The sequence below is a fragment of the Meriones unguiculatus genome, chromosome 5 (assembly GCF_030254825.1).
Source record: "Meriones unguiculatus strain TT.TT164.6M chromosome 5, Bangor_MerUng_6.1, whole genome shotgun sequence".
Lineage (NCBI taxonomy): Eukaryota > Metazoa > Chordata > Mammalia > Rodentia > Muridae > Meriones > Meriones unguiculatus.
In genome coordinates, this window is record NC_083353.1 from 83,818,528 (window position 1) to 84,074,701 (window position 256,174).

Sequence of the window (256,174 nt, forward strand, 5' to 3'; positions counted from 1 at the left end):
TCGAGACAGGGTTTCTCTGTGTATCCTTGGCCGTCCTCGACTCACTTTGTAGATCAGGCTGGCCTCGAACTCACAGAGTTCTGCCTGCCTCTGCCTCCCAGAGTGCTGGGATTACAGACATGTACTACTGCACCTGGCTTTCTTGGTCATGATTTTTATCACAGACATAGGAAGCAAACTAAGAGTTGGTGTGGTGTTATGTGCACATGTGCGTGAGTGTACACGATTGTGCATTCAGGGAGGCCAGAGAAGGACATTTGGGTGTCCTGCTCTATCGTGCTTCATTCGCCTTATTCCTTGAAGACAGAGCTTTTTACTAACCTGAGTTAGGCTGGTGGCCATTTTCCTGTCTCCACCCCAGACAGTGCAAGAGCTTTGGATTCAGTTCCTCATGCTTGTGCAGCCCATACTCTTGCCCACTGAGCCGTCTCCTCTGCCCAGATTTTGGCTATTCTAATTGGCATGCAGCGGTACCTCATTGTCTTTTGAATTCCGTTTCCCTAATGGGTTTCTTTCTACATGTCATTTGCCATCTGTATCTCCTAAGTGCAGCATCTCTTTGGGTGTTTGGTCTCTTTTGTTAATGAGGTAGTTTTCTCCTCAACAATATATTTTTATTTATATATCTAGTCCCGCTCGCCCAGAACTGGGATGGAACTTAGGGCCTTGTGCATGCTAGGCGAGTACTCTACTACTGAGCTTTAGCCTCAGCCCTTGGATTGGATATGGCTCAGTCCTTTACTGGATATGGCTTCTGAAAATATTTTCTTACAGTCTGTGGCTGTCTCTCATTTTCTTGGTATTGTGTTTTGAAGAACAGAAAAAAATTTAAGTTTCATTAAGTCCAGCTTGGTGACTTTTTCTTTCATGGACCACATCTTTGCTGTTGAAGTTAAAACGACATTGTCATAATCCATATTATGATTTTTCTCTGCAATTTTTGTAGTTTTACTTTTCATGCTTTGGCCTGAGACCCATCCTGAGTTAGCCTTGGGGTGACAAGCTTAAGTCTGTGCAGATTCACTGTTTGGACATGCCTGCCTAACACCTCTTTTATACTTTATCATGTTACCTTTACTCCTCTGTGAATGGCTGGTTGACAATATTTGTGTGCGTTTATGTATGGGTTCTCTGTTTTGTTTCATTGATCTGTTTGCTTGTCCTTCAGAATGGCCAGAGACTTGATGTTAGCTGTAATATGGTTTGTCTTGAGGTCTGGAGGTGTCTTCAAGCTCTGCTCTGCCATTTCTAAGATGTTAAGTCATTTGCCCAAAGCCACTAAGTCCGCAGCCTTTCTCATGGCTGGTGGGAATGCAAGCTGATGCAACCACTCGAGAAAACATTACAACTCAAGCCTTTTGACCACAAAGCTTGCATTTGGGGCTGAGATTAAAACAGGAAATGAAAAAAGGAGGAGAGAGAAAAGGAATGAGATACATGACAGTTAGCAGCTTGCTTATCAGCTTAGTAGGATTTCCAACGATCATGTAAACAAACTTGTGCGAATGTCTTCGAGAGGCTTAACCGAGAAGACCCACTCTTAAGTCTGAGTGATGCCAGACCTTGTGCTGAGGCCTCAAACTACATGTAAAGGAGAAGCACACACCAGCCTCCATCATGCTTCTTCTCCCCAGCTGTGGACACAATGTGGCAAACTGTTTTCATGCTCTTGCTGAAAACAGGAGTTTCATGATTTCCCTGCCATGATAGATAGGCTCTCCTTCCTTAATTTGCTTCTGCCAGGTATTTGGGGTTTTCTTTTTGTTTTTTGCTTGTTTGTATATGTATGTCAGGTATTGGAGATAGTAATTTCTCCAGAAGACAACAATGGAATGCCAGGCTCCACTGTGCCCCCTAAAGTCAGCAATGGTGCTGAGTAGGGCTGTACTAAGATGACCATGTAAGTGTCAGCTGATTTTCCCAGGAAGCAAGAGTCTCTTCCAACTGAAATGCAACATATTTGTGTGCACTCAAGTGTGTGGCTCCTATCTAACCACAAGCAATAAACCAGACAGGAAACCATCCCCTGTCCTGTGGGGAGAGACACCAGACCCAGTCAGTATAATGTATGGTGTATCCCAGTATTTACAAAAGCCATGGAGACAATGAAGGAGAGCCTGGCTGGAAGCATGACTTTTGAACAAAGCCCTAAAGGAAGTGAGAGATGAGCCTTGCAGATGTTTGAGAGGAAAGTCCTCTAGGCAAAGGTACCAACTGGGGTGAGTACATGCTTGTGGCAGTGATCGAACAATGATTTGCCAGGTCTCAGGGCATTAGGACAAAGGAGTAGGAGCCAGTGAGGGGGAAGGTGAGTCTTAAGGGGGCAACAGCCTTGGAGGAGGGGGCTTGGGGTCCTGAAAGGACTTTGGCTCTTACTCCAGGGAGGAAGAGCCACAGAAGTGCTGAGCAAGGAAAGGCCATAGCCAGTGTAGTTTGGATATGGTCCCTGTGGCAGCCAGCAAGAACAGTGTCTGGCACAAGATGGAGGCAGGAGAAGTATGAATATGTTTTAGAAATCAAACTAAAATTTCTTAACTGACCACCTGTGAAGTGAGAGGGGGAAAGGTGGCAGGAACATTCCAGGGTTTCTGGAGAAGGTTCTAGAGTCCTGAGGAACATGGGATGCCAGGAGCTAGAGTACGTGTGTGTGTGCGTGTGTGTGTATGTGTGTATAGAAGTTCATAGGTTCCTCTGGAGAAGGACTACAGAAAAACTAACAGTAAAATTCTTAGGTATTATATCAAGTCCTTCTTCAGGGGTATCTGGCCTCTTCTTTTCATTCAAAGGGTTCTGGTCTGCAAACTGGCTTACGTCTAGATATAGCTTCACAGACCAAGATTCCCTATTGCTATAATTCAAAGTAGCCTTTTAAAAATTTTGTTTGAGGATTTTTCTGCTTATATAGATCAAACAAAAATGAAATAGGTTTTTCTATTTCACACCTGGCAACACCATGCCCGATTAGCCAATACCAAAGGTCCATGAGTCATGCTACCATAAAAAAATCAGCTTACTTGTGCTGACCGTTATGGATTAGGCCATTATGGACATTGCCTATGCTGCCTATTATGATAACTATGATTGCCTTGCCTTTGGTGATCAGCACTGCTAACTAGCCCCTGCTACTTGGAAACCAAATAAACCCATCACTTTTAATTCATCCAACTGAGCAGCAGCTTCTTTGACCCTATGGTCAGGGAACACCATGACCGATCAGCCAGTGCCTCTAGACCTATAACCAGAATATGTGTGTACATATGCTATTGATGGGCCCTGAGGATCATCAGTGGTGTTATGTCTGGCATCTCCTTCAGGGAAAGTCACTGCTGGCTTAGCAGACAACGAAGAATTAATTTCCTTATGCAAATGTGGAAAAGGCATTACTTCAGGTGTTGGGCGTGTGGGCACATTTTCTGCTAAGGGTAGAGAGATTTCTTCCTAAGATGAGACAAAGCCTTGAGAATCTGAGGGTTTGAAGTTCTCAGCCTTAGTAGGCTCCTCCCACACATCTCCATTGTGTCATAGGATCCTATTCTTTACCAATTAATGCCTTTAACTGCCTACACTCTCCAATGCTGGGGTATGACTATTCATTGTAAGTCATCCAATTAATTCATATAATGAAGGCATCCGTTTGATTTTTCACAACATGACCTCCGTGGGTGTTGGAGAGGAGGCACACACAGACACCTTTAAACTGTTTATATACATCTGGAGCTGTTCAATTTTGTCACTAAGTTTATTGTTGTCCTTCACTGTATTCTGAGGTGCTGGAAATGGGTTAATTTTATTACGGAGCTCATGCTTTTCCTTTTCCAATTTATCCAGAGATGCTAAGAGCAACCAGCCTCAAAAGTTTTATGTACAGAGTTGCCTCTCACAATTGATGAATTGGGATAATCAAGTGCATTTGTTTCCTTAAGTTTGTAAAACAGTTTACACCCTGGGCTTTCAGTACTCTCCAGGCTTCCCAGAGAGACTTCAGCAACTGTCGGTGTCAGCAAATTGGAAAGCCTGTTCCAGAAACCTAAAAAAAATCCTCCTATGCTTCTGTTGTCCTGGAACCACTTCTGGCACCAAAATATATATTAGTCCAGGTTCTCTACAGAAACAACTGATAAAAAGAACACACACATATGCACACAGAGAGACAAATACACACACAGAGAAAGATTTATTACAGTGGCTTTTAGGTTATGGTCTAACTTTTCCAACAATGGTTGTCTTCTGGTGGGAAGTTCAAGAATGCAGTAGTTTCTCAGTCCATGAAGTTGAAGGTCTCAGCTGGTCTTCAGTGTAGGCTGTAATCTCCAAGAATCAGGCTCTAATACTAATGAAGGAATGAACCTGCCAGTGAGTGTGAGGGCAGACAGGCAAAAAGCAAGTGCTTTCTTCTTCCATTTGCTTTATATAGGCTGTCCCCAGAAGGTGTGGATGGGTCCACCCACCTCAAAAGATTCAATCGAAAGACTCAATCACAGGTGATCCCAATTGATTGGGTTTTAGTTAATTCCAGATGTAGTCAAGTTGACAAAAATATCCATCACACCACCTTTGCCCTTGCAATGAGGCCAGCCTGGTACACTGTTTCCAGGGTCTGGCCTTTTTAAATTTAGCTGCAGGAAAAAGCAGTTTGTGCAAGCCTGGAACTCACAGACAATCAGCAACAGGAAAAAGTCATCCAAGGGGAGTGCTCAATGAATTATGGAGGCATTGTTCTTGAGCCTAAGGAACCAGTGTTGCTGTCTGAGCCTAGTGGCCCTCCCAGGGCTGCAGGCTCAACAGTGCAGGCACAAAACTGCTGGCTGTGTCAGGACAGCACAATGGGGGCAGCCAAAGACAAGAAAGAAAAAAAAAGAGAGAGAAAAAGAAATAAAAATACTGGAAATTCCCTGTGTCTAGGGATAGAAGAGCCTTTCTAGAAAATCAACAGCCAGGGAAAGGCTGCTTACACTCTTGGGTGGGGGCCTCCTGGCGCAGGAGGAAGTTACAAGTGGTGTTTTGAGATATTTTCAGTCTAGTGTGATGTCGATTGATTTTCCAAAACACAGCCTCCTCCCACTGTAGGAGAGCTGAAGTCAGAGAGCAAGGTACAGAACCAGCCTGGACATAAACAGGAGCTGACCCAGTTGGAGAGCTCCAGTGAGTTAGATGGCTGGCTTACAGCCCGAATAGCCCCATGGGTTTGTGTTCCAGACCTCACCTTGGTGGAAGAACCAGAGGTAAGGTTGGGTCCTCTGCACAGAAAGTCTGCAACATAGCCAGGCATGTTTTGCTTGCCTACCTCTCCTAGGGGGCGCTCTCTGTTATACAACTAGCCCTGTTTCTGCAAAGCAGACAGAAAAGATAACAATGTTTATGGAGAAGATACAGCCCTGAACAGAGCAGGCAAAAGCTGTCCTAGCAGAGCTGAGGTTCTGGTAAGGGAATATGGTATGCAAAATGAATAACATGCATAGCATGTTGGAGATGGAGGATACTGTGAGTAGAGCACAGCAGAAGTGTTCGGGTGAAAACAGCCAGGAGGATGACCCATCCTCCTTGTTATTGGGACCTTGTGTCACAGCTCCTGCTCTGACCCCCTCATCGGCCTCTGTGTTCCAACATCTTGGGAACTCCTTGCTCCAGGCTAAGCAGGACCAAGTTCCTCAATAGAAGCCCTTTCACCCGTTCTCCAGAACTGACTTCTTGCCTGGAGGCAGGCAAACCCAACCATTTAAAGTCCTCCATCTTATGGAAAGCTCCCTTTTAGCTTTCTTAGCAGTCACATGCTATTGTCCCCTGAACTCACCAACCTGATATCATAAATGGTTAGCCATCCTGATCAGCCATCCCATCTCCTCCAACTACGACAGTGTGGGCTCAAAGACCCAAAAGCTAGAATCTGTAATTTGTTCCTATGTTGTTTTTTTTCCTGTGACAATCTATCCACAAAGCTGGCAGATGTCTTTTTGACACAGAAGTACACTTCGCATAAGAAAATGAGTTAATATTCCCAACCCACAAAGAGAAATTGGTAATAAAAATGCAAAACAAAATAAGGAGGACATGGTCAAAGAATATGATTAGGCCATTCTGTTGACACAGAAATGCAAATGGCCAATAAACAAGTGAAAGATGTGGGTCTTCTAGGCAGTCATGGAAATGCAAATTAAAAGAACAATAGAATGCCATTTTTCTCACATCAGATTGGAGAAAGTATGAAATATTGATGACAACCAGTACCAGCAAAGAGCAGGGCAGCAGGCAGTTTTGACACTGCTGTTAGTGTGAGCTAAACAATCTTTGGGGACAGCCATCTGTATTAAAGTTTAAAATGTCGTATGCCCTTTGATCTAGTAATTCCATGTTGGAGAAGTGATTCTGCAAAGCCATCTACAGGCACAGGGATGCTGTGTGCAAGTACCTTTGTTGGCAAAACACAAGCGAATATGAATGTGGATGGACAGGGCGACGGTGGAGTGGATGGAGGTGGAGCAGCCACTCTCGCGTCGGCAATGCCGGACCTGCGCGAGCTGCTGGAGCTCCCACAGTCTCTTCAGGACATGCTCCTCTGGAAAGTCTCTTTGTCTTTGGCCTGTGGATGTGGTGTGCATGCATGTGTGCAGGTGCAGTGTCATTTGTGTGGGCACATGTGTGTAGCTGTCCATGCCCCTGTGTGTAGAAGCCAAAGATTGATATCAGGTGTCTTGCTCAGTCGCTCTCTGCCTGACAGTTACTGAGTCTTTCAGCAAACCCAAAGCTTGCTGAATTTGGCTAGTTTAGCTAGCCAGCTTACCCAGGAGTTCTTTGTCTCTGCCTCCCAAGAACTAGGATTATGAGGTGGCTGTCATTCTCACTTGTCTTTTACGTCAGCTCCAGGGAATCTGAACTCTGGCTCTCACCTCATCAACTGAGCCATCTCCCTAGCTTTAAATGTCATTTTGAGCAGTTCCTATGGTGAATTGCCTGTTACGCTATCTCGTCACGCTGTTGTAAGACACCAAGGCAGGAATCAATTCAAGGACTGGGGGGAAGGTCATCTTCTCTCTGCCCGGTGGGAGCTTTACTGTGCTCTTTCCAACAGAAGCTCCATTGCTCAGTGGTCCTCTCACTCATACTAATAGGAATCCCATGACTCACTGGACCTTGTGACTTTTCCCTGCCACAGTTTCTGTAGTTCCGTTTCCTATGCCTCATTCTACCTGTTGTTGAATGGAATCAGTTTCAGAAACTCTGCAGAGAGGCTGGACTGGATTTTCTAATCCAGGGCAGCAGTCAGTTACTGCTTTGCATGCCAACTCTGAACACTGAAGGAGTTCCTGGCAATGCAATGCAGAAATTAATTCTAAAGCAATTTCTAGGCTCTACTGTTAAGAGTGCTATGGTTGATTAGTGATGTCTGCTCTGGACAAGCAATGAGGAAGGGGTGCTCAAGTTACCGACTGGCTAAGGACATTCTAGGTCAGCAGACTAAAATGTGCATAAGAATCACTTAGAGTTTATTAACATGCAGACCCTGGCCTAGCAAGTGTAGACAGCCTGAGTATTGTTCTGACAAGTTCCAGGCCATGCCATGTTGCTGGTTCTGGAGCTAGGACAAAGAAGGAACAAGAAGGATATTGGAGCTGTCTTTTATGGGTACTTTCTTGTCTTCATCATCTCACACATTTGCAAAAAGAACTGACCAATCCTTGACATATATCCAGTGTTTTTATGTATACATAATACTTATATATACACATATGTGTGTGTATATATATATATATATATATATATATATATATATCTCCATTGTACATTCTGATTATTGGAAAAGGTCAGGTGGACTTGGTTGGCAGGTAAGAAGCTAGAGGACGCGAGAAAAAAAATCACACCAGTTCCTCCTGCTAGGTTCCTCCACTGCATCACCTCCTTTTCCTGGAACCAAACAGTAGCCAGAAAAGCGCCCATTAGTGCCGCAAAGTGCCTTGCTTGCTGCCATAAATAAGGCCTCAGTCTAGCGGGCTCCCTGCTGTTCCTGTGACATCTCACAGCAGGCTGGGGCTCCAAAGCCAGGCAGGGGAGGGAGATGCAGCCAGACAGCGTGAGTTATGGGCTCCGGGAAGCCCATTAGTCACCCAAGCGAGAGAAGTTAACCCGAGCTTATTAACTCTAAACGTTTATTATTAACATTGATCACCCAGCAGACAGCACCCTCTCTCCCACCCCATAGCTGGCCAGTGCATTCTGATGAAGGACGGGGATACAGATGAATGGGCTCACTGCCCCCAGATTCTCCAGGAAATACAGATGACTCAGACAACCTCCAAGGGGCTAGAAAGTATTTCTAATCTGTGACCTGGACACTTGCCCCTCCCCACCTTTCCACAGACCCTAGATTAGGAGCTGGGGAGCTTTTACTTGTCACCATCAGGCACCCCCTTCATCAGCCAGGGCTCTTCATAGGGCCAAGGAATAAGTCTGATTTTGCCACTCAGCAGCTGATGACCTTGCGTGCAAGTCATGTGACTTCTCTGAGAATCAGTCTGTCGCCTATATAATGAGGATGCATTCTATCAGTCAACAATATGTATGGGGTGCCTACTGTGTGCCAGGCACTTTTTTAGTCCCTAGGAGCCAGTAAAGAAGAAGTAATAGGTAGTAGACACAAAGCAATTGGTGGAAATAAGCAAGCAAGCAGAGCTATTTCAGGTAAGGTGGAGTAAGATGAAAATTACCCCCACACTGTGATCAAGGGTTACTAGGCGTGATAGGATAGTATTGGCAGGGTGTCCTTTCCAAGGAGATGGCATTTCAGCTGAGGCCTGACTGATAAAAAAAAAAAAAAAAAAAAAAAAGGCAGCCATGGAAAGATCCAGGCATAGGCGATCCCTGGCAGGAAGCACAAACAAGGTCAGATAGAGGCGATATGTGCAGTGTGATAATAGGAAAGAGACTAGGTATGAGTGAGGGGAACTGAATGGGATGGGGATGAAGGACAAGACAGATTTGGACCTTGCTGATCCTTACGGGACCTGGAGTTTTATTCTCAGTGCAGTGGGGAGCAGCTGGGTGAGATGCAATCATCCTAACCCTCCCTTGATGTTTCTTGTGACATGTAAAGGGTACTGGGTATATCTACCCCATTCTCTGTTGTAATGGCATTCCCTATTAAACTAATGGCTCTGAGCATTTCCTGGGTAGTCAGCAGGTGCCTTGATGGAGTTATGCCCTCTTCTCTTGAGGGTGTACTATGTGGGTCCATATACCCTGGAGTTTCTAGGGAGGAGGCAGGTTCATATGGGGCCATCGCTTCCTCCTGCCCTCTTGAATTTCTTCTTTCCGGTGAAGGTAGTTTTTCAGTTGTTTGTGTGAATCTGGATTCTTGGCTCCATCCAGCTCTGTTCCTAGAGACCAGGACCTAACCCCACAAGGATTCAGCCAGCTGGTGAACACCAAGGCTGATCCCAACAACTCCATCCCTTTACCTGGAACATTCCTGACTTTATATCAGAAGTCATACAATCCAGGAAACCTATAGTCTTGGCAGCTGTGATGCTTGGTCACCCAAGAAAACGGTCATCTATGCATCCAACCAACAAGCACTCCTCAACCTTGCTTTGTACAAGTTCTGTCAGTAGAGCCAAGACTAGCTAGCATCTTCCTTGTCTCACTGCAGTCATGCTGCAGAGAGTGAATCAGGCCAGTGGCTCAGGAGAGGCCCCTAAGGTAGAAAAATGGACTATCCTTAAGGAGGGAAATGGGCAACCATGCCTGGGGAAGTATTCAGAGCTGAGCTTTGACTCATGACAATCTATGAGTTCTGGGTGGTCCTACTAGATAGCTCTAGGCTTCTTTAGGCCTCAATTTTCTTATCTGAGAAGTTTCCTCCATCACAAGAAAAGGCCCACATGCCTACTAAGCACTTGAGGAGGAGCCTGCTAAGGCTGCAGGGGCCATCCTCTGCACCAACAGGCTCTGTCTTGGTCCAGGAGCCCCAGTGACTCAGTCCAGAAAATCTGTCATTCCCACTTTACAGATGAGGAAGCTTGGGAGTCAAGACGAATTAGGAGTTGCCTAACATCATTAGTGTAAAGCAGGGTTAGGGTCCCAGGTGCCTTAGGCTTCACAGCAACTGAGCTACTTTAAGTCTGACAGACAAGGAAGCATTACCACCTCTGTTCTTTCCTTAAGGCTGTCTCCTCTCAGCCCGTACCCACTCTGAGGTGGGTGGACCAACATGCAACTGCCACAGTCAGCTTGCCTGGCCTTACAACCTTCGTCATGTAAAAGTGTGTGACCCTACACAAGTAACTCAGCCCTCTGTGCCTTGAGTTTCCCATGTGTCAGAGCTTCTAACAGCTGTATCCTTCAAGGCATTGCTGTAAAGATGAAATGAGTTGATCTATACAAAACATTTAGAGCTTGGCATAGTCTGAGTCTCAACTAGAATTGCTTTTTTATTACTATGACTTGGAGTAACACAACTTGTAACGACCAAACACTAGAAGCAATGTAAGTAGTTGGTAAGAGCAGCTCACTATGTCGAGTAGAGTTTGCCCGTCTTGGTGGATATCTTAGTAATTAAGATGGGGCAATCTTGGTGCAAGGAAAAGACTTGGGGGGGGGGAAAGAGTGGAAAGTCTAGAATTAAGCCAATGTGTGTGGAACGAGCAGATGGATGACAACAGGACTCTGCAGCACAACAGCAAAGGATGATGTTAGAGTGGATGGTGCAGAGAAACAGGCCCTCACAGGGGAGGAATGATTCTGGAGGGTTACTGCATACCCTGAACTATTTCTGCTTCACCGACTTCTCAGTGGCGTGCCTCATGCCAGAACACTGGTGATGAATATGCACAGCCAGTTCCCAACACACATGAGAAGTGAGGGCAGCAAAGCTGCTTGAAGTATGCACGGACTGACAACAAAGCTAACGTGGATTCTGTGGTGACAGTGGTGATGGTGTTAACTCTCTGTGTTGGTTACTTTTTCTTGTTGTTGCAACAAAATACCCCCCCCCCCAACAAAACAAAACAAATTAAGGAAGGGTGGGTTTATTTTGGCTCACAGTTTAAGGAGACATAGTCCACTGGGGCCTGAGGCATGGCTGCAAGAGTATGAGGCAGCTGGTCACATAGTATCTACTGTCAGGAAGCAGGAAGAGATGAATGCTGGTGCCTAGCTCTCTGTTTCCTGTCTATTCAGCCCAGGACCCTAGGACATAGCATGATGTCCTCCACCTTCAGGATGGGTCTTCTCTCCTAGTTAAACCTTTCTGGAAACATCCTCATAGATGTACCCAAAGGTATACATCTGTGTATTTACACAGTGATTCTAAATCTGGTCAAGTTGATCATGAAGATTACCCCTCAACTCAGATCTCCATCAAAGACCATCGCAGAAGGAAAATGAAGTTAAGACACGTCGTCAACATGAAGCTCCAATTTCCTTTGGAAAAAAAGGAAAACATGTTTTGTTGCCGCCGCCTCCCCCCACCGCCGGTGCAATGGAAAAAATAAAATAACCAAGGGAAAAGTCACCCCACGCTTTCCTCGGAGCAGTGGGCTCTCCCCACTGTGGCACCATAAGGAAGTTGAAGGCTGAGTGAGCAAAACATGTTTTCCTTCAGCAGGACGCCTGTTGGAACTGTGGGAATCAATTATTGGGAAACAAAAATAAAACAAAAAGCAGTCGTAGTAAACACAACCTTCTGGCTGGGAGCAGGAAAACAAAGGCTGGGGTTGGGGTCACTGTGGACTCGTGGGCAAGTGTGCAGAGCAGAGGGAGGAGGCGGGAATATTGGCTTGGGAAGATGCTGGGTGAGACACTTCTAGAGTAGTAGTTCTTACCCAACCTGCTGCCGTGACCCTTTAATACAGTTCCTCATGTTGTGGTGACCCGCAACCATAAAGTTACTTTTGTTGCTACCTCACAACTGTAATCTTGCTACGTTAACGAATCGTGATGTAAATTATCTGTAGGATATCTGATGTGCAGACCCCCAAAAGGTCAGCGACCCACAGGTTGACAACCACTGTTCTAGAACCTCAGTACAAATTCTCCTGTCCACCTCACAGAGTTAGGGACAAACATGCCATGTCATCCACCATGTATATCTACCCACCCCTGTGCGCACACACACACACACACACACACACTAGCCAGCAAGTTAGAAAGAGTAGCATGTGGCTAAGACTTTTCCACCGGCTAATGGTCGAATCCTAAGTTACTGCCTGCTAAGCTCTGTTCCTAAGGACAATACTTCAGTGCCAGGAAGTAGGCCATACCGTGGACTCATCATCTTTCCTTCTTCTTCATGTGTGTGCAGTAGGTGGTAGAAATGCCTCTACAGACGAGAGGCTCCCAAAAAGGGAAAGATTGGCCTAAAACTCCTTGCTGGTGGGTGGTGGGGCTGTGGCTCAGACCCCAGTGCCCTCAAGTTAGCCCAGTGTTGCCTGAAACACACTGTGTGACTCTTCCATGGGTTTCTGAATACGCCTCCTGGTAGGGTCCACAAGGACAGTGCCCTGCCCACACTCTTCAGGCAGAGTTCCCACAAACACAGAGTGATGACTGGACCAGTGCCTGGAGCTTCATTTCTCTAAGTGTGCTTTTCGTGGGAGGGGAGCACAGCATTAATGACACCCATGACAGGGGTTACATTTGCTTCTGCTCTCCTCCATGTAGATGCACACTGCTGCACGCAGTTATTAAGCTAATGAAGAAGGTGTCTCTAGAGCTGTTTCCCTCACTGTTGGGTCTGGCCAGCAGAGAAAGCCCACAAATGTGGTGCATAAATCTGGGCTGGCCACTGGCTCATCAAAGTGGTCCCTTTTGGACCACTACATTTCTGGTACATTGGAGAAGGTGACATTATCACTTCTTTGTTGCAAACCCAGCCTTTCAGGGAATAGTTGGCTCCATGAAGACATGAGTTCCCTGTTCCTGGGAGGCTTCAGTGCTGGTGGCCAGGAACAGTTGTTCGGCACGCTCTCTGCCCCAGCAATCTGCTTGCTATGCATGCAGGGTATACCCAGACCCCATCTCTAAACACAACTACACACTTAGCCAGTTATTGTTCAGTGGCTTTTCATTCAGTGGACAGTTGGAATTTCAGGAGTACCCCTTGGGTCCCGGACTTTAGTGAACCCCATCGCTTCCCAGAATGAATACTCTCATTCTAGCCCAGGGACTCCTGCTTGGTGTAGTCTTGGAGTTTGTAGTTTAACCTGCCCATTGTTGTGTGACAAAACTTTTCCCGGGGAGACACAACACACATGTCTACTCACCCCAGACAGGGAATCCACAACACACCAAAGTGCATATACTGCCAAAGTCCAATTTGGTTAACCAGTGCATTTGACTTTCAGGAATTTGGGTGAAGGGTTACTTATAGGAGCAGAAATGGCTCAAAGCGTATGCCGGCATAGGTGACAGCACAACAAAACTGAGAACTTAGAGCACACCACACAGCCTACGGGAAGCTCAACAGGTCAGAGAGTGTCCTTTCCAGGTGCTTCAGTTGGCCGAAACTTCTTCCAGTTGGCTGAGCTGGTTTCTGCTTCTTCGGGGCTGCTGGTCTCATCTCAAGAGTCATTTTTGAAGCTTTGCTTGTCTGAGGGTCTTTGCAACTTGGCTCAGTGAGTCTGGGAGGGACTCTCAGGTTTTACTGCTTACTCTGGTACAGAGGGCCTTAGTGGATCTATTCAGTTTCAGGAACTTCCTGAAACTATTTTGAGTTCTTTAACTTCCAACTTAAGGGGCTTCCCTGAAGGATGGATTGTCTCTATCTCTAAGGAAACTGTTACATGACACCCAGAAAACTCTTCAAATAGGAAGGGTGGATTCCTACACCACCCTAAGAGAGGGGGCCATGGCAGTGACCTTGTCAACCCTCATAAAGCAAATCACCCTGTTCCTTTCTGCTGGCTTGGTGGGAGGGTGAAGACAAAGATGGGTACTGGTTTTCTTCTCTGAGTCTCACAACATTCCTCTAAGCATAGTTATTGGGGACCACACTTGCTATGATTTGGGCCTAGATGCCCATGTGTTAAAGGCTTGGTGTCCAGCTTAGTCTATGGGGACACGGTGGGACCTCTTAAGAGGTGAGATCTAGCAGTAGGTCTTCGTGTCATTGAGAGCATGCCCCTGTGGCTATAGAACCCTAGCCTTGGCTCTTCATTTCCTTCCCTTGCTGGCCAAAAGGTGAGTAGGTTTTGCTCTCCCACACACCCCTGCCATAGTTGTCGACAGGGCCAACAGATTGGGGACCTGAACCACCAAACTGCTCTTCCCAATCACCATCCTCATTTCTCAGTTGATTACCATGGACTTCCAGAATGGTAGAAAGCTGACCAACATAGATCAATGGCTGCCTTACAGAGCACAGTGTTGAGGTTTTGTTTTCCTGTCCCCACTATCTCTTCTTGAGAGCATGGCCTCCAGAGAAAAGTCACCAGCCTCTTCTGCAAGTAGACTCCTGAGGTCAGATGTGTGGCTATCCTTTTTCCAGCTTTGCCAGATGCCACCACGGATACTTTTGCATGCTAGGCTCTGGCCTTGGGCGGTAGAGATGGCAGCAAGGAATCCTCAGCCCTGTCTGCTAGGGCTAGCATTCTGCTGGGGACACAGGCACAGCATGGTCTTGCTGTACTCCCTCCCCAAAACCTCCTTCTCAGAGTTCCAGTCTGCGTGAGTCAACCACAGTTCAGAACTGAGAGATGGAAAATTCCAGACGTGAGCAGTTCTTAATTAAAGTAAGTAAATAAAATGTATTGTGGTTCATTGTCATAATTGTTCTGCTAAATAAAAATAGTTGTGGTTACTACTCAGTGTGTGTGTGTGCACACATGCTCACACACTCATAATTTGTAGATTTACCTTTATTACAGGTATGTAAATGTAGGAAGAACCATTTAGTATTACGAAGTTTGGCACTCTCTGTGAAAGATCATGGAACCCAAGCTCATGAGCAAAGGGGAGCTACTGTCCACAGGTGAGTAAAGGGATGTGGTGCTTTCAAAAGGGGTACAAGGAAGGAGGAGACACGAGGTGATAAGACAGAGTTGGAAGATGTCAAGGAAACATCAGGGAGGAGGTGACACTGGGCCTGGCATGTAAAGGGAACCATCCTAACCATGTGAAAATTCAGGAAAAGCTACCAAGGGGTGGGAACAGCAGGTATGAGACCCTAGGGATGAAAGAGCCCAGCAGGATTGGAAATAGAGGAGGCCGGCATGGCTAGAGCCCAGGGAGGAAGCTGGGTAGGAAGCAGATATGATGGGTCGGAGTGTAGGGTCTTAGAGTCTGGTACTCAGGAGCCATTAATCCCAAAGCAACCCTTCAGCTCCTGCCTTGTGGGGCGTCAGTGCCTGGAGCCATGATCATGGTGTCCTTATTGTAGCCCCTGGACTTTGAAAGGCAATGAGTTCTGACAGGCTGGTCCAGGCAGGGTAAAGGCTGGGCTCCGAGTAGTGTCATGTTAGGGTCACAGGGTCTCCAGTGACTCCCACAACATGTGGTTTGTCTTAAATTTTTCCAGAATTCAAATTCTGGGCAAACTTCCAAAAAAAAAAAAATTACCTTTCAGGGTCCCTAGTCTCTGACTCTGGGTTGAATCTACCAGTACCCACAGAGAGCTAGCTTGCCTGTCTGCCTACTTTTCTTTCTGCCTTCCTTCCTTCTTTCCCCCTCCCTTCCTTCTTTTCTTTCTTCCTTCCTTTTTCCTTCCTCCTTCCTCTCTTCCTTCCTCTCTTCGCCCTTCCCTCTCCTCTGCCTCTCTTATCCCCCATCTCTATCCTTCCCTTCCCCTCTCTCCCTTCTACCCACTTGTTGGGAATTGAACCCAAAACTCACTAACTCAGGCCGAGTGTGTCAAGTGCTCTGCCCCTTAGCCATCGCCCTAATGCAAATTAGAACTGATGTTTTTCTGCTCCAGCCCTGGGTCTTTCCTTAGCTCCCAGAGGAAAACCCAGAGCCCTCCCTCATCTCGCTCCATTTCTCCCTCTCCCTGCACCTTGCTGTCCCTTAGAGAGTGCAGGCCCTTCCCCACATGGTGGTTACACATCTTCACTGTCCCTTCTAGTGTAATCTTGTGGGTTCCCTTTAGCCACATCTGATGAGGCTTTGACATCCCCCATCCCCCATCCCTGAGACCTAGCATCCTCTGATATCCTTAGAGGTCCTAGGTGCAGCAAACTCCTGCCCTCCAGGCCTCCCCCCACCCCAGTACAGTGCTTATCACAGTGGGAGGAGGGAGAAGCAGGAGGCGGTTAGAATCAGTATTCATCAATGATAACCACATGTGTGGCCTCCATCCACACTCCCAGCAGCCCCTGGAGGTGGCCACTCTTCCAGAGCAAGAGAAACTGAATTCTGAGAAGCCTAAGTCATTCGCTCCAGGTACATAGCAAACAATGGGACAACAGCAGCCCCATGCCCCACACCCCATGTCATAGCTGTCTCCTGTGGCCCTCGGTTAGCATATGGCCTGGCCTGAGCTTGTGTTGTCCAATGGGTTTAAACTCCCAGCTCTGCTTTGCCCTCAGAATGGCGGTGAGACTGGAGAGCTGTTGCTGTGGCCAACTCCCAGCCACCTGTTTGAAGCTATACCCAGAGCCATTAGTAAGAAGCAGCACCAAGCCAGGCCTGCCCTGGGAAGGGTTAATGTGGCCTCTTTGTCCCACTGTTGCCATGGGGACAGTTCCTGTCCTCCAGGAAGCAGGGAGAGCAGTTTCCTGTTTTGAAGAAGGCTTGAGTGCTGTTTTCCTCCAATAGGCCTGCCCAGAGAGGGACAGGAAGCCTAGGGCCTGGCTGCCCCTGCTGTGGGTGTATGGTGGAGTCATGCCCAAGTCTGGCCAGCCAGGAGGGGCGGTGTGTGGAAATGGAGCCTCGGGAAAAAGCCAACGTGGCCAGCACCAGTGCAAGGAAAAAAAAAAAAAAAAAGAGCCTGGCCGGAAGGGGGTGGCCACTTCCTCCACAGACCTTGAATCCCACCCAGTGATAAAAACTCCAAGCTGGACCTGCCCAGCCCCCAACCCCCTCCTGCCCAGAGCTCCGCCTTGCCCTGGAGATCAAGTAGAGGGCCTAGAAGACAAATGCTGAGTCCCATTGTGAGACCCCAGGTCTTACATTATTAACCATTGCACCCTGCCTGCCCCTCAGGCCCAAATGTACCTCATCTACACACTGGATACTTCAGCTAAGGGACCCCACTTCCTATCCCGACCCTCTCTGGCAGCCTTTCCTTGCTCTGTAAGAGATCAAAGCCCCACCTCACCCCTCAAGCCTTTCCGGGATGCATTTGAACTGCCATAACTATAAGGCAGGACTTCTAGAGTTCAGGCCTAGCAGTTCCATGGCTCCCTTGTTTTCATCTCTTGGGGTCACTCCACCTCCAGGCATGTCCCTTCCTGGCCACACCAGCACCTCTCAGCGTTTTACTACTTAAGTCTGGCCATGTCACTCCCTCTCCGCACATACTCTAGGGCTCCCCATCACTTGTAGAATAAAATCCCATCTGTCTTGTCGCTGGATTCCATGGTGCACATCTCATGTTGTGGCTACCACACACTCCTCACTAGGCCTTCCGGCCTTCCACTTCCACCTCCTCGGTGTTGGCTCCAGCTGAGGCCGTGACATGAAATGGCCACCCCACTCTGCCTCCTAGGAAATGCCATGTGATGTTTAAGCCCAGCCTAATGCTTCCCCCTCTCTAGTCCCTGAAGCTCCATTCAGTCCCAGCTTTCAGCCCAACCCCCTGAGTCTCCAGTAGCTGGCTCCAGCCCAAGCTGAGCATACCTTGAGCAACCCAGAACCTGACAGAGAAGGGAGAAGGTGCGACACTCACCTACTGTTTCCTCGAGAGAGCTTTGTTGTTCCATTGTACAGAGGAGAAACCTGAGGGTAGAGAGGCAAAGCGACTTGCCCAGGACGACAGAGCCTGTGGCTGGCAGTGAGGTGGGGAGAAAGGCTGGGGGTGGGGGTGGGGCTGGAGGACTCCCCAAGTCTTCTGTTCCTCTCTGGGCCTAGTTCAGCAAGGTGTGAGAGGATACCCCTGCTGAAACTTCTGGTACCCCCCACCAGTATCTGCAGCAGCAGAAGGAAGGCTAGCCCTGCTAGAACTCTGTCTCTGCTGGCAGGCATCTGGCTTACATTTGTCTTTTTCTAGAGCCAGGAAGGCCAATTATGCCACAGCCTGAGAAACAGCAGTTAGAGCAGTGGGTCTTAACCGTCCTAATACTGCGACCTCATGCTGTGGTGACTCCCCCAGCCATAAAATTATTTCATTACTACTTCATAACTGTAATTTTGTTACTGTTATAAACCATAATGCAAATATCTGATACGCAGGATATGTGGCCCCTGTGAAAGGACCTTTGGACCCGCAAAGGGGTAATGACCCATGTAAAGAACCACTGAATTAGGCTGTGGGGGCAGAGGAATTTCTATTTCATAGATACCTTTGTTTCTGGTGACAAAAGGCATACCTCCTGGAAAACCGGAAGCACGGGGGACCCTGCCATAGAACTGGGAGGCAGAAGAGGCTAGCAGTTGGAGGCCCTCAGGGAAGGGCCTCTGCCTTGGCAGGAAATGAAGTTGATTGTCACCTCTTCTCAGTGGGAACAGGAAGCAGAGCCCAGGCCAGAGCCCATGTCTCCTGTTGGGCTCCCATCATGCCTCTACCTCCACCCCCAACTCAACTTATTCTAGTATACAGAAGGTGCTCAATAAGTGCTCTTTTCTGGTCCCTGAGTGTTATGATTGCCATTTGTGTTTCCCAGTTCCTTCTTGTCTGTAAGCATTTATTATAGACATTGACATGACCATAGTTATTTATTGGGCACTGTGTAAATGTGGTTCAGTGTCACAGTCTGGAGTTTGAAAGCAAGCCCCAGAACCAAGGTCCAAAGTTACTCACTTATTAGCTGTGTGCCTTGGCCTCTGTGCTGCGCTGGCCTCCTGTGTAACAGAAGGTACTGACGGTGCCTTCCTTTTGGGGTCGTTTAAAGGTCTGTGTAAGTCAGCATGAGCCAAATGTTTACTGGGATACACAAAGCAAGTACTCAGCAAATAGTAGCTATTATGATTTTCACACAGAAAAACTGAGGCTCAGTAAGTGGCCCGGGGGTCACTTGAAGGGTTCCATTGCCTGTCTGGGAGGCTTGGTGACAGGTACTCTCCTTTGTATGGAAAGCCTGGGTGCTTGCTTATCTGCGGAGAATGGCCCCATGTGCCTTCTCTTGGGCTGACTTGGCATTGTGGGGGCAGCAGGTGGTGGCTTTGGTAGCTGGATTTCAGAGCTTTGGATCTAGGCTGCCATTAACATTGTTTTGTGCAGAGATGCTATGAGCCTCAGATTGTCCAAAGATATTTTAAAAAATGAAGACACTTGCTATGTGGAGAACGGCGTGAGATGGGGATGAAGGAGGGAGTCATTGATGGGGAGGAGAGTTCTGGGACATTGAAGGATCCAGTGAGGAAGACTGGACTAGAAGCCCAGGGAGCTATTATGGCGGAGTGGGGTCTGAAGGTCACCTACTGTAGAGGTGGGCTTCTATGTTTTGATTAGTGTTGTGTCAGTGGGCATCCGCTGCCCCAGTTCCCCCCAGAGCTCTGGTGGGCATGGAATGCCTGTAGCCTGCCCCAAGGCCTGGCTGAATAGGCAGTCAGGTATGTTTTTTAGAAGGCCAGGAGGGTACGAGGGTAAGGCCAGGAGGGAAGGCAGGCTTAGGATTCTGGCTCTGATTCTGTCAAGGTGATTTGAATGAAGTAGGCAGAAATCAAGCGGCAGGCACAAGCCTGGGAGCTACACTGCCTTCGGCCTACCCTGCTCTGCATCCTGGCCTCTCTGTCTGTGGCTTCCTCAGCTGCACAGTGGCCAGAGCTATGGCTAGCCCCCTTTGTGCTGCCACGAGAAGGAGGCAGGACGTGGAGGGCTGAGCACAGGGCCACGCGTGTAAGTTACCGCTGCCACGGCCTTCTCACCTGGAAGGAAAACTGGGCATCCCTCCCAGTTACTTCTGCACCCGAGTCTCTCAGTCCAGAGCTTACACCTGGCTGTTACTGAAATGCTGCAGCGGGCATAGAGATTGCTCCTTTGGCACCCCTGGTGATATGACACTCCTGCAGAGGTGGGATGGTTTGTCCCTAGAAGGTTCAGAAAAGTAGAGCAAGAGGGAAGGAAAGAGAAACAGAAAGAGGGAGCAGAAAGAGAGGTCTGCAGAAGAGACTGAGCACCCTGCCTCAGTGGGCCTCTGCCTTCAAGGTATCCTCAGTGCCCTGCTGAGCTCCTCTAGAGAAGTAGGGACAGGCTCGTGCCCTCACAAGGCACCTCAGGAGTAGCAGTCAGTGATGGATAGGATTTAAGAACTGCCTGGAAGCTGGGAGCTGGTGGTGCAAGTCTTTAATCTCTCACTTGGGAGACAGAGACAGGTGGCTGGCTGAGTTTGAGGTCAGCCTGGTATACAGAGTAAACTACAGAACAGCCAGGGCTTCACAGAGAAAGCCTGTCTTGAAAAAACAAAACAAAAAACAGACAAACAAAAAGCTGCCGTTTTCTATCTGTAAAATGGCAACACAGTCATTGTAGGATTCTTAGCAAGAATGCAATCCTTAAGGCTCTAACAGCAACCATGGTGGTCAGCACACTGGAGGGTTGCAAAGGCTTTGGGATCCATTTTCTCTCGTCAGGAAAACCAAAGGAGCTCAGCTCTTAGCCCATTGCTCCACAGCCACCACCCTCTGCCTTCGGCTGAACTAGTTGAATCCTGTGAGGTTTTCCCAACCAGCCTTAGGGCTGTGTTCACAACTCTCACATCCAACAGTGTTCGGTCAGACTTAGCAGAGCATCTGGGTAGTTCCTGCCCCTACCCTGAACCCCACAAACCCCAGAGCAAAATGACACTGGCAGTAGCTGAGCACAGGCTTCCCTCCCTGATTCTGCTGAGACTGTGTTATTAGGATTTCACTGCTTATTCTAAAGAACAAGTTAATTTTCCCTTTTCACATCAAATATGGAAAGGAATTACCCACTTACTCAGCTTCACACCTTCGCACATAAATGTCTCCTTACCCCCTCTACCACTAACTCCGTAGCCATCAACTTGATTACTTCCATCCCTCTCCATCTATCACCTACACCATCTCCATCCCTCCACCAATTCCATCATCCCTGCCACTTCTGTTACTGCCATTGACCTCTCCGTTTTCAGCTCCCACATCATCATCATGGCCTCCATCACCTTGACTACCTCCACTATCTGCATCAAGCCCATCACCCATACTGTCTCCATCACCTCGATAAAACCCACCAATTCTACCATATATACCCTCTCCATCATTCAGCCAACTTTACCACACACCATTTTGTCATCCCCACCATCTCTATCACTTTAACTACTTCCACCATCTCTGTCCCTGTCTACCAGTGGTCAGTCCCTACCACTGGTATCAAAACTTGACCAAATACCTCCATCTCCATCTAGAAAAATACAGCCATCTCTATCCTGTATACATCTCCATCATTACCACTTTCCGTCACCTTGACCATTTCACAATTCTGCCACCTCCACCACCTTTATTGCCTGCTCTACCTCTACTGCTTCACCACCACGGGCCCCTTCACCTCTTTTTTTATATGTTGCCTACCCCCTCCTCACCTATTCTGCCACCCACACTGAGGACAAGTCACCCATCCTCACCACGACTTCCACACCTGCTCCTACCACCTGTGGCACTGCCACCACCGCCATGGTCTCTCCTTCCGTCTCACTGCTACGTCCTCATTCCCTTCTGTTATCATTTCTACCACCTCCATCTCCTCCACCATCGCCTCCATCACCAGCTGACCACTAGGCATGGCTCGGTCAAGCCTACCCAGAACTCTTAGTAACAAAATCTAGCCAGACATTTTCTTTGTTTTCTTTTTTCAAATCAATCATGTGTTGATTGTTAGCACGTGTGTGTGTTCGGGGGGTGGGGGAAGGCATACAAACGAGCTATGGTGCACTTGTGTAGGCCGGAAGACAAACTTGTGGAATCCGCCCTATCCTCCTGCCTCTAGGTGGATTTCAGGGATGGAACTCAGATTACCAGGCTTACACAGAAAGCTCTTTCCTCGCCTGGCTGACCCCAGACATAAAAAAAAAATTCTATTCCAGACTCGCAAGTATTTCTCCACAAAGGGCTGAAGGTTTAGGAGTCTGATGGTAGCTCCGAGATGGAAAGGTCATTTGAAAGATTCAAATTCAGTTCTTAACTATGCAGTAGGGAAACCCCAGGCCCACTCTAGGCCAAGCCTACACTCTCACTGGTCCTCCAACAAGTCATGCCTGTTCATGCCTCCAAGCCTACTCAGGTTATCTCCTTCACCTCTTGGTTGGTTGACCCCTCTCCCTGTTGGCAGGACTGTGTGTGTAGGTAGACAGAGCTCCCTGAGGGAAAAGGCATCTGTGTGGCCATCAACAGGCAGTACTGGGGAAATACTGGGCCTAGACGAGTGTGAGTCAAGCCTCCTCAGCGACCAGATGTCCCTTTCCAGCCACCTCCAAGAGGTGACGGCTGATTAGACAGCCATCCGTACTCTGCGCCGGTGGTTCTGGCTTTAGCTTTCCCAGAAGTGTTGGCAGTTGCTCTGGTTCTGAGTCTGATGAGGGCCCGGAAATGCACATTTCACACACTCTCCCTGAGTTCTGGTGGTGGAGAGCCTCAGCTGGTTTTCCTCACAGCCGGTGTGCTTTGCTATGGTGTCTGTTAAGTTTAATTGTCTTCTGTCCCCAACGACCTCCTCATCTGAGCTCCGTGAGGACAAGAACTTGTAGCCATCCAGATATCCCGTGGTCAGCACAGAGCCTAGCCCAGACCGAATGAACATCCAAATCTGAAAATAAAGGGGTAGATGGTCTCTGTCCCTAAGCCTTGTACAGCTCCTTAGGTCTCCTTGATCATAGTCCCGGCCCCTTTAAGTGTGCGCGGGGACGCCGGGACCCTCGGTCTCTGACAGCACAAAAAAAAAAAAAAAAAAAAGAAAAGAAAAAAAAAGCCTTCCTCTCGGGAGCGGGAGGAAACATCTAGGAGGGGGCGGAGGCGCGGCCGGAGCCTGGAGCCCCGAGCTTGAGCGGACGCCCCGCCCCGCCCGAGCCCCGCGCCCAGCGCCCCTCGCCTTGCCGCGGAGTGCTGCGCCCGGGGCGGGCCGGGCCGGGCGGGCGCGGGCGCGGTATACTGGGCGGCAGTGGGACTCCTCCGACAGACGGACCTGCACGCGGCGACCAGCCTCGGGCTCCACGGTGGAAGATGCACAGAGCAGGTAAGAGCCCGCGCTGCCTTCCGCGCACCGGCGGCAGGCGCTGCCAGTGGAGCCTGCGGGACCCGGGATCCCCTCTCCAGCAGCCCGAGAGTTCGGGGTTCTGTCCCACGCACCCCGCCGTTGTTCCCTAGGAAGGGTCCCCTTAGAAACCGTGAAGGACACCCCTCCCTCCAAATCGACCTAGTCGTGACCCCTCCAGTTCTTCCCCTCTGTCCTCTGGGTCCCAGCAGGTCCTCGTTAGCCCGTTGGTGGCCGCGCCTGGCCCCGGGGCGGATCCGCTAAGGTCCCCGACGCCAGAGTCTGTTCTGGCACTCTAGGACCCGACACACCCCGCTCTGCCATCAGATGCCGGGAGCCCCTTGGTTGAGCTAGGAAGCCTGAGCTGTTCCTCTGGGCGCACCCCTCTTAAAAACCCCCTGCTCAGACCCACTACCGGCCCGAGGCCGGGATCTAGAGCTTACTCCTTTCCCAGGCGCAACAGCGTCCCTCTCACTACCCCCCACCCCTTGCCTCCCAGTCTGTGAATCAGACTTCACCGGATCAGGGATTCCGGGAAACACAAGTGTTCTCAAAGAAATTTAAGCGATCTCTGCTGAGGAGTGCCATTTAGCAGATTGAGAGAGTGAGCCCCAGTCGGATGGGCGGGCGGTGCCTGGAATCTGGGTTCCCAACTGCTGTGCTCAGGAAAGCCAGAAAGTTCTCAGAGATGACCATCTGCTGGCAAGTAATCCTAGCTAAGAAGACCCACCTGCTCCTGCTAAGAGCAGTCCCGCCCTGCTTTCTTTCACTGCTATCACTGAGCACAAGGGGAGCCCCCTTCCTCACCAAACACCCTGTCCAATGCCACACTCCCAACACACATCCCCAAAGAAACAGGAAGCCACCATTTTGCCTGTCTTGGAACCATATCCTGCTGCTGCTAGTGGTGGTAGTGGTGTGGTGTGTGTGTGTGTTGGGGCTTTCTTGTTTTTAAGATTATTTTACTGAAAACAGTCATTGTCTTGGAAGCAAGGTTCGGCTGGAGACATTGGGCTGGTCTTAACAACAGGCTGGGTAGGACAGCCACCTCCCTGTGTCCAGGCATTGGCATTGCTGAGGGTGTGGAGACCTGATAATTAATGTAGGTAACATAATTGGGGGAGGGGTATAAGGAGGAATATCACTGTATGGGAGTAGAGGGGACTGGAACAGGGTCCCAAGGCCTGGCCACCCACTGCTGTCTGGGGAAGGCTTCCTTCTGTGGTGCTGGCTTGGCCTGGACAGAGAGAGGCCAGCTTTCCCTACCCTCCTAACAAAACTGCTTGGTAACAATGGAGAGAGCCAGCCTAGCTTCCCCGCATTTTCCTGCAGGAGGCTGGAGCAGGCCCTCCTTCCCTAAGAATCTGAAGGATGGAGGCAATCAGAACAAATTGAGAGGTAGGTTTGGCCCCAGGGAACCTTGGCAGTGGACACTTTTAGATCTAGCTGCCCTGTAATTTGTATCTGTGGACATGATTCCCTTTTCAGTATGATAGTCTCCCACGATGTCTGGTGGGTCCATGATGCCATGCTGGGAGTCTCCTGATCTCAGAGCACCAGGACTCCCTGGGGCTGAATCTCAGAGCCACCATATGCTTATGTGGCCTTGAACAGGTTTCTTAACTGCTGCCCCTCAGTTTATCTATATGACAAATAAAGATCTGTCTCTGACTACTTGTCATTATTAACTAACAATAAATTGACCAGAAAAGCATCCATCATAAGCAACCACTGAACTCATATTTCCCAGGAACTTACAATGAAATGGTTACCACTAAGATGTATTTTCTTCTGTCAGTTTAGTTAGTATCCAAAGAAACCTGATAATTGGAAACTGAGGTATACTGACCTGTTCAGGGGGCAAGACAGGATTGAAACACAGGCAGTCCAGTTACAGACACATTTTGTTTTCAAATCCAGGTCTACCTTGTTGGTTCATAGGGAATGTTTGCCTCTTGACTTTGTCCAGTGTTTTGTGTCTGTTAGTTTCTTCAAACTCTCAATTGTCCCATGAAAAGGTGGATAGTTCTTTCTTTCCTCAGAAAAGAAGCTGTGGCTTCCAGAGGCAAAGGGTTGTGTCTGAGACCACACAGCTATGTATGGATGGGCTAGTACCAGACCCCAGGTTTCTCCCTACTCTGTCTCCCGCTGTCTTCCTGGGAAGTGCCCTGTTGTGGATCACTGGACAAGCTTAACAGCAACCTAATTAGAAACCAGAGGGCTTGGCTTGGGCTCTCCAGCAGGCACCTAGGAATGGATGTTAAATTAAGATGCATTGCAAGGTGAAATGGGAAGATAATTGCTCTTGCAACATATGGTCATGAGTGCTGCTCCAGGGGGAGTGGAGGGAATGGCAGGTGAAACAGACCTGGGGACGGATGTCAGAGTATCAGAAGATGTTGCAGGAAGCCCCTGAGTTGGAAGAGCTGGGGAGATTAACTTTTTTGGTCCAGTCCCTTTACTCTACAGGTAGAGAAACCAAGGCATGGGGAGGGGAGAGACTTGGCCCAGGTGACACCTCCAGTTAGTGGCTTAGCTGGGAATGGAGGCTAAGGCTCCTGGCTGCCTGTCCAGGGCTCCTTCTCAGACTCTATCTAACCTGACTCTTGCGTGGCTGTGTGGGAGCAGCAAGCATGAATGTGTGAGTGACAGATATTTAATTAAAATAGAGAGAGAAAATAGCAGCTACTACGGGGAGCTGGCTGGGAGTGATTTGTATCATCAGGCACTATTGAAATGCTCTTTCTTTCTGTGCCCATCCCTTAGTTAGCATTTTGCCTAAAGGGATGCTCTGCAGTTGTACCATCCCGGCAGTGTGTGGCAAATCACCAGGAGCCTTGGGCTTTGGGGACTGAGAGAGGGCATATTACCTGTAGGGAGAGAGAAGGCTCTCAAGCAGCCAGAGGGTGCACCAGCCAGGTCCGTGCTTGGTTCCATGATCAGGAACTTAATCTCAGCCCAGAGGAGCAATCCCAGCGCTGGCTTCACCTCACCTCCCAAGCTCTAAAACTCAGCAACAAGGATGCGCCCAACCCTGAAGGCTTGTTGTTGCCTCTGGGCTCTGCACACATTGTCACCTGTGCTGACCTCCTGTCTTTGGGTTTTCTCTCATTGTGACTCCAGTCCCTTTGCATCTCCTTCATTGTTGCTCAAAGATAGCAGACTCAATCCTGGAGGTAGGCGCTCCACCTGCCAGGGCGGCGGGCAAGAGCGAGCCAGGCTGCTTTTGTGTGCACACTTGGGTTTCTCTCACCCTCCTCAGTCTCCTTTGATGGTCAGGACCCCTAGGACTCCCTCCTGGGCCCTACTTCTCCCTGCCCATGTCTTCTATCACATCCCACCACGTCCACCTGTGGCAGGCCAACCTCTGGAGCCCAGAGCCCATTGGACATCTCTACTAGGTGTATAAATAACTCACTTGGACTTGTGCAAACTAGAATCCTGGGTCTCTCTTCCCAGCCCTGGCCATCTTGGCTGTTGCAAGTAAATTGGTCTAATGTTACTCTTCCAGGTGCTCAGGTTTAAACTTCAGCATTATCTGAGAATTGTTCTTTCTTTCACATCCATGCCTGCCCCATGGATAGATACATCCTCCCTCTCAGTTCTGTTTCATCATTGGAATCTGATTCCTTGTAGTGGCAGCCTGGTCCAGGCTCCATCACTACAGCCTGGAGTGGTTTGAGAGTCTCCCTCCTGGTCCCTTACCTCCCTCACCAGTCCCATCCATGTCGGTGTGTTTAGCTTACATAGATGTGTCTTCTGGTTTAAGTCCTCTTACTTACCCTGCTCCTTAAGCCCCTGTGAAAAAGCCCAGGTATCAAGGCCAAGCCTCATGTCCTGCCCCTCCTACTACTGTGCTGTTCGTTCCTGAAAGTACTGGCTCCCCTCCTATCTCTTGGCCATACTAATGAGTCCCAGCTTCTCCCTTCCAGTCTACCTCTTTCATGTTCCCTCAGTGAGACCAAGGGTGTTTGTTGGTGTTTCCAGAAACGCTAGACTAGGCTCCCACACAGGATAGCAGCACGGCTTATATCATCTCATGGAACTGGAGTAAAGGGAACGACGTGGGAACTGATGGAGTCCTCTAGTCACACAGTAGTTAGTTACGCCCAGACCCTGCGTTTGACACATGCCCCATCTGCCCGTAATTTCTCTGCCTCAGTTTCCCTGGATTTACCCTTTTCACTGATACTATGGTTCCAATGTTGGGAAGACTCTCTGTGGGAAAAGGAGAGGCAGAGGGTTAGATGGCTGGACTTGGATGTAGGAAACCCAGGTTCTCCTCCAGGGTCACTCTGACCTTGCTGAGTGACCTCACAACCAGCCAGCTGCCAGGGAGGGGCAAGTCACCTCGACCTCAGAGAGGACACACGGAAGCACTGGCTGCAGGGTAGACACGGAGTGCTTCTTGTCCCCCGGGCTCCTGCACAGAGGCATTTTCTTGCAGAATCACGCCTCAGACCCCAACATAACCTTTCTCAAGGAACAGGCACCCACAGATCAATAGCTTGATTGGATGAAGGATGGGTTGGGAGTGGGGGCAATGCAGCCAGGGTGACAGTCATTTTTCACAGTCTGTCTGTTCCTCGGTCATGTCTCACGGTGCCCGTGTGAAATGCCACCTGTTAGAGATGAGAAATGAAAGTCTCTACCCCTGAAGAATAAGTCATGCCAACCTCAGACACCTGCTGTTGGGAACTGCCAGTTGCTATCAAATGGTATACCAGATCGGGCTGGACTCGTGCTGGAAAGATGGAGGGAGGCGCAAGGAGGATGCCCCACCCCAGAGCAACAGGTGCTCTGTGTGAGCAGTTCCTTTCATGCAAATGTCAGGCAGGAGGCACTTCTGTCTTCTGTGTATGTTTTCTATCTTGACGGTACCTGAAAGGGGAGCTCTATGCTGTCCCCGTTTTACAGATGGTAAAACTGAAGCTCAGTTCTACAACTCCTAAGTGGCCAAGCCAAGGTTTGAACCTAGCTCAGCTAACTGTTACCTAACAGGGACCAGTGGCTAGAGCTTATCTTGTTAAACATAAATTATATATATGTATGTGTATACATGTATATATATATATATATATTACCAGTTTGAGGAGTATTTTTCTAAACCAGGAATCATTTGGGCTTGGTAACTCTGGTAGTTCTGACACCTGAGCAGGCCTGGGGGCTGATGTGGTTGACCTAAGGCTGAGTTGGTGAACTTTGGTGAGGCCTTTGAAGGTGGTGTCTTTTATGTGAATTCTAGGGATTGAATTCAGGTCTTCATGATTGCATGGTAAGCACCTTATCGACTGGGCTATCTCCTTGGCCCCCTACTTTTTTTTTTTTGAGACAGGTCTTATGTAACTGGCCTTGAACTCCTGATCCTTCTGCCTCTGCCTCCCAAGTTCTGGGATTACTGCTATGCCCTGTTTGGATATGTTTGGATATACTGAGTTACATAAAAATATATTGTGTTTTTTGTTGTTGCTGCTGTTTATTTGTTTTGAGGCAGGGTCTCACTATGTAACCTTGTGGGCCTGGAACTCCTTATACAAACCAGGCTGACTTTGAACTAACAGAGATCTGCCTAACCTTTGAGCACTGGGACTAACGGTACATGCCACCATGCCCCTGGCCGAGTAAATTAGATTGTTAACGTGACTTTCACCTAGTTCTTACTCACTTTTTTTTTTTTAAAGATGGGTTTCTCTGCATTTTCCAGTCTGGATGATGAACCTTTGGGCTCAAATTATCTTCCTCTTTCAGGTTCTTGAGTAGATGGGGTTCCTGGGATGAGTCCCATATCTGACATTTACTTTATAATATGCTGTGAGAGGACTGAAAATATGTGTGGAGCTGGACATGATGTCGCGCACACCTGTAATTATAGATTCTGGAGACTGAGGCATAAGAATCATGAATTTGATGCCAGCCTAAGATCTACCTAGTAAGGCTTTGTAAAAATTGCATGCAGTGATTACTGTGGCCCTTGATTAGAACAGCATATGAGTAGGCTCAAATGCTGAGGAAGAGAGTTGTTGGCTGAGAGAACCCCAGTCCTCTTCTCCTGGGTCAGGACCAGACTGGCATCTGGAGCTCCTGTCACACTCAGGGACCTCAGCAAGAATAGACTGTAAATGAGGCCTGTCCAAGGGAAGTGGGATTCAAGCCTCAGTTCTGAAGTGAAGGTACCAGCATGGAGTTACATGTCTGAAAAGTTCATTTCACTGAGGTATACATTGAGATGGGAGGACCAGGCAGAGAGGCCTGGAAGTAGGCACTGCTGGTTGCTGAGGAGAGACACAGGACCTTGGAAACTGTGCCGTTGGTCTGCTTCTTGCCCTACGCTATCCTGCAAAACTTATCAGGGGTTCACCTCCTCCCAGAGGCCTCCCAGCCACGGCAGTCATTCCTGGCTAAGTCCTGATGCCTGTGTACTCTGCAGAGGCGTCTTTCACCCACCAGTCTATGTGCCTCAGCATCCAAGAGAGACACAGCCTTTTGTAGCTACCCCTTTCGGTACATACCATATCCTTTCTTCCATGACACTTAAGGGTGCTAGCTGGACACTCTGAAAATACACAGACCTCCTCAGTTAAAGCTCAGAACAGAGTCATATGTTCTTGGTGTGTCGTTCTTGTAGATGAAGCAATGTCTGTTCAACCATAGCATCCTAAGGGGCTACAGCTCTCTCCCGTGTCCTAACTCCCCAGTGGATTCTCCTCTGGAGACCATGAAAGCTTCTCATCGGCAGTGCTGGCCACTTGGTTAGGGTGCTGATGAATACCAGCTCCATGAGGACCCTGGGACCTGGCCATCAAATTCATCTTTTTTTCTCATGGTGGCAGGATACACAGAGATCATTCAATAAGTAGTTTTTCTGGTGAATGAATGAAAAGATCTTGGCACGTTGTTCAAGGCACATAGGATTTTGTTCAGCTGGTTCTTGTTAGCTGGACTGTGGAGGAAGCTTTGTTCCCCTAGTCACAGAATGACCTGCTAATATTAGGTCAAGGACTTTCTGTTTTTCAGATAGGGTCTCATGTAGTGCAGGCTGGCCTTGAACTTTTGATTCTCTAACCTCTACCTCTTCAGGGCTGGGATTATAGGCTTGTGGGAGGCTAGGAATCAAATTTAGGGCTTCCTGCACACTGTGCAAGCGTTCTATTAATGAAGCTACATCCCACCCTGTTAAAGGAGTTTGAGGATGTGGGAGACAGGATGAAAGTCTGAGACAAGTCACAGAGCTGGGGACTCTCCTCCATCCTTCCCTCATCAGGCTATGTAAAAAGATTTTGAGTAGAAGTTAATTGTGTTTTTTTGCCTCTCTCTCTTTTTCTCCGTTTTTGACCTTTAGACTCACCAAAACCACCAGTTGCTCCCAAGCCAAAGGTTACCACCAGCCCTTCCTCACCAGCAGCCAAGTTTCCCCCCTCACCCAGGCCCGACAGTTTCCCCAGTCCCAACTCCATGTCCAGGGGCCCCAAACCCCCCATCGCTCCCAAGCCCAGGCTGACTGGCTCCAGTGAGTACGGCGCTGGGGTGCACCTGAACAACAGCCTCAGCAAATGCAGCAATGGGAGGCTGCTCTGCAAGGACCGGGGCCTATATGATGGGCACCACTCCACCCTGAACTGCTCTGAGCTGGAGACTGATGAAGAGTACATCGTGGTCCCCAGGGTCCCGCAGAGAGAAGATGCTCCCGTAGATGGGGCTACTGCGGAGCAGGGGTTTGAAGAAGACGTCCAGGAGCATGGTACAGAGCAGATGGGAACTGAGGGGAACCTGGCAGCTCCAGATGAAGAGGCACCCAGCAGAGACAGTGAGGAAGGCATGGGGCACACTCTGGAAGGCGAAGAAGACTGTGATCATGATCCAGAGACAGATGGGACCCCAACAGCTCCAGATCAAGGGGCACCAAACAGAGACAGTGAAAGAGGTGAAGGGGATTGCAGCCAGGGCCCAGACATGGAGGAGCAGCCCATGAGTGAAGAAGAGGATAAGGAGGAAGAGGAGGAAGATAAGGAGGTGGAGGAAGAGGAGGAGGAGGACGAAGAGGAGGTGAAAGAGCAGGTGTACAACCTTGATGACAGGGCATGCTGGGATGGAGAGGATCCCTTCCACAGAGAGATCGTTCTCACACCTGTGAGCGTTGAGTCCTCTGACATTCCCTGTTGCGAGACAGGGCCCCCTGAGACTCCTGGGGAAGTAGAAGAGGGTAGTGAAGATGGCTGCAACAATACAGAACCTGGGGTGCCCAATCCGGATACTGGTCAGAGCACAGAGGATGCCAGCATGGGGTTCCCTGAGAATGAGGAGGTGTCCCTAGATGTCCAGGAGCAAGAGGCAGCAACTGACAGCCCTGAGGCCTTTGAGGAGGACTGTGAAGATGCTGCAGAAGGTGGGGACCAGGTAGAGCAGGAGGAGCCACCCAATTGTGACGAGGAAGCCGAGGAAACCGAGGAAGCGGAGGAAGCCTGTAACAGGGAAACAGCCACCATGGAGGTGGGAGGGGACCCTGGAGAGGATGGAGACCCTGTGCAGGAGGACCCTGCCGAGGAGAACTGTCAGATCATTCCCTTCGAGAGCGACAGCGTGGAGGAGGATTTCGCACCCACGCTCACAGAAAGTCCCTATGAGCTCTTCCCAACCGAGAGCACCTCCTTCTGCAATAACAGCTATTCCCTTGACCAGACAGCCAAGGGGCAGGAGCCAGGGTGTGAGATCTGCCCAGAGCAGGTTCCCAGCACTGGCCCTTCACCTAGCCAGCATGATTTCCTGCAGGATGGAGCCGGAGAGGGGCCCCTTGTTCCTGATGTGGTAGTCGTGCCAGAGGATGAGGACGCCACAGATGATGCACTCAGCAGCCCCTACGTGATGGGAGTTGGCTTGCTGAGTCTCGGAGAGGGAGCACAGTCAGATGCCCAGGCTGCATCAGGCCCTCTGAGTGGGTACAGTACATGGGAGGAAGGGGACTCTGAGGGGGGCCTGGTCCCAGTGGACAGGAAGAATATGGCCGCAAGGGCCCGCCCCCACTCTGGGAAGGTGGTTGGTCATGTTCCAGAAACTGTTCTAGAGGAAACAGGACCAGAAGCCTGTTCATCAGCCAGGGGCATCAGAGATGCCAGCGAGGAGGTGAGAAAGATGGGTATGTTGCCAGAGGGGAAGCCCCCTGAGTCTGGCCGGGCCTTGCCGGCCAAGCCCAGAGCATTCACTCTGTACCCGAGGTCCTTCTCTATAGAAGGCCGGGAGAGTCCGCTGTCCATGTTCCGGGAGCCAGAGGGAGCCGGGCTGGACATCCACCGTTTGAGGAGGAAAGAAGACAACCTGTCTCTGCCAGGCGCCATTGGCTCCTCTGGTAGCTTCTCACAGCGCAGCCACCTACCGTCCAGTGGTACCTCCACGCCATCCTCCGTGGTTGACATCCCACCCCCTTTCGACCTGGCCTGCATCACGAAGAAACCCATCACCAAGAGCTCGCCCTCACTCCTGATAGATGGAGACACCCTGGAAAAGGCCTCCAAGAAGAAGAAATCCTCCTTCAAGCGCTTCCTGGAGCTGACGTTCAGGAAGAAGACAGAGAGCAAAGCGCACGTGGACATGAGCCTGTCGTCTTCCAGGTCCTCCTCCGAGTCCAGCTACCATGGTCCAGCCAGGGTCCTGGAGCTGGACCGCAGGAGCCTCAGCAACTCACCCCAGCTCAAGTGTCGCACTGGAAAGCTCCGGGCCTCCGACTCACCGGCCGCTCTCATCTTCTACAGGGATGGCAAGAGGAAAGGTGTCCCCTTCAGCAGGACGGTGTCCAGGGTAGAGTCCTTTGAAGACCGCTCGAGGCCGCCCTTTCTTCCTCTGCCGCTCACCAAGCCAAGGTCCATTTCATTCCCCAACGCCGACACTTCGGACTATGAGAACATCCCAGCCATGAACTCGGATTACGAGAACATCCAGATCCCACCCCGCAGGCCGGCGCGGGCCGGCACCTTCACAAAGCTGTTTGAAGAACAGAGTAGAGCCCTGTCCACCGCGAATGAAAACGATGGCTATGTGGACATGAGCAGCTTCAATGCCTTTGAGAGCAAGCAGCAGGGTTCAGAGCAGGAAGCTGAGAGGTATGTGAGCCACGGGTCCTTTCTCAGAGCGTGGGCCTAACTGTCTGAGGCAGCCAAGGGGGGTGGGGGGTGGAATGCTTCATGGACTCTGTTTCTTTCTAGCTGTGTGACTTGGGGTGAGTAGCTCTACCTCCCTGAACCACTGTCTCTTGACCTTCAAAGTGGGGCTCATGCTTCTCACACTAGAATGTTTGCAAAGATCAGAGTAGATTTTCTGTGTGAGCTTATGATATAAAAATGCTGATTATTAAGGGGACAGTTCTATCGTCTAAGGGAGATGGCTTTCACACACACACACACACACACACACACACACACACACATGCACACGCACAAAGCAACTCATGGAGAAGGTTCTGGAATCTTGCCAAATGAAATATCTTTCTCCATTAGGAAAATACCCCAATTGATTGATACCTTCTTACTGTGTACACAGAGAGCTAGAAAAGACAATTTATTTAAACTATCCAAAGAGCTCATAGTGCCTCGAGCAGAATCCTGAATAGAAGTCTTGACGAGGTGCATCTAAGCTGATTCTTAAAAACTGGATCACTTTGAAGGCGGGAGCGGAACACTGGGGATATTGAACCATAGTGGAGTTCTGCGCCTCCCTTCCCTCTGGCTGTGAGGCCCTCACTTAGCTTACCTGGACCTTATGCAGCATGGCGGCAGCTTAGACAGGACCCGCCACCTTGCTTGCTTGCACCACGCTGGGGACTGTGATCTGAGTCGTCAGCAGTGCCCCGTGGTTATGGTTTAATAGGGGAGCCCCAGGGTTCTTTCTTGTGTGGGGGCCTCAGTCATGCTGCCTGCTGGTAGCTGATGAAACGAACGCCCGGGGAGCTGCCTCTGGCCTGGGGAAGACTGGTGAGGTGTGCCAGCTTCATTCTCTGGAGTATTCCGTGTGGTTCTCACTTGGGTTCTCCCTGCACCCACACTATATCAGTTCTTCCTGTGACACCAGGGTTTATTTACCAGAATGAAAGTAGACGCCGGCGCTGGAGAGGGACTGAGTTTAAGGTGGAGCACGAAAAGGGTAGATCACATGGCCCCAGCTAGTTCCAGCCAATTTCTACTTCTTAGCACAAGACCAAGTTTGAAACACAAAATCTTCAGGCCTAATAGGCAGGTGTCCAGGTAGCTGGTTCTTGACTTCCCCTAGGCGCTGAGAACTCACTATTTCCCAGCATTCCCTCGCCAGGGCCTTGGACTGCTGAATAATAGGAAGTTGGTTTTGCTGTTTTCCAAAGACAGGGTTTCTCTGTGTAGCCCTGGCTGTGTTGGAACTCACTGTGTAGATTAGACTGACCTCAAGCTCAGAGATCTGCCTGCCTCTGTCTCCTGAGTGCTGGGATTAGAGGTGTGCACCACCACTTCCTTGGAAGTTTTTTGTGTGTAACCGAGGCAGCACCCCCCATGTCCCATCCCTGCCCTGTTGACATCCCCTCTTCACTCAAGGCAGATAAGTTGGCTGGTTTCATCTTTGGGGTGATGGCTTTTCAAAGATTAAAGTACACTTCTGTAGAGTCACGTTTTTATCGTTGAAGGAAGTTTCAGACATCACTGAGTTCCGCTATGGAAGTGAAAGCTGAGGATCTGAGAAGGAAAGGGATTTGCCTAAGGCCTCACAAGTTTGGGAGGAATCCGTGCCGGGACCTAGACTTCCTGACGCCTGTCGTAAGAATTTGCAGTGAGTTATGCTTAGGAGTGCCGAGCTGGGTTATACAGGCTGTACGCAGGTAGGTCCTTCCCCTTTTATATGGGGAATTACATGTGAGCACACGCGTACGCGCGCATACCCACGCACGCCTACATGCACCATGGGGTTATGCAGTACACAGACGCTTGGCCATTTGCAAAGGCCATTGCCTTCTTCTGTACTTTCCCTTCCCCCAGACATAAAAGGAGAGGTCCACAACACAGAATGAACTATCCAAGAAAATGCTAATGGTCCAGGGTCTTGATCAGCATGTGCCAAGTACTGCTGCTGTGTGCTTTCCCTGTTAGCTTGCATCTGGGGCTGTTCCACCAGGGACCGGACTGGGTGACTCTCAAGGTCAGTCAGTCAGAGAGCTTGTCTCTCTTCACTTCCTGTTGGTAGACAGATGAAAACAGAGGAGAAAATCCGAGCTCTAGGCACGGCAGGCCTGGGCAGGTGAGAGGCTGGGGATGGTGTGGGGCTTCACCTGAATGGGCGTTTTGAGTGAGGCAGAGGGCAAATCGAACAAAGAGGGAGCTGGGTGCCTGGGGTTGGAGAACAGAGGAAACAGGTGGAAGCAAGGCAGGTTCTCCTGCCCCACGCCTTGTTTAGAGTGAGGGTAAGAAGCCAAGATCACTGTCGAGACAGTGAAAGGAGACAGGACACATCCTCTGGAGACAACTTCCTGACCAAGGTCCCAGAATGAGCTGTGTGCTTAGGAAATGGCCGAGGGCCCCGTTTGCCTCTGGCCAGGGGATGGGAGGGAACTTCTTCTTCAAGTCAGCTCATCTTCACCTCAGAAAGGGATGAAGGGAAGTTGGTGAGGGGAGGTGGAGTAAACGTGCCCAAGACTGTAAGTAGAACAGTACTAGTAAAAATTAGATAAATTATGTTAGGATCAGTCTAACCTGAGGTTGTTACTTTGCAGGCTGTGAACCCAAGGCCTAGTTTCTGAATCAGGTGGAGAGAGGCTCACCCTGGCCACCCAGGCTTGACTTACTGTGGTCAGAGGACGCAGAGCACTTGGAAGGTGCTAAGGCCTGCCACCTAGAACTAAGGCTGCTTTCTGTCATCTAGAACCAGCGCTACTTCCCACGAGAGTTTTTCTCCAAGAAACAGGGCTGAGCTGGCTGCTTAGAACATGGCTTTTGACCTGAATCTGGCATAGCCTGGGCCAGGGGTGGTGGGGAAGTCCCCTTTTTGCAGTTGCTTCCCTCTGGCCTTTCAAGCACAGAGACAGTGTTTTGAGCAGGGAAGTAATAGGAACCCCTCCTCCCTTTCATTTCACAAAGTATGTTTGTAATGGACTTTGTCATCTCTTAATTTGAAGTGCATCCCCGACAGACTTTTCTCTGAATGAACTCTGTTTCTGGCAGGATGCTGTGTGGCCTCACCAGTCAGGTGTCTCTGTTGGTGACTTGTACCTTTCCCATAGGACCTGTGGTTCGCCGGCTAGGAGCTGAGCTGGATTTCTATGGTGACATGGTACTTTCAAGCCTGGGGGCGGGGTGGGGGAGGGAAGAACTGTCTTTTGTTAGGTGACTGGTCTGAGCACTGCAGTCCCATGCCAATAGAAGGTCCAGCATGCAGTGATGGTGGATGTCAGGTGTGTGGGACAGCTCTTGGACAAGCTGTATGACTCTGAGCATCCCTGTGGGCACAGGAAGGCCATAGTGTGCTTCCTGCCAGATGTTGGCAAAGACACAGGGCAGGTATATTAGTTTAGGGCTGTTACTGTGTGGCTCCCTCACAAGGCGATGAAGACAAAAACTCGCTATGGTGAGGGAGGGGTAGAAGTGGGGCTCCGTCTCCAGGACATCTGTGCAGCCCCCTCATTCTTCAGCAGCAGCAGTCACCTCTGGTGTCCCATAGATGGTCCCTGCCTTGGTCTTTTTCTTCTCTTGTGAGTCTTTGACAGTGTTTCCAATCCCAAATAAATAAGGGTTTGGGGTTATTTCCCATTAAAGACATGGGGAAAAATCCTAAGAGCTCAAGTCTTTAACATGAAAGTTATGAGCTGAACAACCCTGGCGGGTTGGGGTTGGGGGGGTGAGTCTGCAGGCAGGCTGGCCAAGAAGTCTAGCACAGAATTCCGTAAGGCCCCTCCAGCCCCACCCCCAGCATTCTTGCACTGTAGCATCAGCAGACTGCTTCCATCTCTTATAGCCACAGCCAGGCTTGCAGCCACTGCTGTTCCCTGTGTCCCTGTAAACAAAGGTGATTTGTAGCCTGAGTGAGAGTAGGAGGGAGTGGCCGCTTGGCCTCCTGCTGACAGCCCCACCGTGCTGAGAGCCCTGTGGCGGGCCTTCAAGTCTCCTAGCACAGTCTACCTCAGCAGCCTTACACAATCATTATGTTTTTGACAAATGAACTCACGCGGTGCTTTCATTAAATTCCGTCGGAGGGACCTGGAACTGTCATAAAGATCATCAGAATCTCAAGACCAGCACGTGCGAGCACGCGGCCGTGCGGCTTGTTGAAATTGACTGATGAGAAGATTCGGTTTTTAATTTTCTGACTTAAAATAAGACCATCTGCAGCTGTTTCTTTTAGCAATAATTTTTAATTAAATGCAATAAAATTTACAGGGAACGACCCTAATAAGAAAATTGTGTCAGGAACATGCTTATTGGAACATTACTAGTGTGGTATTAATCCCCTCCCCCAAGCCATTCTTCTTTTTTTTTTCCCCAACTATAATGTAGATGAAACCCTGATTGTTAATCACAACGTGATTTTCACTTCATAAAGTTGGGGCTTCCCTGTGGGAAGAGCGGGAATTGTCTGTCTAATAGCAGACAATTTCGTGGTAGGAGTCCTTTGGTCGACCGTGTAGAATGGTCTCAGGGACCAGCTGAGCCCCTGAGGAGATCAGAGGCTATGATCCAGCCTGCATTTGTGTGGCTCTCACTTGTCCCTGCCTGCTCCGTGGGATGAGCCTGTCCTGCGCCAGACCCGCCCAGAGGGAGAAGTCCATAGTACCTCGTGTGGGTGTGGTTGTTCAGTGTGTTGCTACTGCCAGTACTGTCTGAGCTTCCGCGCTGTGGTGGGGAGATGGACAAGGGCCTCACCCGGGAGAGCTGCTGATGTCCCTGGGAGACTCAGCCCAGAAACGTTGGTCAGCAAGACCAGCATAGCTCTGGAAAGAGAAAAGAGATGTGTCCTGGATAGAGAGCAGCTGCTGCCAGGGACATTCCCAGCCAGGCAGTCAGGGAAGGCTTCTCTGAGGAGGTGATGCTTGAGAGGCCATGTCAACGTGGGGCAGTGGTCAGCTGCCCTCAAGGGAGGGGCATCCCAGGTGGAGGGAACAGCGGGGATGGAGGGCGTTGATCCTAAGACTTAGGAGGCAGGAGGCTGGCTGGGCGGGGATGTAAGAAGTAACGGGGAACGTGAGGTTGGGACTGATGGAGGCCTTGGACTTTACCTGAGATATTTCTGTGAGTACATGAGGCTCTGCTGTCCTTTAGATTTGGGGTGACCCTTATGCATTCCAGGCTTGGAGCTATTGGGAAGTGGTATAGACCACATGTGCTCAGGTACATGGTGTAATCCGTCTGTGTGTGTGTGCACATTTGTGTGTGCCACAGCATACATAGGGAGATCAAAGTATAATCTTGGGTGTCCATCCTCATCTTTCACCTTGACTCAGAGAGGGTCCTTCCTCATTCACTTTTGCTGCATAGACTAGGCTGGCCAGTGAGCCTCTAGGGATTTCCGTCTCTGCTGCCTTCTCCCCTCAGGAGCACTGGGATTGTGCTAGCTTGCTGTATCCAGCTTTTATATGGGTTCTAAAGATCCAAATTTGGATTGTCAAGCTTGGGTGGTGGGCCCTTTAACCACCGAACCATCTGCCCATCCCCAGTGATGGGAATTTAAGCGGTGAGGCCAATGGGAGGTTTCCTAGCACACAGGACCTTCCTTTCGCTCCTCTTTTGCTCTCTGACCACAGGTGAGCAGCTCTGCCCCACCTTGCACAAGGGCCGTGATTTCTGTCTCAACACAGCAAAGGGGCCTGTGAAGCATGGGTTGGCTCTTTCAGAGCTGAGCCAGAGTGTCCTTTGACTTTGTAAGTTAGTGCTCTCAAGTTATAGTAATGGAAGGTCGACTCACAGACTCCAAAGCTGTCCGCATCATGCCGACACTCAGGACTATTTTACCTGGGACGTATGTTCAGTCAGGTTTGCAGGTAATTTGACAGTGTCTGCCATCCTGTGGGTTTCTGCCCTCTGGATTGAAGTCTGGGGTCTGTCTTCAGCGAGGTTGTTCTGGGCAGGTGGTTTCAGGTGCTTCTCCTTCCTCTGCCCACTCTACAGCGAGTAGTTCTGAGTTGCTCTGAGTGCCTTTTTAGATGGTAGTGTTGGCACAGCCACTCTGTCAGAGGAAGGGAAGATGGAGAAAAAAACTGGGAGGAGTCTTAAAAAGGAATGTTGCTGAATTGGTACTTTCTATAGGAAGCAGTTTGCTCTGTGAGCAGTGGGGAGCTGTGCAAGGTTTAGAAGAAGAGAGAGTGAGCATACTCATTGTCGATGGAGGAAAAAAGACTCCATAGGGAGATGTCAAAATGACTAGGGATTGAGGCATGGCGGTAGGGCCCTCCGCTTCGGTCTGTGTGGTTTGTTGGTGCTCCATCATAGCTGCAGTCACAGCTGAGAGAAGAGTGACCTTCAGCTCTGCCGAGTCTAACCTCCTCAGGGTGGCTGATGGCACTTGATTGCCACCAATGACCCAACTGTGGTGGGCAGAACGACATGAGGAGAGAATGACCTAACATAGGCTCTGACCCATTTCATGGGACCTGAGCCCCACTTGCCCAACCTGTTCCAGCTTCATCTCTGGGCTGACAGGTAGTTGTAGATGAGACATGTCAAGTACTTTCCTGGGCTTCCAACAGCAGCTCTGCCAGCCCGTGCTTTATAGGGGTACTTGCGGTACTGGGGCCTTGCAGAGCTCACGATATACCCCAGCACTGTAGATGGCTCTGTATTAACTGGATGAGTCGTGGATACCACCCTGAGGTGCTGTTTTGACTCTGTATTGACAGATGAGAAGATGAGGCAGGAAATGGTTGAACAAAGCAGCCAAGGCACTTAGTTGATCAACAGCAGGGCCAGGATAGTCCCCTGAAGTTTCCAGCACCATACTTCTAGTTATACAGCAAGGACCCTACCCAACTCTGTGGGTATCACCTCATTCAACTTGCTGAATGTCCTGTTGGGGAGAGAAGAGGAAGAAACCGAGGTTAAGAATAGTGGCAGGGTTTGTAAGGCAGTAGACAGGACCAAATGGGGCATGTCTGTTGGTCTGTTTTCCCCTTCTTTCTGGTTTACCTACTGGAACTGGCCTCCGCTCGCATGGGTGAAGGTAGGATGCCACAGTGGAGTGTGAGTCTTTAGAACGTCATCACTGCTCAGAGTAAGGCAACTTGTAATGTCTGCACTCACTTGTGCCTACCTAAGGCCAAAGCCGTGGCTCCGTGGTAAGTGCTTACCTAGCATGTGCAAGGCCATGGGTTGGAGTCCTACCATCACCATCCCCCTAAATCCAAATATAGAGAGGGTAACACTGACCATCACAGGGGTAAAGGCACAGGCTATGTGCAAGATGACACTACCTCAGAGTGGCTGGTCATGCTTGGGGAAAGCCCTTGGGTAGCCTATTACCCATGTCTGGAGACAGAATGCGCTCTGTGTGGCTTCTTGAGAATATTCAGGAGCCATGGTCTTTGCAGGCTGCAGGTGGCCCTGGGGCCCAAGTGCCATGTCAGCTGCTGCAGGAAGTGGCAAGGCTCTCTGGCCTCAGAGGTACAGCCTGGGCCTCTGACCCTGTTCATGTGGACCAGCATCTTTTGTTTTCTGTGATGATGTGGCTGAGATTGTTTTCTGTGATGATGTGGCTGATCTCCATGTAAACAGACCGGCTCTCCACATACACAGGGTTGGTTCAGAGCCCTGGCTAGAGCCCAGGGGGAATTTCTCCAGGTCCAGACATGACCCAAGAACTTGAAATTTCAGACTTGCTTCCATGATCAATTAAGAAAATGAGTTACAGAAACTGAAATTCTGCCCTGCAGTGGAGTCTACTCAACGACCTGGGTTTTACAGTGGTGTATTAGATGCGTCCAGCCAGGCAGACTTGGGAAGTGACAAGCTCCCCCGTCATGGTCAGAGATCAAGCACAAGAGAATCTGCAGGTCAGGAAGTCAGAGCTGTCACCACCATCAACAGCAGGGTGGATGGAACGGGGAAGCGATACCTGCCCTGCAGCCTAGGAGAGGCCAGGAGGCCACAGGAGGCCACAGGAGGTCCCTCAAGGCCCCTCTCATTCACATTGCCCTCTTGACAGACTCACTGAAATCAAGCATGGGAAGCAGGCTTGGAGGGGACTAGTGCTCTGTCCCTGCAGAATACACAAGTCCCTGTGGAGTTGCCTGCAAACTGCAGCAGTGGGTAGGGATTGATTCCACACTTCATCTCTTGGGGCTCAAGCTCTCTGTCCCAACAGGCTTCTGTTCCACATAAAATATTTGCCTGGAATGTTTCTCTAGCACAGAGGCCATTGCAGTTTAGTTTAGTTTATAAGTTCTTCCTTCCTTCCTTCCTTCCTTCCTTCCTTCCTTCCTTCCTTCCTTCCTTCCTTCCTTCTTTCCTTCCTTCCTTCCTTTCTTCCTTCCTTCCTTCCCTCCTGTACTAGGGATTGAATCCAGGGTCTCAACATGCTAGGCAAGTGCTCTACTGCTGACCTACAATCCCAGTCCTCTTTTCTTTTCTTCTCACTTAAGTTGTATTATTATTTACTTGTTAGCGTGTACCTGTGTGCTTGTGTGTGTGTGTGTGTGTTTAGGTGTGCATGTGGAGGTCAGGAGACAATTTCCAGGACTCAGTTCTCTTCTTCTTGCATGAGTTTTGGGGTTGAACTCAGGTGGTGAGAATTTTACAGCAAGTGCTTTTACTCTATGAGCCCCAAAGCCCCTCTCCCGCCTGTTTTTTTTTTCTTTCAGTTTTTGAGGTGAGATCCAAGTTGCACAGACGAGCCTTAGACTCTGTAGCCCAGAGAGGCCTTGAACCTTCAACCCTCCTGCCTCAGCCCCTTAGTAGCTGGGAGGACAGGCGTGCACCACCAGTCTGCTAGCTCACACTCTACAGCAACCCTGCAGAGAGCTCTCATATTATGGGGTCGCCCAAGTGGTCTCTAGAGCCATGCACCTAGCTGAGTTCAGACCCCCTTTGCTCTGTGCATCCTTGGGTCAATTACTTAACACCTTTGTGCCTTGGTCCCTTCATCCATGAAGAACAGGGAAAGTGGCCATTATCATAGCAGTCACTTTGAGCTTTGAACGCTTGCTTGGCATCTTGAGAATGTGCTATGCATTTTAGCTGCTGTTGTTGCTTTGGTGTCTGTTGATGACACTCTTGGCAGACTGTTGTGACTCATCCTCTGAGTCCAAGTAGTGCAGGTGGAAAGCCCCATCTCATCTCAGAAGAGCAGGGTGGTCATCTCTTAATAAGAGCTATAAGCAAGGAGCACATCTTCATACTCTATTCACCAGAAATTCATTCCGTGGTCTATAGACCTGGCCTGCCGCCTGTGTCTCTGCCTTGCATTCTGTTTGGGAGAATTCGTAAGTGTGGTAGGTATGTAAGTCAGTGCCAGGAGTATAACACTCCCCTCGCCACCTGCTACAAGGATGAACACGAGGGCCAGTAGTGAGATGGCTCAGTGGGTGAAGCTGCTTCCTGCCAATCTAACCTGAGTTAGATCCCCAGGACCCATGTGCTGGAAGGAGAGAAATGACTCCCCAATTTGTCCTCTGGCCTCCATCTACACATGCACTGTGATATGTGCCAACCAATAATAAATAAATAAACTACAAAAATGAATGAAAATGAAGTCATATGTAGGGGAAAGGCTGTGCCATCTGCCACTGTTTTATTACCTATCCTGAATCAGTGAGCCTCCCGATGGTGCTGTAAGCCTTGTGTCCCAAGCCCATTTCACAGGGGAAAAAAGCAAGGCTCTCCCGTAGTGGAAGAGACATATGGGCAGACTGAATACCCACAGCGCTGTGTCATCCCCCTTTGGCCTTGGGTTGCATAAGCAGAGGGCAGCCCAGGGACTTCCTTTCATGACTCCAAAATCTGGGCTAGAAAACCCAGAATGCTCAGTAAGTTGGAACCTTAATAAAACAGCATATCTTGAGGCACTTTACAGTTTGCAAGTCATTTCCATTCTATTCAGTTGGCTGGTTCTTTAGGTACTTGCTCAGGATTCCTGTGAGGAGCCAGCAGGGGCAGTCAGAGGATATTAGGGCCAGGAGTCTTGTTTGCTGTGGTAGGCTCCAGGTGAGCAGCTCTCTCAGAATACTCCACCTGACATGTGGTGATAGAAGCAACCAGTCTCTGTGGGGAAGGCAGGGTGTGTGCCAACGGCTTGGGGCAGGGCCTGGCACATGGTTGGCTCTCTGTGAATTAACTGCTATTGGTATGATTGTGCCTGTGAAGGGGGACCTGAAGAAGGAAGGGTTCCTTCAGACTCCACGGGGAACAGCAGGAAGGACCGGAAGTTCCTAGAGTATGGGACCGGGTCACACTGCTTACAGGTGGCAGCATTAGACGGAGGGCTCAGGGCTGCAAAGCCTCTGTGTCCTGTCTTGAGACCAGTATCAGAGTGAGAACAGGCTCCCAGCTCTGACCTAGGGTGGAGTGTGGCAGGCCTTAGCCACACCTCAGGCTGTTCTTGGTCATCATGAAGGAAAGAAGGATGATGTCAGTGTTGGGAGTCTCTGACCGTGCTCCCTTTGGGAAGCCCCTCGCAGATGCTCCATCTGGTTTCCAAGGAGGTCTCTATTCAAAGGCAAACTTCCTTGCTGGCCAGAGGCCAAAGGTCAAGGCCAGTTCAGAGCTGCAGAGTGAGTCAGTAGATTGCTGGGATCAAGGGTTCAGCCAGCTGCTGCTTGATTTCTGGGATGAAAAGCCTTGTCTGCCTGAAGGCCCCAGGCTTTGTTAAGGGACAGGGCTGCTCTGGGACCTTTGCACACAGGAGGACTCTGAGACGCAGGGAGGGAAGAGAGCTGGGCTGCTCTGTGTATGCAGAGGGGAGGCAGGCGAGCAGGCTGAAGGATGGAGTCTGGCATCCGAAAGGGGGATCCGGTCACTCTACCGGGGGCACTGAGTCCTTTCTTCTCCTAGCCTCACCTAGGTGCTCATCCTGCCCACCCGTGTGTTCACAGAGTCTCTTCCCACCACTGACAACTCATTCTTGTGTCCTTGGCGCTCTTTGAGGAGGGTTGGGGGCTCAGCTGTTAAAAGATCTTCAAATCAACTGGTGTCTTCTGAGAGGCCTGTGTCATCTCAGAAGGACACACCCGAAAGCTGTCAGGCTTCCACCCTACAGGCCCCCTGACAAACATCAGTCCTCCCTGGTGGCTTCAATCTGCGGGAAGGGACAGTCGTAAGTGCCCTGTGGCATTCACTCAGCCAAAATCAGCCATGTTGCATGTCCTGAGAAGTGTGGGCAGTCCAAAGGCTGCTCCCAAGTTCCTCCGTAAATACCAGTTTAGGGGCCTGGTGATGAAGCAGAAGGCAGAGAAGGCTAGTGGAGGCTGGGTGGCAGGAAGAGCACCCAGGCTGGTGAGCAGTGCCCATGAGCCAGGTCCCGAGGAGCAAGGTGCATGTGAGGAAACAGGCTTAGAGCAGGACTCTCTCGTGGCTGAGAGCAGAAGCTAAGGTTTCAACTAATCTGTCTGACTCCAGGCAGTGATTTCACTGCAGGCTCTACCCTGAATAAGCAGGAAGCAGAGATACTGAGGGCTCTTTATGCCTCCTGCCAGAACAGATCTGACTCTTCTTGCCCTGCATCTTGGGCAGGGGAAGTGGTCAGGCATGAAGTCTTCCTAGAGGCATTCCCAGGCTTCCCGCTGGCATGTGAGCCAGGCTCAGGACACTTGAGGATCTGCAGTGATAAAGGGTAAGAGGGTTTTACAAATGTAAGGAGCTACTTGCACAAAGGCCTCTGGGGACCAAAGAGAAATGCCAATGGCAGATTGCTCCATGCAGGGAGGGACTGAGGGAGACAGAGAGCCCCAGCCCACAGTCTGTCTAAGGGAGGAGGGGCTGGGGGTACCCAGCATGTCACCTGCCAGGCCTACACTCTAGCCTTCACCATGCCCTGCCCTTGCTGCGTGGAAGGATTGAATTGTCTCCGGCCTTTTTCAGCCTCCATTGAAACCACCTGTGATTAACTATGAGCCTTTCACCCCCAGCAGTTGCAGAAAGTGGAGGGGAGAGCCAGACAATGTCCTCTGAGCTTGGGGCCTGGCCGGCCTCCCAGTTATCCCAGGCGAGGGGACTGCTCACCCCAAGGCTGACTGCCAACCTGCATTTATCCCACAATGCCTTGGTGACAGGCATGTATTAACCTTCTTTGAGTGGACCAATTAGAGCTAATGGCTCGGGGGCAGAGTGGTAGTGAAGGGGCCCCGGCCTCAGGACCAGCCTTTCCCTGCATTCGGCAGCCTCTCTAAGTCTTAGCCTTGGTCCTGCCTGCCTCTGTCCATCCCTTTCTCTTGCCCTGAAGCTCAGATGCTTTTCATGTAAGTCCAGCTCCTGCTGCGGAAACGGAGGCAGTGATTGTTTTTAGGCATCTGAAGCGACCAATTATCATTCATAAGATGTTTAGCTTTAGGCTGAGAGCCTCGGGTCACCCTGTGAGAGGCAGCATTGGCTCTGTTTTACTCCAAGGCACTGCAGCTCTCTGCTGCTTGCCCATGTCCTGTGTTTTCTTTTCCTATATACAAAATGGAACATTTGCCCAAGTGAACCTAAGGACTATGCTGAGGTTCAGATGGCGTATTTGTTTCTAGGCGCTACAGCTTACTATACCTTTAATGCAGTGGTTCTTAATCTTCCAAATACTGCGACCCTTTAATACAGTTCCTTATGTTGTAGTAACCCCCAACCATAAAATTATTTTCATTGCTACTTAATAACTGTAATTTTGTTACTGTTATGAATCACAATCCAAATCTCTGTGTTTTCTGATGGTCTCAGGCGATACCCTTGAAAGGGTCTTCTGACCCCCAGGTTGGGAACCACTGTTTTAATGGTTTAAAACCACATTCATTTCCCTCTCTCACTTCTGTGGCTGAGAAGCCCCGTGACTTAGCTGGGTTCACTGTATAGGGTATCACTGAACCCGTGTCAAGGTCTCATTGAGCAGGCGCTGTCTTCTGGCATGAGTGCTGGGATTACAGACGTGAGCTCCCAAGTCAGACGAGTTCTCAGTTTTAAAGACCTATATGGTTGGTCTGACATATCCACCTCTGTGGCCGCAGAGGAGCCTATCCACCTTACCTTTAAGGTAGGTAGGTAGATAGATAGATAGATAGATAGATGATAGATAGATCTTTCCCCTTCTTTCTTTTCTATTTTTTAAAAAAGATTTTTTTATTTGTTTTATAATATGAATGCTCTCTCTTGATGCACACCAGATGAGGGGGTCAGATCCCATTGTAGATGGTTGTGAGCCACCACGTGGTTACTGGAAATTGGCCCCTGGAAGAGCAGCCAGTGCTCTTAACTGCTGAGTTATCTTTTCAGGCCCCTGTCCCCCTTTTCTCTAGACACAGATGGAGGCATATTGACGTTCTCTCTGGAGATGACTCTGTAAGAGTAGAGATCATTCCTCACCAGGCCACATAGCTCTGTCCTGTTCTTTTTAGTGACTACATGGAGTCTAGCCATGGATATCTACTTGTTTCCATGCTTACCGTGCCCTAAATCACCTCTGGTGAAGCTTCCCTGCATATTTGTCCACATTTAAAAGTATGTTGGGGCTGGGACTGGTGGTTACTAGGGGAAGCTGAGATGGGGATTTCAAGTCCTGTCTGGCCACAGAGTGAGCTCAAGGCCAGTCTGAGCTACAGAGTGGGACATTGCCTCAGATCTTTAAGGAAAACAAATAAAATAAAAACCCTAAAGGGGCTGAGGAGGTAATGGCTAAGGGAGAGGTGTTTCACCTAGCATTTTGAAGCACTGGGTTCCACCCCCAATACCTAACACACAAAGTGAATTTGGAGCTGAAAATGAAAAGCAAACAAACCCACCATGTGGACATAATCAGACTGTTTGGTCTTGTAGGGTGTGAACAGACATGGGGCATTTAACATGAACATAGTTGTGTCACGCCTGCAGAGTCTTCACTTGTTTATTTCACGTGACCCTTCTGTCCGCCTGTGTTATTGAACTCACTGTGATGGCTAGTCTGGATTGTCAACTTGACACATCTGGAAAGAGGGAACATTAGTTGAAAAAAGATCACCTCTAACAGATCGGCCTATGGGCATGTCTGTGGGACATGTTACTGATTGCTAATTGAATGGCGAGGGCCCAGCCCACTGGGCTGTGTAAGAAGGTACACTGAGCAGAATCGGGAAGCAAGCCAGCAAGCAGCTTTATGGTCCTGCTTCGGTTCCTGCCTCCAAGCTCTGGTCTTGGGTTCTCTTTTTGGCTTCCCTCAATGATGAGCTATAAAACAAGCCATTTCCTCTCCAAGTTGTTTTTGCTCTGAGCGTTTCATCACAGCGACAGAGAGGCAAACTAGGGCATGTTCTGAATTAGCAAACATCCTGAGAGACCAGCCTTAGTGAGTTCTGCAGATGGATGAGCAGTAGGTAACTGACAGCACCGCACCGCATATTTCTACTAGTAATGGACCCCACTAATGCTGGTGGCCCCTAAGAATCTAATGAAGCTGAAAAGTTTCCTCTCTGGTTATATCGGGCCATGCTAACGTGACACATCACTCCCGTGTCTGAGGCAACGCTGATGTGAGCAGGGCATGATGCTGGACAGCATGTCCAGGGTGGCGATCTGTGGCTACCTTCTGGCTTGAATGTTTTCTGCTCTATACCGTTTTACTGTTAGAGTGCGCATTCATCTACTTAGAAAAACAAGTTCACTGTGTCACAGCGCCATGACAGCCAGCACAGTGTCGGGCACACGCTAAGCAACACACTGATCGGAACTCATGCCCGTATTATGGGGATCCTTTGCCAAGCTCGGCTTAGGGCCCAGGTTCTCTCACAGCCTCTTCTTTGTGTCTTCATAGTGATGCACGTTTGCTATTCTTCAGGGTGCTCAAGAGAGCCTCTTCTGCTTGTTCTGTGTTTGTGCTGTCTCTACAAGTGATGTGGCAGTGTTGCGGGTGACCCCTGTTGACATGGTACCTCTTAGACGGACGGATGACCAGAGATCACCTGAGCCAGATCAGTTGGGACCTCCTGTGATGGGAATTTTGCTACACTAAGATCATTCATAAGCAGAAAGACAGGGTATGCGGTGGTGGTGCTCGCCTTTAATCCCAGCACCGGGGATGCAGAGGCTGGTGGGTCTCTATGTGTTCAAAGTTGTTCTAGCAGGTTCAAGATTAGACAGAGCTGCATAGTATGTCCCTGCCTACCCACCCCACACCCAAAGAGAAAAAGAAATGAAAGAAAAAAGAAGAAAAAGACGATGACAACCAGGGAGTTGTCACTGTGTGGTACCACCATGTGTGTGCCAGATGGTCATTCTCCATTCCTGGGCTGCATTTGTTCCCACAGGGTTGGCGTGTGCTGAAGGGTGCCAGGGCTGCTGGGTTAAACACTGTCCTGCCCTGGTTTGTGTGGGATCATGGAGACTGATGAACAGAGATGGGCTGTGTGAATAATTCATAATCTAGAGACACGGAACGGATGGAGGAAAGAGATAAGCAGGCTTAGTTAAGAGCTTTCTTAAAGATAAGATTTCAGATAGAAGAAAAGTCACACCAAAGGACGTGGCTAGAACTGTCCTTTTCACTTATCTAGAAAGGGCACAAGTTGGGGAGGAGTTCTGAGAGTTATTGCTGTCTTGGGCTGGTAGGAGTGAGGCCCCCAACTTCCCACTTCTCACACCTGGGGGTTAGAGGTCCCCTGCCTGGTCCTCCAGCATGCCAGTCTTTAGACCATGCTTTCTGCAGTTCTCCTTGGAAGAGCACCAGTGCTGCTGAGGGCCAGATGTCTGGCACAGTCCTCTGCTCAGCGGGGCGCTCAGCAGAGACCAAGCGAGGGGTGTGCTTTCATTTAGTGGTGTCCCGGCTCCGGCTGCAGCTTTGTGAGATCTGAAGAAATGTTGCTACACACAAGCCAAGCTGTCCTCAGAGCAACTCACAGTATTCCCAGCTAGGCCTTCCACCCCTGTGGAAAGGCCTCAGGTCTCAGGATGGCATCTCCATCCTTGCCTACTGTCCCCATGGCAGGGGTTAGCAGCGGAGGACTGAATGGCTGTCCTGGAGGATAGGAATGTGTGAGCATGGCCCCGTCCTGCCGCAGAAACAGGAAAACGTTCGAGAGCAAAGACTTTGACCTTTGTTGCAGTGTCACTCAAGCCTGTGAGGACATACGCTCCATTCCTAACTTACTTTTCCCCGGGGGGTTATGGGGAGCCACCCGGAAGGCTTTCCTTGCTCATCCATGCCTCAGCCTCTCTGCACTCATCACAGTCTCTCAGAACCAGTCAGTGAAAATCATACCATTCCCTTGCACCGCCCGGAGCTTCTACGTCAGTGTTTTCCCAGACCACACTTTGAGCCAAGAGCCTGGTCCTCAAGTGCAAGCAGTCTGTTCTTTTCATATGTTATAAAAGCTCTACCATCCTCCCTGGCTCGTGACAATGAGTGTATCCCTGTGTTACCATTCCCTGCTAGACCATAAGCTCCTTGAGCAGAGGTTTGCCCTCTTTCCTTTAGTCTCGAAGGTGCCTTGCCTGTTGAATACTGTTTTGAAGGCAAAGATGAGGCAGTGGGTAGGTGGACAGAACAGTGGATGTCAGAGCCTGGCTCCTCCACCCACAGGGCCATGGGCTGATGGCTCCAGCAGCTTCCACCCCACTGTGGCTACAGAAGACAGGGGCATTATGTATAGATGTTTGAAGTATTTGTTCAATTTATCAAATGACGTTTCATGCTCCTTCTTAATTTAAAAATCCTGAGAGTTGAATACTTGGTGCTTCTTCAAGAATGAGAATCTAAGTTGGTGCCTTTCCTTCTTGGGCTTCACAGCTCACTTGATTGATTTTCTTTTTGATTTAGTCTGTGACTCTGTATGAAGGGAAGGGTCTTCGTGCCAAACCTGTCCCAGAACTGCCATAGCAGAAGCCCCATAAATAGTGAGCTCAAGAGCACTGTGCGGAGCAGCGAGGTGCCTGGGTCCCCTATATTCCTGGGGGTTTCCCTGGCAGACTTGCCATACTGATCCCCCTGGCACCCACTGCACTTTGCTTTTTGCACTGAAACCTAAGAGACCCTCTCTAGAGCACGTCCTGGGGGCGATGCCGAGTTACCCCACTGCGGAGTGTCTTTTGCCTAGGGTTCTGCAGCAGGCCTGGCCATCTGTTAGCCACGCAACTCTGTTTTGGTCCTTCTGCTGTCCCTCAAAGAAACAGCCTGATGAACAGAGGAAGCAGGAATCCGGAAGTGGTTCTATCCCTACCTACACGTGTGCAAAGGACATCCTCACCTTCTTCCCATCTTCACAGCAATCAATGTCAGACATACAGGGAAACTGAGGCCCAGAAAAAGAGATGTAGGTTGCCTAGATTGCCCAGTTGAGGGAGTGGGATTTGAACCCATTCTCCTGTTCAGGTATAGGACTCCTTAATTCTTAGCATTCCTTTGAAATTTTATCAAAGATAGTAGCTTCCAGGGACCACCATGAACACTAACTCCCTGGGGGTGTGTTTCAGAAGTCTGCATTTGTAACAGACCTCCTCACTGTTCCTCATCTACCCCTTGAGAGATGTTCCTGTTGCCAGCAGAGTCCTTAACTAGATTCAAGGATGAGTCACTCCACCCATCCTGATCAGGCTCACTCAGAGAATCTGGGACTGAGTTGGGGGTAAGAGTGAAGCAGCCTGGGTACTTGGGTGACACCCCTGTATCTCTGTACCCTATAGAAGCGTGTAGGCTGTTGTCGGGCAAGCTGGACTTATGGCTTGTCTAGTTTACAGGCTGTATAATTTAGAGCTGGTAGCTTCCATCTCTCCATATGAGTTTTCTCATCTGTGAAAGGAAGACTCTCAGGGACCTGGGTTGGCAGTGTGTATGAGGAACTAGCACAGTGCCATGCTTGAGTGACATGGAGACCCAGATTCTCCTCATGAGGCTTCCATATGTGCTGGCCTCTGTCTCTTGGGAGGTCTTGATGGAAAACTGTGGTCTGACCAGTTACCATAGCTTCAGAAAATAGGGATGCAAGGATGTCCTCCTCAGTTGTAGAATGGCAGCAGGACAAATGTCCTCAGTACAGATTTCAGCTTGAGTGTTTCCTGAGGTATGGTAGATAACCAGGAATGCAGTCCTTAATTCTTTCAGAAAGGCCCAGAGCTTCCAGGTTTGGTTTTATTCCTGTCTCTCAGAGGCCCTGTTCAGAATCCTCCTGCTGCATCACCCCATCCTTTGTCCCTCCCACTGGGTGACTGTAAAGGCAGAAGGACCCTGTAGAGGTCCTGTGGAGGGGCTGGATTTGGTCCAGTAAGATTTGGTTCAGCTGCACCCTGCTGGCTATGCTCCAGGGGTCTGAATGGGGTGGAGGAAGTAGTCCTGGAGGCTGAGTGCAGTGCTGGGTTCTGGGTTCAGCTGACTGGATGCTTCACCTCCAAACAAGCCAGTACTTGAATACTGCTGGGCTCTTGCTCTCCACACATGGGGCTGTTGTATCATTATAGTTTTATTCAGTAGTTCCTCTTCCACTCTGAAAAGTTCTAGAAGTTTCTTCATACTGGAAAGTCTAGGAAGAAATGAGCAGGTTTGCAGGGAGGTAAGAGGTTCTGTTAACTTCAGTTGGGGTTTATCAGGACAGGGGTTCAGAGGCTAGCACTGCAGGCACCCGAAGGCCGGCTTTTACCAGAAGCGTCCTCAGTTTTTGTTCCCTTGATGTCACTCAGGGCCGAGTGCAGAGCTGTGCCAGCCCAGATGACAGTTGGAAAACTGCCTTAATGTTCAGATCCCAGATTTCTAAGTGAGGATCCCCAGAGCCTGGAGGGTGCAGCGAGCCTGGGGCTGAGAGTTCCACAGTCAGAAGAGGGATGTGTGATGAGGAAGATCTTGGGAAGGGGCATCCCGCTGGACAGAGGGAGAATATGGATTGAAGCACATCTTGGGAGGTGGTGTTCAGAGGACAAAATAGTGGATCGGGGCTTGGGGTAGAAAGCCAGGGCCACCATCCTGTTGTTTGTTTATGTTCAGGTACCTTTCTGTCATGGAAGCTCTACTAAATAATGCGTGCTTTGGGCTTGTTGACACAGCTTTCCTTTGAGTCATCACCTAGGACTTAACTGGTTTCTCTAGTTGAATCTGGGTGCATTCTATGATCTTCACAGTGAGGAGAATGTTTCGTGTGGGATTTGGGGTCCTCCAAGTTAGGTGGAAAGATGGACTGGGCAGCAAGGTTCAGGGAGGCATGGCCCTTGGGTTCTGTTTTTAGCTCATTGCCTTTCTTCTAGTTCTTTCTTTCATCACAAGCCAGAATGCTCTCTGAGATGGGTGGTTTTCTCAGCCTTGTATTGTCATGGTCTGTCCTGGGTGTGTGGGGTGAGGATTCTGCCAGCTGGCAGAGTTGCTGGATTCTCTGAATCCATATTTCAAAGTAATTACTGACAAAAAAAAAAAAAAAAAGGCAGACTTAGCCACCTAGCTCATAACTACTTCCAGATAGCCAGCCTTGGGGTGGCCAGGAATGTTCCCACAACTCCACGGGAGTGTAGACAGAGTGCTCTAACATGCCCTCAGCAGAGGGTAGTCTGGGAGTGCTTTGCAGAGTCCTCCAGGGCTCAGGACCAGAAGAGGAATTACCCAACAGAAGGGACAGCTTCTGGCCAGAGGTCTGGGTCATGGTGTAGTTTTTACAGGCATCTCTGGCTCATCTCTCTCCTTGTTGCGGGTGATGGTACCTGCTGTATAGTCCAGCCAGGAGAATCAGCAGAAATATGATGTATGAAGGTGTTTGAAAGTTGCAAAGTATCGTGCAGTTCTTAGACTGTAAGGAAACCCTGTTCAGCCTGTACTTAGGGCCTGGGACAAGCGAAAAGGAAACAGACTTGGTGAACTTACCTCAAGTCCATATTATGTCATTGGTGACATGGGAATCAGATTATGTCCAACCCCTAGGGTCACAAGGAACAATGAATCCAAGCTCTAGGTGGCCCTCTTTTAATGGGGTACTCAAGAGGACTCGGGCTTGGCAGGGGAGGCGAGGCTGGTGGTGGGTTTGGGGATTCTAGCCATGTCTACACACCAGCACACAAACCTGAGCTTTCTACCAGCTTTTCCGTATATTTCTCATTAGCTCCTTGTTTCCCTCTTGTAGAGGAGGAAGCAGAGAAAAAGAGTAGGGAAATGCGGTTGTTCAAGCTCAGTTAGTGAGTTACTGCAAAGAACCTCCCAGCCCAACACAGTCCATGAGCTTCTCTGAGGTTAGAAATCTAACTGCGGGTGGCTCCACCCCTGGAGGATGATGGCCTGGTGACCCTCATCAATGAGCTTACACTTAACACTTAAAATCAGGAATTCTAGTGAGCACCATGTCTTCACTTAACTCCTCACAGTAACCCAGGAAGCAAGGCAAGCAAGTGCTGATGCCACCGAGGTGGGGAAGCTTGTCCAAGATGGCATGCCTAGAACATGGTAGAGTCCGTGGACACCCAGCTGGGCTGTTCCCACTGTGGTCTAAGCTGTTCCTGTCCCCCGCCAGAACTCACGGGCTTCGGTCAGTGTATACACAACACGGGAGTGTAGAGTTGGGCGGTTTTGGTCTGGATCCCTGGGTAGGCCTGAGACGAGGAGTGGCCAGCTGGAGCCCCAGCCAGCCATTGTGTGCTGGGTTCTGTCAGGCGGCTGGGTGTGGTCCCAGGGCTGCCAGGCCGGCCCCAGGGGAGGAAGTGTCAGTGTTTACAGGAAATGCAGGACAAGGCCTGGGAGGTGGAGGAGGGGTAGCCAGCCACCTCCAGCTCTGGAGGTGCATTTGGGCTCTGCTGGGCCGAGGGTGGGGTGTCCCTCTTCCACCCCAAGGACGAAGCTTTTTGTTATCTGGGAAGGAAGAAGCAGCCCAGCCCCTCTCCCATGCTTGTTGCTTCCAAGAGGACAGCACTCTAGTTCCTCAGAGAATGCTCATCTCTTGCCCCACAGTGGACCCTCCTGCGAGCTGTGGGCACTGATCTGCCATCTGTGCTGGACCCTGATTTCCTTGCCTGTTCAGAGGGCAGCAAGGCGAGGCCAGCTCTGTGTGGCTCCAGAACCTGAGGGGTGAGGTTGGTTGGCTTCATGCCCCAAGAAGTTCCCTATGATGGGTAGGAATGTGGAACCTTTCTTTAAAAGAAAAAACAAACAAACAAACAAACAAAACCCTCATAAACCCTGAAAACCTAAAACGGGCTTGGTGACAGTTACACACAGGCTCTGCTAAGGCCTGAGTGCAAACACCATAGTGCCTTAGCTACTTGGATGTACCCAGTGCCATATTGCAAGAGAAACGATGCTAGGAACGGGGGTCAGTTAACAGTGTGCTTGCCTAGCATACAGAAGACCCTGGGTTAGATCCCTAATGATGCATAACTTGGGAATGGTGACAAATTCCTGTAGTCCTAGCACTGGAGAGGTAGAGGCAGAAGGGTCAAAGACTCAGGGCCATGCTCAGCTATATAGAGAGTTCAAGGCCAGCCTGGGCTACATGATTTTCTCTCTAAAAATAAAAGAGAAGCAAGCATCATGTTTGGTGCCAGACATGAGTTAAGGTATGGTGGCTTCGTTTCCCATACCACATTCAGGTTCCTCTGCTTTCCCAAACCCACACTTACCTAGACCTTGGCCAGTCTCCAACCTGTTCTCTCTGTGGCTGTTCTCGGAATTCCAGGGCCAGAGTGCTAGAACATGATAGTGTTACTGAGGAAACCAAGATTGCCTTTTAGGTGTCTTGATCTTGTTAATAAAATAATTTAAGAATAGAATCAAAAGGAAGCCCATAGACAATTTTATTAGAGCTTAGGAGAAAAACATAGTACAGGTGATGTGGAAATCCTGGCAAAAAGAGAGATGAGAAGTCATGTCTTTCAAGGTAGGCATGGAGTAGGAGCAGACAGCATATTAAGAAAAGTAAAAACAGGGCTGGAACAGTGTCTCAGGGGTTAAGAGCACTGGCTGCTCTTCCAGTGGACCTGAGTTCAATTCCTGGCAACCACATGGTGGCTCACAACCATCTATAATGAGAGCTGGTGCTCTCTTCTGGTGTGCAGGTGTATATGCAGATAGAGCACTCATATATATAAAATAAATAAACAAATCTTTAAAAAAGAAAAAAAAAAAGTAAAAGCATTCCCATGAGTAGAAATGGGCTGAGGACAGAGACCCCCTCCCCCCCCAAAAAAGGAAAACAAAACCCCACAGGATATATGGTCTTTTAAAAGCCCCCACTTCCCCTCCAGTTTGTATTTGGTTGACTTGGTTTTACACATGCTCTATCCCTGAGATGATGCCAGAGCAAGGAAGGGCGCCTAATCTTCCTCTGCAAACCGCTTCTTCCACATATTAATCTTGACTTGTTTTTGGAGGGGGTTTGCTGTTGTTGTTTCTATTCTCCTGTCACAACAGGGTCTAGACTATAATAGGATCAGTGTCCAGGCCAAAGCCTCCCTTGGCTGCAGAGGTAGGGGCCTGTGGTGCGCACAGAGCCTCCCCCCAATACACACACGTCAGCATCTCATCCCAGCTTCGCTCTAGATGTGGGTGCTCTCTCTTCTGTGCCTTTAGCTTACCCTCCCCAGGAGTGTCCTCCTTTGACTAAGCTGTGCTTCTTCTGGGCATGGCAGCCCCCCTAGTCAGTCCCAGACCCAGGTATTGGAGGAAGTGGGTGGCGGTGTGCTTCCTGGGCTGGAGCTTCACCTTGCTATCTGTGTAGCTGTCTGCTGTCCAGTAGGGCATGGATGCCAGGTACAGCTTATTTGCCTATAGGTCCCCAGTGGTGCCTGTAGGAGTGTCCAGGGGCTCAGTGCAGGCAGCTGTGTGTTGCTTTTGAGATACCTAATAAGCAGGTATCTGTTGAGCATCTGATATATGCTGGTAGGTAGGAGGAGTTAGGTCAGCAAACAGTTCCCAAAGCCTGGTGCATTCTCAGGGGAAGAACAATAAGCCTTAGGACAAGAGCTCTTGCCCTACCGAAGTCACCTTACCTTCTGGGCCTGAGTCTCCACATATTCAGGCTTCAGTTGGTGTGATGGATCCATGTCTCCACTCAGCTGTCATGCTCAGGCCACACGTGACTGTTGTGTTCATGTGTGTCAGGCCCATGCCCAGGTACCTGTCTTCTTTGTCTCTTCGTGCCAGTTGCTCCGTGGATGCTGTACCCCCTGGTACCTTCCAGGACATCATACCTTGCAGGATGGGCAGTCTGCCCAAGGCATCTGCTCTTGTTGTCCAAGACAGGAGAGGCAGCAAGGGGCCACATGAAGAGGTATAGGCCTGGCTGTGGCGTCTGCTCCAGCTCACGTCTGAGAGGTTGATAGCAGGGTGGGCACTGGCACAGTGCAGCACGGGGCTGCCATGGAGCAGCCAGGGCAAGGGTTTGTTTGCCCTGAAAGAGCCTCAGTTTCCCCAACTAGATATCAGAGAGGAGGACTCTGAAGAAAGGAGGGCTTTGAGAGGGAAGGAGTGATCTTAAGAAAGTCTCTGAGCCACACCCTCCCCTGAGATCCAGCTCACTCTCTCATGGTCCCTTTTCACCTGAAATATTTTTATATAACACTGGCTATATAGGTATAGTTTAAAAAATTCTTTGATACATACATATATATATATGATACATTGATATATGTAAGAAATTATGTATATAGTTTCACCATTTATTAAAGATGAAAGCACACACACATATATCCTGAGATGCTGCACTTCTTTATTTTTAGATATAAATTTCACCATTTATTATAGATGAGAGCACACACACAAACACACACACACACACACACACACACACACATATAATCTTGAGATGCTGTACTTATTTATTTTTACCTAAAGATTTAATCTTGGCTGCCTGACACAGGGCACCTGGCTCCTGGGAGTGCTCAGAATGCAGTTTCTTCCTCTCCTGCGCTGCTGCTGACTTTATTGACAGGCTGCACTTGGGGAGGAGTGAGCTTTCTGGCCTCCACAGTGACCCGGCAGCCACCCCTCTTCTGGCTCCTAGAGGCTTCAGATGCCGCTGTCGCAGGCCACGATATCCTCTCCAGCTGTCAGAGTGAGGGGAATCGCTCACACCCTTCCTGCTTTTTTGTGGTTGAGTTATTCTAAAATGATAGACCAGTGTGTCTGTATTTCCTCCTGCTCTGGGCCTGGCCAGTGAGGAAAGCTGAGTAGGACAGAACCTTTCAGTCTGAGCACCGACAGACCTGGGGTACAAATCCATTCCAGGTGTTCTCCTGTCTCTGTGTCTGAGGTCTAGAGAGGCAGGTAGGGTAAGTGGGAGGGCAGCAGTTTAACCATGGAGGTGTGGCTGATTATAGTACTCTCAGCAGAAGCTGCACTCCCTGAGAGCTCTGTAGGAGTGATGGGGGCTGCTTGGATAATGCCCAGTTCTCAAGCACCTCCCACAGTGTGCCTAGCTGTGTATTGTATATACGGACCACAGGGTCCTGGCTGAGATGCTGGAGGAGTCAGGGCAGCTAACTGGAGACCGTCACCAAGTACAAGTCTGCTGGGTACCTGCCACGGGGGACATAGACATCCCGTGCCCCTGATTCCTCCCTTAATGGTGCTGGTGACTGGTACCGAAGCTTATGCAACTATGGTCACAAACAGAACACCAGAGGAGGAGTAGCCTGTTATCTAACAGTTGAGGAAACCAAGGCCCAGAGAGGGTAAGGAGCCCACATGATGTCACCTAGCAAGCTGATGGCACAAGGGAGGGGGAGGGGGGACAACCAGTCGGTCAGTGCTAAGAGCTCTGTCTGCCTCATGGGTCAGCCTGGCCTTCTGAGAAGGCTGAAGCAGAATAAAATGACCAGACATTTCTCTGGTCATACACATCTGTATATCCCTGCTGCCAATACTCACATAAACTCTCAGCTGGGAGTTTTACTACCACCCCCACTTTACAGACTAGGAAACTGAGTCTGAGAGGCAGGCTAAGTATCATTCCTAGGGTCACTTGGACTGCTAAGTGGCAGAATCAGGTCTGGCCTGAGGCAGACAGATTTTATACCTTGTACCCTATCTCCACCCTGGGCATCCAGTCCCACTGGGGACCAAGATCAGAGTCTATTCCAAGAGGCTCTCACCTCTGCAGGACGGGCCTTAGCAGGTATTGCTGAAGCTCAGAGCACTGTGGATACCCATATCTCTGCAGATAAACTGCTATTTCTATTTCCCACTGAGCCAGCCCATCAGGCAGGCCCAGATACCAACAGTGTAGCTGCCTCTAAGGATCAGAAATGGAATCCTCATCTGTTGCCCATACCAGTACCCTGAATTGAATGAGTTCATCAGCTTCCATCACTGTAACAAAATACCTGAGTCCATCTCCTTACATATTGAGAAAGGTTTTTTAGCCCACAGCCTTAGAGTTTTCAGTCCCTCCTCAGTTGGCTCCATTGAGTTGGGCCTGTGGAGGAACATCATTATGGGAGCATATGACAGAGCCAAGCTGCACCCTTCAGGTGCAGGGATGGGAGGAGAGGGGGAGGGGGAAGGGAAGAAGGACAAGGACGGTTCCAGGGTTCCATTGTCCCCTTCAAGGGAACATTAGTATAACTTCATTCCACCAGGCCTCTCCTCTTAAAAGTCCAACACCTCTTAGTAGCACCAGCCTAGGTACCCTGGGGCCTCTGGGGACACTCACCTGATGGGAACAGAGGCTGCTGTTTGCCCAGGCTAGATCCCAAAACATCATTGGCATCAGCAAGCTCACAGCTCTGCCTGTGGATTGTTCTGGAATGTTACCTCTTTAGATCAGCCTGTCATTTTATAAGTTCTGCAGATCTTTAAAAAGCTTTACGTTACTAAACTTTGAGCCTCATCAGTTATCTAAAAATAAACCTTAATGGTCACAGTCATGGTTTCTTTTTCCCTCTTTGGCCGGAAGAGACTGCAGGATTTGTATGGGATAAGAGAAGGCTGAGCTGAGCCCAAGGATCAGAAAATTCCTTTAAAATGAAAAACCAACCAAGTGTTTGCCAGGATAGGGAGGAACCTGGACACTCATGCAGAGCTGGAAGGGAATGTAAAACCATAAGAAGATAATCCTGTGGTTCCTATAGATTTGCAACACATAGTGACCATGTGCCTGGCAGTCCCATACATGTATGTACAGCTTGGAAGAGACACGCACAGCTGCTTAAGAACTGGTACGACAGCCTTCCAGAAGCCCCAGTAACAACAGTACTACCCAGACACATTCCAGATTATGGCCTGTCTATTCAATGGAATATTATTTAGCCATGAAAAGGAATAAAGTACTGATGCTTGCAACAGCAGGCGTGAACCCTCAACACAACATGCTGAGAGAGAGAAGCCAGACACAAAAAAGTCCTCATACAATGGAACCTGTTGACATGAGGTTTAGAATAGAGAAAGCAGGCTGGGTTGGTTGCTATGACCCAGGGACCTCTTGCCCACAGTTAAAGGACATGGGGAGTAAGAGCATTTTGCTCATTAGACATGGTGGCAGGTGAGTGGCCCCCTGAGCACACTGAAAAGCAGTGACTCGTGCTTGGTGCAAGGGTAGAATTCATGGTCTGTGAGTCACGTCTCAGAAGAGCTATCCGAAATGGAAAACAATCCCTCCAACCCCCAGGGCTATGTTGGAGGAGACGTCACAGGTCAGGGAGCAAAATGGCTTGTTTTTACTTAGCAAGAAATGGAAATCGAGTTCTCTTACAAGCCTCGCCTTGGAGCCCTTTCTGGGAAACGTTACAAGGCTATCTACCCCTTGGCTGACCCCAGGCGCGGGGGGTGTTCTCCTCAGGAGGAATAGAGCAGAGTTCTTGCAGATGGGAGGCTGCAGCAGGCTGGCCAGGCCGTGGGATGCCTGCAGCCTGGCCTTGGACCCTGCATGTTCTGTCCACTCTCCACCTCCATTATGAAGATGTGGAAATTGAGGCCCAGTGTGGGAGCCCTGGATTGATGGTGAGTCCATCAATCCAGTCACTTAAAAGTCACTCTCCACCCCATCATATTTTCTCTGTGCTTTGTCCCATTCAGAATGGAGGTGACAGTTCTCAGTGGCTGTTTGAAAGGATGGGATGGGAGAGAAATTAATTTTTAATGGAAGTGGCCACCTGGGCAGGCCCTAGAGGGATTGTCTGCATGCTGAGAAAGTGCTGGGGAGGCAATGGTCAGAAGTGAAGGCCAAGTGTTTGGAAATCCCAATTTTGTCCCCCACCCTCCTCTCTGTCCTCTCCTTGGCTCTTCCAGCAGTTCTATTAATTGCCATCATCATAGTTGCTAACTTGTCTCCATCCCAACTTTTCCAGCTTGCAGAGAGCTCCGCCTTATCCCCCTCCCCTCCCTGACAGGCTGGCCAGAAGAGGTGCGCATTCTGGCCTCAGTCACACACGTCTAGCTCCAGCTGGGATGGACTGCAGGCTCAAGCTTGCCTAGAGGTTCCCAAGAGGGAATGCTTCCTGATAAGTTATGAGGCCCTTTAGACTGTGTTGTTAGAGATGGAAGTTCGTGGTCAGAGTTGGACAGCGCGAGGCCCAGTCACAGAGGAGACCTAGCATTTTACAACTCCAGGCTGCTGGAAAGGCCCGGGCTCATTTAAGGTCAATTAAGGTAACAGGCGGTAGGCAGCCTGTCATGCTCTCTTTAAACCTAAAAAGGATGCAGAGGGAGGACACAGCTTGGTGGAAGCTAGTGGTGGTTCTTCAGAGGCTAAGAAGGATGCCCTCAATGCTAGAAAGTAGCCATCTACACCCTGGTGCTCTTACATGACCCAGTGGTACCCACTGACCCCAGCTTGACAGACTGGAAGCAAGTCCTGTGTATTGGTCAGCTTTGTCACTAGACACCTGACAGAAACATCTCAGCAGAGGAAAGATTGGCCGTGGCTCCTGGCTTCAGATGGTTTCAGTCTCTCGTGGAAAGCAGGGTATAGTGGAACTGCTCCTGATGTCCATGAAGCAGAGACAGAGAATTCCCCCAGCTGGCGGCCGCCTCCTGCTTTGTGCCCTCCCCCAGGCCTCCAGCCTCAGGGATGGAGCTGCCCACATTCACAGTGGTTCTAGTCCTTTACTGGCCCTCTCTGGAATGCCTTACACAACCAACAGTGTGAAAAGTGAGTCTCCTTGGCTCTTCCAAACCCAATCCAGTGGACAGTTGAGGCTGATCATTACTTTGAGTGACTCACCTAAGGTCTTGTGGAGACACCATCTTTCTGATGTGTGGGTTCCAGGCCTTTTAGTCACTGAACTTGACCTAGCCACCTGACCCTCATCCTGTTTCACCCAGCATTGAGTTACCATAGAGGTGGGGGCATTTTTATCATTTCCAAGCCACCAGAGAGCAAATGAGAAGCCAAGCAATACGAGGATGGACCTGCAAGTGGTTTCTTTATTCCAGTGGGCTAGGCAATGATCAGTGCAATCATTTGCTGCTGTCAGGCTGTGGGGACAGCACCCTAACATCTAACACCATCAGTTCCCAGGACATCCTGGACCCCTGCATCATTTCCCATCCATTTAATGGGTAAAAAATAGAAAAAACAGAAGGGAGAAATTCACTTAAAGCGATAGAGGCAGGGTTCCAGCCAAGATGGCAAATTGTCATTCCACAACCCCTTCTCATGTGTCATGCTCCTGTAGGTGTGTGCTCATTTGTGTGTATGTGCATGTGTGTGGAAGCCAGAATTCAACAAAGGTGTCTTTGTCCCATTTTTTTTCACATAGTGTCTCACTGTGTAGACCTAGCTGGCCTGGAACTTGTTGTGTAGACCAGGATGGCCTTCAACTCAAAAATTCACCTGCCTCTGCTTCCTGAGTCCTGTGATTAAAGGCACATGCCGCTACCTCGGCCCCTGAGTTCCTATGCTGCTCTCTACCTTAGTTCTTTTTCAAGAACTAACAGGCACTTTCACTAGACATAAAACTTGTCCCCTTGGCCAGGCTGGTTGGCCAGTGAGCTCCAGGGGTTGCCTATTTTTACTGCCATCCCATCTTTCCAGTGTTTGGGTATAGGTACCTGCCATTATGTTCGGCTTTTTCCTGGGTGCTGAGGACATGACCTCAGGTCTCCATGCTTGCATGACAGGTACTTTACCCACTGCCCCAGACCCACCGCCCATCTGCCTACTTTCTTAATTAGCATGATCATGGGGGACAGCCTGATCCATGAGAGGCAATCTAGACAATGTCAGAATGCTTACAAAGAATTTTCAGCAAAAGAGCCACATGAACAGAATGGATTTCAAGGTCCCTTACACCAGTGGATGACAAACAGACAGGTGGACAGTAAGGATGGAATCAGATATCATAGACATAGGCAGGAGGTGGTATGGCCCCCGACACCTTTGATGCCACAACAGACATGAAGGCAGACATAGAGAGACTTACAGCATACAGCAGACCTGGTCTGGAGTCTTTTCTGTGCGTTAGCAGGAAGCCCATGGCAAGAGACACTGTCCACTCTCATGGTTCAAAAGAAGAGGCTCACATCCAGCATTTTGAAATGAACAAAGGTCTGACCTGTTGGGAGGGAGCCTCAATTGAGCTTGGACTGAATTGCTTTGGTCTTTCCTCAGTGTCTTAACCTGCATGGACCTGACGGGGACCTGGGGTTGTCTCAGACAGCATGTGTAAAAGCAGGGCCACAGAGAGTTTGGCTTGTCTCATGTACTGAAAGGGAGTTACTGCAACCAGAGTGGGGAAGAGAGTGTGTACTGGGTCCCTCTTCAGCGCTCACTGGGACTTGTGAAATGGGCCAGACAAGCAACTCTAACCCCCTCCTCTCTCTCGATCTGCCTAGCGCCTACACTGAGCCCTACAAGGTCTGTCCCGTCTCAGCGGCCCCCAGAGAAGACCTCACATCAGACGAAGAACAGGGGAGCTCAGAGGAAGAGGACAGTGCTTCAAGAGACCCCAGCCTTACACACAAGGTAGGGTACCTCCAGGTGAGGGGCTGGGGAAGGATCCAGGGGACAGGGATGTGGAGGTGGAGAGAATGGGAAGTGGTCTGCAGCCACTCCTTGGTCACTGAGCAGTACCTGTGACTCTCAGACATGTGGCCAGAGACACTTCCTGTTGGAAGAAGTTTGGGGCTTCCCAAGGTCTTTGTGGGTGACATGGAATGGAGATGCATGCTCTGCATCAAGATAGACCAAGATTCTAGTGTGTTTAGGCCTCAGTTTTCTCACCTGTGAGGTGGGAATCAAGAGAATGGGGAGAGTGTTGTTGACTGAAAACAGAGTCTAGGATGCTCTGTGGTTTTGTCTCTGTGCATCAGGCTTACGGCAGAAGGAGGTGATGGAGAAGCTGTTTGGAAGGGACACAGAGTGACTCTTGTCCTGATAGAGACCAGAGCTATTCATGGCTTGACACATCAGTTAGATGGAAGTAGCGCCTCTTTTCCCTAGGTGCTCGCTGTGGCAGTGCCTCCCACTGACTGCCACCCTTCAGTCAGTGGTTTCTGCCTTGGACCTCCGCTTGGACCATGGCCATTGTCTGATCACCTTCCCCAAAAGCCCTTCCAGAATCTGTCTCCCCTTTCTTTTCTTGTCCCCCCTCCCCAGTGCATTTCAGCTTCTCCCAATGGCAGGAGAACAAATCTGGGCTGGGACCTGGCTCTCACCAAACTTCTGGGAAATGAACTGTCTTTCATTTTGTAACCAGACTTTGGCTTCTTTTAAAAATCCACTTGTGTCTCTCTGAACGCTGTTTCCCCAAAGTAACCAACCGAACTGAGTAGGAGCCCCAAGAAGGAGCCTCTCCATGCTGTTTCACTGCCCTGCTCTGCCTCCTCCTGCCCTGTCCTGCCTCCCCCTGCCCTGCCCTGCCCTGCATCCTCATGTCTCCTCCTAAACTGTGTAGGAGCCCCAAGAAAGAGCCTATCTGTGCTATTTAGCTGCCCTGCCCTGCCTCCTCCTGTCCCTGCCTTACCTGCTGCTGCCTCTTGCCCTGCTGCTTTTGCTCAGGTCCTCCTGCTTTTTACTCTACCACCCTGGCTCTCAGCAGCCTTCCCAGCCCCACTCCTGTCCTTCCTAGTTCTCCCCCTGCCTCTGCCCTGCCACCACCTCTCCCTGCTGCTGCTGGGGCCACAGTGTAGCCCCAGCAATTCATAACTGGCATCGACACCTCCATGCCATGGACTGACCCAGTCGGGGTCCCACAACCTTGGGAAATCAGAGGTTTGGATTTTCAGGAAGGCACAGGTTAGGCGGATGACAGACAGAGACCACACCAAGGAGTGTTTTGAATCTGCTGCGATTTACTGAAGTCAAGCTAACACTTATATAGTGATTACATAAAGAAGCACCTTGAAGTTGACATACTTCCCGGATCATTTAGACTTTTATCAACAATACAAAGTTTACATTTTAACTGAAAGGGCAACCTGATATAAAGCAGTGTCTACAAAAAATCTTGGCCTAAAAGTTTTTAATCAAAGCAAACAAGGGACATAAAACTTTAAACTCGTGGCTATTTACGCAGTTTTATTGCTATTAATTAGTGAGGGGAAGGCCAGGGACTGGGAAGGCCAAGTTGGCTAAAGATTTACAATCTGCCTTAAAGATAAGCATTGAGGGGAATTCCTCCTGTTTGTCTTGCTAAGGATTTACAATCCTCCTTAGAGATAAGATGCTTGAGCTAGCCTGTCCATAAAACTCATATTATAATATAAAACCTTCTGAACCCCTATGCTTACCTAGCCTCTTTCTGCCTCATCATAAACACCTGTGTTTGGTAATGGTTTTGTAGTAGTTTTACTGCAGTGGGAAAATCCAGAGCATTTATCTTGACAGATCCTGATTAAATATTTTCTTTAGAAAGACCTAAAACTCTTGCCCCTTTATTACCTACAATGTCTGGTTTTTTCACAAGCAATTCCTGATACTGAATCTGACTCATTACTTTTCCTAAGATTTTATTTTTCTTCCACTCTACTCTTGCTAAAGCTTTTAATAATCTATCAGAAATGTGTTTCCTTGAATAGTTAATTGTGCTGTTCCAAGAATCATAGAGAAACAGCAAAAAGCCCATTAATCCAACCCTGCAACCGAGGAAGCATGGGACTCTCAGAATGTCTTTTTAGCTTAGGTGGTCATGGGGGGGTACTTTGCCAGGGACCTCCAGGGAGCCTATTCCCAAGGGAAACGTATATCCCGTCTAGCAGCACAATCTATTGATATGCTACACTGACGACACTGGAGAGGGTGTGGCACCCCTACCCCCCATCCCCCCCCCTTTTTTTTACAGCTGAAGACATAGGCTCAGAGTGAGCAAGTTGCTGACCCACGGTCACGTTGCTGATAGCTGGAAGGCTTAGGGATCTAAACAAGGGTCTGGCTAGTTTGTATTTGTTTTTCTCCCTCCACACCTTTTCCCCTCTAAAAGAGCCCCAACTCCTTGCTGGAAGGAAGGAGAAGCCTACATTGCTGGTACCTTTTAGAGAGGCTTTTGGCTCTCCTGGGCATCTCTGGAAGCAGAAGGAGACCAAAGGCAGGGATTTGGAACTAGTACCTGCCACACAGGCCACATGCTGCCCCTACTCCAGATTTGTCACCTTAGCCCATCAGCATCCCCATATCTAAGATGAGAATGTTGCTGAGTCATGGGATGGTCCAACAAGACAGATGTGAGAATATGGCCAGAGGCCCTGGCAAGGACACAGATGCATCTGAATCCAAGAGGCAGGAGGAAAGAGGAAGAGAAGAGGGGAGAAAATCCAGGAGGAAGGGGGCAGGAGGAGAGGCACAGGATGGAGGAGAGGAAGACATTGGGGTTGACCTGCTTGGGACCACTGTAGATCAGTGAAGTCCTAAGGCCCTGGACATTCATGAGCACTCAGAGGCAAGAAGCAACCAAGAGTTGGTTCAAACCCAGCTGTTACTTGCCATCTAAATGACAGACAACTTCTTAACTCCTATGTACCTTGGTTTCCTGCCTGTGAACTTGAACTAATAATTGTGGCAGCTGCTGCAGGGTGGGTACACAGGCAGGGCCTAGAGACTTAGAGCCCTGTTATGCAGCTAGAACATACAGATATTGGAGCCCAGGAGTGTGACACTGTGTAGCAGGACAGTAAAGACAGTAGCAGTTGCCAAGGTCAAGTGACTCCAGGCTGATCTGGCTGGGGTCACACTAGATAGAGCCAATGGCCAGCCAAGGCTGGGCTGAGTCGGGCCAGGAGCATCCTGTTATTCTGAGAGCCAAAGGGCTAGGCTCTTCCAGAAGCCCCCTTCCCTCTGAGGAGCTTTCTCACCTGCTGAGTACTCCTGGCCTTTTGCTGCTGTCCTTTGTAAGGCTTGCAAGATATACCAGAGTTGAACTCACCTTTAAAACTAGGTTTTCCTGGATTAGGGGAATGGCCCAGTGGATAATTTCCTCATCAGACTGTTTGCTCCCTGCTTCCCATGTAAATGCCAGCTGCAATGGCATGTGTCTATGACCGCAGCGCTGGCACTGAGGCAGACAGGTGAATCGTTGAAGCTCACTAGCCTGGCGATCTAGTCAAGTCAAGGAGCTCCAGGTTTAGTGAGAGATTCTGGCTCAAAAACTGAGGTGGAGAGTGAGCAAGAAACACACACAGGGTTGACCTCTGGCCTCCGTACTCACTGGCTCGCACCCATATCCACACATGCGTACACAGGAAGGGAGAACAAACAATTGAACGAGCAAGTTTCGTTTTCCTTGCTAGCATCACTCCAGACAGGAGTTGGTGCCCAGAGGTCCTGAATCCCCTCACCCAACTCTCACAGAACTTCTTCTAGAACTGTCCCTCACTTCTTCTGTCTGGGGCATTGTGAACGGGAGTAGCGTGTACTGTTTGCAGGGTGGCTTTTACAGAAATTGGATCAAATTGTCAGGAGCCTGAGGTGCTCTCTCACCTCCCCATACTCGAGAGAGGATTTTCCCGGTTGGGGTGTGCAACTGAGCGGAAGGGTGCTTGTCTCCTGTGCTTGAACCCCACACCACGAACAAAACCCTTCCCTCCAGAGAAGCTCTTAGGAGCTAACCATGTGCTTGATTTCCACGAGTGCTGCGACTTTGCACCCAGAGTCTATGCAGCCCACCCTGACCTAGCTTCAAGTTCCCCAAGGCCCAAGGCCTTGTGGCTGGTAACAGGCAGTGAAGTCTCCAAGCAGGGCATCTTCTTCACAGTGCTGGGGGGGGAGGGTTAGGGGAGAGATCCCTTGTTCCCTTTCCTCTGTGCTGCCCTAGCTCCACAGGCAGAGAACTCTATCTCCACACTTGTGTAGCCTTATGCAGGAAGCAAGACAGAAGCAGGCTTCCCAGGCATGACACTACCTCTAAAGAGAAGTGAGCAGTTAGTAGTAGCTCCTGGAGAAGCCCAGGAGGGAGGTTTGGGGGTACAGTGGTGAGCTCTACCCTTCCAAGATGTTTGTGGGCGGGAACAGGACAGGAAGCCAAATCCAGCTGGTCCACCCCTGCGTCTGGCCTCGCCCTCTCCTACTCAGATACACAAAGGGTGTAGGTCGAAGGAAAGGAGGAGAGAAGAAGAAAGGAAAAGCAAGAAGGACTTAAAAATAGCTCTGCTGTAAAAGGCATTCAGAGGCCACAGGCTGGCGCACCCTCCTGCCCAACAATGAGTGCGCTTTGCCGGCTAACGGGGACTTTTCAGGCAAAATACCAGCTCCCAGGAGACGAGTGCCCAGCCAGGACCCGACACCTCCTTACGCCTCCTCCCTGTACCTCCTCCCCATGCCTCCTCCCTACAGACTGCACTTAGCCACACTTCCCTGAGGGCCAGGCCCTTCCCAGCCATGCCCTGCCAGCAGAAAGGTCTTCTAAGGCTGGGCCCACAGCTGCCCTCCTGCCCATACCACAGCTCCTGCTAGGCTGACCTTGGCCTCAGCCCTTCCACTTGCACAGCTCCTTTATCCTTTCCCCAAGATCATGACCAACTAAACAGGAGTGCTTCCCATAAGTCCTCACACAGACCTGGAGCTCAGGTGTACACCTGTTGGGTACCGACTCATGCATATTGCCCCACATGCCCCTTCTCGGTGTCCTCACTCCTCTTTCTCAACCATGGTATGCTTAATGAGCACTCTGCCCTTGCTGGGTGCCAGTGCCCTGATGCAGGCTGACTGGTGGTAGCCTGGAGGTGTTTCCCAAGCCGGGCTGGGTGCTGCTTAGTTCTGTAAGACATGAGCCAGACAAACCATGGTACCAGGAAAGGGGCTCCTGGGTAGAGTATGGACATCTCAGGGAAGAGGGAGAAGCCTGATGATTCTTCCCTTCCTTCCTTCCTTCCTTCCTTCCTTCCTTCCTTCCTTCCTTCCTTCCTTCGAGGGCTCAGCCTCCTAAGCATGAACAGCTCAGTGGTTTTACGCACGCTCAGTTTGTGCCGACTCCTCCACCATTTGCAGAGTCTCTCCACTTCCCCAAGCAGACGCTCCATCTTCATTTGACTCCCGCTCTCCAGCCCCTGGCACACGCTCTGCTGCCTTCTGTGTCTGTGAATGTGAGGAGTGGATGGTGCTGCCTCCTGTGACCACTAGCCTGGCTTTTTTCACAAGATCCACCAGTGCAGTAGGGCCTCAGAAGTCTCTTCCTTTTCACAGGCGAGTGATACCCTGCCGTCTAGCTAGACTACCTTCCGTCTATACACTGGCGGCTTCTGCCTTCTGATCCGACTGTGACCCAACCGTGAGCAGTGAGGCTATCTCTCACAGCCCCTGTGTCACCGAGTCTGCATCCCGAAGTGGGGCTGTCCCACTATATGACAATTTTCTGTTTTGACTTTTCATGCAGTTTATGTTTTGTTTTATTTTGTTTTGTTTTGTCTTGGTGCCTTCTTACACTCCACAGTGCAGAAGAGTCCAGTTTCCTTCCTGATGAAGGGGCATCTGAGTTCCACACCTGTAGGGAGGGGTGCCCAGAGACACATGGTGCTGGGAAGCTGTCCAGGGTCTTCCCAACGTCCTCACATGTACCCATCTCCTTGGCCTCTGCATCACTCTGTACACTCTCACCTTATCTCTGATCCAGGCCTTGTCTCAATATCCACACAAAGCCCCCTGCTCAGTGCCAGCCCCAGTGCTGGTCGCCCCAGCCTTGGGAGGTCCCGCTACAGGCTTCACTGGCACTGTCTCTTCCCCTTTCATTTCTCCAGCTCTCCTCCTATGTCCCCTCTGTATATGGGACATTTCCCAAGTCCTGGTCCCTTCCTAGTTTCTTCTTCATCCTGTGTCCTTAGGTTCACAGCTGTGGCCTTCTGGGCCCGCAGATTCGGAGACCCAACACATCACAGACCGAGCTCGCCCCCTGGCCACAGCTCTCTTTTTCTCTGGTGTTTCTGATGTGGATGGTAAAGGTTGATCCCTGGTGTGTCACATTTTATCTCTTTATCTCAGCCACATGCCAAATGAAGTCAAGCAGTACCGGCCCTTGACCAGGCACAGTGAGCGTACAGAACTAAGTGCTGCCTGCCCTTAAGCCACCCCAGGACCTTTGCACTTGCCATTTCCTCCACTCTCTGCCCTCTGTGCTAAACGTCACCTCCTGCTGTTCTTGCTGCAGCATTCCTGCCCATTTCCTGATCCCGGAATTGTGTTTTTGTCTCTCTGCTCACTTGTGTGAGTTTGGCCTTTCCGTGTTCGAGCAGCCCCAGGAGGGCACATGGGATGGTGCGTAAAAAGCAGTTGGTATCGATAGATAAACAGATGAGTAACTGAATACATTGGCTTCCGTCCCTGCAACTTGATGAAGGCATACCTCTGCACATGGCAGGCTAATAGAGGAAAGCCACCAGAGAACCCCTCCATGCAGTGTTGCTGAGGCTGACATCTCTTGGCTCCCAGGAACCTGAAATGGCTATGGTCAATGCATACTGCAACAGAGACACTCTGAGGCAGTATAGGCAAGGGAGAAAGTATAATCTCAGAGTTTAGTTTTGAGAACCCAGGAGGACTCATGGTGTACAGAGGTTCCCAGAATGACTGAGTGTCACACACCAGTGTTGAGCTTATAGGCAGACAGGGCAGGGAGCTGGGCACGAGGATGCTGAGGGTCCCCTACCTAGTGGCCCCAGCTGTTTGATTGGCCTCAGGTCACAGTCCCCCTTGCTCCCTCCTTCCTGCTGTTGTGTGCAGTGATCTGCTTAGTATCCAATGTGCATAGGAAATACTCATAGTCCCTGAATGCCTGTTAAACAACCAGCATCCCAGACTCTGCCCCAGGCCCCAGGCAGATGGCACCTGATGCCCACTCTCCCTGTGCACTCACTGAAGGTCAGCCTTCTGCTCTGTGAGATGCCATTGAAAATGCTAATGAGGTTCCCAGCCTCAGGGGAGCTGGAGAGCAACATCTCTTCTCCTGATAACCTTTAAACTACACTTGGCACACCCATCTTACCAACCTTTCAGTGTGACGTGTCTCCCAGTCCAAAGGTGGCAGGCAGCGGGGCAGGACAGTTTGAGGCAACCTTGGTGCTGTGTGTGAGGGAGGTTGGGGAGGTGTTTGAGGCCTGGGTTGGGGTATACAGGTGGCACAGGAGCAGGGATTGGGGCGGGGGAGCTGTCCTTGTAAGAGAACTGGTCATGGTTACATGAGGTCTTAGTTAGGGTATTTATTGCTGTGAAAAAACACTGACTGAAAGCAACTTGAGGAAGAAAGTGTTTATTTCAGCAAACAGTTTACATCATCCAGGGATCACAGGGCAGGAACTCAAGATAGGAACTTGGAGGTAGAAACCTGGAGGTAGGAGCTAATACAGAGGCCATAGGGGTGACGCTGCTTACTGGCTTATTCCCTATGGCTTGCTTAGCCTGCTTTCTTATCCAACCCAGGACCACCAGCCCAGGGCTGGTACCACCCACAGTGGGCTGAACCCCCCACATCGCTCATTAATTAAGAACAAGCACCACAGGCTTGCCTTCAGGCCAGTCTGGTGTTTGTTTTTTGTTTTGTTGTTGTTTTGTTTTGTTTTTTTTTAACTTAATTGAAGTTCCCTCTTCTTAAATGACTCTAGCTTGTGTCAAGTTGACGTAGCACTAGACAGCATGAATGGAAAGGTGAGAGAGTCTATAGGAGAAAGGCATGCAGTCCAGATACCTACTGGCTTTTGAAGTAATGATGAACCTTCTAGAGCCAAAGGGAGATTCAGGGACGACACAGAGCTGTGAGCTGGCTCCTCCTGCTGCCAGAAGGGGAACTTGCAAGTCAGTGATAACTCCTGTCCTAGGATTCCAGAAGGTAGCACCTTGGAAGGGGGATTTACAAGCTCTAGTTTTATAACCATGCTAAGAGCATTTAACATGAGGCCTGCCCTTTTATTGTCTGTCTGTGATGGATGGGTACAGAAAATATGCGAGATAAACACATATACACAGAGGGGGGAAAGAGAGAGAAGTAGATACAGAGAGAGCACAAAATGAAATATGGGCCCAACAATATCTCAGCAGGTAAGGGTACTTGTTGCAAAGCCTGACAGCCTGAGCTTGATCCCTGAGTCCCACATGGTGGAAAGAGAGAATTGTCTCCCACAAGTTGTTTCCTGACCAACACACACACAAATTTAACAAATAGTATTCAGTCCTTAAGAAGGAGATCTTGCCATTTCTAGGACTGAAGGTGTCAGAGGACATTTTGCTAAGTGAAGAGGTCAGACACAGAGGGCCATTCTACAGGATTTCACCTAAACACAGCATCTTGTCTAACTGGATGCAGCAAATAGAAGGTAGTTTCCCCAGGGCTAAGTGAAGGAGAGGTAGGCAGCTGCTGCTGGGGGGGTGTAGGTGTCAGTGGCACCAGAGTCCTGTGTCTCCCAAGAAGGAGCTGAAGCCCACCAGGGCTCACTTCAGGGCCTTCAGCAGGTCAGAGGTAACATCAGGAGGAAAGAGAGGTCAGGTCTTAGCTACCTTGGGCATGGAGTTCCAAGATGACATTTTGTCACAAACTGTAGCCAGACCCGGAGCTCCCTCTCAGAGTTTTCAGGCAGCTCCCTCCTGTTCCAGTGCATCACAGGAAGCCATGCACCTCTGCTGCCTCTTTTCCTTCATTGTCCTGTGGGCACTTGTATCTCTTCAACATCCCTATCCTTCTCCATGTGACACCAGAACCACTGGTGACAGTGGGGATGATCAGCAAGCCATTTCCCTGGTGTGTCTCTGGATTTCCGAGTGGCTTTGCTGCTGGATACAAACCTGAGGGGGAGGATCGTGTTGTTTTAGAGCAAGGGTTCTGGAGAACTTGGGGATAGGGACCCCTGGAATCATTGGCTGCCTGAGCACTGTCTCTTGTCAGACATGACCTCGGGACATTTCCGCAGCCCCATGATAGACCCTCCACTTGGTGAAGAGCTGTGAACTGTCCACAGACATGTGCCTTTACTGCTCTGCATGTGGCTTATGCTGTAGACAGCCATGTGCCTGGACAGTTTGTCATGAGGAAGTTCAAGCAGGTGCCCTCTTTGCTGGGTCTTAATGTCAGCATCCTGGAGTCCTTGGGATTGTATATTGAGGGGAAGCTTGTGTTGTTTCTGGACATACCTGGGCCATCCTAAGGGACGGGTCCCGGCCGGGGCCCCCTAGCCTGTGTCATAATACAGTGCCAATCAGGCTTGCCTCTCAGAGCTCTGCATTCTCTAGAGGAACATGTCCATGTGTATCTTATGCCATCTCTGTGGGACAGCCTCTGGCATAGCACCTCCCCCTTAATAATAAAGGGCCCCAAAGAGTCTTGTTGTATAACAAGCCATTTCTCATCTTTATTTACACATCATAGAGTAAACATGAGAGCATGGTCTAGTGCTGGGGCCCAGATGGTAGGAGCATTTGCCTAGCATGTTTGAGGCCCTAAGTATGATTCTTAGTACCACATAAGCCAGATGTGGTGGCACATGCCTGTAGTCCTAGCACTGGGGAAGCGGAGGCAAGAAGATCAGAAATTCAATGTCATCTTCAGCCACGTCAGACCATGTTTCAAAAAAAAAAATCCATCATGTAATTCACTTAAACATAGCAAAGCTCGGCCTGGTCAGCCTGGGGCGAGTTTGGGGGCACCTAGGTGCTGTAGTCCCTACATGCAAGGAGAGAGAGGTTGCTGCCCAGGCCTTTTCCCATTCCTCTCAGAATGTAGCCACTGTGCTGATCTCCAACATTTGAAACCAACTTATAAACATGAGGAGTGACTCCATACCAACCACTGTATGTTAAGAAAGAAAGGGGGGAAAAAAGCCCCCGTCGAAATGTTTCATTCTGAAGAGCTGGTAAAAGTCTGTGCCCCTATGGTTTTCAAAGTTGCCTTTTAGAACACTAGTAAGAAAACACTCTTGTGCTCTGTATTACACAGCACCGATAGTTGCCACTGACTTTGCCAGATCTGTAAAAGCCAGAGACGGTGAATGTACCGCAAACCAAGGTGATTGTCCGTTGATTGTTCAGTTTGCTGCTAAGGATGCAAGACTTTTGCCTGACGCTGCTCTTGTAGTCCGCCCTTATGCAAATGGTGACTGTGGTTGTGGGCAATGGCGGACGTTATGGAGCTTGCTTAATGAAATAAGCTGGAGATCGCCCTCGATGTGGTGGAACAAGTGGAAGATCCTAGATTTTCCGTTTCAGTTAAAACAAGGATCCATGATGACCTGACAAGAACCGTAAATCTTTGCTGGAACAGGAGTGTCCTAGGTTACAGTCCATGGAAGAACAGTTGAAGAAAGACACCAACCAAGGCCACTATGGTGCCATTAAAATGATCAAGGAAAATGTGTCTATACCCATAGTTGCCAACGGAGACAGAAGAAGCTTGAAAGAAGCAGAAAATGCATGGCAGATGCCTGGGACAGATGCTGCAATGGTTGCAAGAGGACGTTTAGCAAACAATGCTCGCTGGACATGGAGACCCCGCTGAAATGTAAATGGATCTGGGTTCACATCGCCCTTGAACTTGGAACTCCTTTTATGTGTCTCCATCCACACTTAATGTACATGATGGGGAAGATAACATCAAGGCAGGAAAAAAAGGTCTTTAACGTCTGTCAAGTGCATCAGCGGTCCTGGGCTACCTTACAGACCATTATGGTGTCTGACCCAGCTTTCTCAGCCATTGTAGTATGTACTTATACCCACCTGGAAACGTATGAGGTTGCACCCTTGTATTTCTTTGAAGTCTTTGATTTTCAACTTCAGTACAACAGCAGTCGCTGGGGCCAGACATGGTGGCAACATGTCTTTAATTCAAGCACTCAGAAAGCTGAATGAGGAGGTTTGGAAATTCTAGGCCAACAAGAGTCTCTCTCAAAGAACAAATGGAAGTTTTCCATAATTTAAAAAACTCAGCCCTGGGGCTATGTCTCAGCAATTAAATCACTGGCTGCTCCAGAGGACCGGGTCCAATTTCCAGCTCCCAAGTGGCTGGTTACTACTGTCTGTAACTTGAGTTCCAAAGGATCCAACACCCTCTTCAGGCCTCCTCAGGCACCAGCCAGGCACAGGCTGGACAGGCAAACATGCAGGGAAAACACTCATCCACATAAAACTAAAATAAATAAATAAATAAAAATAGCCCCTATGCTCCTTCCTCGTGGATTCCAGTTCAGTAGATCTTGAGTGAACCCAGGAGTTTTAAAGAATCCAGGAATCTATTTCAGACATCCAATAGTCAAAGATCAAATATTGAAAATTTAATCTTTATGGATGTGGTGTGTGTATGTAATTTTTACTAAAGATATTCTGTTTTTAAGAACTTTTTTAATATCAAAAAAATAGCTAAGTTGGCCTTGCTGCCAACTCTGTGAGTCAGTGGACAGAGGTGAGAACTATGGCTGGGTTTTTTCTTTTTCAGTGCCAGTTGCATCTGGCTGAGGGAAAGTGGCTAGGCCCTCCTGGTTCCCTCTGCTCTTACTCATTGCTATTATAGTCTCAACCAGCTTCAGGGGGCTTCCAGACTTCCACAGATGCCAGGTTAGCAACGGAGGACCCTCAGGGCTCTTAGAGCTCCCTGTTCTGACAGCTGAGGAAATAGAGCCAGCACTCTGGATTCTCCCTAAAGACCTGCTGTTTATTGACATTCCCAGAAGGAAGGACTGGCCCTGACTAGCTGAGTTGAAAACAGCTGATTTGTCTAGAGAGAACAGAGAAGGGGCAGGACTGGCTGGCCCTGGTGACAGTCCTGAAGAGGGGCAGGCAGCTGCCTGATGTCAACACTCACACCCTGGGTCTGGGCAATAAGATATGCAGGCCCCTTAGGCCCCAGCCTTATGCTCTTGGGAGGAGCCCTGTTCCCAGAAGCATGTCCCTGGACACTGCCTTCAGCCTCCTAGTTCACTTCCTGGTTAAGTAAACATCTGTGTTAAATGGCCCAGTTGGGCCCCACCCAGAAGCAGCTTCAGAGGAGAACCTGGGGCGCTGAGCCTGGCAGGCCTCGCCCAGTGAAGACACATCCATCATCATGAGACACCAAAGCAGAGTGGCCTCTGGGTCCCAGAGTCTGCCTGTTTGGCATTCGGGACGTGCAGAGCTGTCCGTGCCAGGGCTCTCCCTGTCCCTGACGCTCGGAGATGCTAACAATGGTGATGACGACAACCTCAAAAGTCTGGGAGGAGGGCAGCCTCTCCCTTCCATGTCTTTGCAGTGAGGGGTGTGCACCCTGTTTTCCAGGTGAGGCAACCAAGGCAAGTGACCAGCTGTCCCATGGTCGCACGACCACCCGAAGCCTTGGGGAAGAACCAGACACTAGCCTCTTCTCAGCTCTACGGTGGCTGCCCTGAGGGTCAGGGAGTGGAAGGAGCTGAGTCTAAGGGAACAAGCTTGGCCAGGCCTAGAGTGCCTGCCCCAGCCAGTGGACACACAGGGACCACCTAGGATGAGTACAGGCCTGGACAGTTCACTGAGTGCAGATGATCCTCCACTTACAGTGTGGTGGGATGTTTTGACTTGACAATGGGCTTATTGGGGCATCGAAAGCATTTGTGGGTTTGTTTGTTTGTGGGTTTGTTTGTTTGTTTGTTTGTTTTGTTTGGAGACAGGTTTCCCAGGCTGGCCCCAAACTCCTTAGCTCAAGTGATCCTCTTCCTCCAACCGAGACTACAGGTACTTGCCACCACACCTGGCTTAAATATACAGTGACTCAACGGTATCCTGGACTTAAAGTGGGTTTACTAGACATAATCTGGTGTCAGGGGAACATGTGTGCTCAGCCATGATGGCTCTCTGCCAGAGCTTGGACACTGGAACTGGACTGAGGGTAGAATCTTGGCTCTACAAAGGGTAGGATTCATCTGTGCCTCAGTTTCCATATCTGCAAAAAGAGATGATTGAAGTAGCTGACCTATGAGTTCATAGGTCAGGGCTGTACTTAGCAGTTCCTGAGTATTCTACCTGGGAGCTGTTTTGGCATACAGTGATATTATTACTCCTGTTGACAGTTGAGGCTCAGAGAGGAAAAAGAAACATCCTCCGCAGCTACAAGGACAGAGCCCAGGTCCTAGATCTAAACCTAGGTCTTCTAATACCCAAGCAGTGACTCTAAACACTGGATGAGGGGTGAATTACTGGACTGAGGGAGACTGAGAGCAGTTTGACTCCTGCCCTCATTTTGTAAGGGGACAGACAGCTTTATGTCTCCTGCCTACAAAATACCTCTGTCTCTAGACTCTTTGCCGTGTGTCCCTTAGGCTGCCAAGGCCTGCCCTGGACAGACACATCTTTCCTTATAAGGATTTCCCACCTGCTGAATTCTGTTAGAGTCTCTACCTTGAGAGTCCAACACTGGTCCTGCAGATGCAAATGGGATGTGAGTTCGTTGGTTCCCAAGGGAGGGAGGAGGCAAGCAAGGGCCAGAGGCTTCCCCAGGCCTCTCCGCTGTCTCTCCTGTCCTCACCCTCCAGTTGGAGGCTACAGAGTGCTACAGAAGAGGGACTGACCTAGGTCAGCCTCTACCCTGGTAGGATAACCATAGGGACTCTAACTTCCAGGAAGTCATTAGGGACCGGCAGCTGGGGAAAGGCTATGTTTATTTGGTGCCTAATTCATGCCAGACACTGTATCTGATTTTATCAGCATGGGACGTCTGACTGGCAGTGTCTGAAGATATTTCAGGTATCACTGGGGATTGGGGTGTTGCTGTCATCTTGCAGACAGGAGTCATGCCTGCTGAAGATTATCCTAAGACACATAGGAAAGTGCCTATGGCAAAACAAAACAAAACAAAAAAAAACAATGGCATGGCCCAAGCATTGAGAATGACTTTTGGTGTTCTCTCCGTTAGAATCTATGATGGTGATATTGTCATCTTGACAGGGTCTAGAATCACCTATGACATACTTCTGGGCATGTCTGTGAGGGACTTTCTAGGTTGGGTTAATTGAGTTGGGAAGATCCACCCCAGCTGCAGGAGTCATTATCCCATGGTCTGACATCTTGGTCTGAATAAAAACAAGAAAGTGAGCTGAACTCCAGCACCCATCTCTCTTTGCTTCTTGGTGGATAAAATGTGATCACCTGCCATATCTCCCTGCCAGGATGGTCTGATTTCCTGAACTGTGAGCCAAAATAAACCCTTCCTTCTTCAGCTGCTTTCGCCAGGCATTTCGTGAGAGCAATGAGGAAAGTAAACAATACAGCTCCTCTTGGATGCTGCTTCAGGGTGTGACCACTGAACACCCCTGAACAAGTCAGAAAGTGGGATGAGAAGATGTAGGAAAACGCATTGCAAGAAGAGGGAAAAGTGTGTGCAAAGACCCTGCGTCAGGAGGGCATCATCAGAAAGACAAATGTGTGGGATTGGTGGGGTTTTCTCTGTGTTTCAGTTGAAAGACTGAGGCATACATGCTTGCTGAATCCCCACAGGGTGCACGCATTAGATACTTGCATTGCTGTGAGCATTTTACAGAGAAGAAGCCCAAAGAAATGGAATGTCCTGTTCAATGAGCAAGAGTCAGAGGCAAAAGCAGCTGAACTCTAGAGCTGTGTGTTAGCCATACACTGGGTCTGCTGTAGGCAGGCCTCCAATTTCCCAACAAGGACCCCAGGGTTAGAAACACACAGGGCTCAGCATCTGAGGGCATTTAGAGACTGCTCTGTCTGCACGGGGGAAATTAAGACTTACCCCCAGAAAGGCCCTTGTACAGGGTTGTACTCAAAGGCAGCTGTGAAGCTGAAACTGGAAGCCAGTGTCCTATCTGAGTGAGCACTACCCCTCCATGGGCCACCTGTGTATTCTCTGTACTCACTCTCTACTTCTTCTTCTTTTTTTTTTTTGCCTCTGGACCCGATGACAGCCATGTCAACCATGTCTGGTAGGCATCCGGTTTGGAGCCCCATGGTGGAGCTGCTGGTGGCAGAAGTTCCTAGCACCCTTCCCCCCATTACTCCTGTTTGTGGATAGTCAGTGTATTCCTACATCCCGCCAGTGCAGAAGCTGGGGCTTCCCTGTTGAAGTCAGCCACAGAGAGAATGGGAAGGCAGCATCACTTGCTGTTTCACTGATTCATTCTTTCACACAGAAGAACCACTGTATGCCATCCACTGGTCAAAGGTGGAGTTCATGGTCCTTGTATTCAGGGGAGACAGAACCATCTCTCACGGATAGCAGGCATAAGAAGAGGGTTCCCAGAAAGCACCCTCTTGAGAAGGGGGGACAGCCTAGACATTTAAGGAAACTTCACGGAGGAGGCCAAACCATGGCAGAAACTTTGGAATTTTGTTTTCTTTGAGGTGTTGGGAATGGAACTCAAAGACAAACCCTAGCCAGCCCATGGCTTGTTGAATCAAAGTCTCATTATTGCAACCCAGACTGGTCTGGAGTTCATGATCCTCCTGCCTCTGTCTCCCAAGTGCTGGGCTTGTAGGTATGCACCACTGTGTCCAACTACTATGGCTGAATCTTAAGTGTGGTTGGGAGCTGGGCAAAGGAAAGAGAAAAGAGGCCTGGTGGGACAGTGTGTGCACAGTGAGCAGAAGAGGACGCCCTAGTACAGATGTGACAGGTTGTCGGGACTGGTGGGCAGGGAGCTGGAGCCAAGCTCATGCCACCATCAGGGGCATTTACTATGCACCATGTATGTCAGGCACCACGAGGTGCATCTGTTCTATATCCTTCTGGGTTGATACTCTTCACACCCACGTGCATAGATGAAGAAACTGAGGTTCAGTGAAGGCGAGCCATTTGCTGAAGGTCACGAACACTCAGACCCCCCTCTGACGGCATGGTTACCTTCAGGGCTGTCCTTTCAGCTACAGACCCTGTTTATCGCTTTACCCCCGCAGGTTGAGGGACAGTCCAGAGCCCTTGTCATCGCCCAGGAGCTGCTGTCCTCAGAGAAGGCGTGAGTACCCCAGCTGCTGCCCACGGCTTATACACAAAGCCTTACCCCTCTCGGCTTGTCCAGGATGCAGCTAATGCAGCCCCGTGCCTCTTTCCTTCCCCAGATATGTTCAGATGCTGCAGCACTTAAGCCTGGTGAGTTCATCATTCTGATTGTCTCTGACTAACTGTCCCTTTACAGGGCTGCACTCTGGGAGGCAGAAATCAGGGAGCATGCTGGGGTGACTGTTTTAACAGGCTTGGTGGCTCATGCCCAGGGCCAGGCTTTTCAGGGAAGCCTGGCCTGCTGATGGATGTACTGGGAAGGATGCCTCCCTGCCTGAATGGGGCGGGAGCTTTGGCAGAGGGCGCCGGGAGGGAGTTTGAGGATGGATGGGTATATTTGGGGCAGTTTGTGTGTGTGTTTGTTTCTGTGGTGCCGGGGATGGAACCTAAGGCTTGCAGCATGGCAGGTGAGCATTCCGCCACTGAGCCGTGCTCAAACTCCATGCGTGCACCTTATATTTGGGGCTTATATGGATCATGATGTTTCTGCGCAATGACAGTTTTTCAGGGAATCAAGGAGCTTTCCTAGTAACCCTGGTCTGCTCCTCCCTAGATGTTCTCTGGCGACAAATGCAGGAAGAAACCATTGAGGGTGTAGGGGAATGACTGTTATTACGGGGACTTTGGGTAGGCTTCCTGCAGAAGGTGGCTTCTGTTCAGGCTTAGCCGTAGGGAAGGGTTCACACAGCAAAGTTGAGGGGACTGGGAGTTCACACCCTGTGCAGCTCTCCCAAATGTCTGAGGGTTCACAGCCTCACAGCTTAGCCTTGATTCCTGGTTCTGTAGCTTCTTCTCTTCAGTTTATAGAACGTCAGGGCCGCCAACAGCCACTGTGGGCATTTGGCAGGTGGTGACGCATAGGCTCAGAGGAAGTGACCGGGCCCAGGTCACACAGTGATGGAGCCAAGGCAGACATGGGTTTCCTAACACTCAGCCCACTGTTCTCATGTGTGATCCATTCCTCAGAGCAGAGGACCATCTCTTGGTGTGCTGCACCCAACCAAGCCTCTGAGTGAACCGGTTAGCTATCACATCACTGTGGTGTCCCCATGTGAGCAGGGGGCAGCCGGGTCTCGGTGGAGAACAGAACAGTCCTCTGGTTTTGCATGGAGAGCAGTTTGGGATTCCAGGTCTGTGTTCTTAAACCTGAAGTCCCCGGGGCTGAAGTATCCTAGCCCTTCCCCCTTCACTCCTGAAAGGGTGACTCAGCGGGCAGAGAAGAATGGAGCCCTGAATCCTGCTCTCTTGTCTGCTCCTGCCTGGCGGCCTCGCACGGACTGGGAGCTTTTGTTTTATGAGACATCTGTGTGAGTTTGCAGTGCTTCCTGCCAGGTGGAGAGAGGCTAAAGCTGCTAGCAATCCACAGTGCCATCCCGGCCAGGGAAGAGCCAGTAAATCACAGTTCGGAAAGCTGGTGTCTGGAACTGTGCTGCTAAGCAGTTATCTGTGTGGACAGAGGTAGCAGAAGCCTCGCCACATGGCCCCAAGCCAGGGATGCTGGTCTTCAAGTGGACCACAGACTTTAGGATGCAGCACCTCACCCCCCTTGCTAAGGTTGGCAAGTTCTTCATCAAAATTCTCTCCCCTGCTGGAAAGGTTCCCAAGCCATCATGCTGTAGGGATGGGAGGGGGGCTTCTGCTTTTCAGGCTTGAGATTCAATCTCATGCTTGACAAATGGTCAGTAGACCTAATGTGGGGTAGATGCAAACTCAAGTCATCCAGGTTGATTCTGGCCACTTGGGGACCTGGTTCTGAAAGTCTGTTGACTGGGAATTGTTTTTATTTTTTGAATGTTTGTGAAGAAGGACAGAGAAGAGTGTGAGCCTTTAAAGACCAGTGTGGCCCACAAAGCCTACAGCTTTGTTTTGCTGGCCTCTGACAAAGTGCTCTCTTCTGTCTTTCAAGGAGCCCAATCATCAAAGCTTCTCCCATCTTGCATGTCCATCAGTCTCCTACCCAGCCAGATGGCTTTGGCCACTTATCTCCCTGTCATCTCCATAGCACCAAACACCGTACCCACACAGCCATTCACCACTGTTCACTCACTACTCAGTTATCTATCAGCCATCTACCCATTGTCTTACTACTCCATCCCTCTGCCTCTATGCTATCTACTCACCAATCCGTCCTTTCATTCATCCATCCACCCACCCATTCATGCGTCCACCCACCCTTCCCTCCTTTCCCTCATTCACCCTCTCATCTATCCATTTACCCACTCATCTTTTACTTTATCCATTTATCTACACATTCATTTAACCCTTTTCTCTCTTCCTCATTCATTGATCAATCCGTCTGCCAATGGATTCGTTCATTCTCCCAGAATACCCCCTTCACAGTCTCTGACCCCCTGATTCACTCTGTAATATTATAGGCTATTTGGTTGTCATTGTTACCGAAATAGGCCTTGGAGCCCCAAAGATGAAAAAAAACAACCCATATTTCATCTTGAGTTGGTCTCTGTGTGTGTGTGTGTGTGTGTGTGTGTGTGTGTGTGTGTGTGTGTGACCTACATGCATGTATGTATGCTTGAATGGGTGTAGGCACACCTGTATTTGTGTGTGTGTGTGTGTGTGTGTGTGTGTGCGTGCATGTGTGTGGGCCTAAAGTTGAGTCATTTTCCATCTTTTATTTATTGAGACAGACTCTCACTGAACCTGATGCTTACCAGTTCCGGCTAGTCTTGCTAGCTGATTTGCCTTGGGGGATCCCTTGTCTTCTGCTTCTCAAGTACTGGGATTTCAGGTGACCGTGGCAGCTACTGGGCTCTAACATGGGTTCCAGGGTTCCAAAGTGTAGTTTTCAAGCTGTGCCACAAGTACTTCACCCATGAGCCATTTCTCTAGCCAGACAGGTTTTATTTTTGGAAAAGAGTGGATGGAGGTGGGGAGAAGGCACACTTATGTCTCCCAGCATAAACAGAATTTGCACAGTTGTACTCTGTGCAGAATCTACAGGGGCATGATGGGAACAGGCTTTCCACTCTGGAATCCAGGAAGGCTTATAGGAGAGCTGCTACAGAGGTGGACCATGGGAGGGATTCTCCCGAGTGCAGAAGGTGGGTTGGTTGGCCTGGACAGGTACGTGGAGCCTGAAGATATGGGAGATGGGGTTGAATGGTGTATCCCCTGTGTGGTTAAATGTGGCTTCACAGGGGCAGGAGGCCAAACCAAGGCTCAGGGAAAGAACCCAAAACCAAGATGGACAGGTTGTAAAGCCCCCACAATGCCAGCTAAGGGCTTTCACTTTTCCTTGTATGTGATGAGTTGGTGTTTTGAACAGCACTAGTCTTGGTCATCTTTGTTTTTGTTTTCTCATTGAAAACAAAATTTCACCTAGTAGAAGCCTATAATTTCCCAGGGTCCCCGGGATAGTGGCTGCTGTCAGTCCCTGGGAGAAGTCCTGGAGCCCAGAAGAACTGATTTCTAGCCATCCACCCCTTGGTACCATCTTATACACTTCCCTTGTACTCCAGATTTCCTCTCTGCCTCTGGATGCTCTTAAAGTGCTCTTAAAGCCTCTGTGTCTGCTTTTCCGTCGGCTCAGTGGTTCTAACACTGGATCGCCAGTGTCTTTTCTTCATTCAGGTCTCAGCCTGGGGATCGGAGGTCACCAGGGAGCAAGCACATGCAGGACTCAGTGATGTGGAGTAGCATACTAGTATGATCACAGACCCTCAGTGAAGTCCCATGCCATCTCCATTTTGCTTTTTCTGTTCCAGAGACTTTCACAAGGCTTGGGAGGGGACTCATCTCTGCTTGGCAACATATGGGCTCTAACCCAGAAGATTCACAGACCATCAGGAACTTGATAGCTGGGTGCTGCAGTCTCCTGTAGGTGTCTACTCTCATACATCTGTGACACATGGTAGCTACTGTCTGGGGCATCAGCTGGGCCTATGGCCAGCAATCTTATCTATGGCCTCTCCCCGTGGTGTCCAAATAGGCAAGTCTGGGCTTCCACCCTGCCAGTGGCTGGGTGCCAAGACTGATTGTCCCAAGAGAAAGCCGGGAGGAAGTGCGTGCCATTTTTATGACCCAGGCTTGGAAGTCACGTAGCGCCACTTCCGCCATATTCCACTAGTGGAGACAGTTATAGGGGTCCACCCAAGTTCAAGGGCAAAGAGCGTAATCTCTCCTGCTCGGTGGGAGGATTATCAGGCACACATTGCATAAATATCCTGTAGGAGAGACTGTTGTGGTCCTTTTTGGAGACCATAACTCACCACAGTTGCCTTTTAAAAATGATGTTGTGTCTCGTGGGAACTGTGTTTGACGTCTAGTAACAAAACTTCAAAAATGGCAGCTTAAATAACGTGGGGGTTTTATCCTCGTGTGGAGTAAATCCAGAAGGAGGAGCTCTAGGTCAACGCCGAAGGCTCTTCTATGTCTCAGAAACTGCATGCATTTCAAAGGTTCTTTGTTGGGAGCACGGATAGCTGCTGTAGCCCTAACCTTCCTGTCCATATCTCAGGCAGAAAGAAAAGAAAGAATAAAAGCAAAAGCTTCTGACTCCCAGCTGGAGTTGGTTCCCTTGAAGATGCCTGGGGTGCGACTAGTCAGCTCCTCCCCCTTGCTTGTCACTGCTGGCTTCAGGGGGAAGCCAAAGCAAATAGTGGTCAAAGCTAAGCATGACTCATTGGCTCTGCTTCTTTGTGTCCATTCTGGAGCTCAGGTGGGGAGGAGGCAGGGAACAGTACATAGCTGATCTGTTATCTGACAGTGGGGAATTCTCAGCCCTGTGGTAGCAAGCTTGGGTTGTACCTCATGGGTGCAGGGCATAGGCATTCCTCAGCTCTTGTCAGTGACTGATGTGAGAGCTCCTGGACCAGACCAGTGTATCTAATTGAGACCTTTTACCCTTAAGGTCACCACTACTGTTACTGCCTCTACCACCACTCCCTTATATTTGGCCACTCCCACTGCCCCTTCAAACAGCATCTCTGCTGACCCTCCTGCAGGTGGTGTGCAGCTCTAGGATCTGCTGCCAGTCCTGTGGCTTTATCTCTTCTGCTGCCTTTGAAGCCCAAAGCCATGGCTGCCTTCAGAGCACCAGCATTTCTGGGGCTCAGCCTCACAGCTTCCCTGTGGCAATGGGAACTGCCTCTCTCTGCCTTACAGGTGGGAGCATCACAGGAGGGCTTTTCTAGCGGCTCTCTAGTGACCTGGGAGGGCTGTTCCATACCAAGCCTGTTTCTATAGCACCCATCACCGCAGACCTTCATGTAAACGAAGCATTGCGCTTACACCAGACACACGGCAGTGTTTCTTTTACACCTGTCACAGCAGCTCATAAACCCAGGGAGGGATCTCAGTCTCTGGTATGCTAGGAAATGGTTCAGGCTCTGAGAGCATTCATGAGGCTTGTAATTGAGAAAGTCCTCGGTAAACTTCAAGACTGTTGTGGCTGTGGCTGCATGTTCAAGAGCACAACTCCTGTAGCCACGATTATCCCCTGGCTTCCTCATGATGTCTATGGGGTGCTTGGTGCTTGACAGGCTGGCAGTTTGACCGACAGCTCTCTGATCAAGGCAGCCAGAACACTGGGAAAGATCTCACTGCCAATCAAGGAGTCAAGTAGTCCATCTGCCAACATTTCATTTGTTTATAGGAAAATAAACATCAATAGTATTTAAACTATGAATGTGTTGCAAGATTGTTTCAACCATGTTTGCTTTGCTCTGGACAATGCTCACCTCCTGCCCAGCACCCCAAGGGCGCTTAATCTGTCTCATCCCCATGGCAGTAACTTAATAGAGACCTTCTGAGCCACAGGCTCCCCACAGCTACCTCCTTTCTCCCACTCTGCCCCACAGCCACAGTAATGACAAGGGTCAGGTCAACAGACCTCCCTCTCCTGTGCTGTCTCACACTTCATCCTATTGTCCCTGATACCTTCCTGGCTGGCAGTTCCCCACCCCGTGCCCTTGTTGACCCATTACAGTAGGTTTCATTTCATAGGCTTTCAGAATTCTTTCTAACTTGAGCCCTCCTTCATAGCACGGTATTGTTTGGCTTCCTCCTGTTTGTGGTTCCCCAGACTCCTGCTGCTGCTCATTTCCTGGTTCTGTGGTGGGAAGATGCACTTCTCTGGCCGTCTTAGATGAATTGGGACTTGTATTAGCACAAGGCCACCATGGGCTGGGGACTGCACCATTTGTGCTTGATTCAGGTGTGACCTCTGCTCTCGTCTCTTCTTTAGGCACTGTGTTGCTTGGGTCCTCTGAGGTCAGTGCATTCATGAGTTTACTTCTCTTGCTGGGCATCTGTCTCCTGTTCTCTCTCATGGAGAATGGAAAGGCCCGAGAGGAAGCAATGCCTAGAGGGAACCCCATGAACACAGGGTGGGGACACTCTGAAGTGTCCAGCCTAGATTTCCAGGTACAGAGGAAGGACTCTCAGAGGAAGGTGTGCCCAGTAGCCAGTGACAGAAGGCTTGTACTGCAGCATGAGCAGCATGTGCACAGGCCCCAAGGCCAGTTAGGGGGAGCATGTTTGGGAATTGAGAGCGATTCAGCCAGGTGGAGGATGAGAAAGCTGAGTTCAGCAGAGAAGGAAAAAGGTAGAGAGCCTCTTGCCATATGAGTCTTGATCCCCAGTATCTGAGAAGCTGCTGGTGACTCTAGAAAGAAGTGCTGTGGCATGCTGGGTAAGGCCACCAACCATGACCCTTGGTGATGAGCTATGTGGTAAGGGGCTGGGCACATCTCAGGTAGTAGGGGGATGGGGCTCTGCAGTGGCCATGTGAGCACAGCAGACATTGTGTGAGGTAAAGGACTCCAGAAGAAGACCCAAGCATGGTAGGCACCAGACATGCCTGGAGAAGTGGGCATGTTCTCTGTGGGGAAGCCGTGGGTAAGGCAGGGCTTGGGTACCCTGGGCAGGATGGAGGTTTTGACTAATGCCACAAGGAGATATGTGATTAAGGATTTGTGTGTCCCCAACTGGAAACACTGTCCCCTCTCCCAGACGGTGGGAACTGCTCTGAAACATCTGTAACCTCCTGAGCGGGACTGACCTCTCAGGTGATCCTCTCAGAGTGCTCAAGGCAAACTCAGGGTCTTCAGGATTCTAGGTCAGCACACTGATGAGTTTATTTATCAGAACATGACGCTGTCTGCCCCACCCATCCCCCATCTGTTCACCCAGCCTGTTCCTCCTCCTCCTCCTCCTCAGGCCATTCAGTGTCCAAGGTGACAGGATCAGTGACTGCTGTGTGCCAACCCTTCACACACTGTCCCATTTGATTGTGCATTGTATATGCCTAAGTGATAGCAGGCCCAGACATTGCATCTCAGTGAAGATGAGTGACTTTCCCTGGGTCATACAGCCAGGGTGAAGTGGTGCCAGGGTTTTCTGACTATAGAGCCCTGGGAGGGAAAGATGGCTCACCAGGGGACACTGTGACCTGGAGGAGGAGTGTCAGGGAGGACTTTTTGAGAAGATGCATCTTCCCCAGCAGAAAGCAGAGACAAACCTGAGGGGAAAGCTCCTGAGGGGAGGGTGCGGAGACATTGAGCCACTTAGGAAGTCTCTTCATGTCATATGTCAGCTCTCTCAAAGGGACTCAGAGCCCTGGTGACTCAGGTGGGCAGGTTGGAGGACAAAATTAAGGAAGGATGCCCCAGTGAGGTTGAGTGACAGCGGGAAGTTCTGGGGACCGAAGGTTAACCCAGACAACCTCCTCAATTGACTTTGGCTCTCTCCTACTCATTTTGTCCTCCTGCCCGTGGACACCATGAGGAAAATTTTGCTACTTTCATTGTTGTTATTTTGAGACAGGATCTCACTATGTTACTCAAGCTGTTCTTGAACTCATGACCCTCCTACCTCCCAATGTGTGCTCCCAGATGTGTTTTAACTGATCAGGAAGGACCGTCCACCTATCTTCCGAGTCTTGCTGTCTACCCAAGGTATAATGAACTCACTGACATCTTGGGAGTCTCAGGGAATACACATTTTAGCTCAACAGGGGACTGTGATTGCTCTTTCCCTGGTTAGCAAGAAATGAAGAGGGGGTGTCACAGGAAAATCCATGGATAAGACCTGGACCTGGGCAGGTGCTGTTGCCATTCGTGTGTTCTTGCTGCTCTTCCATGATCACGGTCTCTGTGGTAGTAGGTGACCCTGGGAGGGTTTGGAAAAAATAAAGTAGGGTATTCCAATGTGGCCCCAATCCCCCAGGGGACTCAGAGAATTGTTTGCCTTTAAAAACATTCTTGCCTGTACTTAGTGAATTAATCTTAACAATAGAGCTTGTGTATGTGTGTATGACAGACAGACAGACACAACTTCCATCATCCAAGAAGGTTTCTGTCCCTGCCAATGATAGAGGTCACTAGGGTCTGTGCACTCGTGCTCCCACCGTTCCAGTTTGTATTTTCTGTAAATGTGCCTGCTCTGGGTATGTACTTTCAATGGAATCTTAAGCTATGGTCTTTGTGGTTGACTTCTTCACCCTAGCATATGCTGTCAAAGTTCACCCATCTTTGCCTGTATTGGTACTTCATCCATTTGAGCCTGAGTAATAGTCCTCTGTTACTCAGAGATGCACCACAGCCAGAGGATGGCTATTTGGGTCCTTACTTGTTGTGTGCAATGGTAAGCTGCAGGAAGCATGTGAGTCTGCAGTTCTCTTGAGCTTGCTCCTAGGAGTATGACTGCTGAGTCTCTATAACCTTTTGAGGAGGCCACATGATTTTTTTTCCTAGAGTCTATTTCCATTCACCCTGGGTAAAGAGGGCAACAATAGACCAAAGAAATGATTTCATCATCCAAATCCTCAAGTCCTGCTTAATAAACCAATGAGTCGTTACTTAGAGGAGCATGGCTGACTCAAGGTCAGCTTCATCACTAAACACTTCCGCTTAAGCATGGGTGATGGATGACTCTTGGAAGCTGCTTCACCAGTCTCCTATGCAGCTTACAGGCAATTCTACTGCTGAAGTCTCCGCTCCCTGTCAGTCATACAGCTTTCATGTGACTTATATAACCTCTCTTCTGCTTGCTTGGGTGTCCTGAGTCTTTGTTTCTTGGGTTTCAAGAGCTTTATGAGCCTACTGTGGGGGGGGGGGGGGCTCAGTGCAGGGCATGCAGGTAAGCGCCCTCACCCCACAGGGCTCTGCGTTCTTCCCTGCTTACAGCACCATCACTATGAGCCTGTGACTGCTGGCCTGGCAGGTATGGGTTTTGTTCTGTGCAGAGCATCATTTCTTGAGCTTCATGACCATCTGTGTATGACTCTTTGGAGACTTGTCTTTTGAGGATTTTCGTCCAGTTTCCTGCTGGGTGGTTAGTCCTTTTTTCTTGTAAGCCTGTAAATAGGTCTATTACTAAACATGATTTACAAACATTTTCTCTTGTGCTTTAGGTCTTCTTTACTCACTTTTCAAGTTCCATCATCCCATCCATCCATCCATCCATCCACCCACCTATCCATCTATCCATCCATCCATCCATCTGTATTAAGTAGAACCCATGTGTGTGCTGGGCAAGTGCTCCACCACTGAGCTATGACCCAGTCCTTATCTTTAGTCTTTGATACTTTCCTTTGAAGCACAAACATTTTTTTAACTTTGGTGTCATCACACTTTATCTGTTCTTTTGCTACATGTGTGTTTGGAGCCTTGTCAGGAAGGTTCACTCACTGCTGTGCACTCTCTGTAAGTTGAACAGTTTCATTCTGAAGTCCTTGGACTGGGTGGAGATGGCTCTCATGTGGTATAAATAATTCAGACCTAGCTTTCCACATACGGCTGTCCAGCTGCCCAGACTCTTGTAGGACTGAGCTCACCTGGTGGGTCCTCCATGATGCTCCCTTGATCAGTGTTTCTATCTTTACAACTCATAGTAAATTGTGAAGTCATCAAACGTGAGTCTCAGAGCTGGGTATGGTGTGCACACCTCTAATCTCAGCACTCGAGAGACAGAAGCAGAAGGATTGCTAGTACTGCACAAGACAGTGCTACATAAAGGGACCTTGTTTTAATAGCAACAGCAAAAGCATGTCTCCCCCAAATTTTCTCCTTCCAGATTGTATTAGCTGACATGAGTCCATGAGTTTTACAACTGGCTCAGCATTTTCTGCCTGTAAAATGAAAACCAGGATGCTGATAGAGGCTGAGATGAATGTGTGAATTGGCAGCGAGCAGAAATCAGTGCAGTAGTCATGAGTGGGGTGGGGGGGCGGGTCCGTCTCTGTATGCTGTTAGGGCCTGGTTCATTTCTTTCGATCGTGTTTTGTGTTTTCAGAGTTCAACTTTGGAGCTGTTTCTGTGAAATTTATTTTTAAATATTTTATTCTCTTTTATATAATTTACATTATAAATTATTTTCTTGACCTGTTATTAAAAACAAAAACAAACAAACAAGCAAAAAGGCAAGAAGCATGATGCACTTGACAGCCATTCCTTTTATGCTCACACACCTCTCACTGTGTAGCATAATCCTCATGGTTTTCTGCACTGTTAGTTTTTTTGGTGGCCAGCTTAGAAGGATGGCCTACTCCATAGAAGATAGTCTTCAAGATGCCTAGTGTTCTGCAGTGATTGGGTAGGCCAAGCGAAACTGTGTTCCTAGCTTACAGCCTGCCTAGACCCCATTTATATAGGTGGGACATGGCTGAGGACAGCGTGAGGTTGGCCGAGTGGAATTCCAGAGTCTGTTTGACTCAGCAGGGACCTCTGTATTTGACTAGTGTCTTAGTTACTGTTCTGTTGCTGTGAGAAGACACCATGCCCAAGACAACTTATGAGAGAAAACATTTAATTAGGGTCTTTCTTAGAGTTTTAGAGGGTTAGTTCAGTAATATCATGGCAGTGAATGTGGCAGCAAGCAGCCAGGCCTGGTTCTGGAGAAGTAGCTGAGAGCTCACATCCTGATCCTCAGGCAGCAGGCACAGAGAGAAAGACTGTGTCTGGTGTGGCCTTTTGAAACCTCAAAGCCCACGCCCAGTAAGACCCTTCCTCCAGCAAGGCCACATCTACTCCAACAAGGCCACGCCTCTTCACCTTTCTCAAACAGTTCTACTCTCTGGTGACTCAGCACGTAAATCTATGAGCCTATGTGGGCCATTCTCATTCAAACCACCACAACTAGTCACCAGGACATCATAGCCACGAACTCTCCCATCTGGTGCATACAGTGCGGTGCCACTGAGAAGTCAACAGTGTGTTTGAAGAAGGGGCCTAAGAGAAGGTCCTCACTCTCACCGCCAGCAAACCAAGGTTGGTTCCTATGAGTCCTGTGAGTTCTGAGCTCCCAGAGGCAGAGGAGGGTCTCCCACTTGGACCTGTCCATCAGGTGCCCTGGGCTCCTTAGGGCTGGAGACCTGTGTGTCAGCCTCCTTCTTGACTATTGGCAACTTACTTCCTCTGTTTGAGATAGCCATCAAGTGAAAGATTTGGAGATATGGAAAGAACTTGAAATCAGGCAGACATGAGCTCAAGAATGGAGACCTTGAGGAATTCTCATCTCCTGAGGCCCTGGTCTGTTGTGGAGAAGATGAAAATTACAACCATATAGGGTAGCCATGACCATCAATGAAGAAACTGGGGTGGGATGAATGGCAGGGGGCTTTCCTTATATGCATGAGAGCCTGGGTTCAGTTCTCAGTACAAACACACACACACACACACACACACACACACACACACACACGAAGGAGAGACAGAGACACAAGAGACAGAGACTGAGACAGAGGCAAGGAGAGAATGAGAATACAGTGTGAGACATACGGCTTTTAGGGTGTGTGCTCAGTGAATGCCAGCTGGGTGCTGGAGATGCTGATGGAAGACAAAAAAACAAAACCCCAAAACACAGCAGAAGAAGGTGTTTGTATCACCACCTGGAAGTAGAGATAGTTGGAGTTCAGAGATGCAGGGGTCATCTGTAGTCATACAGAAGTGCCTTTCTGGGTAGATATGGGCTTGAACATCTTCTTTAGGCCTTGACTTACAGACTCAAGGTTAGAGGTTAAGGCAGATTACAGCAGGAAATCCACAAATCATTTGGAGTAGAGTGGCCCTTGGTCTATCCCTAAAGCACCATCCCGCTGCAGCCCTCCATGCATACTCACATACACACATGTGCAATGCATGTACTCATCCTCATACAATCTCATAACTAAGACCATCTTCAATCTCAGCTGTTCTCCTGCCCCAGGGTCTTTGTACATGCTGCCCCTGCCCCCATCAGCATTCCTACTCTCATCTCGGTGTAGGTACTGCCTCTCCAGCAGCCTTTACCAAGCCTGATCCCCTACTTCTGGCTTGCTCTAGGCCCCCATTCTGCTCCATGTCATATGTCTCCCTATCTTTTTGTTTGTTTTTCAAGACAGGGTATCACTGTGTAACCTTGGCTATCTTGAAACTCTTTCTGTTGAGATCAGGCTGGCCTCAAACTCACAGAGATCTGCCTGCCTTTGCCTCCTAAATACTGGGATTAAAGGTGTGTGCCACCATCACCTGGCTCCCCTGTCCTTTTTTTTTTATCACAAATTCTTTGTAGGCAGAATTATATGTCTCAACTTCCCTCTGTCTTTGGGGTTTGTTACAAGTCAAACACTTAGAATATATGAGAAATGCTTGCTGAATGCGTAAGATGAGGTTTCTGTCATGCCATTCTCCCTGGGGATGGATACTGAGATCCTGTGGTGATGCCCAGTGATGGGGGAAGCAGGAACCTTTCCTTAGGTGATGGCCAGTGCAGCAGGCACTCCCTGATTCTATTAAGAACAGGTGTGAACATAGTTGAGCAAATGTCCTTGTGGTATGGTGGAGCATCCTTTGGGTTTATGCCCAAAAGTGGTATAGCTGGGTCTTGAGGTAGAGCTGTTCTCAATTTTCTAAGAAAGCTCCAGACTGATTTCCAAAGTATAACTATGTTCATAGCGGTTTTATTCATAATAGCCAGAAACTGGAAGTAATTCAGATATCCCTCAACCAAAGAATGTATAAAGAAAGTGTGGTACATCTACACAATGGAATACTATTCAGCTATTAAAAACAAGGACACCATAAAATTTTCAGGCAATGGATGGATCTGGAAAAGATCATCCTGAGTGAGGCAACCCAGCTCCAGAAAGACAATGGTATGTACTCACTTATAAGCAGGTATTAGCCATATAATACAGCATAACCATACTATAATCCACAGACCTTAAAAAGCTAAGTAACAAGGAGGACCCTAGGGAGGATGCTTAATTCTCATTAATAAAGGGCAAATAGAATAGAAAGCAGAAGTGGTTGAACAGAGAGAACAGGAGCTTACCATAGATGTCCTCTGAAAGACTCCACCCAACAGGGATATAAGCAGATGATGAGACGTACAGCCAAACTTTGGGCAAAGGCACAGGGAGTCTTATGAAAGAGTAGAGGTATAGAAGGACCCAGAGGAGATAGGATCCCCACAAGAAGACCAACAGAGCCACCAAATCTGGGCCCAGGATAGGGGAGCATGCACAGAGACTGATGCACCAACCGAGGACCATGCATGGAGAGGACCTAGGCCCCTTGCTCAGATGTAGCCCACAGGCAGCTCAGTCTCCATGTAGGTTCCCTAGTAAGGGGAGCAAGGGCTGTCTCTGATATGGACTCTGTTGACTTCTCCTCCATCACTTCCCCCTGGCAGGGTGGCCTTCCCAGGCCACAGAAGAAGAGAATGTAGCCAGTCCTGATGAGATTTGATAAGCTGGGGTCAGTTGGTAGAAGAGGAAGGCTCCCCCTTTCTGAGGACTAGGGGATGGGAATGGCAGGGGAGAAGGAGGGAGGGTGGGATCAGGATAAGACTAGGGAAGGGGCTATGATTGGAACATAAAGTGAATAAATAAATAAAAATTAAAAAAAGAACAGGTGTGAGTGGATTGTGATTGTGCTCCAGGTTTAGGAGCATTGTCTTGCTGATGGCTGTCCTGTTCTGCAAATGTCCATCTTGTACTGCAGGAGGCTACCCTTCATCCTGGAGCTGATTAACTACCTTGCAGAAAAGGATTACAGAACCATTAACACTGATGCTCCCCAGAGGATGCTGTGCATGCCCCTGTCTGTCTGCAGTTGCTGCTTCTGTTCTCTCCATCCCTCTTAGCTCTCCAGCCACTCTCTCCTTGTCCTTCCTCTCTTTGTCCCCACTATGTGGTGCTTTGGGGTGAGGGGCTTACAGTGACTGGACCCTGACCATGGCTCTCCTAGACTCATTCTCCTTTCCTGCTAAATAGCAGTTGTGTGGTTCCCCACAGGGTATGGGGCTCCTCCCACTTATAGTGTGAGGGTATAAGATACTCTCACAGAGAGTACCTCTGGACTCCAGAAACAACAGAAAACATATCTTATATGCTCTAAACACATACCATCTGAAGTATCACAGATGTGGGTCCCTCAATCTGCAGGGACCACCTTCCAAGCCCCAGTGGAAACCTGAAACCTTACAGGGCAACCACCCTATACAAACGGCTTGTTCCTGCTCTTGTGCCCCACGGCGTCATATTTAGCATCAGTTGTCAGCCTGTCATACCTGGGAAGACAGAATCTCAACTGAGGAATTGCCTTCTTCAGATTGGCCTATGGGCCAGTCTGTGTGCCACTTTCTTGATTAATGATTGATGTGAGAGGATCCAGCCCACTCTGGGCAGGTTGCCGAGAGTGTATAAGAAAGCTGTCTAAGTGAAACCCAAAGAGCAAGCCAGTAAGCAGCATTCCTCCCTGTCCTCTGCTCCAGTTTATGCCTCCAGTTTTCTTCCCCAAGTTCCTGCCCTAACTTTCCTAGATGATGGACTGTAAGCTGTACATTGAAATAAACCCTTTCTTCCTCAGGTTGCTTTTGATCATGGTTTTATCACAGTAATAGAAAGCAAACTAAAACAGATGACAAAACCTGGTCCTCAAATCATACATGGCAAGAGATAGAAGCAGCTAATGCTAAAATAATGTTTTAACCATGGCCCATTCTGTCTTCACCTGCATCTAGCTTGTTCTCTCAGCAACCTCTCTCTCTGTTAAAAAAATAACTCTCTCTCTCTCTCTCTCTCTCTCTCTCTCTCACACACACACACACACAGACACACACACACACACACACACACACATACACAGCTCTTAAGTAACTCTCTTTCTTGTCCTGTTCTTATGAGAGTTGGGCAAATCCTATCTCTGATTCATTCTGTCAAATCTTTCTCTGATTTGTCACTTTGTCTGCCCCTCAATTAGAGATCACTTTCAAACAAGGCTGCTTTCTTCTATAAACTATCCTTGCCTTCCTTGTTTGGGGTTTAAAATGCGTACTAGGGCGTATCTGGATTCCAGCCAGATCATATTGTAATCTAAAGTGTATCTGACGTCCAGCTGGATTACGTAGACCTAGAAGGTCTTCGGATGTGATCCCTTGCCAGAGCAGCAATATTGCTGGATTAAAATTCCTCTACAATGTCCTTTGAGAAAAGCTATTGAGTTTCACCCTGCCCACTCTTTCTTACAATACTGTGAGCTAATGCCTGTGTGCTGAGTTAAGGGAAGAAAGTGACAAAGGCTGCTGTCAGGCCCCTTCTTACCTTGGGCTAGACAAGAAGAGAAGTCAGGAATAGGACTGTGCACAAGTGGCCCTACAGTCTCCTCTTTGGCCTCTGTGAGTTTCCACTTTGGTTCTCCTGTACTTTGAGTCACAGGCATCTGCTGTGACTTTTTCATTTCTTCCTTCCTTCTTTCTTTCCTTCCTTCTCCTCCTCCTTCTTTTTTTTTTTTTTTTTTTGTGTGTGTGGGTCCCATGTAGCCTAAACTGACCTCAAACTCTACATAGCCCAAGATAACGTTGAACCTCTGACCTACTGTGTCTTTTACTTTTAAAATTTTAATATTGTACTTTTATGTGTGTTTATGTGTGTGTGTAAGTGTATGAATGTGTATGTGTGCATACACACTCATGTCACTGTATGCGTGTGGAGATTAGAGGATAACTAATAAAAGTCTGTTTTCTTCTCCCGATCTGTGGGTCTCAGGGATTGAACTCATCATGCTTGGCAGCAAATGTCTTAACTCACTAAGCCATCTCATTGGTTCTGCTGTGGCTTTTTAAAGCTCTAAAACAACATAGCATTTGCGCTTCTTCCAAGGTGGAGAAGTAGAAAGCATAGACTTTGTCAGAGAAGGAATCACTGACCGATCCCCAGTCTTGTAAAAGAAGGGCACCAGCCAAGTCACCATGGCATGGCACTGCTCTGTGTGACTAATAGTGAAGACAGCCTTGTAACAAGCGGGTACAAGCTAGCCTTCCTGCTCCACAGGTGACAGTGTGGAGCCGATGACACCGGCCTCAGCTCTTGCAGCTGCCTCTGTACAGGTCAGGGCTTAGGAGCCTCAAGAGCCCTCCCTGCCCCGTGCGTAACAGGCCTCTGGGGTTGCAGGATTTCCATGGAGCCGTCCTGAGGGCCTTGGAGAACATAGAGCAAGAGGGCAGAGAGCCACTGGCCCAGGAGGAGCTGCGGCAGGGCCTGCGGGAGCTCCCAGCTATCTGTGACCTTCACCAGGGCATCCTGGAGAACCTGGAGCAGAGGCTGGGGGATTGGTGAGCAGCCTGGGGTCCCATACCCCACTTATGCCACCTAGGGGTGGGGGGAACAGACGAAAACCTCCACAAGTACAAAATGCTGTCGCCGGGTGACAAACAGGGAGCCCAGGAAGAGGGGGTAAGTTGTGTACCCCAAGTGAAGCAGCCTCCAGAACCCCTCCTCTCACCCTTTGCTTGTCCCAGTGCTGACTTCTCACTGCCTTGTCCTCTCTCCCTAGCAGTGGGGAGGGCCAGCAGCAGGTGGCCGACATCTTCCTGGCCCGTGAGCAGGAGTTTGAACATCACGCTGCATTCATCCTGCAGTTTGACAGGTGCCTGGGGCTGCTCGCTCAGAGCTGCCTGCTATCACCCCGGCTGGCCACCACCGTCCGGGAATTTGAGGTGGGTTTCCAGGTCCTTAGAGACCCTGATGTAAGGATGTAGTGGGGGCTGGGCAGGGGGACGTGGAGAGACTTAATGGAAGTAAATGAGTCGTATGGGTGAACTGAGCTGGGCAGCAGATAGGGAGACCCAGAAAAGCCCACCTAACAGGAGGGGAACCAGAGCAGAATGATCCTTGCTGGGCAGCAGGTGTCTAGGCCACAGGAAAAAAATCTTAGAACTAGTTCTCCAATCTCTATCAGCTAAGCTGAGGCCCAGCCAGAGAATAATCAAGGAAATGGTCAGCACTGGCCACAAACTGGAAACCTAGCTCTTAGGAGGGCAGAAGGAGCTTACTTCTGTGACTAACGTTGGGGCAGCACAGGGCCTCAGAGAAGTGAGTTACTGACCATGACCATGAATCTGGAGGGAGGATCCAAGAGGGCTTCTCTTGGATCCTCCTGGGTCTGACGACATGGGAGATTGCAGCTGGTCAGAAGGCAGGATGGAGTGGGCCTGTGGATGGTGGGGTCTCTGATGACTTCTCTCCTCCCCTCTCCAAAGCAGCAGAGCTCGCAAGGGGGCGGCCAGAGCATGAAGCATCGCATGCTGCGTGTAGTTCAGCGCCTCTTCCAGTACCAAGTGTTGCTCACTGGTGAGCCATATGGGTTCCGGTGCGCTGAGGCGGGTAGCGTGGGAACGAGGGCTTCACTTCCTGTGTGTTAGCAGGTGTGAGGAAGATGGCATGGCTCCAGAGCCACAGGCCCCACAGGGTCACATACACTGCCACCACCACCACCCTCCCTGCCACCTTGGAAACCTTGCTTCAGTGGCTCCTCCTGTCCCCAAACACGGAAACCTAGTGACATTCTCATTGTGCATTTCCTAAATCAGCTGACATCTTGCAAAAGCTGCCTTCCTAGGTGGAGATAATGGACGTCTTCCACCTCAGGCTTCCTGACACCCTTGTAGCTTGACTGCGTACTACTTTTTTCTTTCTTTAAGATTTATTTATTATTTATACAGCATTCTGCTTGCGTGTGTGCCTACACACCAGAAGAAGGCACCAGATCTTATTATAGATGGTTGTGAGCCACCATATGGTTGCTGGGAATTGAACTAAGGGACTTTTGGAAGAACAGTGAGTGTTCTTAACCTCTGAGCCATCTCTCCAGTCCTGCATACTACTTCTTGAGGCCAGAGTTTCTCAGCTCTGTGACATGCTTTCCAGTCTCCCGTGTAACTTCTGCCCTTTTGCTACTCTGGCTGCCTCTTCTCTTTGACAGTGTGTCACTGTCTTAGTCACTGTTCTGTTGCTGTGAAGAGACACCACAGCCAAGGCAACTCTTTTAAGAGAAAGCATTTAATTAGGGGCCAGTTTACAGTTTCAGAGGTTTAGTCCATTGTCATCATGGCAGGAAGCATGGGGCAGGCATGGCAGATATGGTGCTGAAGTAGCTGAGAGCTAGTTACTGATCTACAAATAGGCAGATAAGTTAGGCAGGCAGACAGAGAGACTTGTCCTGGCTTGGACTTTTGAACCATCAAAGTCCACCTCCTCCAGCAAGGCCACACCTACCCCAACAAGCCCAAACCTCGGAGTCCTTTTAATCCTTCTCAAATAGTGCCACTCTCTGGTGACTAAGCATTCAAACACACAAGGCTATGGGAGAAATCCTCACTCAAACCATCACAGTGACCTCCCAGGACCCAGGCCTAGACCTGCCTTCTTTTTTCTCTCTGCCTTATAGAGCTCTGTGCTGAACTCCACACTCACTGCCCACAGCCTCCCACGTGGACTCAGACCCTATCCTGTTGCTGAGGTTCCTATGGATGTCTTTCTGATACCCCTGTGGGGTCACAAAGAAATTGTGCTGGAGTTGAGGTCTGAAGAATCCACTCATTCATTTCATGAAGTAGTCATTGTGCCCTGCTAAGTACCAGCCCTGTGCTGTATGCTGGCAATGGCAGCAAATGAAACAGGCAGCAAATGACAGTTCAAATGGAGAGATAGAACACTATCATAAGGTGTGAGCTTAGCACATGCCAGGCCCTGGGTCCATCCCCAGTACCAATAATTTTATATCTAAGTATGCAAATATATTAAAACATATGAATATATATATCTGTATTGAGATGGTACAAAAAATGGTACAGGATTAGGAAAGGGGGCTGATGTGTTAGATTTGGCAGAGAAGACCTCTGCAAAAAGGTGACATGGAACACAGATCTGAGCAAAGAAGGGGCATGAGCTGTATGATGCTCTAGAAGAGATGACAAGCAGGGGATCAAGGGTAGGAACAAGCTTTATATGTTCAAGGGATAGCAAGATTGTCTGTATGGCTATATTTCAAGGAGCAAGGCAGAGGGTGGATAGCAAGGTTAGGGCCAAGTCAGGGGCTGATACCCTCTCCTTGTAAGGTAGGTATGTAGTTCAGTTGGGTATATTCTGCATATGACACTTCTGGGGTATCTGCTAGAGACGTCTCAAGTCTCTTGAGATGACCTTTACCATCATTAGCTGTGGGAGCCTGGGGTCTCTGACCAGCAGAGGAAAAGAAGCTCAGAGTTGGTTGAGCTGAGAAGGATGCTTTGTTTAAAATGTTTGGTGTCCCCTTAGCCATGCCATGTTCCCTCCTGGGCTGGTGCCTCAGCTCCTACCAGTGTGGACCCCATTGTAATACAGTCACACTGTGATATCGTGCTGTGTGGCTTGTCATGTCATGTAACCAGAAAGCAATAGACAGCTAGTACTTTCTTATTCCTGTATCCCAGAGATATAGTATAGCCGTACCAGGCACACAGCAGATCATGACTAGGTAGGGGAAGAATGAGTGACTGGCAGTGGTGGCCAGGATGCTGAGAGGTTCCTAGTCTTGGGGTGGATTGATGTAGTGAAAAGGTGGACACCCACTCCTGTGGAGCTCTTCCCTCTGTGGGGAGGGGAGGTCACCATGGAGGACAAGAGGCTGCCTTACCAACTGTTGTCTCTCCCTCTCCCTCCAGACTATTTAAACAACCTGTGCCCAGACTCAGCGGAGTATGACAACACTCAGAGTAAGTCTGGACAGACCCTGGAGGAAGGGACACCTCCTTGCTTCGTCTCCTACCCACCAGCCCCCAGTGTCCAGTATAGACATGGAACAGACCAGCGTGGTATATTCTGCATATACACCTCTGGGGCATCTGCCAGAGACTCAGCAAGTCTCTTGTGGTGACCTCTACCATCCTTAGATGTTGGAACCTGGGGGTTCCGATGAGCAGAGGAAGAAGAGGTCACAGAGCTTGGCGAGCTAAGAAGGATGCTTGTTTAGGATGTTTGCTGCTCCCCTAACCGCGCCATGCTTTCTCCTGGGCTCATGCCTCAGTGCCTACTGGTGTGGACCCACTGTCATATGGTCAGCAGCCACGGAAACAGAGGCAGTCATGGAAGAGCTGGGGTTAGGCTAAGGGCTGGATGCTATGGGGGGAAACCTGGTGCCACCATACCTCTGTGGCCCATCACAGGGGACACAGAGGAGACACACACACACGGAGAAGAAGTAAGGACAGTGGAAGCTGAACTCACAAAGCTGCCATCTGTCCTTTCCCCCCCCAGGTGCTCTGACTCTCATCTCCAAAGTGACAGACCGTGCCAATGAAAGCATGGAGCAAGGGGTAAGTCCAGCCATTGGCTTCTTCTCCGGGTGGAGACTCCAGGACCTGCTTTACCCTGATCATCTGCCTCATGTTTCACCACTGTCTGTCTCCTGGGGTTTGGCAAAGAGTCCTAGGTTCTGGCCTGACACTTGTTGTACAATCTCAGGTCCTATGTGTTCCTTGTTTTGGGCAACTGGTTTCCCATTTGAACTTGGAAGGGTCATAGACTTATACAGACTTGATAAACAGTGCCACTTTCCATGGCCTTAGTAATTGACACGCCCCTAGGAATACCTCATACCCCAGTCAATTTTCAATAAATTGTATCCACAAAATTAAAATCACTGGTCCACTGATTCTAGCCTGAGCTCTGGTGCACATCTGTTTGTGACCAGCATTTGTCCTGTTTGGTGGGCACTGGTTGGCTGTTTTCTGGTTTCTGCTGAGGATGTCAGGCTTTCTTCCACACCCCAGCTCTACCTGAGTAGTTTTTATGGTCATCTGTATCTGCATAGTCATGTGGCTGTTAACATACTAGAGCTGTATGTTGAAAATGAACCCTAGCCTGGGTCTTAGCCTAGTGGGAGAATTCAGCAATCCATTAGTCGTGTCTATCACTGGCACAGAACGTCGTGATAGTGGTATATAAATGCCAAGGTGTTGCTCAGCTTTGCTACAGCAGATGCACAGAGAACCCACACAGAATAAAAAGTGGAATCTGGGGATACTGCCTGTAAGCCAGGCTTTGAGCTCAGCAGAGCAGCGATCATGGATTAATCGTCAGTAGGAGAGGAGGCTGAGAGTCAGAGGATGGAGTGTCCCAAAGATAGGGCTAAGGGAGGCAGCATCACTGTGGCGGGCTCTGCAAGCATGGGCACGTAGATGAGAAGACAAGGAAGAAAGGGCCTGGGCAGAGACTGGGGATTGGAGAACTAGGGTACATCGGCTGTGTTTTGTCACCTAGAGTGGCTGGTAGGACTAGATCTGGGAACCGAGGCTAGAGCTGGCTAGGATGGGAAGCTGAAGGCAACAGGCCTGAAAACACAGGTCAGTTTCTGGGGCTGCTTCCAGGAGGATCACGACTGTCACAGTCATCCAGTCCTCTTATTTCCTACTCTGAAGATGTCATATCACACTCTTTGTCACTTTGTCACTTTTAGCATACAGTGAGGTTTCCTCAGTGCAGTTGAAAGATGGAGGTGCTTTGGGGCCAGGACCCTGTCATTGTAGCAGCTGGTGCTCTCCACATACTGCTTCAGGAAGTCCTGCCTCTAAGTTACATGAACACGTCTCCCCTCCTCACTACCCACGGGAGGGAAGGGTCAGCCATACCTGGGTTCTCTCAAGGTGAGGTGAATGCCATGGTGGGAGACACAGGCAGTTTGCTTCAGATTCTCGCCACCCTCATGCTTGCTTGTCTCATCCTTGGCTCTGCTTGTGACCCAGAAAAGCCTGACCCAGAACTGAGCTCAGAGGCTGAGTTCCTACAGCTAGGCTGAAGCCCTGTTACCATCAGACTGGGCCTCATCATCTCCTGCTTGGAGGAGCCCACAGGTCCCTTCTGGCTCTGGACCAGCCCTGTGCGTCCATTTTCATGTAGCTTCCAGAGTCCTGTTGATATTAGTAGTAACACGCCTGATAGCACCACAACCCTGTTTGCAAAGCTTCATGCTTGTGTGTCATTTTCAGAGTTTTGGATTACCTACAGACTTCGAGGACAGGGAGGTTTCCTGGAAGAGACAGTGATGGTGCAAAATTGAGGCTTTGGTCACACGGCTGCCACAGCTCACTATGATGTGTGTGAGATGGCTGGATTCGAACCCAGTGTCTTTTAAACTGAAAGGTATTTTAAGTAGTGAATCAAAGCATGAGCACAGCACCTGTTAAGGATTGCAGTGTGATGCATAATAACTAAATCAGGCTGCACACCCCTACTTCTTTGCACTTGGCCTTTTCTCTGGGTGCCGTGCTCCTTCCTTATAGGAGTCTTGAGCACATGGTACAAGGGTCCCCTCAGTCACTGCACAACATAGCAACTTAGCATAGCTGTCTGCCCCTGTCTAACTGTGACTCCTGAGCAAAACCCTCCCCACCCACTCCAACTCCCTTGTCTCTGGGAACCATCTCTGCACTCACCTCCTTTAAGACCAGCTTCCCCTGCAGGCCACACTGGAAATCAAGAGGTGTTTGTCTCTCTGTGCCAGCTTATTTCACTTAACATAGTGATCTCCAGTTCTTTTTCTTGTTTAAATGACAGGATTTTGTTCTTTGTCAAGAGGAATCATACAGCATTGTGTGTACGGATGGAGTTTTCTCTTCTACTTCTCTGTAGACAGGCATTTATGCTTCCCCGTCTCTGTGCTGTTGAGAGCAGTGCTATAGTAATGAGGGGAGTGAGTGTGGATATCTATGTGACAGACCCGTTCTGATTCCTGTAGACATACAGTAGGATTGCTGGATCATATAGTAGTTCTCGTGGTTTGAGGAGACTCCGTACTCATTGCCATAAGGCATAACTTGCTGGCATCCCACCAGGGGTCTCTGGTCCCCACACCATCACTAGCACTTGATTCCTTTCCCTCTTCTTCAACACTGCTCATTAATACGGGGGAGGTGGTGTCTCGTGCGTCTGGTTTGTATTTCCAAGTGATGAGCGACTTTCGAATACACCTATGGGCCGTTTGTATGTTGTCTTTGCAGAAGTGTCCATTCATAGCCTTAGCTAGTTGTTGTTTGTGGCTGCTGCTGCTGCTCCTGCTGCTGTGTTTTGTTCTGAGGTGGAGATTTGCCTGCTTCTGCTCCCCACATGCTGGGATTAAAGGCATGTGCCACCTCCCCCAGCCCTTAGCCCATCTTTAAACTGTGCAGCTGTCACATAGCCCGTCTCCAGGATGTCTTCATCTTCCCAGACTGGAACTCTGTCCCCTTAAACACCACCCCCTACCTGGTCCCTGAAGCCCACCAGGCTTTCTGAACATATTTTATGTTTTAGAACAAATTTTAAATTACAGAAAACATTTGAGAAAATAGTGCCAAGGGTTCCCAATGGATCCTACTGTTTTCCTGTTGTTAATGTCTTCTATTAATGTGGAGTCCTGGCTATGTTAAGAGCTGGTGTGGAAACAGCATTATTACCCATAATTCTCACAGGCCCAATGCCCTGTTCTTTTGTCATTACATCTTTGAAGGTTCTCCTTGGAGCCAGTTTCTCAGATGTTCTCTGACTTTGATGACTGTGAGTGTCTTGAGGGAGCATGGTCAGATAAACCGCAGGTACCTACTGTCAGAATGTGGTGTTTTCTTCTTTACGAGACCAGATTTGTGGGTACATGGAAGGAGATCACAGAGGTAGGATTCCATCTTGGCATGGCATGATGTGCCCTCAGTCACTTGACTGAGTTTATTTGTTTCCTACCTTTCCCATGATCTCTGAAGGAAGGCCACTGTGCACAGCCCACACTTAAGTAGTACAGAGAGGCCTGTTCTCACTTCTTTTTACTTGATGGCCTCCTAAATGTTCTGGAATCATTTGTAGGAGATGTCTCTTCCCTCTCAATGATGGGTACAGCCCAAGCATTTATGTCACTACCAATTTGTGGATATTTATTTTAGGCCACGTTGATTTATTTATTTCTCAAAATAGAGAAGAGTCAAAGTAAAACCTTTTTTTAGCGCACAGTATTAGAAATGGAAGAATCCCTTTGGCAAGAATTGTTGCAGAGTGCTCTTTCAGCTGACCTGTGCGCCCGCTCTGAGGGTTTGTTAGTCTGTTGTTAGTTTGTTCATTCTTCTGTTGTTTGTTTTGAGTACCTCGGTACCCAGCATTCTAGGACTCTCCAGGATCTTTGGCCTTATTTTCTGCCCTGTCTTAGGCTAGAGCATCTTGCCAAGGTTCCCTGGATGAAGGAGAGATGAGGAGTAGAGCACTTGTCTAGAAACCAAGTTCTAGACCCAAGGCATACTGTGCCACAGGCTCTCTTATATTTTTGGTTGTGAGCCTAGCCTTTAACGGCTGAGCCATCTCTCCAGCCCAGGCTCTCATTTCTACTGGGCACTCCTAGTTGACAGAGTGAGGAAAAAGTTGTGCATCTGCTGACCTCTGTGTAGACCCATGGATGGATATCCGCACAGCTAGTCAGTCTATCTACTCGAATCATCCAGATAGTCCTAGCTGCTCAACTTGATTATCGGAAGCCCTCACTCCACGAGAGAGAACCTACCTCCCACCATCCATCTCTCATGTAGTTTACCTTCAGTTTTGAAAGGTAATTTGTGCTGGGTAGTAAAAGGTGGTGTGGTCATTTTTCTCTCTTGGTAATTTGAAGATGATGCACCATTGCCTTCTGACTCACACGAACACTGCTAGGACTGCTGTTATGTATGATGCTTATGTTTGCCCTCTGTGTTGTTTGTGTGTCCTTCCCTTCTGGATGCCTGTGATATCTTTTCTGTTAGCCAGGCATAGTAGATAATGCATATAATCCCAGAAGTCAAAAGTCTGGAAAAGGAGGGTGGCTACAAGTTTAAGGCCAGCCTGAGCTATATAGCAAGAGTCTGGCTCAAAACTAAATAAAGAAGAAAAGTTCTCTTGTGGTTTGATTTGGGAAAAGATTTGGGAATAGGCTAAGTGGGGCCTGTCTGTCTCCAGCTTCTTGCTTGGATCTGGGCTTTGTTTATGTTAGAAAAGTCTCTTGGATATTCTCTCTCCCTCTCCCTCTTCTTCCCTTTTTCCCTCCCTCCATCCCCCACCCCAATCCAATCCGACTAGTGCTGCCAATACATAAACTCTTCAGTGTGTGTCTTTCCACTGCAGCATGGTGGGCATACTGGGAGCCACATCCTTAAAGAAAACTGACTCTCCCTCCACCCTCAGCTATCAGTTGGCAATAGCTCCTCAGTCAGGGGCTGGCGTTCATGCCCACCTTCCCTCTCTCAATGCTGGCTCAGGTTTGTTTGTTTGTTTGTTTTCAAGAGCATCTATGCAGCTGCCCTGTTGAGTCTGGAAAACATAGTTTTCCTGTAGTCATATACTGCCTCTGGCTCTTAGAGTCCTCTTGCCCCTTCTTCCACAGTTATCCCTGAGACTTGGGTGGCAAGAGTGTGACATGGGCGTCCCACTTAGGGCTGAGCATTCTGCAGTCTCTTATTCTCTATGCATGACCAGTTGTGCATGACTACTGCTGAAAGCAGCTTCTCTGGTGAAAGTTGAGAGATGCACTAATCTTTTAACAATGAGTCGTTAGGCATCAGTTTAATATGACGTCCATTTAGCAGAATGACAGTGGTAGGTTCTCTGCTAGGGCCTATGACCTGTCTAGCCATGGGGTTTTAATCCCAGTGATAATGCCAGGTACAGATTTCATTTTTCAGAGTGGGCCTCTACCTGTTTGTTTGTTTGTTTGTTTGTTTGTTTGTTAGGAAGGGTCTCTCTATGTAGTTCTGGCTGTCCTTCAGTTTTGAGGGTTTGTTAGTCTGTTATTAGTTTGTTCATTCTTCTGTTGTTTGTTTTGAGTACCTCGGTACCCAGCATTCTAGGACTCTCCAGGATCTTTGGCCTTATTTTCTGCCCTGTCTTAGGCTAGAGCATCTTGCCAAGGTTCCCTGGATGAGGGAGAGATGAGGAGTAGAGCACTTGTCTAGAAACCAAGTTCTGGAACTTCCAAGTCCTGGAACTCAATACCTTGACCAGGCTGACCTTGAACTCACAGAGATCCACCTGATTCTGCCTCCTGGGTGCTGGGATTAAAGACATGTGCTACTATACCTAATGATCAGCTTATTTTTTTTTTTTTAAGAAAACATCTTTCATTGACCCTGGAATTCATTGATTCAGCTAGACTGGTGGGCCAGGATCCACTTCCACAGTTATAGCTTTTACTTGGGTATGGGGGATTGAACTCAGATCTTCATGTTTGCATTCATGGCAAGCGTTTTAGCCACATAGCCATCTCCCCAGCCCCTCAGTTTTCATTCTGTGTTCTAGTGATCTATCTTCATGTCCTCTGGCTCTTCCTTGCCTCAGCTTTGTTCAGTTCATAGCCAAGCCTGTGAACAGTCTTTGTTTCTGGTATTGTGGTGTGTGTGTGTGTGTGTGTGTGTGTCTGTGTCTGTGTGTGTCTGTGTGTATTTAATTCCCTGAACTCCTCTGTGCAGCCCTGCTGAAGTTCTCATGTACATGCCATCCACCTTTGCACCAGACCCTCTAGCATGGCATGGCTTTGTTCCTTGGCACAGCACTCTAGTACCTGTCGTGTCACCTGGGTGTATGGAGTACTTTCTCTCTAAAAAATGAGTTGGGTTTATCATTTCAGTTTAGGTATTTCCATTTTTTCATTATTTTATTATTCTATGTATATGAGTGTTTTGCCTACATGAAACTTTGGGCACCAATATGTGCCTGGAGCCTGTGGGGGCATTGGGTCCCCTGGAGCTGGAGTGACAGATGGTTGTGAGCTGGCATGTGAGTATAGGGAATTGAACCCAGGTCCTTTGTAAGAGTAGCCAGTGTCCTCTGCTGAGCCTTTCCAGCCAGCCCACCTATCCTCCCAACACAACTTGGTTTTGGAAGTGTGTTCTCATGATTTTTTTTTTCTTTAAAAAAATGTAGCATATCCTTTATTTGTTATTTGATGACTTCATACATAGAAAAAATATATATTTTGAGCATATCTATCCCAAGTCCTCTTCTAATCCTTCCAAGCACCCCAGTATATATCTTCCTTTGTCTCGTTTTTTATTGTTATTGTAACTCGCTGGATCCAGTTGGAATGTTGGAATGTCTGCCTGCTGGAATGTTGACTGATCTTGTTGGCTTGATATCAGGTAGGCCTCAGGCAGGTGACCGTTGTCTCTGTGACTTGACAAAGGCAATAGGCATGTCATGTCTAAAAGATGGCATTTCACAGCACTCCTTCCCTTCATCCTGCCCTTATATTCTTCCTGTACCCCTTTCCATAGAGTTCTCTGGGCCTTGGAACTTGTAAGGAGTGTATGTAGAATTTTCATTTATGGCTGAATACAATCACTATTTATACTCAGCTCTTTTGACAGTTAGGAGTCTGACCAATGGAGAAAGAAGCTTCTCTGACCAAGACTGAGGACAGCACTAATCTATATGTATAAACACAAACATGTAGAATGCACTTTCACAACACACCTATTTATCAAGGCAACACCAGTGGGTTCCCTCCTACCAAAAAACCATGGGCTTTTGACCACAGATTGCAGTGACAGACAAGGCTTTCCTACTGTAGAAATCCAACCTAAAAGTAGCTGGTTACTCCCATAGCCTTCAGGTCGCTGCTGCACCAGTGGACTCATCTTGCCTAGAAGGTCAGTATTGCAACATGCAGAGTTTTTATCTGAGTAATGCCATCGATGGTATTTCTCCCCCAGCAGCCTCCACAGCCCTATAAAACTAGCCATTCAGGAGGAAGTTTTCAGATTAGTTCCAGCTTGGACTTTTTTTTTTTTAGGCCTGCAACCGAAGTGTTCTTGTGACTTTTGGTTAAATACTGGGCACTATTAATATAAGCTCTGTGGAGGCTGAGAGAAAAGTCATTTGCCTCTCATTTTGGTGTGTGTGGTGGGATATGGGTAGGGCGGCCAGTTAATTCAGTCCAGTCATAAGTTATGCTGGTCTGGGAACTACTCTGACCTCCATCCTTGTCAGCCTCATCTACCTCCAGGTCTCATTTGTCCACTCAGGGCTGGAGGGAGGGCTCAGAAATTAAGAGCACTGCCTGCTCTCCCAGAGGACCCGAGGGTTCAATTCCCAGCATCAGAACTATCTGTAATTTCAACTCCAGAGGATCTGACATTCAGTTCCACTCTTTGTTTCCAGAAATCTCTGCAGGCAGGAAGGCCCTCTGCCCGTGCATGCCTTCTTTGAGGGAGGGCATGCCTAGTGTTTTGTGAAAGCTCCACTCTACCTCAGGTCCAAAGCTGGGCTTAGAAAGGTCTTTGCCCATTCTCTGGCATAGTCAGCTTCTGTGTGATATCAGGGCACGGCACAGAGCCCTCTTCTCAGAGCACATGGCCTTTGGCTGGTGAGCTTCTGGCCTCCCCAGTGCTGAGACCTTATATTCAGCTTGCAAACTGCTATTTCACAGTACTCTGGCCCCCGTGTTCCCGCAGAGCCTGACAGACATCTGGTGGAGAGCTTGCAGGTCGGGTCCTGTCCATAGTGTCAATAGCTTTATTTCCCTGGATTGTGTTACCAGCCCACACTTGACCTTCACAAAGTCAAGGACATTTCTTCTTTAAAAATAATCTGTTTACATTTATTGTGCTCACATGTTGGAAGGATAGAGAACAAACAACTTGTGGAGTCTGTTCTCTTTTTCCACCAGGAGGGTTCTAGGAGATGGCACTCAGGTCATCGGGCTCGGCAGCAAGTACCTTTAACCACCGAACCATCTCTTGCTGGCCCTACATTCTTGTTCCCTCCATCCGCCAGCCTCCCCTTCCTCCTAATGTGGCCTAAGGTGTGATGGCCTCTTTATCTTTCATCACTGGGAAAGCCCAGGCTGAAGACCACATGCTGCCTGCCATTCCTAGGAGCTTGGATTTGGACTGGTCTTTTCCGAGCTCTGTTTTTCTCCTCTGGAGTGGAAGCAATGTCCTCTTACGGAGGATACTCAGTGCCTGGTGGGGGAGAGTGGAGGGGTGACCATCTCCTGTTCCTGCCCACAGGAAAACCTGCAGAAGCTGGTCCATATTGAGTACAGTGTGCGGGGCCAAGGGGACCTCCTCCAGCCAGGAAGGGTGAGTGCTGCCCGGGCAAGGACAAGGGCCAGCCTGACTCTGATAAGCCCCATTGTTCAGCTGGGCTGGCCCCAGACGGGTCTGGCTGCAGGTGCTGTCTAGGAGGGGTGGGGGGCATGAGGCACCACCCTGGAGCTTGTCTGCACCCCTCCTTGCATGATGCCCTCTCAGGACAGTTAAAGAAACACTTCCAGTCAGTTCTGCACACCACAGCTCCCCTGGGGTAGCTCTCCAGTGGGAGAGAGAGGAAAAAAAAAAAAAAAAGAAAGAAAGAAAGAAAAGTACCAAGTGTTTTTAGTTCCAAGTTGCCAGGAAAGCAGAGATTGGAGTAGCTCTCAAAGGCAAGCCCCAAGAAAGCGGCATAAAAATAGCATTCTTAACAAAACAGGGGCTGGGTGACACTCAGGAGAGGAGCACATGCTTAGCGTGTACAAGGTCCTGGGTTCTGTGCCCAGAAGGGGAGGGGTGGGAGAGAGGTTGATTGATTTGCTTTTTAGCTTCCAGATGGAAAACATACAACACAGCTCAGAAAATAGCTGAAAGTGTGATCACTGCCAGTTGGAATGAGGGATTGAGCCCCATCGGCAGGATGGTGCTAGCCTAGGATTCTGTGAAATCTTATATGCGGCTCTGACTGGAGTCCTGTGCTCTGAAATCTTTGCCAAGCCTGTGTCCTTCGGAAGGATGGGGCTGGAGTTACTATCCACAGGTCCAGCTGTTCAGAAAACCTTCAAAGGATGCATTCTGAATTAGACCCTTTGCAGTGCCATTAGGGAGGGAGTCGTAGTTGGGACTCATACTTGGTGGCCAGAGCCATGTTGATTTTGGTGCTGTGTGAGAATACTTCTAGAAGGCCGACTGCCCAGCTTGGGTCCCTGGATACTCTGGCAGCCATGGTGACTCCATCCTACACAGAGCCTGCCCAGACTTTCTCACTCAGCTTCTGACGTTGGCTTCTCTCCCGACAGGAGTTCCTGAAGGAAGGAACACTGATGAGAGTGAGAGGGAAAAGCCGACACCCTCGGCACCTGTTCCTGGTAAGCTCTGGGTATAAGGCAAGCCCCACTGTTGGCTTTCTAGGGCCAGCATTTGGTGACAAGTTGAGGAGCCAGGACTGTCTTCAGGATGTAAAACTGAGCTTTCAAAACAAAACAAGAAACACTGCTTACATGTTATTTGGACGGTTGGAGGTGGGGAATGCTGCTGCTGAAATGAATGGCTCACACGCCTACCTTAAACAGCTCAAACCCGGTTTTCTTAAGGTACTATAACTTCACTTGAGTACTTTCTGTGGTGCGTACAACAGCAGAGGGATGAGGGGGCCAACTTGTCTAGGTCTCTCTCATGCAACAAGTTGGTGGCCAAGACCCAGAGGCTACCCAGAGTTGTGCTTCTGTTCCATCACTTTGTGAAAGTGAGCATATGTGTCTGAGGACATACAGCCACACTTTGAACACGTTAACCTCAGGGTCTCATACTACAAGTTGCTCTTTGCCCCAGTCTAGGGCCCCAAGACACCACACCTTCTGTGCTGCCTGCCTCTAGAACAAGTCTGAGACAGTCAGGATTTAAAGAGGAAAGGCAGGATCTACCTCCTAGTTCTGGAGGTACCAGGCCTTGATCGGGTGCCCCCGTAGCTTTGGGCCTGTGGCCAAGTCACACAAGGCAGAGCCATCACTCACCTCATGGCTAGGAAGCAAAAGATAGGAAGAGGAAGAGGCTGGGTTCCTACAGTCTCCTCAAGGTCATGTTGCAGTGACCTAACTTCCTTTCACTTGGCCCTACCCCCAAGGGTTTCACTCCTCCCAACAGTGCCATCCTGTGGACTACACCTTCAACACAGAGGCCATTAGGGGAACCCCGAGAGCCAAACTGTAGGCCTGCTGTTTGCTAGGTATCTGTCTCCCCACTCTATTCTCTGGGCTTCTCACTGCTGTTCTTGCAGCTGCCAGTGGGGCTGCCCTCAGCTGCCTCCCCACACTGCTGGAGTTTTATGTAGCATGGTGACAGTGCAGCTAAGAGCTCTGTGCTTACAGCATTCACAGAGCAACACCTCTGTGTTGGGGCATGAGGATAAAGATCACTGTCAGCCTTGTTCTCAGCCTTCAGAATGTAACGGGAGAGAAACACAGAGACCAACAGCCAAGATTCATGAGATGAAGTAGATGGGGTCTTGGGAATAGGCAAGGCTCAGTGGAGGTGGAAGAGAGTCAGGTGTTGAAATGAAGAGCAGCCAAAGGCGCTGTGCTCAAGGACTGGCTGCGTGTTGCCTGCTAACGGGTGAGCCACAGTCCCCGAGCAGTCAGGCGCCAGGGGCCTTGTGTATTTCCTGAGCAGGCTGCCTCAATTAAACCCTGAGGCAAGAGAGGGCCTCCATTTTCTTTTCCTACCATGTGGGCCCCTGGGATTGAACTGAGTTCATCAGTCTTGGCAGCAATTGTTTTTACCCACCGCACTGGTCTCCACTTTATTTCTTTTCTTTTCTTTTAAAGGCATGGTCTCAAGATGTAGCCCTGGCTGGCTTAGAACTTGCCATGCAGACCAGGCTGGCTTCCAATTCACCGAGATTCACTTGCCTCTGTCTCCCGAGTGCTGGGATTAAAGGCATGGGCCACCTCACCAGTCTCCATTTCCTTTTTTAACTGGTTTGCTTGTGGAGTCATATGCTCCAGTCTTAAGTTCCATGTTGGTGTTTGTTGACGAGTTTACACCATTGTATAATTGCCACTTGGATCAGGATTGAGAACATTTGCAACACTTCCAGAAAGCTGCACTAGCACTGGCAGTGTTCCGCCACTCCCAAGCGACCCAGGCACTCACTAGCCTGCTTGCTGTCACTTTGAGTTGGACCCTCACATAAAGGCAGCGGGCTGCTCTCATGGTATCTGGCTTTCCCTCTCAGCATGCCTGTGATTTGGCCATTTGGCTACAGTCTGTCCCCTTGCTCCTCTGGGTTGCTGTGTGGTATTCCACAGCCTGACTGGACCACAGGTCCTTTATTCGTCAGCTGTCAAAGATATTTGGTTTGTTCCTTCTTTGGAGCTGTTGTACATAAGCTGCTCTAACACTTGGTACCCACAACATCAGCAAATGTGCTGAGTCCTCTTGAGCATCCCTGTAGCAGTAGAATTGTGGCGATGGGTTCACAGGATAATTTTGTTCCTTGTTGGGGTGTCACTGAGGACTACCAGGTGCCTGCACCCCAGAGCCCAGGGACCTGCTATATAGAGAGCTTTCTGAAGCTCTATACATAGGGCTATGACCGGTGTGACTGGATGCCTTCTCTGCAGATGAATGACACGCTCCTATACACACATCCTCAGAAGGATGGGAAGTACCGTCTGAAGAGCTCGTGGCCAGTGGCCAATATGAAGGTAGATATCTAAAGCCAGGTACCCTGAGGTAGGGCCCGCAGTGGTGGGACATCTTCAGAGGGGAGATGCTGGGGAAACGGAGCCAGCCTTCCTTCTCTCTGCTAAGGACCAAGGCTCCAGGATACAGCGTTTAGAGGGGACCGCAGCAGGTTTAAGCACGGGGTTGCTCAGAAACAACGAGGGGCTAATGATATACTCTCAGAGTGGATGGGGAACAGAGGGGAGGGTCTCCTCACAAGTAGGACAGCGAATGCAGGAACCACTTGGAGGGAGGGAGCAAACAAACAGGTCTGGGTTATATTGTTGGGTGTGGTAAGAGTCACGTACCACATTAAAACCCTCCGTGCCATCTGAAGGGCAGAGCTCAGTGGCTGAATCAGTGCTGAGCCCACAGCACTGCCTGACTCTAGAACCTTCCTACCTTCCCAAACAGAAACTCACTCCATTAAACACAGACTCCCATTTGTTCTATCAAATTTGACTGGTTGAGTGACCTCATGTAGGTAGAATTCCACAGCATTTGTTTTGTTCTTGGAGGCAGCTGGTTTCACTTAGCTTTGTGGTCAAGGTTTCCATGTGGCAGCTTGGTCACAGGCGCCTTCCTTTTCTAGGCATGCATATTGGCCTCCTTTATCTCTCTCTCTCTCTGTCTCTGTTTCTTTTAGTTTTGTTTTTGTTTTTGAGACAAGGATTCTCTGTGTAGCCTTGGCTGTCCTGGACTTACTTTGTAGACCAGGCTGGCCTTAAACTCACAGAGATCCTCCTACCTCTGCCTCCGTGAGTGCTGTACCACTGTGCCCGGCTGTGTATCTGTGTGTGTGTGTGTGTGTGTGTGTGTGTGTGTGTGTGTTCTCCATTCATCCATCAATGATCACTTCTTAGCTGTTGGATGTGTAAAGTTTGGACTAACACAGTTAATCTTGGTCTCAAACATAAGGGTGTGTGGGCGCTTTTGGCAACTCTTGGGGCAGAGAAAAATTTGAAATGTTAATTCTGATGCCATATGAAGGTAGTGTCTGAGGAAGGGGGTACTGAGGAGAGCCAGCAGAGCAGCAGGCAGTGAAAGCATCCACGTTCGTCAGAGCCCTGTCCACCCACTACCAGTGGACAAAGCTGTCTGTGCTACTCCCTCTCCCGCCCTGAAGCAGATGCTGTTGGTTTTCCTGGTAGGTCAGCCGCCCTGTGATGGACAAAGTGCCCTATGCTCTCAAGATCGAAACTCCTGAGTCCTGCCTGACGTTGTCTGCAAGGTATGGGGGAGTCATACCCCGGTTGCAAAACACTCTTCTGGCCTCTATGGGCACCGCAAGCACATGCTGTGGTTAGATACACGCAGGCAAAACACACATACAAATAAATCTTTTTTAAAATAATGATAAACAAGGTTAAGAATCATTGAGGAAGATACCTGAGGTTGACCTCTAACTTCCACACTCATCGCTGTGCGCACACATGTGCACACACACACACACACACACGCACACGCACACCATCAGAAACAATAACCAAAAGGAAAAAGAAAAGAAAAACTCCTGAGGTTTGGGGCTTAGCTTAGTGGTAGAGTGCCTGCCTGACACACTCAAGGCCCTGGTTGAGCACAAAACAAAGCATAAATTCTGGTTCCTATGTTTGGAGGACTGTAGGCCCCGTGAAAGTATTTGATCAAAAAATGTTACCGATGATTGACAGATGAGATCCTTGGGTGACTCAGATTTGTTGTGTGCGCAGTGGGCTGTCAGGCTTGGCAAGAGGAAAGTGATGAGTGAAGGCCCATCACCAACCGTTCCCTCTTTTGGGGAGGATGCTGTAATTAAAACACCTCGAACCAGTTGTTAGATAAACAAAATCTGCTTCTCCCAGTCTAGGAGTTGGGAAATGCAAGATCAAGGTGCCAGTTGATTTGGGGCCTGATGAGAGCCCCATGTTTGTAGGTGGCACCTTTTTGCTATAATCCTAGATGATAGAAGAGACAGAGGGAGTTTCCCAAGGGGGCGGGAAGATTTCCTGGAAGAGGTGATTCCTGAGGTGGCTCCAATGGCCTCTTCTCTCTGCCTGATGCAATTAGGAGCCTTGGGGCTCAGGGTGTAGTTTCTGACGTGACAGGGTGGGGCAGACCACACTGATTGTCTCCTTCTGACTGGGGCACTGCTGTCTGTCTGTCCTGTAGCCTGGAGTAGCAACTGCCATTAGCAAGTCTGCTTCCCTTATGTCCCACGACCTGGCCACTGGAGGACAGTTATATGTCTTCTTTAAGCAGTGTGACCCTGGCTACCCACCTTACCCGTTTGCCCTCTGAACAGCAGGCCAAAAGTGGTTGCCTTCCCTCTGCCCAGGCTTTCCTGTGCTTCGGGAAGCTCCTGTGCAAGGCAAGAGCAACACCTAGTGGGCATTTAGAATTTCCACCCACCTTTCTCCTGGGTGGCCCTCAGCTCTGGGCAGAAAGGGGCTTGGACATTAGGCTAGATTCAAGCCAAGAGGCTGCTGAGCAAGGACTCATTGTAAGAGAGAGAGTGCCAGGCAGAGCCATGGCACTGTGGCTCACCCAGCCTGGGCCTACAGCTCCTGCGCTGAGAGAGACGAGTGGCATTACTGTCTGACCAGAGCCCTCCCGGAGGACTACAAGACCCAGGCGCTGGCTGCCTTCCACCACAGCGTGGAGGTGAGTGGGGGCTGCCCCAGGGTTCCTAGGCTGGGTCCTGTTGTAGGCTACTCACGGTAAGAGGATAGGTACTTCCTGTCCTAGGAGCATTGCAGTGTCCTCATGCATCCCAGCTACCATGCTCCTGTCAGAGCATGGCCCAGGAGCATGCCTTGCAGTCTAGCAAGCAGACCCAGGGATGCAGGAGACTTCGCTCAGAATCAGGGAGAAAGGGGCCGCCCCTTCCCCAGCTGTCCCTCTGGCTGTCCCCTGACTGTGGTTGCTGGTTGCTGCAGATCCGGGAGAGGCTGGGGATCAGCCTCGGGGAGAGGCTCCCCACCCTGGTGCCTGTCACACATGCTATGATGTGCATGAACTGCGGCTGTGACTTCTCGCTCACCGTGAGGCGCCACCACTGCCATGCCTGTGGCAAGGTGAGTGACAGGCTGAGGAGGAGGGTGTGCTCAGGGAAGAGGGCATGTCCCTGCCTGTGGGGCTCAGAGGGCCAGTTCAAAGCCATCCGGAGAAGTATAGCTTGTTCCTGCCCATTACACTGAAATCCACCCATCATGGCCAGTCCCGGGCTCTTTCTGCCACCACCACACATTGTTAAGAACACCAGAATGCTCACCATTTTGGTTGTTGGATGATTGTTACTTTATGGTAATGGGCACAGCTCTTCAGAAAAGCTGGTACTTGCTCAGAGACACTCTGCAGCCCACCCTGGAAAAGCAGGGGTCCACATGAGCAGCTGGGAACCTGGGGCTCCCTGGAGGAGGTGAGGGGTGGGCTGACAGAAGGAGAGGGTGACTGACAGCTTACATGTGTGTCCCTATTGGGCTGTCAGATTGTGTGCCGGAACTGCTCTCGAAACAAGTACCCACTGAAGTGCCTCAAGAACCGGATGGCCAAGGTCTGTGATGGCTGCTTCCGGGAACTGAAGCTGAGGAACGGGCCTGTCCCAGGCCCCATGAGAGGTAACTCTAAAAGGCTCTTGCCTTTTTCTAGGCCTGATGGCTTCTCCCTAAGTTCTCTTGACAGTTCTGTGGCCTGGGTTCCTGTTTGAACCTGCTTTCTCCTAAAGAAGGGAGAGGATATTCTGCATAAAGACAGCCTGTGGAGAAGCCAAGGTTCAAGGGAACTTGATAGGAGCAGTGCTACTTGATAGGCAGGGCTACTGTGGCTGTCTACTGTGGGTGACCCTTCTGGGGGTGTTCGGTAGACCTATGTTCTGTTGAACTTTTTAAAAAAGATCTGTTTTTAATTACATGTGTCTGTATGATTATGTGCATGTGAGTGCAGGGGCCCCGAAGGCCAGAAGACATCAGATCCCCTGGAGCTGGAGTTACAGGCAGCTATAAGCCACCTGACATGGGTGCTGGGATCCAGACTTGGCCAGTGTGTGCTCCTAACTGCTGAGCCTTCTCCCTAGCTCCCGGTGGGACTACTGAGAGGATTCCGTGGGCCTTCTGCCTTTGGAATCTTTTGGTGTATTTGAAAGGCTGCTAGGCGGTACTTGTGAGTCATGAAAAAAGAAACTAAATTGACCCTTGAGACTTGGTATTTAAGTGACAGGCTGTGGCCAGAAGAATCAGGCAGGAGAGACAGCAGCTATATCTTGGGCCTTTCTGAAGCTACACCAAGGTCTTCAGGGGAGGCATAGTCCTGCTGGTGGATTCAGGACAGCTGACCAGTATCCTGGGAAAGTAGCCCCCATTCCCCAGAGCCATGTTATGGCATCAGCAGGAAGGAGCATGACAGCCATCTTGGTACCATTGACTCCCACCCCCATGAGCCTTGGAGGAACCTGAGCCAGCATTTTAGAGTCAACCCTTCCCCTCTGCAGAGCGCCCGGTCAGCATGAGCTTCCCACTGTCCTCATCCCGCTTTTCCACGGGCAGCACCTTCTCCTCCGTCTTCCACAGCATTAGCCCTTCAACTTTCAAGAAGCAGAAGAAAGTCCCTTCAGCCCTGACTGAGGTAAGGCATACATGGGAAACAGTGGCTTTGGAAGGTTCCTGTCATCGGGAGGCAGTCTCAGATCCTCCTGTGCGCAGCCTAGGCAGGCTCGTCTGGACAAAGTGAACTCCTCCCGGGACAGAACCCAAGACTGAGCCCAGGTGGTGCCTTCACTGAGGATAATCCTGTCTTCAGAAGACACCTATGCGGCCGCAGAAGAGCTTGGGAGGCATCTTGTGTGCCCGCTTGTCTTTCTTTTCCTTCTGCCCCATAGGGTAGAATTAGTCCCCAGAGGGCCTGCTCAGGTCACTGGTGGGTCGCAGTCACAGTTAATCGTCCTTTGTTGGCATTTGAGAGCCCCACATGTTCCCAGGCTGCTGGGAGGGGACAGCATGGGTGCTGAGCCTCCTGGAGGCAATGAGAGTGTGCGAGAAACCTCACAACTGGCCGAACACGGGTCTGTCCTGCAGACAGGAACCCCAGGCAGTGCAGCCCGTGCCCACCAGCAGAGCCTTCCCGAGAGGCATGGCCAGCTGCAGCCAAGTGTCCATTAATATTCATCATCAAGCAGTGGGTGTGCTGATGTGTTAGGGAGGGAAGATCTGTGAATGGGTGCTGTCTTAGCCACCAACTTATTCCATTTGCTAACTGAAGATCTTGGAGATGCAGCTAGGACACAGCTTAGAGGTAAATCGCCTGCCTATTGATGATGTGTAAAGTTATGATAGCGTCCCAAAATCTTGAAAGTAATATATACATGGTAAATATATATATATATATATATATATATATATATATATATATATATATATATACACACAATATAGGATAGAGGTGAGTTTTTCTGTCTTTCCATCCATGACCAGAATTCTTATGCACCCTTTGAATGTTCACATGTTCACGATACAGAAACATGTTTACAGATCCTTTGCTTCTGCTAGCCCCTTGGTCCAGTAGAGGATCAAGGAGATGAGAACCTGACAGCTCTGCTCCCAGCACCCTCTTCCATTGTTGGGACTGTGTCTCTGCAGCATTGCTTCCCAGGGGAAAGTGGAGGAAACCTGTGTGAGCCACTGAGTATTTAGCTCTCTGGAGGTTGCAGAATCTTATCTGTGGAGGTGCTCCGTCAGGGCAGGTGGGGCAAGAGCCCAGGCAAGAGTTAGGAATCTCGTGCCCTGCATCAGGTCAGAATTAACCCCAGCTTCCTTTCCAGCCTGAGCTGGTTGTAGGTTCTAGCCTCTAAACCCTGAGTGTTTGCTGACAGTCCCGAGTTTTATCCTCTGATAAGCTGGGGGTGGGGTGGGGTGGGGACTGAACTTCAGGAAATCCCTTGTTCCTCTGGGCCTCACTTTCCCTGACTGTAAAATGAGGGAATTATCCCTAAACTTGGCCATGTTGCTTTCCAGCTCACTCACTGTACGTCAGGCACTGTCTCTGTCAGGATGCTTCATGCGGTTTACTAGTAAGAAAACGGAGGCCCACAGGAAGGCAGTGATATCCATAGCTACTGCTGGAGCCTGATGGGAACCCTGGACTGCATCCCTCCAAGCCAAACTGGGGGTCTCTTTGGCTTTCTTTGTTTTCTGGTGCTGGTGGTGGAACCCAGGTCCTCATATGTGCTCACACAGCATGGCAGTGCCCTATTCAGGGTAAGCCACCAACAGAGCCTGTGCAGCAGGATGTCACCTAAACACAGGCAGCAGTATGACACAGTAGGGCTGCATCTACTCCACCAGGCAAGAGCGCCATTCCCCCTCCCCCACATACATGTTAGGTAATTAGTACAAGATTCCTTCTTAAGTGTGAGACATTCTAAGCTGACGGTAGTCCAATCTGTCTTGCAGCCTGGGAGGGTGTAGGATCCCAGGAGGGGCAGCTTTAGACTTTCACATCTGTTTCTTAGATCTGAAGCAGCTTTGCCCAAAGATCCGCTCAGCTTTCACACTCCTCGGCCGGATAGTCTGCCCAGCCATTTTGACTGTGTGCCTGCTTTGCTTCCTCTCCACCAGGTGGCGGCGTCGGGAGAGGGCTCTGCCATCAGCGGCTACTTGAGCCGCTGTAAGAGTGGCAAGCGGCGCTGGAAGAAACTCTGGCTTGTCATCAAGGGCAAAGTGCTCTACACCTACCTGGCCAGTGAGGTACAGTTCTTTCTGTGGCTATTCTCTCAGGGAGGCCTGTGTTAAGCATATATGTGACAGCAGTTGTGACGGGTAGCAGGGAAGCCAGCTGGGGTCTTCATGTATCTTGTCACCTGCAAGCATGAGTCCTGGACAGCGGGACCTCTTCTGCTGGTAATCAAATCTTTGTGTTGGTGTGTGGCTGTGAGCATTCACAGAGTACTTAAATGTCACAGGCTCGGCAGCCAGGACAAGGTCACAAGAGAAAACTTGCTCCTGTTCTGTTATCTTGGTTGCTTGGGACAACATGCCGCAGCTCAGAGAAAACTGCTCCCTGTGTGCCTGTCTGTTGCTTTTACTAAAATAACCGAGGGCTCCGGTGAGGCTTCTTAATGCAAACGCATTGCTACTTTTGTAGGACATACTGGTTTTCGTTTCTAAAATACAAGGAAGGGCTGGGGCCGCAGCTTGGTTGGTAGAACACTGCACAGCATGCCCGAAGCTTGGGGTTCGGCCCCTCGCTCACACAGCCTAGGTGTGGTGGTGCAAGCCTATAGTTCTAGCACCAAGTCAGGAGAAGCAGAAGTTCAAGGTCATCCTCAGCTACATAGTGATTTCAAAACAGGCCTGGACAATACGAGCTCCTGTGTCAAAAATAAAATACAAACAAAAAGCCCAGACCTGCTCCCGGAGTAGACAGATGCGGGCTGTGGTGGTGTGATCTCACTGGCTGGTTCTGCAGAGCCTGAATGAGCTGGGCAATAAGGTGGTTTCCATCTCCAGGTCCTACGACCTTGGGGCTTCCATAAGACCAATGCACTTTACAGTCAAGGCTTAAATATGTCCCAAGTTTTGGTAGATCAGCCTAGGGCTAGACTTTCTCAGATGACCTGCCTCCCTCTAGAAAGAGCTGCAGCTGTAGTGCTCACTGTGTGTCTCATCTTCTGGCGCTAGGCCGACAGAGGGGGCCTTGGTTCATTTGTCTAGAGCGGGACTTTCTCCATGGAGGACAGGGACTCACCTTTTCAAACTGAAAGTTGGAGCATATTCAGAGCGGCCCCCTTCCTAAGAAGGAATGCCTTAGAGCCAAGCATGGTGGTGCATGCCAACGAATCCTAGCACTCAGAAAGCTGAGGCAGGGGAATTACCAGGCCTAGGCCCTAGGCCAGACTAAGCTACAGTGTAAAGCTTTTCAGGAGAATAATAATAATAATAAGAAGAAGAAGAAGAAGAAGAAGAAGAAAGAAGAAGGAAGAAAAGCAAGGACAGAGGCAGGGTATTTTGTAATCTGTCAGGTTAGGGGAATTCTAGCTTGGCAAGACTGTGTCTGAGCAAAATTGCCATCTACCAGGTGCTTTCTCCAGGCAGTAACCTTGCAGCAGGTGCCGCTGCCATTCTGCCAGGCTTGATTAACTCTCTTGCGTGCATTTTATGGAGGCTTCACTACTTATAAACATGCACTTTTCATCCACCTAAAAGCCTACTTTCTTCATATTTAAAAACCTTGGATTTTCCACTGAGCACTGTATTTCCAGTGTCCTGTGTGTTCTCTCCGTCTATCTTGTGAGTGCTCGTGACATCATAGCCTAGACCCTGGAGGGCTCTTGCTGAGACACCTTAAATGAAGGCTTGGTGGAATGAGTACTGAATGTGTTGCTAGAACAGACTCTGGGACACTAAGTCATTGACTACTCTAGTCTGTAGGAAGAAAGCTGGAAGGCTGTGAGTTCAAATCCTGGCTCTTCCTCCATGCTGTGATAGAGAATTTAAAAGATAATGGCATTGAACATGTCCAGCCACATTTCCTGTCAGAACCTGTTAAGTCCCTTTCCTTTCTTGGACGGGCCCTGACTGAAAGCAAGGGTGATCAGAATCTGCCCCACACATAGGTGTTCCTCTATGGAGGCAAGGATCGATGCTAGGGGCTGATACAGGTGTGGGTTTTAAACATCCTTTATTTATCGTTTGATAGTTTTGCATTTGTAAACCATGTATCTTCATCTTATCCACCCCCCCACTCCACCAATGCCCCCAACATATCTCTCTCCCACTTTCCTGCCCTCTCCTGTGTGTGTGTGTGTGTGTGTGTGTGTGTGTGCGCATGCGCGCGTGTGTGTATGCAGGCCTGTATGTACGTATGCCTGTGTACATTTGTGTGTTTGTATGTACATGTGCATATGTGTGTATGTCACGCACTGAATCCAAAGAGTGCCACCCATTGGCTGCCACCTGAGCTTGTTGTCTTGATCTTGCCTGGGTGATCATGGCTGCAATGAGCTCATGATACAATGGCTATGTCACATCTAGAGGTGTATTTAATAGTGCTCCTCCCATCCTTCACCTCTTTTATTCTTCCTCTCACATGATGTTCCTTGAGCCTTGGGCATGGGGTGGGGGGGCTGTTACAGGTTCGATTTTAACATCAGGTTTTCCTTCTGTCCCCACAGGACAAAGTGGCCATGGAGAGCATACCTCTGCTGGGTTTTACTATTGCCCCAGAAAAGGAGGAGGGCAGCAGTGAAGCAGGACCTGTTTTTCATCTTTACCACAAGAAAACCCTGTTTTATAGCTTCAAAGCAGAGGATAGCAGTTCTGCTCAGAGGTATCAACAACAGCTAGTCTTCTTGTTTGCCTTGCAGAAAAATGCAGTATTGTCCTGCATTGTTCTACTTAGGCCTCCATGTTCTGGGCCATGAGACTTAGACTCTCATGTCTTCTTTATATGCATGGGCATTGGTTCCACCACTTTCACACTGTCCTAGGCTGTTTTCTAAATATGGGAAACATGTCTGGGAAATACATACAAACAGCCTAGCAGGAATCTAGTCCAGTCACATAGATACCCAGTGCTATTTTCTGTTTCACAGGTGGATGGAGGCCATGGAAGATGCCAGTGTGTTATAGCAGTCACCAGGCACATGGACTTAGAACAAACTCCTACATTAATGTGTGAACCCTTCCAGAAGCTACTCTGGGTCTCTGCTCATCTGGATGCACGTGTGGGTTCTGCGTGAGGCTTGACCTTTCCCCTCACAGGTGGAACCCTAAGGGATATTTATGGACCTTTTTTTTTCTGCCTTCATGTTTCCCAGCCCCATTATAAACTGTACCCTTATCTAAAAGTGAGTTAAAAATTAGTACCTTGAAGACATGAAAACCAAGAGAAAAGGACATTTAGCAACATGTGCTTTTTTAGTAGAAACTGGCTTTTTCTGGTTTTACTTCTAGTGAATAGGACCACTTTCCACTTTCTGTGATGTGCATATGGGCCTCAGATAATGTGGGAAAGTAACAGCCAGGCATCCTGCTGAGCTGCCGCCTCCAGCGCTGTCTCCCTAGGGCTGGACCAGGAGTTGCTGCAGACAGGGCCAGGACTCAATTGCTGTGGAAAGCGGCTCCTGCGGCCTTGCTGTGGCTTGCCAGGCTAAGGAGGAAGGGGAGAGTCCTCCTTTCCTATGAAAGGAAGGCTGCCATAACTTAACAAGAGCGTGGTAGTGGCTCCCTCCCTCCCTCCCAGAATCCTCAGCACCTCACCAGGGCTGCCCACTGTGGCAGCACAGATCCCTCAAACATGGGAGGTCTGCAACTGCTTTAAGTTTCTGTGTGCCATCCTGTGCCCACACTGTGCACACGGACCATGATGTTGATGGAGGTTTGTCCTCTCCGGAACACATATCCTCAGGCTGTGTCGTCCGCACCGAGCTTCCTTTTTGAGAGAGGTCAAGAAAAAAGAGAGAAGGACAGTCATCAGAGAGTGGTCTGGGCAGATGGCTTGGCCAGCACAGAGGCACTGGGTGGCTGGAAGACACTTTGAACACCTAAGCTGAGCCACTTCCGAGCTGCACACCTCCCTCCGGGCACCTGAGGCAGAGCCACCTCCTGCTGGACAGTTCTTTATACTGGGTGGATTTTACAAAATGCAGAAGGAACAGGATTCCTCCCCATTCTCACTGCAATTGAAAAAAAAAATATTGCCATCATTGCATTGCTTTGTCCCCTACAAAAAAAGGATTTTTGTAAAAAGCACCATCTCAAGGACTTAATTACAGTAAATATGTTCAGGGATTTCTTTTTCTAGTTTGCAATTCTTTTTAAATGTTTTGCAGTCATTGTATAGTTAATAATTCAAGTCGGATGGACAGACAAGTGTTCCTGTTAACTTCTGAGGGTGTCACCACCCTAGGTTCCTTTCCAGAGTCGCACACATGTGACTGGACCACCAAGACCCATGAACCTTTACAGAGTGGAGCAGGACTCGAGTACAGTAGTCCCCTTTGCTTCCATTTCATTTTCTGTGATTTCAATTGCCGGAGGTCAACTGTGGACTGAAAATATTAAACGGAAAATTCCAGCAATAAAAGTGCATGAGTTTCCAATCACTTTTACTATAGTGTTAGTGTCGCACTTTTTGGTAACTTCCCATGCTCCTAATTGGTGTATTACACACGATCAAGGGTACCCATGTATGCACAGAAACAGCACAGTATCTGTGTGGTCAGTGGCTATTTTCTTGGGTGCCCACTGGGTGTCTGGGCAGTGGGATCATCCCTGACCTGCCTTGTAACAATACCCAGTGTCACTTCCCTGTTCTTAACTTTGACAGACAGTATATCCCAAGATCACCTGAAAACCTCTGTTCTTTTATTCTGGTTATTTTTTTTTTTTTAATTTTTAAAAATTTCCAGTGTTGACTATGGAACCTAAGGCCTCATGCCTATTAGGCCAGCACTCTAACCTGGCTTAAAACAAAACCAATAACCTGCTCTATCTGATACTCAAGCAGGGACTTTTATTCTGTGGGAATATTTACCTTGATAAAAATGTCTGGATTATATAGCAGACAGGTTCACCAAGACAGTCTCCAGCTACTATGTGACTAGGCCAGGCCCTGCATCTTTGGACCTTTGTCACCTCTTTTTCCATGGTTCTCTGAGTACTGGCTTTAGGCTGACCACTCACAGTGGCCCTTGTGTCCTTCTTTTTGTCCAGCCCATTTCAAATATCCATGTTATCTTTCAATCCACTGAATCTGCGAAGAACTACTGGGGATGAAGCCATCTCAGCAGATACAAGGGCATGCCTGTCTCCTGGGTCCAAATACTACAGAATTGGCTGACTGTGATGCCACTCAATACTGCCGAAGCTCCTGCCCGCAGGCACGCATGGAACAGCCCTGTACCATATATATACCCCCGTAAAAACCATGGTAGCCTAGGAAATGAAGAAGTCACTTACTGGCACAGCCAGAAGCCTGTTGTTCTCCTCTGTCACAGAAAGATTGCTGCAATGTCGCACAAGCTGAGGGAGACAGGTACACACTGAACATTAACAAAGACCTGTCTGTCGGTCATGCTCAGACTTGGTAAGGACAATTACAGGAAGAACTTTCTCTTTCTCAGGACAGTGATGGGACAGTGGGTGGCAGTGAGGCTAGTGTCCCTGTTCATCAGATCCCTCTCCCTGCATCTTCAATGCCTTGAAGAACCTTTCAAGCATGGCCTTGCCTGCTCCATGGAGGTTTTTCTCAGAGCAGCCCATACATTTGGTGTGGCTTCTCCGAGTGCCTCCAGGGTTCTGCCTATCAGCAGGATGAAAAGAAAACAGAAAGAGGAAAAGGGGTAGTAGCTAAGCTGCCTGTGAGCCCTGAGTGAAATCTTAGAGCAGGCCTTGGCAGTGCTGTGTGTGTGGGTAGCACCTTCGCCAGCAGCGTATATTAAGATCCACAGAAGAAAGGTGAGCCCCAAGGGGTTGGAAAATGATGCAGCCGGGCAGGAGAGCTGGCAGCTGTGTCTGTCAAGCCTATGAAGCACTTTTCAGAACTCATTGTGCAGGCCTGGGGATGTAGCTCAGTAGAGTGCTTGCCTAGCATGCATGAAGCCCTGGGTTTGAGCCCCAGTACAGGATGCTGTGGCATGTGCATACAATCCCAGCACTCAGGAGGCACAGGCAGGAGGATCAGTAATTCATCCTCAGCTACAGAGCAAGTCTGAGACTATCCTGGGCTATGTGAGACCTTGTCTCAAAAGCAAAAACAGACTCCTATCTGCTAGTCAAACTGCAGTTGACCTGGAGCACCAAGGTGCTACTGAGCCAGCTCTCTCCTTTCACATGACTTGATTCTGGAGACGCTGGCCAGTGACATGATACTTTGGGAAGTTTAAAATAACATTTTTGAGTGGAGCATGGTGGTGTGAGTGTGGAGTTCTGGCACTTGAGAAGCCAAGGCGGTAGCATCATCAGGTCCTGTCTCGAATGAAATGAAAACCAAGCCAAACAAAAGCATATTTTCATCTTCAGGGGAGGCCTTGGGAAAGTCAAGTCACACTGTTTCTGCAGTTAAACTTAGTGGGAAAGATGAAGGAATATTTGGCTCTAATTTTCTAGATCCATCTGTCTGTCACCAGCTTTGTCTCCAAGCCTGTCCTAGGTAAAGTGAGGGCAGTGAGTTGTGTGCTCTTTGGAACTGCTCTCAAGCAAGAAATATGTGCACGACACTAGGGGTAAATTAGTCTGAGGCCCTCATGCCCACTGCATGCACTGACACAGTGATCCACAGATGTGCAAAGAACTATCCTAAACAAATGATTTCTACATTGTTATATGGTAATTGGTCATGCCCTGAGGTGTGGGGCCTAATTATTCCAACATATATAATTATGCAAGTTTTCATAGGCGTAAAATTAGACAGTTCTTTAAGAAATAAAGCTATATGACTACTTGGTATGATCCCGGATTTTACTTTGTGGGGCCTGGTGAAAAATTGACAATTGGTTTTCACTGAAATTATTTCACTAATTTCTTTTAAATATCATCCTGTCATCTGCTCCACAAAGATGTTCCAGTTTTTAAATCACAGAGATATACTGTGTCATCCTGCAGCCCATCCTTCATAGACACACAGGCTCTGTATATCTCAATGAGGGGTGAGAAGGATGATCTTAAAAAAAAAATGTTCTTTCATCCACCTGTGGATGTGTACACTTTTAATCCAAGCTTCTAGGGGATGGAGTAGGAGGGTCCTAAGTTGAAGGTCAGCCTGGGCTCCACAGACCTTGTCTAATAATAATAATAATTTAAAGGAGAGGAGAGTGGTTCAGCCATTGGAACTGAGCTGAGTATTCACAAGGTCCTGGGCTCCATAGTACTGTCATACACACACACAAATATCCGAAGTTGCTTGTCTGTTAGTGAAGGTGACTGATACAGGACTTGAGTCAGGAGCTCTGAGTTGAGATACAGCTTTCAAGTGCCTGAGTTTACTACGTAAAAAAGGTACTTCTAACTACGAGCACGAGCAACCTTTGCAAGGTGGTGTGTGAAATGATGCACACAACAGATACTATATGAAAGAGGTTTATTGGATGGAGATGGAGAGAGAAGAGAGGGACATGATAGGGGGAGAGGAGGAGAAAAGGCAGGAGAGAGCAAGAGAGAGACAAAGTGGCTGGTTGATCCTCTTATAGCTTGTGCAGGTGCAGCTGAACTATGTCTGCCACACACCAGGTGGGCGATATATCCTAAACAAATGATTTCTACATTGTTATATGGTAATTGGTCATGCCCTGAGGTGTGGGGCCTAATTATTCCAACATATATAATTATGCAAGTTTTCATAGGCGTAAAATTAGACAGTTCTTTAAGAAATAAAGCTATATGACTACTTGGTATGATAGGTTACTAGGCAATTCAGAAGCAGTCTGCCTAAATACTAACAGTGTGGGCACACGTGACCTCAGCAAACAGACGTGGGGATGGTTCTCATGTTGCCGCTAGTTCTGGTAACTCTGGAACAAGACGATCAGGTGACTTTCCACTGCCAGGCATCTTCCTTAGCTAATGGTCATTAATTCTCAGTTATTCTGGAATGTATCCTTGCCAACTGAAACTCTGGTACACCACTGGCTGATAAATGCTGACTTTCCAAATACCTACATCATAATGGAAACATCCATAGACAAATGAAGATTAATGTTGAAACCTGGGACCTTGAGAAATACAGATATTTAATCCCAGGATTAGTTGGCTGGAAAGCAGGCTTTGCATGATAAACATTGCTCCTGAGTACCGGAGCTTCCAGCTGGCTACTGGAAGAAGGTAAGTGCGGAGCTCTGTAGATGACAAGCCAACAGGAGACAGAAGGAAATCAGGACATGGTTATACTCGGGCACCCTCTCCAGTGAGGCTGAGCTGGCAAACACCAGCAGGCATAGGCACTGTGACAAGAGCAGCAGAGAAGTCACGGGTAACTGCACTGTGCCTGGGATAGCCAGGAGCATCTTCAGGTCACTTTTGAGCGGGGGCTGGACGTAGTAGGGGGTTGCCTCCCATAAAGAGTTCTAGAGAGATCTGTACAGGAAGACAGTAGAATGGGGAGAGAGAGAGGGCAGCAATGAGGAATGTGGCAGGCTCAGGAACTGGGGTAGTCTGCAACAGGCAGAGTGCAGGCAAGTTCCAAAAGTGACAGTCAGAAAGGCTGTCTGGAGTTAGGTGAGTCAGGGTGACATCACCTCACAGTCATTGGACTACAGGCACCTTCAGATGGCGTAGAAGAACAGATCTGAGTTTTGGAAAAGCCATTCTGGTTCTTTGTTTACACATCAACTAAACACGTGGTTGGTTCTGTCACAGCTGCTTACTGTGACTCTTCTTAAGTGCTCTTCATTCTTGGATCCATACCTGTGGTGGCTAATCTTGGTTGTCAACTTGACTACAACTGGAATCAACTAAAACCTAAGCAGTTGGGCATGCCTGTGAGGGGCTTTCTTAGTCAGATCATTTGAGGTGGAAAGGCCCACCTAAATCTGGGTCACCTTACAGCAGCAGCCCACATAAAAAGACATGGAATAAGGAAGCTGTCACTTTTGCCTATTTGTCCTCACTCTCCCTGGCCAAGTTCATCTGTCTTGTTGCTAAGGCATTCATTTGCTGAAGTTAAAATCTAATTCCCCAGGATTCCAGAAGAGACAGAAGACCAGGAGCTAACTATTCTGGGATGTTAGCATCAGATTGGGACTGCTGAGACAATCTTGTGGACTGAACAACAATTAGATTCTTGGCCTTTCTGTTGGGAGACAGCCATTGTTGGACTACTCAGACCACAATCTGTAAGCTGCTCTAATAAATCCCACGTTTATATTCATCCTATCAGTTCTTAGAGAACCCTGTGTCCTCCCCCAGTATGATGGGATCCTGTTCCTTCCCTTAAACTGGAAAGGCCTTGATGATGGCCTCAGGAAATTTTGCTTTGTTTTCTGTGACACTCAGCCCTCAGGTCCACTGTGCTATGATGGAGCTGGCCATGCGCAGAGGCTATTTTTCCATTAGCATCTCAAGATTCGTGCCTCTTCTCAAACAAGCTCTGTGGCTCTAAGATATCTTAGCCAAATGCAACTTGAAAATCTGACCCCACCCACAAAGCCTGGGAAGCTCAGGCCAAGGCAGTGTGTGTGTGTGTGTGTGTGTGTGTGTGTATTTCCCATACCCCTGTATTCTGGAGCCACCAATTCACCTCAGGGACATCCATTTCTGATATCATACTGACAGCATCAGCCAGACACAGGTGACTCCAGGTCTGACCATCACGTATCTGTTTCCAGAAGTCCAGTAATTTGCTAAAAAGGCGAGTGTTGGCTTCTAGACCATATAATTTGGGTATTACATGGAAAGAGCCATTTCTGGGCTCCCTTCCAAAAAAGAAAGACAATGAATAAACACACAATACAGATGACAAGAGGGGAGTGCAGAAAACATAATTTTTGCAAGAACACTTCACATCATAGCATAGGAGAAATATCACAAGTGTCTGCAGAGGGCATACCATGTGCACATACAAAGAATCCTGCCCCTAGAGAGGTTCGGAATTGAGGCAAAGGCCTATTGGAAGGCCAGGATGGGACAAAAGACAGGATTAGCTTAATGTTTATAAGGAGATGCAGATCCCTGTCCTGTATGATACAGACAAGCAACTTCCACTTAGCAGCATTTGTTTTTCTATGGAATAATAATAATAATAATAATAATAATAATGAACTGCGGACCAGGGCACAGGTGTGACTGTGAGCTAGGATGCCCCATGCTCCACTAAAACATGGCTGTTAGAGCTGTACTGCTCACCGAGGGGTGCTCCACTTCACCTCTCAGCCTTCACTGAGTTCCTAGTTATACAACATTCAAGAAAACAAAGCCACTTCACAACGACCCTCACTCTGAGAGTTGGGGACCAAGGGCAGGTACACCGTTCTGATAATGTGATCTACTTTTCCATTAGCATCTCAAGATTCATGCCACTTCCAAAACATCTGAGCCAAATGCATCTTGAAAATCCTACCCCATCCCCAAGGCCTGGAAAGCTCAGGCCAAGGCAGTGTGTGTGTGTACACTTCCCATATCCCTGTATTCTGGAGCCACAATCCACCTCAGGGACATCAGTTTTCTGAAGTAAGAAGGCTATTCAAATAGTTGTGACTCCCCTGAGTCACAACAGAGATCGACTCTGACAGAAACATGAAGGCAGGGGCAGTTTTCTCAGAGTCCTCAAGGGCAGGAGTAAGTATTAGTAGTATGTGTTCTACTTGCCAACACATGAGTTTGGGGAAGTCATCCTCCCTGTGTTGGGCTCTGGCCTCTCCAGCTATAAAAACAGGACAATACCATGTGCTTCGTGAGACTGTTGTAAGATGAAGCAGGGTAAACATGCCGGGAACATTCAGTCTGTTATTCAAGCTGTCTGTACCAATTCCACATTCTTAACAATAAGCCTAAAGACAACTACACGAGTTTCATGTTTACTTTGCAAGCATGTAATAATTACACGAGCAACGCGAAGAGAGGTCTGATGAAATGATTACCACACAGTAATAAGGCATAAGCCATTACAGAAAAACCCACATTCCTACATACCCAGGAAAGGTAATTATTAAGCCTTCCTTCTAAGAAAATACAGATGCTATCAGCTAACATTACAGAACTGGGGAAAAAAGCACTTTCTTCCTGCAGTGCTGGGGATAGAACCTGGGGCCCTTTACTTGCTAGGCAAGCTCCCTGTGACTGAGCTGCACTGTGGCCTGAAACTGCTGCCTATGCTATCACAAAAGTGATTTGTTGAAAAGCAATGTCTGCTCCTTAATGGCAACTTACTTGGTGTTCATTCAGTCAGGATTTTAGTTTAGGTGTAGATGTAAAAAATAACATCAGATGGCAAAAGTGTTTATTCCATGATAGGTCCAAAGATAAAACAGTTATATTTCCTGCTCTTAAGGCCGGTTACAGATTAGTCAGCCACTGGCCACAAATTATAATGGTACCATGAATGGTACCACTCACTCAGGGACCACTGAGTCAAAGGACCAACCACTCATCCATCAAGCTCTGTGCAGGGAGTCAGAAGACCCAGCCCACGTCCCAGATCAGGAGCATCTCTGGACCTTGTTTCACCGAGGTCGTAGGTAGAGATGGGCCAGCTTGGAGATGGTAGTGTCACACAGTGCTGTTGGAAAGCTCCACATTCACACTACACCATCATGGCTGAGAGACTGGACAGAGTGCCTCTCTCCAGGGCACACAACATGGACATTCTTAGATAACCTCCATCCGGGAATGCGCAGTCTCACATATCAACCCCAGGGCGCTAGTCCCTGTGACAGAACAATCTACTTAAATGATCAGAATTTTAAAAAAACAACAAAAAATTCTTCTAAAACTACATTTCAAAAGGTTAAACGATTTTGTTTTGGGCTGAGGATGTCACTCAAATGAAATGATGCTTGCCTAATACGCATTAAGTCCTGGGCTCCATCCTGGGCTGCTCGTTTTTATTACAGCTCGATACAAACTGGAGTCATCCGAGAGGAGGGAACCTCAAGTGAGAAAATGCCTCCATAAGACTGTGCTGTAGGCAAGCCTGTAGAACATTTTCTTAATTAGCGATTGATGGAGGAGGGCTTAGCCCATTGTGATGGTGCCACCCCTAGGAATGGTGGTTTTATAAGAATGCAGGCTTAGCAAGCTATAAGGAGCCAAGCAGTAAGCAGCACTCCTTTCTCCAGGGCTTTTGCATTAGCTCTGGCCTCCAGGTTCTGGCCCTGTTTGAATTTCTGCCCAGACCACTTCTGATGAGAAACTGTGATATAGAAGTGTAAGCAAAACAAAATCTTTCCTCAAGTTGCTTTTGGTACTGGTGTTTTACCCCAGTAAGAGACCCTAAGACACATCTCAAGCACCACAGAAGCTGGGCATGGTGGTGCTCTCTTGCATTTCAGAGATGGAGAATCAGAAGTTCAAGGTTATCCTTAGTTACACAGTGACTTTTGAGACCGACTTGGGACCAAAAAACAACTTTGTTGTTTTTTCAAGACAGGAGTTCTCTGACTAACAGTCCTGGTTGTTCTGGAATTCACTTTGTAGACCAGGCTAGCCTCCAACTCACAGAGATCTGCCTGCCCCTGCCTCCTGAGTGCTGGGATCAAGTGTACACTACCATGCCTGGCTAATTTGGGCCACTTTTAAAAAAGTTTTAACTTATCATACATTTTGGCAATGAGATCACTGATGCAAGTCTGGGACCCATTATGTCATCTGTGATGTTCAAGAGAAGTTACCAGCACTACCAGACACTGTGACCTGACATTGGTTCAGAACAATCCAGCTTGGCAGTTCTGAAGTAGACTGAAGTGAAAAACCTTATAAAATACTGATGTCAAAAGCACTGTGAGGATGAAGCAGTCATGTTGCCAATCTTTTATCCCAGCACTCAGTGGGCAAGCAGGTGAATTTGTGTGAGCTGAGACCAGTTTGTTTTTTTAGATAGGGTCTCTCTACATAGACCTGGCTGGCCTTGAACTCAAGAGATCAACCTGCCTCTTCCTCCCAAGCGGTGGAACTTAAAGGCTTGTACCATCACAGGTTGTTTTTTTTTTTTTAATATAAAAAATTCCAGGCAGCCAGGACTACATGATGGAACTTTGTTTCTAAAAAAAAGCTCTGCAAATGTGGACACTCATTAACAGAAACACACAGGTAAGTATATAACCCATAGACCATAAACCACCTTATATTGTGCCATTTTGTGTGACTCTGCAATGTATTAAAGTGTTACAAAGCCTTACTGATCCCAGCTTGCAAATATCTGTTACCTCCTAACATTGTATCTATTTTTATGTATTACTTCTAAGAGAAAAGTTGCTACAATTTTAAACAATTTACCTAAAAAGCTATTTAACACTACTGCAAATGTGGCCAATAGAAGCCTGGCTAACTTCGCCAACTAGTAGCTTCAAAAGGGATGATAAAAGCCCTGATTATGCTTACTTTGCCTACTGCATTGGGCTGGTTACTTAAAGTGGGCTCCAGTTCTTGAGTCTAAGTGGCAGTTTAAGAATGGTGCATTTGTAAAGCCAGAATATTAACTGAGGAAAAAGAAAACTATAAACCAAGATAAGTGCATTGTGGTTTATTTTTAAATCTTGAACAACTGTAATGTTCCTTCAGAAAACCCATTTAATGTGAATATTTACACTATTACAAACTTAAATTCTTGGAAAAGTATATAACAGAGCATCCATATTTACAAGGATCTTATAATCAAAGGACGGCTATGTGGGCTACCTCAGGCCCTCTCTGGGTCACCCGTCCTATAAATGAGGAAAACTTTCTTGCCATTTCAGATTCTGAGGAGGCTCCTTTCAGCTCGAGTGTGTAGGGCACAGAGATATTCCCCACTTTCCCAGGCGACGGGGAGAGCAGGGTAGTGTGTTTAGAACACTAGCCACCAAACAGAAATTCAAATAAGATTATGGGCAGAATACTCAGTTGGAGTCACACTATTGAAAGTCTACGTGTCTACTGCAACAATTTGGTTTACCTATTTATATTGAAGCATTTATTTCTAATGAGCAAGAGGGGAGTGTGTGTGTGTGTACATATCCAGATGGTAGAGTTTCTCCAATCTACACAGCACGGTGATCAAGGAGGGGTGGAGGGGTGGCTGCACATTTCAGGCAGGCACCGAGGAGGAACGGCGGCACCTTCCCAAGCCCAATCAAAACCAACCTGAGACATATAACCCTTAAGTTGTGAGATCAAGGGGCCAGAGGCTTTCCAGAATGCAATCAGTGCGTGCCAAAGCTGCTTTAACACAAATCGCGAAGGGGAGGGGCATGGAACAGTTCAAGCCTAGGCTCCAAGGTTGAGCAGCTATTTTAAAAATGGGCCTGGGGCGTTTGCACACTTGCCTGGTCCGGCCAGAAGCTGGCGCATCCTGGGAGCTTTAAAACACAAAAACTAACATCCAGCCCGAGGTAGGTGCCGGGAGCTCAGCGCCCTCCCAGGAAACCGCCCACTAGCGATCTCCCGGCTGGGCGTCAGTCGAGGGCCCGCTTCTTCAGTCAGCAAGCGGAGCCGACGGCAGGCTCCGCACCTGCCCGGCCCAGGCCCGCGGCCATCGGCTCCGGCGGCTGCTGCGGCGTTCCGGTGCGCGCGCGCGCTCAGCCAATCGCGTGCTCGCCCGCCCCCCGCCGCCGCGGTGAGGCTGGCGCCGGGAAGAGGAAGAGGAACATTCGCCCTCCTCCTCCCAGCGCGCGGGCGGTGGCGGCAGCGGCACCGGGGTCACGAACTCTGACCTTTCACTGACAAAAACAATAACAAAGCGCGGTCCTTCCGCGACCCCGGCGGCGGTAGGGCCTGGCCCACCGCCCCGTTCCGCACCGGCCCGCCGCGGCGTCCCGGCCGCTCGAGCCCCCGGGCTCCTGCCCTCCGGCGCCCGCCCGGCCCGCGCCCTGCCCTCCGTGCCGGGGGCGCCCGCCGCAGACACGGGACCTGCTCCGCGGCTGTTGTGGCGTCCGACCCTGAGGTAAGAGCAAGCCGCCGGGGCGAGCCGGGCCGCGCCGCGGCGGAGGGAGGGCCTGCGCCGCCATGGAGGCCGCGGAGACCGAACGCGGCCTTTTACCTTTGCCACGGGGCGGTGGCGGCCGCGGCGGCGGGCGCTTTGCATAGTGGGCCGGGCCGCACCCTCCCCTCCCCTCCCTTGCACTCCCCTCCCCGTCTGCGGCCGAGCCCGGCGAGCCGCTGTCTTGACCGGGCCGGCCGCGCGCCGTGGGGGCGGAGGGGAATGTCCGCGGCCCCGCCTCACGCCTGGCCCTCCGCCAGCGCCGCCATCTTGTCCCCGCGGCGCCGGCCCGCCGGCCGGGCTCCCTTCCGCGCGCCTGGCCTGCCCGCTCCTTCCTGTGTTCCCGGCTCCTCACCCCAGCATTCCCCGCCTGCCGTTGGTTGCCACCCTGGCCCAACCGCCGTTTTTCCTGACTGGGAGGGTGGAGGGACGGGGAGGGAGGCGTGGGCAGGGCGCGACCTCCTGAGTGACGGCCGGGCTGACCAATCGCCCCCCGTAGAGGAAGGCCGCGGCCTGCGGCGCCGCCCCCGGGGCTGTGCTGGTTGGTTCAGGCGGGAGAGGGAGGTCCCGGGGGCCGATAGTGCGGGGTGTGAGTCTCTGAGGAACTCGGTGGGTCTCAGACTGGGAGCCTGACGCTGCTTTTTGAACCCATGGCGCGACCTGGAGGCAAGAGCTCGTCGGCACACAGAGGCTCCTCGGGCTTCGCGTTTTCCTCACGACTCTGGACGGAGTCCCTCTTGCGGGCTCAGTTTCAGTCAGTGATAGCGGGATGGCAGACGTTCTTGCCAAGCCGCGCTTCCCTCCTCATCATTGTTTGATGGTCTGTTCTCAGAAAATGGAGTCCAGGCTGCCCTGCGAGCCTCAAAGTAATTTGCAAATAGTGGTGTTAGTTTTTTGTTTTTGGTTGTTGTTGTTCTATTGTGGTGCTGGGGACGGCTTTACCATTGGGTTACATCCCTACCTCCAAAATGGTAATGTGGAAAAATTCGATATGAAACCAACTGGAGTGGAAAACTTGTGATTCTCTTCCTTTGTTCATTAAACACAGATGAGCCTAGTTTTAGGCACCAGAGATACTTCGGAGATTTGACTGGTCAAGGAGCTGTTCTCCCCTAGGGTGTTGGGTACAAAGGCGGTACAAAGGCTCAAGAGTAGTCAGTTCCAAGGAAGAAACTGAATGCTCTACTGAAGGAGTCGTGAGGGCATTAGTTTAGATTGGAGGACGAGGAAGGCCGGCTTTTCTGAGAATGTGATGTTTAAAAAGAGTTCAGGGAAAAAAAAAAAAAAGAGTTCAGGGAAAGATCTGGGTTCTAGAGAGCAAGCTTGAAGATGGGAAAAGAAGGCTTTGGACATGAATGCTTCTTGGCTTGTGGGGAGAGCCTCAGAAATTCACTTTACTTCCAGATTTAAAGCCTTTGTTGGCTTCTTTTGTCCCTTTGAAGCTATCAAATAATGAGCTGAGCTCCACTTATACTGTAGGGCTAGAATATGAAAATGACTTAAGACATGGATCCCTAAATATGTGCCTGTTAGTCCAACACTGGATGCTCACAAAATGGAAGTTAGTCATTGTGATTACTCAGTTTACTGAGTTTGTTCAGTTAACTAAATGTGATTTGGGGCAAATTACTTAACTGTTTTTGAGCCTTAGTATTTTTATCAGAACAATAATAGAACCTTCTCTCCAGAATTGAGGGTTAAATGAGATTATGTAAATAAGTAGCTTATATATGTCTGCTATATAGTAAGTACTGAATAATAAACATTATGAAGTAGTAAGTTATCTGTTCAGGACATTGGCTTAGACAGCATAGTATAGGAGCAAAGGCACTGCATTGAAACATGAAATTTGACTCCTTTTTTCAGCTACTTGTTTAGCGCCCAATACAAAAGTTTATTTAGAAAACTATGGACCCAGTAATAACACAAGTATGCATTAGAATTTCCACGTAACAGTAGTAGTAGAAGGCCTTTCCAGAAACCTTTCTGATGTTTGCGGTGGTTTTCTTGTTCCTGGGCTTTTAAGTTGTCTGTGCTCTAGACATTCTAGCCCACCTTTATCTTTGACAGTGTGCTTATTATCTTTTGTTGCAGGATACTTGATCCTACTGTGGTCCTCAAAACTGTGAACTGTAAAACCTTGTTTCTTTGGTGTGGTTGAGCCCTATCACACACCTTTAAAGCGAGAACTTTCTGTTTATTGTAAACAGGTGATTATGGTGTGGTGTGGTTCACCCAGCCCGAGCACACACATTCAATCCAAGAGCTTTCTGTATACTAGATCTAATATAGTTAGATCCAAGAGCTTTCGGTATACTGGATCTACTATAGTTAACCCAAGGTTAAGAGGCAGCGCTAGAAACCAGCTGAAAGGAATTATAGAGAAGGAAGGACTTTGAGATGGATATTTAAGACAGTGTGGAGAAGAAAGGACTTTTAGCTCAAGCTCTGGTTTTAGCTCAGGCTTTGGCTCCTCAGCTCTCCGCCTTTTTGGGCTTTGAACTAGCAAGCCTTCCGCCTTGAGGTTTTTTGGCCTTTTCCTCCTGGGCTGTCAGTTGTACTAGTGAGCCTTTTGGTTTTTTTCCATCCAGACCTGTGCTGAGAAGGAAGGTGAGCTGGGTGCTTACTCTGCCTCTCTGAGCTAGCCAGTTTTCACCCCAGCATCTGGCTCCTGAGTCCTTATTGGTAAAAGAGAACGGTTGGGATTTTCTTAATAACAACAATCTTCCCTAGGCCTCTCACCTTGATATCAAACATTTGCCTCTTACATTCCTCCCATCCCTAGTCATGCAGATCTCTGTCAGAGCATGCCTTTCTCAAGGATGTCCTCCTTGGTTCCTAACGCCCGTGTAGGGCAGATTCTTTATATTGTGCTTCTTTTCTTTATAGCTTTTTATCTCACTTTGTAATTACTCCCTTATGTAATTGCTTGATTAATGTCTAGCCTCGAAAATACACTATCAGCTTTAGGCAGGCAAAATTATTTTGCAAATCATTATGCATCTAGTACTTAGCAGAGTACCTGACACTTTTGTTGAGTAAATTGTTAATTGATACTGCTGATAACTAAATGCTACATATTTAATTGGTGTCTTTTTACCCACACTTGGCAGTTGGGTAAGCAACACCAGCAATAAAATGCGCATTATATTTTGCAAGGAATTTGAATTGGACTTCAGTAGACATTCTTTTAACATTTATTTTTTTCCAGAGATAAAACTGACTGATGCTATGAGCTAATTGGAAATCCCCTTTTGGTTGTTTACCAAAGTGAAAAGCAAATTTTACAAAATAAAATGTCAGACTTCCACTGGGAAGTCTGATAACTAAAATATTTGTATATAACATAATGGGAAGGACTGGCTGGCCAGCATGCAGGAAGCCTCAAGTTCCATTCCTGCATAAACTTGGTGTAGTGGTGCATATCTGTAATCCCAGCACTGGGGAGGTGGAGGCAGGATCAGAAGTTTCAGTGTCATTGTTGTCTACATACAGAGTTTGCGGCCATCCTGGGCTACATAAGATCCTTTGTTCAAGCCAGGAGAGGTGGCACTTGCCTTTAATTCCATCCAGCACATGGGGAGGCAGAGGCAGGCAGATCTCTGAGTTTGAGGCCAGCCTGGTCTACAAAGTGAGTCCAGGACAGCCAAGGCTACACGGAGAAACCTTGTCTTGGGGAAAAAAAAAAAGTACAAATATTTGAAAGTAAATTACAGTATCTTTTAAAATAACAGCAGTCAGACTTTTAAGAGACAGTTTAGGTTAAGATAAGCAAACACTTTCAAAAAGTGATTGGAGTAGGCTGTCCCAAAGTGACTTGAAGCCCAGTGGGTTCTACATTGTTTTCCTGAATATTATGAGGTGATAGAATGGTCATAGAGTAAGGTAACCTTTTTTCTCCCTCCCAAAGCATGGTGGCTCTTCTTTTTGGATTCTTCCAAAAGCTGGAGGTGTAAAAATCACAATGCAATTGATACTGTAATGCTATCTGATCTTTTGAGGATGCAGACCCTTTTGCATGCACATGTGTAAGAAAGGGCCTTTTTTTACCTTAGTTTCTGATACAGTAATAACAGTCTAATTGAAGCTTTGAGGCTGTTTAACCACAAAGGGGCCTTCTAAAAGGAGACACAGCTACCAACATATAGCTGCAGTTTTCCCTAGTTACTTTGTATCTAACTCCTTGTCAGCCTGTGTAGTGAGTCGCCTTAAAGAAGAGACCCATCCAGATGTGGTGGTGGCTCAAGACTTTGCTTCCCATACACAGGAGGCAGAGAGGTAGGTGTATCTCTGAGATCTAAGCCAGCCAGGACTGAAGTCTGTGTTGAGATCAGGAGTAGGGTCTGTGTCTGTGGCCTCTTCATTTTATAAGAGGAGTTATAGGAAGTTTTGAGGGTCTTTTGATCTGTTTTGTTTGAGATGATGCTTGGGTTGGCCTTTAAACCCAGGTTCCTAGTGATCCTCCTGTGTTAGCCTCTGAACAGCTGGGACTATAGTCTTTGTGCTACCATGCCTAGGTGGGAAAGTTTATAATACAAGGAGCCAAGTGACCTCGTGTTAGAAGGAGCTTGGGCTGTGGAGTCAGAAAAATTTGGCTTCAAAATCTTGAGTAAGTAATCTTTGAGGCTTATACATTTGTAAACCGGGAAAAAGGGAGCCAACACTAAGATGGAAGAGAGTGAGCTCTGAGGAGTTACCCCAGTGACTGTAGACAAGGGAAATGAGCCTGTTGATGAGATGGCCTGTATCTTGCTTGAGTGTCTCCACATACTGAGGCTTACATTTGGGTATTTGTCTTTGGATTGAGTTCTCCTGGGTGCCATTTGCTCCAAAGGGTTGAAGCATCAGAATGGACACCAATGTGGTCTTAATAAATACTTAACAGGGACCATCTGTGAAGGAACTTAAGCAAGGGGACTGAAGCCAGTCTGGGCCGCATACTGAGAGTTAGGTCTGCAACTCTCTTGAAAAACAAAGTAGGAAGTGGCCTTGAAGTTCATTGAAACCAGCTTCACACCTGATAGAAATTTCCTCCATTTTGGTGGGTCTTTCATTATTGCTGGCTATGAAGAGCTGATTTCTTATTTTTTGAGATAGGGTCTCATTATGTAGCCCTGGCTAGCCTGAAACTCTCAGAGATCCACTTGTGTCTGCCTCTGAGTGCTAGGTAGCATCAAAGGTGTGTCTTACTTGACCTTTTCTTCTGTGTTGTGATCGTCTGAAATTCATGTTCCCATCACGCACTATATAGAAGATGGTTCTTCTTTGGTCTTTAGAGGTTCATCTTGCTTAGAGGCTGAGATTCTCTGTCAGATTCTTTGCTGTCCTGTTGTTCCTTCCCCAAACCTTTGCCAGTTTTGCAAACCTTGGTAGTCTGTAACCCTCATTACAGTTGCCCTGAAAGCTGGTGTTAAAGCAGGAAGAGCTTTCTATCTAATCCTTTCTATCTGTTATCCTTAACAGCCTACAAACATTTTCAAGTAGCATAACTCATAGTAATGAGAAGGAGGTGTATATAGTGGGGACTGAGTACAAAAACACGGGCTTTCTATGCTCGCGTTAGCCCCCAAATAATGACATGGAGAACTTTATATTTATTAATAATAAATTTAGGCACTATAACTGGGCAGATTCTCAGTTAGCACATTCTAAATAAACCCAACTAATCTGACACTGGCCTACTTCCCAGCTACATGGCCTATTACCTCCCATCTTAGTATCGTTCTGGCTGCTGCTGCTCCATCCATGTCACAGGTGCCCAGAAGTCTGCCCTGCTTTTTCAGTTGTCTGTCCCTGATTCAGACTAACAGAAACAGAATTGGCATGACCACTACCACACCTGAGTCTTTGGTAGGATGAGGAAGTCACCCACAGTGTGAAAATTTTAGGAGCAGTCCCTACACAAAAACCTGTAGCAAAGCCCTAGTAGAATAGGAGCAACATGGGGCTGAAAGCTTCTGTTTTTCCCTATTCTCCATTCCTTGTTGTACTTCCTCCCCCACAGGAATGTTATTTCTCCTTTTTCTTCCTGGAAAAAAAAAACTAGTTTCCTTTGGATGGCATGATGGGCAGGAAATCACAAGACCCATAGGTTAAGTGATCTTTGACTCTTAAAAGTAGCAGGCTATTGATGACTGGATGTGGATATGTGGATTTAAACTTGGCCTTAGAGCTTTGATTATATTATATTATTATATTGTCTTATATTATATTTTGATTTAATTTCATGGCTTAAGTTTCAAATCCTAATTTGGCATCTAATCTGTGGCTTTGTGTTTCTCGTATTTTTAGATTTTTAACTTTCTATGAATTATAAATAGGTTTCTACATGGGTCTGACCTAGTCCCTCTGCATGTATATTATGGTTGTATAGCTTTGTCTTCTTTTGGGACTCCTAACAGTAGGAGTGGGGCTGTCTCTGACTCTCCTGCCTGCTTTTGGGACTCTTTCCCTTCTATTGGGTTGCCTTGTCCAGCCTTAATATGAGGGAGGTGCCTAGTTTCATTGCAACTTGAGATGCCATGTTTCATTGATATCCCTCTGAGGCCTGCCCTTTCCTGAAATGGAGGAGGAGTGGAGGAGTACTGGGAGGGAGGAGGGAGGGGAAACTGTGGTCGGGATATAATATATGAGAGAATAAATAAAATTTAAAAAAATGTAAAAAAGAAGAAATAGGTTTCTAACATATATTTAAACTATATCCTGTAATTCTATCCAGTAGTATCTTTTCTTCTGAGATAGGGTTTTGCTATGTAGATCAGGCTAGCTTTGAATTCACAGGCATTGGTTTACCTCTGCCTCCTAAATGTGTGTGACATCATGTCTGTCTGTGTGTCTTCCTTTCTTCCTTCCTTTCTTTTTTATTTTCCAAATGGTCATTAGATGCTGGTTTTTTTTTTTTTTTTTTTTTTTTTTTTTTGGAGTTAGGGTCTCTTCAAAATCAGAGATCCACCTCCCTCTTTACTGGGATCAAAGGCATGTGCACTATGCCTAACCCTGATTTATTTTTAATTATTTGAGATTATACCCTAATTCAAGCCCTTTCATTTTGCCCAGCTTGTATTTTAACAGTGCAAATTACAGTTGGCCTCTTGATATTTTTACAGAGTACATTCAGTTCAATCTCTGGTAGATCTTAAGGTATGTTTCACAGCTTTAGTTTTTGTTGTTGTTGTTGCTGTTTTTTTTTGTTTTTTTTTTTGAGAAGCTAAAAGCAGAACCTTCAACTAATAGTAGCTGCAACATACTGAGAGTTCTAGGTTCAATATAAACTTTTGACAGTCTGATGTGGTTAGCGTTAGAGCAATTTAGTGCCTGAGCCTTAGAACCAGGGATACTTGCTTAGAACAATAGGCACTTTGAATGCTGTGAAGTTCTGCATCAGGTAGACAGTGCATATGCTTGAGTGCATCACTTGATCATGGAAGGGAAGATAGGTTCCTAGACCATTTCTCTGTTGCTGAGTGGCACAGCTGAGAAGAGATCCGGTGTTCCCATCAAGAGTCCGATTAACTGTGTTAAGAGTTCATAAGCTTGCTTAACTAAAGACGGGGTCTCCTCAGCTGTCAGCCTTTTGTGAATCTGGAAGAGTTCATTTGTGCTCTTTTTACCTTGTGGTCTGCACCATAGTTTTTACTTACTGTGCCCTACTGTCATTCATGTGCTGTCCAGGATAAACTCATTAATTTGAATTAAAATTAAGGATCTACCTTCATTTCTTACTGTTGTCATGGATTTCTTACTGACCCCTGTCTGAAATATTGCTTTTGCTGTCACCTTCACCCTGCTATCAAAAAAAGTTTTTATGTTGAAGATCAGATATGATCATATTAAAACTATTGATGAAGCCAGGAGCAGAGGCAGAGGCAGAGGCAGAGGCAGAGGCAGAGGCAGAGGCAGAGGCAGAGGCAGAGGCAGAGGCAGACAGATCATTGGGAGTTCCAGGCCAACCTAGCCAAGCAAGTCCAGGACAGCCAAGGGCACACAGAGAAACCGCTGTCTTAAAACAAGCAAATAAACAAAACAAAAAACAAAAAAAACTCCCACCCAAAACTACTGGTGATTCCCCAGCATCCACAATGTCAGTGTCTGTTGCCTGCTGTTCCTCAAATACCCCATTCTATTTCAGACTTGCAAGTTTCCTAAAAACTGTCCTTTCTGCTTAGAATATTCTCTATTCTTCCTTTTTTTTTTTTTTTTGATAAATTTCCACTTTTCAAAACCTAGTTTAAATATATCTTTAAGATTTTTAATTTATTTATTTTGTATTTGTACAGAGGGGAGCATACATGTGGAGGACAACTTGAGGGAGTTGATTCTCTCCTTTTACCATGTGGATCCTGGGGAATCTAACTCAGGTTGTCAGGCTTGAGGGCAAGTAAGTGCTTTTATCCACTGAGGCATCTCACTGTCTCCTCATTAAGATCTTAGTTACTTCTTCCTTGGGACACTTACCATAACCATTAAATTTCATCAGATTCATCAAGGACAAGGACTTTTCTTATTTTGTTAATTCTCAACCTTCACCTCATTTTCTGGTCATAGTTGCTTAATATGGACTGGTGGACTACTTGGGACTTATCAAGTTTTTATTTACAGTGTTATGTCTTGATACCTCTTTTGGCAATTATTTGGGTTCTCTTCCATCAACTTAACTCTGGGTACAGTCTTTAGATTAGATTAGCTAGATAAATGAGTCATCTTCAGGTTTCTGTAGCCAGAACTAGCTGTGTTCTATCCACACTGTTATTATTAATACAACACCAGCTGTTGATTACTGTTGGTGTTGCTAAGCTTAACACCACAAGCCAAGAAGACTTTCCTTAAAAGCTGTTGTTTCTAGATTTCAATTATGAAGTTAGTGACCATGAATTTTCAAACTACCACTGTTCTTTGGAGCTTGTCATTTGGGGAAGGGAAATGCCCTCTAATTGAAAACTGATGCTCCATACTTTGTTCCAAGGGCTCTGACTATACTCTCCCATGTGACTTTAGTGTCTGTGGGATATCCTGTGGTTGTACAGTGGTGAGAGAGTCTTGCCCACATTATTTTTATTTCAGAAGCACTGAGTTAAAGGTACCCTGCAGTTCTACTTTTTGACATCACCTGAGATTTTGTTTTACTTACTTATTGCAGTGTGATGTCCTGCAAGAAGCAGCTTCCTTTTCTTCTATATATAAGAATAGGATTTGTTTTTCAAAAACATATTTTCTAACATGGTTTCTAAATGCAGTTTTGAAACTCCCTCTCACTTATCTGCTCTAATTGGATATAAACATTTCTGTTGGTTATCTGTAATTTGTCTGCTTGTTCTTACTTTGACTGTCTCTGCTTATCTTTTCAAAAGGCATGCATTTCTCCTCTTTTTATTTAGCAGTTGATGGCTGAAGGTGCTTGGGAGGTAGAAAACCAACACTGAGATCAAGAATTAACAGAAAAGAGATGGTCAAGGAAGTGGGCAAGGCCTATAAAGCTGTGACAATGAAATAATGGTGATAGCAAACAGAAAGATAAATAGGCAGTGGTGGATTAGAGAACCTGGCATTATGTCCACACTCAGAAGGAAACGTGAGTTATGCCAGAGATGATATTACAGATCAGTGATGTAAAGAATAGGTGGTTCAGTGCATAGTGCTGGAAAATTGATGTCCATGCCTGACTCATCAAACTCAAAAAACTAATAAGCAGGTGGTTTAAGATCTTAAAAATGAATGATAACACACTCACACTTCAACATTTATAATAATAAAATATGTGCTATTGTATTTATAACCCTAGGGTAGGACTGGATGTCCTTGAAACATAAAAATGCAGGCTGCTGTGGATGGCAGTATTGCTTGGGGTAGGTGCTTGCAAGCCCAGTGATCTGAGTTCATTCTCTAGAAGCCTTGTAAAGGCAGAAAGAATCAACTGCAAATTGTCCTCTGACCTCCACATATGCACCACCACACTCCTCCATTGTATACTAATAAGTGAAAAAATTTAATACAAATTGCCCAAATATTAATCCATTTAACATTATTTTCATACTGTCCAAATATTAATCCATTTAGTATTATTATCATTCTGCTGTTCATTAAGGCATGTTAAAGAATGGGTGAAGACATTTACAAATGTATACACTTGCACAGTAAAAGTAATATCCAGAAAGCTTAGCTTTTTAAAGCCTAACAGTTGTACTGTTTTCTGATTTAATATTTATACACATGGTTATGTTACTGGGATTCATCTCGCTATCTTAAGTTGATTGGCTTTGCAGATTTTAAGTGATTCAGGCTAGGGGTGCAGTTTGTTTTTAGAGTAAGCACTTAAATCCTAGCAAGGTTGAGGTTGTGAATTTGATCCTTAACAATATAAAACAAAAGCAAAAAGAAGCATAAAGTGGACCATTGTAGCAAGTTTTCTGGGTTATTAAGTTTGAAATTTAGACAGTTGTCTATAGGGTCTTCTCAGAAACCCCATGGGAAGATAGTTCTTTTAAAGAATATTCTGATATTTCTATAGTATTCAGTAATAATTCTCTACCAGTGTTCCAGGGTACTCAGAGCCACTTATTTTTTACTCAAACTACAGTTAGCAAAAGAAACACAGGTAATGTTTCAGAGTTAAAAATGATTAGTTGTATCTGTCTGGATTTTAGTTCTTGCTATATGTTACCTATTAGCTATCATTTACTCTTGAATTATTTTCTTTGTTGAAGAGTGCAAGTTTAGACTTCACAAGAAGCTGTGTGTCACACCTCACTTTGCTGCATATCTGAAGTACTGCTTTCCTTTTTCTGTTTCTCTTATGTTGGAACCAAATCATAGCAAGGATGGAAAAAAAAATCAAAACAACAAATAACAAAAACCGAAAGTGTTCCCTGATGCCTTTTTTTAAGATTTATTCGCTTATTTTATGTGTATGAGTGCTCTATCTGCATGTACACCAGCATTCCAGAAGAAGACATCAAATCCTATAGATGGTTGTGAGCCACTATGTGGTTGGAAGAGCAGTGCTCTTAATGCCTGAGCCATCCATCTCTCCAGCCCCTTGTCATTTTATTTTTGCTGGTTTTTAAACACATATTTTTAACATTAAAAAAATAAACAGATTGGTAGAACATGCTTAGCATGTGTGATAGTTTTTGATTTGGTCCTCAGCCCTGTATACCCAGAAGGAAGGAAGGAAAGGAAGGAAGAAACTTCAGAGTGAGAAGAAGCAGTAACTAACCCTTACAGCTCATGTCTAGCTGCGTGGAGGTGAATGAATCACTGATGTATCTGTGACCTGATCATGTGCCTGTTGACGCAGTACCTGAACCTACAGGTTCTAGGTTTTTTTTATGTTGTCAACCACTGTTTCACACTTCATTCACCATTCATTGTTTAATCTTTCTTTATAAAATTATTTATTATGTGCGTTGGTGTTTTGCCTGCATGTATGTCTGTGGGTGTCAGATCTTGGAGTTACAGACAGCTGTGGGCTGCTATGTGGATGCTGGGAATTGAACCCAGGTCCTCTGAAAAGCAGTCAGTGCTCTTAACCACTGAGCATCTCTCCAGCCCCTAGTAAAACTAATCTTAATGGGAATTAAAGTAATAGAAGTGGCTACCTAATAGTGGGTAGAAAAATACAGAAAATGGCCACAGTTAAATCTTGGAGATCTGTGCCTTATAGGTAGAAATGCTAAAGAAAGGTGCCGTGTGAAACTGTATTCATTCTATAATACTCCAAGCAAATCAACTATGTGTGCATCTGTGTATATTACACACAGGTATATTATATAGTAACACTGTACATTTTCTATGTGCAAATCTTGAACATAATTTTGCTAGAGCTTGTTTTTCTGTTTAACCTGGGATATGTCCAAACAATAATGAATTGTCCCAAATAAACCCTGGCTTCTCTGTAGTAAAGTTACTGAACCGTGTTTAGGGAATACTCAGGGAGCTAGCTGTCTTGTTCCTGATCAGAAGAGATGGAGACTGAGCAATAACTGTTCAAGTGACTTTGACCTATGTGGCTTGAGCAGGCTTTTTTGGTCTTTAGATGATCTGCCTCAAATTTTGCAAATGATGGCATTAAATATATATTTCTACTAGTGGAAAACAAGGACTAAAATATATACATAGCTCAGTGTAGTGGTGTACTCTTTTAATCCCAACACTTGGAAGGCAGAGTCAGGTGTGAATCTCTGCAAGTTCAAGGCTAGACTGTGGTCTACAGAGTGTTCTAGGCCAGCTAGAGCTGCACAGTGAGACCCTGTCACAAATATATATTAATGAATTGATGGGTACCTCGTTCTTGTTAGCATATTCTTTGTCTCTTTTAGTTGGTTATTATTGTCTTTCAGTATTGTCTGCCTGTGAGGTATGTAAGCTGGGCATGGTTTTGCTTCTTATATTGCCACTAGTAATAAAAGTTCAGTTGATAGCAATCTAGCAGGCTACTACTCAATCCAAAGTTGACCTCACAGTTTTTTCAGATAGCTACCTTTTTACTTTGTGTACTTGTGACTAAGAGCTAAAAGGTATGTGATGTTCCCACTGCTCTGAGAGGTCAACCCAGCTGTCAGAATCAAGAAGATCTGATAGGTAAAGTCCCTCATTCTGCATTTATATCAGCCAAGAGAAATTTTCCAATTGAAATGTTTCTACAAATTTTGGTACATTTTATAGCATATCCAGATATGCTTACTCTGCTGGCTTTGTCTCCTGTAGAAGGCACAGTCCTTGTAAGATGAATTTTTATGAGTGATAATTTTCAAGTAGCCTGGTTTTCCACACCTGATAGAAGTTGCTGCATTTTTCCAAACAGGTTCTCTAATGATCTTGCTTCACCATGGCTACAAATATGGAGGGGCTGGTTCAGCACAGAGTGGGGACCCAGCAGGTGGCTGAGGTGAGTGACAGGGGCTAGCACAATAGCTGGCACCCTTGCTTTTGAAAGGGTAGAAATCAGTATGCTCTGTGGTTTTCAAAACAGTCCCAAGGAAGTCAGCACATGATTCAAATCCAAAGCAGGATGCTGACACTAAATAAAAATAAAAATGACAAGAGCCTCTGTTGGTAAAATTTTTCTGCATGGGTAGGGTGGCTGTGTATAAGGTGACTTGGAATTTTATCTCAGCCCCAAGTCAACAAATATGATTCTTATTGTGCACTAATTGAAACTCTTAGGTTGTGCCTTGATTTCTTGTATACTCCTTGTTACTGGGCAATGGTAGGCCAGATTGTTTAACCACTTGCTACTGTCCGTAGTACTGTAATATGGGGTGCTCATCAGACCCAATTAAGAAGTACTTCCTGAATATAACAGTGTATGAACTAGACAGCTCTTTAATGACAAGCATTTGAGACAGATCTAGGTAAGTGTAGTCAGGAATTTGTGGCAGATTCTAGGGAGGTTAACATGAGGAGAAACTTAGGAAGAGGGATTAAGGCATGAAACAGCATGGTATCTGTAGGCAACATGAGGTGTAGAGGGGGTGTCAGAGCCAGACCTTGAGAAGTGTCATTACTCTATCATCGCTAAAAACATTCTTGAATATGTGGTAAACCAGACTCTATGCAAGAATAACTCTGATGATAACCTTTTGAGGTTGGTATTGTTACTGTTAACATTTTATAGATGAGAAACCAAGCCTCAAAAATATGTTATTAGTCAAGAGCTTACTGTAGCAGAAATGAGATTCTGACTCAGGTCTTTGCACCTTTTATAAACCTCCCTGGTTTATACACTGTAACCACACGCCCTTAGAAGAAATGAAGATTTGTATTTTTGAATTACATTTCTGAAACAAAGACAAATTTACCAAAAAATGGACATTGAAAGACAAGAGATGTGTAAATGTATGTGTGTTTTGCCTGTGTAGATGTCTGCGCCATGTGTGTATAGTGCCTGTAGAGGTCAGAGGGGGCATTGGGTGTCCTGGAACTAGAGATGGTTGTTAGCTGCCGTGTGGGTGCTAAGAATTGAACCCCGGGCCCCTGAAGGTAAAAGCCAGTGCTTTTAACCACCAAGTCATTTTTTCCAGCCCCTAGAAATACATTTAAAAAAAATATTAGAGCTTAAATGCTTGTATTGCTATAATTTGTGATAGGAATAATTCCATGTGTTCATTCATTGAGCCATACATAAAAGCTGGCTCAAGTTTACTCCTAGGTACCATTCCTAGCCTCATAATCCCTCTTTGATCTGTAGAGAAAGTCTAAATCTTAATAACCTTCTTTGTCCTTTTATCAGCAGGGCTTATATCTTCATTGCATAAAACTTACTATTTCCATGTAAGGAAATTTTAAAAATGGAACTCTCCCAGCTCTAAAACAGCAGCTAGTACTAGCAAGGACACATCCTTGAAGGGAAGAAAGCTGTTATCCCTCCTGTGTCAGGTTTCTGAGTCTTGGATTGTCCAGGTTTTATGAATAAATTTTATTTCTTTGTCCTCCTAGGAACTAGACATATAAGTTCCCATGTCCTTGTCGAAGTAGTACATACATGACGAGTTTAGGCCAACATTACTATAGTCTTGAAGAAGCAAACATAGCCTCCTGAACCAGTCCAACCTCATTCTGTCCTTACCCTAAATTTGATATATTAATTTTCTTTCTGATTATAAAAATATCTTTGCCCTGTTAGTTCTTGACTTATCAAGTGTAATGTCTTTTTTGTTTTTCTTTAAGAATTTTTTCCCTTTGAGATAAAAATAGGCAGAACTTAAGATTCTCATTTTAACCAATTTTATTACTGTAAAGTAGACATAGTAGGTTCCATCTGAACCAGAGGTCTAGTTCAATGGCACTAAGTAGGCTCACATGGTATACATACCCATTTCCAGAACTTTGTCATTACCCCAAACAGAAACTCTATTCCTGTTAAATACTGATTATCCACCCTCCCACTTAAATCGATAGTAACCACTTACTTGGCTACTCTAGGTACTTCATAGTAACAGAATTACAGATTTATCACATTGTGTCCGGCTTACTTGACTCAGCATAATGTCCATAAGATTGTTCTATGTTTTGGCATTTGTCATGATTTCTTTCCTTTTTAAGGCTGAGTAATGTTCATTTTGCAGCTGTGTAATATGTTTTGTTTTTTCATTCATTGATGGACATTTGGGTTGCTTGCTTTTTCCCTTCACTACTGGAATGCTGCCATAAAATACCTAAGTCTTTGCTTCCAGTTCTTTTGGTTAGATACATAGGAGTAAAATTACTAGATCATTCTATGCTTCAAATTTTAGAGACCACTTTTACTGTTTTCAATTTCCACCAGGAGCACACAAGTGTTGTCTTCATGTTCTCAGTAGTACTTGTTTTCTGTTTGGTGTTTTGATAAATGCCATTCTAATAAATGTGATAGAGTGTCTCACTGTGGTTTTCATTTGTACTTCCCTAACAAATAGTAACATCCAGCAGCACTTTATGTGCTTATTGATCACATATATGTTGTCTTTGGGTAAATACCTATTCAATCTCTTTGGCTACTGAATTTTTTTATTATTAAGCTTAACTTATATTTGACTTGGAAATATGGCTCCTATTCTATAGCTTGCCCTCAATAGTGTCCTGTAATTTTTTTTTTTTAACTTTTTAAAGACATTTCTTTTTGTGTATGGGTGTGTGCCTGTATGAGTTTATGTGCCCACAGGGGCTCTGGAGCTGGATTTACAGGTGGTTGTGAGCCACCTGAGTAATGCTTTATTAAGCCTTATACTGTGCTTTGTTCATTAATTTAGTGCTTATCAACCCATCTTTTTTCTTCTTTATCTATTCTCATCAAAAGTTTATTTTTGATGAATTCTAATTTCTTTCATTTGGTTCCTGAATTTTGTATCATACTCAAGGATTTATTGCAAAACTTAATGTTATAAGGTCTTTTTTGTGATTTTATTATTTGTGGTATAAGGCATAGACCTGGCAGTCTAACTGAACTCATGAACCCTAGGTTTAGTGAGAGACCCTATCTCAAAAGCAACAAAAACTAATGTGTATATCTGGAGATAGCTGAGTTTCTAACTAATTTACTTTTCTGGGGCCGTGGCAAAGATACAAAGCCACTTAAGGAAGTGTGGTGGTTTTGAATGGGAATTGTCCCTATAGGTTCACATATTTGAACTCTTGGTCCCCAGTTGATGGTGCTGTTTGGTAGTGCAATCTTGGAGTGGGTTTTGAGAGTTCGTTGTCTCCTCTACTTCCAATCTACTCTCTCTGCTTTGTGTTTTTAGTTGAAGTTGTGATTTGTCAGTTTCTCTTCGAGTTGCCTGCTCTAATACTGCTTCCTCCATTATGGAATCTCTCTGGAACCATAAACCAAAAATAAACTTTCTTCCTTAAGTTGCCTTTGGTCATGGTATTTTATCCCAGTAATAAAAAACTAACTACAAGAAGGAAGGGTTTATTCTGGCTCACAGTTGGAGGTACAGGCCATTATGGCATGGAGGTCAAGGCAGCAAGAGCTTGAAGCACTTGGTTACCTAGCAGCCACAGTTAGGAAGCAGATAGTGCTGGAAGCTTGTACTCAGCTCATTTTTTTTTTTTTTTTAATGCAGTTCAGGATCCCAGCCTACAGGTATCCATAGTAGGCAGATCCTCCTACTTCAGTTAACCTCATTAAGAAAATCTGGAGCTGGAGAGATGGCTCAAATGGTAAGGGAACTTATTTTTGCAGAAAACCCAGGTTTAATTTCCACCACCCACATGGTGGTCCATAACTATTCATAAGAACAGTTACAGGAGATCCAAATACCCTCTTTCAACCTCTGTGGGCACCAGGCATGCATGTGCATAGACATACATGCAGGCAAAACAGTTATAAACAAAAATAAATAAATTTGAGGGGGTGAGGATGCTAGGCATGATGGTATACATTTTAATCCCAGCACTAGGGAAGCAGAAGCAGCCAAATCTCTTATACATTGGAGATCAGCTTGATCCACACAGGGAGGGAGTTCCAGGCCAGCCAAAGCTACATAGTGAGACTTTTTCTCAAAATAAAACAGAAGTAAAACAAAACAGGATAATCCTGTATGCAAAAGGCCTATCTCCTAGGTGATTCTAGATTGAAAATTGACAATTGAGATAACAAAACATAGTGTTTCAGAGAGCTTGTTTTATAAGCAATGAAACCTGAGTTTAAATTTCAAGTAGCTAGCTGGATGGTGGTGGCACACACCTTGAATCCCAGTACCTAGGAGGCAGAGACAGAGGCAGGCAGCTGTCTGTGAGTTCGAGGACAGCCTGATCTACAAGAGTGATTCCAGGAAAACATTTAATTGAGGCTGACTTACAGTTTTAGAGGTTTAGTCTATTATCCTCATGGTAGGAATCATGGTGGCATGTAGGCAGACATGTTGAAGAAGGAGCTGAGAGTTCTACATCTGGATCTGCAGGCAGCAAGAAGAGAAACATACTGGGCCTGGCTGGAACATCTGAGACTTCAAAACCTGTCCCCTAGTGATGCACCTACTCCAGCAAAGCCACACCTACTCCAACAAGGCTATACCTCCTAATAGACCCACTCCCTATGGGCCTATAGGCACAATTCGTATTCAAACCACCATATTTTATTCCCTGGCCCCATAGGCTTGTAGCTATATGATAATGCAAAATGCATTTAGTTCAACTTCAAAAGTCCCAATAGTCTGTATGTATAGAATATACACATAGCACTATTTAAAAGTTAATAACGCTATTTAAAAGTTCACAGTCTCTTCTGAGACTTATGTAATCTTTGTTTTGTTTTGTCTTGATTTTTTTTTTTTTGTTTGTTTTTCAAGACACGGTTTCTATATGTGACAAGCCCTGGCTGTCCCGTACTCTGTAGATCAGGCTGGCCTTGACCTCAGAGATCTGTCTGCCTCTGCCTCCCTGAGTGCTGGGATTAGAGGCATGGGCCACCTCGCCCAGCCTCATGCAATCTCCTAACTATAATCCCTTATAAACTCAAAAATGAAAAAGCAGATCACACACTTCCAATATATAATGGCACAGGATATACATTACTATTCCAAAACGGAGCATAGTGAGGAAATACTAGGCCAAAGCAAGACTGAAACTACCTGGGCAGACTTCAAACTCTGCATCTCCTTGTCTGTTGTCAAAGCACTTTTCAGATCTGCAACTCCTTTGAGCTTTGTTTACTACAACACACTTTTTTCTCTTGAGCTGGGTTCCTTCCACTCCCTGTTAGCAGCCCTCCTCAGCAGATCCCACAACTCTGGGGGTCTTTTCCAACATCTTGGGGTCTCCAAGGCAATCCAGGATTCACCTTCACAGCCTTACCCAGTGGCCTCTAGGCCTCCATGCAGGAACACCCCTGACACATGTCTGGTTTCAGTGGCTTTCCTTAGTCTCAGAGGGAGATTCCATAACCCCTATCTTCTGTTCTTGATCAGAAGAACAAAAGCTGCCAAATTCTGCTGCTTGCTAGGACTGGAACATTGCCCCCCTGTTTGAGTACATCTTCACCAGCTTTCTGTTTTTGATGGTATCCTTCACTACCTAAGCTTGGCTGTCCTGAAACACACTCTGTGGACCATGCTGCCCTTGAACAATGATATCTACCTGTCTTTGCTTTCCTGGTGCTAGGATTTAAAGGCATGTGTGCCAGCCCCACTAGCCCTAAGCTTTTCTTTAATTTCTTTTCGCAAATTGGAAGTTTAGCTGGGTGGGATCTTGCCCTGAGGTCACCACTCCCTCTATTACTTGTAACACAAGGCTTTTCTTTCATCTTTTTATCTCCTTGAACAGAGAACTGTAGCTTCAGCCTACTTCCTGGTGCACCTTTTCTCCTCAAATACATTTTGTATTTTTTTCTTGCTCATCTTGCTTCTTTTCATTATAACTTTATATAAGGATGAACACTAATAACAACACTACAGAGTCAATACGAGGCTGTTTTGAGATTTCCTCTGCTAAAGCAATTAATATATAATTCTTTAATTCAGCCTCAGGCAGATTTTTTAAACAAAAAAGTAGAAAGCAGCCACATTCTTCACCAAACTATCACAAAAATAGTTTCTAGCCAACAATTTTTTCATTCACTTTATATCCTTGTAGCCCCATCCTTTCTCTCCTCCCCCTCTCCCCTTTTCCTTAGAAAAGGAGAGTTCCCTTTCCCTTCCAGACCAGTTTATCAAATTTCATCAGGACTGAGCATGTCTTCTTTCCCTGCATGTCTTCTTTCCCTGTGGTCTGGCAAGGCAGTCTCACCAGGGGAAGTGATCAACAAGCTGGAAGTGAGTCCATGTCCGATGCAGTCTCCATTCCCCTTACAGAGGATCTACATGAGGCCTAAGCTGCCCATCTGCTACATCTTCGTAGGAGACCTAGGTCTAGTGAGTACATGGTCCTTGATTGATGTTTCAGTCTCAACAAGCTCCTCTGGGCCCTGGTTAGTTGGCTCTGTTGGTCTTCTTGTGGAACTCCTATTACCTCCAGGTCCTTTTCTCTTTCCTCCCAATTTTCTACAAGACTCCCTGTGTATTGCCCAATGTTTGACTGTGAGTCTCAGCATCTGTTTTGAGGCACTGCTGGGTAGCTCCTCTCAGAGGACAACTGTCAGGTTCTGTCTGCAAGTTTAGCAGAGTATCATTCATAGTATCGGGTTGGCACTCTCCGATTGGGTGGTCTTTGGCTGGGCCAGACATTGGTTGGGCATTTTCTTGATCTCGGTACATCTTGTAGGCAGGGTAAATTTTGGGTCGAAGTTTTTGTGGGTGGGTTGGTATTCTCATCCCTCTGCTAGGAGACTAGTTTAGTTAGTGGGTATCCTCTTCAGTCTCTATGGCTTCTGCTACTAGGAGTCTCTGCTTGAGCTCTACCCCCATATCCTCCCAAGAACCCACTGAGTTAGGTGTCCAGCTTGTGTCCAAAGAGAACCCCCACCCTCAGTTTCTCTTTTCTCTAGAGTCTTTATGTCCTCTTACACTTGCTTTCCCCAGTCCAATCTCCACCCTCTTATGTCTGTTTTCCCTCTCCTACCTTGTTTCTTCTCTCCAGCCTTCCGACTGAGATTTATGCACCCTTCTTCTCTCTGTTACTTATCTTCTTTGGGTCTGTACCTCGTAGTATGCTTATCCTGTACTATCTGTCTATCCCGCATATTAATAATATTGTCTTTTGAAATCTCTTTAGCCAGGTTCCCACAGTTCAAATCACCCTCAGCCTCACTGTCTAGCATGTTCCTATTTGGCAGTGCTTAATGCATTCTACAGCTTTTCTTACTCAAAGTCCCAAAGTCCACATTCCTCCAAACAAAAGCACCGTCAGGCCTGTCACAGCAGAACGTAAGAGTTATACTACACAGGTAATTCATTTGGTGTAGCATTTTTACCAGTGGTAAGCTGTCAGAAGCTCATTCTCTTCTTTATTGATATTTCATCATAAAGATAATACTTTCATCAGTATTAAAAAAACCCTTTAATTCCATTATGCTGACACTTCAATTTTTATTAAATGTCTGCTGACATTTCTAGAAGTATTAACAAATCCTTATAATGCCATTTATTAAACTGAATGGAGTATATTCTAGCTTTTGCTTTACATGTGATTTAGCCTTTAATCCTAGTACTTGTAAGGCAGAGGCAGGCAGATCTCTGTGAGTTTGAGGTCAGCCTGGTCTACATAGTGAGTTCCAGGACAGCTAGGGCTACACACACACACATCCTGTGTTTAAAAAAAAAAAAGAAATGATTAATTTTGTGTGAAGAGATAACTCTCAGTGGTTAAGAACATTTGTTGCTGTTATAGAGGATCCACAGTGCTCTAGTTCCAGGGGATCCAATGTCCTCTTCTGGCTTCTGTGCACGCATGCTCTCTCTCTCACACACACAGAAGCAATAAATCTTTCAAAAAAGTAATTAATTCAGTATTTAATTTTTTCACATTGTAAAGCAGTCTTACTACTTCTATTGGCTTTTTGAGACAGGGTTTCTCTGTGTAGCCTGGCTGTCCTGGAATCACTCTGTAGACCAGGCTGGCATTGGCGAAGCAGTTTCTTTGTGAACTGGTTTGCAAAGAATCTTGTTCTCTGCCTGGAAGGTGTTTTTTGTTTTGTTTTGTTTTATGAATGTCTTATTTGATAGGCTCATACATTGTATATAATAATTCTGCTTACAGTCACTACCGCCTTTATTTCTAGCTTAGATCGTTTTTATGTCAACTTGATATAAGCTAGAGTCATTTTGGAAGAAGGAATCTCAGCTAAGAAAATGCCACTCCATTGTGATACACATCTAAGTTGTTTTCCAAAAGTTCTCAGATGTAAAAGGTGCTGTAAAGAACGTCTTCCTGGGCTCACGTGGGGCATTTCTCTAAAGCTGGAGTAGAATTGCTAAACCAAGAGCCGTCAGTCAAATTGGATCTTGTACGGTTTTTTGTTGTTTCAAAGATTTATTTATTTATTTCATTATGTATACAATGTTCTGCCTGCATGTACATTTGAACACCAGAAGAGGGCACTAGAGTTTTCATTGTAGATGGTCGTGAGCCACCACGTGGTTGCTGGGAATTGAACTCATGACCTCTGGAAGAACAAGCAGTGCCCTTAACCTCTGAGCCCCAGTTTTTTGTTTTTTAAGACAAGGTTTCTCTGTGTTGCCATGGCTGTCCTGGACTTGCTTTGTAGACTCGAAGTCTGCCTACCTCTGTCTCACTGAGTGCTGAAATTAGAGGCGTGCACCTTTGTGCCCAGCTGGAGTTTTTATTCTTAATAGTTAAAAAAAAAATATATATATATATATATATATATATATGTATGTATGTGTGTATATATATATATATATATATGTATGTATGTGTGTATGTATATATATATATATATATATATATATATATCTTTATGTGCAAGAAGTAGACAGACCAGAAGTTATTTCAGATTTAATATATGATTCATTGAGTATGAATTGTGATTCATTTCCTTCCAGATCCAGTGTCGTCTTTATATACTAGTATTTTTACTATCCAAAAATGATATTAATTGTAATTACATCCAGGAGAAGTAAAAGGAAAACAGTCTATTTTTAATATGTGTTTCATATAGCTGATAGGGTAGGAGAGGTCAGATGGATGCAGAATCATAAATAAGCTGATACTTAAGGGCCGACTGTGGAACTATAATAAAATAATGTTAGAAAAAATAAGACTAAACTTGTGTTATGAGAAATGTCTAGGAGTTGTCAGAAGGGAGAAAATGAGGAATTTGGTATCTTGCACAAGAGTTGTAGCTTATGTAGAAGTATGCCAGAATAATGCCTGTGCTGTATCTTGGCACAAAGAAATGCTGCTTTCTCATAGAGAGTAATGGCTGGCTTGAATTTTTACTGCATTTGGTTAGTGTTCAATCCTTTAAAAAGATTTGGGAGATTGTACCCTTTTACTGTCACAGAAAATAGTGAATTAGAAAGTGAATGAAGCAAGGAGAAATTAAGCTTAGTTTTACAAGTAGGCATAGACTTAGAATAATCAAAGAACAGACCCAAAACAAGGGAGCCATGATACTTAGTGTGGATGGTTTCAGTGAATTAAGTTGCTCACAAGGATAGTTCTATATAGCTTTGTAGGTGAAGAAACAGCCTAGTTTTAAAAAGTCTTCAGTGGTAATTCTTTAGTAGTCAAGAGGACAGAATACTTTAATACCTTATCTTAATAATAATAAAAAGTTTTCTTGTGTCCTAGATGGGCTACAAGACAAGCTTTTTTAAATAAGGAGGATATGAAGAAAGCTTATTTTAGATTTGTGAAAAATAAGATTATTCAAAGTACCAAACTTTAGCAATATATATGGTTTTGGAGGTTAACCTTCATTGGAAGTTCTTTAATTATAAAAACATCAGATATAAGGTGGCCACTACCTGTATTCCCTCACTTGCTTCCTCCACCCGAATTATGGTTCCTATTTTTTTCTCTGTGAGTTTATTATCTATAGGCATAGTCCTTTACCACATAAAAGGTAAGCTTTAGGAAGACCAAAACTCGTTATATTTGCCGTTGTGTTCCCTGGGCCCTATACACTTGCTAAGGGCATTTGAATTCTGCTTATTGGGCAGGCATAGTAGTGCACTTCCAGCACTTGGGAAGCGGCTGAGTTTGAGGCCAACTTGACCTTACATGGTTTCAGGCAGACCAGAGCTGTGCGACCAGACCTGTCTTAACAGTAAAATGGAGTTTACATATTGGATGTATAAATTCTTTTTGGTCTTCTTTTATATGCTTTCGTTCAGTTGTAACCTCAGTGTGCCTACTACTTTGTATTTCTATAATACCCTTTTACAGAATATTCTGTCTGCAGTGTGCTATATAGCCTGCAAGAACATAATTTTTCATAGCTGTGCTATAATAGAACATAGCATACCGTACCAACCCATTATTTAGTATGGGTCATACAAGTTATTCTACCATTCTCTGTCATAAATTAACACCAATATATGTGTCCATTCTTAACCTGTCAAAGCATCTAGGAGCAAATAATGGAACCAACTGTTGATATTTTTTAAGTGATAACTGTTAAAAAACTATTGAATTATGTGGAGGTGGATGGATGGACAGAAAAATTGAGATATATGTTGCACAAAATGAGACAGAGCTGCACTAGAGAGCCATTCTAATAATGGCTTGAGTATCTGATGAGTTGCTACTTTCCATTGAACTATTAAGTATCATTTTTTGCTTCTGTAGCTGGTGGTGGCCTCTTTCCTACAATACCCTTAATGATGAATCCCTTTCTATTTCTTTGAAAGATAATTTATGGTAAACCCATTTGTATGTGGTCAATCACATCAGTAGGATCATGAGGTCAGAGCATGAATATAGATTTTTATACAGAGCCCTCTGATCTTCAGAAGTTTGGTCCTGGAGCTTTTTGCTTCTCAATATTCTTTTTCTTTCACAGGCACTTACTGGCTATTGCCAGTGAGTTCTTGGAGCTATAAATAGTTGTTGATGGAGGGACTTTCACTTCAGTTTCTCTAAAAGAGACTTCATCTTCTTTCTGAAATGTTCCTTTGGAGTAGTAACTGAGTTCTAAAATATGAGGAATGCATGGGTGTTTAATTTGCATTGCTTTAAATCAGTGCATATACGAACTTTTGACGTGGAAAAGTTTTTTGTTTTAGAGGCAGTCTTATGTATGTTATCACCCACGCTGGAGCTAGAACTCACGATGTAGCCAAAGATGCCCTTGAACTTCTGATGTCCCTGCCTTTACCTCTTCAAGCGCTGGGACCACAAGCCTTTGTTACCATGCTTGGTTTATGCAGTACTGGGGATCTAACTAACCTAGGGCATACTGAATGCTAAGCAAGCATTCTCTGTACTGATCTACTTCCCTAGTATGACTTAAGTTTAAATTTTACTCTCTCCACTTTCATCTCTAACCCATGTTGAAAACAAAAACAGCCTTCTTTCTTAGACTACTGCTTTATGTTTCTTCGTCTTCTTTATATTCTGCTTCGTCTGCTTTATATTTTGATGACTGTGAAATTCATCTTGGACTAATTGTTTGAAGTGGTGTGTGCCTGGATCAAATATGGGACTACCCTCTGGCCTTATAGCAAATATTCATGTCTTAATGCCAAAGAATATGTTTATTAGTGTTTGTAAACTGCACCTCTAAATTGACTGGTATCTTAGGAGCTCTCTTTCCTCAGCAGCCTTGGAGGAAGAGTTGGCCAAACTGGAAGCCATCCTGGCATCCTTCATGCACTGACACATTTGTTACCCATCTTCCTACCCAGACTTGAGACTGGGGCCTTAGTTCTGCCCTGTGTTTGTGTTCTGGGCATGTTGCATGAAAATCGGTAATGTTAAACCTGAAAATTAAGAAGAGAAAGGCCGAATCCATGATTGTCCAATTGAAGCAAGCTTTATTAAGTATTAGTCAGGAATATGGACACTGGCCAGGGATTTCCAGAGAAATGGCACTGAATTAGATTAGTCAGGTACTTTTAGAGGCAGAACCCACAAGGCTATGGTACTTCCAGTTCCTGTGCAATCAGAGCAAGCATATACCCTGACATACTTACTGCATAGTGTGCAGATGGGGCAGCCAACCTTGTGTACTGCAGTGAAAACACTTGACTTGTTATCTTATATGAACAACAGCCCTCGGCATTTCAGGGAGTTGTCTTTGGGCAAGTGGGGCTTACAGGTAAAACTTAGCCCTTAGAGACAGTAAACAAGTCCATTCTGTTCTTGGAGTGGTTTTTGTACGTACTGCAGACCATATGTTGTTTCCTGTGCTTCAAAGATTCCATATCTGTAGAAATATTAGCTTTAGCATAGTGAAGTTGATACTGTATGCAGAACATCCATGTTCTCCAAGTCTTCTCTCTATTCCTTGTAGTTTTTAAATTGCTTCTAGTAGGTTGTTCTCCATGGTAACATTCTGTGAGCTCACTAAAGAAAGATAATCTGTAAAGAGAATGGTGTTGGGAAGAGGGTTTAACAAAGCCACAGGAGTCTAGGTAAATGGAAGACTTGGAAAAGTAGTTTCCCATGTCAAGCAGGTCGTCATGGTAGTCAACAGGCTGCTTCAGAACAGGCAGCTAGCAGAACAGCAGGAACACTTCCAATTTTGCTTCCTTGGTTACAGGGAATGATAATGTACTTGACCTTCAGCAAAGCAGGGTCACAGAAAGAGTATCAAAAACAGCACTGTGTGATATGGTAAATGGAATTGGCACAGCAGAGTTTGAAGGCACAGGCCTGTGGACTCTACCCACCAACCCCTGGCTGATTTGGTTACTATTTGGCTTGGGAAGTTGCTGAGGAAAAAATGTAAATAAAACTGCTGAGAACAATTGGCTGGTGAGTGTGTGTATGTTGGTGTGGGGTAGGGAGGAATAGAATAAAAGGGTAGCACAGGAAATCTTTACTTGTGTGTAGTGTTATGTCTTTTGTGTGTGTATATGTCTTGCCTCTAAGCCCTGTATTTCAGTTGAAACTTGTTTCTGAAGCTGTTAGTAAAACTGTGCAGTATTTAGACCCCAGTCTGGAGGAATTCATATCTATTATGTTCAACTACTGGCAGGCTTTTTTTCCTTTTTAGGGACTTGCTTGTTTTTGGCAGGTTAATATATGTGTGAACAAAAGACTATGAGCCTGATTGCTATTAAGTATCTCACTATTTATACAATTGTGAAATATAGTTGATGGCTTTTTTTTGATGTTTTTAATTTTTAATTAATTAATTTTTATTTATGATAATTTATTCACCTTATTTTGTATTATAGTTTATTCACTATTCACCCAGCTCTAGCGCCTTCCCTTGTCCCCGATGGCTTTGTTTTTTTCAGTGTGTATTTGTTTAGAGACAAAGTCTGCTTTGGAGCCAGCCCACTAGGACTTATGATTGATCTTTCTGCTTTACAGATTGTGTGTGTGTTTGTGTTCATCCATTCACTGTCTAGAGGAAACACAGTCATTTCCTGTTCTTGGGTCATTGAACACATTGGGTAGTACTCTGTGAAGAGTGCCAAAGTTCAGGACTGGATCCTATAGGAGACACTCAAGCCAGTTTGAGGGATATTAAAGGCAGGCCATAGGAACAGGTCTTGAGTTAGACTATGGAGACAGTAAAGATGACATGTGTAACTTTAGAAAGAAGTGAAGTCCCTTTCAGTCTACGCTGCAAACCATGATAAGGTCTGTGTCTAAACACACCTATACACCTCCAAAACCTAGTTTGCACAGTTTCATGAGATCCTTGATTAGTTTTGTGATACAGGGTCTTCCCCCTCTTCCCCCAAGATGGAGTTTTCTCCGTGTGGAACAGGCTAATCTTGAACCCAGAGACCAGCCTGCCTCTGCCTCTCCAGTGATGGGATTAAAGGCGTGTGCCCTTTAATTTTACATAGCCTAGATTTCTAATTCTGATATCTCTATTACAGTCTCTTTGGTGCTGGGATTATAAGTGGTTGCCACTACACCCAAATAAGCATTGCTGAGGATTGGAACCTAGGGCTCTCTCATACTAGAGAATGTTCTACCATTGAGCCAAATTCTTGGCTTGTAGAGCTCTTTATACTAGCACTTTTCTTGTTAAAGCACAAATACTCTACCCAGAGTGTACACACATACTTGGATGTTGCCTGGCAGTTGTACTTGAGTATTAATTGATTCTGTCCTCCACAAGTTAAGAAGTTGAAAGAGGTAAAAGATAGCCAGGGCTGAGGCACAGAGTGTCAGCTGGCACTAAGATGGCATGAAGGGAAAGAGAAAGCAGAGGCTTAGACTAGGTGAAAGTATAGCTAGTGTTTTTATATTTTGTTATGAGGCTGATCTTTTACCACTATGCTAAATGGTTCCCAATATACTTACGGAAGGAGAATGTATCTCCAGGTCTGTTTATAATGCTAGTCTCTAAATTCAGACATCTGCAAACATTTCTTAGAGATTCTGTTATATCACTTTGCTTTCAAGTAAAACCTTCTTTATACTGCTTTTCATAACATTGTGATGTTTGACCTCAATTGTCAACTTACTAGGATTGAGAAATGGACAATCAGTAAAAAGTTCACACCTATTGTATCAGTAACATTTCATGAGACAGTTAGATAATGAAGGCATTGACCTGACAAATAGGTCACCCCCCCCCCCTTTTTTTTCCAGAGCCGAGGACCAAACCCAGGGCCTTGCACTTGCTAGGCAAGTGCTCTACCACTGAGCTAAATCCCCAACTCCTAGATTCATCCCTTGATGGAGTCATATTATAATGACATTGGTGGGAAGTGGTGAAATGTAGGAGATGGTAGTTTGTTGAAGGAGTGAGGTCATGGTAATGTGTGTCCTTGGGGGCTGTATTTTTGTGGCTCCTTTCCTTGCTCTTTTCTGTTTCTTGTTTGCCAAATAAGAGTGGCTGTGTGCTGCTTTGTTGTCCATCTGATGACTGAAACAGTGGGATAAAAATAATTCCTCCATCTATAAATTTTTTTATTATCTGCTATATTCCATCTCTTAGACCTCAGGAGTGTAGACTACCAGCCTTATTACTTTCAGAACTGAGCATCCCTACACTGATTCCCAAAGATGCTTGAATCTTTGGTCTTCTGATACAATGAGATTGAATTTAGGGCATTTGTGTGTGCTAGGCAAGCACTGTATCACTGTGCTGTATCTGTAGTCCTGTGCTTCTGAAATAAGGAGTACTTGACAAGTGTATGCTTGCACAGGTAAAGAAGCCAAATGTCAGAGAGTATAACTTCTTGGACCAGGTCGCAAAGCTTAAAAACAGCCACTCTCATAGCCAAGTTCAGGCTCAAGTATGGCATAGGTCCAATGGTTGCTGTAATTTTATGGTTTGGAAATCCTTCATGGGTCTCTAAAATATTTTTAAATACACTTGGTTATTTAAAACATAAATTTGTAGCCAGGTGTGGTGGTGCATGCCTTTAATCCCAGGGAGATCTCTGGGAGGCAGAGGCAGGCGGATCTCTGAGTTTGAGGCCAGTCAGGGCTACACAGAGAAACCCTGTCTGGAGGAAAGTAGGGGGAGAGGGGGAGGAGACTGGAGAAGTTGGGGACAGTTAGCTGGAATTCCAATTGAACTTCACCTTGAGGGCTGAGCTTCCCCTTGGCTGAACTCTCTGCCTTGTCTTTCTTAACTGCTCCTAACTGTATTTTCTTTATCCGTCATCTATTAATGACACTTGGGTGATCCCATAACTTGGTTTCTTGAATTCTACACTGAAATGTAGACACCTCTTCCATTACAGATCTTGTAGATGAATAATACCAGAATTCAGATGTGGATCCCCACATTGCTTTGATTACTATAGGTTTTAGAATGTTTAAAATGTAGAGGTGTGAGTCCTCCTACATTTTCTTTCACAGGATTGCTTTGTTCTGGGTTCCTTACATTTCACATGGGTATTAGGATCAGCAGATGAGTTTATGGGGGCGGGGGGAGCACTTGGTTTTCAGCAGGGATGATACTGAATCTGTCAAGTTTAGAGAGCAGTGCGTATTATTAGCATTGTGTTCTGGTCTGTCTTTCAGTGGCATTTCTGGGGATTTTCTTTTTCGTTTCTTCCCTCCCTCCCCAATTTTTGTGGTGGTGATAGTGGATCGGCAAGTTCCATTCTACTGGCCTATGTAGAGTTTATGTATCTTTGGTTGGCTTCAAGTTTCTGGGATTACATGTATGCGCTTTCACACCTGGCTTTTTTATACTTACTTTGTTAAATTTATTCTCCAGTTTTGTTCTTTTTTTTTTTAATGTTTTTTTTTATTATTATTTATACAGTATTCTGCCTACATGTATGCCCGCAGGCCAGAAGAGGGCACCAGATCTCATAGATTATGAGTCCATCATATGGTTGCTGGGAATTGAACTCAGAACCTTTGGAAGAGCAGCTAGTGCTCTTAACCTCAGTCATCTCTCCAGCCTGTTTTGTTCTTTTTTATGATATATCATCAGTGACATTATTTCTTCATTTTGTTTTCAGATTGTTTATTGTCACTGTATAGAAATACAGTTGATCTTATACCTTCAGCCTTGGAACTCTGACCAGTTAGTTGTAAGGGAATTCTTGCGGATTCTGTAAGATTTTATGTAAGAACATTTAATATGCATATGGAGATAGTTTTACTTTTTTCTTTATAATCATGATATATGTCATCTTTTCTCATTTTTCTTCCTTCCCCTTTCTCCTTCTCTTATTTTTTTCCTGTCTCTACCTAGTTTCCTTACTAGCAGTTCCAGTACATTTATTTACACAATGGTGAAAACATATCTGGTGTTCTCATCTTGGGGGAAAGCTTTTGTCTTCTGTCCTTTATTGGAGTGAGTGCTTTCCTGGTTTTTAATTTATTGAATCTTTTTTCTTTTTCCTTTTAAATCATGAAGGGTTGTTAAGTTTTGTCAAATACATTCTGTTTGTTCTGTTCATTAAAGTGATCTTGAAGCTCTTGCCGAACTGATTTTCATGCACTGAACCAGCCTTGCATTCTTTAGGTAAGCTGCACTTAGGCATGCTACTGGATTCAGTTTGCTTGCTTTTGTTCAGTTTTTACATCTATATCTGTAAGATAATTTTCATTACATGTTTAGGTGTTGAGCAGTATTGGCCTCACAGAATAAATTAGGGAAACATAGTTTCAGGGGTTGGGGGACATGCCACCTTTGTATGGTGTTGGGTCTTGATATACTTTTAATCTAGGAAAATACTGTCTTCTTACTTCAGGTACCCAGGTGACCACTCAGCACGTTGATCCTCGCCTTTGGTAGGTATTGACTAAATATGAGACCTTTGTGTTTATTCATGGTGAACTTTGCCCATCTCCATTCTGCCTGAGTCTAGGAGGTTGTCAGGACTCTTTAAGTGCTGCTCCTAATAATTTTCAGGGCTGTACTGGCTCTGTTTGCCATCTCTCTCTTGCAGTGTTGTGAATGTCTATTAAAAACCACCACAAAAGAAAGTTTTATAGCTGGCTTTGGAAACAGTGGAAAAAATTCAAAGAGCATCTCTAAAAAACAGTTCTTTTGATAGCTTTGCTTTTTTTTAAGGTCATGAAAAGCAGAACTTATTTGGTTTATCCTTGTGTTTTCAACATCAGAAGCAGCTATTTTAAGATTTTTTTTTTCTTGGAAACAACATGGGCAGTATCTCACTATTTCCTTTGTTGTTTTGCGTTGATACCTCAAAGTTCAAGTTTGTCATTCAAGGCACAGCAAGAGCAAGAAGCATGCTCCTGCTGGGCATGGTAGCGCAAACCTGTAATCCTGGTACTTGGGAGGTAGAAACAGGAGAGCCAGTAGTATAATAGTTGAAGGCCAGCATGGACTTTAATAAGACCCTGCATTTAGGAAAGAAAGAAGTCCTTAGGAAATCATTAGGTACCTTCCTAAGCCCAATGTTCTCATCCACAGGTACCACGTACACAGACCACTCGGCCGGAATCTCCAGGGATGACCAGCCCCTCCCCACGCATCCAGATAATTTCCACCGACTCTGCGGTAGCCTCTCCTCAGCGCATTCAGGTATTCGTGTCAGTTCCACTGGGTTTCTTCATTCTTTCCAAAAAACAAACCCGCCTAAGAGTTTTACTACAGACATCAAATACAGTGTGAGCTCATTTGTTTAGAAAGCATCAGGTAAAAGCTTGTATTTAAGTTACTTTTAAAGCAAAAGTATGAACTATTGCTTCAAAATAATAGATGACATACCATTTTATTATTTACTTGCTTCTAAATTGAGAGGCAGTATATATCCTATTAAGATCAAGGACCCCTCTTTGTAGTCACATCCAGTGTCCCCACTTAGTAGGTTTTTCAGTTGGGTCAATCACAATTTTAATGCTTTACTTTTCTATTTGCAAAGTAGTAGATCTTGCCCTGAATCAGCAAGTTTAATGCTTTTAAGATGCTTAGAAAGATATCATGTACATAATCACATTCTATAAAACTATTACTATTATTATCTAATTATTACTTACGCAGGGGTAGGACTATGAATCTGCCTTTAATTCACTTTTTCTAATCTTTTGAACAAAAAGACTTTGGAAATTATAGCAAGAAGCTGTGAGGAAGGGATAATGTATTGCTGTTTGATTACCCGGCTGAACCATAACATATGAAGAGATGAACAGCTGAAAAACACCTGTTACATGAGTATGAAAAATAGCAACAGGATGCCTCAGCAAGTAAAAGCACCTACCAAGGAACCATTGTGGCTTGAGCTCAGTCCCTGAACCAACACTGGAAGGAGGAAAGAGCAGACTCCCAAAAGATGTCCTCAGATCTCTACATGGGCACCAAACCATGCATGCACCTTAACTCATATACATATTACACAAGCATGTGTGCACTCGCATGCACGCATACACACACACACACACACACACACACACACACAAACTCACAATAATAGGCTTAAAAATTTTTAGGATTTAAAAGCAAAATAATTTGTGTTTTCAGTGTTAATGCAGATGGCCTCAGTGCTGTCCTCATTCTTAGCCCATGCTTTGTCAGTAAATGTTGCATCCCCTGCAACATTTTTAACAATCAATGTATGACAGCAATACTTAAAACCTAAGTAGTGGTGTCTCTGGTAAGGTTAAGAAGGAAAGATGTCAGATTAGACAATGTTTAGTCTGAATTAACAGACCTAGGATCCAGTCTTGTGACCAGTCAGCTATATGACCCAGGCAGTTTCCAAAACCTTTGTTTCTGTACAGTGTCACTATGGACATATGAGTGCAGGATGAAGTGCAGATGAGCACCAGGAAAAGCTAGCAGTTGTGTTTTTACTTGTTTTTGTTTGTTTATGTTTTACAATGGGCTCTCCTGTAGCTCAGGCTGACCTCCAACTTTCTTTGTGTCTGAGCCTGGACTTGAAGTCCTGATTCTTATGAATGACTCCACATTCCCAGTACAGGCTAGTGCTAACACACCTAGTTTTGTACTATAGCTTTTAATGTCCTGTTTTTATACTGCTTCAAATTTACAGGAAATAGTAAATAAAATTGTTATAACCTTTACTTAGATTCACTAATTGTTTGCCACCCAATCATGAATGTATGTTATATGTAATAGTTCTTACTGATTTTATCACAAACTACAGGCATCATTTCTTTGCACTGGATCAATCACAGAGATTTCTTAAGAATCATGGCATTCTCTTAAACAAATCATAATTATGTAAAGAAATACTAATACTGAAAATGCCATTGTAGGATCCATAATCCTCATCCCACAATTTCCAGAATTGTTTTTATGAGTCCCCCCCCCCCCCCGGGGCTATTTGACAGTATTGATTGTGATACTACTAATTAGATGCCAGTCAACAAGACACCTTTCCTTGTCATGCAGGCTAGCACAGGTGATCAGAAGCATTGCTGGTATTGTGTTGTTTGGCCCTAGCAGTACAAAGATTTTAAGGAGGAAGAGGAGGAACACAGTCTCTCATTGGAGGAAGAGCTGGGACTGAGAGCTGCTGCTTTGATGATAGAGATGTAGGGCAGGAGCTCTGGAGGTGATGGAGGGCACAGGAATATTAGGTTCAATTTTTTACTTTTTAATCTGGCTTTTTAAAGGAAAGTAAGTTCAAAGGGGGAAGGTATTGCATACTGTTCCATTTTGGAGATGATTGAGATTTTCTGCCTTGTTCGTTCTTTTGTAGTAAACTTTGTAAGAATTCTCTGCATGTTTTGAGATTCTCCTGGGGTCTCCATCTCCCCCTTTTTCATTTGATGCTTTTCAAGAAAGCATTATTGTAACCATTGATGAACTTAAATGTGTTTCTAAAATACATTTACATATATAACATTTAACTATATTAGATTGAGATTCACGTACAATTTTGTTAGGAAGGACTTTGTAATTACATGGTTTTTGTTTCATGTTTTTCTCCTCTCCTCTTGTTTCCTTCCGTCCCCTCCTTTCCCCTTCCCTCCTCTCTCCTCCTGCCTCTCCCCTCTTCTCTTCTCTTCTCTTCTCTTCTCTTCTCTTCTCTTCTCTTCTCTTCTCTTCTCTTCTCTCTTCTCTTTCTCGTCTTCTCTTGTCTCCCCTCCCCACCTTTTCTTTTTTTCCTTTTTTTCTTTTCTTCTTTGAAATCTTTCTTGTAGTCCCTAAGGCTTCTGGGGCTCTAACAGCCTTTTTATACCTTCTTCCCACTTGCCAGTAGCATTGTTTTTTAAGCCTATCTATTTTTTTTATGATTGTCTTCATAAAGGGGCTTTTAATTCCAAAAATAGTAAAGATAGGATCCTAGAATAAAATAAATTATGAAAAAATCAGTTTTGAAAAGCTCACTATATATTTCTTACTTTGCCATAGAACTTGTATTACTTTTCTTATTGTTCTGGCGAAATACCAGACGAAGTTAAATTTACAAAAAGAAGGGCTTTTATTTTGGTTTACAGATTTGGGGTACAGTCATCATGGTAGAAAAATTATGGCAACAGAAAAATAAGATGGCTGGTCACATTTCATCCACAGTCAGGAAGTAGAACAGATTGATTGCTGGTGTTCAGCCCATTTTCTCCTTTTCATTCTATTCAGTCCCGGGTTCATGGAATGGTACTATTCACATTCAGAGTGGGTCTTCCCTGAATAGTTGAATCTTTCTGGAAAGACTCCCATAGACACCCAGAGGTTTGTTTCCATAGTGTTTCGAAATCTCATCAAGTTGACAGTGAAGATTAGCCATCACAACTGGTGAAATATATCTTAGACCAGTATTGATTCTAGCGGTGGTGCCTGCAAGTACACAGCTCTGAAGACACACCATGCAAAGGGGCTTCTATGTTGTATTCTGTAGATTGTAACAGACCAGCAGACAGGACAGAAGATCCAGATAGTCACCGCAGTGGACACCTCTGGATCCTCCAAACAGCAGTTCATCCTGACCAGCCCAGATGGAGCTGGAACTGGGAAGGTGATCCTGGCTTCTCCGGAGACATCCAGTGCCAAGCAGCTCATCTTCACCACCTCGGACAACCTTGTTCCTGGCAGGATCCAGGTAAGGCCTGTCAACAAGTGGTTATTATTGTATTTGATAGTGAACCACTTCTTAGTTCAGTTTTGTCTTGCATGGAAGCCAAATCAACCACTAGTAGGGCCTTTGGGGATTTACAAGTGTGGTGGGATTCTACAAGCTAAAGCAAAAGCCAGGAAATTAAGTGGCCACACCCAGAAGACAATCAGTGGTAACAGTAAGAGAGGATAGAAACTAATCCAAGGAAAAGACACAGGTATAAGCAAGACGATAGGCCACTGGAGAATTGTTCTTAAAAGACTACATAGTGGAAACCATTAGCCTCTGATATCTTTATGGCATTCCCTAGAGCTGACCATGGCTAGACAAGAACATCTGCTCTTACTTCTATCTCATGTAGGTGGCCAAGCCTGGGACCAGTTCTTCAGTCTGATCTCACATGTTTCCAGTCACTTCTTTGCACTTTCTATCTCCAGCTCTGTCCTATTTATCTCTATTCTGAGAGGGAGAAAGAAGATGGGATTCGGGGAGCCACAAAAATACACTCAGACACTAAAGGAAAGCAGGGCCAGTTGTGAAGTTGGAGGCTCAATGCCAGTGTCCCAGAGTGACCAGGCATGGACAGGTTTTGACATAATCGAGGAGGAATCTATGTTTTGTTTTTATTTTAAATTTATTTAATTGGCACCGTTTGCCGACATTTTAGATCGTCACGGATTCTGCTTCTGTGGAGCGTTTGCTGGGGAAGGCAGACGTCCAGCGGCCCCAGGTGGTGGAGTACTGTGTGGTCTGTGGCGACAAAGCCTCAGGTATGTGACTGGCTTCTGGCATGTATCATAGAGCAACAATATGACCTTTTATAGGGTAGGGAAATGGTTAGGTGAGAAAACATTATATGTAGGTTTCAAACATTATAAGCAAAGTAGTTTGTCATGTTATTCAAATCAAACATTATTCAAATCAAAAAACTGATTTGTTTCCAAGTATTTATATGCTATTAAGTAAAACTTTCCCTCATCTTGTTTGTTTCTCCTAAGGTGTGTTTTGTATATATAATTCCACTTACCTAAACTCTCTCACTTTTCTTTTTATCTTTTTACTCTACCCTGTGTGATAAGCTTTTATGATGCAGGAGTAGACACCATGCAGTCCCCTTGGGAAAGTATACACAGGTGCATACACACGCATCCTGAGTGAAGGCCCAAGACCTCTAGGGTGTTATTTAGCTCTACGCTTCTGGTGTCCTTCAAGGAGAGCCTGAAGGCTTCCACAGTTAGGACTCTGGTGAAGGGAAACAGGGGGCTTGCTAGCACTGACGAGCTATAGAAAGTAAGTGAGGCAGGAAGGCATGGAGTAGGAATGGAGAAGCTCAGGGAAGCTGGGGCATAGACCTGAGTTCTGAGGCAGCTTTGTTCCATTCAGGAAGTCTGGAGGTTTTATTGTCCTGGATTTCATTTTGTCTTTTTGAAAAGGGGGTTGGACCAAACCGAGGAAGATGCCTAAGCAATCATCTTCAAAAGCTCTGATTTTTCCCTTTAAACTGGTTGTACTGTTTCTCTACCACTGGTGCCTACTTCTGAGCCTACCTTTTATTTATCTTGGTAAAGCTAGCCTATCCTGCCCCGGAAGCAGGTGCACAGTGCTGCCATTGGTCCTGAATGTCTTTCTTCAGACATTCTAGGCATCTTGTACATTCTCCTATAATCTTGTACATTCTTGTACAAGAATCTTATACATTCTCCTATAATTGATATGCACTTTGCCACTGAGTGTTAGAGCAGAATCTTTGCCTGTTAAACAAGGAGACACACTTTACAAATTTTTGAATACATGAAGCAGGAACAGAAACAGCCAAAGACTGCCTTGTTCATCAGGGCTCTTCTGAGCTTCAAGGGAAGACCTCATCACATAACCTTATAGTGCCACTGCCTTCAGCTCTTAGAAGTCACTCAGAGATAGCAAGTTCAAGGAGACATTGTAAGGAAGGTCAAGGTAGTGTTTACAAGGGGTCATTTCAGTACCACAGTGCTTCAAAGGAAAAGGAAAAAAGATCCTTCAAGTTACCTCTGTAGTCACTGTGATGTGAAGTATCCTCCTAACAGTTGAGTCTGAAGCTCTGTAAGCAAGAGAAGCCCAGTATGTGCACATACAGTCTTAGCTGCAAGGTTCTACTGATGTACAGGAGCATTTATCAGCTAGGAAGGGTGAACTAAGGTGTCATTGGCTAATGGCTACTGTACTCTAAGTAAATGAGAGTAGAGAAGTAAGCTGTGATTTGTAACCATGTTCCTTGAAGGGCTTGAGTAGTTCATTTAAAGGGATGCTTAAGGACAAGGACATGATTCAGAGAGAAAGCAAATATGTAGGAATGACTAGGCTGTTTAGTCTGGCAGTAAGCGTGGGCACCAAGCTGCTTCTATAGCCAAGGTATGCACACTGGAGCAGTGTTGCCTAAGCCTCTCTGTGTGTTAGGATGGTTGTGTGCCAAGGGCAGTCATATCATTTATGAGCTTTGGATTTCCATCATGACCTTGCAAGATTACTGTAGCAATGTAGACACATGAGGTAGACATATTGTTGGGCTGCCATTAGCCCCTGTGGTGGCAGCATCTGAGAAGGTATACTCAGTGGGAACAGTCCTGGGACAGCTCAACTCTGCTCATGATGAACCAGATCATGTTCTCACTTCCCTCAGGCCGTCACTATGGGGCTGTCAGTTGTGAAGGTTGCAAAGGTTTCTTCAAAAGGAGCGTGAGGAAGAATCTGACCTACAGCTGCCGGAGTAGCCAAGACTGCATCATCAACAAGCACCACCGTAACCGCTGCCAGTTCTGCCGGCTAAAGAAGTGTCTGGAGATGGGCATGAAGATGGAGTGTAAGTAACACGGCCCACTACAGTTAGTAAACACCAGCTAAGTAAGGTGTTTGCCTTTGATTTAAAATGAGTGGGGGAAATACCCACATAACCTTCACTGTGCTTTACCTTTTGGGGCAACCAAGTGACCCAGAGCTGACACTGCTGGTTTTGTCAGTCTCCATGAAAGCACCTTTCTAGATGAGTCAGAAAACCAGGAAAGAGGAATGCAGAGTAGGTAACACCAGCTTCAAATTAAAGCTGAGCCAGGTGCAGTGATGCACAATTGTAATCCCAGCAATTGGAGAGGTAGAGGCAGCCAGATCTCTATTAGAGGCCAACCTGGTCTACATAGCAAGTCCAGGACAACCATAGGAACACAGAGAAACCCTGTCTCGAAAAACTAAAAAGGAAGCAAAACAAACAAACAAACAAACATAAATAAATAAATAAATTAATTAAAGCTGAGACCAAGTCATTCCAGCCCCACTACCAGAGTGCAACCAGAACCATGCCTCTCAATCCCTTGGCCGCATCTGTGACCCAGCGCTCCCTTCCTTTGCTATAGCCTTTAAGTTCTAAAGAAGGCCCTCAAGTGGGAGCATCCACAGAAGGGCTGAGACCCTTCTCTCAGCAGTATTTCCAAATTATTCCCTCATCTGCAGGGACCATTCATCAGGTCAGGTTCTGATGGTGAAATGATAAGAACCAGGTTCTAAAGTAAGCAACACAGAGAAGTCAAGGTGAACAGTGCTGTGCTCTTAAGAGTACAGCAAGGATGGAAAGGAACAGAGTCAGTGCCCATTACAGAACAATAGTGCCACTTAGCTCCTGGGAAGATAAGAGCCAATGGATTTCAGTATTGTTTCTCGTTCTCAGAATGAGAATGCAAAATTTACTAGGGAACAAGTATGCTCACAACCTGTTCTACCACAGTCAGTACAGTATATGCATGACTAGGTTGGTATGGGGCTGCCCTAGCATATTGTAAGGTTGTCCTTAGTTGTGAGCAGTGATGGGACTAAACTTGGGCAGCCACAGGCATAGCTGCAAACTCAAGATCCAACTGCATTTCAGCTTAGTAGAAGAGCATTTGGATCCAAGGCATGGTCATCTCTTGCGTCTAAGGACAGTTTGTGGGCTGGGAAGATGGTTTGTTGTGTAAAGTGCCTACTGCGCCTAGCATAAGGATCTGAGTTTTGATCTCTGGCACCCATGTAAAAGCTGGTGGTGTTACTTGTGCCTATGATCCTACCACTACGAGTGAAGATAGGTGGATCACGAAAGTGTGCTGGTCAAGCCAGTCTAGCCAATCAGTGATTTTCATGGTCATCAAGAGACTGAATCAAAACAAAGATGGAAAGCAATAGTAGTTGACCTCTTGCCTCTGTATATACATTTTCAGTACACCCCACCACCAAGATCTGCATTTTCTTCAGTTTCTTGTGACAAACACCCCCCCAAACAAACAACAACAACAACAAAAAAAAAAAAAAAACAACAACAGGGTTTTTCTGTGAAGCCTTGGCTGTTCTGGACTACTTTGTAGATCAGGCTCACAGAGTTCCTCCTGCCTCTGCCTCCCTGAGTGCTGGAATTACAGGCGTGTGTCACTGCGCCCCAGTATGAGTCATTTGAAAGGTTTTTTTTTAATTTTAAACATATATATATATATATATATATGTCTCTATGTGTACTGTGTACATGTGAATGCAGATACCTATGGAGGCCTTAGATCTCCCTAGAGCTGGAGTTAGAGACAGTTGTGAGCTGTCTGAAATGAGTGTTAGGAATTTAACTCTGGTCTTCTTCAAGAATAATGTTCTTAGCTGGGAGAGAAATTGCTGTATACAGTTAACAGCCTTCAGTTTGCTGAAGCTCTTCAGGCTGGAATTGGACTCTTGGGGATTGCTCTGTTATTTGTGGTATGAGATAATCTATGTGAAGGGTCCACTTGAAGATAGGCATTTCTAATCCGGGGCTGAGCTCAACTGATTACAGAACTGAAAAACCCAGGGGAATTTATTGGCCTTCTTAGGTCACACTAGAAGGCAGTTTCTCAGCAAGGCAGCATCTGCCATCTTGAGCCCTCTGTATATCTTTAGGTTTACATTGGGGTTAGTTGATTTTGACTCTTCCCATTGGTTGGAAAGCCCTTAGTGACCAAACACCAGTTACAGATCTGCTAAGAGACAACTTTACTATGTTACGATGTCTCTTCATTTGACTCTTTTCTCTAAACGAGAATATATGTTGTAATTTAAGCGGTACAGAGTGAACGGAAGCCCTTTGATGTACAACGGGAGAAACCAAGCAATTGTGCTGCTTCGACTGAGAAGATCTATATCCGGAAAGACCTGAGAAGTCCTCTGATAGCCACTCCAACGTTTGTGGCAGACAAGGACGGGGCAAGGTCAGTCTCCTGTTCTCACATAACAGCACTGAATTGGCCTACAAACTGGCCTGAGGAAGTGCAAATATCCCTGGGAAGGACACTCACCTGCCTGGCTATAGCCCTGGCATGTCTCACTCTCTTTTGATCCATTTAACATTGCTGAGGGTCATGGTAGAGCACAACTGATTCTGCAGTTTAGTTCAGGCTTCATTTATACAGGAAAATAGATGTCTATAACTCAAAGTACAGACATTTTATTTTATACAGTACAGACCAAAGACCCAAGGTGAAGAAAGGACTAGATAATTCCACAAGCTAGCTTCTGCATTCTTTTTAACACACACTGTTGAACTGGTTTTAAAGAGAACAGAAATAAGGAAAACCAGAAATCCAAAATGTATTACACAAAGAGCTGAAGTTGAGGGTCTCTGACAATTTTTTGAATATCAGTTTAGCTTTGGGAAGCATAGCCACAGTTAGTGTAGAAGGTCTAGGGGTAGGCATTTATGTTCTGTCCTCCCTCAGCCTGTAGCCTGGCTTTGTGAAGAACTCATCTGCAAGAGCAGGCAGCTGGCCCTTCACCCTTGGCTCAGGGTTAGAGCTTTTCTCTTGGTAGACAGCCTTGCAGATATGAAAGTCAAGTGAATGCAGCATTAGCATACTGTGCAGAAACTGTTAGAAGCTACTCTGGGTTTCTTTGTCTTAAATAGACAAACAGGTCTTCTTGATCCAGGGATGCTTGTGAACATCCAGCAGCCTTTGATACGTGAGGATGGTACGGTTCTCCTGGCCACGGATTCCAAGGTAACATTCTCTTTTCCTGTATGTTGTAGTGCAGGCTACTTTGGCCATCAGAGATGATGCTGAAAGCTTAGCCTCAGGTAGCTCCATTAATTTTTTGTGATAATAGCTATCCTAGGACTTGTTCTAAAGATGCTGGTGGCTTTTCGGACACCCCAGTCAGAGTTGAATGGCTACAGTCACTATCACACGGCAGCTGTGTGGACAGCCTCTGGTTCTATTCCCTATTAATTTATTCCCTTTGTTACGTATTTGTTGGTAGGCTACCAGCATGCTGGGAAAGTAGCTGTTTTTTCCAAGGTAGCCTTTTGCAGAAGCTCCAGTTCCTTTCCATTACATTAGATAATCTGCTGTAGCCTGACAAGAGGCAGAGAGAACAAACTTGTAGTTTGAGATGTCTGTTGGTACAATAGGTCATCTCTTATGTGGTGACCTACACAGTATTCTGTGGTTCTGTCATAGTTTATTAATCAGTTTTGTGCTTAAAACTTTGGTTTTAGTTTTTATTTCTGTTACCAAAACATAGGCATGTGCACACATACATACATACACACAAACATGGTTGGCACTTTCTCCTCAGCACCTGAAGTATCGTTGAAGTTTTGATTTATATCTCAGGTAAGGTTTAACACAATTATTGGCCTCTGTACATCTTTGGCGAAATGTCTTTAGATCTGTCCCTTTTAAAATTAGGTTATCTTTGTATTGTGTTACTGAGATCTTTCAGAATTCTGGCTATTACACCATTGTCAGACGTGTGACTTACAATATTTCCTCTCTCTCTTTTTTTTTTAAAACTACTTTCTTAATATTGTGGTTAGAGATATCTACTTTATCTATTTTTCTGTCATTTAATCACTATGTCATTGTATCACATCTGTGGATGTGTGTGTGACCATAACCAAGATACAAAAAAAAAAAAAAAAAAAATTCTGATCCTGTGGATATACAGAAAGATACCCTTGGTGTGACTTTATTCACACCTAGAAGCTGGCCTTGAATAAACATAATATCTTCATTTTATTGCCCTTAGGTCATTCACATGTGTGTGCTAATTTTTTAATATTACTTTTTTTATATTACTATTATTTATAGGCTGAAACAAGCCAAGGAGCTCTTGGTACACTGGCAAATGTAGTGACTTCTCTGGCCAACCTGAGCGAATCTTTAAATAATGGTGACACTTCAGAAATGCAGCCAGAGGACCAGTCTGCAAGTGAGATTACTCGGTATGAGCCCTTCTGATACTCCATATCCAGGCACTGTGCTGTAAGGATGGATGTTATAAATCAACTGTGGGCACCTATACTGGAAGAGGACCCACTTACATCATGTGCCATAGGCAGTCAGAACTATAGTTGATTCCCTACACCAGGGTCTTCATCAGACAAAATGTTCTTTGTCTTGAGCACTGTGTAATGCACCGCACAGAATAGTGTACCTCTTTCCTGTTTTGACTTGTTCATACCTGTTTTCTGGGTGGCATTGGCTAGTTGCACAGCGTGTTTCTCTCCTGAAGTTTGGCCCTTTGTGTTTTGCTCTTCCATTCTGGCCTTGGTGTCAGGCCAGATAGGTGCTTGGTGGGAGCCACCGAGTCCTCTGCTTGGTCCTCCTGTTAATTTACAATCTTATGGCAATATTCAAATCTGGGTGTAGGGGAAAGAACATGGATCTAAGTAGAATCAGCTAGGGCTCTCTTACTGTACTTACCATTGATGTCTGTTTCATTTTTAGGGCATTTGACACCTTAGCGAAAGCACTTAATACCGCAGATAGTGCTTCACCTCCAAGTCTGGCAGATGGGATAGATGCTAGTGGAGGAGGGAGCATCCATGTCATCAGCAGAGATCAGTCAACACCCATCATTGAAGTTGAAGGCCCCCTCCTTTCAGACACACATGTCACATTTAAGGTGAGTACACATGTTAAACATGTGTTACCTGTCTCTTCAGTATGCTTGAGCCAGGCACTATACCAATGCTAGTCTATGTTAAGTCAGACCTTGTAGTAAATTCATTTTCTAATTGTGGCAGAATCTTGAATTTCAAAGCATATTACTGTTGCTTCTTGACGTAACTGTTTCACAGTGCCATCTGGTTCTGAAAGTGACCCTGCAATATGTGACACATCATTACCAAGACAGACTGCCATGGTGCTAGCCACTGAGGATCAGGAGCTGGCTGCACTGCCTCTTTCTTGCTCTGACAGCAACATAGACTTAGGCAGTCACTTTGCTGATCTCTCTACTATGTACAGAAGTCATCAGATAAGCTCATTAGCAAGTAGGCAACCAGACTCTGATTTTAATTAAATTGCCCACTAGAGCCATAGCCATTCTATCTTTGAAGAATACCAGTTGGTCCTTAGTCTTTCCTCATGGTCTTTCTGTGTATGCACTCCTAACAGGGCATCAAAATTTTTTCTAGTCTGTAGTCTCTAAAATGAATCTCTTGTCTCAAGTCTCTGTGCTGGAGAGAGCTAGTCAGTTACTTGGCTAGTTTGGGTCCTTGACTACAGTTGCCCAAGGCTTGCTTCTAAGACACCAGAGCCCTTGTGAATATTAAGAGTGTCTGCAGCTGTTCTTCTAGTGAGTTACTATCTTCTTGCCCAGCACCCTTTCATTATAATCTTGAAGCCATCCTTAAAAACACATGGTCAAATAGTATGACCACTGTCTCTCCTGTAGCTCTTGTGTCACAGTGCCTCCTATTTTCCAGCTTACAATGCCCAGTCCTATGCCAGAGTACCTCAATGTGCATTATATCTGCGAGTCGGCATCCCGCCTGCTTTTCCTGTCCATGCACTGGGCAAGGTCAATCCCAGCCTTCCAGGCACTTGGGTAAGTGGCCTTTAAGATTCCTGGGTGTCCTTGAATAATGGGATTTGCTCTTCTAGGAATGAGCAGCAAGGTCTCTGAGGTCCTTTTGAGTGTGATGGTTCCAACTTAACTCACTCAGTGACCCACAGTTTTATTAAATGTAGTTGAAGGAAACAGTGGAACAAGTTGAAGGAAACAGTAGTTCTTGTATGTGCCAAAGACTTGTTGCTAGGAGCTGTGTCTGGCCTTTGATAGGAAGAATGTCAGGGCACTGGTTCCTGTCTACACATCCCCCTGCCTCAGTGTTGGCCAACCTGTGAGGACCACTGGCCTGTGGCCTGTTTGCTTGTTCATGAACATCACTGTTTCCTGTCAGTCCCAATGCCAGCTCTGCTAACTAGGCTGAGTAACTAATGTCCATTTGGAATATGCAACTGTTGTGGCTTATAGTTTGGCCAGAACATAAAAAGCCACATGATACTGGGAATGAAGTGAATGGATGCATGCTGCAGGGTAATCATCACAGGTTATACGTGGGAAACATTAGGTTGTCCACTGGTTCATAGCAGTGGCCTACGGTAAGCAGATCGGGGTTGAGAATCATTAATGGCATTTGACAGCTATAAGGCTGTTGGAAAGCCATCTCACTTCTGACAAATAAAGCACCTTTAACTCAGCGCTGAACATGGAAGGGGATCTGCAGTGTGCTACTGGGTTGGGTATTATGACAATAGTTCACCTCACTTCGTTATTAACTGAGAGATGGACAGGTTTGGTTTTTCATTTTCAGGGCAACTGGATAGGCACTAACTGTTGAATAAACATTTGCAAATTCGTGTGAACTCTTAGAACATGTGGGAGACAGTTGACATCTCAGTCATGCAGATGTACTGACACAGCTAAATAGTGATGTCCCTACTTCCCTGAGTGGTTCTTGTTTTTCTATCCGAGCAATTTAAAAGCTTCTCCAATGTCTTTGCCCAGGCTAGTACCTTTAAAGGTGTTTTTTTTGTTTTGTTTTTAATAAAACACATACTATTCTTAAATCCTAACAAATAAAAGCTGTACCTAGGAAATGAGAATGGTTCCATGTAGCTGAGCTGAGGCAACTAGAGGAAATAGCTCTGTCTAGAAGCTACTTTCTCCAGCTTCTAGGCAGATTGGGAAATCAAACGTTTTTCAGTATGTCACCTACAGTCATTCTCCCGAGTATCGACTACACAAGAGCTGTTTCAGTTCCAGCTTTAGCTGTTCTGCCTGCCAGGCTTGTATTCCCTTCAAAATCTGTAGCCAGTGCTTTTCCTTTGATCTGCTCATCTTTGCTGGAGGACCTGAGTCACAAACACCTATATACTTAGAGCTGAGCTAGGACTAATAGGATTTAGAATGTTATGGGAAACCTTAATAAACTTTAGTAGAGGAGCTATGGATATGGTTTAGTGCTAGAATGTTTGCTTTATGCATCCCCAGCCCCACAAAAACAAACTTTAGATGGTGTATATGTGTATAGAAACAAGCTCAAGTATTTTTCTCAGATACAAGATACATGCTCCCCAAGTAGGCTTAGGGGAGCATGCCTTGGGAGACAGGGCCACTCAATTAGCTAGGTTTGACAAAACCTGAGTCCTAGGAACCTAGGGACTTGCACTGGAGTATGCCCAATGCAAGCATACTCTTCTAGGGACAGCAGGCTGGGAAGCCTGAAGCTAAGGCTTATTTAGCAAGAGAGTCCTATGGATCTCCATCTGTCTCGGCCACCCCAGTGCTAGGAATTTTAGTGCATACCACTACTATTAAAGTTTCTCATTACTGGGCCTTGGGAGATGGTTTTGTAAAGAGCCTGTGCAGAAATAGAAAGACCTGAGTTCAGACCCCAAGAACCCATATAAAAGCCAGGCATAGAAGTGGTTGTCTGCAAAACACAAAACTGGGCTGGTAAGTATAGATTCCCTGGCGTTCACTGGCCAGCCTGCCTAGCCAAATCAGTAAGCACCAAATTCAGTAAAAGACCCTGTCTCAAGTGGAGTGTGGTTGAGCAAGGCATCTGATGTTGACCTCTGGCCTACATGCAAATATACACATACATATATACCCATATAGTAATGGACACATACCACTTACACATAAAAAAACAGGTTTCTTTTTTTTCTTCTTTAAGTTTTTCTTTTTTAACTATGTCACAGCTTGCATGTGGTGATCAGAGGGAAAATGAAGGGTACTGGTTCTCTCCACCATGTGGATTTGGGGAATCAAACTCAAATGGCTTAATGGCAAGTATCTTTAGCAATTGCGCTACCTTGCTAGCCTAAAAAAGTCTTATCTTATAATTTATCATCTAAAGGACTTTTGTTAAAACCTTCACAGACTTCCTCAAGGACTTGGTCATTTTTTCTGTGAATGACCTGAACATATAATAGATCATTGTCACACCCTTGCTAGATGGTGGATGGTGCTGAGACTTTGAGTCTATAAAGCTCACATGCTTAGAGTCAGCCACATGCACCACACTAAGCCTTATCCTTATGTTCCCAGACAGGACTGCAATACCAGCCTAGTACGGGCCTGCTGGAATGAGCTCTTTACTCTTGGCCTAGCCCAGTGCGCACAGGTTATGAGTCTTTCCACCATACTGGCAGCCATTGTCAACCACCTGCAGAACAGCATCCAGGAAGGTAGGTCCTAGGGTTATGGGAGTAGAGTCTATCTTGAACCAATCTGTGCCCAGATAACAAAACCCAGCCTGTGTCAGGGTTGACCCAACTGTTGTGACTGGACAAACAACTCTCCTCTAGTAAGATCTACAGTGGCATCTAACATTTGATAATCCAGTGGATTAGCATGTGTGGCCCTGCAGAAACTAGATCCTATGTACTGAGGTATGAGTTGTCATAAAAGAATTAAGCCTTGACAAGTACAGGCTGAATTAGCTATATTACTGAGGCAGTGTGGACAGTGAGCTGAATGTAACTACCCATTTTAAAGAAAAGTAAGTTTTTATTTTATGTTGGTGTGTGCAGTGTTCATAGATCAAAAGATTGCATCAAATCACCTAGAAATGGCATTACAGAATTATTATGAGCTGCCACATGGTGTGGGAACTGAAATCAGGTCCTGTACAAGAGCACCAAGTGCTCTTAACTATTGAACCATCTCTCTAGGCATAGACACCTCATATTATTCAATTTCATTTGGAAATGTGCTCTTGACTAGCTTGAAATGACTTGGTTCTCTTTAGAAAGTGAATTTACCTCCATTTGTGTGTGACTCCTTAAAAGACAAGTCTTGTTCTTAGCAGTTTTCCTCAGAGGCTCTGATACTTTTTTCTAGATAAGCTTTCAGGTGACCGGATAAAGCAAGTCATGGAGCACATCTGGAAGCTGCAGGAGTTTTGTAACAGCATGGCGAAACTGGATATAGACGGCTATGAGTACGCATACCTTAAAGCTATAGTTCTCTTTAGCCCCGGTAAGATATGTGGTGGGGACTTGTGACACTTTGCACTGTGTCTCCTGATGTTTCTGAACTCGGCCATGTTGCCACCAATTGTGTAGGCGAGCCTTTCCATGTTTTACATAACTCAGGGTGTTCATAATAAGTGCTTTGATATCTAGCATCAATACATCAGTTGTTAAATGCCTGTCACTACAGCCCTGAAGAAATGTGCCTGGGGATTCATGTTCTGAACAGATCTGATCTTTACCCTAACCAAACGAGTGGTTAAATAAGACCACTGTACAGTAGTCATTTTTCTTTGAGCATATATAATCCAGGCAGATTGAAACTTAGCTTTACTGTCTCTGGATAGCAATATGTCTGACTATAGCAGCTGAATAGGCAGAATTTCTGGTGGAAACCAAAAGGCACTTGGGCTAGCCTCATATTCTTCCTCTCTATAGCTGTTCTCAAAGCCTCTAGAAAAGTTACTTGGGCTGATCATTGACCTCAACAGCAAGGATTGAATGTAGTATAACCTTTCTCTTCCTCCTCAGACTCCTTACTTTACAACAAAAGTATCAAAAGGAGTCATTATGTAATTAAATATCTGGAAAGAGAATATTCCTCATGTATCTTTAGAAATCTCTTTCCTATAGTAAAGAAACTAGTTTAGAGCCATTGGGGAGGGGGGTGTTAGATTTTGCACCCCTCCTGCGAGTCTTGCAGCCTTGGAAAAATACAGAGCAAAGCCCATGTGTCTGACAAGTTCCTAATTCACTGAATCAGCTTTCAGAGTTTGATTGCTTATATTTGATAAGAGTATCAGCAAACTAAAAAGATTAAGATGTCTGTAACACTTTCCAAATACAGAGGAAAACTTGGGGTTTACTTTTCTGTTTTCAGATCATCCAGGTTTGACAGGCACAAGCCAGATTGAGAAATTTCAGGAGAAGGCACAGATGGAGCTACAGGACTATGTGCAGAAAACCTACTCAGAAGACACATACAGGTGAGGCACAAGACTGCCCAACACAGAAAGAAGTGTGTGTAGCTGGGTCAGATTGTAGCAACCTGGCAGAGCCTCTGACAGATCACTGAAATAAGGTGTAGAAATAAAGAGTGCGCAGGGCTGGAGAGATGGCTCAGAGGTTAAGAGGACTGGCTGCTCTTCCAATGGTCCTGAGTTCAATTCCCAGCACCCACATGGTGGCTCACAACCATCTAAGATGAGATCTGGCGTCCTCTTCTGGAGCACAGGTGTACATGCAGGCAGAACACTATACTAATTAAAAAAAAAAAAAAAAGAAAGAAAAAGTGTGCAAAAATAAGCACATGCTAGGCAGGAAGCTTGTAACTGCTGGTAAGAGTCAGAAAGGGAGTGCTCTTCTGGAATTTAATTCCTTGAGGCTCAGTTCTCACACATTAAAGAGGTGCTCAGTACCCTTGGGGGGAGGCAGCATTAAATTAATTGACAAAAAAGAAATCTAGTCCATATAAAGGAGTGAATTGCATAAGGTAATTTTGTCCTTAGATAAAATTGGTGGGAAAAAGTCCCTTTATGTAGGTAAGAATTAATTAGCAATATTTTAACAATAGGGTGTGTATTAGCCTCATACATATTTAGACAGTATAGTTGACTATCAAAGAGTAGAATGTATGGCAAGCTTTTCCAAGCCAAATTTTCTAACTCTCTTCATCTTCCCAAAGTAAACGAAAATAACAATCCAGACTTGTACACTCTGTGTAGATGTCTGTTGTGCCAATGGCTCTAGTGGATTTCTCTGTGTATAGTCCAGACAGTTTTGTGCACGTCTCCTTAGCCCAGGTGTAGGTTCCTAAAACCAGTTTCCACTAGGATCATTGAAGACACTGAGTCACTTATAGAGAATTACTTCAGTCTCTGGTGTATAAAGAATAGGACTGTCTATTTATGTACTCCTACCCACATTTCCAGTCTGGCCTTGTGTGCAAGGAGATTGTTCCCTTAGGCCACAGTGCTCCCATAGTTCCTATGGTCAGCAGAAGGTCCTGGAGTCTACAAGGCAGAACTCTTCACTCTAGAACCAGAATTCGGCAGCATTAGAAAGTAGATGTCTCATTTCCTGACCCAGTTAGGGACTCAGGAAAGAGAGGTTAGAGATGAAGGTACTTATGGGTGTCAGGGACAGAATGAGGAAAGCTTTCCTACAGGAATCAGAAACCCACTTAGGCATAATCCCAGGGGAGAGCTTTAAGTATATAGCATGTTCTGTTGCAATTCTCTTTTTACATACTTTCTAGGAGTGTGAATGTGTGTTAATATGTGTATGTGTGGGCACATGTAGCAAGGTGCTTCATTGGAGGTCAGGGGACAACCCTTCAGAGTTTTCTCCCTCAGTCCTGAGACTTGAACACTTGGTCAGACTTTTTGGCACACTCCTTTACCTACTGAGCCACCTCACAGCCCCTGTAACTCACTTTTCAGACTTTCCCTATTTTGTACCTTTTTTCATATTTGCTTCTCTTGAAGTACCTTGGCTTGCCTCCTCATTCAGCTTGATGAGGCCCAGCTGAGTTGGCTGGTACTCCAGCAAGTCCAGCCTCATTTACCTTGCTGACTTCCTGAAACCACTTGATCTGTTTAACTCCTTAGATCAAAAAGAAAAGGAAAAAGGAAAAGTAAGAAAGAAAAGAATTTAAACGAGGTTGGCCTCACACAGAAATCCACCTCCCTGTCTCCCAAGTGCTGGGATTAAAGACATGTACCATTACACATGATACCTACTTCCTTTCTGTGTTGGTGCACACAAATGAGAGCTCTGGGAATCAAATTCAGGTCAAAAACAATCTTGGCAGCCAGCACCTGTTATGTTGACCCCCAACCATGTCATTACTTTCATTGCTACTTCATAACTATAATTTTGCTACTGTTAAAAATTGAATTGTAAATATGTTATGTTGTAGACTCCCAAAGAGGTTGTAACTCACAAGTTGAGAAATAGTAGGCTAGAGAGATGGCTCAAAAGTTATTGCGCTTGCAGAGGATCAGGGTTCAATTCCCAGAACACACATGATGGCCAATAGCTGTCTGTAACTCAGTTCCAAGGGCTCTAACATCCTCATCTGACCTCGGCAGGCACCTAGTATTCACGTGGTACACATACAAATATTCAGGTAAAGCATTTCATACACATCAATCTAAAATTTTTTTTTTTCATAAATACTCCAGCAAATTTGGAACACCCTAGAAAGCGGAAGAGGGAAAGAAAATTACTTCAAAAAGCATTATTACTCAAGGTTACCTACTATTCATATTTTATATGTTTGCTTTCAAAACATGTTATACAAAAAAATAACTGGGATCATAAGTTCCAGAAGGGTTGTTTTAAAACTATTTTTCACTTGGCTACTGATATACTTTGCTATCTCATGGCTATCATGCCAAGGGGAGCAAACCATGAACACACACACACACACACCACAGCTGTGCTCCTTTTAAATATTTATTGAACAGTATGGATCTGTTTGCTTACCAGTAACTCTTAGATAGTTATGTCTCACTTAGCTGGCTTCCCTCTGACTTTACTCTTCTTGCTTCAGCTTCCTGAGTGCTGTGACTGCAGAAGTGCATGACCACAGTATCCTTTATTGAGTTTGTAGTAGTTCATTATGGAATACTCCATATTTTAACTTACTGTCTGTTGGTGAATTTCCAGTTTTTTGTGTGCAGGTGGGAAGAGTAGCATTAAACAGCAAGAGAACTTCATACTTACTGTTAAAAACATTTTTACAGCCTGGCACAGTGGCGCACACCTGTAATCCCAGCACTTGGGGAGGCAGATCTCTGAGTTCCAGGCCAGACTGGTCTGAAAAAGAGTTCAGGACTGCCAAGGCTATACAGAGAAAGCCTGTCTCAAAAAAAAAAAAAAAAAAAAGAAAAGAAAAAAAAGCATAGGGGCTGTGTGTAACTGTAGGACAATATGTAGGAGTTGGTTCTCTCTTTGTACCATGTGGGTTCTGGACATCAAACTCTGTCTACTGAGCCATCTCACCAATCCTGCATATATATCTTTTGTACTTTTTGTTTCTCTTCATGCTAAACTTTCATTACTTTTTTTTTTTTTTTTTAATTTCAGCAACAACAAAGAAGCAGATTGATGTCTGGATTAGTTCTGTGTGGGTCCAAAAGGACCTGCAAGAACTGGCCACAGGCAGCTAGATACTTCATTTCTCTAATGTCTGCTCTCTCTTCCAGGTTGGCCAGGATTCTTGTCCGCCTGCCAGCACTCAGGCTCATGAGCTCCAACATAACAGAAGAACTTTTTTTTACTGGTCTCATTGGCAATGTTTCAATAGACAGCATAATACCCTACATCCTCAAGATGGAGACAGCAGAATATAATGGCCAGATCACTGGAGCCAGTCTATAGTGCACAGCCGACAGCCACCAACAGTGGGATGCCTCCTAGGACTGTGCAGGTGCAAGGGAAGGGAAGTAGCAGTGTCTTGGTGTATGCAGGTGTCTCCAGTGTGTTAGCCACTTCCTCCTGTTCATCCCAGACAATAGCAACTAAAGACGAGTAGAATACTTCCCTGCCCTAAGAAATGTTTTCACACCTTTTGGTGCAGCAGATTTTGGAATAACCTTCTAATTCAATTTGTATTTAGAAATTCTCAAAGGGCAAAAAACAATACTGAAGTTTTATAATATCAGAGACTAGTATTAAAAGAACCTAAGAACAGTATGTGTAAATACATTTAAAGAAAAACAAAGAGTCCTTGGAATTAATAGCTACTAATTACCAGGGTAATGTTAGCACTTTCTAAGCATTTCTTATCAAATCTGCAATGTTACCATCTTGCCTGTGGACAGTGCAAATGGAAAACTGTCTCTTTTGTCAAAATGCTAATGATTTCTGTGAAAACTCACTAGGGTACAGGAGACAATCGTTCACATTTAGAAGAGGGCAGCACTCCTAGCTGTGTACAGTGGTGGTGCTGAGCTAAATTCCTGTGAATGAAATGTGGATTCCTGGCATTGTGTGCAGGTGACAGAATTGGCAGTGACCCACTAAGAGCTGCTGTGTCAGCCAGAGATGCATGTCACAGTCCTTGCCCACATGGTCCTGATCCTTGATGTCTGTCTGCAGACTATTCCAGAACCTGGGCTTCACTAATTTTCAAAATTAAGATTGGAGCTTGTCAGAGTGCCTGTGGTGAGAGTCATAATTCTTCCATGACTGAAAGTTTGTCCAGCTCCCTCTACCAATTCATAGGAATTGGAGCCTTTGACCAAAAAAGTTCAAGGTGGGTGATATGCAGTCTTCAACAACATGACCTATAGAAGTTCATGATGTTCGGGATAAGTACGGCTTCAGCAGTGAGGGTTCCTATTACTGGTGTGCCTGGAGGAGCCAGTATCTTCAATTGTTCACTCAGAACCTGCAGCTGAGTGGGGGCTGTGTATCCTTGATACCTGGTGAGGGAGTGGGACTGAACAAACGGCATCAAGATACATTCTTTCTGATCTCTGTTAGTGGTTTCAGTGTACTTGAAGACCATGCTTTTCAGTCCCCCCCCTCCCCCCACGTATGTGCTAGCTTTCTGGGGCATTTGAAATAACAAGAAGACTACCCTCTAAAGAGGATCCAAAAGCAATCCTTAGGGCATATGGTGCAGGCTTGTAATGTCAGCACTTGGGAAGCTGAGGCAAGAGGATTATAGACTCAGGGTCAACCTGAGCAACTTAATGAGGAAACTCCTGAGTTTTAAAAGGGTCTGGGGAGTAGGGTAGAGTGGTGACTTAGTGGTAGAATGCTTGCCTAGCATGTTCTAGGTAGGTCCTGGGTTCCATTCCCAGTACCAAAATCAAAAAGAAAAACCCTCATTCACAAATTCCTTCAAGTTATAATGATAATAGCTACCAAGAAGAGTGCAGAGTTCAGTTCCAAGGAAGACAGATCTGACTTTAAAGCTCTCTGCATTCCCATGGGCACAAGACTGCAGTAGCAGGAAAAAAGTGGAAGGTTGGGACAGGTACTTGTTATTCGTTTTTTGATAGCAGAAACTAAGAAAGTTAAGTTTGTACCTGTTGGTGGACAGGTACAGCTATGGATCTCAAGGCTGCATTGGCTGTTTTCTTTTGAGGCGCTAATGACACTTTGTTCACTGCTAGCAGGGCTTAAGTGCAGATAGTATCTCTAGCTTCTGAATTCCTAGCTAGATTTGTAAGCCAGTATTGTAGAACAGCAGGGATGGCGAGTATAAAATGGAAAGGACCTAATTTTGCCAGCTTAAGTTTTTTTTCTTTTTATGTGTATGTCAAAGTTAAGACAAAAGGATTAGACATGAGTTTAAGTATGGGTCTATTTAATATCTTTAGAGGTTTCCTACAGTACATATGTTCATCCTATAGTTTCTGGCTTTGCTTCCCTTAAGATTTTACAGTGTGAGCATGCCAGTTTCTAGGCCACTCAGACAGGGCCTGGGCATCCTAGCTCCCATTAGGCTATTTAGACTATGGTTGGATAAGAAGTCCCAACCTCTGGTAAGATGACAGTAGAGGAGTTGGGGGAGGAGTTTGCTTAGAAAAGAGTTGGTGATTCTAACCTGGTCCTTTGTAAAAAGTCCCGTCATTGGCAATGGCCAATTCGCAGGGCCACGTTGGGCCAAACTCCCTTCCTTTACTGGTTGTCCAGATTTTCGTGGCCTTACCTTTAACAGTTATATCTATACAATGTTCTCTTTAACTGAAATCATTTCAAACTTTGAATGTTCCATTCCATCTCTTGTCAAATGGACCTAGGAAGGTCAGCCCCAATTTCTTTCTTAGAGATAGCCCAATGATGCCTAGGCTTCAGCTTTCAGGACTTGCCACCCTTGATTTAGAGTCTGTGATACTCTAAATCTGATGAAGCAGGACTGACCTGTCTAGACATTCCTCTCTCAGAGAGGAGCTCTGACCTGGCTAACTGGGCTTTTCCAGAAATATGTCAAATAAGGTTAAGATAGTTCCATGTTGAAATGTGGGACAGGAGATGTAGACAGAGACCAAATTCCCTAAGCAAGTCATCCTAGTTACTCCTCAAATTGTTAGTTGGTCACTGTCCTTCCAGTTCGCAGTGTATTGAAGGGGCTTATTTATTGCCTAGTCTCATGCTGAGGCTGCAGTTGAGGCTGTACTGTCTTGAGTTTCTGTACTCAAGTTTAAGGAGTCACTTATGCCCTTGGAATGGTTTTCTAGTTTGTCAGTGTCAGTATTAGATGTGGACAGTGTTACTGAGGTAGTCACAGTCACGGCATCAACCAGGGTGGTCAGTGTGGCCCCCAAGTGGAGCAGTGGCACCCACACTACACACACTTGTTTCTTGAAGGGTAGTCCTGCTCATGCACTTCCTCAAATCAGTATCCCTGACAGCCGGAACTATCATCTGGGACTGGTGTCATGGGGGTCTGGAAACCTGTTGTGGCTTTCCAGTGGCTGAGTGCAGTGGAGCTGTTGGTGCTGCTGAAACTCTCTAAGTCCAAGCTATGAAAAAGCACCACCTAATAGCTGCTTTTCTCTAGGGGGAGGGTCCTGGGAACATCTCACACTGGCTAACAAAACAAAACAAAACAGAACAGAAAGCCCTACCTCTTCCTTTGCCTAACTTCCAGTCTCCAGATTATGTGGTTCTTTGCAAGTCTTAGTGCTTTTGTCAGTTTCTAAAGCTAACTCCAAAAGGAAATGGGGTTGGCCTAGGTGTTTTGTATAAAGTTCTGGACTTCCTCATTGAGTGCCTCCCACCAGTGTGCACTTTGTGTGCACAACCTGTCCCTTCAGCCGCACTGTGCATGTCCAGAGTTACAGGCCTAGATGACTGAATGAATGTACATGTGTTCATATTATCTTCTTTGTACAGTGTATATAATGTGTGTACATAGGTGTACATTATGTATACAGACATGTAGCCACATATTCAAACTTTTATGTTGTCAAGAGTTGATGCTAGCATTGCTAATGTGAATGGATGTGGGGGTTGTAAGGTTCCCTTAACAGGGACATTGTGCTGGTGAGTTTCTTACCAACTTCATTTTCCAGGGACAAGGAGCTGCCTGGGCCAGGTGTCACTCATTCCTGCACAATGAAGCCTTGAGCCAGAAAGGTCCTGACAGGAGGGGCAGTTCTTTAAGTTTACAAGGGCCCAGGAGCTAGAAGAGATGTTAGCCTAATATCCAAAACTAAGGCTATATCTGCTTTTTTTTTTTTTTTCTTCACAGAAGAGTTTAGCCTAACTGGAAGGAACTTAGTGAGTGAGACCCTCAGCCTTCTCCAGAACCTGGAGCTTTGTGTGGCTCATAGACAGGCACTCAGGAGCCAAGGGGCTGCAGCAGTTTTCCCTTGTTTACCCTGTGCTGTCAGCAAGACTTGGTGGTAAAAAAAAAATAACCAGCCTACCAAACATTCTCTGAAAACAATGCTGATAGCTAACTTGTGGCATATAAACCACAAATGGTAAATTGACCCTTTTAACTAGAAGTGAGGTTTATCCTGATTTAACTACATTCTGTAAAAGTTAGTATTTAATAGTAAGATAAGGTTGGCATACTTTGCTCATCCACCAGGTCTATTCTAGTGAAATTTGTCCCCTCTATGATTGGGATTTTAGGCTGAGATGTGGACTTGGGAGACGGGGCCCAGCCCACTAAGGGCTGCTAAGTGGCTATGGTGAGCAGGCACTTGGCTCTGAGGAAGCCAAGTGTAAAAACTTGCCTGACCCATAGGTTGCTTTGTGTTTTTGAAATAAACTACTGGAGCGTTCTAAGAAATAATTGTTAAGACTGTAAAGACTGTAGTTAGTCCTCAGTGCCTTTGGTGAGACGTGGGTCATTTGGCTTCAGCTTCCCACTTGTGTCCCTGGCCTCACCCCTCATGGTTGTTCAATCTTGCCTGTGTTATTGCCTGTTGTGACAATCGCACTATTGGAAGTGGCTTTCCAAGTAAAACACAGGGAAGCTTGGCAGTCTCTAAATGAATCCTTTCATTTTCTTTGGGGGCTATTGTCTTAGCAACAACTTAAACAGTAAACTTAAAAGTGGCTTAGGAAGGAGAAAGATCTCAGACATTTCTAATGCTCAGCAATATGCACTTTCAGTTAATTTTCAATAATTTTAGTATTTATACACAGAATGTAGGAAAAAAGCTCAACATTATCACCGTTAAGTTTTAGTGTTTGGGTAACATTTGGTATAGACTGCACATTAAAAATGGCCTTTCTTCAGGAAAGTACCATCAGTTGTCATCCCAACAGCCTGCTCATTCACGGATGCCAATGCTACTGCACACACAACTCAAGTGCTGTAATATTTTTCTAGTCTGTTTTCCCAATTAACTTGTAAATCAGTGTTCAACTAGTTTTGTAACTGAAAAGCTGCACATTTTTCATAGTACCAGCTAGTTTATACCTGTAGTTTGGATTTCTCTGTTAAGATACAACTGAGTTATCTGCCCCCGCTTTTTTTTTTTTTTTTTTTTTAAAGGACATCTACTAAAGGAAAGTCCAGTGTGGAATTTTCTTGGGACCGGTTGTGTAACTTCTGCCCTTCATACTATAGAAAACGCCATGGATGCCATTACCTTTTGATTCCAGGTTTAAAACCTGTGGAGAGCTGCCATTTTGTACAGCTTTTCTCCCCATGTAAATGAGCTATGTGATGGCATTTAAAACCCGCATGCTCTTTTTAAACTGAATTTTCTATCTAATCAATGTCTTCAGTCCTGAAGGAGAATCTGCATCATTGTGTCTGTGTAGAAAATTGCTGTGCATGGTTACGAGCGCCTTTTACTAAATGCTGTTCAATGTGGCTTTGTTGTTGTGGCTTAATACTACCTACATGAGGTTTATACTATTAAAGTAAATTAAAGATTAGCATGTGTGCCACTCATCATTTTTTCCTCAGACAGTAATTAATATGTGGCCTGAGCCCCTCCTGGGAATCAACAGTGGGTAGAGACTGTTCTTGGCCCTTCATCAACACCTTCATCAGTTGGAAAGACCTTTGGTGGAAAAACTCAGGCTAAACTCTCTCATGGCCATAAAGCATGGGGGTAAGGACCTTACATAAACATTTCTAGAACATGGTGGACCTTGCAGATATGTGTGTGCAGTCAGGTATCAGCAGGTGTTAGCCACACACACTGGGTATTTGCTGTGGGGTTTAAAAAAAAGTGTCCTCAGATTCAATAGTTGAATGATACTGCTCTTATGACTCCTGACCTATACATGTGAGGGTTCAGAGGCAGGTCCTTACCGAGCTCATAGCTGCCAGCGGAAGGTCCATATGAAAACTGTCAATTCAGAGGACCATCATGTCAAGTCTTAGTAGTGACAGGTTTTACACACATGAAACTGACCACACAAAGTAGGAAAGACAGATTTAAAGAAATGACTTGTGCCAATATCTTTCGTTTCTTCATACCTGCATCTGCTGCTCACAGAAGTCCAGGCCATCAGTAACAGTGGCTCTGTAGAAGTTATCAGCTGTCCACATGTTGCCCCTGCATCCTTGCCACAAGTTTGGCAGGAACCCAGTATCAAGACCAAAACAAAGCTCAAGAATTATGTCCCCTTGGAGCCTGGCCACCATCTCTGCCATGGAAGGAAGTAGACTCTCTCATTAGTGCCAGCCAGTAGGGACACTGGGGACAGAAACTCAAAAGAATACCTGTTTTGGGGCTGTACCAAATTCTAATCATGTACTCCTCTCCCTTATACAGTAGAGCCACAAGCACTCATTCCACTGCAGTCCCTACCTGGTCTGCTGCAAACTCACAAACCAGAACCAGAGCAGAGGATGGAAAGACACCATACTGCAAGTATAAGCATTCCAGGTATTCTGCCTTCCAGAGGCCCCTGCACACAGGAGCCAGGTGAGGGGCCAGGAGAAGGGGAGGGCAGTAGCTCTGCTCTGTTGCCTCTAAAAGGCCTTGGGTATTTTAAATAACCACTATTTTGTTACATTCCATAAACCTGTACCTATATGGCCAAATGCCAAGGGGTCTGTGGTAAATATTAAGGTTGAAAGATGGAGTGTACATAACTGAAAAATGGCAATGGAAAATAACTAGGAAAGCACACCCAGGTGGCATCTTCACCCTCAAGGCCATAAAGATCCCTGCTGCTGGAGCAACACAGTGCCACTGACACCCCTCCACCCATGTGAGCATCTCAGGAAACAAGGCTTAGTACAGTGCTCACATGTTTGCTTTGGACTGTTAAGTAAGAACAGTTACTCTGCCAGCTACATTTGGCTCACCAGTAACAGTAGTCCTGAACAGCTTCCAGAGTGGACTGCAGGAAGATTAAATGATAGAACCAGGAGGCAATCATAGGACTGAAACAGTCACTGACACACTGCCCTGTCCCCTCTCAGCCCAAAGTTGTCTGCTACAGGTGGTGTTTGTACCAGCAGGCCCAGACTTACTATGTACAGGAAGACTCAATCTTTTATTGACATCTTTTCACAGCTGGCAACCCTGGACTTCTCTCCATGTCCTTTAAATGGGCATGCAAGCTGGCCTTTCTATTCCAGGGGGTTCCATCATTTGTGGTACAAATATAATCCATCTCCACCTGTCATATGTCACCAGTCCATCCCAAGTGACCTTGCTTAGACCTAAGTATTGGCTTTCAAGGAAGCTTTGTACTTCCCTCTCATCTCCTTGGGTAAGGGCACCAGGCCAGGGCAGGGCACCTGACCTTCCACTTCGCACATGCACTCCCGCAGGCAGTACTTCCGGGGGCCAAAGTTGGCCGGATGAGAGTGCTGATGCTTCTTCAGCTCTTCCTCCCTGAGGATCTCCCTGTCAAGGAACACACACAGTAGCAAAGCATGACCAGGGGCTCCAGACTGTAGGCGGCCTCTTCCATGGGAAACAAACCACTATAGCATCCCACAGGAACAGGAGTGAAGGAGCCTGGGTCTTTAGAGACTTTCTTGGCTTCATTTCCTTTCTTATTATCCTTCCTCATTCAAGGAGCAGAAAAAATTTGGGAACAGGGTCTAAGTTTCCCTTTAGCCGCATGCAGGTCAGAGCAAGGGCAGCCCTGTCCATTGTCACAGGGGAGTGGACAACTGATTTGATTTCTGTGACTTCAGCTCACATCTTCTGAGCAGAAAGACCAAGCCTAAACTGACCCTACTGCCCAAGCAGCAGCCTGGAGAACCTTCCCTCTCTCCACCCTCCCTACACATCCCCTTCACTCTTACATACTTTTTGGGCTGAGGTTTGTTCCTGTCAGGTTACCCCAGCAACTCACTCTTTCTTGCCCAAGATTTTCTTTATGTGCTCCATGATCTCCTTATTACTCTTGGTCTCCACGTCTACCAGGACCTGCTCCCCAGTATCTGCAAACAAGAGGCACAAGGGCAGGAGAGCTGAGGACTCAGGTATACTTCTCGGCCTCAAAAGGCTGGGACTGCCAGGTATGACACATACCAATGGCCTTGTAAGGTGGATGATTGACAAGTCAAGACCAGCTTGGTCTCCAGTTCGCTTTCAGTAGTAGAATTCAATGTTCTTTTTAAATTAATTATGTATATATATATATGTGCATCTGTGCATGAAAGTGCAGGTACCCAAGGAGACCAGAAGAGTGTGTCAGGCCCCCAGGAGCTGGAGTTACAGGCTACCTGTAACCAACACAGAAACACCAACTGCAGATATACCACCAAATGGGACAGAAACAAGTTCATGACCAAATAAATCCTTCTATTATGCACAACTGTTTTCAGCAATAATGGCAAGAAATTTTCAATTTAAGCTTTTTAATCAAACATTGGTTACTGGCTACTCACATGCAAATAAACATTAGGAAAAACTTAAAATGGACCAGAGCTGTAAAACTACTACTGTGTGTGTTCGTCCACATGTGGAGGACAAAATAAATTTGTGGAGATCTTGGCCCTGTCTTCAAGGGCCAAGTCTAGCTGTGCTGAGCTAAAATGTTTTATAAAACTTACAGAAGAATATATCTTATCAGACAGTGCTTGCCCAAAAAAACAGGAGAAAATATTTTTTTTTATTTGGTTTTTCAAGACAGGGTTCCTCTGCCTAACAGCCCTGGCTGTCCTGGACTCGGTTTTTGTAGAACAGGCTGGCCTCAAACTCATGGAGATCCACCTCACGCTGACTCTTGAGTGCTGGGATTAAAGGCATGTGCCACCATGCCTGGCCTGAAAGAGTCTTAATAATCTTACTAAGGAACAAATTTTTTTCAGGCATGATGTTTAAAATGTGATCATAAGGAAAGTCAGTAACTTGAATATAAAATTTCTTACTTTCTGTTGTAGAAGACACTATAAGCCAGAGGCTGGAAGAAAATACTTAGAATACACATAATATCTGATTCAGGATTTCATCAGAATCAGATATATGTGCATTCTAAGTATTTTCTTATTAATGACTTCACAACTCTAAGATAACTTGACGAAATGTTTAAGATAGTTTGCCATTTTTCAAATTAAAAAATAAAAACAATAGCTAATGACAAAAAATGCACATAAAAAGCAATCTGTTATTAAGAAAATATAATATACAGTGGCTAAAACTTTATATTGTTTTTTTCAAGACAGGGTTTCTTTGTGTACCCTTGGCTTTCCTGAACTCACTTTGTAGACCAGGCTGTCCCCGAACTCAAGAGATCACCTGCCTCTGCCTCCCCAGGTGCTGGGATTATGGGTGGGTGTCACTGCACGTAGCAGTGCTTAAAGCTTTTAAGGGTAGACAATGGATGGCACTTTTAAAGAGGCTGCTTAACTCAAATTCAGATACTATTTGTGAAGGCCCACTACATTATTACTGCCTAGACCAGTGAACTGAAACAAAAGAAAACTGCCAACATTAGGGAAGGAATGTCTTGATGATGATGTGTTTCTATAAGTAAAATATCTTAGGCAATTCATAAAATTACCAGAAATTATGTCAAATGTAAATACAAAAACCAATACCAAACCACAAGAGAATGAAATGTTCAAAATACTAAAAGCATCTTCAGTACTGTAAAGATGGTTTATAATTTAGTGTGACAAAACTACAGCTAGCCTTTTCCTAGAAAACAGCAAACATCTTCAAATTTTTATAATTCTAACACTCAGCATGCCAAGGCAAGAGAATCATAAAGTTAAGGCTAGTACTAGAAACAAACCAATAAATAAATAAATATCAAATAAAAAAAATAGCAAATGACCTAAAATAACAAAGTAAGAGGAGAATGATACAAAGATCAATGAAAGGTCAGAAATTTATATAATACAGTAGCTTTTGTGTGTGGTAAAACGTACAATTGGGGTCTAATGAGATGTTCAGCAGTTAAGGGAACTTGCTCTTCCAGAGGATGGAGACTGATTCAGTTCTAGCACCAACATGATAGCAAACAATCATCTGTAATTTCAGTTCCACACTCATGCATAAAATAAATCTTTAAAAAAGAAGCATACAATTGACATTTTAACCAAAACAACTCCATGGTTTTAATAATATAAACACACCCTGTTACCCACTCACTCACAGTCTCTCCTGGCTATCACTTCAGTGCTCTCAAAGTTCCCTCTTTTGGAAATCTGCTGGTTTACTAGGTTGAAGCAGGTATTAACCTGTCAGTCCTTCATCACAGCACAGAGAGACCACTCATTAAGGTCATTGATTTTGAACAAAAATATTAAGGAAATCCAATGAAGAAAAGTATAGTATGTGTATTCAACAGCTGGATATCCTCAATACAGAAAACAAAACTCAATTTCAAGCCTTGCCTTTATACACAGGAAAGAACTTGAAAAGCACACAGGGTGGAGAGAGGGCTCTGTGGTTAAGAGCACTTGCTGCACAATCAATCATGAGGTCCAGAGTTAAGATAACACCTACAAAACAAGAGGGCCATGCCACATCTATAATCCTAGTCCCTAGCAGGGGTGAAATGAGGATTTCTGGGGCTTGCTGGCTTCCAGCCTATCCAAAAACACAAACCCCAGGTTCATGGAGAGACCCTACCTTAAAGGAAAAGGCAGAGTGATAGAGGAAGACATCCAAAACCCTCTCTGGCCTCCATATGCGTAAACGAGCACTTGTGCTGGCACACACCAGTTACACACATTTAAATAAATATATCTCAGGCTGGGAAGATGGCTTAGCATTTATAATGCTTGCAGAGGACCTGGCTTTGATCCCCTGCATCCACGTGGCAACTCAAAAATACCTGCAACCCAGATTTAGAGGATTTTGCCCTTGCTGGCTGCAGCATACATCCGGTACACACAAACTCATGCAAGCAAATCCACACCACATAACATTTTTTTCCCTTCAAGACAAGGTCCCCTGTATAGCCTTGGCTGTCCTGGACTCGCTTTGTAGACCAGGCTGGCCTCAAACTCACAGAGATCTGCCTATCTCTGCGTCCCCATGTGCTTGGATTATAGGTGTATGCCACTCTGCCTAACCACATAACATAAATTTAAAAATCTAAAGTATCATAGGAGATTAAAATGTAATTATATACCTGTAAGGAAAACTGAGAAGGGCTTTGGGGCAAGCAAATGCATCGCAGACATGCCACAAATCTACTAAACCAGAAAAAAAAAAAAAAGAAGTGGATTACCTAGAATTGACACAAATTAAAACTTTTTTCAAGCCCCTGACATGGAGGTTGGAAGTTAAAAGGCCACAGACTTGAAAGTTTCCATACACCACTGTCTCACACAGAACTATATTCAGAACACTATATACAAAGAACAAGACCGTCCACACTGGCTTCTAAAAGATGCTACTGGAAATGAAAAGTGACTTTACAGATGTACTCAACTAAGTATGACCTCAAAAACTGTGTTGAAAATTCCTGATGACATCTGCAGGTGGGCCCTCTAGGAAGTGACTAAGATTGGATGAGGTCAAGAAGGTGAGTCCTAGGATGGCAGCAGTGACTATATGATGGCGAGAGATAAGTCATCAGCTTGCTCTCTGGTCAGGCTACACCCTCTACCCTGTTGTCACACAGCAAGAACATGTGCTATAGATGTGGTCTTTCAAAAGTCTCCCGGCCCTCCAACCCCTTACTCACTTCCGTTATCCCTTCTCTGTGGCTGTTCATGGCCACTACAGAACCAAAGCGCTCCTCTGGCCTGAGCATGCCTTTCTCAGTGCTCTTTTCACCCAGATTCCCTTTCCTGGATTTGGGTCCTGGCATTTTCCCTGCTATCTTCAAACTTCTTTTTCAAGGTCTCAGCTTTAAACCTCATGCAAAGCTCATCAGCAGGTGACTGGATGAGTTGAGAGACTAACATAGTGGAAGATGCTTAGCTGCAACAAATCAACAGAAGCTGGGAGTCCAAGTGCTCAGAAAAGCTGAAGAAGGAGCCCAGGAGTTTGAGATGTCTGACAATAGAATAAAACCCTGTCTCTAAAAGGATAAACTGGATGGGATATGGCTTTGTGGTAGAGCACATGCTTAGCACCTGAAAGACCCTAGATGATTATCAGAAATAATATTAAATAAAAGGTTTTTGCAAAAGAAAATGTACCAGGCTCCTCCCAAACCTTCCTTGCACTGGGCTGTGGTTGGCAGGGGCCAAAATGCAATCCTGTGGTTTAATCAGTCTTCCCCACAAGATACAAACATGGCTGGCAGAAGCACTACCAGGACAAGCAAATGGTCTTGCTATGTTATGAGCAGAATTTTGGGGGCAGCTCCACATCCCAATAGTCCACCCAGATGCAGCCAGGGACAGGTTCTTTCTTTCACTGACTCTACCATCTAGAAATGGGAAAGGAATTTTCCTAGATTCTTGTTTACATGAAAATCAGAGGCAAAGCGGGCAGGCATACAGTGGCTGTACTGAAACCCAGCATTTGAGAGGCTTAGCAAGGAGGACTGCCACAAGTTTGAGGCCAGTCAGTACTACACAATCCCATCTCAAACAAAAAGTCCTAACCTGCTGCCCCTGCAGAAAGGGACTGAATGCCAAAGAGAAATGTCTTGTTTCTAGCCATGCTATGGCTTCATCACATAGCCAGAGCTGGCTGTGGCTCCAAGCTGCAACACTTGCCCAACAAGCACAGTGAGGCCCTAAATACAAAATTCTGTGAATGCTTTCCTTTACCACAAGACTTTGTCGACTCGACTACCACACTGCTTTCCTGTGTATTTTGTGTCTCTCACACACAGAACACCTCCCACCCCTGCAAAACACAGAGCAGAGCTTTTCGCCATGGACTCCTTGACTGTCCAGCACCTGGCCTCAAGCTGCCCCCCAGTGACACTCCATATGTACAGCACACACAAGTGAATAATGGTCCTTCTACTTTCTGTGGCACTTTCTACCTAGTTCATTCGTGAACCTGGAAAGGGCTGTTAGTGCCTGGCATCAGGACAAGAAAGTAAGGTACCCACAAAACATCTGATGGGACCAGAAAGAAGACTAAGGTCAGCACTAAGGGGCACTAGATGCCTGAGGGCCAAATCCAGGCCTAAAGGATATTTGGTTTGGTGTTTTTGTAGTGCAATGCACACACTACCACTGAGCTATGGACATATATCTCCAGCAAAGGATCTCTGCTTTTATTCTGTAAAACGGGCAAAAAGTGAAGACACACCAGCACAGAGCTGCAAAAGAATGTGGATAAATTTGCCCACATTATAGGCAAAGGACAACTGGAGATAAGCTGGAGAAAGACAGGTGAAGGAGGTGGGTCTAAATCTCAGCAGCCAGTGGGTAACTGGCCACAGCTGTTAGACAGTTCAGCTGCTACCTTCACAGAGGGTTAGAAAAGGACAGGCATGCCTCACTTACCTAGATAGAACCGCAGAAAGGGCGACGGCGTCATGTTCTTAAACAGCATTATCTGTACCCAAGGGTTCTTATACTGGATCTGAGGGATGTTGAAAAGCACGAATTTCCTGAAAAAGGCAAGAAATGAACTCATGTAACAGCTTTCCAAAAATGAACCCATGTGCATCTCCATGTCTGCTCTCAAAGAACTCCAGATCTCCTTTCAGCATTGTTGACTGCAACACACTACTTTTCTTAGGTTGGTTCCACACCCTGTTAGCAGCTCTCCTTGGCAGGTATCGCACAACTCTGGCATCTCCAACATCTTGGGGTCTGCAATGCAATCACCTTTACAGCTTTACACAACAAATGGGCTCTCAGAAACTACATGCAGGAACTGACTTCCCAAACGCCTGTCCTCAGTAGCTTTCCTTAACCTTGAAAGAAGGTTCCATAACCCCTTCCTGTATCCTTCTTGACTAAATACAGAACCATGTGGCTAAAGCTGTCAAGTTCTTCTACTTGTTTAGGCTGAAACTTGGCTACCTCCAAGACTTGCATTTGCTTAGGTTTTGACTGGTTGATGATTTCTAAGCAGAAGAATCCATCAGGCTTATCCTTTCACAAGAACCCCTCTCCCCACTACCTTTCTTTCCTACCCAGTATTGGGGTGTTGGAAGGGACTGGGATGGAGAAGGAAGATGATTACAAAATGTAAATAAAAGTTTAAAAAAGTAGCGCCAACAGGTGTGGGCAATGGCAATGGCCATGAGAACCACATTCCTCTTCCAATAAGCCAAGAATGCAAGCAATGGCCAATCCAAAAAATTAAAGCAGTTGCTAGGGAATAGCCCAATCACTAAGATGCTTGCTGAAGACCAAAGTTTGGAGCCCCAGAACCACTTTTAAAAAACAAACATCCAAGCAAACAAAACAACAACAACAAAACCCCAAAAAACAACATCAAACAAAAATCAGCTAGGGAGTTACGGAGATGGCTTGGTGGTTAAGAGGATTTTTTGCTCTTGCAGATGACCTGGGTTCAGTTCCCAGCACCTACATGGTGGCTTACAACTATCTATAACTCCAGTTCCAGGGAATCTGACTCCCTGTTCTGACTTTTGTGGGCACCAAGCATACATGTGGTGAACAAACATACATGGAAGCAAACCCTCACACATACTGTTTTAAAAAGCCAGCCAGGTATGGTGGCACACACCTTTAAACTCAGTAATCAGGAAACAGAGAGAGGCCAAGATGATCTTTTGTGAGCTGGAGGCCAGCCTGCTCTCTGTAGGAGTTCCAGGACAGCTAAAGACATATAGTGAGACCCCGTCTCAACTAAAACTTAAGGAAGATTTTATTTGAGGCTGGAGAAATGGCCCAGCAATTAAGAGTGCTTACTGGGGAGATGGCTCAGGAGTGAAGAGCACTTAGTCTGCTCTTCGAGAGGTCCTGAATTGAAATCCTGGCAACCACATAGTGGCTCGATATTGGGATCCGATGCCATCTTCTGGCATGCAGGTGTACATGCAGATAAGAGTACTCAAATCTTAAAAAAAAAAAAAAAAAAAGAAAGAAAGAAAGAAAGAAAGAAAAAAAGTACTTAATGTTCTTCCAAAGGACCTGAGTTCAGTTCCCAGTACCCACATTAGGCACCTCACAGGATATCTAATGCCCTCTGGCTTCAGTGGGCACCTGCACACACATGGTGTGAATAAACCCAGACACATACACACAGATAAAAATAAGCCTAAAAAAAAAAAGTAAAAATGCCAGGTGTGGTGGCACTTGTAAATCTCAATCCTAGTAAGGAAAGAATGAGACAAGAGAATCCCCAGGGTTTGCTGGCCAGCCTAGCTAAATCCATGAGGCCTATGCCAAGAGGCCCTATTTCAAACAACAACCAAAAAAAAAGAGCTTGCCAGCTCCTTAGAAACATGACCTTTGGCTGAACGATGGTGTGGTGCATGCACACACGTGTCCACACGCACACACACACACACACACACACACACACACAGGCCTTTAAGTAATTACATCAACACAAAACCTGAAAAGCTGAAAGTCCTGCTTCTGCGGAGCAAACACAGCCTTGAAGACTCCCATAGTACACCATTCAAAAGCTTAAAGGCAGAAATTAACCATCAGCAGGCCTCTGCTACTGCTCCCCCCAACGCACGGAGCCTTGTGCAAGCAAACCAGACATGGCCAAATACGAGAACAAACAGGCACCAAGGATCTTAAGAGTAGTTCTTACTGTGAGGACAGATGACCAATGGTCAGCACCTGTTGCACTCTGCCAGGTACTTGATTCTCCAACACACCACCACCACCACACCAAGACACTGATGGGGTGTTAAGAAAAATGGGGTCAGGAAGTTGAGGGAACTACCCCAAATCCACACAACTAGTTAAGGAAGAGGCCTCAGCTGTGCTTGCTCTGGGCTTCTACCACACAGGCCTGTCACTCAAATGACTACGCTCTGCATCCTGAGAGATTCGTCTTAAGAACATGAAATCCTTAACAGAGGGGAGTAGAGCATGAGCCCTCCGGTCTACTGACACCCAGCCTTCCAGAAAGCCCTCACCCCAGCAGATCCCAAACTACTAGGTCCTAGATCCTGGGGGTCACTTGACCAGAGAAAATGTCTAGAAGGCAGCTTCTGGCTCTCCTGAAGTCAAGGGACCACTCTCCACCCGGAACTCCTCTCTTCTCTCACTCGGAACCGTCCCACAAATCCACTCCTGTTGATAGTCTTGGGCTGGTTTCTCCCTCACTGTTGGAACTCCCAGTACTGAAGCCAGTGTTTCGGAGGCCCAATAAATGTTCAGTGAGTACTGAAGGGCCCAAGGCATTGCTCAGAGATGCTAATGGGTTAGTGAGATCTTCCAGTCGTCAACTGTCCTAAGCAGCAGCCAAGCCATGCTGTGTGCAGGTGCGGAAACTTACCACTCCGAACCCAACGCACTTCCCGCGCCACACAGCGGCCGGCCTCGCGGCTCGTGCGGAGTGGCGCGCGGGTTAGATCGGGATTTGTGGGGACGGCCTCCGCCGCCTCCGCTTCTCACCGAACCTCGCAGGGTGGGACTCGTACTGACCTGGCGCCTTCGCCCAGTTCCCCGTGCGTGTTGTAGTTCACGGTCATGACCTTCACCGAGTCCTTAAATACCACGTCCCCGCGGCCCAGGTACTGCAGCGTGCGGAGGATAGGGAACCGACCCTTCATCGGCATGGTGGCGACAGGAGCTCCGCAAGCCGCCGACCCTCGCGGCTCCGGGACGCGCGGAGTCTCGGGAGATGCCTCCCGGTGGGCAACGCGGCCGCAAGGCAGCCTGGGACTCGTAGTTTTGGCCGGGGCTCGCAGCCGTCGCAGCCACCGCCGCCGCCGGAAGTCAACCGGTTGTTTTACCTTGACAGAAACCAAGTGCCCTGTGCCCGGGTCTCCAGTTCTGAAATGAAGAGCTCGGCTGAGAAGTCGCTATTGACTCAAAGGAAAAATTGTTTTGCAAAGGAGGAAAAGAACGTGGCTTGCTCTGGCGCGTCCAGGTCGGGATTGAAGGACTCCGCTCAGAGGAAGAGTTTCGCTTGTGAAGTGTCTGTGACAGATAACGGTGACTCAATAACCAATATGGCACTCCGCGCTGCAATTCTTTTTTTTATCTTTATCTTAGTGTTTTGCCTGTTATCTGTACACTATATGCAGTGCCCTTAGAGGCCAGAAGAGGGCGCCAGATCTCCCTGAAACTGGCGTTACACAGAGCAGTGAGCTGCCTGCCCTGTAGGAGCTGTGCAAGATCAGCCACTCCCACTTGCTGAGCCATTCCTCCAGTCCCACATACTGTACTTTTTAAAATAATTGTTTATGGGTGAAATGGATTTTTCTTCAGGTTTCTCAAGATTTTTCCTTTGTGTCTGGCTTATATAGTTTGAGATACGCAGGGTAATTTTAGTATTTGTCGTGCTTTGTGTTCTCTGAGCTTCCTGGCTCCAAGTTATTCATTTTTTTTTTTTTTGTTTTGTTTTGTTTTGTTTTGTTTCGGTTGAGACAAGATCTCATGTAGCCCAGGCTAGACGTGAAGCCCTAATCATCCTCTGCAGACTCCCAAGTGCTGGGACTATAACACGTTTTACATGTTTTAAAGCTCTTGAGTTTCTGCTCCCCCATTCCATTTTAAACTTTGCTTTTTACATTTCAGTAGGAAACTTTGCACTGACTTTCGCAGCTTCATAGATGAACTGTCTATTGATAAGCCCTTTCCAGAATTTCTCATCTGTTAATCTATTTTATTTTTAGTATTTTCTTTCACTAGTGTTCTTACCTCTGCTTGCCTTCCCCAACTGTGCTGGGTGTATTCTGTGCACGCGTAAGAAGGCTGGGGGAAGAACAGTATCCTGCTCTAGTCCTCGAAACAGGCTCTCTCACTGATCCTGGAGCAAGGCCGGTGGCCAGCAAGCTCTAACAACTGGGACTGTAGCCTATACTTCTGGCGTTACAGGCACAGATGACCTCACCTAGACTTTTACATGGGTGCTGGGGTCCAAATTTGGGTCCTTATGTTTGTATGGCAATCACTCTTACCCACTGAGGCATCTTCCCAGCTCCCGTTTGTTTGTTTTAGATTTGAGTGTTCTGCCTGCATGTGTGTGCATAGCTAATGAGCTTCAGCCAGAACTACATCTGTCTGAGCACACTGCAAGCGTGCAGGCACAACTCGAGAACCTGCTATCTTATGGTCCTTACATGCTGTTTGCTTATTGGTTAGTCTCTGTAACACAAGCTACAGTTACATTTCCTGTCTGGTAATTCCAACATTAGTCTAGTTGTGTGGCTCGCTTACCTTTTAGGATGCTTATAACCATTTGTGAGACACTGGCTTCGTAGGGAGTAGAAACTAAGTCTCTAGTGTGAAAGACTGTCAGAAGCTTGGAGTTCCTGGCCGCTCCTCTGTAGTCTCTTGCAGCTGTGATCCTCTTACTATCTAGCCTGGATTCCTGGGGGAATAGGAGGTAAAGAGGGACATGTTCTATGATCTTAGGATGTCCCAAGCTATGGCCTTCACACATTTCATAATTCCCTACTTCTCCCTCAGCTAAAGAAGGCTTCAGGGGACTGGGGTTGGGGCAATATGTTTGCCCCCAAGTAGTAAGTTTGGTGAAGTTTCTCCATTGGCAGAAGCCTTTGCTAGGATGCTCTGGTTACAAGGAACTTTCCCTCCCTCCACCACAGCTGTAGGAGGAGGTTTCTTGGTGTTTCACCATTAGAATAAGGAGTTGCCTTTGCAGGAGGCAAGGCCTCACTGTGCCTAGTGGACAGTCACCCTCCAGGACTCTTCAAGGCTATCTGGCCAGGCTTGGTCATATAGACCTGTGATCCCAGAAACTCTGTAGACTTGAGGTGGAAGGATCACAAGTTCAAGGCCTGCATGGGCTACAAAGAGAATTCACTCAGCTTGAGGAACTTAGCAAGACCCTGTCTGAAAAACCAAGAGCTAGGAATATAGCTCAGTAGTAGAGCACATGCCTAGGATGTGCAAGGCCCTATCCTGCAACAGCAAACGAAAGCTACCACTGGTATTCCTACCAGTCATGGCTTGTGCTGCAACCATCAGATCTTTGACTCTGGACTCAACAGTGCAGATGCCGGGAGAAAACTGAGCCCTGCAAATGTTTCCTAATGGCTCCAAGAAAGGTTTTCATTCTTTCCAGCTGCTGCTTATAAGAATGGCAACTTCCAAAGGATGTCTCAACTAAGAGCAGAAGTGCTAAACTAAAATTCTAAAGTGATTAAAATTCTGCTAGGCTCTGGAGGACACTGCAGGTCCTGAAGTCTAATCACAGATGACACTTCACCCACTGGAGAAACCCAGTGTCCCACACAAACAACTTGGGATCCCAGATTAGACAAAGCTGGGCAGGCTCTGAGAGGTACAGCTCTGAGCAAGGTGAGTGTTACCTCTTCCTTTGCCCATTAACTAGGAAGATTCAATGAGGTGACCTTCCCCCCTCCCCCCATCAAACTGAGCTCTGGCTCACAGTGAACACTGGATGTAAGGCCCCTCCTCAGGCTCCTGGGCCAGGTGAAGTCACTGTAAGAACCCAGTTAGCTATAAAAAAAATGTCTTTCCGGGGATTGCTCATCTGCTGTATTTTTGGTAACACAGTAGCTGAGCCCACCCATTCCTAAACCAAGTAACCGTCTAGGTCCTGATGGCAAAGTGAGTTGTGAGTTTCCAATCTGTCCTTTGTCAGGTAACATGTCACAGGCCTGCTCTCAGAGCTTGGGGAAGTGTGAAATGTGCTAGTGCCTAGCGCAAATGGAAGTCCCAGCCTCCCCTCCACCTCTCTGAACCTCACTTTCCAGTGGGAAGTATAGTTAGGACTGCGAAGAACCCTTAGGATGTTAAAAGGGGACAAAGACAAGGCTTCTAAGAGAAATGGCAGCTTCACATGACTGTCAGCAACCCTCAGTTTCTGTGGGAACCTGGGGTGATAGGAATGGACAGGGATCTGGGCTGGGCTTGAGTACAACAGCTCCTTTAGTGTTTACTTTGCAACACAGGACATGAGTTTGATTCTCAGAACCCACAAAAAAGTAGTGAGCATAGTGATAAGCATTTGTAATCCCAGGGCTGGGGGGAAAAGATGACCTCTGGGACTCGCTGACTAGCCAGTCTAGCCTGATTGGAGAACTGCCTAAAAGAAGGTGGATGGCTTTCCTAAGACTAATACCCAAGGTTATCCTCTGTCCTTTCTGTGCACATGCAAACATTCACATACAAACACACGCAGGAGTGTTAAAAAAGAGGGCGGAGGGATGTTTTAGACATAGAAACACACAGCCACAAACACGTTACTTTTTTAATAAAAGCCTCACATAAATGGTATTTTATTTTTTTAATAAAAGCCACTGATACAAGGCCCCAATGTAGTGCATGCGTGTCAATGACCATCTAGGTGACAGTCACCATGATTACCAGAACACAGTGCTCCTCTAGTCTGATCTAGTACAGAGACCAATTCCACAATTTGAATCACATGGCATAGCTATGCAACATGGCTCATGATGACTTAGAAACAGATTTTAGCATCTGATAATAAAGACATGATGAATAGTTAAGTGCAGTGAGTGAGGCTCTAGTTCCTTAGTGTTAGAAGGGGACTAAGCCAGAGGCCCTTCCGCATATGAATAGGACCTATGTCTAGGGAATCTGCCAATACCCTATCAAGGACATGCTCCTTCACTGATAAGGTAGAGCTAATTTCCCTGAAAGACCTCAGGAATCATGAATTATTCACCTGAGGTAAGAACCTGGCATTGTGGTTACACTCACAGGCCAACACCCTCTGCAAACCAACCCTGACCTGCATGAATTCTGGGAAGTGATACAGCCATTGGGTAGACAAGTCTCTCTTGCCATGTCTGACTAGCAGAACATGGCCAAAGAGGAATTCAATGAGAAACCAGTAAAACCTCTGGGATCTGGGTTTACTTGGTTTAATAGTCAGTGAATTGAGATTTAAAAAATAGTTAAAAGCATTTAAAAGCATTTGTTTTCTCCATGGCCTCAGTCACAGACTGATGCCTGGGGATGAGTTCAGGAAAGGAGTACATTTAGTGAGTCACTAGCTAATTAAGAAACCTGGTCTCATAAGAAAGGTAATGTCTACAGTAATATCACCCTGGACACCTGATCTGTGTCAGGAAAAGTGATGGTGGAAACCAGTATTCAACCTGATTTTGGGTAGACAGCTGCCTCCTCTTCCATTAGACAAAAGCAGACCAAGTTGGGCGGGTATGCTGGGCATGCCTGGAACCTTAGAGTAACAGCATCTAGAGCCTAGGCCTTAGGAAGAGAAGAGGCCTGTTCCAGGTAACATGGATGCCAGGCTACCTACCTCCCAGAACAGCCCGTGACACCAACAGAGCTGGCAACTAACTGGCACTGGTAATCTACTCATAGGCCAGTAAACATCTGTCAACAAAACCCAAAGTGTCCTCCATTACCCTTCCTTTCCAACCCTTCCCATAGCCCCATACAGGACTTTCTATCTAGCCAAGGCCCCAACAGGTACTAATGAATTGGGATTACAGCTGCCAAATAGGTCTTTGCACCCAGATGTCATTCTTACCACTAAGATAGATCTTCACCAGAATGTGACGAAAGGAGTTCAGCTTACACACCAGTAACCAACAGAAGCCATGGCCCAGAGTTAGCTAACGGGGAAAGTGACTAGCGGTCAGCCGGGCTCTGTAGCACATGCCTGTAATCCTAGCACTCGGGGAGGCAGGGGCAGGTGGATCGCTGTGAATTCAAGGCCAGCCTGGTCTACAGAGCAAGTACAGGACAGCCAAAGCTACACAGAAAAACCCTGTTTGGGGGGAGGGGGAAGCCTAGTGGTCAATTATTGTCTATTAACTAAAGAGCATCATTGAAGAAATAACCCATAGCTGAACACACCCAGATCTTACAATGTCATTTGTCAATTGATCTGTTTCTGTAAACCAAAGTACTAAGTTACGTAAGTTCCCTTTCTGTTTTCCTCAGAGTTCAAGTACTTCAGGGCTATGGAATGATCTGAGACTATGCCTCAAATATTTCTGTTTCTCAGTACTCAAAGTAGTTAAAAAAAAAAAAAATCTCACCAGTTTCCCATGTCAGGATGAACTACAGGGAAGAAGGCTGACTGGAGAGCCTTGGAAGTTACTAAAATTTATCTCCTGACTCAGATGCTTCCTGGTTACAATTCCCAAATCACACCACAGGCCCATGAATGTGCCCTATGGAGTGTCATTCTGCTAAAGCCCTGGAAGGAGGTTTCCAGAGAACAGACCACTGCTCAGGTAGAAACTTCTCCCAACTGTAACACTCACCAAAGGTTGACCACTCCTATTTCATAGTCACTCTCACACCGACACCAGTGTTCCAATACCTGGGAGCTTCATTTTCTTCAACCGGGAGGGGGCAGCACTGGCAACATTCCCCATCCATAAAAAGTGGCACTGGTCCTCCTTGGGTCCAGAGTTTTCCCTTCACAGCAGCATCTCCCTACATGTCCAGGAGACAGCCCAAGCAGGGAAGTAGTGAAAGGAAGCAGCCAAATCTAAACAGATTTCTGCCAGAGCCCCTGCCTGTCTTGGCTACAGGAAGGGGCCTGTCAAGGGCTGCCCTATAATACTGCATACTGACCAAGAACAGTCAGCAGAAAATAGACCCTTGAGAGGTGCCTAGGAGCCATTTCTTCCTTGGCCCAACAGAGCTGCACTGAGCTTTATCTCAGAAATAAAATGGTAAAGTTCCCTGAAAAGAGAACATTTCATTAAAAAAATAATAATACAGAAAAACCAGCAAGTGAATGCTGATTTTTTTTTTCCTGTTCTTATCCAGCTGTAGTGGAAATGCCTCAAAGTGCACAGCAAGATACTACTGTTTCCATCCCTCACCTCTGTGCATCCAGATGCCCACCATCTCCCCTTCTTCCTTGGTACCCTGCTGCCCAAGACTCTGGCCCCTGCCTACTGCTGTCAGTTAGGGGCCCCCTTCTGCTTAGCCAGGGTGCACTTCAGCTCCCGGAGGTTCTCCGTCAGCACCTCAACCTCATCCATTCGACCACACTGCTTGGCATCAAAGATATAAGCCTTGATGTTATCAATCTGCTGCAGGAGCAGCTCCTCCTCGATATGCTCCTCAGCCTCCATGCCACTATCACTGTCCACCTCAAAGGGGTTGGTGCAGGGGCACTCTTCAAAAGGGTTTCCAGGGGCAGGTGGGCTAGCAGGCTTGGGATGGTCATCCTCATCAAAGGGGTTGGGTGCTGGACTGTCTGGGTCAGTAAAGGGATTCCCTGCCCCCAAATCTGCCACCTCCTCTTCCTCAGCATCTTCGTCAAAAGGGTTGTATTCTCTGGAGACAGCAGCCGGAGGGCCCTGGACAGCCTCTGCAACAGCAGGGCTGGCAGCATCCTCTGTAGGGCTGGAGAGGTCTTCTTCATCAAATGGATTGAAAGAGGTCTTATCACTGTGCTGTGACATGGTGCTCTGGAGGAATAAGTCCTGGCCAAGGGCTGGGGGCCCAGACAAGTGGACAAGTGCTAGAGCTGAGCCAGGTGAAAGGGTATTGGGAGCTGTGCTGCTCTGAACTGGGGAAGAGTCCCGATTCAAGGAATAGGCAAGATCAGTGTGAGGCCCTCGGCTAGGCTCCAGATGGAAGGGTATGACTTCTCGGAGCTCTAGAGCACGAGTCCGTGTGTGCAGGGATGCCGCCAGGAACTGTTCCTGTTCTCGGTCCAGTTCCCGCTTTCGGAGCATCTGCAGCTGCTCCCGCTGCAGCTCCTCCTCCTCAGCCTGCCTCCGGGACAGCTCGATGGCCTTCTCAGTCTGCTGCTGGTCATATTCGTCCTGCAGCTGCCGCAGGTTCTCTTGAAGTATGCACAGCTCATCTGTGCGGCCTGCAGCTTTGGCCTGTCTGATGAAGGATGTAATGTTGTAGATCTGCTGGAGGAGAGGGTCAGGGTCCTCACTCTGCCCCTGACCTTCCGACAATGGGAGCCAGCCCTCAGCCTTTCGCAAGGGAGCAGGGATGCCTCGCAGAGACCTCACTTCACCATTCGCTGCATGAGATGCCAAACCACTCTGCCTTTCTTCAAGCTTCCGCTGGGACTCCAGAGCAGCCTGCAAAGACAGCAAACACCACAAAGGTCACCATGGTCACCAAGCCAGCAGTCTTCCTGGCCTGCCACCCTCTATTACCTCAGCAACACTAAAATAATTAAACTGCTGAAACAAGGGCAGGCTTAGAATCCAAAACGATATATGTTGAAAAGATTCCCTCCAACTTAGTTTCACTGGCACAACACTTATCTTAAACTTCCAAAGATTGTCACTCTTATCTATATAAGGTTAGAAATTCAGGTGATACTAAGGTACATACTGTTTTCTGTTTTCATTTTGGGTTTTGTGGTGCTGGGGATAGAATCCAGGGCCTTAAACATGCTAAACAAGCATTCTATCGCTGGACTTTCAAACAGCACCTTCATTTTCTTGTAAAACATACAGCCTCACTATGTAGCACAAGCTGGTCTGGAACTTAAAATCCTCTTGTCTTGGCCTCTTGAGGGCTGGGTACAGGCATGTACCACTGTACCTGCTGTTTTTTGTTTAACAGTGCACATTCCAAGGTCTTCTCCTGGAACTTGCCTGCAAACCTACCAGAGGGAAAATTATCAATCCCTGTGGTGGTCTTGATAGGAGAGCATCAGCAGAACTACTAAAAGAAAACTAAGACCCAGTAAGAAAACAACTATTTTTCTAAGGCCATAACAGAAGCTAGCTTGAGAAGGAGAGACTCAGCAGCAGAGAGGTGGGATATGACAGCAGAGAGTCAGAAGCCAGTGGGTGCACCTGTCTTTCCATGGTCCTCTTCTGTTCCAGGTCCTGCTTCCTTTTGTTTTTTAGTTCTTCAAACTGTTCTTTGGTTGGCAGTGACATCAAACCCAGTAACTTTTCCTATAGGAGGGTAATAGACAACTTTTACACTTACAGTGTTTTGGGGGTGGGGGGACTTGATTGTAAGCCTTATACACTTAAGGTAAGTCACTCTACCTATTAACAGGAAGGACATTAATGTCACCTTTCAAATGGACCTACCTTTTCGTTATGAGATGGCCACATCAGATCTCCAGGCCTGTGCCAGCTTCTCCCTGAGGCTGTGTCCCGACCTCATCCACCATATCTACCCAGACCCCAGCACTCCTTGGTGCCCTTTTTGCTTAATTACTCCTCTCAGATCTCTCCCTAGTACTTCTCTAACACACTACATGTTTTAGTAGTGTGTTGTCTGTCCCTTGATATGTAGCCTCACATTCTACCAATGGAAATATTCCCTCCTGCAGAGAAGATGGAGGCTTAAAAGTCATGAAGCTTCAAGAAATTAACAAGACTCAAGAAACTAATGCAACTTCTAAGATTCCTGGCCATCCTAAGTTGATATGAACAGGGTACAACTGCTAGGGCAGAGGAGTCCCCTTAGAGCTACTTGCAACCAAATTATCCAGGGAAGCCTACAATGCAGGGGATATCAGAGGTAGAAAAATGCAACTCTGATCTAATCATCTAGGTTTAGCCTGCTGCTCTTGAACCATTGTCCAGTGACCCAGAAAGAGTCCCTGACGAGAGGAAACATCACTTTCCACTAATACCAAAAACTTAGAATCCATCAACTCCCCAACTAAAATGAAATAATCCAATAAAGGACAGCAGACACAGCCAAAGTACCAATCCATGGTCAAACATAGAAGACTTGGTGATTAAAATAAGACACAAATTTGCAAGCATGTTTGTGAGCGTTAATCTTCCTTGTCTATTTTTAAATGGGTTTAGAACCAAAGCACACCTCTAGGTGTGTCCATAAGGGTCTTTCCAGAAAAGTTTGAGGTGGGAAGATCCAATCTGGTGTGGTTGGGTCTGAGTTGGGCTCCTGGACTGAATGAAAAGGAGAAAGCAAGCTGAGCACCAGCATTCATCTCTCTCTGCTTCTTAACTGCAGATATAACATGTTCAGTTGCCTCCTGCTACCAAGACCACCCCACCATGATAGACTTCAAACTGTGACCCAAATCAAGTCTTTCTTAAGTTTATCAAGTATTTTCTCACAGCAATGAGAAAACTAATACAATGAGCTAATTACCAACATAAAAAGTATAAATAGAGAAAAAGAAATTAAGAAAGAAAACACACCAGCATGAAGAACAACTATATTGCAGACACAGGATTAAAAGCTGTTTTAAACACAAGAGCTGCAGAGATGGCTCAGGAGTGAGAAAAACCTGAATTTGGTTCCAAGATCCAGCTCACAACTGTCTGTAACTTCAGATCCAATGCCTTCTTTGGACTCTGCAGTACATGCATTCACATGTCCATCAACCCACATGTCAACACACACATATGATAAAAGAAATCAAAAGAACAAAACAAAGTAACCCAAGACCTACACACATACACACACACACACACACACACACACACACACACACACTCTAACAGGCATGAAGCGGGAAGAAACTAGCGGGAAAAAGCAGTCAGAAGGAATGGAGGGGGATGAGAGTGGGTAATGGAGTGAATATGACCACAAAAATTATATGCTTGTATGAAACTATCAAAATGTTTAATAATTTTTCAAAAAGTATCCTTACTTTTACAGTTTTTAGCCTTTTCTCCAAATATGGCATTCATAATTTTAAGAAATAATAATAAAAAAATGTATCAACAGAAAAGGAGCAAGCCACACACTTATGTCACCCCAGAATGGCTTTACCTGCACAAATAGTGTAGCTGAGTATCTGATCATTCTCTGTAGCCTCAAAGTGTTTGGATGTGGTGAAGGGTCTTGGTTCAAGCCCAAGGTTAAGATCTTCTTACTATATTGGAACAAATATAACAAAGGCATCAGTGTCATGAGTGCTGCCAGCCTTGGAAACAAGAGTGAAGTCTCTGGAACTGCCAGGCTTTCATACCATGAGGACAGGGAACAACACAGAAAAACTGAAGTGTCCCTCATAGCAAGCCCCTCTGGCTACTCTAACACAGCACAGGTAAATGCTTGGCCACAGAAGTGGCCACAGAGTAAAGCCTGGCTTCACAGGTCAGCACAGGGTGTGGCAATTAAAAACCCATACTTACATGCCTTTCTGTCACTGTCTTAAACATTCAAGATTTCAGCCATCCAAAGAACATGGGTTCCTACCAATGTTGCTCTTCTATGAAATGGAGGTGCTAATTCTGACCTGTTCCATAAGGACAGGTACATAGGTATTTCAGGAAACAGTAGCTAGCTCCTATTTCTTCATTACTAATGACCATCAGAAATTTTTTTCGTTGGTCCCTTGTTTCCTAGGGACAGAACCCTTGTACATGCTAAGAAAGTATTCTATCACTCACCAACACCCAACCCCTAAGCACTCCAAATCCTTAACCAGAAGTTATTTATAGTAGAAAGTTATCTACATCCCTCCGTCAATGTTGTCACCATCACAGGAAATGTAGATAAGCCCAAATCTACTCCCCACTACTCACTGTTTCATCAAAGCATCATTTCCTTCCCATTAGCCAGCAGCAAAACATGAACTAGCAAACTTTACCTTAAAGCATCTATTAGCTCATACACTTTCTGCACTTCCACTCGAAGGTCATTGGCATGCTCCAGACTGTAGGTTGTCTCCCCAGCACTAAGGAGAAATCATAAATGTTTGGCCAAAGTTTCATGGTGTTTAAGGTCTCAGAGACAGGTTGTTAACTCTAAGGCATTTTAGACTTATTCAGACAATGCAGTAATTCCTTGGGATGCAGTAATCAAGCAGAAACCATTTCGCTATGCAGACACATCAGGGCAGACCACTGCCCAGATCTCTGAGGATCACCTCTTATTTTCTAAGATTTATTTTACTATTTTTAGGTATGTATATGGGTATGGGTATATATGCCTGTGGAAGCCAGAAGTCAGATCCCCTGGAGCTGGAGTTACAGCTACATGACATAGGTAATGACAGCCTGACTCTAGTGCTCAGGAAAAGCAGTACACGTTTCTAACTGCTAAGCTATCTCTCCAGCCCCAAAGGACCACATCATGAACAGAACACAAGCAGCTGCATTCATTCTGACTCACATTTTCTGAGCAAGCTCTATAGAATATATAAAGTGACTTAGTAAGAAGCGGACTTAACTTGGCTTTTCACACTCAGCTACAGTGGACAGAAGTGGACAGGAATCCCCTGAGCTATGTCAACTGCCCCCACTGCCCCCCCAACTGGCCCACACTGCCTCTCACATACACACAGCTACCCCCCAACAACTGCCTCACATTCTGCCTCACACACACAAGTGCCCCACACTTGCTGTCACACACACGCGCACACAACCGCCCCTCACTTTGCTTCTTTCAGACACACAACTGCCCCACAGTCCACCTCCTACACACACAAGTGCCCCACAGTGCCTCTCACACAGCTGCCCCACAGTGCCTCTCACACAGCTGCCCCACAGTGCCTCTCACACAGCTGCCCCACAGTGCCTCTCTCTCACACAGCTGCCCCACAGTGCCTCTCTCTCACACAGCTGCCCCACAGTGCCTCTCACACAGCTGCCCCACAGTGCCTCTCACACAGCTGCCCCACAATGCCTCTCTCTCACACATGCACACACTCCCACAAACAACTGCCCCACATGCTGCCTCTTACACACACAACTGCCCCACACTCTCCCTCTCACAAACTATTGCTCTAAGCAGGAGAAAAGCACCCAGACTCCAAGTTCAACAGAATGGGACTAACTGCCCAGGGTGAAGAGGAGATACCAGAGAAGACCAGAGGGCAGCAGCAGCAGCAGCATCTTATGGCACTATAATCATTCATTTGCAAGCCTGTCAGCCAAGCTTGCCAGAGTAATGAATCTCAAGTGCCATAATTATGGATTTTCTTTTCCATATTCTTGGTGATGAACTTCTGGACCATGAGAACAGCTAGAAGCTGTTCTTACCACCCACAAGCTACACTCAACTCTTTATGGAGGCAGCTGCAATTTAAATTTAGTAATTTACCATGTATAAAACGGTTCTGGCTGGAAAAAATACTGCAGTGTTCTATCATAAGGGGATTCAATACAGTGGCTTCATCACCTTTCACCACAAAATTTCCAAAAGACAGGAGACTGGAAGTAAAAAAATAGGCTTTGTTAGGCAGGCGGCGGTGGTGCAGACCTTTAATCCCAGAGCTCAGAAGACAGAGGCAAGCCAATCTGATTCAAGGCTAGCCTGGTCTACAGAGCAAGTTCTAGGACAGCCAGGATTACACAGAGAAACCCTGTCTTGAAGAAAAAAAGAGGGAGAGAATAAGAACAGAACAAAGCAGGCTTAATCTGGTTTGGATTTTGTTTTTCTTTTTAAGTGGAACCTTGCTTGCTATGCTGAACTCCTCGGCTCCAGCCTCATAAGTAGTTAGGATGAAGGCTCTGTCTTGGTGTCTTATAGAAAATCAAAAAGTTATCTGAGGCCTGAATCCCTTTCACAGTCTCCATCACATCACTTTACTCTCTGAGTACTGCCATGGCTGGAGTTGGCCTGCTCAACACTTGCTCCCTTGATGACGGTCCTGTTTAATGCCTCAGTCACAAACCAGGAGAACAGTGTGTGGCACAGAACTAGTGCTCATGAAGCATCTGCTCAGTGAATAAAATAACATAAAACTCAGGAAAGCTAGTCTCTGGATGAGCACTGGAAGTTAACCGTTTAAAAATGTGCTCAGGACTGGCTGTCCCCACTGGGCAGGGAAAATCACAGAATGCAGAGAGGTAGCACCAGCCATGGATGAATGAGCCTGTACTCTTATACACATACACCACACACATTCAATAAATAAATTCTTTGGAATATAATATTGCAGTCCCTCCAAAAGTTAATGCAGAGTTACCCTAAGACCCAAATAAGTTATACTCCTATATACACACACATATATGCACACACACAAACACAATTATGAAAAGTGCACTATATGCCTGTAGACCCAGTACTTGGAGGTAAAGACAGGAAGATCAGATGTTCAAAGCCAGCTTCATCTACAAAGTGAGTTCAAGACCAGCCTGGACTACACAAGAACTTATCTCAAAAAGAAAAAGAAAGTATGTTTTCCACAACAGTTAAAAGTATGGGGAGCCCAAATAAACATCAATTTAAAATGAATAAACAAACTTCATAAATAAATTGACAATATCTTAATACAGGACAATAACATAGTACAGGCTACAACACGGGTGACAATTTAAAACACTGATATACATGCAAGCACCCTGATACAAAAGATCATATAATTCCATTTATATGAAATGTCACATATAAGTGACAAGTCCAGACAGGTAGATCCCTGATTGCTAGGAAGAGGCCAAGTTTTACAGGTCTGAGGTTACTTTCCAGAGTGATAAAAATGTTTGGAATTAAAATGGTAGTGACACCGAACAACCTTGTGACTACACGATCATAAACATCACTGAACTGCACTCTAAAAAGTATATGAACCACATCTGAATTTTAGAAAAGAAACCCAAGATAAGCTACATTTGCCCAGTGCTGCTGTGTACCCCTCTGTGCTCAAATGGAAATGCCTGTTGCAATCCTGACTTACAACACACTGTCAAGAGGCACTGTGGCAGCTGGGCTGCCCTTCCTCACTTGTTTCCAAGTACTGCACTAGGTAGTAGCACTTCTGGTGTGAGGCCCTTGCCAAATCTACTTCATCAGAATGGCCCTGACACCTGAACATGTCAGGCTATGTGCATCTACAAAAGTCATGCAGCAATAACGTGTGTCCACAGATGTGCAAACGTGAAAAGTCAGGGTTAAGATTCTATTTTCTTGGCAGGAGTGTATTCAGTGGTAGAACATGTACTAAGCACGTACAAAGATAGGTTCTACTCTTAGCACTAAAGAGAACCAAAAACCAAAAACCAACCAAACAAAAAAACAAACAAACAAACAAACAAAAAAACAAAACAAGTAAAAGATTTCTATCTCCGTTTTCAGCTAGTGAAGAATCGGCCTTACTAGCCAGATCATAGTCATCACTAATTCAGAAAAACAGAGACAAGTTTAACGAAGCTTACTTTAACGATGCTGCCATCCTGATGTATTCAGGAGCTTTCTGGTCAACTTTCTCCATGCAAAGTCGCAGTTTCTAAGCACAAAAGAGAAGAGGTGAGCACTGAAGACAGAAACTGATGTATAAGCCAAGTTACACCAGAAACATATAAAAGGCCCCTTTTTAAAACACTGGGGTTTTGGTTTTGTTTTGCTTTTTACTCCCTTATTGTTATTAGTTTCTTTACTAATAGACCTATTTTCAAAGCAGAAAATCTTGCAGGAAGGAAAGAACACTGGGTGAACCTTTTGACCAGATGCTTTTGAGAGGCAGCCTTTCAGAGCACAATGTGTCTAGAGAGGGAAGAAGAATCAGTCACTGTGCTCTGTCAGGTGATGCCAGCCATCAGCAAGCTACCAGCATGTGGCACTCCCAGGGCTCTCCTCAAAATAGTAGGTAAATACACATAATGGCTAGTAACAAAAAAAAAAAAAAAAAAAAAAAAAAGAGACAAGAGGTCATGAACTCCACATATCCACATAGAATGGTGAACAGCTATAGCTGTGGCACGGTACTAGTTTAACACCACCTCTGGCAGTGGAACAGAAGCCGCTATCATGACCTGCAGAGATGTTTACTGTCCATTCAGTGCTCACTGAGAAAACGCATTCTTCCTTGGCTCAGAGTTTTGCTCAAATAGCTTGCTCTGCCCAGGTGATTCTCCACTCCCAGTGTCCTTCACTTCCCCACCTGTCTCCTGCACTAGTTCTCCTCAGCCCACAGGTCTCACCTTGTCATTAGGAAGTTGGCCTAGCCTCATTGCCAGATGGTTTGTTCCCTCTTTTGTTTATATATATATTGTTTTAAATAGGGTCTTACTATGTAGCCTTGGCTGGCCTGGAGCTTGGAATATAAACCAGACTGTCATCAAACTCAGAGAGCCAGCTGCCTCTGCCTCCCAAGTGCTGGAAGAAGATACCACTATACTCAGCCCAGATGTTCTTTGCATATTCTGTTTCCTCTTACATACCAACTGATCTTAGATGTGTACTGGAAATGAAACCTACAGGAGGAAGTCTGCCAGAGTCACATCCCACTCTCTTAGTCTCAATGTGCCTCTACTTACGTGCTCTGGGATCACTGGAGGCAATGAAGACTATGGCACTTGAGACTCAGAAGAGACTCTCAGCTCATAAGCAAAAACATGTAAGCCCTGAATATATATAACAAGCTCAAACTGATAAACATGAAACTCCCAAGTGAATGTCTCAGGATCCTTCCAGCCCATGGCTTACTACACCTTTAGCTTCTGTCTTCTCGGCAGAATGTGGGCAATGCCAGGACAACTGCCTTTCCCACTTGTCTTGGGCCTCCTTTCTTTCAAGTGGTTGAGGGAAGATAGGAAAACAAGTTTGTTACCACACACCCATGATCACTCTGTGACTCACCCAAGGCCTTAAACGGGAAATCATACCATGGCCTTTGGGCAGGAACTAAAAGTGATTCAAGGGAACAACTTCCCAGAGCACTCTCTAGAATCTGCAGGCGGGTATAAAGCAAACAGCCAAATCTGCCTGGCATGCTTCACCTCGTAGAGCTTCACGATGTCAGGTGTGTGCTCCTTCTCGTCCATCTGCTGCTCTCTCTTGAGCAGAGTGTCCTTGCAGTGTGCGCAGCAGCGGATGCGGTCATCATCCTTCTCATCCAGGACTGAGCTGACACTGCTCACACTACTGATGCTGCCCCGGCGGGAGCCGTGGACACTGTTAGGTGACTGGCTGGGGCTGGTGTGGGTGCTCAGGGAGTCCTTGCTGGCACTGGTGAGCTTATCTACAAACCAAAACAGACAGGCAGCAGTGACCCTTCAGCAACCACCTATCCCAGCACCTGCGACTGCAGCGCTCAGGCCACAGATGTGACTTGGGAAACAAGAAGAGCTTCACTTCTGGACAAGAAGAACCTACTCCTCTACCGTCAGGATCAGACTCTGGTGGGAAAAGAATGCTGTTGCCAAATAGACCAGGTCCAAACAGCCTGTGGTGACATGTCATTGGGGCTTAGAAGCCTAATCCTAACCTGGCCATCCCACACCCACTTCCTCCATTTGCCCCATGTCTCCACACAACCCATGTTCTCCAGAAACTTTCCTTTGCAGCTCTCCTACCCAGTCCCTAACATATGGCTCTCACCCTTTCCATGCTCAGCTCTGATGTATAACCTATAGGAAGCCTTCCCAGGTTCCCACAAGCAAAGATCATTTTTTCATATCATTTCCCATTGCCCATTTAGAGCACATTCCCTTTTTTTTTTTTTTTTTTTTTTTAACCATGTCCAACACCTATATGTACAAGGCTGGCCTGGAATCTGCAACTGTTAGGTAGAAATTGTGTCTTACACTCATGGCCCTAACACAGCCATCAAGGACACCTGATAGCATCTGCCCAAGAGCAGAAAGGTGAACAGTGTCTGAAAGTAGGTAGGTCTCAGGGAGAAAGGAAAGTATCAAGGTAAAGTAAGCAGGCAAAAGAACAAGGTAGAGAAAAGGTGACTTTGCCCCCTATGTTGTCCGTAGGCCTCAAAGTCAAGTGTGTACAGATAATAGAACTCTTCGATGTTACTAATCTGTGCCTGGGATGGAACTCAGAACCTTGACCATGCTAGGCAGGTGTGCTCTTCTACTGAGCTGCACTCCAGCCTTCCTTCAGCAATATCTAAGCAGCTGATCTACAAAGTACTGGAACTAGTCCACCTGCACTTTAAAGCCGTGTTCTTCTAGGTCTCACCCACACCCTGCCCACTTCCCATACTGAGTGCCCTGAACACTTCCCATAGTGCGTCTCCCTCCTTACCCTGGGAACTGAGTGCCAGGATTCCAAGATGTTCTTTACTGCCTAGAATGCCATTCTTCCCCACCTCCCTTACAATCCCTTATGGTACTTCTTTGACATCACTTATAAGCCCCCACACACGCATGCATGCTTTCTTTCACTGGAACATCTGTGTTTCTGTATGACAGAGATGTTTGAAATTTTTATAAAGAGAGGGACAGGCCCACTGCTCATTTTTAAATCCTCTTCCCAAAACCTCACTTGCACTTCTAGGCAAAGCTGACAAAGAGCCGCTCAACCTCTCCTTTATGAAGCAATTGTGTGAGTCTCTCTCCCCTGTTAGATACTGAGCTCCTTGAGAAACCAGGCAATGCCTTACAGACCACAACTGTTCATATAACTACTTGTAAACCAATCTAATCTAGCTTCCACTCTTTGTTTTTCTATAGCTTGTAAACTGAGTATGTTTCTTACTCTTTTTCATTTTTGTTTTGAGACAGGATCATCTCACTCTGTACTCCAGGAGCAAACTTATGATAGTTCTCCAGCCTCAGCCTCCCATGTGCTGAGGCAAGAGCTACTATCCCTGGCTTCTTTGGTTTTACATTTTCTTGTTGGGTTTTCCTTTGAGACCAAGCTTCAGTATGTAGCCCAGGCTAATATTAACCATGTTGGGACCCTCCAATTTTGCCTCACAAGTATGTACCCACACAGATGGTTTTTAAGAAGTTGCTCTTTAAAATAAAACAAAAAACAAACAAACAACAACAACAACAACAAAAAACTAAGAGGGAAGAGGCCATGTGTGCCTAAAATAGTTATTATCTGATCTTTTATTAGAAATCTTATGAGCTGGGCAGTGGTGGTGCATGCCTTTAATCCCACCAGAGGCAGGTGGATCTCTGAGTTCAAGGCCAGCCTGGTCTACAAAGTGAGTCCAGCATGGTCTACAAAGTGAGTCCAGCATGGTCTACAAAGTGAGTCCAGCACAGCCAAGGGTACACAGAGAAGCCATTAAAAAAAAAAAAAAAAAAAAAAGCTCAGGGCCAGGCAGTCCTTGTACACACCTTTAATCCTAGTACTTGGGAGGCAGAGACAGGCAAATCTGAGTTTGAGGCTAGCCTGGTTTACAGAGCAGGTCTCAGGACAGTCAGGGCTACACAGAGAAACCCTGTCTTGAAAAAAAAAAAAAATCTTGGGACTAGAGAGAGAGATTATCAGTTAAGAGCACTTACTGCTCTTGCAGAGGACAGAGGTTCAGTTCCCAGAACACATATAGTGGATTATAACCATCTGTAACTCTAGTTCTAGGGAATTCAACACCCTTTTCTGAAAAAATAAAAATAAAAGAAGCTCACCAGCCTGTTTCAGGCCAGTATATCCCTAGGCCCTAGCATAGTGTTTAGGCTGTACTGGGCTTCATGAACTCAAACAAGTAGGCCAAGGAAGATTCTGTAGGCCATTAAGTAAGTATTCCCAAAGGCCTAGGCACACTCACTAGCCCCCCAAAAAGATCAGGGCCAGAACCCACAGCCACATCACCTACTTGCCAAGGGTAGGCCAATGAGCTCCATACATTTCTTGCACATGATAGACCCACAGAGACGGCAGTGGTGACGGCGGTTCCGAATGCTGAACTTATTCCCACAGTCTGGACAAAATGGAACATCCTGGTCATTGACCCAAGGCACCACGGACTTTTCTATTGCTTTGGAAGAACAAAAGAAAAAAAGCAGTTCAGCATTCTGAAGTTGTTCTCAGGAAGAAAGTAAAAATGCAATAAGATGAGCAAAGGTCTGGACTTACCTCTAATCTTCGAAGTCTCAGTATTTGTTCTGTCAAATGCAGTGAGCTAAACAGGAGAACACAATGCCAAATGGGGTTAACCAGTGGAGGAACACTCTCCAAGCTTTTGTTACTCACACTCAGCAGGCAATGCATGTTTGCATTTCTCAAGGCTCACTGATCAACCCCACCTTTAGTTATCCAAACAATTTCACAAGAGGCATATTAGTTTCCATATCCAAAAGGAACCTCCATATCTACAGACTACTTCCAATCTCTTATCATTTCTTATCATTACCAGTTTCACCATACTATACAGATGAATAGGGTAGGGTAGGGGAGCTACTGAAAGCAATAGTGAACCCCTGACTCTCCAATCTTCCTGGAAAATAAGACTTGCCACAGAGTTCTGTCTATAAAATCCACCTAAAGAATGCTCTTGGTCTGGTTTTAGTTGGTGCTGGAGTGCTGGGTAGGGCACCACAAAAGTGCAAAAGGGGACTATACCTACAAATGCTACCACATGCCACAACACAATCCAGATTCATAGCACATGTATCTAGGGTCAGAGTCCAACTCAATCATGGTAGTGCTGCAAGTACACTCTAGCACTACAAGACAAGAAAGGCTACCCAAGATGCCCCCACAACACGTACTACCCTAACCTGACTGAATGCTTACAGAGCTGGGCACTGCTTTTGTTTGCTATCCAATGACATTACACACTGTGTCCCACTGAGTGACTACCATAGACAATCCCAGAAGTTTTAAAGCAGCTAATGGAAGTGATAAACGGAAAAGGGAGCTGGGCACACAGCTAATCTATCAGTGTGAGATAGTCACGTCAGGAAGGACAGCCCAGGCCAAGCCTGTCTTCCACTTCCTCAGCAGCTCTCTCAGAATCAGATATGCATCACTCACATAACACAAGCTACATAAATTGAGACTTCTACAAAATTTGTACTTGCGAAGTAAAACTACAAAATTTACCTTTTCCAACCTGATTATCAATTTATTGACTTCAACAACATAGTGATCAATTCTTGCAGCACGATGTTTTTTGAAGTCAGAAAGATGGCTTCTCACAGCACCTAAAGGGGAAGAGAAGATAAATGACTGTTAGTAATTCTGACGGAGTCTCTCTAGATCCTCAATGAATTGTAAAAGCAAGTTTAAAAAAATTCAGGATTTTAGAGTTTTACCAAAATGGTAATAACCATAAAGTAGATGGAAGGAATTCCATTACAATGTTAACTCTGTCCCTTCCATACACAAAGTACAACATGAGAGGCATTAAAGCATAGCAGATGAATTCGTATTAGAGTTAGCCTGAGCTCAAATTTCAATTCTGCTACAGAGTTACCTTAGACAAGTTACTTGACCACTTTGTAATTAGCACAATGTAGCTTTTTATTAAAATAAAAATAATCCCTTTTCAAAAGCTGGGGGTGGGGTAGAGGGGCTGTCGATTCATGCCTTTAATACTAGCACTTAGGAGGCAGAGTCAGGTATATCTCTGAGTTCAAGATCAGCCTTGTTGAAATAGTGAGTTCCAGAAGAGCCAAGGGCTACACAGAGAAATCCTGTCTCGAAGAACTAAAATAATAATAACAACAACAGTAATAATCTCTTCTCAATGGAGAGGGGCAGGAAGTGGTACTCTATGCCCTTAGTACAGTGAAATGGCTTCTTTCCTCAGTAGCATCTAAGACCCAGCAGAAATGTTCCCAATACAAACGGAACCAGGTCGTAACTGAGATCAGTGTACCTGAAACAACTGCTTAGTCTGGTTGCTCCCAAAGCTGCCCTCCCCCTGTCACCACTTAGTGCTCTTCCCAGTGACCACCTTTTCTTTCACATACTGACCATGGGTAGTATTTGACATGGACATTCTTTTTTGTTTGTTTGTTTGTTTGTTTTTGAGACAGGGTTTCTCTGTGTAGCCCTGGCTGGCTGTCCTGGACTCACTTTGTAGACCAGGCTGGTCTTGAACTCACAGAGACCTGCTCTGCCTCCTGTAGTGTTAGGATTATAGCCATGTGCTACTACGCCCAACTTGGCACAATATGCCATTTTAAAAAGCTAATTGGCAAATAAAAATTATGGCCCACCAATACACATATGTAGCAGACGTGCAGCTTATTCTTCATGTGGGTCCCCTAACAACTGAAGTGTGCATTGTCTCTGATTCTATTGCCTGCCTGTGGATCCCCTTCCCATAGCTGGGTTCCCTTGTCTGGCCTCAGTGGGCGAGGATGTGCTTAGTCCTGTTTCCAGTTGATGTACCAGTGTGGGTTGGTACCCATGGGGAGTGGGGGTCCCTTCTCTGAGGAGAAGGGGCAGGGGGAGTAGGAGAGTGGGGCTAGAAAGAGAGGAGGGAAGGGGCTATGATCAGGCTGTAAATTGATTAAATAACAAACAAACAAAAAATGGCCAAGTGGTGGTGGTTCTTGCCTTTAATCCCAGCACTCCAGAGGTAGAGGCAAATGGATCTCTGAGTTCTAACCCAGCCTGGTCTATGGAATACAAGTTCCAGGACAGCCATGGCTACACAGAGAACCCTGTCTCAAAAAAAAAAAAAAAAAAAAAAAAAGAAAGAAAGAAAGGAAAATACACACACACACACCATTTTACACTTTTAGTCTTAGAACTAAAGATACAAAGTCAGATATGGAATGGTTAAATGAAGGTAATTAGCACACACATTAACTCACTCATTTTTTTGTAGTGAGGACACTTTAAATCCTACTCATCTGGCAATTTAAGGAGTACAGTACATTTTTACTTATGGTTACGATGCTATACCATAACTATTTGTACTTGTTTGGAGCCTCTGTGGTCCATCTCCACACTATACTTACTCACCCATGCCTTTCTTTCCTAATCATATACTGGTATCTAAATTCTAGCCTAGAAGTCTTAGGGAATAATTGTGAATAATAACTTCTAAAATTTCCATTCATTTGACCTTTCACAATTTATATTTCCTTCCATTGTTGAAACAGGCAGGGTAATCAGAAAATCACTCTAGCAATTAGGAAATAAGCTATCACTAAGTATTAAAATTCACTTGTCTGAAGTTTCTCCTTTATGCTTCTAATCAGCTTGCATATGTGATTCTTAATTGCTGATATATGTCTATGATGGAAGTACTCCTGGCCAGAGTAACTGCATTTTGCAGTAAGCCGCTGTGTCCCTGACTGCAGCAGAACAGGCCATCCTTCCTATGGCTAGACATTACTTGCCGAGGCCAGCAGAGTCCCTAATCAGAGCAAGGACACGGTACACGTAAGCATGGTCCCCATCAGTCTAGTTTTATCTGTGCCTTGTGTGGTCTGCGCCGACAGCCACCACCACTGCTTCAACACAGGCAATGCTCTGAATCCAGCTTTACATTAACTCTGTATAGACTACGAGACATACAAAACAGGAGCTTGGGGCTAGACAAGAGGGTTCAGCAGTTTAGAGCACCCAGTGCTCTTGGAGGACCCAAGTTCAGCACTCATGCCAGACAGCTCACTAACACCTATTACTCCAGCTATCGGTATTCTGATACCCTCTTCTGGACCCCATAGCAACCATATATACACATGTGCACACATACAAAGACACACACAATTTAAAAATTAAAAATAAAACAGTAGCTGGCTGGGCAGGGGGTTGGGCCTTTTTGGTGGTACAGCTGTAAGTCACAAATGTGCCTGTAAATAACCCCCAATAAATTCATCTATCTCATCACACTGGGCCGGTGGGAACTTTTCTATGCTGTGTCTGTACCCTACTTATTTGAAGTTAGCATATATTTCTTTTACAAGTCCCTAGGAAAGTCATGGAACAATAACATTATTTATAAAGCCATTTTCTCCTGCAGTGATAAAAATGTCCACACCCACAGGGCAGCCACTGACCAGAGGGATACAACAATCCTTAAATTGTTTGATTCATTAATAAAATTTCAATAGCCACATATGGCTAGTGGCTACTGAGCTGGAGCACAGTTCTAGGACTTAATGCCACCTTCCCCCGTGGTATTAATAAAGATGTAATCAATGACCCTGGTAAGTACCGCTTCCTTTCTTAGGGCCTTAGTTTTCTCTTATATTTGTTAAAGATTTGTTTTTATTGTTTGTATTTATGTGTACTTGTGTTGCCCATGTATGGGCAAGCCATGTGTGTGTAGGAGTAATGGTAGTCAGAATGGCCTATCTCACAAAGATTTTGAATATGGAAGTAAAGTAAACCACTGTGAAAGAAGCATTTCTTATCCGCTTTATGGACAGAAAGTATGTAGCCTTGTGTCAGAGCAGACTCAGCATGGCTGAGGCACATAGATTCTCAATAAGCACTGAATAAATGGATAAATGAATGAATTTTCTTACCAAGCTTCTGACTGAAATTCAATCCCAACAAACAAAATTAGTGATTGTTATCCTCCCACAGCTAAAGAATATGTAAGATGAGACAGTTTAGTTCAACATATAGCAGCTTTACTGATATGTAATTCCTATACATAAAATTCAGTATTTTAAAGCCAAGTAATCCTGCCAGGCATAATGGTGCACACCATTAATTCCAGCTTTGAGAGGGAGAGGCAGGCAGCACTCTGTGAGTTCAAGGCCAGCCTGTTATACAAAGGGAATTCGATGACAGTCAGGGCTAGATAGTGAGTTCCAGCCTCAATCTAGAAAATAAATAAAGTCATTCTATGCATATTAATTCAGTGCTCTGGGTTTTGCTGGGGCTGGGAGTTGTCTGGTATGTTCACAAAATTGAAAATCACAAGAAATTTTACACTATTTTATCAATTTGAAAGTAGAATAGAAGCGGGGTGTGGTGGTCCACACTTTGATCCCAGCACTCAGGAGGCAGAGGCAGGCAGATCTCTGAGTTCTAAGCCAGCCTAGTCTATACAGTGAGTTCCATGACTACAAGGGCTACATACAGTAAGTCCCTGTCTCAAAAAAAAAAGAAAATGGAAAAAAAATAAAATAAAAATAGAATAAAGCTGTAGCACAGCACTTGCCAAGGCCTCAGTTCTATTCCCAGCAATTCTGGTTTAAAAAGTAACTATGCAGACGATGTCATAATTATGCACATCACAAAAGCTGCCCATGCCCCTCACTTGTCAGGTAGCCTGAAAAGGGAGAGTTCTGTCAATTGGGTTTGTGGCTAGGCTGACATGAGAAAATCCCAGAATTACACTGTACTGCTGCAGTTTAGCAGCTTTTGGTCATCAGCAGGTTCCTGGAGACAGTGGCACTTGAAGGAAACCCCACATACAAAGCATTTAACACAGTTCCCACCTTAGATCTCAATTCATTCCCTTTTGTTTTCTCTCTCTACTAGGACGTAAGCATATGGTTACTGACAGTTTACTGATGGTTTCTCTGTCAGCTCCTAAAACATTACCGAAAATAATCAAAGTAGGAGGGTGAAGAGTTTAAGTTAGCCTGGGTATAGTTAGCCTGAGTAAAGAGCCATATTGACTGGGAGCTGAATTCAGGTACCAGGAAATATCACAGAATGTACACTTGGCAGAGAACAAAGTTAACTCTCCTAGCAACAGCCTCCAGGAAATAATACAGAATAAATGCTTCATAGAAAATAGAGACAATCTCCCTGGCAATAATCAATGAGAACCGGTTGGGATTCAGATGGGAAAATTCTCCCCAATGTTTCAGATATGGTTTAGAAAAATAGCCATTGTGATTATATGACTTAGCCATTGTGATTGTGTGCCTCAGAAAAGGTCGCCCCACCCTGCTAAACTTCACCCAATTCTGTATCGCCAAGGCTTGTGCCCCCCTGCCTGCTGCCATGGAAACCCCCTGCTCACAGACTTTCCCTTTAAAAATCCTGTTCACTCAGAGCTCAGGGTCCCACTTCTCTACTGCTGCGTCAGCCAGTAGAGACTTGGGTCCTGAGTTAGATTACTCTCATAATAAAGCTCTCTTGCTATTGCATCGAGTCATCTAGTGGTCTCTGAGGGCCCCTTGAACCTGGCATTACAAGGGTGACTTGTGTGGAAGAAGGGAAGAAGGGGTCCAGTAGAAGGAAGAAGGGTTTCAGAAGGGGGATGTGGTTGACTAATCTTGTTTATGAACCTGACAATATCTGAATCAACTACAATCCAAGGTGTCAGGCTCTGCTTATAAGGAATTTTCTTTTCTTTTTTTTTTGGGGGGGGGGCTTTTTTTGAAACAGGGTTTCTCTGGCTGTCCTGGAACTCACTTTGTAAACCAAGCTAGCTTCAGAGATATGTCTGCCTCTGCCTCCCAAGTGATGGGATTAAAGGCCTGCACCACCATGCCCAGCCTGTGAGGGTTTTTCTTAATTAAATTATTTAAAACCAGAAGATTGGTCCTAATCTGGGCCACACCTTCTGGTGGCAGCCCACCTAAAAGGAAACTTTGCTCTTAGTCTGCTTGCCCTCAGTCTCAATTGCAAGTTCATATAGCCTGTTACTACAGCAGGTAATAAATCAAAAGTCTTCACAATTCCAGCACAGACTGAACACCAACAGCTCTCCAGCAATCCTCCAGGGTATAGTACCATATTGTGACTACAGAGACTAAAAACTACCAGATTCTCAATCTTTCAGTCTTGAGACAGACACTTTTGAAATATCAGGTCCATATTCTTTTTCTTTAAAGAACCTGACTAATTCGGATGAAAAAGAATCAAAGTGTGTGTGTGTGTGTGTGAGAGAGAGAGAGATTATAAAATAATTTTTTATTAATATTTTATTTAACTTTTGTTAATTACACTTTATTCATTTTGTATCCCTCCATAAGCCCTTCCCTCCTCCCCTCCCAGTCCCACCCTCCCCCCCCTTTCTGCATGCATGCCCCTCCCCAAGTCCACTGATAGGGGAGGACCTCCTCTCCTTCTTTCTGATCTTAGTCTATCAGTTCTCATCAGAAGTGGCTGCACTGTCAGGGTTCTAGGTTATCTTCATGAATAGTCCTTGGTTGGAGTATAAGTCTCTGGGAAGTTCCCTGTGTTCAAATTTTTTTGTTCTGTAGCTCTCCTTGTGGAATTCCTGTCCTTTCCAGCTCTTGCTATTTCCCACTTCTTACCTAAGATTCCATTCACTCTGCCCGTCAGTTGGCCATCAGGCTCAGCATTTGCTTTGACAGTCTGCACGGCAGAGGCTTTCAGAGGCCCTCTGTGGCAGGTTCCGAGGTTGTTTCCTGTTTTCTTCTTCTGGCTTTCAGAGGCCCTCTGTAGCAGGTTCCTAGTTTGTTTCCTGTTTTCTTTTTCTTCTGATGTCTATCCTCTTTGCCTTTCAGGATGGGGATTGAACATTTTAGTTAGGGTCCTATCTTTTGCTTAGTTTGTTTAGATGTACAGATTTTAGTGGGTTTATTCTATGTTGTATGTTTATATGAGTGAGTATATACCGTGTATGTCTTTTTGCTTTTGGGACAACTCACTCAGGATGATCCTTTCCAGGTCCCACCATTTACCTGCAAATTTCATGATTTCCTTATTTTTCATTGTTGAATAATACTCCATTGTATAGATGTACCATAGTTTCTGCATCCATTCTTCAGTTGAGGGGCATCTGGGCTGTTTCCAGCTTCTGGCTATTACAAATAAAGCTGCTACAAACATGGTTGAGCAAATGTCCTTTTTGTGTACTTGAGCCTCTTTTGGGTATATGCCTAGGAGTGGTATGGCTGGATCTTGAGGAAGCAAGCGCTATTCCTAGTTGTCTGAAAAAGCACCAGATTGATTTCTAGAGTGGTTGTACAAGTTTACACTCCCACCAGCAGTGGAGAAGGGTTCCCCTTTCTCCACAACCTCTCCAGCATGTGTTGTCACTTGAGTTTTTTATCTTGGCCATTCTGATGGGTGTAAGGTGAAATCTCAGGGTTGTTTTGATTTGCATTTCCGTAATGGCTAATGAGGTTGAGCATTTCTTTAAGTGTTTCTCTGCCATTCGATATTCCTCTACAGAGAATTCTCTGTTTAGCTCTGTTCCCCATTTTTTAAGTGGATTACTTGGTTTGCTGCTTTTCAGCTTCTTTAGTTCTTTATATATACTGGATATGAGTCCTCTGTCAGATAAAGGGTTGGTGATGATTCTTTCCCAATCTGTAGGCAGTCACTTTGTTTTGATGACTGTGTCCTTTGCTTTACAGAAGCTTTTCAGTTTCATGAGGTCCCATTTATTGATTGTTGCTCTTAAAGCCTGTGCTGTTGGTGTTCTGTTCAGGAAGTTTTCTCCTGTACCAATGAGTTCTAGGGTAGTCCCCACTTTTTTTTCTAGCCGATTTAATGTGTCTGGTTTTATGTTGAGGTCTTTGATCCACTTAGACTTCAGTTTTGTGCAGGGTGATAAGTATGGATCTATTTTCATTTTTCTACATGTAGACATCCAGTTGGACCAGCACCATTTGTTGAAGATGCTATCTTTTTTCCATTGTATGGTTTTGGCTTCTTTGTCAAAAATCAGGTGTCCATAAGTGTGTGGGTTTATTTCTGGGTCTTCTATTCGGTTCCATTGATCCACCATTCTGTTTCTATGCCAGTACCATGCAGTTTTTATAACTGTTGCTCTATAGTACAGCTTGAGATCAGGGATGGAGATACCTCCAGAAGATCTTTTATTGTAGAGGATTGTTTTAGCAATTCTCGGTTTCTTGTTATTCCATACGAAGTTGAGAATTTTTCTTTCCAGGTCTGTAAAGAATTGTGTTGGCAATTTGATGGGAATTGCATTAAATCTGTAGATTGCTTTTGGTAAGATGGCCATTTTTACTGTTAATCCTGCCTAGCCATGAGTATGGGAGATCTTTCCATCTTCTCATATCTTCTTCTAATTCTTTCTTCAAGATTTGAAATTTTTTCATACAAGTCTTTGACTTGCTTGGTTAGGGTTAAAATAAAATTTTTAAATTGAAAAAAAAAAATTACCTAAAACAGGGTACCTAAAACATAAGTATTGAATAAATTAATGACTTTTCTTACCAAGCTCCTGGGGTTCCCACATGTAGGGATCAACCCCTCCATAGCTGAATGATTCATATCCTTGGGTCCCTGGTTCCACTCGATCATCCCCTTCTCGTTTCAACAACTTGTTCTTTGCTTTCCTGGCCTTTTGGACAAGATCTTGAAGAAATAAAACACCACAAATGAGTCCAAGATTATATAAAAATAATCATCCTTAGTTTAAAATCCGTAAGAATATTCGGATTTCAAAAGAAACATATCTGTAAGAGAAAGACCTTATTACCAACATTACACATCAGGACCAGCAGAATGCTGTTCATGTTTCCATCATCATACTGCTTATTCCCAAGTTTAATAGTCCATCTAAACAAAAAAGAGTAAAATCAAACTCAAGGATGGAACCAGGATGGTGGATTTTTGTTTATTTTGAGACAGGGTCTCTCTATGTACCCCTGACTTTCCTGGAACTTGCTACATAGACCACACTTGCCTTGAACTAGCAGAGGTCCACCTAATTCTGCCACCGAAGTCTGAAATCAAGTCTAAACTATGCCGAGCAAAAGAGGTAGTCCATGACATTTAACCACTTTGGACAATAAAGGGCTACCTGGCAGACTACATGTAACCCTTACAAAGAAGCATAGTAACCAACCCATATATCTTTGAAAACAAAACAGAAGTGACAGTCCATTTTCAACCACCTTCTCCTCTACCTATTGTAAAAAGGCTTAACTACAGCTGGACCAGGGCCAGGGTTCAGACCCACAGACCACTTTTCAGAAATGGTGAATTGATCTTGTCTGTTTAAAACTACCTCCAAAAGGCCAATGCACTCAGCAGGTAAAAAGCCTTTGCCACCAAACATGAAGACCTGTGTTCAATCCACAGGACATACATGATAGGAGAGAGAACTTAACTCTGGTCAGTTATCCTCTGACACATATGCACCACGGCACATGCCCCAGAACAACACAAAATAGATGAATGTAATTTTAAAACTTGCTTTGAAACCTGATACCTGTGTGTAACATTTTGCTGTTCCATTTCTTAGTTTACAAATAGAAATACCTATGGGCATGGTAGCACACACCTTTGGTCCCAGCACTCAGAAGGCAGAGGCAGGTAGATCTCTGTTGGTTCAAGGCCATCCTGATCTACATAGCAAGTTCTAGGCTAGCCAGGGCTACACAGAGAGACCTTATTTCAAAATAAATTAAATAGTGCCATAAAATTTTGAAGGATCAACAGATCAAATGGAGAGATGAATTGCTTTTAAAGGGGCTTTTCAAAAGAAAATTCTATGTCAATCTTTCCCACTTTCTCTCACTTCCTCTTTTGCTTTTTTGAAACAGGCTCTCCCTATGCAGCTTCTAACCTGCAGCTATATTCACCTCTGCCTCTCCAGCACTAAGACTACGAAAGCACAAAAAAAGTAACTAAGAATTCTACCCAAGCAAGGCATTGTGAGACATACCTGTAATCCAAGAATGTGTAAGTGGAGGCAGGTAGATCAGTACAAGAACACACTCTACTTACGTTAGAGGCCAGCCTAAGATACCATAAGAAACTGTCTGCAACAAACAAAAAACAGGGCCTTTCATAAAGCTCAGCAGGTAATACTTACAGCCAAGCCTGAGTCTAATCTCTAGACCCACATGGTGTAAGAAGAGACCCAACCATCACAATTTGTCCTCTGATCTCCACACACTGCCATAGTATATATATCACATATATAAATACATACACTAAATAAATGTAATAAAAAAGTTTAAGCCAGAAACAAAAAAAAAAAGAGAGAGAATTTCATCTTAACTACCGAAAATGACTACTAGCATTAAAGAATGTTGGTTCTTTTGAGGAAGAAATAAAAACAAGAGGATCTTTTTTCCTTTTGTGTGGATGCCAGAGCCTCGCAATCATTTTATGAGCCATGTCCTACTCTGCAGAAGGCCCATCCTGGAAGACCTTCATAAGTTTCTTTCCAAGAAACATTTTCATGCTGTGTATATTTCCCAAACTCACACCTCTAACATTCTTTAAACAGTCTTAATATTTCCCTCTTTTAAGAAAGCTTCCAGTAAGGGGCTAGAGAAATGACTCAGTAGTTGAGAGTAGTTGCTGCCCATCAGAGGAGCTGGGTTCAACTCAAAACATCCACATCCAGACTTACCACTATCTGTAACTCCAGTTTTAAGGTATCCAATGCTCTCTTCTGGCCTCCGTGGGCATCAGACATACAAACAGTACATAGACATACATACAGGCAAAACACCCATATCCATAAAATAAAAATAATAAAATTTAAAAAGTAAAAGATTACCGTGGAAGTCTGGGAACACTTCTAACTTTTCATCAAGATGGATTAAATGGCCTCTGAATAGTATGGTGTATATTCAGAGGTCAGAAATGCCAAGATGGAAGCTTTTCGAAAACCCTCTGGTTGTCCACAGGAAGCTTAGATAATCTGGTTTGGGGCTTTTTAATTCCCTCCCTGCCCCCCCCCCCCACTTGAAGCTGTAATGTATGCTATGATCAGGATAGAAGATTTTTACCATCAGTGATGCCCTTTAGAAAAAGCTGCACTGGATTTCCAGATGGAAAAAGATCTGGGTTCCAGTCCTCTTTCTGCCAATTGCTGTGTGACTTTGGAAATGTTACTGGATGTCTCTGAGTCACGCTTATCTATAATATGACACCAAGCACCCTCCAGAAAGCTTCCTGGGAGAGTCAAGTAATATGACAATGCACATGAAAGAAACTGCAAACATTACAAAGCACCACCCTTTCCTGTATGCCCTTGGCAGTTCCTGGTTTTGCTTAGTGGTTTATAGTCAGGAGTTTTTTGGATAATCACAGCTCTGAGGATTATGAAAACAGCTGGTTTCATCATGTTTTTATATGAAATTATAACTAATGTTATGCTGATATTCCCAGGTTTTTGTTTGTTTGGTTTGGTTTTGGTTTTTCAAGACAGACTTTCTCTGTATAGCCTTGGCTGTCCTGGAGATCTGTAAACCAGGCCGTCCTCAAACTCAGAGATCTGTCTGTCTGTCTCCTGAGTGCTAGGATTAAAGGCATGCACCACCACTGCCCAGTACTTTTTTTTTTTTTAATGAATGAAAATGGAGTATGGAAGTTCAAGGTGGATGTGAATCAAGAGTCTGGAAAACAGAGTCTACTAGACATGCCATCTAGTACAGATTAAATCCAGTGTCCAAACTCTATGACTCTTCTGGCTTCCAGAAATGCTGCCAAGTGAAAGATGCAATTTAGCTTATTCAGGAAGAGATGTGATTTAACTCCAGAAGAGCAACAGCTTATTTGGAGGTTAGAATATTAGGTACAGTCAAAATAACCTTTGAAGACTTCTTTCTACAACTGGAAGCTTAAAAAAAATTAACTTTGAAGGTTGTTTCCTTTTCCTGGGCTGCAGAGAGCAGGGTCTAGCCAAGGAAGAAGGGATGTAGGAAGGCTTAAATTAGTGACAGGCAAATAGTGCATATTGGGCCTCCACTTTTATAGCAAAGGACAAACATTCTTGCTCAAACCATTCCAGGCTGAAGGTGAGATAATCTGAGTAATCAAGTAAGAGACAAAGAACCACAGGGGTTATGTTTATTAACTTAAAGCCAGGATTACTCAATTTGGATGACTTTAGACAGGCTATCTAACCTCTCTGAATATGGTACCCTAGCCAGCAAAATGGAACTCCCAGGAGCATAGCTGCCATGCAGATTAAATATTAAACAAGGACTGGGCCTGGTGGTGCACACCTTTAACGCCAGCACGCAGGAGGCAGAAGTGGGCAATCTCTGTGAGGCCAGCCTGGTCTACACACTGAGTTCTAGGACAGCCAGGACTACATAGAGAGAGACTCTGTCTCCAAGATAGATAGATAGAGACAGACAGACAGACAGACATAAGTAAACACAGAGAGAGAATCAACAAAGCAAGCACATCGGTTGCTACCATTATTATTAGTGTCATAAACCCAGTAGGATTATGAAAGCCTGTAAATCTATTCCATTAAGTAAGGTCTCTTTAATAGAGTGGAATGAGCAAGACCCCCGCTTCTTACTTTTAATTTGCCCTTTGACATCACGATCTTCTGAGTGTTCTTCCTCATAATGTGACTGAAGTTGATAAAAAGACTGAAGGTCCTTCAGGCACAAAGGGCACAGGAAGCCTTCCCTCACTTCCCCTGGGTCATCAAGAGAAGCCATAATTGTGCTTCTCTCAACCCCAGGAAGGCAGGAACCTCATGCCAAGTCAGCTTGATTCCTCCCAAACGAGCAGGATTCTGGCAGTGTTAGCTTAAGTAGGCACCCCTCCGATAATCGGGAAGTGACATTGTGGCCTTGAATGAGATTTCCTCTCTTCAGCAGGAGGAATCTAAGAAAAACAAAAGTCAATTGAGGCAAGTTAGCAGCAAACTGTTCTTCCCACAGTTCAACAAAGGTACAAGTTTGTAACAAGATTAATATTTGGTACAAGTTTATAAAAACAAACTCTTTCTCAAATCCTTAGACCAAGACAAAACCTAAGATAGGAAAAACAGCACAAGACACACTGGTAAAGCAATGAAGCAGGAAATAGAGTCCCACAGAGAAGCAACAGGATCCAAGGGCACTTCCTTTAAGTTGATTTTAAATGGTCCATGCTCATTATTTGCAAGTTTTTTTTTTTCCCCTCAGCACTAAGGATATGTATGACCTTCTAGCACATGGTAGGCAAGTCCCCTATCACTAAGTACACCTCAGTCCTTTTTGAAAGACAGTTTTTGTTGTAAGACAGGCTCTTGCTAGGTTGCCTGGGCTGATCTGGACTACTCTGTAGCCCAGGTAGGCCCTAAACTTGCTACAGTCCTGCTTTAGACTTGTAGAATTACAGGCCTAAGCCACCAGCATGGCCAACATTTTTTCCATATCATTTCAGTCACAGAGGGAGATAGGTAACATACGTATCAACAAACAATACTTTTACTCTGCCATATATATTGAGCTCTTGATACTTGTTAGGCACATGTGCTAGAAATTCAAAGGCCAGAAGCAAAGTGTAGTGGCTCATGAATATACTATCAGCACTCTAGCAGCAAAGATAGAAGGAATCTGAACTGGAGACCAGCCTGGGCTACACAGTGAGTCTCTGTTTCAAAAAACCAAATCAAGAGCTGGCAAGATGAGTAAAGTGGCAAGATGTCTGCCACTCAGTAGGTAAAGCATATTCCTCCAAAATTGACTGCCAGAACCCCATAAAGGGAGGAGAAAAACCGATTCCCAAAGGTTCTCTGACCTTCATACATATACCACAACTAAGAATACACATCATACACACATAAAACAATAACCTAAAAAAAGGAAGTGACATCATATATGCATAAAAATGTTCTTTTTCTCCCCCCCCCTATTTTTTTGTTTTTTAAGACAGGATTTCTCTGTGTAGACTGTTGTCCTCAAACTCTAGAGATCCACCTGTTTCTGCCTCCCAAGTGCTGGGTTCAAAGGCATGTGCTACCACCGCCCAGTCAAAATAGTATTTTTTATAATTTTTTATTTTTATTTTTTTATTAATTATACTTTATTCACTTTATCCCCCCAACAAGCCCCTCCCTTCTCCCCTCCCAATCCCACCCTCCCTCCCCCTTCTTCATGCATGCCCCTCCCCAAGTCTACTGATAGGGGAGGTCCTCCTCTCCTTTCTTCGGCTTAGTCTACCAGATCTCATCAGGAGTGGCTGCATTGTCATCTTCTGTGGCCTGGTAAGGCTGCTGACCCCTCAGGGAGAGGTGATCAAAGAGCAGGCCAATCAGATTATGTCAGAGGCAGTCCCTCTTCCCATTACTATATAACCCACTTGGACACTAAACTGCCAGGGCTACATCTGTGCAGGGGTTCTAGGTTATCTCCATACATGGTGCTTGGTTGGAGTATGAGTCTCTGGGAAGACCCCTGTGTTCAATTTTTCTGGTTCTGTTGCTCTCCTTGTCAAAATAGTATTTTTAAAAATGAAAAGTTAGAGCTCTTTTTAAACACCAAAAGGTAAACTAACAACAACAAACCTTTCGCCCTTCTGTTAAAGAGGAGGAAAGAAGGAAAGAAGGAAAGAAAGAAAGAAAGGAAGGAAGGAAGGAAGGAAGGAAGGAAGGAAGGAAGGAAGGGAAGGAAGGCAGGCAGGCTTGAGAGATGGCTCAGCTGTTAGGGGCATTGTCTGCTCTTCCAGAGGTCCTGAGGTCAATTCCCAGCAACCACATGGTGGCTCACAAACATCTACACTGGGATCTGATGCCCTCTTCTGGCAGGCACATGACCTGTAGATAGAGTACTCATATATATGTAAAATAAATAAATCTAAAAAACAAAACAAAACAAAACAAAACGGTCAAGAGCCAGAGAGATGGTTCAGTGTAAAGGGACTTGTGTAGAGGAATTTTAAGCCAGAACATGGCTGCTCTGGCAGGAGATCACAAGCAAAGACCTTCTAGGTCTGTGTGATCTGGGGTCAAGGCCAGCCTGGTACAGAGCAAGTTTCAGGTAAAGAAAAGCTTAGGTCCAGATGTGGTGGTACATACCTTTAATCCCAAACAATAATGGTAAAATTAGTTTTAGAAGGATGCACCCATGTTTGAAAGTGATGTCTAACTGAGCGGCAGAAAAAGAAAGTGATGAGGGGGTTGGAGAGACAGCTCAGTGGTTGAGAGCATGATTGCTCTTCCAGAGGACCCTGGTTCAATTCCCAGCACCCACATAGCAGCTCACAACTGTGTGATCTGTAACTCAAAATGCCAATGGATGAAACTCCCTCACACAGATATATATGCATGCAAAAAACAACCAAAAACAAAACAAATGTATAGAAAACAAATACATTTTTTTAAAAAGAAAGTGATGAATCAGAGAAAGATTTGAAAGAATAAGATACTCCCAACTCTCACAAGAAGAAAGAGAAGCTACTTAAGGGGCAATGTAGAGAAAGAGAAGGACAGTTTTACTGGGACAGTAATAGAGAGACAGGTTGCAGAGAGAACTCAGATGAAGACCAAATGACCCAGAGAATGAGGAAGAGCCAGGAGATTAGAGCAGATTGGTGGAGTTAGTTTGAGACCAAGCAGAGCAATTCAGGGGCTGAGAGAGAAGCCAGACTGAGTAAGTCAGATGGCAGAGGAATTTGAGCCAGAACTGCTGAGTTGAACCAGCCAGCCCAGAACTCAGTAAGAACAAGAAAGGGTGGGCTTATTGAAGCAGTAAGTCTCAGAGGCTGAAAACAGTCTAGACCTAGGTTAGATTGTACAGAGGCTACAAGCTTCCAGGACTAGGCCTAGGTTAGCAAAAGGAGGCAGTAAGCCTCCGAGACAACTGAAGCAAGGGAACAAAAGTTTCTTTTGCACACTTGCCAACGAGCTTGAGTTTGATCACCAGAAGCTAAATAAAAGTGGAAGAAGAGACTCTATTTCTGAAAGTTGTCCTCTAGCCTCCACACACTCATATGGATGCCCCCTCACACAAAAGAAATAAGCTTTTTAAAAGAAAAATTAAGATAAAAAAATCAGTAAAGTCAATGCAGCTTGGTGATAGGTGCATGCAGTTCCAGCAACTTGAAAGGCTGAGGCAGAAGGATCCTCCGAACCTAGGAATTCAAAACTGGCCTGGCCAACATAACAAGAAATTGTCTCTTAGTTTAGACGGATGGATGACATTAATGAAAATTACATTTTGCATTTGCAGTAAATTGATGAGCTTACCAGATTGTATAAGTTAGAAAAAGTGGGGCCACAAGTCTAATGTTTTCTATGCTTCAAAAGAAAATTTTTATTCTTAAATATTTCAGGGCTTAATAACTTACATCTTTTGTCTTATTGGAGCATAGCAAAGTCACTGTCAATGTGACCTTGAAAGAGTCCTAACCATAGAGAACAGGGACAAAAATCAAAGAAACAAAGAAATGTCTCCAGGACCTTGGGGGCCACAAATCACAACACAGAGTTGGGAGGGTTTGTGTAGCTAGATCTGTGGTGTGCTGCAGAGGGCACTGAGGAGGGTACCATCCGGTCCTCAAAGCTGAAGAGTGGCAGCAACTCCGAAAACAAGTAAATGGGACACCAGGTGCCCGTTGTTTCCCTTAATTAAGAAATCATGACAGATGTGGAGGTGCAGGCCTTTAATCTTAGCACTCCGGGAGGCAGAGCCTGGAGATATCTCTGAGTTTGAGGCCAGCCTGGTTTACGTGGCAAGTTCCAGGCCAGATATGGCTAATAGTGAGACCCTGTCTCAAAAATAAGTAAATCTGGTGGCTACATACATGCAGACACGCTCAAAAAGGCATCTGAGGCATCACTGAAACAGCCAGCGCCAGGTCGGACCTGTTCTCTCTCCAGCCGGTGGCTGACAGGATCCTCTGAGAGTGACGCCTCTTCCTCCCCTGCACTCATCCCTAAGCAAACGTCAAACAGAAGCTGTCCCTGTTCACCCTGGCCACACAGGGCAGTTCAAATCTCACCCTAGAAAAGCGCCCCTTAGTCAAGGCAGGCTCCGGCCAAGTTGCCTTCACAACAGCTGCCTTGGGGTGCCGTGGTTTGCACACAAGTGAAGTGACTAAATAATACACGACCGTAGCCATTGAGGATGGCCTGTGATTTTCGCCATCACCACCAGAACTCGGTGGTCTGGCGCAGTGTCTGACACACACACACACACACACACACACACACGGGAGCGGCATAACAGGGCTCTACGAATGAACGAAGTGCAGAACGCTTCCACTTAAAGTCACTTAATCATGCACCACCACAAACCACCGAAACTGATGCCGCAGTCGTGCAAAACCCTGGCATCCCGACTGGCGTGAAGAACACAGCCAGGGCACCGCAGAGGTCCGCACGGCCACGAGCACCCGCAGGACCGCGACTCTGCGGGCGCCACACAACTCATCGCGGGCAGAGACGCGCTGCTGAGGCCCTCAGAGCTCTCCATCTCCCCACCGCCTCGTCGCCTCAAGCTACACGTCACACCCACCTCAGCCACCGCCGCGCTCTCTGTGGCGGCTCGGAGCAGGAAGACACCCTCCCACGCCCTGCCGCTTCCGACAGGCGGCTGGCAGACTACTCTCGACCTCCAGCCCCGATTCCGGGCCTCCAAGATTCCTCAGAGACCCGCCGCGGCCATCGCCATCGGCGGCTCGGCGCTCGGCAGGCGCGCCGGGCGGAAACCGGAAAACAGATTGACACAGGAAGGTAGAGCGCCGAGTCCTCGATCGCTCAGAGCCGGCCGAGACAACTGGAAGGCGGAGGATTCCGTGCAAGCGCTGTCGTAACGGGGCGGGCCTGGTAGGAGGTGGAGCGTTGTAACTATGAAGTTCTCTCAGGTCCTAGCAGCACGGAGCAGACTTTGTGAAGCCTACCCCTAGCCTTTTACCCACGCTGTAGATGGGGAAACTGAGGCTTTGGCTTTTAAACAATGTGCCTGCATCTGTAACTTTATTCAGAGACCATTAAAAAGTTCCTGGGGATTTTTAAGAGATAGCTTTAACGGTACAGTGGTTAATAGTACTTGCTGCTCTTCCAAAGGACCCGAGTTTGAAAGGCCGCTTGTCTGCTACTAACTGTCTGTAATGTCAGCTCCAGAATATCCTATGCCCTCTTCTGGCCTTCATGGGCTCTGCACGCGTGTAGTACACAGACAAAACACAAAATTTAGTTAAAGCAACAACAACAACAACAACAACAAAAAAAAACTTTTAAAAAGTTTCTTAAAGTTTTTAAAGTGATGTAGTAAGTTATGTTCAGCACACTGAGGAGACAGACATGGGATGCAGCCACAAGGAGAGTAGAGACAGATTGAGAAGAGGCATGAAGGACTGGGAGTTAGCTCAGTTGGTTCTGGTGGGGCTCAATCTCCACCACATGGCCATGCCTGTAACCCCAATACTCTAGGGATAGAGGAAGAAAAACCAGAAGTTTAAGGTAGTTTTCAAGGTAAAGTTCAAGGCCAGACTGGGATACATGAGACCCCATCTCAAAAAGAAAAATAAAGAAGATATGGGGGTAGCTAGATCTCTGCAAAATAAGTGGGATTTACAAAAGACCGTATGGCAGGTCAGTCGCCTCTGCACCTAGCTGCACCATGGTGCAACGACCACTCGGTACAGAGGGACTCACCTGTTACTGAGGTCTGTTTGCTTTATAGCCAGCACACCATGTATTCTGGGCTCCAGAAGCTGGAGCTTCAGGGAAGATCCAGGACTTTGCAAGCAGAAAGCTGGCCTCCATCCCTCCTGTCTCTATCCCAGCCCGTAATGGCTGTGGCTCTTGACCCACTGGACTTCAGGAATTACTGTCAAAAGGTGACCTGTGGTCACAATCTGTGCAGATGAAGCGAAGTGACGCCTCTCCAGCAGTTCTCTGGCCTAGGCTGATTACTGTACCTCCTTAGCTCAATACCTGTGCATTCAGGACTCCCAAGTTGGGAGTATGGAGATGACAAGTGCTGGAAATAGGGAGAGAACTAGGGATCCACAGACCCATGTTCCTGCCCCAACAGAACCTTACTTTGTAACTGTAAACATGTCCCTTTCCTTCTGTTCTTCAGTTCTCCCACATGCACATGTGAAGCGGGCTTCAAAATGGGCAGTCCATTTTTATTTCCAAATTGGTGGTTATTTTTGTCTGTTTGGTTTTGGCTTTATTGTTTTCCAGTGCTGGAGTTGGAACTCAGGGTCTCACAGGCTAGATAAATGCTATACTACTGAGCTGTGCCTCACACCTGTTTTTTCTAAAACTTTGCACTCTGCAGAGATGGTGACTCTTGCCAAGATGTTAGGGGCAAGCCTAGCTTTGCCTGTCACCAACCTCTGCCTTGGCACACACTGGCCCCTGGCCCCCAGAGGCCCAGAATGGTAGGCAGGTTATTTGAGGCCAGAGAATAACCTCTTGATTCAACCATGATTTAGCCTGTCATCATTTACAAAACCAACATCAAACTAAAAAAACTCATTTGTTTCAAAAGCACTGACAGCATGCTGGGCAGTTTGTGGATAATTATGGAAATCAGTGGGTTGGCTACCACTGTTGTGTTGTTTTCATTTTTTAAGCCCTAGGAATGAAACTCTGTACACACTAGGGCAGGCACTGGGCTCTACCTCTGGCCCTCTACTGATATTTTAAGAATGATAGTGGTCTTCTGGGCATGGTAGAACACACTCCCAATCTGAGTGCTTGAGAGGCACAGGCAGGAGGATCAGAAGTTTAAGAGAGACATGTTACATAGTGGGGTCAAGGCTAGACTGGGCTGCTTGAGATCCTGTCCCCAAAACAAAAACAAAACAACAAACAAAAAAACAGGGGCTGGAGAGATAGATATCCATGATTAAGAACAATTGTGGCTCTTGTTAAGGGCACCAGTTAGGGCCTCATCACTCACACTGAAATCTGATACCCTCTTCTGACTTCCATGAGCACCAGACATGCATGTGGTGTACAGACATACATGCAGACAAAACAAAACACAACACACATAAAAATTTAAAATAAAATGATAGTAGGATGGAGCAGCATGGATGCATTCCATTTTATACACGGTGTTTTCCTTGCTTAGTCTTTGGGCAATTTTATTAAATGTCTCCTTTTTAATTATAATTAAATATTTATTTATTGAATGAGTTGTGCATGATAACTGCTTTATGGGCTTTAAACATTTCAACACATTTAATCTTCATGCAGTCTCATGAGGTACCATTTTAGGAAGAAGCTGCAAATGGAGAGGTTAGATGTTTTGCCCAAGACTCACTTTGGGTAAGCACAGCACACTGTCATCTTGCTTTGAGGCCTTTATAATATTCACATTTCCTTCCTCTGTGAAGGCCTGACTTCTGAGACTTTTTCTGTATTGGTCAGCATCTTGTAGGCCTCAGGTGTAGACAGGGTACTAAGAAGACAGAAGATGAAGAGGAAATGATGGTGTGGGTAAACTTACATCAGAGGAAATTGAGTACAGCATGTAACCTCCCAAAGGGCCAGCTGTACCCAAGACCAGGCTCAGACCTCCACCTAATGCTATGGGTTCTGAGAGCAACCCAGAGGTTGGCACACTCTGCTGATTGCACAAGGAAACAGGGTTATTATGGAAGACCCTTACCTTGCCCATAGAACAGGCAGATATGGTGTTGGGCTAAGCTGTGTCCAAAGGAAGTATAGGGCAGCTGCACAGGTTGGCTCAGGAAATAAGCAGAGAGGGGCATTTTTACCCCGATGGAAATCTGAGTAGGCAAAGAGAAGCCTCTCACACAAGGTGCTGGATCCTCAATTCCAATTATCCTCAAAAGTGTTCCAGGCTCAGCTCCAAGTGTCTTAATCCTCAGGTATCAGCAGCAGGAAGTCTTACACTTCTTAGTCCAAGGGATTGGGACCTTGAACTGGTTCAAGATGCATGGGTCAAAAGTGGCAAGGGTGAGCCAGATGTGGTGGCACAATCTGGTGAATCTAGCAGTTGGGAAGTGGAGGAAGCAAGAGCAGAAGTTCAAGTGTAGCCACAGTTCCACAGTTTGTGCTCAGTTTGGACTACAGCAGACCGTGTCTCAACCCCACCCTTAAACAACCTGCAAGGGCAGATAACCAACCAACAACCAGTAGGGGAGATAGCTAAGTTGGAAAGGCACTGGTCCCTCAAGCACGGGGACCTGAGCTTGGATCCCACCCACCCACATTAAAGTCATGTGTATGGGCATATCTGCCTGTAATAAGGTGGATGTGGAAAAAGTGCTCACTCCTACTTCTTCCCACTGAAGAGGAAGAAACAGATCACTGGGACTTGATGGACAGCCATTCTAGCCAAACTGGTGAGCTTCAAGATCAGTGAGAGGCCCTGTCTCCAAAAACAATGTGGACACATGTCTACATGCCTATACACACGCACACATGCACACATGGACATCTACACACAATAGCAAGGGTATTTACCACATATCAAGTGCCAGATAAATGTCAGTTAAAGGGTGAGCACTGGGTATCTGGCTGGAAACATTACTTATCATAGTATTGCCAGTAGGTCTGAGAGACAGGCCAGAGTGAGGCTTATCCTCTCTTCACAGTGGTTATTTGTTTCTTTCATATGTACTTTTCTCAAATAAACTGAAGGAAGAAATAAATACATAAAAGATAAGTAGGAAGGATTAAGAAGTGAGCAAAAAGCTGAACACGGGACAGGCCCCTCAAGCTACTTCTTCTTCCAGACTTCCGGCCCCAGGTGCGCACACCCATTTGATCTTCTGAGAAGTCAGGTTCACTCTCTCTCTCTCTCCCTGGTCCACTCAGCAAGCCAGGCTGTGGGGAAGCATCCATCTCCCAGGCTCACAAGCCTTCTCTGCAGAACAGTTTGCCCAAGCTCAAAGCCCAATGTACAACTGGGTCCAGGGCAATAAGAGGGCAGTGAAGAGCCATTCTAGCCACCAGAGGCTGCCATGTAGCCGCTTAAGACCCATACAACAGGCTTAGGTTTCTGCTGAGGAGGCTTGGCTAGACCACCTTTTCAATCAGCTGTCTGTATCCAGCAGCTGTATTGCTGGCCTGAAATAAGCCTCCTTCCCCTATGGTGGCTGCACCAAGCAGCTGATCCATGGTACACCACAGCAGGATATACCTTCCTGTTATGGGCTGGCCCAGGGCCTTCCACTTAGCCGGGACATGTTTCTGTCCAGAGCTGCAGCCTGGCCTGCTAGGCCTGCAGCCAGGAGAGTTTGTGGATATCTCTGGCCACCAAGATGCTCTTGGTGGAAACCTTGGCCATCTTGATTCCTCTGCTTTCCTACTTGCAATTCATCAGCAGGTGCCACCACCTCACTTTGAACAGATCTGAATGATGTCTAGTCTCACAGCATTGCAGCCACCCTGCCATCTCTCATGGGACAGCTGGAACAGCCTCCCCACTGCCCTTCCTCTCTGACCTCATCCTGTGCATGGTAGCATATATCTTCAATCCCAGCACTTGGAAAGCAGAGACAAGGAGATCTCTGTGCATTTGAGGTCAGCCTGGTCTACATAGTGAGCTCCAGGCTAGCCAGGGCCATACATTTAGATCTTGTCAGACCTACAAAGCAAGCCTAGGGCCCTGGCTGGGACAAATGGTTTCTTTCCCATTTTTCTCACTGGTTCCAGCAGACAAACACAGTCTTATTCACAAAAAAAAAAAAAAAAAAAAAGGCAAAAGGCAGCAGGCAGAAGCAGATGAGGTCCATAATGGCAGACTTGAGTTCAGAGCTATGACAGTATCACTTCTGCTGGCCAAAGTAACAAGGCCAGCCTTGATTCAAACATTGAGAAATATAGACTGACCTTCTTAGTTTTGCAAAGGGTAGATGTCAGTCAGCACCAGCTATAGAAAGCTCAGGGGACTTAAAAATGCTGCTTTCCAGAAGATGGATCCCAGACCAGGATGGCAATGGGGTTCCTCCTGAGCCTCTCTCCTTGGCTTGTGGGCAGCAGCCTCCTCCATCTCTTTGCATAGTTGTTTTTCTATAAATATTCCTACCCAGATTTTTCTTTAATAAGGATTAGGACACACTCATAAATTTTTTTTTAATTTAATTGCCTCTTTATTTTTATTTTTCTTTCAAAAATTTTTCTTTATTATTTTTTATATTAATTACAGTTTATTTACTTTGTATCCCAGCTGTAGCCCCCTCCTTCATTCCCTCCCAATCTCACCCTCCCTCCCTCATCTCCTTCCTGTCCCTCTCTAAGTCCATTGATAGGGGAGGTCCTCCTCCCCTTCCATCTGATTCTAGCTTATCAGGTCTCTTCAGGGCTGGCTATAATGTCCTCTTCTGTGGCCTAGCAAGGCTGTTCTTCGGGGGGGGGGGGGTCAGGGGGAGGTCAAAAAGCCAGCCTTTGAGTTCATGTCTGAGACAGTCCCTGTTCCCCTAACTAGGGAACTGACTTGGATACTGAGCTGTGATGGGCTATATCTGGGCAGGGGTTCTAGGTTATATCTATTCATGGTCCTTGGTTGGAGAAACAGTCTCAGAAAAGACCCCTGGGTCTAGATATATTTGGTCCTTGTGGAGCTCCTGTCCTCTCCAGGTCTTAACTAACTCCCCCTTCTTTCACATGATTCCCTGCACTCTGCCCAAGGTTTGGTTATGAGTCACGGCATCTGTTTTTCAAAAATTTTATTAATGAATTTTTTTTGAGAATTTCATATACTGTGTGTGTGGGGGTTGTTTCTTTTTTCTTTTCTTCCTTTTTAAATTTGAGACAAGGTCTCCATGTATGGCCCTGGCTAGCCCTACGTAGATCTCATATTCACAGAGATTCTGCCTGCTTCTGTCTCCCAAATGCTGGGATTAAAGATGTATGCCACCATGCCCAGATTCAGACAATGTGTTTTGATCATTAATTACACCTCTAATTTCTTTCCAGACACACCACTACAACTTCATACCTTTTTTTGATTGTTAGCTGCCTTTTTATTTGTGTTTTGTTTTGTTTTTAAAGACAGAGTTTCTCTGTATAGCCCTGCCTGTCCTTAAACTTGTGCCATATATCAGGCTGGCCTTGAACTCACAGAGATTTATCCACTTGCCTCTGCCTGGGATTAAAGATGTGTGCCACCACCACCAGGTTTTTCCTCCTCCTCCTCCTCCTCCTCCTCCTCCTCCTCCTCCTCCTCCTCCTCCTCTTCCTCCTCCTCCTCTCCTTCTCCTCCTCCTTCTTCTCCTCCTCCTCTCCTTCTCCTCCTCCTTCTTCTCCTCCTCCTCTCCTTCTCCTCCTCCTTATTCTCCTCCTCCTCTCCTTCTCCTCCTCCTAATCCATTCACCACAATTTGTGCTGCCTGTAAGCTATTGGGTGGGGACCTTGCACTGGGGCAGATCTATCAGTGGCCACACCCTTAAAGAAAACTGACTCACTCCCCAGAGACCATCGACTAGCTCCTCAGTTAGAAGGGGGACTTCCAAAACCCTTCTTTCTCCTTGAGTCTTGTTCATCCTGTGCAGGCAAACCCTCTACCAACCATCTCTCCCCCTCCCTAGGTGGGTCCCCAGCTCCAGGATGGATACCAGCTGATATGAGGAATGGGGCAGGGCCCATATCCCTCTTGTGAGGGGACAGAAACAGAGATCACCCAGGCCTCCTTCATTTATTCTGAAAACCCTGGGTTTCTGTTAACTAGGACCCTTGAACTGGGAGCCCCCCATTGGGCACCACTCTGAACCTAGTCCAGCCACATTTCTGCCAGGCTACATTTTGTTTGCTTTGCTTGGTGTTTTCATTCGGTTTGGTCTGTTGCGGTGCTGGAGATGAGACCCAGGGCCTTGCAAATGCCACCCAGTGCTCTTCCACTGAATTGCACCTGCAAGGCACACAGTTCCTCATTTATGTACTGGTCTACATTTCTCTGTCTTTGTGCAAGCCCTTTCTCTACTCCCAGCATCCTTCTCTGTCCTCCTGCCCGCTCCTCACCCAGCTAGACCCATTTCCAATGCTCATTCTCCCTGCCCCTTTCCAGAGGTGGTATTTCACGTGTTGTGAATTCTTAAGGCCAAATGTATATTTTCTAGACAAACCCATAGCCAGGAAACTAGAAACTTCTGCAGGACCCTTCCTGCCCCACTGCCATCCAAGCTACGGATGTTTGAGGGAGTTATTGAACCTGGCACACTTTCCTCACCTTTAAAATGGTACTCTGAGGACCCAAGTGCATCGTAGGCAGGGGCCCCGTGTCTGAGGCACAGTGAGCTATACTTACCTTCGCACACTTCTCCCCTGCATTTTGTCGTTTTGTGCTTTCACAAGGGCTGGCTGGCCTCAGGAGTTATTTGCTGAACTCAAAAAGTAATGAATGACCCTTGCTTGTCATTAGTGGAACCCTGGATGGGGACGAGTGATATGTCAGTCATGAAAAAAAAAAAGATAGAAACATCGCCGAGTGCATTAGCGCTTTAATTAAAGCCCTCCTGTCGTCTGGCTGCTGCCTCTTCCACTGTCTCTATTGAGACCTGGTGACACTTCTGATGACCAATATTGTGGGCCGCCCCCTTCTGCCCGAGTCCTGTACCCATGTGCTAGACCTAGTGGCAGCTTACTTTAAATAGCATCCTCTGGTTAAGTGTTAATGTGCATCTTGGAGCACGGCTTATGTAAGTTCACTGGCCTTCCCCCACCCTCAGCTCAGAGTACCAGTCCTGTGTCTCCCAGGGACAGAGCTGCAACTACTACCAGGTGCCAGCAGAGGGCGCTCAGAGTGGCTGAGACCCTCAGTCTCCTCGGTGCAATGGTAAGAGAGCTCTGACGCTGGTACCAACAGCTCTGACTGTTCCGAAAGGTAGACAGCGGGACCCAAGAGGCTGTAAACTCTCTCATATGCCTTCACCACGCAGTCACCACCAGAGCCAGAAGCCACTGAGTGAATCACGCAGCCTCTATCTTTCACAAGCCTCAGAGGTTCCAGGCTTGGGCTGTGTGACCATGCCTTTGCCTCTCACTGCATGTGAGCGGGGATGCCTCTGGAAGGCAAACATCAGTGTGGGTTATCTGTGATCGACTTGGAGAAATACCCATACAGAAAACTGGGGAAGGCCCTACACCAAGGGCACCAAAATCGACAGAGAAAAATACAGGACACCTCACTAGTTAAATTCTAAATCAGACCAGAGCAAGGTGACACATTCTTATTAATCCCAACTGAGGCAGAAAGATCAGTGGGTTTGAAGCTAGCTAGCCTGGGCTACTTTGTTTGTGAGACTCTGTCTCAGAAACAACCAGCCAGAGCTGAAGAAATGGCTCAGTGGTTAAGAGCATGGGCTGCTCTTTCAGAGGACTCAGATTCTATTCCCAGCACCTACAAGGCGACTTCAGATGTCCAGAACTGTAAGTGAAGAGATTTACCTTGTCTTAAAGCAAATAAGTTTGTGGCAACTTGTTATAGCAGCAAAAGAAAACTCATACAGACAGGAAACATTTTAAATGGGGAGGGGTCTGTTCTAAGAAAATAAAGTCCACAGAGGGTCCTGAGTGTCAGGTGAAGGGATCTACGTTGTGATTCCAAGGCACTCAATCACTAGCTTGTGGCGACTAGTGGAAACCTAGTCTTAGGATTACAGTGGGGAAGGGGTGTGTATGGCTGCCCATATACCACCACTCTGTTACTCTCATTATATCATAAAGAAACAAATACACTAAGAGGCTAAGAAACTTGCCAAGGTCACACAGCTCTTAAGTTAATATGAGACTTTGAATCAAAGGAGTCAGACTCTAAGATACGCACAACCTAGTCACAATTCTCAAATGCTTTCTTTGGGGATCTGTGAATAAAAGCTGTTTTAAGACTTTTTTTTTTTTCAGTTAGATACAATGTATATAAGGAAGGCCAATTTCAAAAAGAATAAGGCATAAAACTACCTGGTGTTAGAAATGATGTGGGAGAAATTAACTAGCTCAAATCTTGTGAGTTAGTGGTAAGAATATAAACCAAATACAACATATACTAGAGCAGTGGATGGGCTGGAGAGATGGCTCAGTGGTTAGGAGCACTGTCTGCTCTTCTAGAGGTCCCAAGGGCAATTCCCAGCGACCACATGGTGACTCACAGCCATCCATACTAGGATCTGTTACCTTCTTCTGGAACACAGGTGTACATGCAGATGAAGCAATCATATACATTAAATAAAATAAATTATAAAAAAATAGAGCAGTGGACAATATTCCCAAAAATGTGGGGATGGGAGTGTAATTCAGTAGAAGAGCACTTACTTAGCATGCATGAGGCCCTAGTTTCATCCCTGACATGTGCATTTGTGCACACAAACACGAAGTGCTATGTTAGTCAGCTTTCAACATACCTGAGACATAACAATTTAAAAAGAGAAAAGGTTATTTCAGCATGCAGTTTTGGAGGTTTCAGTCTACGGCCAATGTCAGCACAATGCATCATGGGTGGAGGTGGAGGCCTGCTTACCTCATATCCAGGAATTGGAAAAGAGAGAAGAGACCAGTGTCTCCTAATCCTTTTTGAGGGCATGCACGCAATAAACAAAAGCATCCTACGGATTCCATCACCTCCTGATCTGGGGACTAAGCAAGACTTCAACACGAGGGTCTTAGGGGAACATTCCAGATCCACACTCCAGTGTTGTCCCTATGCCTGGCCCTGGGATTTCTCTTCTAAGGGTTTTATCTCAGAAAAAAACTTCCATATCTCCATCAGGCATCATCACCAGGATGCACTGAGAACAGCCAGAGCATTCATGCGTAGAGAATGTGTGAATGAATTATGCTGTATCCAGACACCTCTATCAGTGAGGAAAAAGGACAGGTACTGTAGCCAGCCTCTTCAACTACCCCTCACCCATTTTGACCCCTCTATCACTAGATAGGAGAAAAAGAATAAAGGAGAGAGAGATAAAGATCCCTGAATCTAATTTTTTTCTTGTTTCTTCTTTGACCATGAGTACTAACAAAGTACAACCAATTCCCTTGCACAAGCAACAACAAGCCCCAACTCTCAGGGCCCTAGCATTTATATAAGTTCTGAAAGGTTCCCAGAATTCCAAATATCACACAATTGCAGAAACTATCTGCAGCTGGCAAAACCACACCTCTGTTAGAGCATGAGGCAACTCATAATCAGCTCTTTCGGACAGCTTGAAGCAGCCCCCACATCCTCACACCTAGGATTAAAATGAAGCTATAGTCTCATAATATTCTGTTTTTATTTTTTTTTATTTTAAGAAACCAAAATTCCAGAATTGTCACTATAAGAGACATGCTAGTGAAGCAAGAGGAGTTGTAGTGTATAGAGGTGGATTTACAGTCTTGGGGATGGAGATGGAGACATGGCTCAGTGGTTAATAACACTGGTCATTCTTCCCGAGAACCTGGGGTTCAATTCTCAGCATCCACATAGTAGCTCACAGCCATCTCTAACTCCAGTTCCAGGGATTCCAGGGAATCCAAAACCCTCCTCTGGCCTCCGTGGGTACCAAGCATGCGCACAATACACAGACATACATGCAGGCAAAATATCCATATAGATTTACTAAACGAACAAACAAAGAGACAAGAGACTCCCACAAGCTCCTGGTCCAGCTATCTTGGTTCATGCAGTGGCAAAGAGACCCTGTCTCAAACGAGGTGGAAAGACTAGGACTGACCCCTAAGGTTGTCCTTTGACGTCCACACCCACTTCCCCCAACTAAATAACTGATTTGATTAAAGTATCAGAACACTATATGCAAAAGAAGGCAGCATGTATGAGAGACAATGTGGAGACAATATGGAGTGCAGGCCTCACTCTTGTGAGTGTACTGAAGTGTGTGGTCAGAGGTCTAGAGGGTCTCCTCTGAGTCTGTTGCCTGGCTTATTCTAGAAACAGTCCAGAGGTTTGGGAGAGTTGTGAGAAGAGCAGCCACAATCATGCTCCTTGAGGAGGTTGCCTGGCTGTCCTGGAACTTGCTCTGCAGACCAGACTGGCCTTGATCTCACAGAGATCCACCTGCCTCTATCTCCGAAGGGCTGGGATTAAAGGTGTGCACCACCACTGCTGGTTTAAATAGTCTCATCTTACTGGTTTTCTTTGTACCCAGCTCCAGCCTGCTTTCCTGTTCCATAGCCTGCTTCTGCTCTCCCCACCCCCACCTCTAAACTGCAGTTGCTTCAGCCTTTTATGAAATATCCACCAAGACTTCGTCCCTGCTCCCACCTTCTGGCACCTCAAAGAGCTGGCAGCTGCTTCCTGCCACAGTCACTCAGCAGGTAGCAACAGAGGTCCTTAACTGGACATCGTTAGGTCACAGATGTTACTGAGCAGGTACAGCCTTGAAAAGTGTTACAGTTCCTGCAGGCTGAAGCAGCAAACTTCTGAAGCAATGGGTCTCCATATCTGGAGGCTGGAAAGGGCAGCAGGAACAAATTCCCTTCCATAAACCAAGTATGGTGGTTGCCTCTGTCTCGGACAATATCCAAAAGCAGCCCATGTTCTTTTCCTTCTTCACCAAGTTCCATAGCAGCCTTGTGCTCTGAATTTCAAATACGCACACCCAGCCGGGGCCCACTTGGGCCCTAAATGGCTGGATGTCGATAAGCAAATAGGATGAAAAATGGTACCACCCATGGAAGAAAGATCAAACCTACAGGTGGATGGGAAGTGAAGAACGCTGGGCCCTCCCAAGGTTGCTAAAAGTTCACTTGCACGTCACAGGTCTCTTGTGTCTGCAGAAGTAGAAAAACTTTAAGAAATTCAAGCCAGGCATAGTGGTGCCCGCCCTTCATTCTAGCAGTTGTGCAGCAGATGCAGGTGGATCTCTGTGAGTTTGAGGCCAGCCTGGTGTACATAGCGATTCCAGGACTGCATAGTGAGACCCTGTCTCAAAAAATAATAATAATAACAACAACAAAAGTAATTTGGCAGTCTGCCCTTACCCTCTCTGTCCACCTCCTGGGGAAGTTTTTTGCTAAGAGGTGAGGAATAGGAAGCTGGGAAGTGTGGGTGTGTTTCTTTTCCTTTTTCAGCTGCTGCTGTACTATCAGCAGTCCCTAGTGAAAGCTCCGTGAGGTGGGGTACACCTACTCCCAACATTTGAATATAACCAAGACACCAAACCCTCAAAATAAATGTTCACCTCCAATTGTCAATTTTGGTTCTAAGTAATATCATTTATTCATTCTTGTACTAAACGTGTTCAGTGGTGGTGGTGGGGTAACTTGGGGCTTTGTTTTTGAGAAGGGTCTCCATGTGTAGCCCAGGCTAACTCCAAGTTCATGCTCTTCCTCCATCATCCCCCTAAGTGCTACAGTTACAAGCAGGCATCCCCATACCCAGTTTCTAAACCCATATGCATTAAGTGCCTTCTGCGTGTTTAGCCTGTGCTAGTTTCCAGAGTTATAAAGTGGGGATGAAAAAATGTCTCTGTCATGGGCTAGTTTAAAGCCAGTGGCAGCAAGAAACAGATTAGACACCAAGTAGAACTTCTGAGTGTGACAGGTTAGTTGGGGGAGGGAGGCTGAGGGAAAGGGTACTCCTCCCACCAGAAGTGAAGTTGGTACAGGGGACATCTGGCTTTTGGAGACATTTACTACAGGTTTGGAGCAACAGCAGAATCAGGAGCAAGAGAAGCAAGAAGCTGTATTTTTCCAGATCATGTTTGGTGTGCTTAGCAAGAGCCCCATAAAATTTACAACCTGCTGATAAGCAGTAGTTTGATTCTCCAGCCCAGCAGGTCCCTGCTTGACAGGATTGGGACCAAGAGAGGCTGATGAGAAATAAATGAGACAGGTGCCCGAACGTCTTCTTTGCCAATAAAAGAAAACAACACTTTGAAATTGGTGGAGCGCTTGCAGAAAGTGGAAGAAGAACCTGGGGTGAAAGCAATTCGTTCCTGCCTCACTCCCATTAGCAAAAGGCCCCAGAGGGCAGAGTGGCTGGACTCTAATGTACTCACAGTACAGCAAAGCGCTGAGCCTACACTGGCAGGTGATTTAATGGGGCCTTGCAAACTCAGAGCTCTAGCTGGCCTTCACAGGCCCAGACCAGCTCAGGCTTCTCAACCTCTGGTGCCTTCTTTTTCAATTACTTCCTTCTCCCACAGGGGGCCTGGAAATTGTTGTCTTATGAGTGAGGATGCAGAGGAAGGTGGATCACTCTTGTAGCTCTCAATCAAACTTTAAGGGTCCTTCTGAGCCCAGACCCGCCCGCAACTCTAGCAGGAGGGCATACTAAGGAGGCCCTGGTGCCATGCAAGAGGTCAGGGAGGGCTTCCTGGAGAAGGAGGTACTTATGATCATTGTGAATCTGGAATTTTCCAAGTGAAAAATAAAGAGTCCGGTGGGTGAGGGGAATGAAGACTGGGTAATGGGTAGGTCTAGGTCACAGAAACCCAAACTGGCCTGCCTGATGTGCTGAGAGATAGTAGGGGGTCAGCCCTGACTTTCAGGATGAATCTCTTCCCAAGGAAAATCACGTTCATCCCCTGCCCACTCACCACCACCTCCAACCTCCCCAAGTCTCTTCCAAGCTGTATGAAAGACAGACCAAGCCCAGACCAGAAGTGCAGCCAGCTGGCTGGTGTATCAAGTAAGCAAGGTTTTAGAGCAGCGTGTAACCCCAGCTGCCCTCATTGTCAAGACCACTGTCTGCATCATGCCATAAGAAGGGCCGAGGATAAGGGACCCACTGAAGATAAAGGCTGGTGCTGCCGGCGCCTTTGGCAAAGGGCCAAAGGGCCTGGCCCGGGGAGCCCGGGTGGCACAGTGGTAGGTAGCTCCTGGGAGAACCTGTTCCTGAGCTGCTGTTTCTCCTCCATAGCTGCAGTGTTCCCAGAGTCACCCGCTTCTCCTGCCTCTGCTCTCAAGGTTAACAGCAGTTGAGTCCTATGGACAGCTCAGGAGATCAAAAGGACCCAGGCCTGGATGGAGCAGTGAAGAAGCTAGAAATCAGCTGGGCAAGGTCAGGATACTGTCAGGCCGACCTTCTGAACAGCATTGCCTTACCCGTGCCCCATAGCTGGGTGGACGTTGATTGTAGCACCCTCCCAGCCCTGAGCCTCCAGCAGCTCCTGTGACCCCAAGTCATTACTCTTGACCCGGTTCTGTACTTTTTTGACAATCTGTTGAAAGCTCCAGATTCTCACCCAGCAAAAGTTAAATACAAATTGACCACACTGAACAGACATTTCCAGTAACATTATACACCTGGCAGCCAACTGACATCTAAGTACCTGGGTCAATCAATTTTTCACAGGTTCTACCGCCCCCAATTTGCAAGTGGAGGAACCATGACAAGGAGTTGCTGCCCTATTGGCACGGCCCAGTGACGGGGGGCAGGGGCAGGGTGTGGGTTAACTTGCTTCTGGTTGATCCCAGCTGCAAATATGGAGCTGGTAGCACAGAGATGGGCCACCCCAGGGTGTGAGGAAAAGCTCAGCCCAATATGACTTAAAACTTCTAACACTCCAGAAGGATCATGGTTGGGAGATGGAGATGGGAGGAAACCCGTGAGTTCAATGCCAGCCCAGTCTACATAGGAGTTATAGGCAAAACAGGGCAACAAGTGAGACCCTGTTTCTAAATAAACAACATCATGAGATTTTTTTTTCTTTTTTGGTAATTGGATCACACAATTCTCAAACATAACAATGTGTGTCACGATGTCAAAACATTAGCCGACCCTGTTGTAGCCCACTGTATGTATACATGCAGACATTGTGTAAGACACAGTGAATTCTGAATAGTTTAAACCAGCTAGAGCCAAAAGAAGTTCGGCACAGCATCAAGGAAGACTTGATACTTGCTGAAGACATGACCCCCTCTGGTCATGACATAGAGACATTGAGCTGAAAGGAAGTAATCTAACTTTCTAGTGCCAGAAAGTGTTATGCAGGCCATTAAGGACAAAAACTCATCCATGATCTTACCCAAAACCAAACCTGGTCAGAGTGATGAGAATAAGTGACTATTGAATGTTCATCACTAAATGGATGACATCTAGGTCAACTCCCTCTACCCCTGCGAAGGCTCAGGGAACATCTTAGGAGAGGAGAAGGAAGAATGTTAAGAGCTGGAGGCTGGGGAGGAGAGCTGTGAAACGCTGCCTTCTGGAAATGACATGGCTGTTCTCATGAACACACATCCGCTGTGGTCTCCCACAAAACATCAGGCCAACAGATCAGTCAGCATCCTAGCAGGCAGCACTAATTATATTCAGGGAATTACGAAAAAAAGAAGAGGACATAAAAGTATTAGGGAGATGTGTTGGGGGGGTTTCTGGGGAGAGCTAAAGGGGGCTGTTGAAGGTGGGTATGAGCAGGTACATTTTACACATTATGAAACATCAAAGATAAATAAAGACCCTATGTAAATCCTCCATTTCATAGTACATATTTGGTATTTTTCCTCATGTATTTCTGTGTACCATTAAATTTTTTTAAATTGCATTTATCTATTTATTTGGGGGAAGCATGCGCCACAGCACATGCGTGTAGGTCAGAGGACAGTTTGGGAGAGCTGGTTTTCTCTATTTCTACCGTGTAGATTTCAGGGACTGAATTCAGAGGTCAGGTCTGGTGGCAAGTGCCTTCACTAACTGGGCCATCTTGCTGGCTCTCCCCTTAATCGTTTTTTAAAATTTCATTTCCATGTCAGTTGTTTGATGAGGCTTCTTACTGGTAACTAGCTATCTAAATTTTGTGCTTGGGCTCCGATGAGCTCTTGATTCTAAATTAAGCATAAGAGAAAGTGATTTGGTTGGGACAAAGCACACGTGGGTTGCTTGAGGCCACCCTGGCCACTGTCACCTATTCAGTCCATCGTAGACTGAAATGTCATTACAGGGCAGGTGACAAACTGTAATATACTTAGAACAGTGACTAACCCAGGAGATACAACACACAAGCTCTTAAGACAGATAATGTCACAGCCCTCAGGCTTTCTGGCCTCCAGACTGTTACTCTCTTCAAAATTATTGAAGGCCCGAAGAAAATAAACCCTGACCTATTAACATAAATTACATCTGTTTGCGAAAATACTTGTATTTCTCAAAAGAAAACAGTTTACTGAGTGGCACTGATCTATATTTGTGCAAACTGTTAGTGTATCTGACTTTGCACAAGGTGGGGCTATCTTTGAGCGTTGTCAGCTGTCTATTGCTGCTTTGGGTGAACATGAACCTGCCCTCCCCACCCCAAACAAGGAAAGTAAAGACATCCAGGAGCTCCAAGTGCCCTGGGGCAGACTCTGGAATTGCTGTGTTCATATAACGCAAGAGATCCAGAGCTCTGTAACTGTGTGCCTCAGTTTCCAGTGGAGGGCCTAGAGTTCAGTAAGCACTGACGGAGGTAACTACAGTCCTTTATGATTGGTCTGGAGACCATGTCTCCAGGAATGCCTCGCTGGAAGATTTGTCATCGTGAGAACATTATAATGTCTACAATGTCATTGCTAGGTGATATAGTCATTCTTTAAAGATTTTTTTGTTTTAATTGTGTGTGTGTGTGTGTGTGTGTGTGTGTGTGTGCAGATGAGTGCAGTGCCCCCAGAGGTCAGAAAATGGTATCAGATCCCTGCTGAAACTGGAGTTACAGGCAGCTGTAAGCAGCTTGACATGGGAGCTGAGAACCCTACTCTGCAAGAGCAGCATTGATAAGCGCTGAGCCAGCTTTCCAGCCATGATACCATTTTTCACATTTTTCTTTTCCCCTTTTATTTAGTAATTCTAAGGATGGGACCCAGAACCTCACTCTTGTTATGCAAGTGCTCTGCCACTGAGCCACACCTCCATCCGTAGGTTATGTAATCTGAAGGGACAACAGCAGAACCTGCAGCTAGCCGCTGACCCACCGTCTGCTAACATTGGCACATGGCTGTTTTCGGCTGAATGCCTGACTCTGCATACACTTTTCTTCCCAGGCCAGCATCCACTGACAGCATCTGCAACCTTCCAGGAATGGCTCCAGGGTTCCGTGTCCCCTGGGGCCTCCTCAGCCCCTTGAGCTCCCCCCAAGTGTGCCCAGCTGAGTCACGAGTGTGTCCTATGCCCCCCTACCCTTGGGCCATAGGCTCAAAGCAGCAGTGAGGAACCCATGCCAGTCTCCAGCGC

General features: G+C 46.3%; 4 protein-coding genes, 1 long non-coding RNA gene and 1 pseudogene across 14 annotated transcripts; 3 read left to right on the forward strand and 3 right to left on the reverse strand.

Moving 5' to 3' along the window:
* The first annotated feature begins 23,085 nt into the window (after window positions 1-23,085).
* Fgd5 (FYVE, RhoGEF and PH domain containing 5) lies at window positions 23,086-123,412 on the forward strand. Of its 5 annotated transcripts, none has more exons than XM_060383760.1 (21): window positions 23,086-23,269; window positions 30,627-33,378; window positions 63,095-63,224; window positions 79,518-79,576; window positions 79,680-79,710; window positions 96,011-96,171; window positions 96,393-96,555; window positions 97,099-97,189; window positions 99,541-99,591; window positions 100,133-100,191; window positions 108,868-108,939; window positions 109,908-109,976; window positions 112,230-112,313; window positions 113,484-113,563; window positions 114,873-114,972; window positions 115,248-115,385; window positions 115,799-115,928; window positions 116,798-116,931; window positions 118,920-119,048; window positions 121,475-121,629; window positions 121,895-123,412. In XM_060383760.1, exons 1-21 carry the CDS (start codon window positions 23,257-23,259, stop codon window positions 121,929-121,931), a joined length of 4,638 nt encoding a protein of 1,545 aa, XP_060239743.1. In that variant the 5' UTR covers window positions 23,086-23,256; the 3' UTR covers window positions 121,932-123,412. The 5 variants fall into 5 exon arrangements, with proteins under 5 accessions (XP_060239743.1, XP_060239744.1, XP_060239741.1 ...); XM_060383761.1 differs by having other exon boundaries at window positions 23,088-23,269; window positions 96,396-96,555; window positions 97,102-97,189; XM_060383758.1 differs by having other exon boundaries at window positions 23,116-23,269; window positions 97,102-97,189.
* Window positions 73,431-74,338, forward strand: LOC110549256 (tRNA-dihydrouridine(20a/20b) synthase [NAD(P)+]-like; annotated as a pseudogene).
* Window positions 123,413-133,264: 9,852 nt separating the features above from the next.
* Nr2c2 (nuclear receptor subfamily 2 group C member 2) lies at window positions 133,265-190,522 on the forward strand. 6 transcript variants are annotated; one of them, XM_021638242.2, is made up of 16 exons: window positions 133,266-133,872; window positions 146,708-146,791; window positions 164,079-164,118; window positions 164,765-164,875; window positions 168,156-168,356; window positions 169,039-169,141; window positions 171,028-171,207; window positions 173,452-173,599; window positions 174,292-174,385; window positions 175,478-175,611; window positions 176,117-176,294; window positions 177,100-177,221; window positions 179,733-179,872; window positions 180,528-180,665; window positions 181,539-181,644; window positions 184,870-190,522. In XM_021638242.2, the coding sequence occupies exons 4-16, from the start codon at window positions 164,804-164,806 to the stop codon at window positions 185,042-185,044; spliced, it is 1,791 nt and encodes a 596-aa protein (XP_021493917.1). In that variant the 5' UTR covers window positions 133,266-133,872; window positions 146,708-146,791; window positions 164,079-164,118; window positions 164,765-164,803; the 3' UTR covers window positions 185,045-190,522. The 6 variants fall into 6 exon arrangements, with proteins under 6 accessions (XP_021493919.1, XP_021493917.1, XP_021493918.1 ...); XM_060383762.1 differs by lacking the exon at window positions 133,266-133,872 and adding an exon at window positions 134,442-134,774; XM_021638244.2 differs by lacking the exon at window positions 164,079-164,118 and having other exon boundaries at window positions 133,265-133,872.
* LOC132654234 (uncharacterized) lies at window positions 167,718-176,122 on the reverse strand. Its single transcript, XR_009591886.1, has 2 exons — window positions 175,851-176,122; window positions 167,718-168,363 (listed from the first exon to the last, which is right to left on the reverse strand). It is a non-coding gene; the product is annotated as an uncharacterized LOC132654234 (long non-coding RNA).
* Window positions 190,523-192,081: 1,559 nt separating the features above from the next.
* On the reverse strand, window positions 192,082-201,739 carry Mrps25 (mitochondrial ribosomal protein S25). Its single transcript, XM_021638245.2, has 4 exons — window positions 201,516-201,739; window positions 198,435-198,541; window positions 192,914-193,001; window positions 192,082-192,456 (listed from the first exon to the last, which is right to left on the reverse strand). Exons 1-4 carry the CDS (start codon window positions 201,647-201,649, stop codon window positions 192,270-192,272), a joined length of 516 nt encoding a protein of 171 aa, XP_021493920.1. The 5' UTR covers window positions 201,650-201,739; the 3' UTR covers window positions 192,082-192,269.
* A 3,528-nt stretch (window positions 201,740-205,267) lies between these two features.
* Window positions 205,268-238,820, reverse strand: Rbsn (rabenosyn, RAB effector). The gene is made up of 12 exons (XM_021638250.2): window positions 238,613-238,820; window positions 233,683-233,996; window positions 229,623-229,763; window positions 221,637-221,737; window positions 220,668-220,713; window positions 220,408-220,569; window positions 217,622-217,863; window positions 216,059-216,129; window positions 212,551-212,637; window positions 211,728-211,830; window positions 209,816-209,920; window positions 205,268-209,086 (listed from the first exon to the last, which is right to left on the reverse strand). The coding sequence occupies exons 2-12, from the start codon at window positions 233,825-233,827 to the stop codon at window positions 207,941-207,943; spliced, it is 2,349 nt and encodes a 782-aa protein (XP_021493925.1). The 5' UTR covers window positions 233,828-233,996; window positions 238,613-238,820; the 3' UTR covers window positions 205,268-207,940.
* Window positions 238,821-256,174: the final 17,354 nt, after the last annotated feature.

What these genes read in the sequence shown, in the direction of transcription:
- Fgd5 (XM_060383760.1), top strand. An exon ending in ATGAAAGCATGGAGCAAGGG is followed by an intron (nt 100,192 to 108,867) that starts GTAAGTCCAGCC and finishes TCCTGCCCACAG; the next exon opens with GAAAACCTGCAGAAGCTGGT. An exon ending in ACCTCCTCCAGCCAGGAAGG is followed by an intron (nt 108,940 to 109,907) that starts GTGAGTGCTGCC and finishes CTCTCCCGACAG; the next exon opens with GAGTTCCTGAAGGAAGGAAC.
- Nr2c2 (XM_021638244.2), top strand. Translation starts at nt 146,732, where the DNA reads ATGGCTACAAATATGGAGGGGCTGGTTCAGCACAGAGTGGGGACCCAG. An exon ending in CCTCTCCTCAGCGCATTCAG is followed by an intron (nt 164,876 to 168,155) that starts GTATTCGTGTCA and finishes TGTATTCTGTAG; the next exon opens with ATTGTAACAGACCAGCAGAC. An exon ending in ACACACATGTCACATTTAAG is followed by an intron (nt 176,295 to 177,099) that starts GTGAGTACACAT and finishes CCTATTTTCCAG; the next exon opens with CTTACAATGCCCAGTCCTAT.
- Rbsn (XM_021638250.2), bottom strand. Translation starts at nt 233,827, where the DNA reads ATGGCTTCTCTTGATGACCCAGGGGAAGTGAGGGAAGGCTTCCTGTGC. An exon ending in GAGCTAATAGATGCTTTAAG is followed by an intron (nt 211,831 to 212,550) that starts GTAAAGTTTGCT and finishes GTTCCAATATAG; the next exon opens with TAAGAAGATCTTAACCTTGG. An exon ending in AGAGGACCATGGAAAGACAG is followed by an intron (nt 209,087 to 209,815) that starts GTGCACCCACTG and finishes CTGTCTTTGCAG; the next exon opens with GCTGCTCTGGAGTCCCAGCG.
- Mrps25 (XM_021638245.2), bottom strand. Translation starts at nt 201,649, where the DNA reads ATGCCGATGAAGGGTCGGTTCCCTATCCTCCGCACGCTGCAGTACCTG. An exon ending in GAACTGGGCGAAGGCGCCAG is followed by an intron (nt 198,542 to 201,515) that starts GTCAGTACGAGT and finishes TGCCTTTTTCAG; the next exon opens with GAAATTCGTGCTTTTCAACA. An exon ending in CTTTCTGCGGTTCTATCTAG is followed by an intron (nt 193,002 to 198,434) that starts GTAAGTGAGGCA and finishes TCTTGTTTGCAG; the next exon opens with ATACTGGGGAGCAGGTCCTG.